The 258654-nt window shown below is 41.8% G+C and overlaps 4 protein-coding genes across 6 annotated transcripts; 2 read left to right on the top strand and 2 right to left on the bottom strand.

Moving 5' to 3' along the window:
- Nucleotides 1-26311: 26311 nt before the first annotated feature.
- On the bottom strand, nt 26312-57532 carry GPR161 (G protein-coupled receptor 161). The gene is made up of 6 exons (XM_089668241.1): nt 57455-57532; nt 54649-55048; nt 49268-49989; nt 45621-45725; nt 38685-38801; nt 26312-35962 (listed from the first exon to the last, which is right to left on the bottom strand). The coding sequence occupies exons 2-6, from the start codon at nt 55005-55007 to the stop codon at nt 35736-35738; spliced, it is 1530 nt and encodes a 509-aa protein (XP_089524367.1). The 5' UTR covers nt 55008-55048; nt 57455-57532; the 3' UTR covers nt 26312-35735.
- A 15064-nt stretch (nt 57533-72596) lies between these two features.
- On the top strand, nt 72597-131592 carry SIRT2 (sirtuin 2). 2 transcript variants are annotated; one of them, XM_089668230.1, is made up of 17 exons: nt 72597-72671; nt 77658-77704; nt 87152-87191; nt 91026-91136; nt 95861-95902; nt 96184-96290; nt 99075-99131; nt 101372-101440; nt 101633-101762; nt 103880-103939; nt 104998-105053; nt 105836-105912; nt 108070-108121; nt 108213-108280; nt 109160-109226; nt 120525-120671; nt 130319-131592. In XM_089668230.1, exons 1-16 carry the CDS (start codon nt 72662-72664, stop codon nt 120657-120659), a joined length of 1128 nt encoding a protein of 375 aa, XP_089524356.1. In that variant the 5' UTR covers nt 72597-72661; the 3' UTR covers nt 120660-120671; nt 130319-131592. The 2 variants fall into 2 exon arrangements, with proteins under 2 accessions (XP_089524356.1, XP_089524349.1); XM_089668223.1 differs by lacking the exon at nt 130319-131592 and having other exon boundaries at nt 120525-120836.
- A 3211-nt stretch (nt 131593-134803) lies between these two features.
- LOC149469963 (ras and Rab interactor 3-like) lies at nt 134804-207152 on the top strand. Of its 2 annotated transcripts, none has more exons than XM_089668213.1 (7): nt 134804-134973; nt 180206-180370; nt 190110-190390; nt 194241-195044; nt 203145-203459; nt 204229-204354; nt 205883-207152. In XM_089668213.1, exons 3-7 carry the CDS (start codon nt 190162-190164, stop codon nt 206095-206097), a joined length of 1689 nt encoding a protein of 562 aa, XP_089524339.1. In that variant the 5' UTR covers nt 134804-134973; nt 180206-180370; nt 190110-190161; the 3' UTR covers nt 206098-207152. The 2 variants fall into 2 exon arrangements, with proteins under 2 accessions (XP_089524339.1, XP_089524333.1); XM_089668207.1 differs by having other exon boundaries at nt 134805-134973; nt 204226-204354.
- Nucleotides 207153-223531: 16379 nt separating this feature from the next.
- LOC149469962 (putative G protein-coupled receptor 139) lies at nt 223532-242514 on the bottom strand. Its single transcript, XM_089668366.1, has 2 exons — nt 242442-242514; nt 223532-224584 (listed from the first exon to the last, which is right to left on the bottom strand). Exons 1-2 carry the CDS (start codon nt 242512-242514, stop codon nt 223614-223616), a joined length of 1044 nt encoding a protein of 347 aa, XP_089524492.1. The 3' UTR covers nt 223532-223613.
- Nucleotides 242515-258654: the final 16140 nt, after the last annotated feature.

The following is a 258654-nucleotide window of genomic DNA, read 5'->3' as shown; positions in this document are numbered from 1 at the left end:
GTACTGATAGAAAGGCATCCGAACACACAGTGCATCCCAGTTTGCTGCACTTACGCTGTGTACTCACATACCGGTCAGAGTACCCATCCTGATCCGTATCTACAACTAAAAGTGCCTAAAATGGGCACATGAGCATCAGAATCAGACCACTGAGCAACAGAAGAAGGTGGCCTGGCCTGACAAGAATGGTTTGAGGAACACAACATGTTGACCTCCAAATTTTCGCTATCTCAATCCAATCGAGCATCTGTGGGATATGCAGGAAAAACAAGTCCAATCCATGGAGACCCCACTTTGCAACTCGCAGGACTTGAAGGATCTGCTACTAAGTGCTTGGTGCCAGATACCTCAACATACCTTCAGAGGTCTAGTCTTTAAATGTGTAGGGTCATATTAGAAGCCCAGCAAGAATACAGTGAACAAAAAATGGCAACCACCCCAATAGCTTCAAATCAAACATTTCCTCCAAACACAGATACACATTATACCAAACCTGTCTTCCCTCCAGAATGAAAGGGTCTTTTTAGATAAACCCCTGTGCCGATGCCCAATCTCTCTAGTGTATTATTTAATATTTACACTCCCCTTCTTATATACAGAATTGGGAAGAAAACCTTAATGAACACGTACCAGTGAATGACTGAAAGTAGTTGTAAAGGCTCAAGATTTTTTACCTTCATGTATTCTATGCATGAAGGTAAAAAACCTTCTAAGTGCAGCAGCCCCCCCAGCTCACAATAATACTTACCTGAGCCCTATTGCTATCCAGCGATGTGCATAAGAGCCTCTGGTCTCCAGGGACTCTCCCTTTTTATTGGCTGAAACAGCAGTGGGAGCTATTGTCTCCCACTGCTGTCAATCACAGCCAGGGAGCCAATGAGGAGAGAGGAGGGTGGGGATGAGCCACGGCTATGTACGTGAGTAGACACACAAAGCAGGGGCATGGGAGCAAGCCTGCTTGGGAGCCCCCCTAGCAAGCTGCTTGCACTCGGCTGGAGAATGGGGCCAGGAGCTCCAACAGAGGACCCAAGAAGAGGAGCCACTGCACAGAGCAGGTAGGTATAACATATTTGTTATTTTATTATTTTTTTTAATTGCCTTTAATATAACCTGAAGCCAGATCTGGAACACTAAGGCCAAAAGCTCATTCCATGTATTAGTTGCAGAGTCCAGTTATAAACTCTCCCTCCGCTGGTACCTAGTGCCCCTGAAAATATTTAATAGTTTCTATAAACTTATCGTGTTTGTCAGGCCCAGAGCTCATTCAGGCATATATGGTGGAACTGCCCAAAAGTTAAATGTTTTTGAACAAGGGTTTATCAGTTTCTCTATACAATCACAGGCACATCTTTTTGTACAGTGGGGATCGAAAGTTTGGGCACCCCAGCTAAAAATTTGTATTAATGTGCATAAAGAAGCCAAGAAAAGATGGAAAAATCTCCAAAAGGCATCAAATTACAGATTAGACATTCTTATAATATGTCAACAAAAGTTAGATTTTATTTCCATCATTTACACTTTCAAAATAACAGAAAACAAAAAAATGGCATCTGCAAAAGTTTGGGCACCCTGCAGAATTTATAGCATGCACTGCCCCCTTTGCAAAGCTGAGACCTGCAAGTGTCATGCATTGTTCTCAATCATCATCTGAGAAGACCAGGTTATGTCAATCTCAAAGGTTTTAAATGCCCAGACTCATCTGACCTTGCCCCAACAATCAGCACCATGGGTTCTTCTAAGCAGTTGTCTAGAAAACTGAAACTGAAAAAAGTTGACGCTCACAAAGCTGGAGAAGGCTATAAGAAGATAGCAAAGCGTTTTCAGATGTCAATATCCTCTGTTCGGAATGTAATTAAGAAATGGCAGTCATCAGGAACAGTGGAAGTTAAAGCAAGATCTGGAAGACCAAGAAAAATATCAGACAGAACAGCTCGCAGGATTGTGAGAAAAACAATTCAAAACCCACGTTTGACTGCACGATCCCTCCAGAAAGATCTGGCAGACACTAGAGTTGTGGTACACTATTCCACTATACTTGTACAAATATGGTCTTCATGGAACAGTCATCAGAAGAAAACCTCTTCTACATCCTCACCACAAAAATCATCGTTTGAACTTTGCAAATGAACATATAGACAAGCCTGATGCATTTTGGAAACAAGTTGTGTGGACCGATGAGGTTGAAATTGAACTTTTTGGCTGGAATGAGCAAAGGTACGTTTGGAGAAGAAGGGGCACAGAATTTAATGAAAAGAACCTCTGTCCAACTGTTAAGCATAGGGTTGGATCAATCATGCTTTGGGGTTGTGTTGCAGCCAGTGGCACAGGGAACATCTCATGAGTAGAAGGAAAAATGGATTCAATAAAATTTCAGCAAATTTTGGATGGTAACTTGATGCCATCTGTGAAAAAGCTGAAGTTAAAGAGAGGATGGCTTCTACAAATGGATAATGATCCTAAACACACCTCGAAATCCACGGGGGATTACATCAAGAGGTGTAAACTGAAGGTTTTGCCATGGCATTCACAATCTCCTGACCTCAACATAATTGAAAACATAATTGAAAATCTATGAATAGACCTTAAAAGAGCAGTGCGTGACAGACAGCCCAGAAATCTCAAAGAACTGGAAGACCTTTGTAAGGAAGAATGGGCAAAGATACCTCAAACAAGAATTGAAAAACTCTTGGCTGGCTACAAAAAGCGTTTACAAGCTGTGATACTTGCCAAAGGGGGCAAGATATTAACTCTGCAGGGTGCCCAAACTTTTGCAGACGCCATTTTTTTGTTTTCTGTTATTTTGAAAGTGTAAATGATGGAAATAAAATCTAACTTTTTTTTACATATTATAAGAATGTCTAATCTGTAATTTGATGCCTTTTGGAGATTTTTACATCTTTTCCTTGGCTTCTTTATGCACATTAATACAAATTTTTAGCTGGGGTGCCCAAACTTTCGATCCCCACTGTATAGACCCCTATCAATTCAAAATGGTCACTTGCATTCTCACAGCAGCCAAGCAGGTAATATCTCGGGTATGAAAGACCCTGACAGTTCCCTTTGTGGAAGTCAAGCACCAAATTTCTTAAGTTTTGCTCTTTGAAAAACCCACTGCCAAGAAAAATGACACTATGATGAAATTCTGTAAAATTTGAGAGCCATGGATCGAGTCTTACCTTCCCCCTACTTTTTACAATAACCCTCTGACAGTGTAATTACTTACCTTAACAAAATTTTTGCTTTCCTACCAGAAGGTCACTAAACAAGAGTTCTGAATAGTCAGCGGCACTGCCAGTTAGCACTTTTTTTCTACCACCTCCTACCCCCCTTCTCTTGTCTTTCCTCCCTATATCCCTTTTCCTTTCTTTTTTTTTTTCCTCATTTTTATTTTTTTCTATCACCGCCATTTTTATTTCCCTACTCTACTCACCTCGTAACGGTTGCGTGTATTAGGCTCGCAAATAGCTCTGTGTGTGGCAACCATGTTGTTCGGAGTTCACCCATTAACCCATTGGAACACAAGGAAGCCTAATTGCAGCAGTGGTCCCCATTTTCATCCTCCCAGGAAGTCATCTGCGTGTAGTGGTAAAATGAGTATCCCAGACCCGTGAGGATATGTATCCCCTGAAGCAACTGAGCATGTGCCGGTTTCAGGCTGAAGAAGCCGATCGCCGATCTCAACCTATACGGGGTTGACTAATCTTGCAACCCGTAGTGATCCACGGGATCAGCTTCAGCGGTTTGCAGCCTGTAAGGGGTTAACTGTGGCAGCTCTGTGATAAAGTCGGAGATCGGCTTCTTTGGCCTGAAATCAGCAGTAAAATGCGCAGTTGCTTCAGTGGATACATATCTTCACGGGTCGGGATACTCATTTTACAGCTACACCGGCACTACTCATTCCTCTCTGGAGGGGGTGACACGACGTGTTACCGCACTGGGTGACACCAACCCTAGGGACACCTCTGACACAGACTTCTCCATTACCCAACCCACAATTTCAGTCTGGAAACCCTAATAAAACTGTCACCCTCACAAGCTTGAGTAAACCGGAGAACTAACAGACATTGTGTCATACATACCTTAGTTTGAACTCTGTGGAATATAAATTTCTGATAGACTGGTTATCAGCCAAAACTCTAAAATTTCAGCATGTTTCATTACTCATGAAAGAATGACAGCACAGCCAAAATATAGACATATTTACCTCCCTCAGTTATTGGGTCACATTTTGAACCCAAACACCCCTATGCTAGGAGGTACCAGTGTGGATTAGGCCTCTACACCCCTCCTATTAGAAATAGATATTTGAGACCTGTCATATCCATATCCATTTTGAAGCTGATTTAGTGCTGGTCAATAAATGTGGTGACCTCCCAGCACCAACCCTTTAAACTCGATGATTGGTCAGATGGTCTCTGTCGACACCCCTTTGATACCAGGGAATGTCATGACATTTTGACTAGCTCTCATTTTAACATCAACCAAGGAACACGTAACTGGACTTGAGAGAGCCACTGTACCATTTTTGCTTGATCAATTGTACTCTTCTAAAACCAAAAGACTTTAGAAGTATTTTTAATTTTCAACTCCTTTTTAATTCTCTGTTGCCTTATTGTCCCTTTCTTTGTAACAACTTTTTTCTGTAAATATTTTATTTGCACCATTTTAACCATTTCATTATTAAACCTTATTTTGAAAAGTGTTAAAAAATTTTCTAAGGCTTTTAATGCAAACTAAAGAATCCCTTTCTCTTGAAGAATGTTACTGTATGATAAGTCTCTGAATATACCTGTCTGGGGTGACAATGTGTGTACAGACGTTTACTTTTCATATTTCCCTGTGAGACCCTGAACTTGTGACGTTTCCTATACCCCATCCAAAGTTTTGTCCATTGAGCATTTCACATAATAGTGAGATCAGCTATGTTATAGCTGTTGATGACATCACATATCCTACCTAATCTCTACTGTAAAGATGCCATTGTACTATATATTACTTTAATTGTAGCTTTCTGGTGGAATGATCTTTCAAGAATACTGTCATTTTTAGAAATTACGCCCCTCTTTTTACGCTTTACTAGCTTTATTTAAAAACAACTTCTTTTATTGTAGATACAAAAACCCTTCTTGCAATTTGTATTATCACAACACTAAAATGATGTGGCTTGTACAAAGCATGTTGAAGTTCTTTACAATCAAATAAATGTAATTGTTAACCTGTACTTGATACAGTGAAAAATAACTGCATTTTTACCACAACAATACAGTACTTTATTATTAGGTGCAATGTGACTATTTTGTTATTATATAATTAGTTGCATACTGCTCTGCAACTACATCTGAAGAAATCTGCAAGATGGGAGCTTTTTTAGATCAAATACCTCCCAGTTTACTAGTTAACATTACTAAAATGGAACTCCAACTCCAGCAGTTTTCTATAGTTCTGGGTAGAGATCAGATGTTTTAGGACCTCTGTCAGGTTTTTAAGACTTTATGTGCTACATGTGGGGGCTCGTCTGGGATATACCTGTCCAGAGGCTCTGTAAACCCCAAGAAGAAAGCATTGAACTCTCCCAGATCACTGCGTGGTGCCAAGAGAAAAATGGAAAACCAGAGCATTGTGTGATGCTGAGCCTTCCCAGGGACGAATGGGCTGAAGAGCAGGTTGAGCAGATGCTGATGGCTTGCATCCCCGACCAGAGAGTAAGCGTCTTCGATATCAGAAGTAACCCAGATGAACTCATTGTGTTGGTACTGACTGAATGGAAAAAAGGAATGCCCCCTTGCTTGAAGAAGAGAGCATATAATTGTATGACATAGTAATGGAACGGGTGATGTGGCCGGGACCCACTGGCAACAGCACAGAGAGCTCAAGGAAGGGGAACCCTGAACCCAGGCTGTCCACCTCAGCAGACATGATGGGGAGCATACCCGCCACTTATAGGGACCTGTCACTTATAGAGACGCTACTGAAAAACTCTCTCTCTGTCACCAGTCATAATTACTGAAGACTGGAGGTTCTTCTCTGATAAGGCCCCTACTTCCCTGGGTTGACTTCGACACTTGGGTTGATCAAGCCCTCCAGGCCATAGAGGATTGGGAAATGGCAGCTGTGGTGAAGAGACGGTGGTTCGTGGAGAGTTAATGGGCCCCTGCCTCTGACATTGTGCAGAATCTAAAGCGGGACAAGCCAACCTGTCTGCTAATTAAGGGGAGGAGTTAATTGATCACAGGTGCTACAGGTCCTATATAACTCTGTAGAGCTCATTCTGAGCTTGAGAAATAAAAATGCAGCGCATTTCTCATGTTTCTATCTGGGTCCCAAGGTTACCTTTTATGCTAGCTGCTTCACTTATGCATTCCCAGCGCTCTATTACCTACTTACTCATTCTGAGCTTGCCTGTATTTTGCTTGCTGTACCTTTGACAAAATGGACCATTGATTAAGTGGAGTTAAAAAACCGGAGTTGGAAACGGGAGATTATAACAGGAGTCTACTAACCTGTAAGTGATAACTGATATTTCCTATTATTATTATACAGGATTTATATAGAGCCAACAGTTTGCTCAGCGCTTATTATTAGTAATACTAATATTGTAACTGGGATATGAGTGCTAGCGGGGTTGAAGGTTTTGTGCAGTGCACAGTGTACCGCATGTATGCAACAATGAAGCAACAGCTCCAGGATGGATACCGCTGCGACAGATGTGGGCGGGTTGCCCTTCTGGAAGCTCATGTTAGAGATCTGGAGGAGCAAGTTGTAATACTGGGAAGAACCGACAACCTTGAAAGGGGTCTTCTGCTCCCTGAGCAGGTAGCTAATGGGATTGATGTGGAGGGTGGAGGGGCTAATCAGGATTGTCAGGTAGCAAGATGGGTTACTGTAGTGAGAGGGAGTGGTAGGGGCTTACAGAAAAGGAAGGCTGGCCCTGGGTTTGTGCACCCCAACAGATTTGTTGAGTTGGATGAAGATGTTGGGGTGGCAAGCTCAGGGGTGGCAGCCCTGGATGTCACTGCTATCCCTAACAGCCGGGAGGGCAGACCATCTGGGAGGGGTGGTGATGGTAGAGGAGGAAGGGCTAGACAGTTAGTGGTAGTAGGGGATTCGATAATCAGAAGGACTGATAGAATAATTTGTCGCCAGGATTGCCTCATTAAATGGGTTGCTGTCTCCCTGGTGCCAGGGTTCTGCATGTGGTGGACCGGGTTTATAAATTACTGGGAGGGGCTGGGCATGACTCAACTGTCTTGGTCCATGTTGGAACCAATGACAGAATACATGGAAGGTGGAGCCTCTTTAAGAATCAATTTAACCACCTCCCGTCCGGCCGTTGTATATTAACGGCCGGACAGTGGCAGTGCAGGGTTGGGTGGCCGTTTATAAACGGTGTCCCTGCCCCCTGCTTGTGCGAGCTCCCTGGGAGCGCGCAGCACCGCGATCGTCATGCGGGACCTCTGTGTGAGGTCCCGATCATGTGATCACTGATTGGCCAATCAGTGATCACATGCAGAGTAGTAAGCAAGATGTCACTTCTGACATCATTGCTTGCTATGTGTGAAATCTGTGAATGATCACAGAGGTCACATGGTACAAGGCTATTCACAACAGCCTTGTACCATGTGACAAGCTGTGACCAATCACAGCTCACACAGTAGTTCTCATTGGCTGCAAGAATGCAGCCAGAAAGAAGGAGAAATGATTGCCTTTACAGCCTTTATAGGTGTAAAAGCAATCAGTGTAAAAAAAAAAAAAATCTTCATGACCCCCCACAAGTAGTACAGTGTCACCATGGTGACACTGTACTGCTAGGGTGACAGTATGTAAAAAAAAAAAAAATAATAATATAAAAAAAATGTTTAAAAATTATAATTTTTGGTTATAAACTAATTTGGGTTAGAGAGAAGGGGAAATGATTGCTTTTATAGCCTTTATGGGTGTAAAAGCAATCAGTGTAAAAAAAAAAAAAATCTTCATCACCCCCAAGTAGTACAGTGTCACCATGGTGACACTGTACTGCTAGGGTGACAGTATGCAAAAAAAAACAAAAAACAAATATAAAAAAATTTAAAAAAGTAAAAAAAAATGTTTAAAAATTTTTGGTTATAAACTAATTTGGGTTATTTTTTTTTTACGAAAAAGATAACGGAATAAATTTTGGCCACGATTTATTATGAAATACTATTAATTTGCAACATATTATAGGAAAAACACTTTTTTTCAAAGTTTTTGGATGTTTTCATTTACATAGCAAAAAAAATAAAAATCCCAGTGGTGAATAAATACCACCAAAATAAAGCTTTATCTGTCTCAAAAAAATTCTAAAAAATTCATATGGGTACAGTGTTGCATGACCGGGCAATTGTCATTCAAAGTGTGATAGCGCTGAAAATTGGCCTGGACAGGAAGGGGGTAAAAGTGTCCGGACTTGAAGTGGTTAAAGAACTAGGCTGCAAAGGAAGGACCTCCAAGGTGATATTCTCTGAAATATTACCTGTGCTATGCACAACTCAGGAAAGACAGGGGGGGATTAGAAAACTCAATGCATGGCTAAAGACCTGGTATAAGAGGGAAGGATTTGGGTTTTTAGAGCACTGGGCTGACTTTTCATTAGGGTGCAACCTATATGCTAGAGATGGTTTGCACATAAATGGAAGAGGGTCTGCTTTGCTGGGGGGGGGGAGGTTTATAAGGAGGCTGGAGAAGTATTTAAACTAGGATCGAGGGGGGAGGGAGAATTAGATTATAATGGAGCAGACAGATCAGACAGGGGTCAGTCCTTATTGGTGGGTGAAATGGGGAATGATGGGGGGAGGGCTATGGCAGACGATAAGAAGGTTCCCATGTTTCAAACAACCATTAGAATTGGTACCATTTGTATGAAAATAAAAAATATGCAAAATACGTGTGAACAAGGTGTCAATGAATTAAAGTGTTTGTTCACCATTGCCAGAAGTCTGCCAAGCAAACTAGGTGAGTTGGAAGCTTTGGTGCATGAAGAGAACTATAACTGAATTGGTATTACTGATCACGGCTTCATTCCTCACATGACTGGGCCATTAATATTCCTGGCTATGTTCTCTTTCGGAGAGACAGGGTAAAAAGGAAAGGAGGTGGTGTCTGTCTCTATGTGAGAAGTGATCTCAGAGCGAGTGTGAAAAAGGACCTAGTTGATGGAGAGAATGATGAGGCTGAAGCATTATGGGTGGAACTGCACATGGGGGTGCATACTACAAAGGTAATAATTGGAGTTTGTTACAGGCTTTCTAGTAGTAATGAGGAGGTGGAGACTCAGCTCCTTGCACAGATAGAAAGGGCTGCAAGGGCTGGGACAGTGATAATGGGGAATTTTAACTATCTAGAAATTGACTGAAGTAATGGTACTGCAGGAACAGTAAACAGGCAAAAATTTCTAAACCTACTACAGGACAATTTTATGGTACAGTTCATAGAGGCCAACTAGGAATGATGCTCTGCTGGACCTTGTAATCTCAAACCTTGCAGAGCTTATTATGAATATCTGCATAAAAGAACATCTGGGTAGCAGTGACTATAACATGATTTAATTTATTATTAACTGTAAACAGCAAGCACATACGGGGAAAATAACTTCAAGAGAGCTAATTTACCAAGGCTGAGAGCTGCTCTCCAAGACTTAGACTGGGAGGGAATATTGGCATCATTGAACACAACACAGAAATGGGAGTTCTTCAAAAAGACTGTATGTGAACACACTACAAAATATATTCCCATGGGCAGCCAGTTTAAAAGGCTAAAAATCAAACCTATGTAGCTTATGGCCAAAGTTAAAAAAGCTATAAATAATAAGATACAAGCTTTTATTAAATATTAAAATGAAGGAACGCTATCACCATTTAAACATTACAAAGAATATAACAGAATATGTAAAAAGGAAATAAAGGCCGCAAAAATTGAAAATGACAGATTGCAAAAGATAGCAGGACAACCCCCCCAAAAAATTTTCAAATATATTAATAGTAAAATGGTCCGGTCCGAGCATGTAGGCCTTTTACAAAATAATCTAGAATGGGTGACTGGGGACAAAGAGAAGGCAAATTTATTTAATACCTTCTTCAGTTCTGTGTATACAAAGGAGCATGGGGAAGCTCTTGTCCATAATGGGAATGGTATTGACGCAGCTCCAGATGATCCACATTGGCTCACAATTGATATGGTCCCAAAATATTTAGACAGAGTAAAAGGTGAATAAAGCACCTGGACCGGATGGCATACACCCACGGGTCCCTAAAGAATTGAGCTCTGTCATTTCCAAGCCATTGTTTCAAATTTTTAGGGACTTTTTAATGACTGGCATCGTACTACTGGATTGGTGAAAGGCCAATGTGGTGCCTATATTTAAAAAGTGGTCAAACAAATCTGATTTCTTTTTGAGGAGGTGAGCAAAAACTCACTGGACCCCAGAGGGAGGACTACCTGTGGAGCCTAAGGGTCCAGTATGGATTTTGGGGGGAACCCCACGCCATTTAAAAACAAAAATTGGCTTGGGGTCCCTTAAAATCCGTACCAGACAGCTGACAGCTGATGAGTCATTGTTTGTTAAGGACACGGTGGCCACCTGTTCCTTAACAACCCACTATTCACATGTTGTTTACTGGTTGTTAAGGATGCTGGCGGGTGCCAGCTCCTTTACAACCAGGGTGTACCTCCAATGTCGGACGAAACTGTTGCATGAAAAACATTCAGGTGCAACTTTCATATGACTTTTGAGGATTAATATTGAAGTCTATGGCCCTCAAGCCACATGAAAGTCGGCCTAAAGGAATGCATAAACTACTTTGAAGTTGCTGCAACTTTAAATTGCAGAGATATGAATGGTACTCATTGGAAACCATAGGGTATGACTTGTCATACAACAAGTGTGATTGGAGCCTAAAGGTCAGTGTGAACAAGGTGTGTTTCTGTTTGAAACGTGGTGGGTGGAGGCTACTGTGTGTTTGTATAAAGGGTAAACTGTTCAGTTCAAACTGCTAGTGCATAGACTGCTGTTCCAAAGCAGGAAAATCTCTTCACAGGATGGGATCTGATAATGTAATTGTCACACTAGTGACTAGCCATACTTTTTTGGGCACAGCTTCCACAAGCGGTATTAATTCCAAAAAAAAAGCATTAGTTACCAGTTTACCAATTCTTGGATGTGGCAACTGTCAAAGTTTCCTTTTTTCTATTTTCACCCGGTGATCTGGCCAGTAAGTCTGTTGTTTTTCAGAAGAACAAGCTGTCCTGCAGGTAGCAGTTACAGGGATGAGACAAACAACTTACCACTGACAAGGGTACCTACAATGATCAGCCTATATTTATTTATGTATTAATTTATATAAGTAAAACCTTGATCCAAAAAGGAAAAAAAACTGTCGCTGTAACTGCCTATAAAGTGTTAGCTGGAGTTCAGCTTCAGTTTGTTAGGGTATCTAAATCTGCTAGTACATATAACACTCCTCTCCCCCCTAGGGTGACAATGCTGCTCTACAAAGGTGCCCCTGTGCTCCCTCATCCAGAGTGGGGGCATTCTGATACAGGAGATGTGTTACTTGCCAGGTCACCAGGTGAAAACAGAGGGAAAAAAGCCTAGAAAAGAAAACGAATGCAGACAACTCATCCAGGGGCGGACTGACAACTCATGGGGCCCCCGGGCAATAGGGGATCATGGGGCCCCTGTGTCCTTGCCCAAACTCAAAAAAGCCTATGAAAAAGGTACCAAGGGCATCTCATGGGGCCCCCTACTGACCCCGGGCCCTCAGGCAGTGCCCGAGTTTCCAAATGGTCAGTCCGCCCCTGAACTCATCTAATGATTGGTAGGCTGAAATACAGTATATAACATTTTTGGTTTCGGGTTTAATACCGCTTTCTTTAACAGAAAGCTCATCTATTAATATTAGGCATCTATGTTCTGTAAGTAGACATTTTTTTAACGCCTTCCTGCCTGCCCGCCCACAATGTAATGAGGCCAGGTGGCAGCTACAGGCAGAGCAACATACCCATACATCGCCCTGGCTGTGAAGATCTTGGTGAACAGGGCCCCGTGATCATGTGATTGCAATGCGATCACATGATCACAATGTAAACAAAGCTGTTATGAATCAATCTCATTCATAATAGCTTTGCTTCTCTTCCTAGTGAGCTGTGATTGGCCCACAGCTGTCACATGATACATGGGGCCAATCACAGCACCCTGTACCATGTGATCAGCTCCAGCCAATCACAGATCACTATCTTAAGCTGTCAAAAACATAACTCATTCATGACAGTTCATGAATGGGTTAGGTTCATGACAGCAAGCTTTGCATTGCAGGAGAAATTATCTTTATTTCTCCTGCAAAGCAAAGTGCAAAAAAAAAAAGAAAAAATCCCTGATCACCTACCCAAACACCAACCCCCCCACCACCACCACCACCACCACCACCACCACAGTAGTACAATGTTATGATGATGACATTGTACTATTCCGATAAAAGCATAAAAAAGAAATAAAAATTTAAAAATGTTTAAAAGAACTAAAAAAAAAAAACTTAGCATTACTGTGCACACCACCTGATTACCCTGATAGCCCTTCAAAAACAGTGTACCTGTCACACAGCAGCCATCAGTGCAGTCATCAACTGTGTACCTGTCACAGAACAGACAACAGTGACGCCATCTCTAGTGTACCTGTCACACAGCAGCCATCAGTGCAGCCATCAGCAGTGTACCTACCACACAGCCACCCATCAGTGCTGCCATCAGCAGTGTACCTACCACACAGCCACCCATCAGCAGTGCACTTGTCACACTAACGCCATCATCAGTGTACCCATCACACAACTGCCCATCAGCATTGCACCTGTCACATAGCCGCCATCAGCAGTGTACCTGTCACATAGCCGCCATCAGCAGTGTACTCATCACACAACCACCATTACCACTGTACCTGTTACACAGCGGCCATCATCAGTGTACCTGTCAGTGTTGTCAGAGCCAGCCAAGTCCACAAAAATGTTACACTAGTGAGAATGCATTTTAAATCCTCAGTATAACAGATGAGAGCAGTGGGGTGCTCTCACTGCTCGATTCCAATTCGAAGTACAAACCTGTGGAAAGTATTAGGTCAGAGGCTGAACTGGAGGATGAAAAGGTCCCTCCAAATAGAATTAAAGGGAAAAAGGAATGGCCAGTTTTGGGGCTCCCTGTCCCTCATGGGACTGTGGCAGCAGAGGGGGTTTCGGGTCTCCCCTCGCAGCTGCACGGGAATCCAGGTGGCTGTGGAGGTTGGGAGGGGGTCATGGAGTGGTGACCTTTTCCTATTGGTCACTGTGGACTTTGCATGGACTGTAGGGAGGATGCATGTGATGGGTCTTTCCTTGTGGGCCAGGAATGGAGCAAATGACCTGGAAGGTTTAAAACCCCTATATGGGACCTGTCGGGGGCCCCCAGGGTGCCTGTTGCATTGGAGTACACCATCCGGTGAGCTCTATAGCTCTCTTGCAGAGAACTGAGCTCAAGGGGTGTCAATCCAAGCATGAAGACACTGCTGCGGAAGATCCTGGAGCGAGCCAGCAAGGAAGGGGCTGAAGAATGGCTGAGGAAGTGCCTGGACTTACCGTCGTCGGGATCGAAACAGAACAGAAGATCCTTTAGCTAGGGAAGTAATGGAAGAACCTTGCAGCATCCCTGTCCTGTGCTCTCAAGCAGTTTCACAGCCCTTGCAGCCTGCTACATTGAATGGTAAGTTATCACAGGTGTCAGGCTATGCATCCAATAATAGTGATTCTACTGCAGTTGTGTGGTCTGATCCAGGGGCGGACTGACAACTCATGGGGCCCCGGGCAATAGGGGATCATGGGGCCCCTGTGTTCTTGCCCAAACTCAAAAAAGCCTATGAAAAAGGTACCAGGGGCATCTTATGGGGCCCCCTACTGATCCTGGGCCCTCAGGCAGTGCCCGAGTTTCCAAATGGTCAGTCCACCCCTGGTCTGATCACAGCATTACTGATGCAGCTAGCAAACAAAAAGAGGTGGTGCATGAGTTTAATGATGTTGTTAATAGGAAGATGAGTGATACAAACAAACCACAATGTATACCTGGAATTTCCTTAAAGGAATCTATGCCTTGTACATTATTATTGAGTTTTCATTTGTCAGCAAGTCTGAGGGAGAAAATTTGGAATAGTGATTTTATTAATTTGCTGTCACTGCTTCCATGTACAAAAGAATTCCTTTTTAAAAGCGATAAAAAAAAAAAAAGAAAAAAATGAGGAGGATAGGCATAGGCCAGTTAACAGAAATTTTAATAATTGGTTACAGGTGTTTTGCATTTACACTAGTGTAATGTGTGAAAAATATTTGGAAAAATGTACAGGATTATTTCACCACATTGACATTATTTTAGAGGCTTGGTGGTATTTCATGGTTCTTTTACGATGAATATTTTAGGCAAAAAATAGCAGTACACCCTAATTTAACTTGGGGCACAAAAGACGTTGGTTTATGGTTAAACCTATTTTTGCCTCAAAGATCATCCACGTTCAAACAATCAGTTTCTGCAAATTCCAATGCTAATATGAGTTATAAATAAAAAAGGCATTTGCTTTTCATTGAAGGATTCACAGTGTAAATGGCCTAATACGTGTAAATTTAAACATGAATGTGCATTTTGCGCAGGAGCGCATCCTGTCATTAAATGTTTTAAAAAATTAGCATTAACTAAACAGCAACTGGGAAGGGAGCTTTTTCTTAAAAGCTCCATCACCGGTGAAACTGGAAAAAATATGGCCTTGGCTCCTGGAATACCCAGACCAACGGACGACCCATCTATTAATTGAAGGAATTAAATTTGGTTTTGTGCTACCAAGTTTTGAAGGCTCAGGTTGTCTTAACACTGAGAATTTAAAATCCTGTTTGTAAAATGTTATAATAGAAACAAAGAAAAACTTTTTTTTCTTAAAATTTTTTGTTCTTTTTTTGTTTATAGCGCAAAAAAAAACACCCAGTGGTGATTAAAAACCACCAAAAGAAAGCTCTATTTGTGTGAAAAAAATGATAAAAATTTCATATGGGTACAATGTTGCATGACTGCGCAATTGTCATTCAAAGTGCACAGGGTGCCAGTGGCAGATCTGCCAATTCTGGTGTTCAATGGCAGATGCGAAATTGAGCTCTGTGATGCATAGGACAGTGGGCATAGGGCCCACTAGAGGACGTCGGGCCCTCAAGCCACCCTCATGAAGTCTGTTTCTGATTGTGGCTTTCTGGAGGTCATTTTGTAGGGCTCTGGCAGTGCTCATTCTGTTCCTCCTTGCACAAAGGAGCAGATACTGGTCCTGCTGATGGGTTAAGGACCTTCTATGGCCCTGTCCATTTCTCCTAGAGTAACTGCCTGTCTCCTGGAATCTCCTCTATGCCCTTGAGACTGTGCTGGGAGACACAGCAAACCTTCTGGCAATGGCACGTAACGATGTGCCATCCTGGAGGAGTTGGACTGCCTGTGCAACCTCTGTAGGGTCCAGGTATCGCCTCATGCTACCAGTAGTGACACTGACCCTAGACAAACAAGTAAAAAAACAGTCAGAAAAGATGAGTAGGGAAAAAAATGTCAGTGGCCTCCACCTGTAAAACCATTCCTGTTTTGGGGGTGGTCTCATTGTTACCTGTGAATTTCGTTAACACCAAAGCAGCTGAAACTGATTAACAACCCCCTCTCCTACTTATCTGACCAGATCAAAATCCCATATACATACATACACACACACACACAGTGGGTAAATATATTTCTAAAGATGCTATTGACATTAAATTTTCACCATCTGTAACAACCCATGCAATCCATACAGACAAAAAAAAAACAAAACAAGTTTAGAAATTAGGTTATGTGTAATAAAATTGAATGACACAGGGAAAATGTATTGAACACGCTAACTGAGATGTAATTAATACTTCGTACAAAATCCTTTGTGAGTAATGACAGCTTCAAGATACCTCCGCTATTACATAGTACATAAGTGATGGCCTATCTTTCTGAGGAAGTGCTTGTTGCACGAAACGCGTCAAAGGGGCCATTACTCCGTGATGTCTTTGCAGCTGTTACCTATCAAAGGTCCGGCAGCCATTTTATTTCATATTTTAATGGTCAGTATACCCTCCTTTTATTTGTTTGATGTTTTACCACGTGGATTAATAAATTAAATTTTTTACACAAGTATTACACTATGGGCCATTTTTGGTTGGCTCCCTGGCAAGCCAATATTCACTTCCAGAGCCCAACATTTGATGATACAGGAGCTGTACTTGTGGCACCAATCCAGAGGAGGGAGCTGTTTCCTGATAAGCGTCCGCCACCCATTAAGGAGGCCTCTGCCTGAATTTCCATCTGCACAGACCTAGGGTGACGTTCCTGAAGCTGTCTACCAGCCAGAGGAAGCAGAGTCCGCTAAGACGGCCCAACTCATTCATCCCATCCCAAGAGGGGGACCTCTGGTTTTACTGATTATATGCGTGCTTAAAGATACGCATCTGGTGAGTGCGTATTTTTACTATTTATCGACACACCACTGGAATGTGAAGTCACCTATCAACCCCTGTATCAAGCACCTTACAACGAACTGTCACCCATTTTATACAATTTTATCATTTATTGACCTTACTATACTTTTAGCTCTGCACTTTTTATGTACTTGGATTTTACAGGGTTTTATTTGGTTACCTTTTGTGTGCAATAGCTGCTATATTATAGAGCACTCACTGATTTTACATATATTGCATACCTCCTGTATTGCTCAGGTGTGATTTTGGCCCATTCTTCCACAGAAACAGTCTTCAAATCTTGAAGGTTCTGTGGGCCTCTTCTATGAACTCTGATCTTTAGTTCTTTCCATAAATTTTCTATTGGATTCAAGTCAAGTAATTGGCTGGGCTATTCTAGTTGCTTTATTTTCTTTCTTTGAAACTGATTGAGAGTTTCTTTGGATTGTGTTTGGGCTCATTGTCTTGCTGAAATGTTCATCCTCGTTTCATCTTCAGCATCTTGGTAGATTGAAGCAGATTTATATTATGAATGTCTTGGTACATTTTTCCATTCATCCTTCCTTTAATGATACGAAGTTTGCCAGTACTGTATGCTGAAAAACAGCCCCACACCATGATGTTCCCACCTCCAAACTTCACTGTTCGTATGGTGTTTTTGGGGAGATGTGCAGTGCCATTTGACCTCCAAACATGGTGTGTATTATGTCATCCAAAGAGTTCAATTTTGGTCTCATCTGATCAAACTATATTCTCCCAGTATTTCACAGGCTTGTCTAAATGCTGTGCAGCAAACTTTGAATGAGCGTCAATTTGCTTTTTCTTCAGCAATGGAGAGCGTGCATACAGGCCATGGCAGCTGAGTGCACTACTTGTTTTCTTTGAAACAATTGTTTCCTGACAGCTCCATGTCAGCACAGCTGGGTAAGTACCCCCCCATGCTTCCAGGAACTAACTCATAAATTTAATCCCACCTGCAGCCTCAGCGTTCCTCTTTTTTCCTCCCATGTGCAGGACCTAAGTGTGCTCCTCTACCTGGCTGGTCTAAGGGGCTGGCTGTCCGGCCATGCATGTCGGTTTCAGCTGGAGGCACTTCCTGGTGTACCGGCTAAATGACCCCTGTCTCCTCCATAGTAAAATAGCACACAGTTAACCCTTTGATTGCCCCAGATGTTAACCCCTTCCTGCCCAGTGTACATTGATACAGTGTCAGTGGTTTTTATTAGCACTGATCACTGTATTGGTGTCACTGGGCATGTCGGTGACACCAAGTCAGTTCCCCCCAGTGTCAGAATGCTCGCTGCAGTCCCGCAATCCTGCTATAAGTTGCTGACAGCCGTCATTAGTAGAAACAAAAAAAAGACCAGTATATATACATATAAACACTATACTTTTTATGTAAACCAATTCATTTACACGTATTTGGGATTTTTTTTTAGCAAAGGCATGTAGCAGAATACATTTTGGCCTAAATTTATGACTAATTTTGATTTTTAACATTTATTTAATGGACATGTTTAGCAGCAGAGAGTCAAAAATATAGCTTTTTCCTCAAAATTGTTGGTCTTTTTTTGTTTATAGTGCAAAAAATAAAAACACCCAGGCAATCGAATACCACCGAAAGAAAGCTCTATTTGTGGGGAGAAAGAATGTAAATTTCATTTGGGTGCAGTGTTGCATGACCACGCAATTGTCAATTAAAGTATCGTATTGCAAAAAATGGCCTGGTCAGGAAGGGGGGTAAATCCTTAGGAGGGCAACTGCCAAGCATAGAGATGATGACACCTATCAAGATGTCACATTCAATAAACATTTGAAAGGGTTATCTGTTTTGGCAATGAAAAGCGGTCTAGCTTTCCCAGATAAAACAGGCCTCTTCATAGTTTCCAAAGAGGACAAGGCGGTTGGATATGACTGCATAAATACTGCTTTGTTCAAGCAACCAAGAAAAGAGATGATAACACCTAACGGGTTGTCACATGATGCTAATACACTCTAAAGGAATTTTTCCACTGTAAAAGGGTTATCTGTTTTATCAATGAGCAGTCTCATAGCCTTCCAAGCAAACAATCCTCCTCAGAATCTTCCAAAAGAAGATTCAGGTGAGCATGACTTTATGAGCCCTGCTGGTTCAAGCAACCAGGGATAAAGCAGTTAACAGCTAACAATTTATCACATTCATTGACCACATGGCCAATACATTCTAAAGGAGTTGCTTCCGCTCACCATGTGAAGGGGTCATATATTCTGCCAATCAGCAGTCTCAGTCAAATCAACCCTTGCCAGATTTGCCCAAAGAACATGTGGACGAACATGACTTTATGATGCCTGCTTTGTTCAAGTAGACAGTGATTAAGAAGATGGTGACCAAGTTGTCACAATTATTTAAGCATGTGGTCAAGCCACTCTAAAGGAATTGTTGAATTCAACTTCTGCAAGGGCCATCTTTTCTGGCAATGTCCAGTCTTCCTTTTAGGGCCATTTTAACTGGTCTCAGAGCCTTCTCAAGCTAATCGATGCTCATCAGTCCCTTCTGAACAAGAAGATGAGGACAACCTTTGTCCAGGTTGTTGATTCCTCCTTTTGTATGGTCGATAAATTTCCTTTAAATAGAAGCAAAACTGTGGAAATGTTTCAAGTGCCTCCAGGACAGCTTGACAATTCCTTTATGGTGACTGAATTAAGTGCCTGTTCTACAAAATTGGAGCATGTTGTCACAGCAGGATGTCAAGGGTTTTTGAATCACCCCTTCGGTATGGGATTGGCCAGATACATGACTTTACCATGAGAAGATGCTGTGGCCCTCAAGAACGTACTCAATAACTGCATTGTTCTTGATCTTGGAAGCTGAAGTCTGAATTAATAGTGGTCAGTTTGGCTTCCTGCCTCAAGATGAACATCTGTTGAGTTAAAGGAGACTGAAGTTCAAGATTCCGTTTCCATGTTCACTCCAGAGAGGGTAGCTTCTGCATTTTTGGCTGTGAGTCAAAGAAAAAGCCAGCACATACTCCAAGAAGTCAGCAAAGAGCTTCATGTCAGGATGCTTTCTGGTGGTTTGGGAATTGTGCCATCCATACATGTCTTATGGGCACTTGGTTCCTCTTTGGACATACAGTAGGTACAGCTTTGGTGACGGACACAGTCACTCAAGGCAAGCATTTCAGGACATATTTGGGAGATATTTCATCCTTCACGTCTCAGATCCAGCAGATCAGGTAGGCTCAATTAAACTCTCACTCCCTATCAAGTTGGTTTTCTGGACTGGTAGCAGTCAGAAGACCTAGGTCAGAAGATATGGATTATGCCCTGTATGAAAGCGAGACAAAACTTGAGGTTGGAGAAACAGAATCTTCTGCGATGTCATTACCATCTGATGACCTAGTGGCTGGTGGTGCAGTAAGACACCAGCACAGTAGGCGTTAAGAACGGAATTTCAGGCTCTCCTAGCCTTCAGTGACCTCATCTAGGGTGGACCTGTGCTGGTGAAGTTAGTCAGCACTGTGGCCTACTTCCGGAAACAAGGGGGCACTTAGTGTCTCCCTCCTAAAAAAGATTTCTCCGATTCTAGAGTTGGCCCAAGTCAATATCCTGCAGCTATCTGCTGCCTATGTGCCCGGTCAGAAGAATCTTTAGGCAACCAATTTGTCCAGGACAATCCTGGACGACAATGAATTGCCCAGACTACCGCAAGTCTTTTGAGAACTAACAGGCTTGGTAATCTCTTCCAGAGGTAGACTTGTTCATATCCTCAGTCAACACCAATTTGCTTTCTATTCGAGGGTCCAGCATCCACAAGCAATCAGGGTGGAGGTGCTGATCGCAGAGTGGATCTCCAGGACAGCTTATGCCTTTTTGCCTCTCCCTCTGATTCTCAGCTTCCTGCTGAGGCTGTGGCAGGGAAAGATGATAGTTCTGGTGGTGATCCCAGAGTGGTTGAAGGGCCTTGGTACCCTCTGCCCCTCCTAATGATTGCCAAGGATGCCAGTAAGATCAGATTCTCCAGAGTCATATTCATTCAACACCTGACAGGCTCAAGCTCATGGCTTGGGTCTTGAGAGGCAGAGGCTAATAGAGGCAGAGGCTAATAGATCTCGGGCACTCTGTAAAGGTTGAATACTGTTATGAAAGCAAAGAAGAACAGCACTAGCAGTGCCTATAGTAGAATATGACATAACTTCACAGAATTGCTGCTGATCAAGGTTTTACACTGTGCTCTTCACAAGTCTGTCACATTTTGAAGTTTCTGTAAGCGGTCCTTGATTTAGGTTTATGCTATGGGACCACATTTCACCTATCTCTGCCTTCCTCGGCATACAGTGGGCATCCAACACTCAATTATCCTGTCATTCAAGCTGCAACTTGGTTAAAAACCCACTTAAGGGATTGTTTATGAAGTGGGATCTCCCATTGGTGTTGGACATGTTTGCATCAGATGCCTTCAATCAAAGTAGCCCCTTGTGGTACCTATCACTGAAAACGTCTTTCCTGGTGGCAATTACATCAACCAGAATAGTGTCTGTATTAGCTGCCCTGGGGTTTAAAGAACCCTGTCTTACATTCATCCTGGATAGGGTGATACTCATGCTGATGCTCAAGATCATGCCTAAGCGGCCTTCAGAGTCCATATCACATGAAAAGTTGTCCTTCCTACATCCCTCTTGGAGTGTACCCAAAAAGTTAGCTTATCAGATGTGGGTCAAGCTTTGAAATTTAACATCAAGGCGACATCTGGCATCAGGAAGTCAAAGCACTTGCTTGCCATTACAGGTGGGGCGTGTAATGATTTTATGGCTTCCAACAAGATTATTTCTTCCTGGTTGGTGAATCTCATCTCCTTGCCCTACAAATGGAAAGGGTTGGCTGTGCCGGGGGATCACTTCACTGTCCCCCCAAAGAGTCTCAACTTTGTGAGCGGCAGAAGGCTGAGTTTTCCCAGACACTATCTGCTAGGCAGCTATGTGGGGGTCAATATATACATTCATGGCTCAGTACTGTATAGAAGCAGTCTTAATGACAGTTGAGTTTGGCAGAGGCATACTGGCCTATGCCTTTTAGCCAGAAATGAGGCATGTGTAGCATTATCACTCCCATGTGTGGCTAGTTAATTCCCAGCTGTGCAGACATGGAGCTGTCAGGAAAACAGAAAACTAAATGGCAGATACTTACCGTAATTTTCCTTTCTTGATGAGCTCCATGTCAGTACAATTCCCACCCAGCTTGGTAGGACTAGTTACAGAATGCCGAGGCTGCAGGTGGGTTCAAATTTATGAGTTTGGTCCTGAAGCATAGGGGGGTGGGGCCCTAATCCAGCTGTGCTGACATGGAACTTAGCAGGAAAAGAAATTATGGTAAGTATCGGTCATTCAATTTTCCGTTATCTGCTAATTCCAGGTCTTTCTGAAGCTCTCCACAGGTGGTCCTTGGCTCTTGGAAAACTCTTCTGATAATTCTTTTCACTCCTCTGTCAGAAATCTTGCAAGGAGCACCTGGTCAAAGCTGGTTTATGGTGAAATTTGCTTTCCACTTCAGGATTGCGGCCCCAAAAGTGCTCACTGGAACATTCAGAAGTTTAGAAATCCTTCTGTAACCAATGCCATCAGTATGTTTTGCAACAAGGTTGTGAAAGGTTTTGAGAGAGCTCTTTGCTTTTACCCCTCATGAGATGTTTCTTGTGTGACACCTTGGTAACGAGATACCTTTTTATAGACCATCAGTTGAGACTGAACCAGCTGATATTAATTTGCAGTGACCAGGAGCAGGATTGCTTTCTAATTACTGATAGAAGTCAGCTGGTGTCTTGGCTTTCCATGCCTTTTTGCTCTTCCCTTTCTTCATGTGCTCAATACTTTTTCCCTGTGTCATTCCATTTTATTACACATAACTTAATTTTTTGAACTTGTTTTGGTTTCTTTGTATGTCTGGTTGCATGGGTTGTTACCGACATGTGGTGAACATTTCATGTCAATAGCACCTTTTAGAAATATATTTACCTAGAAAAATGGAGACGTGTTCAATACTTATTTTGCCCGATATACACTCACTGGCCACTTTATTAGGTACACCTTGCTAGTGCCAAGAAAATATCCCCGACCCCATTGGACTACCATCCTGAACTGTTGATACAAGGCAGGGTGGATCCATGCTTTCATGTTGTTTATGCCAAATTCTGACCCTATCATCTGAATGTTGAAACTGAAATCGAAACTCATCAGACCAGGCAACATTTTTCCAACCTTCTCTTGTCCAATTTTGGTGAGCCTGTGTGAATTGCAGCCTCCGTTTCCTGTTCTTAGCTGACAGGAGTGGCACCTGGTGTGGTCTTCTGCTGTCTTGGTTGTAACAAATGGTTATATGAGTTACTGTTGCCTTTCTATTATCTCAAACCAGTCTGCCCATTCTCCTCTGACATCAACAAGGCATTTTTGTCCACACAACTGCAGCTCACCGGATATTTTCTCTTTTTTCAGACTGTTCTCTGTAAACCCTAGAGATGGTTGTGCGTGAAAATCCCAGATCAGCAGTTTTTGAAATACTCAGACCAGCCTGTCTGGCACCGACAACCATGCTACATTCCAAGTCACTTAAATCCCCTTTCTTCCCCATTCTGATGCTTGGTTTGAACTTTAGCAAGTTGTCTTCACCACATCTAGATGCCTAAATGCACTGAGTTGCTTCCATGTGATTGGCTGATTAGCAATTTGTGTTACTAAGCAATTGAACAGTTACCTAATAAAGTGGCTGGTGAGCATATATAGGTTTTATTACTTTCACTGTTTCTCAGTATAAATTAACCCTTTATAATAGTGATTATCTGCTGTTTTTGTACTATATAAAGGGATCATTTTTGCCTTTTTTTAACCTCATCCTTACAGATGATAAAAAAAAGCATACTGCTGCCACTACATGTCTTATTGCTGGCCATACACATACGGATTTTCAGACGAGGATATTCATAGGGAAATTATTTGTACATTTAATAAATGGACGAAGGTCGTTCGAAAATTTTACTTGGTTTTAACATTCAGTTTTAAAATGAATGTAATTTCTGAATGAAAACCCACATACACTATCCAAAAATTTGTTTGATCGAGAAAAGTTTACTATTGTCCACTTTCAAATTTTTCTGTCACTGTGGTAAAAAATGAATGTCAATTTGACACCACTAAAGATTAGAAAATCGAATGAATTTTCTTAAAATGTTCTAACAAAAATGTGTTTGTGTATAGCCACCATAACAGACAGCAGGCGCAGGTAGCTTGTATTAAGCCACCTGCCTATGACAAGGGAGTCTGTCATGAATAATATATTACAATCCTGTCTGAAAATCTACAGATTGTGTTTTAGGTCCTTTTTTTCTTAGCTTTTTGCTCTTTTAATAAAATTCTCTGATGATATGTACCATATTCAACCTCAAACAGTGTGTGTATATATATCTATTCTATTATTCTCAGAGTGGATTAGTATAGGTACTTATATAGCACCGTCCATTTATACAGCGCTTTACATATATATTGTACATTCACATCAGTCCCTAACCCTCAAGGGGCGTACTATCTAAAGTCCCTAACCTACATTCATACATACACATACTAGGACCAATTTAGACAAGATCAAATTCACCTACCAGCATATCTTTGGAGTGTGGGAGGAAACTGGAGTAGCCAGAGGAAACCCACGCAGGCACAGGGAGAACATGCAAACTCCAGGCAGGTGATGCCGTGGTTGGGATTTGAACCAGTGCCCCTAGTACTGCCAGGCGGAAGTGCTAACCATTTAGCCCCTGTGCTGCCCAGATTAGATATTTTATTTCTCAACCACATAGCTGGTTATTTATACTGTATTTACCACTGGATATAGTTATTAAAGAATAAATTACTGTACAGAATAACTAATTATACACCAAGATTCATTGGCGCACATTAAAGTGCTGATTTTTGCTTCTTAACTATATTCAGTTTTATACTCTAAGGCGCTGTGCAAAAATGCAACATAATTACATAGGTTAAAATAAAAACAAAAAGATCAGACAAAAAAAAGGCCATCCACTTCAAGCAATAGCAAAAAAAACAAAACAAAACAGAAAACCTCTATACCGACAATCCTTAATCCACAGGAGGGCAAAAAAAAAAACTCCAATAAGGCATGATCCAATTTTCTCCTGTGGGAGAAATCAATGCGTTTTGTGTGAACTGAAGCCATAGGACATAAAGCAAATTGGCAATTCTGCACTGGGCAGTGACTGATGACTACAGATGCAGTTTAAGGACTTTTGTGAATGGTGCCAAAAACATGGTATAAACCAGATTTTAGGGGGGAAAATAAAGTTACCTGGCCCATTATAAAGGCACAGTAAACTGTGGTTTGAGGTGTGCACCTCATTCAGAAAACAGATATACTTATTTCAGGTCTCCCTGCATCACCCATGACAGTTTCTTTTTCAGGGCGGGAAGGGGAAGCATGCAACTCCAGCTGAATTTGTCGGTGCTGTGACAACATAGAACAGGGAGCAGATTGCTTCTCATTACAAAGGGACTTGTGCCACTTCTGTTAATTAGAAGCACCATCTATTTCATTTTCTAAGTTTTAACCACTTCCCGTCTGGCCGTTATATATAAACGGCCGGACAGTGGCAGTGCAAGGTCAGGTGGCCATTTATAAATGGCCTCCCCTCACCCTGCTTGAGCGCGCAGCACAGCAATTTGGTGCCCGCTGTGTCCTCCGGACACAGTGGAACATTGATTGTCGGACGGGACCTCTGTACGAGGTCCCGATCATGTGATCACTGATTGGCCAATCAGTGATCACATGCAGAGTAGTAAGCAAGATGTCATTTGTGACATCATTACTTACTATGTGTGAAATCTGTGAATGATCACAGAGGTCAGATGGTACAAGGCTATTCACAACAGCCTTGTACCATGTGACAAGCTGTGACCAATCACAGCTCACTCAGTAGTTCTCAATGGCTGCAAGAATGCAGCTAGAGAGAAGGGGAAATGATTGCTTTTACAGCCTTTATGAGTGTAAAAGCAATCAGTGTAAAAAAAAAAAAATCTTCATCACCCCCCACAAGTAGTACAGTGTCACCATGGTGACAGGGTAAAAAAATAAATAAAAATATAAATAAAAAAAGTAAAAAAATGTAAAAATAATTTGATTATAAACTAATTTGGGTAATTTTTTCTTTACTAAAAAGATAACGGTTTACATTTTGCCCAAGATTTATTATGAAATACTATTTGCAAAATTTTATAAGAAAAACACTTTTTTTCAAAATTTTTGGACGTTTTCATTTACATAGCAAAAAAAATTAAAATCCCAGTGGTGAATAAATACCACCAAATTAAAGCTTTATCTGTCTCAAAAAAATGCTAAAAATGTCATACTGGTACAGTGTTGTATGACCGCACAATTGTCATTCAAAGTGTGATAGCACTGAAAGCTGAAAATTGGCCTGGGCAGGAAGGGGGTAAAAGTGTCTGGACTTGAAGTGGTTAAAGAATGGTGCTGGTAATAAACCTGTGCCACTCCTTATTAATTCACCAGTATATCTCTAGCAATATCTTTTTCCATAAATCATGTGTATATGTACTGTATTTGTATATATCTATATATATCTATATATCTATATATATATATATATATATACACACATACACACACATATACACACCAGTGACGAGTTATCTCTAACAACAGAGACAGCTGCTCATTGGTGTGAGAAAAAAAACCTGCTTTAAAATGATTTTTAATTTAAAAGAAAAAAAAACCACACACGAAACTTTATTTTTATTACTAAATGTGTTTTATTGACAACTAACACGGTCAATCTGAAGTTATACAAAATGTGTATTTACAATTCTATACAAAAAAAACAAATGCATAAAAAAAGTATATGCTAATAAAATTGGCAAACGGTACAAAATACTAGTACAAAAAAGGCATGAAAGCAAAAATGCAGCAATACTTACAGCAGCTACACAGTTCAGTTCCCAAGGCAGACTAGTAGCAGGGTATAAACCAATACATGACCTACTGAAACACTGTACTTGAAGGAATTCAGTCACAAAGCAGAACACCTGTGTGAGAATTTTTAGTCTGAAGCTGGTTTTCTGACTCCTGAGCTGCACAATAGGTTCAGGGCAATGAGTTTGTAGCAGTAAAGCTGAACATATTCTGCATTACTGAAAGTAAACTAGTCTGTGGCACATGAGCTGAGAACGGATGCCTCATCAAAAGCTTCTCGCAAAACATTTTTTAAAGAGCTGACTTAAGCCAGCTTGATGCCAGTCTGCTCATTTCGGATGCTTCACGTTTTTTCATGTGAGAGCAACCCATTCTGTGCATGACTCGGAGAGCAGCTCATGTCATAAGTGGATAAATTCAGCTCCTTGAAATGTCTAGCAAATCAAAAAAAAAAATACTGCATTCTGATAATGTATACTATAAGGGCATACAACGTTTGATTTGTTTTCTTACATACCTTTATTTATATTTTTCTTTATGTTTACATGCTGAGTGAGCATGGGGTTTGGAACAAACACTGCAGCACCAGTTACTTTATAAAACCACCCCCCCCCCCCAAAAAAAAAAGGGACAGTTGCAAGCACCACTGTCACTGTTACAGATTCACCTAATCCCTGCCAATGACAATTTGGTCTGCATGTAAATCTGACGAAACATTTGAAATAAAAGACAAACACTGAATGCCATTGCTATATACTGCACATTAACGACATACAGTTACCAGAATACATTTTAGCAAAGGAGAGGGGGGGGGGGGTGTCATAGCATGAATGGATGTGGTTTTTAAATTAGTGTTTTATATGCAAAAGTAAAGCAGGACATGCACTGTTCCTTTTTTGTTTCAACCGGAGGGTTTAAGAAAAAGAGAAACTCAAAAGATCCCTGCATCCACACAAGCAATTTGGATGCAGGGATTTCCCATGTTGTGCTATTATATTCTGAGGGTGGGGACTCCTTCCATCAGAATACACTGATCAGTGCTGCAGCCACTGGCTGCATGCGCTGACTGAATGCTGACTTTCCAGCAGGACCGCTCAACAGAAGCCGGTCATTAGGCTGGCTTCTGTTGAACAGACAGCGGTATACACAGACCAAAATGTATCACTAAACAGGAAATATTAACACTGGGCAACAAAGATTTTTCTTCCTGAACACTTTCTAGCGTATCAGATTTTTATCTGCTAATCACGAAAATAACCTGTATTTTAACTGTTTTACAGACAATTTCTGTTTCTGCAAATTATGTTTATATATATTTTACGTTTACTCATTTACACTGGTGTTATAAGATGCTTTGTGTAGCTCATTACTGTCCAGGGCATTTGTGGCACTGGTAGTTTGGGCATGCTTAGGCTGGATTTATGTTGCCTGGAAAGGCTATAAATGCAGCTTACATGCACAGATGATACTCATTTTGTTGAGATCAGTTTCCTTGTATTTTAATGTAACTGTTTCAAGGCATAGCATTGTCTATGTACAGTTGTGGCCAAAATTATTCAACCCCCAATGCTGTAAAGGGGTTTAGGGACTATAGTGTACATTTGGAATTGTATTCAGAATCAAATCCTACAAGGACGTTGTAACTACCCAAATGCAACTAAAATGACATCAATTGTTTATGTAATACAGTAGTAAATGGTTCTTATGTGGTTTCTTCATTGCCACAATTATTCAACCCCTTAAAGACTACCACTCTGAAGAACAGAGGTTCATACAGGTGCTTTCCATCAGGTATTGAAAACACCTGTGGATGTCACCGAGCAGCAATCAAGCATAATAAGCACCAATTAGGCAGCTTTAAAATGACTGTGATACTCAGCTCCTTCTAGACATTTACTGGTGTGGTTACAAACATGGTGAAGGCAAGAGAATGGTCCAGGAAGACAAGAGAAGAGGTGATTTCTCTTCACAGGAAGGGCAATGGCTATAAGAAGATTGCAAAGATGTTAAACATACCAAGAGACACCTTAGGAAGCATCATTCGCAAATTCAAGGCAAAGGGCACTGTTGAAACGCTACCTGGTCGTGGCAGAAAGAAGATGCTGACTTCGACTGCTGTGCGCTACCTGAAGCGTAGAGTGGAGAGAAGTCCCCGTGTGACTGCTGAGGAACTGAGAAAAGATTTGTCAGATGTGGGTACAGAAGTTTCAGCCCAGACAATAAGACGCACACTGCGTAATGAAGGCCTCCGTGCCAGAACTCCCAGGCGTACCCCCTTGCTGTCTCCAAAGAATAAGAAGAGTCGACTGCAGTATGCCAAAAGCCATGTGGACAAACCACAAAAGTTGTGGGATAGTGTTCTGTGGACTGATGAAACAAAATTAGAACTGTTTGGGCCCATGGATCAACGCTATGTTTGGAGGAGGAAGAACAAGGCCTATGATGAAAAGAACACCTTGCCTACTGTGAAGCATGGTGGAGGGTCAATCATGCTTTGGGGCTGTTTTGCTTCTGCAGGTACAGGGAAGCTTCAGCGTGTGCAAGGTACCATGAATTCTCTTCAGTACCAGGAGATATTGGATGGAAACGTGATGCAGTCCGTCACACACCTGAGGCTTGGGAGACGTTGGACCTTTCAACAGGACAATGATCCCAAGCATACCTCCAAGTCCACTAGAGCATGGTTGCAGAGGAAAGGCTGGAACATTTTGGAGTGGCCATCGCAGTCACCAGACTTAAATCCGATTGAGAACCTCTGGTGGGACTTAAAGAAAGCAGTTGCAGTGCGCAAGCCTAAGAATGTGACTGAACTGGAGGCCTTTGCCCATGAAGAATGGGCGAAGATACCCGTAGATCGCTGCAAGACACTTGTGTCAAGCTATGCTTCACGTTTAAAAGCTGTTATAACTGTAAAAGGATGCTGTACTAAGTACTAAGATTGAATGTCACTTGGGGGTTGAATAAAACTGATAATGCTGTGAGCACAGAAAAGACATTTGTGGTTATTTCATTATAACTGTTATGTTATATTTGTCTGACCTACAAGTGCCTCTTTAATGTAAATGTAAGCAAGATGACTGAATGATCAAAAGCAATGTCAAACTGGCCAAAACACTCAATTTCAGTGGGGGTTGAATAATTTTGGCCACAACTGTACATGTAGTTTACATAACAAGTAAGCCAGTTATAGATTCGCTATAGGACGACTGGTGACAGCAGAAATGTCTTAGCATGGTCGGAAGAGCCGTGATACGTTCAGCTACATTTGTGGTAAATACACACTTAAGCCTCAAAGGCGCATCGTGACTAGACTTGTTAAGAAAGCGTAAAAACTGTACTCTTGTTGTAAGATTGGAGATCAGTACCTGGGCTCAATTTTTTTTATAAAATGACAAGCAAGTAAAAGGTTTCTTAGTGGAGGCCAGAGAAAATCACCTGGAAAGCAATGATGTAATTGAGAATTTTCTTGGAAAGGAACAGAGCGCCAAGCTACATTCCACTAGTTGCACACAAGACTGTGAAGTGCAACATGTCACTGAAGATTCATTTTCTGCAGTCACACGGACATCTTTTTCAAAAAGCTAGATGCAGTCAGTGACGAACATGGTGAAAGGTTTCACCAGGACGTTGCCACATTGGAAAAATGTTATCAGGGAACCAGAAATCCATCAATGCTGGCTGATTGTTGGACACAGTGACATACACCAGAGTACTCAGCAAACCACAGATTTATGTTACACTCATGGAGCCCCAGAAACATTATGTGATTAAATAGATCATAGTCATTAAAAGGTGACCTCATATTTCTCCAGATTCCAAATTATATTTGTATTCAATTTGAAGGGATTTATAAACTCACCAAAAGTTAAAAAAAAAAAAATTGTTGTCCAGTGTAAGCTGTGTGCTTTGGTTCCTCCAACCTGTCCCTATGCCAGTAATGTGTCCTGTAGTGATGTAGGTGTCAGTAGTTCATCTTTCTAAAAAAATAATAAGTGCACTTTTTTGCAGGTAAAAAAAAGCACATTTAATTTTTTTAGAAGCCTGTAAACCATTGTGGCTGATCGCGGGTGCAATCCAGGTCTCCTACAGACTGTCATTGTATCTGTCTACTCATACAGGCAAGCAGTCACTCAACGACAGGAAGACCTAATGACCTACCTAGTGTGCTCACTAGTGCCCTGGCAGTTCACTGAGAACTACAAGCCGCAAAGTACATTAATTCACAAACTTCTGTGAATGATGTGGCCGTGTGGACAGAATATTGCTGGCCCGCTGTCAAAATTAGAAGGGAGATTTGGGGGAGACTGCAGGAGCGGGAACATGTTACATGTTGTACCCTAAAAAGCTGTTGAAACATGTAACATATTCCCAAAGGTGAACTTAGCCTTTAACTTTCACCTAACAAAAATGTATTTTACAGGAATAATGAATTTCACAATCTTCAATGGGAAAGTCAGACTTCATATTTATAACACAGCAAAGGTTACAGGTACAAATTCACACTAGCACAGAGAACAGCATTTTTTTCTGCACTGTAAAATTTCAGTCTCTGCTAGGACACAAAACAATTATCTGCGTGTCCTATATACATTGAACTGCAGCCCAGAGCTGTGCTGCAGTGATCTTCAATGAAGTGCTGCATGGATTGCATGTCACTGTATAGCAGTGTAGTGCACTGTGCTACTGTACAGTGACATGAGTGAACTGTCTCTTTTGTACACTTCAAATAAAGTGTAATAAAAAAAAAAAAAAGGAAGGGAGCTGTGTGATGCACTGAATCAAGGACAAAACCGCCCTCTACTGCTGGCTCACTGCAACTGGAAAAGACAGGTGCAGCACAGTAAACCAATGCAGCAGCTGTCCGTTTAGGTGTGAATGGGCCCTTACATTTTATTTTTACAGGCTTACAACTAAATTGTATGAAGACCTGGTATATTTAATCCTGATTGCTGATCATCAAACATTTAACTCTCTTTGAATTATAATTGCAGGCAGAAATTTTGCACAGCTACACTATAATCTCCAAATAGCTGGGGCAAATGCTGGTGCCTGAAATTTAGTTGAAGCACATGTACAGTGTGTGTGTATGCATTTAATCTACTTTCTATAAATATGCCTCTGCAAATTCAGCTTTTTTACACTGTTTAGTGGAAAGGCAGGCTGCATGTAGAATGAACAAAGCAGACTGTCAATTGAATAAGGATGTCTGCTGTGGAATATCTGACAGGAGTTCAATTAAACGTGGCCTGTGGGGAAATGTTTGGAACATGTTGTTCTTAATATCCAGCAATACTGCTGACAAAGGCACTAAAAATGCATATAAACACTTTACAAGAATTGGTAACATACGGCCATTACATCATGACCTGCCTTTATAAATAACATTGACTATGGAGTGCATTTAGTGACCCTGCGTTGGTATACTGAACAGGACTTGACAGCTTCTGTACCCTAGATATACCTGCTAGTCATATATTATTAAAGACTATGTAAACCCAACATATCATATTCCTGATGATGTACCTGCCGTACCATATACTTATAGGAAAAGGTGCCCTGTTCTCTTTGCATTTCTTCCTTTCTGTGAAATTTCTGGTGTTCCTGCTGCTTTTCTAATAAAAACTGACCACACAGAGCATGAGAGCAGTGTGGTCAGTTCTCTAGCTGTGCTGGAACTCAGCCCGCTCTCCTACAATGATCAGACTTGTGCTAACATGTCCCCCCCCCCTGCACAGCCATTCACTGGGAAGATCAGCATCCTGCCAGTTCTCCTTCCTGAGCTCCTTATGCAGCTGCGAACAGAGGGTATGTGAGCACTTATAAAAAAGGGGAGAAAAAGCATTAATGTTTTTATATGTATACATAAATGATTTGCCTTTAATTTCTATTTTAAACTGAATAGTTTGTTTTGAGGGTTTACATATACTTTAATTAGCTCAGCCATATGGCACATAATTCTGATCATGAAGACAAATTGTTGGGTTAATTATCACACACGCTAAAATATGCTGCCATGTGTCCACTACTGATACAGTTGGTTATAACATACCTATAACCATACAAATGTTTTCTGCCCCCTCCCCACCTTTTCCCTCTAAATCTCTAAAATCCCTTCAAGTACACCTGTAATTAAAAATAATATATACAAAGTGATGTGAACACTGTTAATCTTCTAAAATTACCAAATGCCGGGCAGTAATCCTACTCCTCTGGTTTCAATATTTTTTAAGACAATGACCTGGAACAGGCAAGCAAACTCAGGAATTCCAAATTCACTTTTCCAGCTCAGTGACCTAAAGTGCTGAAGAAAGAGTCAGCTAGACAACTAGCATTTTTCAAAAGATGGCCAACAACGGTAGAGAATACATTTCTCTCATGACAAGTTTTCTGCAGAAATATTGCCCAAATCACTGAAATGTAAACTGGAAACCTTTTCCAAGTTTAGAACAAGAGTACAATATTCCTATAAAAGCTAAACCCAACTGCAGTACAAAACAGATGACGGTTTCAAAATACAATCCATCTAAACCTACTTGTAAAGAACACCATACATCCATGACATTTCAAGGTTTAAAGGCATGGTAAAAATGGTCCCCTGTAACATACACATTTCTCTTTGCGGCACAAAAACAACACACTTTTTGGGATACCCATTACTGTAAGGTTCCATAACTTAAAAAGTACCATTCCTTACATATATTGAGAACACAAAGTATTGTGCTCTGTGTAAATAGATACTATGTGACATTGCACATAATACAGAAAAAAAAAGTCATGCATCTAAAAAGATACATGATGCATTATGTGACAACCTACAAGTTCATAAAGCCAGTAAATTTGGCTTTGAGAAAATATAAAAATTAACATTCCTATAAACCAGAAAATGGATTGTATTGATACAAATTCCTTCTTCAGTTGCTCAAAATTGGCATTGCTCCAATGTGAGAGAATTTAGACAGAATTAAGAAAAACTGTTTGAGTTCAAAGTCAAATCTATCGCACATTCAGTAAAGTATCATACTTGTCCAGAATTGCAGGGCAAACTCATAAAAAACTGCTGGAAATTCTTTCCCTTATTAAAGGCAGCCTAATTTGCATCAATTATGTGCCCGATTCTGTTGGAAACAGGTTTCATAAATCCTCCTAAATGTGAGAAATAATGAAGGATCCCAAAACGATTAAATCATATCATTTTCCACAAGTACTTTTATAATATGCTTATTTGACATTTGCTATTTGGGCGTGTTCTAGCTATACCTTTTAGGAATACTGATATAAAACAAAGCTACCGATAGCACCATGTAAAATAAGCGCAAAGAAATACTTTTTAATTACTTAAAATTAATTTGGTGTACAATACATTTCCTTAGTATATAGAAAAAAACCTTTTCAACAACAGGCACATTCAATGTAAAAACTAAATATATAATAAATACATGTAAACATAAGATCTAGTGCTATGCAGAAATAATACATAATGCTGTGTACAATCCAGCTGCAAACTTAAGAAAGTGTGCTGTAGTTATAAAAACAGTACCAATGGTGAAAAAAAGAGAAAAAAAAAAAAAAAGAATATCTTCTAAAAACAGTGTCAACAGTTCCTGTATATCAAACTTAGGGCTCTACTTAAAAATTAGTCCATCAAAGACTGATGAGTCAGTTTTGAGCACAATGTTGTGGTAAGTTTACATACAGTTTTCTTACATCTCTGTGCAACTTTTCTGCAAGATTTTCATATCTGGATTGCAAGATATAAGACTACTACAGAGAGGCCTCTGTAGTACATTTGAGAATGCAGCAGAAGTGGCAAAGACCCTGCTACAGCACAAGTAGTGAGACTACAAGGGAATGTGGAGGCCAAAACTCAGCAGAGGATATCTTGACTCCAGAGTCTCCAAGGAATGTAGGAAAAGGGCCAGCCAATGACTCAATAGAGTCCACCTATGGATGTGATATCAGCATTTGATAGACCAACACTTAATCAATATGCACAAAAGTATACAGTCTGCATGGACCCATGTTAGTAAGTAAACCGTATTCAACTTAAGCCGGCCATAGATGGAATGATTTTCTTTCCTGAACCATAATCGATATTAATGGAGGAATCCTTCCCATGGAGCCAGTATGTTCTCCTGGTGGGGCTAGCCGTACCGGCCAGGAGAACACAATTAATACTGCTAGCGGCTATAACAGCAATCGTCGCATGTAAAATCTGGCAGGCTGGTTGTACCCAAGTTGATCGACTGATTTCATTCAACCTGCCCATACAAGGTTCGAATGTCAGCCGGTCCCTGCTGAACCAGCTGAGAATCGAACAGTCTATAGTCGGCTTTACTCTGGAATCAACTACTGATCACTGCATTTAATGAATAATAACTGCACATAATTTGGCTTTATTATATCTGCCTATCAATATGGCAAATACAAGCAAATCAAATGGTGTTATTCAGTAAGGCATTGTAAAGAGATATGGTGGTGTAATAATGTACAGCAATCAGTTTACTGTAATACGATAACAGAAAAAAGGATTTTGCGATTAACTTCACAGAATAAGCAGTGTTTCTACAACCCAGCTAATGGTTGTGGCTGCATAGCAAATAAACTGCAAAGGCAGAAGTAGCCAATTACTTATTCTACAACAGTATCTGTTGCTAGCCCCAAAAAGATGAAAATGACACACACTGCTTTGTGCGAATAGTTAATAAAACATAACAGCAGTGATATTCTTAGCAGTGGTTAAAAAGGCAGTAAAATCTTCACCAGAAACAATGGCTAGTTTATGTTCCTTGCATGACATAATGCTTTAACATTAGGTTGCATCACACCACTTAAGGCATAAACCCTGGTCTGGTGAAGTTTTTTGCTTTGATTCAAGAGAAAGACAATAAAAGTTCAGGGTTTTATTACTGTACTTGCTTTGAGAAGATTAGCTGCAACTTACTCTTGAGTGGATAGGACAGGAAACGAGGGGACATTTCTTTCAAACTGAGAAGAAAATTAAATTTCCCCAAAATGGCACAGGTTAACATACCTACTTGAAAGAGTTTCTAACCCTTGTCCACTACGTGCAAAGCCAAAGAAAAAAACATTTGGATAGAAATTTCATTATAGTGGGTGTCTGCAACCATTTTAATTCCACAATTAGAAATGATAGAATTGATATACAAATTATGATGGACTGGCCAAATTGCTAAGAAGCCCAAACACAGATTTGAGTGATTGATCATGAAAACTGCAACCTCAAACAGGCCCTTCATCAATACTTTGAAGGACAATTTTCTGCTTTTGGATTAAATGATTCCTGCCACCTCGGCTTGTACCAGAATTTCCTGCAGGGGCTGTACGCATTGCTTCCTCTCCAAACAAGCTAACTTTTGCATCCATTTCTATTGCTTTAGCCAAGTTAAAGGCATAGGATTCCAAAGATAAGCTTGAAGCATTTTCCTCTGCTGATGCTTTGTTGACATCTGTAGAAATTAAAAACATTGATCTCATATTAGAAATGTTCAAAGAATGGTTCTGCATTTGTAGATATTCAGAACAGAAAAATACAGAATATACAAAAACGCGCAGGAGATGTAAAATTAGTGAAATAATGGAAATTAATTATTAGACTGCTTCCCAAAGCCCTCCAAGAATCAGAATGAGAAAGTGGATTTGCACTGTAAAGTTTTATGAAAAATGTTTACCTAAGTCAACCAGATTTAAGCTGGGTACACACTGTTCAAAAAAAGAAGCAGAGTCAGTGTGTACAACAGTCTGTCCAACAGAAGTCGGTCTAACGACTGGCTTTTGTTGAAGGGACATGCTGGAAAACCAGCATCTGATCACTGCTTGCAACCAATGGCTGCAAGCGCTGATCAGAATATTCTGGTGGGTGGGAAATCGCAGCACAAACATCGCCTGTGTTGGTACGCAATGTCAGTCTTTTTTTTTTTTTTCATTTAACTGGCTGGGTGGAACGAAAAAAATCTTGCAGTGTCTACTGGGCTTTAGTTTACTGGACACTGGATCAGCAAACCCATCATAAGGGACTAGGGTTTAGGTTCAAATTCGCCACTTCAATGAGTTCACAGCAGATCCAGCAGGTTCTGATTTACGATGTCCATTGTTCTCCATGGCCAAGCAGGTACAAACAGAATCACCAGAATACCTTTATCCTACACAACAGGCAAGAAAACTGCAGTGGGAAAGCATAGATCAGGGAAAACCGATGGCAAAGAGTCACCAGGCCTCTATTGCAAATGCCTTTCCAGTCTGTCTTTGAATCTGGACGCCAAGAGATCCACAACTGGCGCTCCCACCACAAACAAATCTCTGCAAACACCTCTGTGGGTGGGGGTGAATGAGCCCATTCTCCCGGATTCAGCTGCTGATAGCTGAAAAATTGTGCCTCTCAATTTTTCTTGCCTAGAATGTGGATTGTGGAAAGGGAGGAAATGTGAAGTTCTGCCCAAGACAAGATCATGGTCTGTCCTCTGAAGAGGCATGACTTCTTGTCCCTCCTTGATGGCTGCTGTATGCCACAGCAATGACATTGTCTGACTGCACCCTGAAAGGGATACCCCCAAGGCAGCCAGATCAGTGTAGAAGAGCCAACTGCATGTTCCCTAGAATACTTCCTCCTCCCAACAGGCTGACATCTATTACTACTCCTTTAAAAGAAAAAAAAAAATAGAAACTAATGCAGCCATCACATCTAACAACCGTTAAGCAACAATATAATAAAATGATTGATTTTGGTTTTAAAACTGCTTTAAAAGGGGAATTTACACCCCTCCCAAACCCTATACTTGGGTTGGGTAAGATTGTTGTGGACACCTGTCATCAGCGACATTAAGGATTCAGCATCCTCTTCTGTAGGCAACCTATGGTAAATGAGGATTTTTATACTCAAATGTCAGTGTAAGGACCCCAGAATTTGGGTCATCAAAGCAAGGGACTACTACTATGTGGCCACTATATTAGTTTCTAGATACAAGAGTTAAATGGTCTAACACCACCTTTCCAGAGAAGGTCCAATTTAAAAAACTAGCACAGGGAATCATATTTACATTTAATGCAGACTGTCCATTGTCCAGAGTGCTGATTTTGCCCACCCTTTTGCACTCCCTCTAAACTATGGCAATGAATGACAATAAAGCTACATTTCTAAGATCTCTTGTTTTTCTGAAAATGCTATTAAAATGGATAGAGATATTGTAGGAATAAGGTAACAAAGTGTTCTGTATTTAGAAAATAAATGACAAATAAAACAAATATGTTAACATATTAATGTGATACATTTCCCTTGTAATCCCCTCAAATAGGCATGGATAAAATGCACCTGTGCGGGGGTCAATAATAGTAGCTGCTAAGACTGATCTGTTTGTAAAAAGGTGCAGACCCAGCTGTTTCATTCTGAACTAGGCTGCAGGACCTAGTTTATCACTGTTTTGAAACAGACAGGAGTTTTTAAACTTAATGGTTGCAAGCCTGATCCAAGTCAGTCCCTCACCAACTTGTGCTGCAGTGCTCATGTGCAAGCACAAAATGATAGAAAACATGAGCTCATCCGTGTTCTGCTTCTCCTTTCACTGTCCAGTCTCAAGCCAGGGGGTAGGACAAGATCAGTAAGGAATTTAAAGTGAGCCTATCAGCACACATTTCCTTAATTGTACAACATACCCTCTAACACGAAAACTGCAGTTTCTTCAAAAAGCTGCTGCTTCACTGCTCTCCTAACCACTGCAAATATTAACATGTATATATGTGTATGAATACCTGTCTCCACCAGCATTCCACTGCTTGCTGTGATTTCTCCCTACAATTCCTAAGTGGCTGTAAGACATATGAGCTGTCCACAGGAACCACTGCCAGTGTTGAGGGGAACAGATATTAAACCCATCTGACTAGTCAAACACTTGCAAAAAACAGTGAGCAGTGAAGCATCGGGTTTTCAAGAAACTTTCTGCTAAAATATGCAGTCTGTTTTATCAGGTAGGTACAAGTGACACAGGGTTGACAGCATGCCTTTAGCAGGGCAGGACCATGAATTTGTCTTTGCTACAGTTAGACAGAGCTGTGCTGTGTGGTGGAGCTGTGTGGCGAGAAAAACAAACTATTTGGCAGAGAAAACAGCTTTGCTTGCGTGTACTAAACGGTTTGCCAGGTGTGCAAGTTTAAAATAATAAAAAACATAGAAAGTACCAGTCTTTTGCTCAACTTCATCTTCAAATGTAACAGAACTTTTCCTTCTTGAATAGAGAAGACGTGGGTTCTGGGCACTATCAGAGCTGTAGTCTTCAAGCAGCATTACATCAGTACCTACATAGAAGAGAAGTACAAACAATATAACTGAAACCACATTTTCTTTAAAAAGGAAAATTATGGATGAAGCATCCTATTGACGACTCATGGCAGTGGCATTCCACAATCACTGGACATAGAAGCCAATTCAAGTTCAGAGATCAGAAATAATGTTCCCTTGCAACCCTAATTTTCTGTTACTTGAATGATCCAGTGACCTGAAACAACTGCAGGTAATGCAATAGCAATAGTGTCAGTAGTGAGCTTCCCCCACTGCTGGACCTCAACAAGGTAATCCACCTTTTCCACATCATGAAACAAATAGAAGCACAATAATACACTTCATAAAGTAGAATTCCTATGCATATATAGTCTGTGCAACTGGAAATAATTAACACCTCTTTGAAGCAGTATTAAACCCAAATGCAAGAACTTATTATACTGCAGCTTTCCATATCTTAGGTTCGATGGCTGCATTACTTTTCTTTTTTAGGCGATCTTTTATTGGAGATCCAGCCAGTAAGTCTGTTTTTCAAAAGAACAAGCTCTCCTGCAGATGTAGCAGTTACAGGGATGAGACAAACCATTTACCACTTACAGGGGTGCTTACAATGATCAGAATTTATTTATCTATAACCATTATCCCATAAAGGAAAAAATAAAACTGTAACTGCTTATAAACTGTTAGCTGGACTTTGGCTTCAATTTGTTTATATATACACATATATATACACACACACACACACACACACACACACACACACACACACACACACACACACACACACTATAAAAAGTCTTCACACCCCTGTTAAAACGTCAGGTTTCTGTGATATGAGACAAAGAAATAATTTCAGAACTTTTTCCACCTTTAATGTGACCTGTAAACTGTACAACCCAAAAGGTATACATAAAAAACTAAAATAAAAAGCAGTTGCATAAGTGTGCACACCCTCTTATAACTGGGGATGCAGCTGTGTAGCTATTGTCAGAATTAAGCAAACACATTCTGAATCAGTACCTGTCATCATTTAAAGTGCCTCTGATTAACCCAAAATAAAGTTCAGCTGTTCCAGGAGGTCTTTCCTGATATCTTCTTAGTCACATCCTACAGCAAAAGTCATGGTCCGCAGAGAGCTTCCAACGCATCAGATGGATCTCATTGCTAAAAGGTATCAGTCAGGAGAAGGGTACAAAACAATTTCCAAGGCATTAGATATACCACAGAACACAGTCATCATCAAGCGGAGAAAATATGGCGCAACAAGAACATTGCCAAAAACTGGATGTCCCTACAAAATTGATGAAAATACAAGAAGAAAACTGGTCTGGGAGGCTACCATGAGGCCTACAGCAACATTAAAGGAGCTGCAGGAATATCTGGCAAGTACTGGCTGTGTGGTACATGTGACAACAATCTCCCGTATTCTTCATATGTCCGGGCTATAGGGTAGAGTGGCAAGACGGACACCTTTCCTTACGAAGAAAAACATCGAAGCCCGGATAAATTTTGCAAAAACACATTTGAAGTTTCCCAAAAGCATGTGGGAAATGTGTTATGGTCTGATGAAACTAAGGTTGAACTTTTTGGCCATAATTCCAAAAGATCTGTATGGCGCAAAAACAACACTGCACATCACCAACAGAACACCATACCCACCGTGAAGCATGGTGGTGACAGCATCGTGCTTTGGGGCTGTTTTTCTTCAGCTGGAACTGGGGCCTTAGTCAAGGTAGAGGGGAATTATGAACAGTTCCAAATACCAGTCAATATTGGCACAAAACCTTCAGGCTTCTGCTACAAAGCTGAAGATGAACTTCATCTTTTAGCATGACAACAACCCAAAGCATACATCCAAATCAACAAAGGAATGGCTTCACCAAAAGATTAAAGTTTTGGAATGGCCCAGCCAGAGCTCAGACCTGAATCCGATGGAAAATCTGTGGGGTGATCTGAAGAGGGCTGTGCACAGGAGATGCACTCGCAATCTGACATATTTGGAGTGTTTTTGCAATGAAGAGTGGGCAAATATTACTAAGTCAAGATGTGCCATGTTGATAGACTCATACCCAAAAAGACGGAGTTCTGTAATAAAATGAAAAGGTGCTTCAACAATGTATTAGTGTAAGGGTGTGCACACTTATGTAACCATATATTTTAGTTATTTATTTTTACTTCCCTCCACCTAAGATTTGAGTTTGTTGTTCAACTGAGTTGTACAGTTTATAGGTTACATTAAAAGGTGGTAAAAGTTCTGAAATTATTTCTTTGTCTCATATTTTTTACATCACAAAAACCTGACATTTTAGTGTGTGTGTGTGTGTGTAAAATCTCCATGGGTGATGCTTTAAAAATTTCTACAGGTTCGCAGTGTAAAGTTACAGAGGACATCTAGCGCGAGAATAATTGCTCTGGTGATACCTCAAGTATGTGGTTTGAAGACCATTTACATATGTGGGCATGGCCTACGTATGTGTTCACCACTATGTGCGAGCACAGGGGGGGACGGAGGCACTTTTAACTTATTTAATTTTTAACTTATTTTTTTTTTTTCTTTTGCACTGTCCCTTTAATAAAATGTTTAATCACTTTTATTCCTACCACAAGGAATGCATGCATCCTTTGTGATAGAAATAATTAGTGACAGGTCCTGTTTATGGAGAGATATGGGGTCAATAAGACCCCACATCTCTCCTCTGCAATATAAAGCATTGGATCAAAAAAAAAAAAAAAACACTGATCTAGTGCTTAAAAAAACAAAACAATGGCTGGAACAGGAAGAAACATCACTCCGGTCATCCAAGGACATAGAGATGAGTGACGGCCATCTTTCCTTCACTCATCTCTATGCCCAGCGCCGGGATTGATTAATTTTCAGGTAAGGCTGAGAGCTACCGAACGGCGGCGGCGAGGATTTTTCGGCACCTGTATCGGTGCTTTTTTTCGTTTCACCCAACGGTTGAAAGAGGTGTGTTCGGCCACCGAAATTTCGGTGCATTCCTAAAAATATATATTTCTAAACATACATACACACAAACACACATATACACATACATATGTACACACATGGCCAAAAATATTGGCAAAAAAAAAAATTGTTACAAGTGTTTAGGCATTCTCATTATTTCTTTTGTTTGTATTGGTGTGGCACTAAAAATTGGAGAAACAAAAAGGCCAAATTTGACACATTCCACACAAAACCCCAAACATGGACAGGACAAAATAATTGGCACCCTCAATTTAATATTTGGTAGCACACCCCTTGTAAAAAAATAACTGAAATCAATGGCTTCTTGTAACCATCAATGAGTTTCTTACACCTCTCTACTGGAATTCTGAACCACTCTACTGTCACCAACTGCTCCAGGTCTCTGAGATTGGAAGGGTTCTTTTGAGATCTCTCCACAGGTGATCTATGGGATTGAGATCCGATTCATTGCTGACCAGTTCAGTACTCTCCAGCACTTTGTCTGAAACCATTTCTGTGTGCTCTTTGATGTATGCTTCGGGTCACTGTCCTGCTGTAAGACCCATAACCTCTGACAGAGATCCAACTTTCTGACACTGGACTCTACACTGAACCCCCCAAATTCTTTGGTAGTCTTCAGACTTCATAATGCCATGCACACGGCCAAGACATCCAGTGCCTGAAGCAGCAAAGCAACCCCAAAACATCAGTGAACCTCCACCATGTTTAACTGTAGGAACGGTATACTTTTCTTTATAGGTCTCATTTCTTTTTCTGAAAACAGTAGAATGATGGGCTTTACCAAAAAGCTGTAATATTGTTTCTTCTGTCCACAGCACATTCTTCCAAAAGGATTTTGGCTTCTTCAGATAAGTTTTGACAAACTCCAATCTGGCTTTTTTGTGTTTCTGTGTCAACAGTGCGGTCCTCCTGTGTCTCCTACCATAGCACCCCTTCTCATTCAGAAGGCAACATATAGTGCGAGCTGACACAATTGTACCCTATGCCCGAAGGTCAGCATGAATTTGTCTGGAAGTTGATTAGCCACTATTCGGATAATTCTTCGTTTTTTGGGGATTTTCTCTTTCGTCCACATCCAGGGATTAACTACAGTGCCATGGGCAACTTCTTGACAATATTGCGCACAGTGGACACAGGAGCATTAAGATCGGTTAATCAATGTAGGTGAGTTTAATTACAAATTACAGGAACATCACAAACTTGGAATGCAATTATTTTTTACAATTTTGAGAAGGTGCCAATAATTTTGCAAACAAAATGGTGCATTATCTGACAGAACTGCAGGGATGCCAATATTTTTGGCTATGACACACACGCCACTTTATTAGGTACACCTTGCTAGTACCAGATTGGACCTCTTTTGCCTTCAGAACTGCCTTAATTCTTCGTGGCATGGATTCAACAAAATATTGAAAACTTTCTTCACAGGTTTTGGTCAATATTGACATGAGTTACTGTTGCCTTTTTGTCATCTCGAACCAGTCTGCTCATTATCCTCTGACATCAAATAGAGCATATTCATCCACACAACTGCCGCTCACTGGATAGTTTCTCTTTTTCGGACCATTCTCTGTAAACCCTAGAGATAGTTGTGTGTGAAAATCCCAGTAGATCAGCAGTTTTTTTAAATACTCAGATCAACCCATCTGGCACCAACAACCATGCCAAGTTCAAAGTCACTTAAATCCCCTTTCTTCCCCATTCTGATGCTTGGTTGGTCTGAACTTCAGCAAGTCGTCTTCACCACTTCTAGATGCCTGAATGCATGGAGTTGCTGCCATGTGATTGGCTGATTAGCAATTTGTGTTATCAAGCAATTGAATAAGTGTAGCTGATAAAGTGGCCAGTGAGTGTGTATATATAAATAACACTTCCTCCACCCCACACCACCCCCAGATTGACAATTGTGCTGTCCAAAGGTGTCTCTGTTGCTCCTTCATCTGGAGTGTAGACACTGTAGGGCTGAAAGTGTGTTACTGATTGGATCACTAAGTGAAAACAGGGAATATAGCTTAAAAAGAGAAAACAAATACAGTCACCACGACTGGTAAGTTGCACACAATTTAAGATTTCAATTTTAATTGGATACTTTTCAAAACTATTATGCCAAGTCTATACTTAACTCCCCACACAAAAACCCTTTAGCCTGCTGTAGTTTAAGGGGAAGGTACAGACCCAATATTTCCAGTCTTGATCTACCTCTTAACTGTTCTTCACTGTAAGCAGGATAAGAGTGTAAGCTCGAACCAGACAGTGCATGACACGAGGAGACACTGTCCTGTTTTAGCTTATACTACTTACATCAGAGTAAACAGGAGGATACATGAATGGTGCATTTCATTTACGTGATCTTGACTATTTATAATCTTATGATCCAGCAGATCTGGTAGGAAGCCACTATCATTGGTGGTTCATGGTGGTGGAGTTTTTCAAGTATAAAAATATGCACTAATGGATGAGTTATACATTTTTCCTGCATAAGTTTTATTTTGTGGGACAGACATGTGGGACTTTATTGTTACACACGTGGGACTTTATTAACACATTAATTGTTTATGGACTTTTTTCATATGCTTTATTTGTATAAAAATTATTGAGCGCTGCTTCAGTTTGATTTGATTAATGTTTAATTAGGATCACAATTATGTAGCAGCTGCTGGTACACTTTTTGATTTTTGACCCAGCGTGGATTTCATTTTTGATAGGGTCAATACTATTACTAAAGGGGTTGGAGTGTTTTTAGGTGAAGGTTGCCATGAGGTGAAAGCTCGGAGACAGAAATAGAAGATCTTCTCTAACATATTGATTGCTGCACTGTATTGAAGACTGGTCCACATACAGACTTGTTGAAGAATTTTTTATTTGTTTTATCCGTGTACTTGTACACATGAATTTTATGCAGATATGACACGGACAATCACCTCTGCACCTTATTTGCACTTAATACACGTTGGTTCAATATTTATGTATTTACAACTGCATTGTGATTTTATGTAATATTTATTTACATGACCTATTTGGCCATTATTAGATTAAGGGAATGATACATAGTTCAGGAAGGGGAGTATTATATATGTTTTTTCTAAACGATTACACTTCAGCTCTCTAAAAATCATTCAGAGGAACATGAAGGTTGACTGGTTAACAGAGTACAAAGTAAAATGGTCTAATGCTGTCTTTGGATTCCAGCAAATGCATAAGTATAAGATACTAGACAGGATTATTCTCAATTATTAGTTATTATGAGTAAGCATGCTGGTACAAGCCACATAAAGGCACTTTTGAGCTGAATGCTGGGTAGTATCCTTGTACTCTGGATTTGCTGAAGTTCGGTATGCTGGAGTCTTAGAGGAAGTCCACTCTAGATTTCCCCCAAGGAAAAGCAAGTTCTGTTGATTTGAGGCCGATTGGAGCTGTAATCAAAAGTTTAAAAAAAAAAACTCCTTACAATTAGGGATGTACCTGTTAGGGAGTACGAGCACCGATAATTGTGTTCACGTACTGAAGTAACTTGAACACAGGAGCAACGCAGGAAACCACATGCGATTCGGACAAGAATTACAGTGCATGGGATTCTTTGCAGTGCAATTTGAGCACGTTGATTTTGTATGAGCTCAAATTGCACCGCAAAGGTATCGGTTTTAGGTATTGGAGCATTTGCATGAATACTTGTACTTGGTATCAGTGCAACCCTACTTACAATATTAGACTGGCTTATAAAGCTTGCTCTATAAACACATTTATCAGTGCAAAATTCTTTTAATTATCCCAGTATGCTCTGCTCTAGAGGATTTGTAATTCCCATGTTACTTATTAAATTCTGCAAATAAAAAAGAAAGTAATGTACCAGAATCGTTTGAATAGCTGACCCCGGTATTTGTTGTAGTGCTTTGGTGATCGGAGTCCTTCCCACTGGCCATCAGTGCAGTTAGATGTGGAGATAATCCAAGATCTAGAAAATTAAATTGTAGCATTATTGGAAACAAAATTGCTCACAGCATACATGCATTGGTATTTAAAACAGATTTCCAGTTTCTGCCTTGGATTCCTCAAAGTAGTAATAAAGAGGAGTCCCCATTACAAAGACTTGTAACACCAGCTTTGAGATAGAAGTGCTGTTATCCATAAGGCTGTGTCACAAAGTCAAAATTCATTAGCAAGTAACAAGTCTTATTAAAAAGCTGCTGTTGTGGTAAAATCGGTCAAAATCAAGCAGTTTTCTTCCTTTAAAAAGGTTAACTTCACTTTTGTGGGGGAAAGAAATATAGGAAATAAAAGAGGAAGGAGAAGGAGGAAGGAGAAGGAAGAAGGAGGAAGAAAAGGAAGAAGGAGGAAGAAAAGGAAGAAGGAGGAAGAAAAAGAAGGAGGGGGCTTCTGGGGACTGTTCACATAGACGAAGGAAGCCTGCTGGAGTGAGGAAGAAGGTAAAATGATAACCCATATTCCTCATTCCCCAAGAGTTAATGAGATTATAACCCATGCTGTTCCAGGAGGGGTGAAATGTGACAATTGGCATGGGTGACAAAAGTGGTTAAAACCTATGGTAAATGTTATTATCGATAAAATGATCGACATCTGTTGAGCAGGAACAGTCACACACTGATCAAAATTTGGCCAGTCCCTGCCGCATCAGCCAAATTGAAATTACTTTATTCACTGTGCTGGCCCAGCTACTCACCTATGTAAATAAACTTATGTAGCTGCCAGCGAAGGAGCAAAGGAAAATACTGTAGAATGTCACTTGAGCGACAACTGTGATTCTGCTGGGGTTGCTGACATCACATCCAAGATAGCAGTGCCCAGCATAAATTGACATTCTTAACATAATTTAAATTCATATAGAATTTTATTGAAAGGTTTTGGGTGAAATAAATGGCCTGGCGTCAGGGCCTTTTGAAACTTTTCTGATGACGGAGCAGAAGCTGAGCCAGCTAAAACACAGTGCTTGAAATATCACCAATAACACGGAAGAAACTACTAGTGGAAGTTTTATTCAGCATTCTCATTGACTTGCATTGTCAGTGGTAATGCAGTCAGAAGCCCAAAGACTATTGCAGTGAAAGTTTTCATTGATACAAAGCAATGCCAGTGCTCTTGTAAAACCTTGTACACACAATGCGAATATCGGACAAATGATCGTTCTTTTTTTGCATGCTAGTCTCATATCAAATATTAAAAGGCTACTAAAGTTACAAAAATTCTCGTATGACAGAATACAATTTGTATATATTATGCAGAATACAAATTGTAATGTATTCTTTCATTTCTGAGCATGCGTGGTGTTGGTCTTCTGTTTTTGTTTTTTGGACGAATAATGTACTATACGAAAATCGTACATTCTGCTATCGTACGAGAGTTTTTTGTGTTTGTCCCTTAGGATAATTTTACATGAACTGTTGTGATCGGCTCTCGAAAGCTGTGTACTAATCAGATTATCATATAATTGTTTTAAAGCGGTGCGTTTCGTCCTATTTTCAGATCGTGTGTACTAGGCATAGGAATTTTTATGTATACACAGGGACATTTCCATTATAAATATTGACACAAGTGTTTTTTAGCTTTGCCAAAAATGCTGTGAAACAATCATATGCTGGAGACTTTACTGTAAATGTGGCTTTTTACATTTTATGAACTCATTCTTTGTTGAATTCCTGACATAGTATTGGTATCTTAGGGACTAATGCATAAATTGGGTTAACCACTTCATTCCCCTAGGATGTACTCATACGTCCTCGAGTTGATATTGGTATACAGAGATCATAGCTGCAACCATGATCCTGGTATCAAAATTTGGAGACAGCGATGGGCTTTTCTGTAGAAGTGATCCTGGCTCTATAGCCACAGGGTGCAGAAGAGGGCCCCCCAGGATGACTGCTGCTGCCTGTCCAGTCAGCTAAACACCGAGGAAAGAAAAATACATCCTTACCCTCCCTTCCTCTGTGACAAATGAAATCAGAACATCATGGATTTTGTCATTTCTATTTTCAGTTCGTTGTTTACAAACTGTTACCAGCTTGTAAAGCATCTGATCAAACCAATCTCAGTTTGATGAGATGCTTTTGAAGATAGAGGGGTAAGCTGGGGTCTAGTGAAGCATAACATCCCTTGCAATAGCATGGGCAGGGACAGGTGTTTATTCCTTGTGCTAGCAATAAGGTTAATCCAAGAAAAAACAATGTAAAGAAACAGTGTAAAAATTGGAAACAAGATTAGTGATACAATAAAAAAATAATTTTTAACGCGCCCGTTCCCCTGTGCTCACAAATGTGAATACATGCGTACTGTATTGCGCTTTTGATGTGTTTTGCATTTTAGATCTGCCTAGCAACAAGAAAAAATGCAAGTGCAAAAACGCAATGCAGAAACGGCCCAAATGCAACCTGCATAGGTGTGAACCTAGCCTTAATGAGATTAATGCAGCATATAAGTCACACATGTACCAAAATCTAGTTATCGGGGTCAAGGTAAAACTCAAAGGTCAACACTGGGGTCAAAGGTCAAGGTCAGTATATTTTGGATAAATATTTATTTAAATAGGTATTAGTGTGATTTAGGCAGGATAAAAAAAAATGCATAATGTGCAACATTGTTTTTGGGCCCTACTATGGGTACAAATAAACGAACACACGTACAGTATGTGGTATCGCTCTGATCATCAGCAGCAGGAAAATTTATTTTGGGGTTTTCTTTGCTGGTAAATTATGTTAATAGCAAGAAATATACTAAATTTAAAAAACAAAAATGTTCTACTATTTTGGGCCAGTTTTCCTTTGATAATGATAACTAAAAAAAAAAAAAAAATCAGGCGATATCCATTACCTTTTACCACCAAACGAAAGCCCTTGATAAAGTAGTTGCGATGATATGTACGTTTTTTTTAACATGTCAAAGTTGTAAATTGTGCTTATGCATTAACATTTGTTTTACCCTCAAACACTAAATGGTTAACAGAGCAGACACTGGAGCTTGATTTGGCTTGATTGAAGCCATGTGCCCACCGCGTATGCACGGGTTGCACTGCACTGCACTGCACATTGTGAATGGTTCTACAGTGTTTGGAACCTGTCATGTGTCCAAGAACACTGCGGAGAAGGAGGCGAGGGGGGAATGGAGAAAACTTTTGCTTCTGATTGCCTTGGCGATCGGAGCAGAAGAGGGAGCGGGTAACCACTCATTACTGAAAGACGAGTGGGGGAGGAGGCCTTAAAGCAGAATGTCCCCTTTTGGGTGGAGCTTTGTTTTAAAGTATTTTTAGGACTGTTTCCTAAGTTGCTATCGATAAAGATCCTATTTAAAGATCCAGTTTTTGGGATTCGGATGTTTTTGGAAATTTTTAAAAAAATGTCCACATCTCTGTGTATATACATGGAATCTAATCTAATTGTCAAGTTTGAAGAACTTGGTTAAGAGACAGGAATAAGAACTAGTCCTCACATTCTTAGAAAATATTTTCACAATGGTCACAATTTACATAATGAAGTCTACAGGACCTACCTGTTATCCGATTGGAAATACTGAACATTCGTGAAGTCCTATGCTGCTGATGAAATGGATCTCTATACTTGTTGCCAAAGCACATGCTTAGAAGCTCCTTACGCACAGTCTTATTCCAAAGTCCATAAATAAGAGGGTGACAAATTGCACTTGTGAATGATAGCCAGGTAGCTAAAGTCTCCATTATGGGAGAAACACTGTTTTTCCCCCATAAGGCCTCAGTGCTTATAACAATCATATAAGGCCCCCAGGTAAGCACAAAAGCCCCAATAACTACTAATATTGTAATAAAAGCTTTACACTGATTGGCTGAATAGACAATACTTGAAAACCCATTTTTCCTGCTCCCTGATGAAGATGTAGACGTACTGGAATTTTTTCTCCCATTCTTCTGAGGAGCTTCTTGAACAATGATGACAGTTCCACAATGGATCTTTCTAGCTTTTATTCGGGCCACTCGAAATATAAAGCCATAGCAAATCATCATAGTGATAAAAGGCAGCAAAGCACACCAAATCTGCCAAAAGGCAGTATAGCCAGCCTCTTTGTGCCATGCAGCAACACACATCCACTTGAAGTTATCAAACTCTAGTGAGGACCATCCAAAGAGGGGTGGAAGACATCCTATGAGAGAATGGAGCCAAACATATGCTATTGCCAGAACTGCACGATTCCCTGTGATCTTCATAGGATATACCATTGGGTAAAGGACAGCATAATACCTACAAAAAAGAAAAAAAAAAAAAAAAAAAATGTATTTATTTTGATTAGAATGTCAAAAGTTGGAGTACTTGTATCCTGACATGAATGGGCTGCCTAGACACAATGCACAAAAACACGATGCTTAAAGTACAAGTGTGAATGCAGGCTTAGGCTGCAGTGCAATAGATTTAATGCTGTAATTATCAATGTATTCCCCTGGTGTCCAACCTGAGGCCCTTTGAGTGCCAGAAAGTCTGTTTCCCATAGCCTAGGCACTTATGTAAAATTGAAATCTACTAAAAAAGTAATAAAAAAAAAAAAAAGGCTTTAAATACACAAGAGACATGCTGTGTCTCTTAGGGATTAAAGGTCAAGTTCACCTTTGGAACATGTTACACCCGTATTTAGGTTGTAACATGTTCCAGCTTGTACCCTGCTCACCCCCCCTTCCACTGTCAGGGAAGCCTCTTTCTGCACCCTCTGTCAAGTTACAAAACCGCCCGCACAGTTGGGTCCACTCATTCACAACAAAATGTGAATGAATGAATTACAAGTCCACTCTTCCACCATGGCAGACAGCTTGTAGTTCATAATGGACTGTTGGAGTGCTGATGAGCACCCTCTTAGTCCATACATTCTTCTTCCAGCTTTGTAACTATAACCCTGTACAGAGGTGTGGTCTCAAAGCTGGAAGGACAGTGTGCCTGAGCCCATCAGTGCCCCTACGATCCACTGACCCCATTGTGAAGGCAGAAGCTTTACTTTGCTGCATTTGGCCTGGGTATCTACACATCGAAGACCATGAATACAAATTTGTTTAAATAAATATGTCCTATTAAAAAAACAAAACAATCATTTATGGTACTCATTTTAACAGCATGTTAATTTCAAATTATTCAGTTGATTCAAATATAAAAACTACATGTTATAGACAAAGCTAAAAAAGAAACAGTTGTGGCTTGTAAAATTGTGCCAATGAATTCTAAGCCTGAGAGCCATTTTGTTAAGAATGTGAAAGCAACAAACATATCTGGTCACAACTCTTCAACAGCTGAACTCCTACTTCTCTTAGCAAAATAAACCTGACACATAAGCCATACATAACCAAGCTGCAGTAGCACTTTATGTCAATTGCTGAGAGGCAACAGCTGTGCAATCTAATTCCAAGAGCAGAAAGTAGCGTCTCAATGTCTCCTCTTCCTTGGGAATGATATTTGGCAATTGTGCAATAAATATTCAATAGAATAGGAATTACTTCCTGAAGTTTATGTAACAGCAACCCCACGTCACACTAAAGCCAAACACAATTTTTGAACATGTAGAAGTTATTTACCCCAAATGATGCGTTTTCCAATTTATGGTTGCTGTTGCTTTGGGTATAAACTAACTTTCATTCATTGACACAAATTTGAAGCATTATTAAAGGTTCAATATTTTTTGTTTTAAAATAACAAACATCATACTTACCTGCTTTATGCAATGGTTTTGCACCCGATCTTCACCTTCTAGGGTCCCACGCCAAGCACCTCCATAGAAAGCTCGGGGGCATGTTAGCTTCTGAGCCAATGACTCCTGCTGCTGTATCTGAGCCAATGACTCCTGCTGCTGTATCTGAGCCAATGAGGAGCAAGAGAACAGAGAGAATGTCTTCGCTCATGCACATCACTGGATCGAGACTGGGCTCAGGTATGTATTTGGGGGGCTGCAGGGAAAGCTGCATGCAGAAGGTTTTTTGAAGGGCAAAACCCTTCTGACGTAATCACTTTGAGCGCCGAAATTCCATCTCTGAAGATTAAAGTCCTAGCTCCAGTACACTGCATACAGTGAAGCTATATCTGTTTGATTAGTGGACAATATCTTCTGTTCTCTCTCTCTTTTTTATGTTACAATATAAAAAAGTATGACGAAAGCATAAAAAGGGAAACATACACTATACTGCCAAATGTATTGGGACACCCCTCCAAATCACTGGATTCAGGTGTTCCAATCAGCTCCATGGCCCCAGGTGTATAAAATCAAGCACCTAGGCATGCAGACTACTTCTACAAACATTTGTGAAAGAACGGGTTGCTCTCAGGAGCTCAGTGAATTCAAACGTGATACCGTGATAGGTTGCCATCTGTGCAATAACGCCATCCATGAAATTTCTTTGCTACTAAATATTCCACAGTCAACTGTTAGTGGAACAAAGTGGAAGCAACTGGGAACAACAGCAACTCAGCCACAAAGCTGGGTCAGTGCACAGAAGTCGCTGTCTGCAGAGTCAATAGCTAAAGACATCCAAACTTCATGTGACCATCAGATTAGCACAACAGTGCGTAGAGAGCTTCATGGAATGGGTTTCCATGGCTGAGCAGCTGCATCCAAGGCTTACATTACCAAGTACAATGCAAAGTGTTAGATGCAGTGGTGTAAAGAATGCAACCACTGGATTCTAGAGCAGTGGAGACGTGTTCTCTGGACTGACAAATCATGCTTCTCTGTCTGGCAATCCGATGGATGTGTCTGGATTTAGCAGTTGCCAGGAGAACAGAACTTGCCTGACTGCATTGTGCCAAGTATAAAGTTTGGTGGAGGGAGCATACCGATGTGGGGTTGCCTTTCAGGGGCTGGGCTTGGCCCCTTAGTTCCAATGAAGGGAACTCTTAAGGCATCAGCATACCAAGACATTTTAGACAATTTCAAGCTCCCAACTTTGTGGGAACAGATTGGGGATGGCCCCTTCCTTTTTCAGCATGACTGCACACCAGTGCACAAAGCAAGGTCCATAAAAACATGGATGAGAGAGTTTGGGGGTGGAGGAACTTGACTGGCCTACACAGAGTCCTGACCTCAACCCAATAGAACACCTTTGGGATGAATTAGAGTGGAGACTGCCAGCCAGGGCTTCTCATCCAACATCAGTGCCTCACAAATGCGCTTCTGGAAGAGTGGTCAAACATTCCCACAGACACACTCCTAAACCTTGAGGACAGCCTTCCCATAAGAGTTGAAGCTGTTATAGCTGCAAAGGGTGGGCCAACTTAATATTGAACTCTACGGACAAAGACTGGGATGCCAATAAAGTCCATGTACATGTAAAGGCAGGCATCCCAATACTTTTGCAATATAGTGTATATAACTAAAGCTATAAGCTGCTATTCCCTGTGACTTCCTGACCTCCCTTATATTATAGTAAACTTTCTCTTAGGTGGTGACTGGTGAACTCCTTCTGCAAATGCTAGCTGCTTTGGTTATTTACTGACCCCATGGCTTCCATACTGCAAATGAATACACCTTGTTGATATTGATATGTTTGAACTAGCAGAGTTGCACAGATGTTACTTGTGTACAGCAAATATTCGGGGTCTTTAAGGCAACCTCTGCTAGCAAGATGCTGTGTTTTATGTGGATGCACTTTGAAAATGTCCATGTGAATAAGCTCTAAGAAAAATAAATTCTAGTTTAATCAGACAGTAAAAGCACAGCTCATGGCACATTTATAAGAGACGTTCGGTGTTAATAAAAAAAAAACAACAAAAAACCCAAAAAAAAAAAAAAACCCTCACAAAACTACATTAGTATGCTGCATCTGTCCCCCGCCGGCCCTGCACTGAGAACAGAGCGATCAAACATTGTTGATCGCTCATTCCTCCCCTTCGCTTAGAGCAGAGACTGCCGGTCACCAGCTCTCTGCTCTGCCCCTCCGATGCTCACTGGAGCACTGGGCTGGGGAGTGGCTGGCTCTGCCTCCCAGCAGTGCAGCTGAGAGGCTGAGCCAGTTGCAGGTCCAGGCTTCTATGTGGATCCCGACCATATGGTCGCGATTTTTACATAGCTTGGACTGGCTCTGCAACTTCAGCCAACAGCAGGCTTTAGCCCGCTGTCGGCTGAAAATGGGTCACAGGAGTAAACTCTGTGTAACTGTAATTCATAGGAGAAGTACAGCCATAAAAAGCTTTTACTATACTTCTCCTTTAACGTTACATAATTGCTCTGACTTATTGAATTAACCTGTTAATGTCTACAGCACCTTAAAGTGGAAATTTACCTATAAGAACTTGGTGAAAAATAATGTTATTTTGCATCCAGCATTGCTTCTGTTTCTTCTTGTTGGAGGCTGCCATTTTGCTGAAGGCTAGAGTCCCTGAGCTGCAGTAAATCTTTAGACTGTCAGTAGATCAGCCTCTACAAATTTAGCACAGTGTCTATAAATAGACAGCAACTGAGCATGTGCAGAGCAGGGAGAGACAATGTATTACTGGCTTTTAAACAGAATAGACACTTATTTTGAATGTTTTACATAGCTATACCTGAAAAAGTCATAATACTTCCTCAAAAATGATCTGAAATCCATGAGGGGAGGTTCCTTGCTGGTGCCATCATTTTCTTTTCAGCTCCTTTCGGTTGTCAGTCTTTGGCAATTTCACTGAGCAACGTCAAATGACATAAATCTTGTGATGCACAGGAGTCAGTAATCCGCACAGAGTAAAAAGAGCTGAGCATGGACAGCTCAGTTTAGACAACACAGAAAATTGCAAGCAAGCAGGTAGGTGTAGTTTATTGCATGCTACTTCTGTGATAAATAGTCTACCTGCTTGTAAGTTTTTGTATGGTGCCTTTAGTTCTGCTTTAAATCTAAGCCCAAGCACAAATCTATGGGAGTAAACAGCAGTATGTTGATGGTTAATATGACTTACCTGTCTATTGCTATGATGCCCAAAGTAAGCATACTGGCAGAGCTGATCAACATATAAAGAAGGGCAGAGAAATTGCACCACACCACTCCAAATATCCATTCTCTCAGAATTGAGCTGACAACAACAAAAGGAAGCACCAGCATAGACAGCAGCAGATTGGATAACGTCAGGCTAAATACAAACTTGTTGCTGAGGGAAAGCAAATATGACTTCTTGTACAATGTAATTACAATGACAAGATTGCCCAGGCATATCAGAATGTCAATGATGATTATAGCAATGGATTCGGCTACTATAGTAGCCCCATTTTCTGCAGTTTGACTTCCCACGCCATTTTCTCCAGAAGAGTTGATGCTCATTGTCAAACACAAAGCAATCTGGTTTGAAACATGCTGGGAACCTAAAAGAAGAAAACAAATGATAATAAAGGTTAATATAAAAATAGCAAATCAAAAAGTGAAATATTTTTAAGGAGATCTATTGGCCCCACTTCCTGTCATTTGATCAATAGCAGCTGGAACCAATGCCCCCCCCCACGCTGCCTCAGCAGAGACAGAACTGCTGCCCGGCACAGCACTGGACCAAATGAGGGATCATTTGCAAGTAAAAACAAAAAAAAAAAAAAAAGGGAGGGGTGAGGTTGGATACTGATGCCTAAACATTTTTCTTACCAAATACATTAATGTGGAACTTTAACGAAAAAAATAAAAACTGAAAAGCAGGAATTTTAATGTAGAAGAGACATATTTTGCCTCTTCTGCATTAAAGTTACTTACCTGCCTGTTCCGCCCCTATGCAGTGAGCTGTGCATGCGCAGCTAACTGTACAAATTTGGCAATGTCAAATCTGACAGAACACCTGCGCATGCGCAGGACTTACGTCATCCCCACCCAGCGATCAAGACTGGGAGATGTCAACGGCCAGGCGAGTGGCAGAGGGATGCTGCATCGCTGGAACTGAGCTATATATCCGATTTAAAGCGGAGTTCTGGTTGACTTTGAAAAAAAATATAAGTCAGCAGCAACAAAACTGTCGCTGCTGACTTAAAATACAGCAACTTACCTATCCCTCGGTTCAGTAGTGTCCTCACCATGGCTGGTTTCACCACCCATCTTCTCTCCCCGGCATCTTCAGTGTAGGCATCCAGCTGTGACAACCGGGTGCCCACTGTGCATGCGCGAGTAGCGCTGCACTTTGTGAATGATCCCATAGTCTTCTGGGACCTGTCACGTGTCACAGAAGACTACCGGGGGGGCGGGGGGAGGACAACTTCTGCTTCCGATCACCTTAGGCTAGGGATGGGCAACTATGGCCCTCCAGCTGTTGGTGAACTACAAGTCCCATCATGCCTCTGCCTTTGGGAGTCATGCTTGTAACTGTCAGTTTTGCAATGCCTCATGGGACTTGTACTTCTGCAACAGCTGGAGGCCCACAGTTGCCCACCCCTGCCTTAGGCAATCGCAGCAGAAGTGGGAGCGGGTACCTGTCAAATTTGAGTACCCACTCCCCAAAGGTGCCAATCCTCAACGGGCAGCAGGGGATAATGCATTAAAGCGGATCTTCCCTTTTGGGTGGAGCTCCGCTTTAAGGTAAAAAACTGGTTAGGCTTTACAACCACTTTAAGTCATGGCTGTGTATTGATTATATTTGGAGAACAAGGGTATTGTTTAGTGCCACTTTAATATTTACCCACGCCACTAATATTTGCTCTCTTGAAGACATCCCCAAGGCTGAAAAAAAATCAGCATCTGACAGATTTATTTCAGGTACTTATATATCGCTGTCAATTTACACAGCACTTTACATATATATTGTACATTCACATCAGTCCCTAACCCTCAAGGGGTGTACAATCTAAGGTCCCTAACTTACATTCATACATACACATACAATTTAGACAGGATCCAATTAACCTACCAGCATGTCTTTGCAGTGTGAGAGGAAACCGGAGTACCTGGAGGAAACCCACGCAGGCACAGGGAGAACATGCAAACTCCAGGCAGGTGGTGCTGTGGTTGGGATTTGAACCAGCAACCCTAGTACTGCCAGGCTGAAGTGCTAACCATTAAGGCACTGTGCTGCCTATATATAAACCTGACAGATACCTGACCCCCCCATGTGTGCTTACTATGGACCCTATGTCAAAATCTCCCGTGCTTTTCTATGTGATCTTACAAGAATGAAATTTGTTTCACTTTGAATGAAGCATGTCAGTGTGCTGGAGACGTATTCCATGTACATGAATACTGGGCAGACTTGTCACGTAGGGGCTGGCGGAAGCAAAGGGGCCCACCTGGAAACAAAGACCGCCAGCACCATTTATTAACCCTTTCCTTTACAGACAGGTCCTTCTTACAACTTATTTTTTTTTCTTTTAAACTAGCGGGAGACACTTTAAGAAGCATATATAAACACAATAGCAAAATAAAAAAAAATAAAAACACACAAAAAAAACAAAAAAACAAACTTGTTTAGCCTCAGCTACATTACAAATGTGTCCTTTTTTTTTTAAATAAGCCCCCCACTAACCAATCCTGCCTATCCAACCACAACAGTGCCAAGTATGGATGCACAGCCAGGCATGCTATTCGCTCCAATAGAAAAAGAATGAGACAGCATCCATCACAGCCATCGTCCCTCTGTGTGAAGTTGTGCTCGGTAGTTGTACAGCAGACAGGAACGCCTAACCTTCCCTATTGTTATATAGACAGCACAGGCTCCGCTCCGCCAGCTTTATTTCTCTACACACTACGGCTTCCACCGCGGAGCTACCGCCCAACTACACACAACAAATAGTTCCACTTACCTTTTGTTCCTCGACTGCTACTACTGCAAAGGTCCCATGCCTACAGAGAGCGGTCCAGGTAGACCCGGAACTACAGGCCGGGTCTTCAGTCACTTCCGGTAAATGGAACGCGAGAGTGCGTTCCGTTGCTCTCTGCTTTTGTCCGTGGGATGCTGGCGATTAGTAGCGATCTGTAGATAAAATCACTGTGTGAAACCTATTATATAAGACCGGATTTATAGAAAAATATAACATTATGTTACCTATAATGCAAATATATAATAACGGAAAATGACATGTTATGTTTTTATTCTGTATCAGTGGCGGACTGACAACTCATGGGGCCCCGGGCAATAGGGGATCATGGGGCCCCTGTGTTCTTGCCCAAACTCAAAAAAGCCTATGAAAAAGGTACCAGGGGCATCTCATGGGGCCCCCTACTGACCCCGGGCCCTCGGGCAGTGCCAGAGTTTCCAAATGGTCAGTCCGCCCCTGTTCTGCATAGAAAATCACTTAAAGCAGAGCTCCACTCAAAAGGGAAGTTCTGCTTTAAAGCGGTAGTAAAACGTGGCTTGAGACAAAAAGAAAATAATCCTCTGGAAGGTAATGTGAGAGGCTTCAATCTTCTCCAAGTGTTCCGGGTTCGCAAGTCCTGGCTGTCTGACTGGCCAAGCCACATTGACACATGTGCTGGAGTCTCGGGGCACAGCCAGGGGCGGACTGACAACTCATGGGGCCCCCGGGCAATAGGGGATCATGGGGCCCCTGTGTCCTTGCCCAAACTCAAAAAAGCTTATGAAAAAGGTACCAGGGGCATCTCATGGGGCCCCCTACTGACCCTTGGGTGGTGCCCGAGTTTCCAAATGGTCAGTCCGCCCCTGGGCACGGCACAGTGCTCTGAAGGAACGGCAAGGGTATGCAGTTCCTTCAGAGCGCATGCGCCAGAGGACAAAAAGAGCAAATATTTCCTAAACGGTGCACATTTAGGAGATATTCATTTTACCTACAGGTAAATTGTATTGTAAGCTTACCTGTAGGTAAAAAATACAAAGTGGGTTTACTTCCACTTTAAGGCTTTGTACCCCACTCCCCGTTAAGGACAGGCACCTTTGGGGAGCGTGTACCCGAATTTGACAGGTACCCGCTCCCACTTTCGCTGCAATCGACTAGGAAATCAGAAGCAGAAGTTGTCCTCCCTCCCTCCCCATAGTCTTCTGGGACATGTGACAGGTCCCAGAAGACTATGGGGCCATTCCCAAAGCACAGTGCTTCTCGCACATGCGCAGTGAAGCCGCAAGCTGTCACAGCTGGGTGCCCACACTGAAGATGCCGGCACCAGGGAGAGAAGACGACCAGTGAAACCAGCGGTGGTGAGGACATCGATGGACCGAGGGACAGGTAAGTGTCTGTATTTTAAAAGTCAGCAGCTACACTTTTTGTAGCTGCTGACTTTTTTTTTTTTTTAATCAACTGGAACTCCGCTTTAATCTCATGTAGTTGCATGTGGTCACCGATTTCCATCATGTGCAATACAAAATCCTGTGTTTTTTTCTCTCTGGCACGTGATTGGGTATTCAAAGTATTCAGTTGTGTCTGAACTTGTGCTCCAATGAGTAATTGGCTGGATAATCGGTGGGTCCTTCTTCTTCAGTAGGAGACCATTTGACACACCCTGCTGCACTTTTTTTGGAGTATGTCCATATGCATTTCTTTTGTTCACTTTGGTGTTTCTTTTTTGCTCACTGCACTATGGACTTGAGGCGAGAATCAATTAAAAAATAAAAATGTTTGGCCTCCACCTAAAAGCAAATTTGTTTTGTATTTTCTCCATCAGCACATGCTTCACAGTTATTACGTTTTGTGCCACTTGCCCCACCCTATTAGATTGTAGGCTCTTATGAGCAGGGTCCTCCTAACCCTCTTGTATTGAACTGTATTGTAACTGTCCTGTTTTCCTTTATATTCTAATCACTTCCATACCGGACACTTTCACCCCCTTCTTATTGAGATAAACCATATAAGCATGATTATTGGTGGCAGAATAATTTTGCAAGAATTTGATTGACAGAATGAGATTGATTTTTGACAATTGATCTCAATTCCGCAACATTCCCAACAAACATATTACTCACCTGTCCTTTCTTCACCAAGATCTTCACTGTGCTGCCTGTACATCATTACAGCCTTTGGCTGCATTCAAACCTTGTCAGAGCAATTTTCAGGCGGTTTCAGTTTCAGGGTGGGTCTATTCCCTCAACTCAGGTCTCAAATTACACTCAGCTCCTTGCTCTATGATGTGCCATGTGTAACATCAGATCCCTGCCCCCTGCCTTTTGGAGAAATGTCTAAATTCTGTACTTTGAACAGCTGTAGAGAAGAGAGGGCAGCAGATAAATAAGTACAACGTACAGTATGTAAGGGGATTTGTTTCATCTTTGTGTATCAACTGAGGCTAGTCACTTCAGTGGGTACAGTATGTAAGAGTGTACAACTACTTTATGACTACTACTACTACTGATTCAAGCATTTTTAGGCACTCCCATTAAAGTGGAGTTCCTGCTGAAAAACAAAAAATAAAAGTCAGCAGCTACAAAAACTGTTGCTGCTGACTTTTAACATACAGCCACTTACCTGTCCCTCGGACCAGTAGTGTCCTCACCACTGCTGTTTTCACCGGCTGTCTTCTCTCCCTGGCACTGGAATCTTTAGTGTGGGCACCCGGGTGCCCACTGTGCATGTGCGAGAAGCACTGCGCTTTGTGAATGGCCCCATAGACTTCTGGGACCTGTCATGTGTCCCAGAAGATTATGGGGAGGGAGGACAACTTCCGCTTCCGATTGCCTAGGCAATCGGGAGCGGAAGTGGGAGCGGGTACCTGCCAAAGGTGCCAATCCTTAAAGGGGAGCGGGGGACACAGCATTCAAGCAGAACTTGCCCTTTTGGGTGGAGCTCCGCTTTAAGGTCTATACTGCAAAAAATGTTCAAACCTGCCTCGAAAATAGCCCATTGAGGCTTCAAGCGATTGTAAACCTTCGCCATGCAGAGTAAGCTACATGTGGAGTAGGCTGCACTGTTTAGATTTTGACATAGAAGGGATGTGTGAGTTTATAGTTTTACAGAAATGCTGGGGAAGGACATTGAGGTCCACTAAAAGCACTCTTAACTTTTAACTGAAGCTTTGGGTCAATATTTTAAACCTCTGACCTGGAACAGGGATGCATATAAGGTTTCTGTCGCATTTCCCAAGAACCACAGCTCCATAGACATGAAGTCCTGAATGCCGGCTGCCTATTTTTGTCTATAGGGCAACTGTACGCAGCACCACTGGCTCCTGGGTGGAGAAAAACACCTGAACTTTATTGCATGGTCCCTTAGTGGCCATGTGAATGAACCCTCAAAGTGGGGGAATGTCTTTTTTTTTTTTTCCTTTTTTTTTAAAAAAGGCGAATTTATAGCAAAAGGCAATAAAAACTATTGTGAGAATGTGCTGTAAGAAAAGTTCAGTGTGTCTAATGAATTAACATAGATTTCTTTAAAATGAATGCTATGCACAGCAGGCTGAATGCTCTAAGTCACTCAGCAGTAATCAGATTAAATATAAGAAGATTTTGCATACTTGCAAACAGCACCATACAGTCACAATCACAAACTGTATGTCTTCTTCATCTAGCAGTTCATGTATACATGGGATGAAAAAAGGTGAGGTACATTTTTTATTTATATTAGAAATTGAGCACACATTTTTTAGTTTATATTTTCAGTAACTGTGTGTTTTTCTGTAAATCTCACTCCCAAATTGAAGATTTTAGTGGAGCTATGTTATATAAATCTGTACAACAGATTATAGGAATACACAGTAGAACACGTAAAACGCCTTTAAACCAGAGATCAGCAACCTTCTCTACATTAAAGTGATATTATTTGCATTTCTTTCCCTTAATGCTAGAGTAAAGACTTACCTTATGTTATTCCTCTTGATGTCCACATCCTCTTCCTTCCACCTGATTCTGGTTGTCCCCGCGGCGCTGGTGCTGCTGTCCACTTTATTACCACTTTAAGCATTTATCTGGTAAACTCACTACACCAAAGACAAGATTATTATTTAGTACTTTACTAAAGCTATAACCAATAAAGTGCAAAGTGTCCATTTCCCAGTAGAGCCGTGATATAATAATACCAAAGTGTATGAAAAAAAGTCCTTATAATGATTGTCCATCTCTGTGAAAAGAGGTGCTTCATTCCTTCCCAAAACTACTTCTCTCCACCAAAACACCGTTTGTGCTTATTCAAGCTTCTCTCCCTTATGGACAAACACTCAGCAAATCGTCATGCCTCCCATTCTCATGGTTGGCGTAGCTGGCTTTAAAAATTCCCCATCTGCTCTCTGATAGCTGTTCTCCACTATACTCCTCAATCCAATCTACAGTGTATCATCAGCATGAGAAAGAAAAAGATGCCTCTGATGGTACAGTAACCAAAGTAAAATGCTTTATTAAAAGTGAAAAGTCACAAAATTAAAATCATTAATGCGCTCATCTCTATTAACGCGTGGATAGAAGTCAGGCATACTGATAATGCAGTGTTGTCTCATCACCTCCGGATTACCCGGATCCAGGACTATGGATAAGGGGGTGCCACCAGTCCTTCTGTACGGGGCCCAGGCCAGCAGGGGGGCCCAGGAAGCTGGGTGAATCAAATGTGAGCAGGGTAGGTGATTGGCACAGTGGGAGGGCAATTACTGGAATTGATCCCCTGTATGGCTCTCTCTGCGGCAGCTAAAAACTGGCTTTGTCTCCTTTCCCTTCTGCTGGCTTTTGCAGGGAGAGACATACAGGGGATCGTTTCCCGTAATTGCTGCACCCTTCACCCTCCCTTTGCACCATATGTTTACCCCTACTGCCCTTGCCCCCCTGTGTGCCCCCACCCCCATAGTGCTGAAGTATTCCCTCCTTTCCTTTCCACTGGCAGCTGCAGCACACAATAGGATCCTTCAGGATGGAGAGTGGAAAGGGGGGGCCATGTCAGGTTGGCTTTAGTGGGCCCCGTGTGTCCTAACAGCAGCCCTCCTCAGATCACATTACCGAGTTACTTCTGATTCCGGTCCTGATGTCACCTTAGGTCGCCACGGAGCCACGTCCCGATATGTTTTGTCACTTCATCACAGGGGGTTTACTACAGTTATGTTTTAATGAGAAATTTCAGATAATTTTGTTGACATGTGACTATTGATCTCCCGGGTACCACTGAAAAATGCTTTACTTGGCACAAGTGACAATACCTCTCAAATTTCTGAGGGGCACCTTCTAAAACAATGTATTTAGGCAATGGACAAACCTCTGATATGCTCCCAAATATGAAAAACATTTAGAATTTACTGTAAATGCCAAAAATTATTGGTTAAACCCAGAATTGTTATTTTCTAGCATTACATTTCTTTTTGGCTCCATTCACAAATTAGCGCATTTGAATCAGAATTGCACTAAAATTACTGCAAACTGCACAGTGTGGTACCATTAACTCCTAATGGCCCCCAGTTACTGCAAAATGCACATTTGGGTACCATTAACTCCTAACGGCCCCCAAAACGGGCATTTTGTCTCATCCCAGTCAATGCCACTCCTGCCACCTCTAACTACTCAACCTAACTTCCTCTTTTAACCTAACACAATGGTCACAATCCACCACCCACTCCAATGGCAACAGCCTTGACCTTGTATTCACCCACCTATGCACTCCCTGTAACCTCTGTAACACCCCTTTTCTTCTCTCTGATCACAACTTTATCAGCTTCACACTCTCCCTGCCTCCTACCTCTCTGGCCTCCAACCAGCAAACCGTCACTTGTAGAAACCTCCATCACCTCAGCCCTGACCTTCTTCACTCCACTACTGAGCGCCTCTATGATGAAATTGCACCCCTGTCCTGCCCAGAGCTGGCCACATCTGCCTACAACAACTATCTATCATCCTCCCTGGACGCTCTTGCTCCTCTTTCTACACGCAGAACCAGGCCTCGCCTGTCTCAACCCTGGCAAACAGATGACACTAGAAGTCTCAAGAGACGCAGCCGCACTCTTGAGCGAGCATGGCGTAAAACTAAATACCTGACTTTACAGACTTTACCTTCTACAAATCTGCTCTTTTTAAATACAACTCCAGCCTCCACGCTGCTAAGCAAACCTACTATAACACCCTCATCAAGACCCTCTCATCCAATCCTTGTCAACTCTTCTCTACCCTTAATTCCTTACTCCACCCCCCCACTGCCTCCGCCCACCAACTTACTGCACAGGAGATTGCCAGTCATTTCAAGAAGAAGATCGACACAATTCATGATGAGATCTCTAGTGTCAAGCTTCCTCCTCTAACCAACATACCAGGCCCAACACCAAACTCAACACTCTCCTCCTTTGACCCTGTTACCACCAAGGAAGTTACCGATCTCCTTTCCATGGCCCACTTCACCAGCTGTCCCCTGGATCCTGTCCCCTCATGACTATTGCAGCTTCCTTCCTGCTCTCTCCTAAACTCTCTAACCCACATCTTCAACCTCTCACTCTCCATGGGCACCTTTCCCTCCCCACTCAAACATGCACTGGTTACCCCCATTCTCAAAAAACCCTGGCTGGACCCCACCTGTTTGAACAACTTAAGACCCATCTCCCTGTTCCCATTTGCCTCCAAGCTTCTCGAGCGGCGTGTCCACAACCGTATGAACTGCTACCTCACCGACAATAACCTTCTTGACAGTCTGGCTTCCGCCGACAACATTCCACAGAAACCGCCCTACTAAAACTCACTAATGACCTACTAACTGCTAAAACCAAAGGCCATTACTCCATACTCATACTCCTTGACCTTTCCACTGCCTTTGACACAGTCGACCACCCGCTCCTCCTCAGTAAACTCCACTCCATCAGCCTCCATGACTCTGCTCTCTCCTGGTTCTCTTCTTACCTTTCTCAGTGCACTTTCAGTGTCCCATACAACTCCTCCTCCTCCGCTCCTCTTCCCCTTTCTGTTGGGGTACCCCAAGGGCCAACTGATAACCTCCCATGGCTTCCAATACCACCTCTATGCTGATGACACCCAGATCTATCTCTCCAATCCCCAGCTCACCCCCTCAATCTCCTCAAGTATCACAAATCTACTAAGCGACATATCAGCATGGATGTCACATCACTACCTCAAACTCAATCTTTCAAAAACTGAGCTTGTAATATTTCCTCCTCCCCGATCCCCCACTCACGACTTTACCATTAAGATCAACAGCAGAACCATTGGTCCTTCCCCTCATGCCAAGGTGCTAGGCGTAATCCTAGACTCCGACCTCTCCTTTGGGCCCCACATCCACTCACTGACAAAATCCTGCCGCCTCAACCTCCGAAACATTTCTAAAATCCGCCCCTTCCTGACCAATGACACCACAAAACAACTCATCCACGCCTTGGTTATATCCCACCTTGATTACTGCAACTCCCTCCTCACTGGTCTACCGTTACACAGGCTATCCCCCCTTCAGTCTATTATGAATGCTGCTGCTAGACTCATACACCTTACCAACCGATCAACGACTGCTGCCCCTCTCTGTCAATCCCTTCACTGGCTTCCACTAACCCAATGTATAAAATTCAAAATACTAACCACAGCTTACAAAGCCATCCACAACACTGCCCCTAGCTACATCACCGACCTCATCCACAGATATCGGCCAAATCGCCCACTTTGCTCCACCCAAGATATCCTCCTCTCTAGCTCCCTCATCACCTCCTCCCATGCCTTCAGGACTTCTCCAGAGCCTCTCCCATCCTCTGGAACTCCCTACCACAGCATGTCCGATCAGCCCCCACCCTGTCTGCCTTTAGGCGATCTTTGAAAACTCACTTCTTCAGGGAAGCCTACCCTCACCTTCACCTAAGAACTGTACTTGAATCACTTCCACTAGATCATCACCGCAGCTAGCACCTTTTGTATCATCTCCCTCTTCCTATAGATTGTAAGCTCCACGAGCAGGGCCCTCACATTCCTTCTGTACTGAAATGTATTGTAATTGTACTTTCTCCCTTATATTGTAAAGCGCTGTGCAAACTGTTGGCGCTATATAAATCCTGTATAACAAGAATAATGAGAAAAGGCATGAAAATGCCCCAAATCATGCTGTCCAAAAACGTGCCAAAGTTGGCTCCAAAAAAGAGTACAGGAGCTACTTTGTTGCATTTTTTGGACTGCAGGGTAGTGTAATAGTCATGTGTACCTGGCACACAAATAGCTGTGTAGCAGCCATTTTGTTCATGCCACAAGTCCCCCATGCCATTTTGTCATAAGAAGGCATAGCCACGGTGACCTTTCCCCCCTCCTTCCTTCAGTTTATACAATACACAACTGTTAACTGATGCCAGACACCTCTTATCCATCTGTTAATAGGACTAGCAGAATCTAACCCCCAATACACATTTTAGGGCCCATAAAAGTGTATGACTTAGCCTCTTTAATGACTAGAAGAATTAACAGACATTGGGTCATAAATACCTTAGTTGGAAGTCTGTAGAACTCACATATCTGTCTCTCAGTAGAAGCAATTATTATCCTATTATATTTCATAACTTCTGAAATTACCATATAGCCAGAATACAGTCATATTCACCTTCATCAGTTATTGGGTAGCATTTTGAACCCAAACACCCCTATGCTGGGAGGTACTAGAGTGGATTGGGCCTCTGCATGCCTCCTATGAGAAATAGATATCTGAGACTTTTCATATCTATATCCATTTTGAAGATAATTTCATGCTGTACAATAATATGCAGGGTAGCCGGCTGTACCCTGCAGATATTCAGAGATATGAATACTTATAGAAAACTGTATCTGGGACATCCCACCAACCACCCTTCAGTTGCTTAATTGGTCAGATGGCCTCTGTCAGCTTGATACCACTGAAAAGGGAAATGCCAGCACACTTTTTTTAACAGTATGATTTATTTAGTTATCCATCAAAGAGATTATAATAATAATCATAATGACATACAAAAAGAAATCGGGAACAACATAACATATACATGCTGGCAGAAGATGGGAGATATGTGGAGTTACACACCCTAAAGAATATCTCCAGGATACACACAGAGCGTATAATCTTCTACAGAGCCGTCGACCATATAATTTAGAGTTAGACTTAACATCCCAGTCATGCAGTGTTACAAGAGGTCTAGTGTGTACATACAATGAGCCCCACATTGATTAACAGCATGGACAGCCTACAGAGTGCCGCTGCTCTATGTTGACAGTTCTGTCAGGACACTTTGACAGCTTTCGTTTTAACATCAAACCAAGGAACACCTAACAGGACTTCTGAGAGCCACTGTATCATTTTTGCTCATGCACTGGACTTTTCTGAAACCAGGATGTAAGTATTCTTCATTTTCAACTCCTTTTTATTTCTCTGTTGCTTTATTGTCTCTTTGTTTCCGTGTAGCACCCTTTTTCTGTAAAAAATGATTTTCACCATTTTGACCTTTTCATTATTAAACCCTATTTTGAAAAGTGTTGGAATTGTCTCTAAGGCTTTTAATGCCATCCAAAAGAATCGCTGTCTCTTACAGAGTGCTACTGTAGTATACATCTCTGAACATACCTGTCTGTGGTGACAGTGTGTGTTACAGAGCTTTATTCTAAAATCATAGTTGTTATTGCTAAGATTCTGAGCGGACTGACCATTTGGAAACTCGGGCACTGCCCGAGGGCCTGGGGTCAGTAGGGGGCCCCTTGAGATGCCCCTGGTACCTTTTTCATAGGCTTTTTTGAGTTTGGGCAAAGACACAGGGGCCCCATGATCCCCTATTGCCCGGGGGCCCCATGAGTTGTCAGTCTGCCCAAGTTGCAAGTTGCATAGGTAAACATAACATAAAAGAAGAGGAGAGAAATCTGTACATACAATCATAGTACATACAATGTCAATACAGAACAGTGGAATGGCAATCAATCACAAACAATCTTAGCAAATAAAACAGCATTATAAGTGTCCCATGGGTCCTCAATGTCATTTTTTAAAATCAAAATTCACAAACACACACATCATATAAGCATGGAATTAGCATGCAGTATTTAGGATAACACAGAGTCAGGGGTGGACTGACCAGTCTGCCCGAGAGCCCGGGGTCAGTAGGGGGCCCCATGAGATGCCCCTGGTACCTTTTCCATAGGCTTTTTTGAGTTTGGGCAAGGACACAGGGGCCCCATGAGTTGTCAGTCCGCCCCCTGCACAGAGTTACTTTTTTAAAGGCTCATGTAGACAGGTGTTGTATTCCTGCATATGGCCAGCTTTAGCAACATTAAATGCAGGTTTCCAAATTCCTATTGACTTCAATGGTGTGGAGTCCATGACCAGTGTTTTGCTGGACCTACTTTGTGTTGCATTTCTGCAACCTCCTCAGGTCTTACAGAGGTGGATTTGAACTGCAGGCAAACAGATCAAAAACAGGATTTTCTGGTAAATGCTGCAATTTCCATTTGAAAGGAACAGACTGCACTTAAGAAGGATGCCAACTGACATGAATCCAGGTCCATGTCTCCAATTAGGCAAACTGAAGCGGCCTCAAACAGTAAATGGTGTGGGAGACACTGCGGCCAGTGTCCTCAGTGTATGTTCAATCATGTGAATGTTCAGCATTAGGGTGGCACAATGTCATTGCATGTATGCAGTTGACTCTTTATCCAGCATGCCTTTGCATGAGCCCTTAGCCTTTCTCATATATAAATCATGCTGCATTTTTTTCTGACTTTTTGGATGTTAACCACTTCAGCTCTAGAAGGTTTTTCCCCCTTCATGGCCGGGCCATTTTTTGCTATCTACAGTAGCACTGCACTACTTTAGCTGGTATTTGCGTGGCCATGCAATGCTATACCCAAACAAACTTTATATAATTTTTTTAAAAATACATTTTGGCCTATATTTATGAAGAAATTAGATTTTTTATGTTTGATTGGGTATGCTTTATAGCAGAAAGTAAAAAATATTGTTTTTTATTTTTATTTCAAAATTTTAGGTCTTTTTTTGTTTTTATAGTAACAAATTAATAACCCAATGGTGATCTAATACCACCAAAAGAAAGCTCTATTTTTGTGAAAAAAATTATATAAATTTCATTTTAAATGCACAGAAAAGTACATGTATTTTCCATGCATTTTTGAGCAAGTCAGTAAGAATTCACTTTTAATAGATTTTCTATTGTATTCAATTCAGGTGATTGGCTGGGCCATTCTAGCAGCTTTATTTTCTTTTTTTGAAACCAATTGAGAGTTTCCATGGCTTTGTGTTTGGGATCATTGTCTTGTTGAAATGTCCACCCTTGTTTCATCTTCAGCATCCTGGTAGATGGCAGATTTTTATCAAGAATGTCTTGGTACATTTTTCTATTCATCCTTCCTTTAATGATACAAAGTTTGCCAGTACTGTATGCTGAAAAACAGCCCCACACCATGCTATTCCCACCTCCAGACCTCACTGTTGGTATGGTGTTTTTGGGGAGATGTGCAGTGCCATTTGACCTCCAAAAATGGTGTGTATTATGGCATCCAAAGAGTTAAATTTTGGTCTCATCTGACCAGACTATATTCTCCCAGTATCTTACAGGCTTGTCTAAATGTTGTGCAGCAAACTTTACATGAGCTTCAACATGCTTTTTCTTCTGCAGTGGAGTCTTATGTGGTGAGTGTGCACACAGACCATGGCGGTTGAGTGCATTACTTATTGTTTTCTTTGAAACAATTGTACCTGCTAATTCCAGGTCTTTCTGAAACTCTCTGTCCTTGGCTCTTGGACAGCTCTTTTGATGATTTTTTTCACTTTTCTGTCAGAAATCTTGTGAGGGGCACCTGCTCGTGGCTGGTTTATGGTGATATGATGTTCTATCCACTTCCAGATTATGGCCCCAACAGTGCTCACTGGAACATTCAGAAGATTAGAAATTCTCCTGTAACCAATGCAATCAGTATTTTTTGCCACAATAAGGTTGCGAAGGTCTTGAGAGAGCTCTTTGCTTTTACACCTCATGAGATGTTTCTTGTGTGACACCTTGGTGATGAGACACCTTTTCAATCGCCATCAGTTGAACCAGCTGATATTAATTTGCAGTGACAAGGGGCAGGATTGCGTTCTAATTACCCTATTGTACAGCGCTGAGCAAACCCTTTGGCGCTATATAAACTCGTAGTAATAATAATAATAATAATAATTACTGATAGATTGCAGCTGGTGTCTTGGCATCCATGCCTTTTTGCACCTCCCTTTCTTCAATACTTTTTCCCTGTGTCATTCCATTTTATTGCACATAACTTAATTTCTGAACTTTTTTGTTTTGGTTTCTTTAAGGATTGCATGGGTTGTTACTGACATGTGATGAAAATTGCATGTCGATAGCACCTTTGAAATATATTTACCTAGAAAAATGGTGACGTGTTCAATACTTATTTTACCTGCTGTATATTGTACATTCACATCAGTCCCTAACCCTCAAAGAGCTTACAATCTTAGGTCCCTAACTCACATTCATACATACACATACTAGGGCCAATTTTGACAGGAGCCAATTACCCACCAGCATGTCTTTGTAGTTTGGGAGGAAACCAGACTTCCCAAAGGAAAGCCACACAGGCACAGGGAAAACATGCAAACTCCAGGCAGGTGGTAGCGTGGTTGGGATCCGAACCAATGACCCTAGTGGAAGTTCTAACCACTTAGCCACTGTGCTGTCCATTACAATTGATTTACCTGTAAGGGCACTAAAAACACAGAAGATTGATCCTGTACCAATCATAATGGGTCCAAACCGTTATTCATCACTCGGCCATGCCTTTTTTGTCTTGCTTGATCAATGTCCAGTTTGATCATTTTGTGGAATCAGACATGGATTGTTCAGTTTTTTTGCGCCTATTTAACAGCCTGAAGGAAACAAATAATAGATTTTTATTGGTAAAGAATAACTAAAGGAAAAACTTTTTTTTTTTTTAAGTTTTAGATCCTGGCAGGTGGTTTTTTTGCTGTCTGTGCCTCTGTTAGGGAGATTCACCCTCTTTATTTGTCCTGTTTGCCATTATTACCAAGAGTAAAACAGAGAATCCCAAATGATGGGTTGTCACCATAACATTTTCCCTGATGAAGCCACGTGACTGCTGGCGTAACACGTAGGGGAGGGGCTTTGACGTCACGAAGCTTGATGGTTCCCTACTGACACCAGCTGGATACTTTAGGATATTCACCATTGAAAAAAATCCAGAGGACAAATTTTGTGCACAAAGCAATTTTTATACAGAGTATGTGAGTGCATTACTTTTATTAATAAAACAGTTTTAAAGAATAATACACTATGATTTGATTATTCCTCTATATTAATCACCTGTGAAAGGGGAACCTATCGTTTGAGTGGAGAAGGACCCCAAAAAGCAGGATACCATCCCATCCATTTTGGCCCATTTAAAGGGACACAAGCGTGATATGACCTCACTTAACGGTTTGGATATATACTTGAGGTGAGAGCACATCTGGTGGGGGAGCACAATAAATGCAAGTTTTTTCACACAAAAAAATTAATTAAGAAGCACGGGATATTTTATTCTAAAAGGAACTAGGCATGACTGAAGAAGCACATATATATGGACTCTCTTATATAATTTTCATTTATTATATCTTTTGATATGGACATTATTTTTGGTATTTTGGTTTTTGTTCATAACACGTATATGCATATTGGTTTTGAAAACTGATATTGGTTCACATATATATTTATTTTGTCCCTCGATATCTACATCAGCACCTGGTTGCACTTATTATTTATTTATTCTGAGCATTCTTAGTGAAGCGTGGCACATTTATGTTAAATAGTATTGGTTGGCACACTAGTATGAGTATGTGTTAGGTGCAGGCTATTCATAATTAGCACTTAGTGTCAATTACCATTCACATAGCAGCTCACAAGCTTTCACTTTTCAGTAATAGAGGGGAATCTTCCAATGTTGACACCCAGGGATTCCTACATTTTGGAGGGATCTCCTAGATTGTAATCCCTAACGAGCAGGGCTCTCTGTTTTCTCTTGTACCAAATTGCAGGGGCGTCCCTAGGGTTGGTGTCACCCAGTGCAATAACACTTGGTGACACCCCCTCCGATGATCCCCACAGAATGGATCGGATCTGCGAACTGAGCATAATGGATCGGACTCCGATCCATTATACTCCCCAATCCGCAGACCCGATCCATCCTGCGGGGATCGTTGACTTTCTTTACAACTTACCTTTTCGTGGAGCGGGTCCGGTGTTGCTCCGTATAGGTTGCATGCCGACGATCCCTGCAGGATGGTTCGGATCTGCAGATTGAGGGTAATGGATCAGAGTCTGATCCATTATGCTCCCCAATCCGCAGATCTGATCCATTTTGAGGGGATTTTTGGCATGCAACCTATACGGGGTGACACCGGACCCGCTCCACGAAAAGGTAAGTTGTAAAGCAAGCCGACGATCCCCACAGGATGGATCGGATCCATCCTGCGGGGATCGTCGGCTTGCTTTACAACTTACCTTTTCGTGGAGCGGGTCCGGTATCACCCCGTGCGGTAGGTGTCACCCGGAATGGCACGCATCCCACTGCCGAATTGTAATGTAACTGTAATGTCTACCTTCATTTTGGAAAGCGCTGTGCAAACTGTTGGAACTATATAAATCCTGTATAATAATCTCAACTCCTTTCCTTTTTTAGCTATGGGACAGGAAGTGAAGAAAAATCTAATGGAACGCAGATGACAAAAATACTCTCACATGGGTTATAAATCTATTTTACTTTATCTATATTGGAAAAAATGTTTGCCTTTATTTCTAATGTAAGAATTACAGAACTGTAGTGGGGAGTTCTGCAGCACGAAGGTGACAAACCATCCAATGCCTCATCTATATAAAGTAACAATATTTATCTATGTGCCAAAAGGGGTGACACATTCTCAGTCGTATTTTCCTTTTTTTAAACGATCTGAAACAAAGACAAGAGCAGATTCCTGCCTGGATCTGTAGCTGCGCACGGACGGAGGTGAGTGGATAAGATCACAACAGAGCCTGTCACCAGCGTTCTGTCACCAGCCAACCACAGCTGTCTTGTGTCCCACCAATGAGGTTGGAGCGGAGGCGGGCGTATGCTAGTCACATGACCTGTAGTTGTCTGCTTGACTCGGGAAGCAGCTGGAGTCTTCATGGCTGCAGGTAGTAGAGTGACTAGAGGCTTGTTGTTGTCTCCCCTCCTCCTCTCCTTTCTCTGTATGTGTCTTGCAGGGGAGCCCTCAGGAACGTTGTCACCCATGTTGCAGACAGCAGGGCTGACATATGCATTCTATTCCACTGCAGTGTTTATGGTAGTCGGGGCTTGGTGGGTGTGTGTGCCATGTCATGTATGTGTGCTGTTGTATAAGGCCAGCTGCCCTCATAAAATCTTCTTATGGGCAGACTGGACTGTTGGGATTGTGACACTTTTGGCCACATGTTTGTGATCAGATCTGACACGTGGATGTTTAGCACTTCATAGGATGAAGCTTTGAACATATATAGTTATCGCTCTCCAAATCATAATGAACAATATGATACAAATATTTCCCTTCATATGATGCATGGCAATAGTCTTTTATAATATTATTTAAAGTAGGACTACACCTGGGTTCACATATATGCCGTGCGGTATATCGCATGTGATTCGTACAGGAACCGCACCGCATTCCTCTGCAAATCACATGCAATTTGTCTGCGGTGCGATCAGATCCATACTTTTTGTATGGCTCTATTCTAAAACATGCAGGACCCTTTTTTTGGGTCCGCCCTAGAATCGGATCACATGGGTATTCCAACCCTTTGCAATCCGATTCTGCACATCACACCGCATTTTGCGGACTGCTTTCGGGGTGTTGTTAACTCAGCATACACACTCGTAGCAGTTCACATGAATGGGGTGCGATTCTGAACCGGTGCGGAATTTGCACTGAAAACACTGCAAATTCTCCAACGCATCAGTGTGAACCAGGGCTAAAGGCAAAATGTCCTGCTTTTTATGTCACTCCTGTACTATAAATAAAGAATCTTCATATGGACTTTGGAGTGGCCGGTTCTCTCTATTCATATAAAGTGTTTTATTTTGGATAAAGTAAGGGAGGGCTATAGCTCCTGCCAGGTTTTTTCTGTCATCTGTGTCCTATTGGGGAGGTTTCTTTTCACTTCCTGTCCCATAACCAAAACAGGAAGTGAGAGGAAATCCCTCCAATGGGAATCCTTGGTTGTCACCAGAACTAGTGTCCCCATTGGAAGATTTCCCCTCTGTTCTTGTTTTGGTGACAACTCAAGATTGGGGTTTGCTTTCACTTTTATTCTTGGTGATAACGGTAAACATGACAAATAGAGAGGGTGAATCTCCCTAACAGGGGCACAGAGCAATAAAAGATTGGTGAACCTCCGTCCATTTTACTTCTTAGACACTGACTCTCTAAGATACTCTTTTTATACCCAGTCATGTTACTGACCTGTTGTCAGTTAACTCAATTGGTTGTAAAATGTTCTTCCAGCTCTTCCTTGTTAGTACCACTTACTTAGTTTGTTTTTTGTTGCCCTGTCTCAACTTTTTGGAGATGTGCTGCTGCCAACAATTTCAAAATTACCGTATCTTTTCTTAAAATGGTACAATTTCTACTTTTAAACATTTGATATATTTTCTACTTTATATTGTGAATAAAATATGGGAGCAAAATATGGGAGCATGAGATTTGCAAAGCAGTGTAGATTTTATGTAGATTTTACACAGCATCCCAACTTTTTGGAATTGGGGTTTGTGTTCTCTCTCTCTCCCTCCAAAAGTATTGGGACACCCTTCCAAATCAGTGAGAGAATTCCTGGCTGTCACCAGAACTAGCCTCCCAATTGGAAGATTTCCCCTCTGTCCCTATTTTGGTGACAACTCAAGATTGGGGTTTACTGTCACTCTTGGTGATAATGGTAAACATGACAAATAGAGAGGGTGAATCTCCCTAATGGGCACAGAGCAAGAAAAACCTGACAGGGCTTTTGCATGAAAGAAATGAAAATGAATTCGGCATTCAACCCATGCATGGCCTGCCTTACACTATATGGCCAAACATAGTAGGACAGCCCTCCAAATCTTTGGATTCAGGTGTTCCAATCACCTCCGTGGTCACAGGTGTATAAAATCAAGCACCTAGGCATGCAGACTGATTCTACAAACATTTGTGAAAGAATGGGTCGCTCTAAGGAGCTCAGTGAATTCAAACATGATACCGTGATAGGTTGCCACTTTTAAGTCCATTTGTGAAATTTCCTTGCTACTAAATATTCCACAGTCAACTGTTAGTGGTATTATAACAAAGTGGAAGCAACTGGGAACAACAGCAACTCAGACACGAAGTGATAGGCCACGTAAAATGACAGAGCGGGATCAGTGCATGCTGCAGTCACCAACTGTCTGCAGAGTCAATAGCGAAAGACCTCCAAACTTCATTCGGCCTTCATATTAGCACGACAACCATGCGTAGAGCTTCATTAGATTGTAAGCTCCAAGGAGCAGGGCCCCCCTATCCCTCTTGTAGTGAACTTGTATTGTCTCCCTTTATATTGTAAAGCACTGAGCAAACTATTGACGCTATATAAATCCTGTATAATAGTAATAATGGAATGGGTTTCCATAGCCGAAAAGTTGCATCCAAGCCTTACATCACCAAGTGCAACGCAAAGCATCGGATGCAGTGATGTAAAGCACGCCACCACTGGACTCTAGAGCAGTGAAGATGTGTTCTCTAGAGTGACAAATCACGCTTCTCTGTCTTGCAATCCAATGGACTTGTCTGGGTTTGGTGGCTGCCAGGGAAACGTACCGTTGACTGTATTGTGCCAAGTGTAAAGTTTGGTGGAGGGGGGATTATGTTGTGGGGTTGTTTCTCAGGAGCTGGGCTTGGCCCCTTAGTTCCAGTGAAGGGAACTCTTAAGGTCTCAGCATACCAAGATATTTTGGACAATTTTATGCTCCCAACTTTGTGGGAACAGTTTGGGGAAGGTCCCTTCCTATTCCAACATGACTGAGCACCAGTGTCCATAAAGACATGGATGAGCGAGTTTGGGGTGGAGTCCTGACCTCAACCTGATAGAACACCTTTGGGATGAATTAGAGCGTTGACTGTGAGCCAGGACTTCTTGTTCAACATCAGTGCTTGACCTCATAAATGCGCTTCTGAAAGAATGGTCAAACATTCCCATAGACACACTCCTAAACCTTGTAGACAGCCTTTCCAAAAGAGTTGAAGCTCTTATATCTAGAAAGGATGGGCCAACTCAATATTGAACCCTATGAACTAAGTTTCATGTGCGTGTAAAGGCAAGCGTCCCAATACTTTTGGCAATATAGTGTATGTGTTATAGGGGACCACTAGTGTGGCCCCTGACATCAAAGGCTCGGATATAATATTCAGTACACGAGATCGGTCAAACCTGGTGGTAAGCTGTCAGTGCTGGGCTGATCAACAGCTAGCACCTCCACAGCTACACATACAAAATAGGGTGGGGATGCTCTTAACATCATTAAAGTAGCTTAGTCAAAAGCTAACTAAGGCTAAACCTATTCCTACCCTCATTCTAAGCCTATTCTAGCTAACCTGTTAAAAAAATATCGCTATACTTACCTATTCTGAAGTTACTCCGGTCCTATGATCAGCTGTCAGCAATGGCTTCTGTGTAGAAGAGGGACAGCTAACACTGGATGCCCCATAGTAAGCCAATGGGTGACGTCATCTCCCAGGCATTTTCAGCTGTTAACGGCGATCTCTCCTCTACACAGAGGCTGCTGCTGGAGAGATCCCGTGACCTGAGCGGCTTCAAAATAGATCTGCACCATGGTTTGAACGAGGTCTTAAGGGTATGAAAACCTTAAAGTAGAATGGGCTGGTCCTATGCAACATGCAGAATAGTGTGACAATCACGCTGTTGGAATCACATAGCGTTCCCACTATATTATAATATGAATTGGGCCTAAATGAATGTATAAATGTCTTTGGCGATCTTGTTAAAATGTTATGTCAAAAAGTATTCAGCAATAGCAGGCTGAACATTTATCTAAGTACATGATTTTTTAAATCCTGAAGTCTATTTATATTCCCCCACCATGGGGCTTTACCTTTTTTAAGGAGATGGCTGTCCTTTCTCCTGGACTGAGTGGCACTCACATAAAGATGTATCCGTGCCATTCAGTCTAGAAGATACAGCCTTGGTTTTACAGGAAGAGGGTTAAATGATTGCTGGCTGTCATTAAAACCGTAATAAACCCAAAAGCAAACCTTTATTATATTGCTGCTTAATTCTGAGATGTGATGGCTGCATTCGCTTTCTTTTTTAGGCTCTTTTTTTTATTTTCACCTGATGCACTGGCCAGTAAGTGTGTTGTTTTTCAACAGAACATGATCTCCTACAAATGTATAAATTCAGAGTGTTAAGACAAACAATTTACCACTGACAGGAATGCTTTTATTTATGTAAAATCTTTATCCGAAAAGGAAAAAAAATGTTGCTGTAACTGCTTGTGTAACTGCAGTGTGAGCTGGAGTTTGGCTTCAGTTTGTTGGTATATTTAAATCTGCTAGTACATCTAACACTCCCTTTCCCCCTAGACTGACAATGCTTCTGTCTGTCCCTGTGCTCATTCATCCAGAGTGGGGGCACTCCAATGCAGAACGTATGTTACTGGCCAGATCACCCGGTGATAATAGAGGGAAAATAGCCTAAAAAAGAAAACTAATGCAGCCACCACATCTAATGATTGGTAAGCTGCAATGTATTATGGTTTTGGGTTTAATACTGCTTTAAAACTGGAAGGCTTAGGACATCTTGTGGCAGAGAAGTTGTACTATGGAGGTCAGCTCCAAATTGTTTGTGAGTATAGAAGCAAAAGCAGCTCTTTAAAATTTATTTAGCATATAAAATTTAAATAATTTTTGTAGTTCAGCAGTTCATCTTTAAAAACAGTAGGTGAACTCCTATACTGATGTAGGTTCTTTTATTCTGAAATATAAAAGTATTTTTGGAATGTTTCACAATGTTTCTAATTGATTATGTAAAACGTCTGCACACATCTACCATAATAAATGTATGATATTATATATATATATATATATATATATTTTACTGATTTCGTTTTTCTTTTTTGTACAGAGGCAAAAGAAAGTGAGGAACTCAAACCCAAGGCAGAAGAATCAGAGGTACACAACTCACTGAACCTTTGGATCATGATATAAACTGTCTATTCAGTATTGTCTTCTCCTATTTTGCCATTTAAGCCTGCAAACCTTATAAAAAATGTACCGTATTTTTCGCTCCATAAGACGCACTTTTTTCCCCCCAAAAAAGGGGGGAAAATGTCAGTGTGTCTTATGGAGCGGCTGGTCCGATATTCCCACCGCCACAGTGTCAGAATACCGGGCCGGCCGCTCATCTCTTTTCTGCAGTAGGACCTTACCTGTTCCTCGGTCCCGCGCTGTGCAGTCTTCCCACGCCGGCGTCTTTAGTGTGGGCTCTCGGCTGTGACAGCCGGGTGCCCAGTGCGCATGCGCGAGAAGCGCTGCGCTTTGTGAATGGTACGGCATCTTCTGGGACACATGACAGGTCCGCAGTCTCTTGGTCATCCCCTGTACTGTCCGCAGACTCTGGTCATCCCCTGTACTGTCTGCAGTTTCTGGTCATCCGCTGTACTGTCTCCGCAGTCTCTGATCATCTCCTGTACTGTCCGCAGTCTCTGGTTATCTCCTGTACTGTGTCCGCAGTCTGTGGTCATCTCCTGTACTGTCCGCAGTCTCCGGTCATCTCCTGTACTGTGTCCGCAGTCTCTGGTCATCTCCTGTACTGTGTCCGCAGTCTCTGGTCATCTCCTGTACTGTGTCCGCAGTCTCTGGTCATCTCCTGTACTGTGTCCGCAGTCTGTGGTCATCTCCTGTACTGTCCGCAGTCTCCGGTCATCTCCTGTACTGTCCGCAGTCTCTTGGTCATCCCCTGTACTGTCCGCAGACTCTGGTCATCCCCTGTACTGTCTGCAGTTTCTGGTCATCCGCTGTACTGTCTCCGCAGTCTCTGATCATCTCCTGTACTGTCCGCAGTCTCTGGTCATCTCCTGTACTGTGTCCGCAGTCTGTGGTCATCTCCTGTACTGTCCGCAGTCTCCGGTCATCTCCTGTACTGTGTCCGCAGTCTCTGGTCATCTCCTGTACTGTGTCCGCAGTCTCTGGTCATCTCCTGTACTGTACAGGAGATGACCAGAGTTGCGGACACAGTACAGGAGGTGACCAGAGACTGTGGACACAGTACAGGAGGTGACCAGAGGCTGCGGACACAGTACAGGAGATGACCAGAGGCTGCGGACAGTACAGGAGATGACCAGAGGCTGCGGACAGTACAGGAGATGACCAGAGGCTGCGGACAGTACAGGAGATGACCAGAGGCTGCGGACAGTACAGGAGATGACCAGAGACTGCGGACAGTACAGGAGGTGACCAGAGACTGCGGACAGTACAGGAGGTGACCAGAGGCTGCGGACACAGTACAGGAGGTGAAGAGACTGCGGACACAGTACAGGAGGTGAAGAGACTGAGGACGCAGTACAGGAGGTGAAGAGACTGAGGACGCAGTACAGGAGGTGACCAGGGACTGCGGACATAATACATCATACATAGTAGCGGACATCTCCTGTACTGTGCCTGTAGTCTCTGGTCATTTCTTATGCTATGTCTGCAGTCTCTGGTCATCTGTACTATGTCTGCAGTCTCTGGTCATTTGTACTATGTCTGCAGTCCACTGGTTCAGAATATTTATTTTCTTGTTTTCCACCTCTACGGTAAAACCTAGGTGCGTCTTATGGAGCGAAAAATATGGTACTTTAATACTGCTAGTGCAAATATGAAATAATTTAGTAGTTGGTTTTGTTTTTATTGTGCTTAAATCAAATATTAAATACTAAACATAACCTAAAATATTTCCACATTATGTGGAAGAGCTAACAATAATGTTCAGAGATATAAAAATACACACAAAATGAGAGATTTATTGGTTTCTAATCTCTTGCTCTTTGCTAGGTTGGTAGAAGGTAATTATGTTTATAATATCATTCATTTGTGTTTTCTATCCTGATAGTAGTTTGTGTTTAGTGACCCATGTAAAGCTGGATATAGATGGAACGAAATTTGGTTGGTTCAGCAAGGAATGTTCAAATTTTTCGATCACTGTTTGGCAGAAGTCAATCATTAGACCGATTCTGTCAAGTACAGGTGAAACTCGAAAAATTAGAATATCGTGCAAAAGTTCATTTATTTCAGTAATGCAACTTAAAAGGTGAAACTAATATATGAGATAGACTCATTGCATGCAAAGCAAGATAGTTCAAGCCGTGATTTGTCATAATTGTGATGATTATGGCTTACAGCTCATGAAAACCCCAAATCCACAATCTCAGAAAATTAGAATATTACATGCAATCAATAAAACAAGGATTGTACATAGAACAATATCAGACCTCTGAAAAGTATAAGCATGCATTTGTACTCAGTACTTGGTTTGGGCCCCTTTTGCAGCAATTACTGCCTCAATGCAGTGTGGCATGGAAGCTATCAGCCTGTGGCACTGCTGAGGTGTTTGTCACGATCTGGGTCAGGTTCAGAGACCAGTTGCTACAGCAGTTGTAAGGCTTACCTGAAACCAGCAGGATTGGTACACCAGCGGCCCACCCTGGGAATGACGCAGGCTCACCTGAGGTGCGGGGTCTAAGCATCCACCGGTCTTCCCCAGAGCTCCTAATGGTGGAGATGGATTTGGCTGCGTTGTGAATGCCAGGTCGCAGATCTCAGGATCACCCCATCAGGGAATGAGTAGACTGGAAACCAAAAGCGGATCAAACAGTTCAGGGATCAAACAGAAGCGGAGTCGGTCACAAGCCAAGGGTCAGTCACCAATGGTAGTAGATAGGATGAGGCAGAATCGTAGTCAGTAGCAAGCCAAAGGTCGGTAACGTAGCGGAAGACGGCAGCAGAAACAGTAAGCGGGATATTGGCTGGTAAGGCACAATAATCTGGCAACCAGGAAGTGCAGAGACATGGCTTTTATAGGAAGTTCATGGGAGGAGCAAGGAGTTCAAGGTTCAAGACAAAACAGGGCAAAGGCAGGATCATCCAAAGAATTGTCAAGGGAGCTGTCCAGCATTCCAGGTGGCTCAGTGAGAAGAAACACTGTCTCTCACCGCAGAAGGCCCAGGTTCGATTCCAGGCTCTGACAGTACTCCCCTCCTCACAGGACGTCCCCTGGACGTCTTAGGACCAGGCTTGTGGGGAAACCTCTGGTAGAATTCTCTTGTTAGTCTAGGAGCATGAACATGTTCCTCAGGCTCCCAAGAATTTTCCTCTAGCCCATATCCTTCCCATTGGACCAGATATTGCAACTTTCCTCTAAACATCCTAGAATCAAGAATCTTCTCCACCACATATTCTTCTTCGCCCTGTACCTCAACAGGTGGAGGAGGTGGAAGAATTCTTCCAGAGAAAGGATTTTCATGAAATGGTTTGAAAAGCGATACATGAAGAAGCGGGTGAATCTTCATACCGTCAGGAAGTTTTAAGCGAAAGGTAACTGGGTTGATCTGAGCAGAAATCTGAAAAGGACCAACAAACTTTTGACCCAACTTAGCAGATGGCACATGCACCTTCAAATTCTTTGTTGATAACCAAACTTTGTCACCCACATGAAACGTAGGAAGTGCTCTTCGGTGTCTGTCAGCAGCCTTTTTGTAATATTCCTGAGCTTCCCTCAAAGTCTCAATCAATTTCTCCTGAATCTCCTGCAATGTAGTTAGTCTGTCGGTAACAGCAGGAATTGGAGTTGTGATAGGGAGATCAGGAATAAAAACTGGATGATAACCGTTGTTCAAGTAAAAGGGACTTTGAGAGGTGGAACTATGTTTAGAATTGTTGTATGCAAACTCTGCAGTGGGAAAACAGTCCACCCAGTCATCCTGAAGATAAGTGACAAAGCATCGAAGATACTGCTCCATTGTTTGATTAGTTCTCTCAGTCTGACCATTAGACTGGGGATGAAAAGCAGAGGACAGATTGATTGTAACACCCAAGGCTGAGCAAAAGCTTTTCCAAAATTTCGAAGTAAACTGCACACCTCTGTCAGACACCACATCATCAGGGATTCCATGCAGTTTAAATACTTCTCGAACCATTAGTTCTGCAGTCTGTTCAGCAGTGGGCACCCCCTTCACTGGAACAAAATGGGCCATCTTTGTGAGACGGTCAACCACCACCAAAATGGTGGTCATTTCTTTTGAGGGAGGTAAATCTACCACAAAATCCATAGAAATAGACCCCCATGGTCTCGATGGAACAGGGAGTGGCTGAAGCAACCCCAAAGGAGAGGCTCGGGGAGTTTTATTGCGTGCACAGGTCAAGCATGAGGCCACATAGCGTTTGACATCCTTCTTGTACCCCGGCCACCAAAAGGAACGTGACAACAGTTCTTCGGTCTTAGTAACTCCAAAATGCCCAGCAAGTTTGGAATCATGAACCAACTTGAGAGCTTCCACCCGAACAGATTCAGGTACATAAAGATGATGTCCTTGAACCCAAAAGCCATTTTTGTACACCAGGTTCATGTCCCTAGGAGGATCATTGAGAAGTGGGTCATTCTCATACCCCTCTTTGAGAAGACTCAAGAATGTCTTTGCACTTGTGGCCCCTAGGAAGATTTTTTGTGTTAGGATGGAACATTCGGAGTTGCCCTCCAGGGGAGGCTCGGACAGCATCCTTGATAAGGCATCGGCCTTACCATTCCTCGATCCCGGGCAATATGATATAACAAAATTAAATCTGGAAAAGAATAGAGACCAGCGAGCTTGTCTAGAAGACAATCTCTTGGCCGAACGAATAAATTCCAGATTTTTATGGTCTGTGAGAACAGTTACAGGATGATTAGCTCCTTCTAGCAGATGCCTCCATTTAGAAACGGCTTCCTTAATTGCCAGTAGCTCTTTATTCCCAATGTCGTAATTTCTTTCGGCTGAGGACATCAAACGGGAGAAGAAGCACAAGGATGAAGCTGCATCTTTTCACCACTTCGCTGAGACAGGATCGCTCCCACGGCAGAATTGGAGGCATCCACTTCCACTGTAAAGGGTAGTTCAGGATCCGGATGTACCAAAATTGGTGCAGAAGTGAAAAGAGTTTTTAGTTTTTCAAATGCAGCTTGTGCCTCAGAGGTCCACACAAAGGGTACCCCTTTCTTTGTAAGCTGTGTGATTGGAGATATCACTTTAGAAAAGTTTCTTATAAATTTTCTGTAAAAGTTGGCAAACCCGACGAAACGTTGAATTTCCTTAACATTTCCAGGTGCTGACCAATCTACCACTGCTTTGATTTTCTCGGGATCCATGCTCACGCCCTCTGGAGAAATGATATAGCCTAAGAACTGGATCTGGGTTTGTTCAAACTCACATTTTTCCAATTTAATGTAGAGTCTATTCTTCCTTAATCTTTCAAAGACTGTGCAAACATGTTTGCGGTACTCCTCCCAATTATTGGAAAAGATAAGGATATCATCTAGATAGGCAATCACAAATTGGTCCAACAGATCACGAAAAACATCGTTGACAAAATGTTGAAATATTGCAGGGGCATTGCAAAGTCCAAACGGCATCACCAAGGACTCGAAATGCCCATACCTAGTTCTGAAGGCAGTCTTCCATTCGTCTCCTTGACGAATGCGGACAAGGTTATATGCCCCTCGTAGATCAAGCTTGGTAAAGATCTTGGCAGAGCGAAGTCTTTCCGACATTTCAGAGATCAAAGGTAATGGATAGCGGTTTTTAATAGTAAATTTTATTCATGTCTCTGTAGTCAATGCATGGACACAAGGTGGAGTCTTTCTTTTCAACAAAGAACAGGGCTGCCCCCGCTGGAGAAGTTGAGTGTCTAATAAAGCCCTTCTCCAAATTCTCATCGATCCACACCCTGAGTACTTTTAATTCAGGTTCCGACAGATTGAAGAGGTGGCCAAAAGGTATTTCTGCCCCTGGGAGCAGCTCAATGGGGCAATCATATGGGCGATGAGGGGGTAATAGATCTGCATTCTTCTTGTCACAGACGTCCCGGAACTCATGGTAATATGTGGGCAAGTTGTCATATGACTGGGTAGCCACTATATCACCTTGCGCTTCCTTGGTCGGTGATAAACTTGGTCAGCAAGGTTTTTTGCAATGTTTTTCACAGTGGGAGGACGTAAAATCTATAGTCCATGCTCCCCAGTTGATGGAAGGATTGTGAGTGGAGAACCAAGGAATGCCCAGGATGATGGGAAACTTGGGTGATGTAATCAGCTGGAAGCTGATGGTCTCACAATGGTCAGCCTCAAACAACAGTTTCAGGGGGACCGTTTTATGGGTAACAGGTCCTGAAGATAAGGGTGACCCATCAACTGTCTCCATATCAATAGGGGTAAATGTGTTTCTTGCTTCAATATTATTGCTGTTGGCAAACTCTATATCCATACAGTTCCCCCCCGCCCCGGAGTCCAGCATAGCTTTCACGGCCCTCAGATACAAGTTTAATGGGGATAACAAAGTGAGAAAGTAGTGAGTTCACTTTATTCTCTTCAGAAATCAGTGGGGAGACAGACTGGCTTATAGAGTTTATGTGTTCAGGCTCAATCACATCAGTCACAGCAATAGTTCTTTTAACCTTGTTAGGACAATTAATTGCATAATGACCAGAATCCCCACAATAAAGACATAAGTTCTTTGAACGTCTTCTCTCTTTCTCTTGGATGGAAATGGATCTCTTGATCGCATCAACCTGCATAGGCTCAGGAGTGTTAGAACCCAGAGAGACTCTTGAATCCTGCTGAACAAATGGACTAGCAGAGAAATGCATGCCCCTATTACTTCCAAACATTCCCAACCTCTCCTTCCTCCTTTCTGTAAGCCTTTGATCGATTCAGATACACAATTGGATAAATTCCTCAAGATCATTAGGAGTATCACCTCTGGCAAGCTCATCCTTTACCTGTTCAGAAAGCCCTTGGCGAAGCTGGCTCTTTTGTGCTGCAGGGTTCCAAGTGGTATCTGCCATCCAACTTCTGAATTCAGCTGTATATTCAGTGACCGAGCGTCTACCCTGCCGCAGACTATGCAATTTTGCTTCGGCAGTAGCACAACGGTTGGGATCATCAAAAACCTGATTCATGGCAGTCAAAAAGGTATCAAAATTATTCAGAATGTTATAGTTCTGCTCTATATAAGGGGAGGCCCAAGCTAGAGCTTCCCCAGTCAGAAGCCCAATAATAAACATTACCTTCTTTTTCTCTGAAGGAAACGCAGCAGGGTACATTTGGAAATATACACGACATTGATTAAGGAAACCCCTGTATTGGCGGCGGTCTCCATTAAACTTAGATGGTTGGGGCATATGTGAGCTAGGATCATCTCGGTTCAGCAGTTGTCTCTGCAGAGCCTGAATCTCTCCCTGTTGCCTTTCTACTATACCTTGCAGTTCAGAAAATTTTTCTTGGTAGGTAACACCAAACGTTTGCAGCTCTGAAATTTGCTGCCTGACAGGAGCCATGGCATTTGCTATAGCGGCCTCCATGTTTTAGGCCAGATTATTCTGTCACGATCTGGGTCAGGTTCAGAGACCAGTTGCTACAGCAGTTGTAAGGCTTACCTGAAACCAGCAGGATTGGTACACCAGCGGCCCACCCTGGGAATGACGCAGGCTCACCTGAGGTGCAGGGTCTAAGCATCCACCGGTCTTCCCCAGAGCTCCTAATGGTGGAGATGGATTTGGCTGCGTTGTGAATGCCAGGTCGCAGATCTCAGGATCACCCCATCAGGGAATGAGTAGGCTGGAAACCAAAAGCGGATCAAACAGTTCAGGGATCAAACAGAAGCGGAGTCAGTCACAAGCCAAGGGTCGGTCTCCAATGGTAGTAGATAGGATGAGGCAGAATCGTAGTCAGTAGCAAGCCAAAGGTCGGTAACGTAGAGGAAGACGGCAGCAGGAACAGTAAGCGGGATATTGGCTGGTAAGGCACAATAATCTGGCAACCAGGAAGTGCAGAGATATGGCTTTTATAGGAAGTTCATGGGGGGAGCAAGGAGTTCAAGGTTCAAGACAAAACAGGGCAAAGGCAGGATCATCCAAAGAATTGTCAAGGGAGCTGTCCAGCATTCCAGGTGGCTCAGTGAGAAGAAACACTGTCTCTCACCGCAGAAGGCCCAGGTTCGATTCCAGGCTCTGACAGTGTTATGGAAGACCAAGATGCTTCAATAGCGGCCTTCAGCTCTTCTGCATTGTTCGGTCTCATGTCTCTTATCTTTCTCTTGGCAATTCCCCATAGATTCTATATGAGGTTCAGGTCAGGTGAGTTTGCTAGCCAATCAAGCACAGTAATCCCACGGTCATTGAACCAGGTTTTGGTGCTTTTGGCAGTGTGGGCAGGTGCCAAGTCCTGCTGGAAAATGAAGTCAGCATCCCCATAAAGCTTGTCTGTGGAAGGAAGCATGCAGTGCTCCAAAATCTCCTGGTAGATGGCTGCGTTGACCCTGGACTTAATGAAGCACAGTGGACCAGCACCAGCAGATGACATGGCTCCCCAAATCAACACAGACTGTGGAAACTTCACACTGGACTTCAAGCATCTTGCAGTGTGTGCCTCTCCATTCTTCCTCCATACTCTGGGTCCTTGGTTTCCAAATGAGATGCAAAAGTTGCTCTCATCAGAAAAGAGGACTTTGGACCACTGAGCAACAGACCAGGTCTGCTTTTCTTTAGCCCAGGTAAGACGCTTCTGACATTGTTTGTTGTTCAGGAGCGGCTTGACAAGAGGAATACGACATTTGAAGCCCATGTCCAGGATCCATCTGTGTGTGGTGGCTCTTGATGCACTGACTCCAGCCTCAGTCCACTCCTTGTGAAAGTCCCCAACACTTTTGAATGGCCTTTTCCTGACAATCCTCTACAGGCTGCGGTCATTCCTGCTGCTTGTGCACCTTTTTTCTTCCACACTTTTCCCTTCCACATAACGTTCTATTAATGTGCTTTGATACAGCACTTTGGGAACATCCAACTTCTTTTGCAATTACCTTTTTGAGGCTTTTCCTCCTTATGGAGGGTGTCAATGATGGTTTTCTGCAGAACTGTCAGGTCAGCAGTCTTTCCCATGATTGTGATTCCTACTGAACCAGACTGAAGTGAAGACACTGTAAACAAGCTGCTGGCATCCACAATTAGGAAACCCTCTGTTTCCTCTCACAGCGATTGGTGTGGATGGTCACAGTGATCAAGTGGTACAGGACATATTTTATCTGGCTGTGTACATTAATTTTGCTATCTGTTGTGTTCAATGGACTTAATGGTCACAGAGTGTACTCATGCATGCCAGAGGGTGCGCATGAGCATCGTAAAGGGCAGATCATTTTAAAGCAGCCTCCTGCCCTCAGGGGGGAGCCGTCTGGCTTACTATGCACAATGGCTGGACAGCAAGTGGTTAGACAACATACTTCTCTCCTCAGATACAGATGTGACTTACATATTTATATTGTACAATGATGCATAAATTGTCAGTGTTGTATAAATACCTTTTAATAAGTAATACATATTTGATTATTTTTTTAGGAATCGGATTCCAGTGAAGAAAGCAGCAGTGCATCAGAAAGTAAGTTTTTTATGTGTGTCAGTCAGGGTTGCATATTAAAAAAAGACTTGTTATAAAAATTCCATCTTGCACTAGACTGTTTAATTTTTTTCATCAGAAAATGAAGGATTAGAAATTGCTTCTTGCTGGGTTTTTTTTCCCGCATTGGATTTTTAAGGCATAATGAATGAGGAAGCAAAGTTATAGAAACATTCCAGACAAAACTGAAAATCCATACGGTACATATGTACATACAGTACTCAGCATAAATGAGTACACCCCAGCAGATTTGTCAGAAAACCTTTACTTTCCTTTCAGAATCAACACTTTCTATGGGACACTATACTACAAAATACTCCCACAAATGCGGGCCATTGATTGCAAACAAGATTTGTTAACCACTTGCCCTCCAGAGGACTTAACCCCCTTCCTGACCAAGCCATTTTTTGTGTTATGGCGCTGCGTTATTTTAACTGACAATTGCACGGTCATGCAACGCTGTACCCAAATTAATTTTACGTCCTTTTTTCCCACGAATTGAGCTTTCTTTCGGTGGTATTTGATTGCCTGTGCATTTTTATTTTTTGTGACCCGACAATTTTGAGAAAAAAACAATGTTTTTTGACTTTGAAAAACATGTCTATTAAACATGACCAGTAAAAAAAATTTAAAAAATCATATTTCGGCATAAATTTAGGCCAAAATGTATTCTGCGACATGTCTTTGCTAAAAAGAAAAAAACCCAATACGTGTAAATTTATTGGTTTACGTGAAAGTTTATAGCATTTACAAATGGCGGTATATATACTGGGATTTTTATTTTTACTAGTAATGGCGGCAATCAGCGACTTATAGCGGGACTGCGGCCGACATTCTGACACTGGGGGGAACTGACTTGGTGCCCCTGACATCCCCAGTGACACCAATATAGTGATCCGTGCTAAAAAAAAAACAGCACTGACACTGTACTAATGGCATTGGGCAGGAAGGGGTTACAACGAGGGGTGTTCAAAGGGTTAACTGTGTGCTGGGTGTGTTTTACTGTGCACAGCCATCCTAAGCAGTGTGCCCGAGCTGACAGGGAGGAGAACTGTTAGTAAAAAAAACAGTTCTCCTCCCCATCGGAGATCCTCGGTAATCACTGAGCGCGCAAGCCCCCTACCTGGAAATGCAAAATCACGTGTATATATACACGACTTTGCGCACCCGTGCTGCCCTGTAGCAGTGAGTCTAATCATTCATTAAAAAGGTGTCCAGCAGACAAACAAAACCCCTTCCCATTTCATGCTGCCAGCAATGGCACCACATTGAAGAGAAATGTTACAAGGCCTGAGTAAGAAAATAATTTTATTGCAGAAGAAAGGTGAAGGATCCAAGATCAGCATAGCTTTACTTATTTTATATTTTTACTTATTATATTCCATGACTTGACAAAGGTTGTTCAAATGTACTTCAAAAAAGGTTTGCTTTTTAGAGTCAATTTTTAAGTCAATTGACTTACCTGAACAAAAACCACATTCACATTCATTCGTTTGAAAAAAAGTTTCCTTTCTCCTTTAAATTTTCTCATCGATATGGTTAAAAAACCCCAAAAACATCAATTTGACCCCACTAACCATTTGAAAATCAAACAAAGGTTCTTGAAACAAACGTTTTCAAATAAAATTCTGCTAGTGTTTTAGAGCACCAGCCCACAAAACCCCTTTTGACAGTAATCTTGAGAACTTGAGCTTCTGATGCAGCAGAATTATTTTCAAACACACCTATTGCAAGCTGCATGGTGTCTCTCACATACAGAAACCTTCATGCACAAAAAAAAGAAAAGGGATTCATGTGTAGCACAGGCTTCAAGAAATACCCTTAGAGTGACTCCGGGATCTTTGCTTCTGCAGGGATTGTTTTACTCAGTTCAGTACCCCCAGGCAGGTAAAAGAAATAGATATCTGATCAGTAGTTCCTTTGCTGCTCTGTTTGCCTATAGTAGCAAAGAGAGGGAGCCATGGGTTGGCTCTGACCAAGTTGATTCGGTCAGAGCCCCCATAGGGCTAAGAACTAAGGCTAGACATACACACATAGACTTCTTTCCCATGGGCCGAACAAGAGAAACCATTTGACTCCTCCATCCATGCCAGACAGTGCGGATGGAGAAATCTCACCTGCCAGCTATTGTTTTCTAACAATTGCTTTCCCCTCAGCTGTCAGAATAACTAAATGGAATTTGCATCTGGCATTGGCTGTAGTCACTGTTCGGCCATGCACTTTTCCTCTGGCTCCTCCAATTTTCAAATTGAAATTTATCAAGCCAGATGGTGCCAACAGGGTCGTTGAATTATGGCCAGTCAGCAGGAATTGTCCAAACTCTGACCCATGTATGGCTAGCATAAATGGAGCGAGTTACAGGCTTCTAATATCCAGGGGTACTGGGCATTTCAGATTGCTCCTATGGGCATTCAAACCAGCAGGTTAGTTAGCCATGAAGTAAATCTGTTGCTTTGCATGCACTTTAAACTTGTGTGTTTTTGTAATGGTAGAACAGTGCCTTCGACTGTAGTAGTATAGCTAATTCACAAGGCAATAATAGTTGCACCATTTCAAAGGTTTAGGCCTGGTTCACACTAATGTGGGTGGTTGCAGGTGTCGGAATCGCAAAACGCATTTGCAGGTCCCGAAACCTCTGGAAATACGCATGGTACAAAAGCATGTACCATGTGATTACCCGGCTGCTACGTGACACGCATTCAAATGAATGCACTGCTGTGCCCAGCAAACATGGCCCACAGAGCCGCAATTGTGTGAACCAGGCTTTAAAGTATAATTAAAGGCAAAAGTTTTTTTGTAGTTTTGGATGGAGTGGAGAGGGATTAGAACACCTGTCAGGATTTTATTGCTGTCTGTGCCCTATTAGGGAGATTTGAACACTCCATTTGTCCTTTTTACCATTATCATTGAAACTGCAATTAAAAGAAAATCTCGAATTTTGGGTTGTCCCCAGAAAAGTGATAGAGGGGAAATCTTCCAATGGGGACTCTAGAGCTGGTGACCTGGGGGGCCCCAGTGGATTACCTTAGTGTGCAGGGATTTCCTGTCACTTTCTCTTTTGGCTATGGGACAAGAAGTGAAGGGGCATCTCGCCAATGGGACATACATGCAAAGAAAGAAAATCTGACAGGGGTTAAAACCCTCCCTTGCTCTATCAAAAGAAAAACGTTTTGCCTATAGTTCTTCTTTAAAACGTTAATCAACATTGAAGGGTTTTCCTGTCTGTAACCTGTTAGATACATGAGGTTCACTGTCTTGAAATCCAGTAAGTGTATGTACAATATTAGACAGCCTTGGTAGATTTTTGGTAGAGGAAAGACTGAATTGGAAACTTGGATCAAATTTTTTGAAATCTGATCATGCACTGTTTAGAAAGTTTTTTAAAAACAATGGTCATTGCTATGAGTTTTTATATGGGAGCATTAGTGGAAATAAATTAGATCATGACCGCATCCAAGTGTTACCTGATTGCCCAGTGAAAATAAGTTACATAAATAATCTCCAACATAAACTGCTTAGTTAATATATTTATCAACTTTTGTCTAAAAATAGTGTTTTTAACATCAAACTTTGAAGTATGCTGCACTTATGGTATGTTTGGAATTGTTTAAATGTTATTATTTTGGAAAGTGTTTGAAAAATTATGGTAGCCTTTTCTATTCTATTTAAAAGTGAAAACTCTTTAAAGAATAAGGTCACTTTGGTTAACCCCTCCACTCATTTGAAATGTTTGTACTTTACATCCTTGAATTGTACCATATCTGTGGTTTTCAAACCCTACAGAGGAATTGGAATAAGTTGCCGTTTTTTTTTCAGTGGATTTCCTGCGCGACCTTTTTTCCCGGACGCTGGGCATTGGCACTCCAGAAAAGGTCCTTGATGAACTAACCCTTGACGGAGTGAGCAAATTTATGCTTGGTGAAAAATGTAAGTTCCTAAAAACTGTATCATACTTATGCGTGGTAAGGATTTTTACAGCTTAACTACTCCTTTTGTAAAAGAACCCCTTCCTACACTATTGATAGTTACGTTTGTCTTTCGTACACAATAATGGACAAGGGGCATTTAGAAAGTAGATGGGTTAAAGCCCAGTTGCACTCCCCTTATTTATCACTGTAATGAAGCCAGGCTGCAAAAACAGTAATACATATGGGGTTATTTTACATTTTCATTTTACACTGATAACTGCAGCAGCAAGGGTTAAAATACTCTGTGTTGCCTTCACATAGAAAAGTTGGACTATGACTCTCTCACTGTCTGCATTACAGTATATAGATAAGCAGGGTTCATTGGGCTTTAACTAGCACTATAGGAAGAGTTTTTCTTGTTAAGAGTGGTTATGCTGTAGGGTACTCTGCTCCTTGAGACAGTAATAGGAATATTATTATTATTATAGGATATGACTGGATACTTTTCTTATAACTTTAACAATTATTATCCACAGCTAAGGTTATAAAGATTTAGTATGGAAGTATTTTGATTAAGGTGTTTAAACCAATTGCCTTTTTGGGATAAGAAAGTAATTTTGGCCCCGGGAGTTTACTTTTGTGAGAAACTTAAAATGGTTGCAAAGATAAAAAGGCATTTTAATTAATGCATTCTCTGTGCACACTGGGCACATCTACAGCAGCTCCTCTCTCCTTTCCCAGCTCTCACAGGCTTGGCTGAGAGCAGTGGGAGCCATTGGCTCCCGCTACTCTCAGTCAAAACCAGTGAGCAGGGGCGGGGCAGAGCCAGGTTGTGAGTCTGAATAGATGCTAGTAGCTCGGCTGGAGAGTGAGCCTATGTGGCTTCCTATGGTGGGCACTCAGCGGGGGACCCAAGAAGAGAAGGATTGCACAGAGCAGGTAAGTATAACATGTATGTTACATTAATAAAAGAAAAGGGGAAGCTTTCTAATCACTTATAACTGAAGGACATGTGCCTTTTTTTAACCTAGTTAACTATATAAAACTATACTAAAGCCCGATGTAGACTGATTGAAACTCCTGCTGAAACAGAGGAATTTTAATCCATCTTCAAGCAGGCTGGTCTATCAATCAACTTCAGTACAGTTAGCCGGTAGGGTTTTTTTTGTTTGTACGATTGCTGCCACTGGCAATAACCGGTAGTATTGATTATTGCATTCTGGTCCAAAGGATTTGGTTGTTCAAGAAGTCTCATCTCCTGATCAACATCCTATAACTTAGGGTGATTTTTCTATTTCTGCAGTGTTGGTCCATCTTACTAGAGGGTCATCTGATCCAATCCAGTTGCACAGCACAACGGCGGGACATTCATCAGAGAGACACCAGATGTCTTGCCATATCAAGAGAGCTAGATTGGATCCTGTTCTAGGCATAACTTTAGGTCAAACCTTATCCACTGTGTACATTCCAGGTGTAGACAAATGAGAGGCAGATTTCTGTCATGGGAGGGGAGCAGTCCCTACACTAACAAACTGGACAGATTTGTCTATAGGTACATGGATTCTCTGGCAAAAGCAGCGGATGTTATGGTGTCTCTGCGAGATCATTACACCCTGAACTATGCATTTCCTCTGAAATATCTGCTTCACAGGATCAAAAAATCCAGACTAGCCCAGGTGCATGTGATATGCCAACCTGGTAAGACCCCTAGCAGACGCTCAGGCTCTGCTGGATCATCAGGATTTTCTGTCCAAGGACCAACTCGCTATCCTGGCTGTTCAAGCACAAGTTCTGAGAAATAGAAACATTTCTGGCATGGAGATTCCTATTATGGTAATGGATTCCGAAAAGGTGTGAGATGGGGAAACTGCTCTCATTGTTTGAACACTGTTTGTGTGGAGTAAATTAAATGTTCTGGACTGACATTCTGCGGTTTAGCCACAAGATGCCACTGTTTTCCTAACACAGCCTCAGACTGCATAGATATTTCTATATTCATGAAGAGGTGGGGTTTTGTCTCAGAGTTTAGAGAACAGGAAGAGAGGAGAGAGATGAGCCATGTTTGGAGAATGGTGAATGAAGGAGACAGGTGAGCAGAGAATCTGATGGCATCCAGGTGTCAGAGCATCCCTCAGTAACCAGAGGTGCAGCTAAGTGAAGCTGATGGTGTCCAAGACCCTGATCCTGTTCAGAGAAAGGAAGATTGCTGCCAGGAATGCTGATGAGAGCAGAGGAACAAAGCAACATACACTGCGATACCGCATGCTTGTTGGAGAGACATTTGTTCTGTTCAGAGTCACCAGCAGATACAAAGCAGATCCGGATTGGTAAGATCGTGCATGCACCTCATTTCAGTGTTGGCGCCTAGAGACTGAGACCAGGCCTATAGTTAGTTAGGGTCTCTGTTTGTGTCAGGCCACAAGTGTTATTGCTGATCATTGGAAAGACTTCATAACTTAAGCGACATTTCACATTGGAGAGCTGATAAAATCCCACAAACTCAAGCCAGACTGGTGTTTTGCTCAGAAGGAATACTCAGGCACGTGCTACAGGACCAGTTATGGGAGGGGGAATACTGTAGATTTGTGTAAGATTGTAAGCTGTTGTGCTGCACCACAGGCTAGCCCATACCATACACCCATACACTGATTCCTGCTCTCTTAGGGTAATAACGGGTAAGGTGTGGCAGCTTAGTTGCGCCCGCCAGTAGGTAAATTGCTACACTTTCTACCTTCATCTATCAGAAGGCGCCGTGCTGTGCAGCACAAGGGTCTCAGCCTTTGGGCTGGGTGTATGTAAATTTATTGTATGTTCTCAGCATTTGTGGTTGTGTTTATTTGCCACATCTAAGTAAAATTCTGTTGTGGCAAAAGCTGGTGTTGGGGTTGCTTTCCTCGTCCGTGACTTCACTGTATCCTTGGGAGCCCACCCCAATACACGGCTTACAAAGGTCCTCCATGTATTTGGACATTGGTGTGAGTCTCTGGGCTTTCAACCCAGGAGTTTTCCATGGGACTTGTTTTTGCAGCTGGGTCTGGACCAGTGTTTAGCTCTCAGCATTTATCAAGGGTCAGAATTCAGTCCTTTCTGTTCACTTTGAGGGGCCATTAGCCATTAATTCTTTTTTTAACTAAGACCTTTGTACAAGGGATCTTCCATGTAGCTCCTCCTGTCCTCTTCCCCTGTGACTCCATTGGATCTGAATTTAGTCCTCTCTGCCCTTCTCAATCCCATTACAGACATTCCTATCTCTACTTTCACCTACAAGGTGGTGTTCACTGTAAACATAACTTCTGCAAGCTGACTGTTTGAACTGGCAGCCTTGCCCTGCAAGGAACCTTTTCTGGGTTTGCATAGGGACAAGGTGGTAAGGCCAAGTACTTCATTCTTGCGTAAGGTAGTTTCTACCTTTTGCCTCAACCAGGACATTGTTCTTCTGTCCTTCTGTCCAACTTCTTTCAGGAAGACAGATTCCCTTTGTGTTGTCCCTGAGGGACCCCGTAAGGAGCACTCTACTAGATTTGTGAGTGATTCTTGCGCTTCTTGTCATCATGCAACTTTTTCCCAGATTTCCAAGTATGACACCTGTTTTTGGGTTCGCTCATTCTCAAGTTTTTGCAAGGTGGACGTTTCTGCCTCACCTGATGCGAACTTTTCGCCATAAGGGTCTTCAGGTGGCTCTTTGAGCTATACACAGTCCCCAGAATTTCTGCTGTATCTTTGTGGGCTTGTTAGTGATTGTTTGCTCACCCCATCAGTTCTACTGCTTTAGGAAATCCCAAAAGTGAAAAACTTCCTGTTGAGAAAACTTCCTGATGAGAAAGAAAACAGGGTTTTTGTACTCACAGTAAAATAATGTTTTTTTGGAGTCCATTCAGGGACACAGGTCCCACCCCGTTTATTATTATACTGCCAGTATTAGGACTTTTATTTGCCAGTGTCTTATCCTTGTGTAGGCAGTAGTGTAGTCCAAAGGTTAAAGTGTTTGTAAACCTTCTTTAAAAAAAAGTAAACATGTCATACTTACCTGCTCTGTGCAATGGTTTTATATAGAGCAGACCTGATCCTCCTCTGGGATCCCCCACCAGTGCTCTTGGCTCCAACTCTTTGGCGAGTGCCCCCCATAGGAAGCTTCTTGGGGGCAGTTGTGCAAGCATGATCCCAAGCCTCACCATCTGCTTCTATTGACACAAGGAGTGTGGCTCAGCCCTGCCCCCCTCATAACAGGATCTGATTGACAGCAGCAAGAGCAAATGTCTTCAGCTGCTGCCTCTATTTTCTGTAAAAAAGGGGGAGAATCGCTGCTCTTGGGTACAGCGCTGGATCAAGATCAGGCTCAGGTAAGTATAAAGGGGGCTGGGGGGAACCTGTGAGCAGAAGGTTTTTTTTTTTTACCTTGATGCAGAGAATGCAATAAAGTAAAAGAACCTTAAGCCTTTGGAACCACTGTAAATATCTCCTGTGTCCTTCAATAGACTCCAAGAAAAAGGATTTTACGGTCATTACAAAAACCCATTTTTTTGGCAGAAGAGGCCTAATAGGTTCTTCTACAACAAAAAAGCCTTCCTGCTGCCTGATTTTCTGTATATTTGCATTCTGTTTAGAATAGAGTTTTTCTAAGATTACCAGCCAATTGTGTTAATTCATTGAAGCTAAAATAATACTTCTTATTCCAGTCTCAGTAGGAATGGTATACAATGTGTTTAAATGATATACTTTTAACCCACTCTTTTTCCATTATAGGTAAGAATGTGGTGTTTATGGTTGGAGCAGGCATCTCAACATGTAAGTAATTGTACTTCATTGCTCTATTTGTATTTTGTATGATCCACCAGCACTTCAGTGACCAGATTGTTTTGTTAATAGACTTGAAATATGTTGTATATAAACCCTGCATATGGTGGATTATGTGATGTAAGTGAAATGGCGGAGGGTAAGGATGCTCTTGCCCTTCTCTGCACCTTTCAATTTGTCTGTAACTTGTACTTTTTTAAATGATAAAAATATACCTTGAAAAAAAATACATAGGTTGCGAAGGTCCTCAGTGATTGTCTCTTGATCTAAAGCCGCAGGAATCCCTGACTTCCGTTCACCAGGCAGTGGACTGTATGCAAATCTTCAGAAGTACAACTTGCCATATCCTGAAGCCATATTTGAAATTGGATTCTTTAAGGTAAGGTCATGCTGGATTTTATATTTAGGAAGAAAAAAGGACCTCAGTAGTTACGTGTGCCGTAACTCCACATGTACATTGTAATTATATCTATCTCAGTGTTGCTTGTGACTTGCTGAATTCTGTATTCCTCAGTTATATTAGAAATTACAAAATATAAGATAGTATGAATATTAAAATCCCCTTCTCATTTTCGGGATCAAAGGTATCAGATTGTAGGGTAAGCACTTTTATAATAAAACTTTGAACTTCTGATGTCTTTGTTTGAGCTACTTTATTTAGCAAATTTGAGCATTTAAATTAAATTCCATGTGCAGAACCACATGAAAGAATCCATTGGTCTAATCCAGGGTTTATCAACCACGTCTCCACAGAACCCTAGGGTTCCACGGAAAGCCTCCAGGGATTCCACCACAATCCTCCATTCCAAGAAATTATATCCACTTGAAACTGAAGCTTCAGTGCCCTGCTTGCTTCTATTGCTGATTACCACTGGCCAGATTGATATCTGCTCACCAGATTAATATCTGCTTGCTGTTAAAGTTCTGGCTGCTAACATCAACAAACCGCAGCCAGACAGAGACAGCAGAATGGGACAGAAGGACTGCTCCTGTTCTCAGGTAAGTACTCGATGGCGAATTACCTGCAGTCATATGAATGTGGGAACAGAGGTCGATGTAGGTACTCCTCTGTACTAATACCTGTTAGTACATTGTCACTCTTCTGGTCACACTCAGAGACTCGTAGAGGAAAATACCCTGCTCGGTCAGGTGCTATATTCAGTATTCTATTCCCTGCTAATGATCTGTAAAAAGAAATGAATACACTTAAAAGCTATGGGCTGACAATCCACTGATGCTTCCTTTTCATTAATCAGTTTAAAATGTACATTAGTTAGGTGCTCCATCATCACACATCAAGTCAAAAAGAGAAAAAAGAATGATAGACAGCGGTAAGCTTCTTCTGTTTGAGGCCATGGCATAAACTATCAAACAGAGATTACTCTGCCTGATAATATAGCTTTTATTTCAGTGCTGGATCGCAGAAAATGTTTCAGCATCCCTTACCCCACTGTCAACGTGCTACCCTCTGGTGCCCAACAAGTAGAGGAACCAGCCTAGGACAAAGCGCGCCACACACAGGGATAGCAGGCTGCTTGTTCGGCAACAGGGATCTAAAGCCTACTGTCTTTCTTTGCCTCTGTTTTAGAATTTTGCATTCTCCAATACAAGAGTTAGATTTTAAAGAAACATTATATGGCTGATATAACTAGTTGTCCTATGTGGTTAGTAGCTACTAAAAAGAAATCCTGGTTGACACAGTAAAGTGTTTGACAGTGTGCAGAGAAATTGTTACTTTTTTTAAGCAGCTGTACTGTAACAGCGCCTGAAGCCAGAGCACCATACTCTGATGACACAGCGCAGCTGCAGAAAAAGTGACATATTCGATACAGATTCTTGCTAGAAATACAGTAACTGTTTTAGAAAAATGCAGGGAGAGGGGTTTAGGTACACAGCAGCACATGCTTTGAAATGCATTAGACACTTTGGGGCGCTGTCAGTATTGGCACTTCCGTGTGTAGCTGCCGCTTATAGCGGAAACACAGGCACTGTAACGTGGGAGACTTCCCTGTGCAGCCATTGTTCATGTTAAAAACACAGCAGGCACTTTAAGGAGTTCAACTTTTGCGTACTCCTGTTGGCTGTGAGCTGAACTGCAGTGACCAAAAACCAGACTATGCATTTGTGTGTCCTTGAGTCTGCTCCCCACCTTGTCACCATATGCAATGCTTCTTAGTACAGCAAGCACTGTGATTACATTGCAAGGACACAGAAGGGATGAAAAGTAAAATAGACTTAAAGTGCACATACTAAAAAGGGGCTTTAAAGTGACTTTTTTTCTGCTGTGTGTTGGAATGTAGTCACCCTCTCTTGCTCGCTGCCAAGATGGACTAGAGAAATTAGGCTATTGGCTTTGTAGTGTGCTTAGAGCAGTAATCAATGTGCACTGCTCGTTCCTAACAAGTGGAAATGAGAAGGAAATAGAAAGGTTTGGGAGCTCACGGAGGATGATACAAGGCAGAAAAACACATTAAAAAAAATGTAATGAAAAAGTGCTTACTGGGCAATTAAGTGTGGATGTGTATGGATTATTTTTGGAGAAAAAGAATATCATTTAGTGTCACTTTAAAGCACAACTATTAAGCAAAACTTTTTTTTGACAGATTTTTTTTTCTTGTCATCTGTGTCCCATTAAAAGATTTCACCTTTTATTACCTTTCTGGGGACAACCCAAAATTTGGGGTTTTCTTTTACTTTCACTTTCAATGATAACGATAAACGGGACAAATAGGGTGAATCATCTTAACAGGGGCATAGACAGCAATAAAAACTGACAAGCATTCTAATCTCTCTCAACTCTATCCAAACCTAAAAAACATTTTTTTGCTTTTAGTTATGCTTTAAGGAATTGTACAGCCCAGTGAAGCAGAGAACACATACAGACTCACAAATATACAATGTACAACAGTGGGTGAATAAAAAAGTAAATGTTATTTTTGTGATTTCCTCCTGGTGTTCCAGCTTCCCCATAATTCAAAACATAATGGTAGATTAATTGGCTTCCTTGCAAATTGTCCCTAGTGGAGTATGTGCCTTCTAGAAATATTAGATTAGTAGCTACTTTGGGGAACAAGGACTGGTGTGAATAGAACCAAATAATCTGAAAAGTGTTGCAGAATAGTGTGTGTACAGTATAATAATTAAGCAATGTTTATTTTTATAGCAAAATCCAGAACCATTTTTTGCGCTGGCTCGAGAACTGTATCCTGGTCAGTTCAAGGTAAGCACAAAAATGTTATAATATATGACATTAAAAAACTTAAATGCTGATTTTATGACAGAGAAACCTAACCTTTAAAGAAAACCTTTCTTAGGAGAAACATAGAAGCTGCTAATGATCCTTAAAGCTGTAGTAAAGGATAAAAAAAAACCCTGCAAGGTAAAGGAATAGTATTCTAGTATGCATTGCATACTAGCACATTATGAAAGACTTACCTTGAAATGAAGCCCTCCAGCAGAGCACTGTCACAGCTGCAGAGGCTTCCATTTTCACCCAGACTTCCTTCTGGGTTCATGGGCTGCAGCCGCTTGAATGGCCGAGCTATGATAATGACCGCGGCACAGAGCTCTGATAGAATGCCATGGGAATGCCGTTCCTTCAGAGTGCATGTGCTGGTGATGTCACCGGCTGCTGCTCCCTGGAATATCTTCTTAACAGTGAATGTAGATATTCATTTAACCTACAGGTGAGCATTATTATAATTTTACCTGTAAGTTAAAATAAAAACACCACACCACCACATCAACATCAGAAATTGCCAACTATTTACCAATAGTGCTATTTTCAAAATGTAAAATTTAACATTTGTAAATATACTCCCATATGCGTGCGTGTGAATACGCAAGTGCCGTTGGTTATGTGCATATAGCGACATGCTGCGTATTCTGCAATACATGTCAATGGACTAAATTATACTGCAGCTGTGGCTCCTCATTTCTGCAAGAAGAGCAGCTGGGTGCGAGAGCTCTTCTACAGCAAATTTTGTTGCTTGCAACAGATTCATGTACCTGTTGGAAAGATGTATATAAATTTGTAGCATTGTATCAGTGGGTGCTTGCTGGGAGCCTCAGTCCCTCTCACTGAAATCCTCTGACTAATCAGGTAAACTTGTAGTAAGGCCCCATTCACACTTGTGAATGGGGCCATTTGCGATTATCCATGGGAGAATCAGCGGCTCCCTGTGAATAGCTGCGGGCAGGAAGCCCCAGTAAAAGCACTTGGAACCTGACAGCACCCATAGCTATTTGCAGCTGTTTGCATGTAATTGCTCATGCAGCGATTACCTGTGGATGATTCATCCTGGATGCAAACAGTCTGTCCAGGGCCAATCATTCACAGGTAATTGTTGCATGAACAATTACAAGCGATTACCGGCACTGTCAGGATCATTTTGCTTTCACAGGTAACCCCACTGAGTCTCCCATGGGTAATTGCAAACAGCCCCATATCTAAGTGTGAATTGGGCTCAGAATAGCTTAGAATCAGATCCTGAAGTTCAGTGTGTAGAGGTGTTTACTGTGGTGACTTCACAAGTGGAGCTGCTCAAGCAATTACCAGTTGGCTGAGCAGCAGTACCGCAGTTGTGAGTCATGTCACCATCTGGAGCATAGACAGCTAATACCTATGCTTCTACTCATTGGCCACTATCCTGCATTTCAATACTAGTACTGATGTGCATTACACTTACATGCATAGACTGCATCTGTAGTTGGGAGTGTTCTCCCGTAGTCGGAGTGTTCTCTTCACATATGTGGATCCACCTATTTTTACTGAATAGCAACTTAGGATGAGCTTGATAGATGGGCTTTCATAATTGTTATCTTGTGAACATTTAAAACTCCTTGCACATGGGGGCATCTAGATGCTGTGCGTCCTTCCTGGCATTTTAGCATACCTGAGCGGCACAGGTACAGCGTTCAGCTGTTCTGCCTGCAGCTTGTCAAAGTCTTTCTCATTTCAGGCTTTCATCCCTGAACACACAAGGCCCTTAACACATGTACCACTTGGTACAGTGTTCATCCCTGTGCAGTCGCAGCCACCCATTGACTTTGCACTAAAAGGTGGTTTTAATTTAGGGTGACTAAGGCCCCCAGCAAGCGCCAACTGATACATTGTTTACATGCACTAGAATCCAGAGAAATTACGCAACATAATGATGGTCTTATTTACTGACAGTTTTCTTATATACAAAATGTTGGTGTTTCTTAATGAATTTGTTGGAACCATAGTGACATATTAGAAAATGATCGCAAAAAAGCCTAATTAAAGTTGACACACGTGTTGGACCAATCTCCAAAAGTATTGCAAGTGTTACATCATTTGGAGACTTCCTCATCCAACAATGCAAATGTTTAATTGAACTGCCCAAAGATTTTACAATGCCTAATTATTCTTTCTTGATTTCATTGCATTTTTATTTTACCAGAAAATAATGTTGCTATTTATTTCTCTTTTTGCAGCCAACTATTTGTCATTATTTTATGCGTCTAATGAAAGAAAAGGGAATGTTACTTCGGTGCTATACTCAGGTACTACTGCTTGTGCCCCTTTGATTGACATAGTAGGGAATGAAGTGCATAGCGTACTATAATTACATACATAAAGGTATTGCATGAACAATATAAATTATAATGTTAATATAACATAAAATCACACTATTCAGTATTGTTTTTGTAATCTTACTATTTTGGAACATTTTCCATATCCTGTTTGCTTCTTAGAACATAGATACACTCGAGCGGGTAGCCGGTCTCTCATCTGATGACTTGGTAGAGGCACATGGAACTTTCCACACCTCTCACTGTGTTGGAACATTCTGTAGAGAGGAATATTCTCTTTCTTGGATGAAAGGTATCATGCATCTCATCATCCAGATATTCTTTATTTCCTTATAATAAAATTAGTATCTGACAATTTTCATTTGTTTGAATGGGCCAACAGCAAACTGATCATATTGTCAGCATTAACGGGATTCCTTAAAATATACTCACTGTTTCTTAAGCACACTTGAAGCGGGGCTCAATTAACATTGACTATTTGTATCCTTATGCTGCTAATATTTGTAGATTATATTTACTTGCTTTAAACTTTTTTTGTTTTACATTTCTTCAGTTACTTCCTAGTTTCCATGCCTAGGCAAATTATGTGATACATCCCAGGAGTCTTCAGGAGCAGTTTTCTCATCTAAGCACTCCCTCATGTCTGCATGCCTGAGTTAAGGGAAGATGGTTTGCAGATTTTGGATGTAAATTTGTCGGCGCTTACTTAAGATGCCCGTTGCCAGAAATGCTAAAGGGGGGTTTTTCCAAAGTGATTTTTCAGCAAAATAAAGCATGGAGACATGAATAGATGAGTTTGCTTTGAATATTAATTAGTGTTTTTGGTTTGTGCTGCTGAGATGCAGTGTAGTTCTGCTTTAAATTAAGTTGCAAGTGCACCAGAATCTGAGCACTTGACTGCTTTGTTTTAATCGGACCTCCCAGACCGTACAAACACAACAGAATTGGCTGTATGATGAACCCCCTTATCTATAGATAAAGTCATCCTGCAGTTGTGTTGTCTGTTTTGCCTGTCCCATTAGAAACTAATCCACTCTCTGCAGCTCTTGGGAGATTAAAAACTAAACTGCATCTGTAACTTAGTGATCCTGAATAATTTAACCCCTTCAACAGATTTGCTCCATATTGATTTTAAAGTATGTGCAGACCCAATCTCTAAAATCTTGTATAAGCTTTATCATGTTAGTGTAATGTCAAGTGTTGTTTAGAATCTTTATAAAACTTCAGCTTTCATTGGAATAATACTCATTGCTTCTGTCTTGTTCAGACACTTTCTGTTATTGGGTGACAACTGTATCCTACCTGTACTCTTGTGTTGTCACACACGCACAAATAAAGACTACAAGCAGCTGTTTCCATGCACATTGTACAGGCATGGTACACTGCTGTCACCATGAAGAAGCTGGACCAGAACAATGATGTATAGCCAATGTTGGAGCGAGTCCATTTAGGCAGGAAGTAGCTGAGAGAGGCTAGTGAAGATCAGCAGCACTGAGATGCAACAGTGATTGAAAGTAAGGTGAAAACAGTATTTTAAGAAAAACAGGCATGACAGTTGTTTCTGACACACAGGCTGTTCACTTTACAAGGGAATTTGCCTCAGAGCTTAGTGAATGACGTGAATCATGTGCAAGCAAAAATGCTGTTTTTCTCTTTATTTTCCTTTCATGTAATTGTGTATTCTTTGATTCTTTGCAAAGTAAAACTCCACCACATTCACCAAGCTTTGAGGTGAAGTCCCTTGCAAAGTGCAACTGCCCTTGCACTGAGAAACAGCCTATTTGACTTTAGTAAATCAACCCCCCAGTGCTTTAGCAATAAATGTCATCAAGTTAGGATTTCAAACTACTTTATTATGTTAAAAACAGGCAGACTGCTAGTGCCATTGTGTAGTTGAGCCTATCTTTTAAGTTTTTTTGCTAAAGTTTTTTTTTTTAAACACCGAGGGATTTTGAATTGGGGGTGTTGGGCTAGCAGAGTGTGCATATTTCCTTTTTAACCCATTCCCAGCCCTTTAAGTGGTTCAAAATGCCAGGAGATGAAGCTGTGCATTCCTGTCATGTGACCGCGAAAGCTCTCGATCGCAAGAATGCATCGTGAGCTTTCCGTGACAGTTTAGTTGCTGTGCTGGGAGCACGGTCTCAGCACAGTACATTATTTACATATATGCTGCTGCTCTGTGTTTATTTATGTGAGTGGCCAGTGGAAGTGGTTAATGCATAATCTACTTTAATTTTTCAGGCTGTATAGCTGAGAACATTTACAGGTCTGTTCATAAGATTAGAATGTTTGTTTTTATCTTTGTTAGTATCAAAGTAACTGAATCATATAGATGTACAAAGCTAAAAACTTCATTTTTATTTCAGCAGATATTTTTTTTTTCATGATGTATTCCTTTTATCATTTCAGAAAAGATTTTCTCTGATCTGATCCCTAAGTGTGAAAAGTGTAACAATTTGGTCAAACCAGGTGAGTCGTAAATGGTTATAAAAGTCCAGCGAGGACCCCCCCCAAATCTCATTCAGTGTATGATCATCCACTCTTGACAGAAGTCGATTGTTTGATCAACTTTTGCTCAAGGGACATGTTGAAAAATGTTTTGAATATAAGCAACAGCAGCCATCGATCAGTGTATCAAAGAGTACTGTTATCAGAACACAATATTCCAGACGTGGAAGGAAGGGGAGGATTCCATCATCCACCGCACTTGTATGGATGGAGGAATTTGTTAGTTTCTTTTTCATTCTGCCCACTGACCAAACAAAAAAATACTTTACAGTTTATGGCTAGTCTTAATCATATCTGTAATATAATTATAAAATTATTTAGTCATGAGTATCTTTTTTTTTTAACCACGCGTAATTTTGTTAATTACTCCTGTGGCCAATGGTGCATCTGGAAATGCTGGATTACATATATACAATTTCATAGTATGGATCTGTTATTATCCGGCATGCTAAAATATTTCTACCAAGTGTTTAATCTGATAGCGACAGTCTACCCAAAAGTTGATATTTTAGTTATAGTTGGAGTATGGTGGGCTGGGTTCAATCCTGGCTTCTTATACCACAGCAGTGTACTAGACACAAAAAGTCAGTTGCAGAGATCTCACAATTAAGATCAAATTGAATCCAAAAATTTAGTTAATTTGTCTGCTGTGCTGAATTGATTGACAGCAGCTTCCAGCAGGCGCCTCGCTGTCAAAGCTGAAAGCTCAAGCAGGTATGGAACATATTCTTTGGCTGTGTAACGTCACTCTGTCTGCCTCTCTGCCCACCCTTTAACAGAGACACCTCTCTTCCCCATCACTTTGCAGAAATAAACAGAGGGGGGGGTGGACTGTGCAATCACATGACCACAAAAAAAAGGAGATCCAAAATCAGTGCAGTTTTAATTGATTACTGTCTGCTAAATTAGTATTAGCTTTATTGGTGTTGAATTCACAAATACTGTACTTTAAAGCCGTTTCTTTTCACTTTAAATCATTGGGATAACTTCACTGCTTAATGGGAAATTTTATGTTTCAGATATTGTGTTTTTTGGGGAAAGCCTCCCATCCCACTTCTTTTCGGCTTTAAAATCGGTAAGTAGATAATGCTTGTTACAAATGCTGCAATATGCAAAAATCCAACCTGTATTGTAATAACAAAGATATTTATCACAAGTTGCTAAACCGTTTCTTTTTATGTATCTTACATATCACTCTTTTCTAAATTAATTAGGGTTAGATTTTAAAATGAGAATCTTCTGAATTCAATAAATGTAACCAAGATAAAAAATGTACTTACTTGCAATAAAGGAAAAGTAATGCAGAACTTTGACATTGTCTCAGGCCTTGTGTTTATGGCCATGTGCTCTACTGCATCATGTTGAATGACGGCACAACTAACAGAGAGCAGTATAGGGAAAGCTCCTAATTTGTTGTTCGAGTAAGGAGTTCAGACATGCCTACCTAGGATATGGAGAAAAAGAACTGATCACAAACAAGTTCTGTTTTTTTTTATTTTCTTCCTTTGCCTGTTAGAGAAACGGAACCCAACACTTTCTTTAGAACATAAAAAGTTTTTTTTTGTACTTAGAGTTGTTTTTTAATATTCCATTGGGTCTACCTTTTATGGCTAACTCTAATGCAAATTATTAATCACTAAGTTTTTGCACACAGTACTGATGTTTGAAGATCAGTATTCATGACCAAAATTTCAGGTGTTTATGTTGTGAGTATTTGCATTCGTACACTTGTCAAATAAATTCAGTCATTTCACATAAATTTACAAGTGACATGGATTTTAAATGACTGTTTTTGTACTTTCCTTTCTATCCTTCTGTATTAGACTATTTTAATGCATGGTTTTCCTGTGTCCGTAGGATTTCCCCAAGGTTGATCTGCTTATTGTAATGGGAACATCTCTTCAAGTTCAGCCATTTGCTTCTCTTGTTGGCAAGTAAGTATAGCTATGTTCTTGCTCCCTGGTTCTGCATATTAGTTATGTGTTTTTTTTATTTTGTCTGTGCATGTGTATTTTTTGAAAGATCATATCTAGTTAGTTGCTGGCAAACTGACTTGCATGTTGTCTATTTATAACCTTAAGTAAATTAATTGGTACAGTATCTTATCAGGTGCTCCCTATTGCCACATCCATTAGTAAACCAAAATATGGCCTCATACACCCTAAAGAGACTCTCTATGTGGGCTCTTCATTTTATTAGGAGATTCTGGAGTATAGGGGGCATTATGGTGTATTATGCCCATCACACAGGCTGCTTAGCTGCTATATGTAGTTCTTCTCTGGCACCTCTGCATACAATTTATTACAGTAATCCAGTCTAGAGGGTATAAACGCATATAATATAGTTGGTATATTCTTCTGAAGGTCGAAGGTGATTGAACAAAAATATTAAACTTTGAAAAATGCAAAGTAATACAACCATTGTTTTACATGGGATATATAACATACGTGTAGATTTGAGAAAAAGAATGTTTATGTAATTTCCTGTTGTCCTAATGTCCTTTAAGTCCCACAAGAATCAGGACTTTGGGAGTAGTACAGAGCCTGTCCTATATGAGACAGAACCACTATAGCAAAACATGTCCTGAAATTTAGAGCTATTTATGTATGCTTTGTAGGTTAATGTAAACATTTAGACTACACAACATCAAGTATGTTTTGTGTCTGACTCCAGTAATTGCACAGAATGAGGGTGCACTAGAATCTTGAAATACTTTTCCCCAACCTAAATGTATCATATTAGAAGATAGGTTGCAGGCAACTGAATTAAAAACATTAGGCCAACTTTCAAATAATTTAGATTTTAGAAAACTCTCACTTTTTTTAACGAATGCGTATGTAACCCTATGTATGCTTTTGAGGCAAATCAATTTGTATCAGGTTTAGTGGCCATCTTAAGTTTAGAGGGAGTTTTATTATAGCAGAATTTTTCTGTTTGTCTCTATTTTCCTTTCCCTTCCTGTATGTTCTAACGAGTTATCTTTCATCCTTTTTCTAACATCTGGATGAGTTACTGCTTGGAGAAAACTAAAATATGGCTTTAAAGAGGTTGTAAACCCTTACATATACCCAGTCAAGTGACTGGCCTCAGGCGATACACAGATGAAACAAATACACCTACATAAGTTGTATCTGTTCAATGTCCAGAATGTATAACGCTTGTCTGAGAGTTCAGAAAAAGGGGGCAGAGAGCTGTAATTACATACTGTAGAGCTCAGTGAGGAGAACTCTGAGAGCTGATTAGAGGAAATAGACACACCTCCCTCCACGCAGCTCACAGGAACAGAGCCAAGACTGTCATTCTGCTGGAGGTCCCTCCTCGTCACTTTTTTTCTGTTGGTGTCAGGAAAACTTGTCAGAAGTGATTCATACGGATAGTAGAGAAATGAAGCAGCAGACAAAAATGATACGTAGTACCATTAATTGAGACAAGTATACACTCTAAGGGGATATGCTTTGTTCATATTTCATGTCTGAGGTTTACAACCACTATATCTCACAATGCTTGTTCCTAGCTATAAGCATAGTTTGAGACCATTTACACGACCAGATAGACCTGATGATAATAACACAGTTCTTTTATGGTATGCATTTATCCATACGAAAGGATACTTATCAAACACCGAATCAAAAGTTGTTTAATGAACACAAAGAATAAGTCCATCACTGGATCTAGAGAATAAAAGGTCACCTCTCAAACATTAGATGTAAACATGGCTACATTTTTGTGGGGACTTCTAGAGAGCAGGGTGTGAAGGAGATTTTCACCTCCATCATTCCTCAAATAACTGGAGATGTTTCTGCTTAAAGGATGGTTTGAAAACCTACAACACGCAGTTCAGGTATTGTATGACAACAAGTCCAAGAAGGACTGAAGCTGTTTTGAGGGCATACTATGGTCTTTCTACTTATTAGGTCCTTCATAGTAAATTTAATTATTTTGTATATATAAGCATAGAAATCAGGTTTCTGGTATTTTTTGTTTATACAATTGCACATATAACAATTGACTAGGCCTGACTGGGTTCTTTTTTTCTGGTCACTGGATGCATGTCATAACAAGTAATTGTATTCTATGTTCTCCTTCTCCAGGGTGCCTAGTAAGACACCACGTCTTTTAATCAACAAAGAAAAGACTGGCCAGGTGCTGTCACAATAAAATAAATCAATGTTTTGAAATAATGTAGGTTTACTTGTCATTACTGCCTTACTGAATCTGTTTTGTAACTGTACAGGGAGACTCATTTTTTGGACTGCTTGGTTTAGGAGGTGGAATGGACTTTGATTCAGAAAAAGCTTACAGGTAATGTACTTCTCTTATTTGCTCTCTTTTGGTCTGCTAAATATACTGCTGAATGTGTTTTGTTATATCTGTTTGATAAGTGCAAAGAAATAACTGCAATATATTACATTTTTATGCTTGAGTTTAGACCAGGGGTGTCCAATCTTTTGACTTTCCTGGGCCACATAGGAAGATGGGGAATTGTCTTGGGCCACACATAAAATACACTAACAATAAGGATAACTGATGAGCAGAAAAAGTCTGGCAGATCACAAGTTACGATTACTGATATAGATAAAGTTCCTATCTGAGTAAACTAAACTTTTTTGTAATATTTTTAAATCTAAAAGTAAAAGAGGGCAACATAAAACTAGTGCGATATTTGACACTGTTTTTGATAAAATAACGCTTAAATATCTGGTTTGATGGATGTAGTAGCAATTATCAATGAATTCTCAAGGTGCTCATCAAGTATTTTGGTTCTAATTTTGCACTTCATGTGCTTCATCCTTGAAAATAGTTGCTCACAAATATAGGTGCTGCCGAAAACTCATGACCTGAATAGGGTGTGATTGTGAAGAGTGGGATATTTTAGTTTGGGGAGATAAAACTTATAAGTCCATTAAAGAGACACTGTCAAATTTTTCTTCGGCTGCATGTGTTCACTAAGTGTAAACACATTTTTACAAAACAATCCCCCAAAAATCCAAATTTTTAAGTAGGTTTACAATTTTTTTAGCTATGAATGCGGCCCACATTGGACTGCGGGTTAGACACCCGTGGTTTAGATATTTCAGGTAACCCTGACTTTATGTGATCATAATCAAATTACTTTTCTAACTGCTGAAAAGCTGACCATAAGAATTTTGTGAATAAAATGTTTCAATATTTTGTATTTAGGGATGTAGCCTGGCTTGGAAACTGTGATGATGGTTGTCTAGCCTTAGCTGAATTTCTTGGATGGAAGGTATGTAAAGAGATTTAACCACTTGAGCGTTTTACCTCCTTCATTAGCAGACCATTTTTTTGCTATTCAGCACTGCATTATATAACTGGCAATTGCTTGGTTATGCAACACTGTACGCAAATGAAATTATTATTTTTTTCAAACAAATAGAGCTTTCTTTTGGTGGTATTTGATCAGCACTGGGTTTTTTATTTTTTAATTTATAAAATAAAAAAGACCAAACATTTATTAAAAGACCAAATATTTTCTACTTTCTGTTATAAAACATATCCAATAAAAAAAAAAAAGAAATCAGAAAATCAAATTTCTTCATAAATAGAGGTCAAAATGTATTCTGCTAGATGTCTTTTGGTTAAAAAAAAAAGAAATCCCAAGAAGTGTTTATTTGGTTTGTAAAAAAGTTATAGCATCTATAAACTATGGTGTGTATATATATATGTGTGTGTGTGTATGTATGTGTGTAATATATATATATATATATATATATATATATATATATATATACAGGCGTACCTTGGTTTACGAATGCCTCGGTTAACGTAATTTTTGGTTTTCGAATTAAAATCCATTGAAAATAATGCCTCGGTTTACAAATTTTTTATGATCTTTTTTCGCAATACGAAGTATATGTCGGTGCCGATTTTTAAATGCAATTACCGGCTTTTTTTTTTTTCTTCACTATAGCTCACAGAAATAGCTGTCACTTTCCTCAGAGCTAAAGGTTTTTTTTTATCTCGAGAAACAAACTAGAAGGAAACATTGTTTCTTTTAACTCAGGGAAATAAACTAAAAGGAAACGTTCTTTCTTTTAGCTGGGGGGGAATGTGACAGCTGATTCTCTGAGCTATAGTGAAAAAAAAAAAGCCGGTAATTACATTTAAAAACCGACACTGACCTATAGTGACAGCGACATTTTTTAAAACTTTTTTCTGACCTCCAGAACGGACTAATTGGTTTTCAATGCATTCCTATGGGAAACTGCATTTACCAAGGTACACCTGTGTGTGTGTGTATGTATATGTATATACACAGTGTGTATATACATATACATATGTATATACACACTGTGTATATACATATGTGTATATACACACTGTGTATATACATATGTGTATATACACACTGTGTATATACATATGTTTTTTGCCCCATTGTGTATATGTACAGTGGGGATCGAAAGTTTGGGCACCCCAGCTAAAAATTTGTATTAATGTGCATAGAGAAGCCAAGGAAAGATGGAAAAATCTCCAAAAGGAATCAAATTACAGATTAGACATTCTTATAATATGTGAACAAAAGTTAGATTTTATTTCCATCATTTACACTTTCAAAATAACAGAAAACAAAAAATGGCGTCTGCAAAAGTTTGGGCACCCTGCAGAATTTATAGCATGCACTGCCCCCTTTGCCAAGCTGAGACCTGCCAATGTCATGGATTGTTCTCAATCATCGTCTGGGAAGACCAGGTGATGTCATTCTCAAAGGTTTTAAATGTCCAGACTCATCTGACCTTGCCCCAACAATCAGCACCATGGGTTCTTCTGAGCAGTTGTCTAGAAAACTGAAACTGAAAATAGTTGACGCTCACAAAGCTGGAGAAGGCTATAAGAAGATAGCAAAGCGTTTTCAGATGTCAATATCCTCTGTTCGGAATGTAATTAAAAAATGGCAGTCATCAGGAACAGTGGTAGTTAAAGCAAGATCTGGAAGACCAAGAAAAATATCAGACAGAACAGCTCGCAGGATTGTGATAAAAACAATTCAAAACCCACGTTTGACTGCACGATCCCTCCAGAAAGATCTTTCAGACACTGGAGTTGTGGTACACTATTCCACTATAAAGAGATACTTGTACAAATATAGTCTTCATGGAAGAGTCATCAGAAGAAAACCTCTTCTACGTCCTCACCACAAAAATCATCGTTTGAACTTTGCAAATGAACATATAGACAAGCCTGATGCATTTTGGAAACAAGTTCTGTGGACCGATGAGGTTAAAATTGAACTTTTTGGCCAGAATGAGCAAAGGTACGTTTGGAGAAGAAGGGGCACAGAATTTAATGAAAAGAACCTCTGTCCAACTGTTAAGCATGGGGTTGGATCAATCATGCTTTGGGGTTGTGTTGCAGCCAGTGGCACAGGGAACATCTCATGAGTAGAAGGAAAAATGGATTCAATAAAATTTCAGCAAATTTTGGATGGTAACTTGATGCCATCTGTGAAAAAGCTGAAGTTAAAGAGAGGATTGCTTCTACAAATGGATAATGATCCTAAACACACCTCGAAATCCATGGGGGATTACATCAAGAGGCATAAACTGAAGGCTTTGCCATGGCCTTCACAATCTCCTGACCTCAACATAATTGAAAATCTATGGATAGACCTTAAAAGAGCAGTGCGTGACAGACAGCCCAGATATCTCAAAGAACTGGAAGACTTTTGTAAGGAAGAATGGGCAAAGATACCTCAAACAAGAATTGAAAGACTCTTGGCTGGCTACAAAAAGCGTTTACAAGCTGTGATACTTGCCAAAGGGGGCAGTACAAGATATTAACTCTGCAGGGTGCCCAAACTTTTGCAGACGCCATTTTTTTGTTTTCTGTTATTTTGAAAGTGTAAATGATGGAAATAAAATCTAACTTTTGTTGACATATTATAAGAATGTCTAATCTGTAATGTGATGCCTTTTGGAGATTTTTCCATCTTTCCTTGGCTTCTTTATGCACATTAATACACATTTTTAGCTGGGGTGCCCAAACTTTCGATCCCCACTGTATGTATATATATATATATATATATATATATATATATATATATATATATATATATATATATATACACAGTGGGGCAAAAAAGTATTTAGTCAGCCACCAATTGTGCAAGTTCTCCCACTTAAAAAGATGAGAGAGGCCTGTAATTGGCATCATAGGTAGACCTCAACTATGAGAGACAAAATGAGAAAAAAAATCCAGACAATCACATTGGCTGATTTGGAAAGAATTTATTTGCAAATTATGGTGGAAAATAAGTATTTGGTCAATATCAAAAGTTCATCTCAATACTTTGATATATATCCTTTGTTGGCAATGACAGAGGTCAAACGTTTCCTGTAAGTCTTCACAAGGTTGGCACACACTGTTGCTGGTATGTTGGCCCATTCCTCCATGCAGATCTCCTCCAGGGCAGTGATGTTTTGGGGCTGTCACTGGGCAACACGGACTTTCAACTCCCTCCAAAGGTTTTCTATGGGGTTGAGATCTGGAGACTGGCTAGGCCACTCCAGGATCTTGATATGCTTCTTACGACGCCACTCCTTCATTTCCCGGGCATCATTGTCATTACCTATGATGCCAATTACAGGCCTCTCTCATCTTTTTAAGTTGGAGAACTTGTACAATTGGTAGCTGACTAAATACTTTTTTGCCCCACTGTGTGTGTGTGTGTGTGTGTGTGTGTGTGTGTGTGTATATATATATATATACAGTCATGGCCGAAATTGTTGGCACCCTTGATATTTCTCCAGGAAATCATGTATTTCTCACGAAACGTATTGCATTAACACATGTTTTGCTATACACATGTTTATTCCCTTTGTGTGTATTGGGACAAAACAAAAAAAGGGAGGAAAGAAAGCAAATTCGACATAATGTCACACAAACCTCCAAAAATGGGCTGGACAAAAGTATTGGCACCCTTTCACAACTGCGGATAAATAAGAATGTTACAAGCATGTGATGCTCCTGTAAACTCACCTGGGGCAAGTAACAGGTGTGGGCAATATAGAAATCACACCTGAAAGCAGATAAAAAGGAGAGACGTTCACTTAACCTTTGCATTGTGTGTCTGTCTGTGCCACACTAAGCATGGACAACAGAAAGAGGAGACGAGAACTGTCTGAGGACCTGAGAACCAAAATTGTGGCAAAATATCAACAATCTCAAGGTTACAAGTCCATCTCCAGAGAACTAGATTTGCCTTTGTCCACAGTGCGCAACATTATCAAGAAGTTTGCAACCCATGGCACTGTAGCTAATCTCCCTGGTCGTGGACGGATGAGGAAAATTGATGAAAGATTGCAACGCAGAATAGTCCGGATGGTGGATAAGCAGCCCCAAACATGTTCCAAAGACATTCAAGCTGTCCTGCAGGCTCAGGGAGCATCAGTGTCAGCGCGAACTATCCGTCGACATTTAAATGAAATGAAACGCTATGGCAGGAGACCCAGGAGGACCCCACTGCTGACACAGAGACATAAAAAAGCAAGACTACAGTTTGCCAAAATGTACTTGAGTAAGCCAAAAGCCTTCTGGGAAAACGTCTTGTGGACAGATGAGACCAAGATAGAGCTTTTCGGTAAAGCACATCATTCTACTGTTTACCGAAAACGGAATGAGGCCTACAAAGAACAAAACACAGTACCTACGGTAAAATATGGTGGAGGTTCAATGATGTTTTGGGGTTGTTTTGCTGCCTCTGGCACTGGGTGCCTTGACTGTGTGCAAGGCATCATGAAATCTGAGGATTACCAAAGGATTTTGGGTCGCACTGTAGGGCCCAGTGTCAGAAAGCTGGGTTTGCGTCCAAGATCCTGGGTCTTCCAGCAGGACAATGACCCCAAACATACGTCAAAAAGCACTCAGAAATGGATGGCAAAGAAGCGCTGGAGAGTTCTGAAGTGGCCAGCAATGAGCCCAGATCTAAATCCCATTGAACACCTGTGGAGAGATCTTAAAATTGCTGTTGGGAAAAGGTGTCCTTCCAATAAGAGAGACCTGGAGCTGTTTGCAAAGGAAGAGTGGTCCAAAATTCCGGGTGAGAGGTGTCAGAAGCTTATTGATGGTTATAGGAAGCGACTGATTTCAGTTATGTTTTCCAAAGGGTGTGCAACCAAATATTAAGTTAAGGGTGCCAATACTTTTGTCCAGCCCATTTTTGGGGTTTTGTGTGACATTATGTCATATTTGCTTTTCTGCCTCTGTTTTATATTTGTTCCAATACATACAAAGGGAATAAACATGTGTATAGCAAAACATGTGTTAATGCAATACCTTTTTTGTGTGAAATACTTGATTTTCAGGAAAAATATCAAGGGTGCCAACAATTTCGGCCATGACTGTATATATATATATATATATATATATACATACACACACACACACAGTGCCTCACATTTTGGCATGTAGCAACCAAAACGCAAATTTATTTTATTGGGATTTTATGTGATAGACCAACACAAAGTGGAAGGAAAACGATAACTGGTTTTCAAAATTTTTTCAAAATATCTGAAAAGTGTGGCGTGCATTTGTATTCAGTCTCCTTTACTCTGATGCTGCTAACTAAAATCTAGTGAAACCAATTGCCTTCAGAAGTCACCTAATTAGTAAATAGAGTCCACCTATGTGTAATTTAATCTCAGTATAAATACAGCTGTTCTGTGAAGCCCTCAGAGGTTTGTTAGAGAACATTGGTGAACAAACAGCATCATGAAGGCCAACGAACACACCCTACGGGTCAGAGATAAAGTTGTGAAGAAGTTTAAAGCAGGGTTGGGGTATAAAAAAAATATCCCAAGCTTTGAACATCTTATGGAGTACTGTTCAATCCATCATCTGAAAATGGAAAGAGTATGGCACAACTACAAACCTAAATACTAATATTCTTAAACTTTGAATTGATACAAAAAAATAATGTGCATGAAAAATGAACAATGACAATAAATCACTAAAAAATATTTAAATAAATATAAAAAATAAAAAATAATGAAATATAAAGATAAAAATAAAGATAATGTCCCAAAAAGTGACTTTGTGCTGGAAAATCTTCAATCTAAAATAATTGTAAATCGGTGACTGCTTGTGAATCCTCCCTCCAGTGAAGATGTGCGCTCACCTCATGAGAAGCCTGCAATTAGGCTATAAAAGCTTGCGGTTCACCTCCTTTGGAACCTACTAGTTTAGAACTCCTGCTTGAAGATAGGATGAATCTCCTCTCCAGAGGGTGCAACTCCTCTATACTTTCATCTCCATGCGATTCTCCACATATAAAAAAGATCTCGACATGGTGCTTTATCTTTTATATAAGTATGCCTTTTATTTGCTTATGATATGGCACTCACATATAAAGTGTGCGGATAGTGGTAGCACAAATGCAATCCCAAACCGCCGCTGATTGTCGGAGCTGTGTACTCGTGGTCCGGCAAACAAACTGACTCCCTTGAGTCAAACAAACTGACTTGGCAAACAACCCCGGCAAACAAACTGACTTGGTTGATCACCAATCAAATCCCCCTGATGAAGCCACGTGACCAGTGGCGTAACGCGTAGGGGTGGGACTGCAACGTCACTCGGAGGGAGTCAGTTTGTTTGCCGGACCACGAGTACACAGCTCCGACAATCAGCGGCGGTTTGGGATTGCATTTGTGCTACCACTATCCGCACACTTTATATGTGAGTGCCATATCATAAGCAAATAAAAGGCATACTTATATAAAAGATAAAGCACCATGTCGAGATCTTTTTTATATGTGGAGAATCGCATGGAGATGAAAGTATAGAGGAGTTGCACCCTCTGGAGAGGAGATTCATCCTATCTTCAAGCAGGAGTTCTAAACTAGTAGGTTCCAAAGGAGGTGAACCGCAAGCTTTTATAGCCTAATTGCAGGCTTCTCATGAGGTGAGCGCACATCTTCACTGGAGGGAGGATTCACAAGCAGTCACCGATTTACAATTATTTTAGATTGAAGATTTTCCAGCACAAAGTCACTTTTTGGGACATTATCTTTATTTTTATCTTTATATTTCATTATTTTTTATTTTTTATATTTATTTAAATATTTTTTAGTGATTTATTGTCATTGTTCATTTTTCATGCACATTATTTTTTTGTATCAATTCAAAGTTTAAGAATATTAGTATTTATGTTTATTTACACACATCATTCTTAATTATTGTGATCTTTATTATAGAGATCATATTCAAATAACAAAATATTGATTTAAGGATTGGGAGCGCAACACTATAGATTTATTTTTTGCGGTTTATCACATTGGTAGTTATGTGCTAGAGGTTTGCGATCCAGCATTAGAGTGTATTAATAAGGAGTTTTTGCTCATTTTCTGGCTCGCAAGATATTTCTAATATTTTACAACTACAAACCTACCAAGACATGGCCGTCCACCTAAACTGACAGGCCGGGCAAGGAGAGCATTAATCAGAGAAGTAGCCATTGTAACTCTGGAGGAGCTGCAGAGATCCACATCTCAGGTGGGAGAATCTGTTCACAGGAAAACTATTAGTCGTGCACTCCATCTGGCCTTTACGGAAGAGTGGCAAGAAGAAAGCCATTGTTGAAAGAAAGCCATAAGAAGTCCCGCTTGCAGTTTGCGAGAAGCCTTGTGGGGGACACAGCAAACATGTGGAAGAAGGTGTTCTGGTCAGATGAGACCAAAATTTTGCTTTTTGGCCTAAAAACAAAACGCCATATGTTGCAGAAAACTAACACTGCACATCACCCTGAACACACCATCCCCACCGTGAAACATGGTGGTGGCAGCATCATGTTGTGGGGATGCTTTTCTTCAGCAGGACAGGGAAGCTGGTCAGAGTTGATAGGAAGATGGATGGAGCCAAATACAGGACAATCTTAGAAGAAAACCTGTTAGAGTCTGCAAAAGACTTGAGACTGGGGTGGAGGTTCACCTTCAAGCAGGACAACGACCCTAAACCTATAGCCAGAGCTGCAATGGAATGGTTTAGATCAGGGGCGTCAAACTGGTGGCCCTCCAGCTGTTGCGAAGTCCCATCATGCCTCTGCCTTTGGGAGTCATGCTTATAACTGTCAATCTTGCAATGCCTCATGGGAAATGTAGTTTGGCAACAACTGGAGAGCCGCCTGTTCGACACGCGTGGTTTAGATCAAAACATATTCATGTGTTCGAATGGCCCAGTTAAAGTCCAAACCTAAATCCAATTGAGAATCTGTGGCAAGACTTGAAAATGGCTGTTCACAGATGCTCTCCATCCAATCTGACAGAGCCTGACAGAGCCTGAGCTATTTTGCAAAGAAGAATGGGCAAAAATGTGCAAAGCTGGTGGAGACATACCCAAAAAGACTTGCAGCTGTAATTGCAGTGAAAGGTGGTTCTACAAAGTATTGACTCAGGGGGGCCGAATACAAATGCATGCCACACTTTTCAAATATATATTTGTAAAAAATGTTGAAAACCATTTATAATTTTCTTTCCACTTCACAATTATGTGCCACTTTGTGTTGGTCTATCACATAAAATCCCAATAAAATACATTTACGTTTTTGGTTGTAACATGAAAAAATTTGGAAAATTTCAAGGGGTATGAATACTTTTTCAAGGCACTTTGTGTGCATATGTACAGTGAGGAACAGAAGTATTTGAACACCCTGCAATTTTGCAAGTTCTCCCACTTAGAAATCATGGAGGGGTCTGAAATTCACATTGTAGGTGCATTCCCACTCTGAGAGACAGAATTTAAAAAAAAAATCAGGAAATCACATTGTATGATTTTTAAAAAATCTATTTGTCTTGCACTGCTGAACATAAGTATTTGAACACCTAAGAAACAGCAAGAATTCTGGCTCTCAAAGACCTGTTACTGTGCCTTTAAAAAGTCCACCTCTACTCCACTCATTAATCTAACTTAGTAGCACCTGTCTGAGCTTTTTAAAGACACCTGTCCACCCCACAGTCAGTCAGACGCCAACTACTACCATGGGCAAGACCAAAGAGCTGTCAAAAGACACCAGAGACAAAACTGTGGATCTCCACAAGGCTGGAAAGGGCTATGGGCAATTGCCAAGCAGCTTGGTGATAATAGATCAACTGTTGGAGCAATTGTTAGAAAATGGAAGAGGCTAAAGACGACTGTCAGTCTCCCTCGGACTGGGGCTCCATGCAAGATCTCACCTCGTGGGGAATCACTGATGATAAGAAAGGTGAGGAATCAGCCCAAAACTACAAGGGAGGAGCTGCTCAATGACATGAAGAGAGCTGAGACCACAGTTTCAAAGGTCACTGTCGGAAGAGCACTACGCCGTCATGGTTTCAAATCATGCATTGCACGGAAGGTTCCCCTGCTCAAGTCCTCACATGTCCAGGCCCATCTGAAGTTTGCCAATGATCATCTGGATGATCCAGAGGAGGCATGGGAGAAAGTCATGTGGTCAGATGAGACCAAAGTAGAACTTTTTGATCTAAACTTCACTCGTCGTGTTTGGAGGAAAAAGAAGGATGAGTTGCATTCCAAGAACACCATCCCTTCTGTGAAGCATGGGGGTGGTAACATCATGCTTTGGGGGTGCTTTTCTGCAAAGGGGACTGGACGACTGCACTGTATTAAGGAGAGGATGAATGGGGCCATTTATTGTGAGATTTTGAGCAACAACCTCCTTCCCTCAGTCAGAGCATTGAAGATGGGTCGTGGCTTGGTCTTCCAACATGACAATGACCCGAAGCACACAGCCAGGATAACCAAGGAGTGGCTCTGTAAGAAGCATATCAAGGTTCTGGAGTGGCCTAGCCAGTCTCCAGACCTAAATCCAATAGAACATCTTTGGAGGGAGCTGAAACTCCGTGTTGCTCAGCGACAGCCCCGAAACCTGACAGATCTAGAGGAGATCTGTGTGGAGGAGTGGGCCAAAATCCCTGTTGCAGTGTGTGCAAACCTGGTCAAGAACTACAGGAAACATTTGACCTCTGTAATTGCAAAAAAAGGCTTCTGTACCAAATATTAACACTGATTTTTTCAGGTGTTCAAATCCTTATGTTCAGCAGTGCAAGACAAATAAATTCTTTAAAAATCATACAATGTGATTTCCTGAATTTTTTTTTTTTAAATTTTGTCTCTCAGAGTGGGAATGCACCTACAATGTGAATTTCAGACCCCTCCATGATTTCTAAGTGGGAGAACTTGCAAAATCGCAGGGTGCTCAAATACGTGTGTGTGTGTGTGTGTGTGTGTGTGTGTCGCCATAGACTCTATACGGGCAGTGATCAGTGACTTAAAGTGGGACTGTGATAGTGTGGAGAGAAATCTGGTGCTAACAGAGACTATCTGGGAGGGACAATGACGTGCCAAATATTTGGCCGAAATCAGCTGCCAAACTCGTGCATCTAATCACAGCATGTGCAGGCAGGGGGCATGTGCGCCACCAAACCTGGAAGACTCAGCCAGTGTACAGGTGCCTGCACCTGCCGCCCACTCGCAGTGTATTTACTGCGAGTTGTCGGCAGGTGATTAAACTGGGAACTACCGAGGACATATCTGAGGAGCAGCGCTCTTTAGGCCTCGTTCTTCTTATATTGTGAGTATATGTGACATATGAATTGGTTTGGGCTGTTACCTAATACAACTGATAATTTGTATATTTGGTAGAAAATGTGGCTTACATATTTAATATTGTCAATTATTCTATAGATTGACATGCAGTAAAACAATAATTAAATGAAAACTTCTGACATACAGTGTTTTGTATATACAGGCTGCCTCAATAATATACTCTATAATATGTTTAATCTATTTTCTGTTACCATTGCAAGGGGAGTGACCCCTGTGTTTGGACTGTTCCTGATTGTCCCTCTCTCATGCTTGTTTTACTGCTGTCAACATAAGCAATGGCAAACCATGCACAAGACAGGGACACCTACATAGGTCAGTCAGTATAGGAGTTAGAAGGGGGAAGGCAGCATTTTCAGACTGGTTAGGTTTATCCTGGAGTTCTACTTTACAAATATTGATACAACCCTTGTTTTTCATCCTGGAAACACTCCACCACATATTCATGTAAACTGTTTCATTCTATGATGTGGCATATGGAAGTTGATGTGCCATGTTATTAAAGTGGAACTGAAGACAAAAATACTCACCTAGTCTCCAACGTCTGCATGGTTCCTCGCTGACATCTACTCCCCAGCTTCTTCTGGGTGCTGGACTTTGGCCAACTTGATTGGCTAGTGTGGGATGACATCCCTCCCGTGCATGCACAGAAGTCATTAATTCTGGCACACTGGCAAAGTACAGCAAATGTAAACTGACCTGTGCATGCACAGCTCCATGTACATTCTGCAGAGGATTGTAAATAGGCAGGTAAGTTTATTTTTTGCAGAGGAGACATTGCATACCTCTTCTGCAATAAAGAGCCTGCCTGTTTGGAATTTTTTGTTTAATACCTTTTTAGTTCCACTTTAAGTTTTGATGATAGTTTATCTAAACTCTGACCCGTAAAAAATTAGTTTTCTATCCCAATCACATTTCTAACCTTTCACAGGCTGAGCTGGAAGAACTTGTGAAGAAAGAACATGCATCCATTGATGCAGCAGCCAAGAAAACAGAAAGTGCCCCAGTGAAGCCAGAGGCACAGGAGTCGCCCAAAAAAACTCAGGAGGAAAAACCATCAGAATGAAGACTATTAAAAGTCATTTCATTTTTTTTTTTCAACTTTCATCAGTGCACCATTATCACTGTAGTTGCCATTCTCTGTAAATTTAATTGCTTAAGAATATTCGCTGGCACTTTATGTACAGGTGTTATGAGGATGAATGTAATTTCTGCAGAGATGATAGAAACAATTGAGTACTGACGTGATACTTTTTTTATTTGCACTAACATACAATTTTGAGGACAAGCTTTCAGGGTATGTCCCCTTCTTCAAGGTCCAGGCAGTACTACTTCACAAACTTTTAGCAGAATGTTAAAAGAAATGTTAAAAGGGGGAGACAAAAAAAGAAAACGGAAAACAACACACACAAACAAATGTACACAGCAATGGTTATAAAACTAGGATTAGACTAGAGATAAGACAGAGCAAAAGCAAAGACTGGGGGGACAACACTCACAGAGGGGGTGGTAAAACTGTTGGATAATGAGTGAGGAATCCTATGTCCAAATTTAGGCTGTTATCTCTTGTATCAAATAGAATTATCATTCTTAGTTCAAAAGTTTTCTTTTCCTGAATAGTTTTGAAATTTTCTTTTAAGAACTAAGATATTGAGGTCTTCCATAGTGTGGTCCGGTTGTGCGAAATGGTGTCCCACAGGTGTGCAGATGTCATCTTCTTTATGTTCCTTGATGGTGTGTCTGTGCAAATTCATCCTTGTTTGCAACTTCTGTCCTATTACGCCAACGTAAGATCCTTTTGCTACATTTTCTGCACTCGATAAGGTACACAACACTACTGGAGGTGCAGCTGTATGATCCGGTGGTATTGAAGATCCCTGTTGAGTGTGTGACAGTTTTTGATGGATTAATTTGGTTGCACAGTTTGCAGCGTTTTTTATTGCAGGGTTTGCTTCCATTATTTGTGACCTCATAATCAAAAGGAAGTTTCCTACTAATTGGTTTATGTCTGAGGTTCAGGGGTCATCTAAAAGCCAGTATTGGGGGTTGCAGAAATATTTATTTCAGAGTTCCATCCTCCGTTATGATGGGTTGTAAATCTTTGATTATTTTTCTTAATCCTTCTAGTGCTGGGTGTATGTGGCTACTAGAGGTACACTGTTGTTTGTTTTTTCTCTTTGTATTGGAGTAGATTTTCCCTTCGGGTTCTCAAGGCTGTGTTTATGCTGGTGTTGATAGTTTTGTCCTTATAACCTTTCTTCTGGAAGGAGTCTGCTAGTGTCCCGAGATGTTTATCTCTGTCTCTTGGGTCAGAACATATTCGGTGGTATCTAATGGCCTGACTGTGTATGATGGCACGTTTCGTGTGTTGGGGGGTGGAAGCTGGAACTGTGGAGGTAGTTGCATCTGTCAGTGGGGTTCCTGTATATTGAGGTGTGAAGTTTATCATCCCTGATGTATACTGTGGTGTCTAGGAAGTTGTGTGTTTGAGTATTCCATTTTTAGTTTCATTGATGGATGAAAAGTGTTGTTCAATGAGTAAAATTGTTTTAGGTTTTCTTCACCTTCTGTCCATATGATGAAATTATCATCAATATAGCGATAGTATCTGTATGGTTTTTGTTCCATGCTGTTCAGGAATTTTTCCTCCAGGTCAGCCATAATTAAATTGGCATTTTGGGGTGCCATTTTACTTCCCATCACAGTACCCATACATTGAAGATAGATGTCTTTATTGAAAGTAAAGTAGTTGTGTGTAAGTATGAATATAATGAGCTGTGTAACATCCTCAGCAGTGTATTTGTAGTTTGGTGAGGATGATAAGGATCTGTGACATGCAGCTAATCCATCCTTGTGAGGGATATTACTTTACAGGGATACTACATCTATAGTGACTAGAAGTGTATTTGATGGTAATTGCTGTATGTTGTTGATCTTGTTCAGAAAATCAGTTGTGTCTTGCAGGAAACTAGCAGTATTCAAATTTTTTTCTACAAGGCCTGAGATTTGTTCGATGAGTGTGTTCATAGCTGTTATGATTGGTCTGCCTGGATTTCCTGGCTTGTGGATTTTGGGCAGCATGTAAAAGTTCCTGATTTCTGGATTATCTGGAATCGCATTTATAAGTATTGAATGTAGGTGGGCTGGAAGTGTTTTAATGAGACCTTTTAATTGCTTTGTAAAGTCCTGGGTCGGTTCATAATCCAGTTTTTTTTATAGTAGATGGCATTTTCCAGCTGCCTCTGGCCTTCTTGTATGTATTAGTTTGTATCCATCACAACAACTGCTCCCCCTTTATCTGCTGGTTTGATGGTGATGGCCTGATTATTGCACAAATCATTTATAGCCCTTCGCTCTACTGGTGAAAGATTGTACAGAATTTTCTTTTGCTGGGTGGATATCAGGGATGTAGCTCGCAGTCTGAAGCTATCAATATAGGTGTCCAGTTTGGGGTTGCGTCCTTGTGGAGGTGTGAAGCAGCTGTTCTTTTTCTTTGTGTCGCACTCCATTGTCCTAGGATTCCTTTCATTACTGTGGAAATATTCTTTGAGCTGTAGGCTACGTTCACACTAGCGTTGTGTGCAGGCGGCAGAGAGGCATTTGGGAAGCGTTTTGTATCCTGAAGAACTCCTCCATATCTGACAATTGTAAATGATCCAATCTGGTGATTGGGCAGAATGTAAGGCCTTTGGAGAGGATGGTTAATTCTGGTTCAGAAAGTTTGTGATTTGACAAGTTGATGATTCCAAGTTCCTCTGTTATATCCACATTTTCAGTCAGGTCAGCACTCACACAAGGCATACCTTGGGATTCCGGATTAGATTCCAGGTCACTGATAGTAGGAGGTATAGATGTTGGGTTGCATTTATGTTTAGGTTGTATCGAAAAGGTCTGCTCTTGGTGTAGCTTCTGAGGTTTTTTTGCTTCCCATTCATGGCAAGTTTTTGTAGTTGTCTTTGTAGAGTTTCCAATTCATTCTTGATTTGGGTAATGCTGGTAGGGTCCAATGATGTTAGGGTTTCAAACAATGACTGCAGACGCACCAGCGAGAGATTAAGGAACAACCTCATTCACAAACTGTATGGAAAAAGGGTAACGATCAGGAAATAAAAGCAAAGTCCTTCTGCGTAAGGAGAGTTGAGTGTATTTACGCAAGGATCTGTTTTTCCTTTGTGATTAGGTTGGTTACCTGCTTCTTTATGCGGCTATATGCAGTTTCTTCCATTTTACTTGCGGTGATTGTAGCCGTATTCGTGCACTTGCGACAGAAACAATTGAGTACTTTCCGTGATACTTTTTTTATTTGCACTAACATACAATTTTGAAGATGAGCTTTTGGGGTATGTCCCCTTCAAAGAGAAATTTACACAGACATACCATCAAAGAACATAAAGAAGATGACTTCTGCACACCTGTGGGACACCATTTCGCACAACCGGACCACACTATGGAAGACCTCAATATTTTAGTTCTTAAAGGAAATTTCAAAACTATTCAGGAAAGGAAAACTAAGAATTCTATTTCTATTTGATACAAGAGAGAACGGCCTTAATTTGGACATGGGATTCCTCCCTCATTATCCAACAGTTTTATGACCCCCTCTGTGAGTGTTGTCCCCCCAGTCTTTGCTTTAGCTCTGTTTTATCTCTAGTGTAATCCTAGTTTTATAACCATTGCTGTGTACATTTGTTTGTGTGTGTTTTTTTCTGTTTTCTTTTTTTTTGTCTCCCCCTTTTAACATTTCTTTTAACAGTCTGCTAAACTTTGTGAATTAGTACTGCCTGGACCTTGAAGAAGGGGACATACCCCTAAAGCTCGTCCTCAAAATTGTATGTTAGTGCAAATAAAAAAAGTATCACGTCAGTGCTCAATTGTTTCTGTCGCAAGTGCACTAATACGGCTACAATCACCTCATGCAGAGATGATAGTAACTATATTTATCTGCACTATAATATATTGCATTGATTTGATTGTTTAATGGAGGATCCTTCTTAGTAGGCATACTGCCATTGCTGGTTCATCATCCTTAATCGTTTGTAATTCAGGACATGGAGGGATGTCTACTTTTAGACTGATCCAGTGATGACATGAAATAACAAGTTTCTTGTCATTTACAATTGCTTTTGCATGTATATTTTAATATTAACAATTTTTTTGTTTTTATCTAGCCATGAGTGTTAGTATAACAGAATTGATTATGGAGTATAATTGAGCATTGGCAGAAACAAATTTTGTCTTTTTTTTTAACTAGCTTTTATATGTATTTTATTCTGGTAAAGTACACCACAAGAGATAAGAATTCAAAATGAATAGATGTATGCAGTGTGATCTGGAACAGTTTAGTCTCGATGACTTGCTTATTTTCATACGCTAAAATGGTTTTCTGCATCCTTTCCCCTTTTCATCCTGTTTCTGTACAATTTTTCATTTCCTATGACAAGGCTAAAGCGATTTAAGAGATAAGTCGTCAGAAGCAGTTGTTGCTGGTTTACTTACTGATTACAGAAGGTTGTGCTAGTTATAAGAAAACGTTTACACAAATTTTAATGATACTGCATTATGACTGATTATTTAGTATAAGGACATGCTGCTTTTCTTTACAAAAAAGGAAGCCAAAAAATAGTAATATAAAAATGAGTTCCCGTAAAAAGCCAGTGATTTTGGCCAACTGTCCTATATGTACAGTAATGCAGGCCATAGATGGGGAGAAAAAACGGCAGATTTTTCTTTTAAAAAACGAAAATTCGGTCGTTCAAGCGGCCGACGTTACCATCAATGGTAAAAAAAATCGGCCGATTTTCATCCCTTCTACAGCTGGCAAAAAGTGTCCCTGCAGAGAGCTCCGCTATTTCTGACAGTTCTCTGACAGTTCCTTCACATTTACAGCGGTTGAAACATTGTATCTATTTGTTTCCATTTAGGATACAGATGTTTTTATTCGGAAACAAATAGATACAATGTTTCAACCGCTGTAAATGTCAAAGAACTGTCAGAGAACTGTCAGAAATAGCGGAGCTCTCTGCAGAGATACTTTTTGCTGGACTGGAATTCTTCTTATTTTCATCCTACTTCTTCTTCTTCTTCTTCTTCATCCTCATCCTCTTCTTCTTCATCATCCTCATCCTCTTCTTCTTCTTCTTCATCCTCATCCTCTTCTTCTTCTTCTTCTTCTTCTTCGTCTTCTTCATCCTCATCCTCTTCTTCTTCTTCTTCATCCTCATCCTCTTCTTCTTCTTCTTCATCCTCATCCTCTTCTTCTTCTTCTTCTTCTTCTTCTTCATCCTCTTCTTCTTCTTCATCCTCTTCTTCTTCATCCTCATCCTCTTCTTCTTCTTCATCTTCTTCATCCTCATCCTCTTCATCTTCTTCATCCTCATCCTCTTCTTCATCCTCATCCTCTTCTTCTTATTATTCTTCATCCTCATCTTCTTCATCCTCATCCTCTTCTTCTTCTTCCTCATCCTCTTCTTCATCCTCATCTTCTTCTTCCTCTTCTTCATCCTCTTTTTCATCCTCTTCTTCATCCTCTTCCTCTTCTTCTTTTTCTTCTTTTTGTCTTCCACTTGCAGGTCACTGCTCATGCGCAGATTTTTTATCGGTAAAAAATCAGCCGATTGGCCCATTAATGCCGCGAAAATCGGCCGATCGGCCGATTTTTTTCCAACTTTACCAAAAAAAAAAAAACGGCCAAAATCCCGAAAAACGGCCGACCAAATCGCCCACTAACGATCCGAAAATCGGCCGATTTTATTTTCGGCCGACAAATCGGCCGATTTTCGACCCATCTATGGCCTGCATTAGTCTTTCAGTGTGTAGTTTAGTTTACTGAAATAGTTGCAGTTCTAAAAAAAAAAAAATGAACTAGGGCACTATTTAAAAACAGCAGTATGGCCTGATTGCGGCCAAACCATTGTTTAAAAAAAAAAAATTAAGATTTATAAACAGTGCTGTAGATTACACCTGCACTTAGCTTTCAGAGTCCCAAAGGTAATGGATTGCTATTAAGATCGCTGAGGAAAACAAATCAGTGAGAACTCACACAAAAACTGCACACTGTAGCCTGCATTTTACAAATAGTTAGCAAAATGCATGGTATTGAATTACCTTGCAGAATATACCTAGATATCTGCTCTCCATTATATATTTTTTGGTTTGACAAATGGTGTTTAGTACATGGTGCACTGCTATATTTGTTTCTATTGCTTTTGAATTTCAGCCCCCATAATAGTTGAACAGTAGCTTCAACATGCTCAACAAAAGGATAGCAATTTAAATATGACAGGCAAATGAAAATTATGTAATCCAACAAACTAAACAAAAATCCTTCCATATATACCAAGGTATAAAAACTGCAAAATCAATTTATTAACATTATTCCGAAATCCAAAAAATCAAGTAAAATAATCAATATACAAAGTTAGGAAAAAAAACTAAAAACCTTTTATAAACAGTCAGCACAGTAAGGTTCTTTCTTGGAGTTGTAGGCCCAGGTCCATTTTATAATGTCATTAGTAGGTATTAAAGTGGTAGTAAACTCAAATATTTAGTTTTAATTACAGGTAAGCTTATAATAAAGCTTACCTGTAGGTAAAATGAATATCTCCTAAACGTGCACTATTTAGGAGATATCCACTTCTTTTGACAGCCGGCACATGCGCTCTGAGGGAATGGTATAGCTGTGCCTTTCCTGCAGAGCACTGGGCCGTGGCCCTGGACTGTGCACAGGAGTGACGTCATCGCAACTTGGCCAGTCAGACGGACAGAGCTCACGAACCCGGAAGGAGCAGAGAGAGCGTGTCACACGAGGGCTTCATTTTAAGGCAAGTCCTTCATAATATGCTAATATGGGATGCATATTGGCACATTATGACATTACTTTGCAGGGGAATTTTTTTTCTTTTCTTTTTTAGTGTGGTTTACTACCACTTTAATGAGTACTGTAACAAAGAATAACTGCTTACAATAAATAACTCCACACTAGAAATTCATATGTGTAGCAATTTACACTGTATTGTGATGTTGTTTTATATATGTGTATAGTAAAGATTTTGGTACTTAACCTTTTTCATATTGGATTGTTAAATTTATTTTGTGATTGATGTTTTGTCTTGTTTATGGAAGGATTAGGGTTTAGGGTTTTTTTTTTTTTACTAATTTCAGTTAAATTTTTATTTTAAAAATATAAGGGCTGCCATTACTGATTTTTCTTTTACAAAGATTTTATAAAATATTCCAGAACCATAAGTGCAGGTTGGGCACACTTAGTATGTACATTCTATGGATTAAGAGTTAACATATTTGCTACAGAAGCCATTGCTGATTTTAAATGAAATGCTGTGTAGTTTTTCTGACTCATTGGCTTTATTAAAGTCTGAGTCACAAACTTAGAACAAGGACCCAAATAAGAAAAATCCTTATCTACATACTGGTTATTGGTTATTGACGTCAGCTCATCATGTGCCTATCACGAAATATTGCCTGAAGAATGACTGTACTTTTGCAGTGGTCATATGGAAAGGTATACACTGATACTGTATATCAAGGATGGACAGATTTATATGTATACCAAGAATGGGCAGCCTTACATGTATACCAAAAATATACAAACTGGTATTTTGTAAGCTCTTCTAAAAAAAAGAAACAGTAGGTTGGATTTCTCAATCGACTACTATGTATTTTGCTGTCTGTTGTGACAATCAAATTTCAGTTGTCATTTTGCTGGTTCAGTCTGATCTTTAATGAATATCTCACCTATTTTGCAGTTATTGTGCCTCTAACCTCACTACTATTACTATACACTTGCAATGAGAATATTTCCTATGTTTATGACCCTTAGGCCTAAACTAAATGGGTTATTTTAATCTCATACTGCAGAATAATTTGCCTTCTTGTTGGCATTCTCCATATTTGCAGGAGATCAATTTCAGTTTGGCTGTTTAATAAATGGTAAAATTGCTTAGCAGATTGCATTTAAAATAACTCATGTAGCTTAGCATTTAGCACCACATGCAAAATGTTTTTACGTTGCTTGGTAACCCCTAAACTGACAGTATTTCAAGCTTTCTTTAGTTAAAACAGATCATGAAATGAAAAAGGTGACAACACTGCTTTGGATTTCAGTGCAGTAGTGTTGTCAGTCTAATACAGGAAGTTAGGAGCTCACTGGATTTCTGGCAGGACAACAGATTTTTTTCTGTACTTTCCTCATACTTGCGAAGACAAAATGTGGGGAAATGTACAGCGCTTATAAATTAGTTCAGTGATGTCAGGAGATGTTCCATCAAAAGTGAAATAGGTTGTCCTACAGGATGGTCAATGGTGAAAAATAATTCGGATTAGACAAAATTGTTTAACTATTTCTCTAGGCAAAATACAATGATATTGCTTGTAAATAATTAGCATCTTTTTGGCTGCAGTTCCTACTACAGACTTTGTTATAAGAGATTGTTTAAATGTAAGGTTTTCTTTTATATCACACTACCTTTGGAAGCAATAAACCAGAAATTGATGTTAAATTAAGGTATCATATAGATTATTTGCTTTTTAACCTTTATTTTAGCATTTATAATGTTGCACTGTAACAGTGTATAATTGATTGCAGTGTTCATTATATGTATACATTAACATAACATAATATAAATTATGTTGTTGTGTTTTTGTTGTATTAAAGTAATGTAAACATATGTTTCAACAGTCTATTTTGTTTCTTTTTTCTTAATTATTTATGGTTTCTTCACACAGTCCAAGCCAGTGTTACTGTTGTCAACGAAATATTTTCAACATAATTTTTGTCAATGGCATTTTTCCAATAACGAAACTAAAATTGCTCAATTGACAAAAAGTATGATGAAAATCAATTCCACTTTTCGTCCGTGAACGAAAACGGAACGAAAATGTGAGGAAGGGACATTTTACTTATAAAGATGTTACATAAATGCTAAATCTGTGTAGTTTGTTCAAATCTAAATACCATAAATAATAAGTTTATTAGATTTTTTTTTTTTACTCCAGGAGTATATAATGAGTTTGAAAATTTAAGAGAAATGCTTACATAATGCATTACAATTAAACTAAACCAATTAGATTTTAATTGACTAAAATGTATTGGAGATGTTAGTCGACTAAAATGTACTGCAGATTTTAGCTGACTAAAATACAACTAAAACTTAAAAAATTCAGATGACTAAAATATGACTAAAACTAAAATGGCATTTTAGTCAAAAGACTGTAATTAAAACTATATCGAAATATGACATAAAAATTAACACTAGTCCAAGCACCACCACCTTTCCTTGCTCTTAATATCACAGTAAAATTTTGCTATTTTGGGTGTGGCTGACCTCTGCAGAACGACCACTGTTTCCCCACAGAGAACAAGGTTTCTTCTCTACAGGTTGCATTCTAAAGAAATCAAATTACTTTGCCACACCTTTTTGTTTTAATGTACCTGGTATAGCCTTAGTTGATTTAAGCTGACTGATTTTAGGCATTAAGGCTTATTTTTACCTAGTATGGCTCTGCACTGTTTGGATCGATTCTAATTGTATGGGAATCTTGTAGTACTTGTTTTTTTAACCATAGATTTGTACCCATTCCATAAAGAGAAAGTGTACGCATGTATTTGTTTATAGAAAAGCAAATTTGTCCTTTTATTGCACGCTCAGTACTATACTTAACATTTTTGGTGTATGCCATTTCCTAAATGCCAGCTTTATTCTTTTTTAGATTTTTCAGGAAAACTGACCAAATGTCTCACAACCACAGAAAATTAAAATGCCTGACGTGGAAACCAAAAACAAAACAAACTTACAGTACTGTGCAAAAGTTTTAGGGAGGTGTGAAAAAATGCTGTAAAGTAAAAATGCTTACAAAAATATACACTATATTGCCAAAAGTATTGGGACAAATCATTGGATTCCGGTGTTCCAATCACCTCCATGGCCACAGGTGTATAAAATCAAGCACCTAGGCATGCAGACTGCTTCTACAAACATTTGTGAAAGAATGGGTCGCTCTTAGGACCTCCAGTGAATTAGAGCGTGGTACTGTGATAGGTTGTCACCTGTGCAATAAGCCCATCTGTGAAATTTCCTTGCTACTAAATATTCCACGGTCAGCTGTTGGTGGTATTATAACAAAGTGGAAGCAACTGGGAACAACAGCAACTCAGCCACAAAGTGGTAGGCCATGTAAAATGACAGAGAGTGGTCAGCCCATGCTGAAGCGTACAGTACGCAGAAGTCGCCAACTGTCTGCAGAGTCAATAGCTAAAGACCTCCAAACCTTGTGTGGCTTCAGATCAGCACACCAACAGTGCATAGAGAGCTTCATGCAATGGGTTTCCATGGCCGAGCAGCTGCATCCAAGTCTTACATTACCAAGTGCAATGATAGCAGGTGCTCTGGAGTGTTGAGTCAAAATTTCAAATATATGGCTGTAGCAGGAGGCAGTTTGTTCACCAAAGTGCTGGAGTGTCTGCAGGCAACAATGAAGCATGGTGAAGGTTATTTGCAAGTTTGGGGCTGCATTTCTGCAAATGGAGATTTGGTCAAGATCAATGGTGTCCTCAGTGCTGAAAAATACAGGCGAATGCTTATCCATTCCTCCATCATCAGGGAGGAATTTATTCTACAGCAGGACAATGACCCCAAGCATACAGCCAATGTCATCAAGATCTATCTTCAGCCTAAAGACCAGGAGTCCTGGAAATTATGGTTTGGCCCCCACAGAGCCCCGATTTCAACATCATGGAGTCTGTCTGGGATTACATTAAGAGACAGAAGGATTTGAAGCAGCCTACATTAACAGAAGATCTGTGGTTAGTTCTCCAAGATGTTTGGAACAACCTACCTGTCAAATTCTTTAAAAACTGTATACCCAGAAGAATTGATGCTATTTTGAAGGCAAAGGTTGGTCACACCAAATATTGATTTGATTTATCTGTTCATTTACTTACTATTTTGTTAATTGTTAATAAAAAAAAACTATTAACACTTCTATTTCTGAAAGCATTCTTAATTTACAGCATTTTTTCACACCTGCCTAAAAATTTTGCACAGAGGCGTACATACTCGCCTATATGGCTTCAGCATTGATCCAATGCTGCATCTATACCCTGCTGACTGTAAGCCTGAGAACCGAGTGATTATGTGACTACTGATCGCTCAGTTATCAGGTCCACTGTGAGCACAGAGCTATAATTGTCAGTCACCATCTCTCTGGTCTACACCTCCATTGCTCACTGGAGCGCCAGACTGTGGAGGGGCTGGCTCAGGCTCTCAGCAGCTCACAGAGAGGCTGAGCCAGCTACCGGTCAGGCATATGGGAGGATCCCAACATTACTGTTGGAATACATCCATAGACTGGAACTTTTCTGTGACATTAGCCAACAGCTGACTTAAGCCCGCCATTGACTGATTCTGTGTCATAGCAGTGCAAAAGTAAGTGCACTCATGTGACCCACATGAGAAGTATGGCCAGACAAGCTTGAGCCACATTTTTCTTTTAAAACTCTGTCTTTTGAAGGGGGTGTTTGTAGCTCACACCTTTTCCAAATAACTATACAAATCAAAAAGAAAAAAAAGAGCAGATAGGCAAGTGCAGATTCTTTTTTTTTATGTAATATATTTTTATTCATTTTCCAATATAAGTTTACAAATACAATATAGCCCATTCTTAAATAAAAAGGCAGAAAAGAAAAAAAAAAGGAGGGGGGACAAGGGAGGCACTTTCCCTTCTCCCCCTTCTCTTTTCTTCTTCAAAATAAAGATATGCAGTACATTGCAGTCAGCTAATACTGGATTTACCCCCTAAAAGTAATTTCCTCACTGGTGGACTATAAACAGTCATTAATAGAATTAAACTACTTTATACATTCTCTGTAAGTTACATCTGTGAAGAATAATGGATCCATGTAGCCCACATCTTATAACGTTTATCACAGCTCCTTATACATTTTGAACCCAGCACTCTGCCTCCATAATCCTGTCTACCTCTAACCTGCAATGAAACATTGCAGATTCTAAAACACGATCCTTTATTAAAGTGTATGTAAACCCCAATAATTAACTTCTTTTATTTGTTCCCATTTTTCCCGCTAAATATACAAATGAAAGTTTTTTTTTTTTATATCTATTTGACAGGAGAAAAAAAATACCTGTTGTGAGCTTGTAACTTCCTGTGCTCCTTGCCTGTGTACAAAGAGAAGTTATGCAGAGGTCTGTGTTCTTAGTTGTCCAGTAGCAATGAAGTAGGAAGGGCTGACACCGCATACAGAGGAATTCCGATCTGTGCTGACATGTCAAAAAAGGAAGATAGGAGCAGAACTATATTTCCAGCATATCAACAGGTATTTCATTTAGTTTTATATATTACAGGTAGTTTTATAGAACTGTCAATTTAAACGTGTGTTACATATGTATCATGCATTCACATCAGTCCCTGCCCTATAGGAGCTTACAATGTAAGGTCCCTAACATGCATACATACACATATTAGTGCCAATTTAGACAGGAGCCAGTTAATCTCCCAGTATGTCTTTGGAGTGCGGGGGGGAAACCTGAGTACCCGGGGGAAATCCATGCAGGCACAGGGAGAACAAGAACCTCCTCGGCGGTCTGATTATTTCCGATTTTTTTTGTGCTGAAAGCGGTACCATTTTTTTGCATGGAAATATGTCGTTTTTTATTGTAGGCTGTAATTTTTAGGAATAACTCACTGAAATCTGTCCGAACAAGAGTCTATTAAACATCCCGGGTATGACAAAATATGAAACGCGAAATCATAAATTATAATTTAATAAATAATCATAAATAATAATATAATAATACATTTAATTCAATAATATAATCAAACCAAAAACACTGAAATTTGAAATACAGAGGCAAATTCGCACATCGCTGAGCAAAGTCGTTTTCAGTGTCTGACGAATTTCCCCATGAATCATTATCACTCAATTCTGCAAGTGGTTCTGATTTACTATCGCTGTTCTCTAGCTGGCCTAAAACCGCTTTTGACGTAAAGGGACGCTTTTTGGACGCCATGGACTTTTCCAGGCAGAAAGAACAGTCAAAATGCAGGCAGGGCACAGGACAAAGCAGTGGGGACAAAATGTATGTGAAATGCATTGAAACAGCAATGTTTTACTATGTAATAGTCATTTTAAAAAAATGAAATTTTTAAAAAATTTCAAATTTGCCGCCGGTTCCAGCGCCCATACATCCCGACGTCACAGGGACCGGAACACGGAAGCCGGATGCCGGCATCGGCCGGAGGGGATGGACGGGGATGCTGCAGGGGACACATCGAAGGACAAGGTAAGTGCTGCAGCTACTCCCAGAGCAACGCCACATGGCAAGCCCGAGTGTAGCTCGGGGTTACCGCTTTTGGTACTGACATTTTACCCCGAGCTAGACTCGGGAATACCACTAAGGAGGTTAAAGGGAAAAAAACAATGAGCAGCACAGTGGCTAAGTGGTTAGCACTTCCACCTGGCAGTACTAGTGTCGTTGGTTCGAATCCCAACCATGGCACCACCTGCCTGGATTTTGCATGTTCTCCCTGTGTCTGCGTGGGTTTCCTCCGGGTACTCCGGTTTCCTTCCACACTCTAAAGACATGCTGGTAGGTTAACTGGCTCCTGTCTAAATTGGCCCTAGTATGTGTATGTATGAATGTAAGTTAGGGACCTTAGATTGTACACCCCTTGAGGGTTAGGGACTGATGTGAATGTACAGTATATATGTGAAGTGCTGTGTAAATTGATGGCGCTATATAAGTACCTGAAATAAAATAAAATAATTGTGCGTGTATTCCACAAATGTACCAAATATGCTTTTGTTAAAAAACAATTTGCCTTGGCATATACATTTACTTTTGAGAAAATACAAAGTTAGGATGGAAACAAGCCACTTGGCAAATCTAGCCAAAAGATGGTTTCATAGCTATGGATAATGAGCCTTTGAAGAAGTTTGGTGTAAGATTGTCTTTAGACTGGGAAATCTGTTGCAGTAGGGTGAGTTATTTTACTTTTTCTCCAAATATACAGTATATTGTGATAGATGGCTAATCTGCCACTGTATAAAGATGCAGGTAATGTCTCTTTCAGCAGTTAAGGGTCCCTGAACAGGTGTGGAAGTGATTGAAGTTAGGCGGGTGTTGCTATGTGTTGCGTGTGGAGCTTGAAGCCTGACACATGGGGAGTGTGTGTCCAGACCTGTCTTACATATGCAGACATGCCGCTGAGCCAGACTGATGTACGAGAAAGTTGGACAGCGTGAAGGGACAGAGGTAATCAGCGTCCGAAGAGACCAGTGTGTTGGAGCTAAGCAAGTAGCTGTCTATATGTGAGCAGACAGGTCATCTGGCGACTAAAGAAACCAGGTAAGCAGAGAGAATGAGACTGTGACAGCTGTGTCCTGGAGAGAAAGCTGTGCAGCAAAACTGCCAGGAGGCTGACATACATTTGTGTTCGTTTTTATGCTAATCAACCCGTGTGGACAGAAGGCTGTGTTAGTTTGACGTGTAGATAAATAAAAGTGGGGAAAAAAAAGCCCTAAGGCTAGGTTCACATCTGTGCGGGTGGTGCCGCTGCCGATCTGCACGAAAATCTGTGCAGTCGTACCACCCGCACAGAGAATGCGAACCCGTGGGCGGGTGCCATTCGTTCTAATGGCACGCCGCCCGCACTGGAAAACGCAACCATACTGGGAACCGTTTTTGGAAGAAGTGCAGGGGCTTCTTCCCTGTGTGTCACAGGGCATGGGAGTCCATTCAAATGAATAGGCTCTCATGCCCGTGCAAAATGCAGCCTGCGCAGCCACATGTATGTGAACCAGGGCTAAAACATGCTTTGATGAGTGGACTGTAATTGGAAAAATATATATTTGAAACTAAATCTAAAAAAGAAAATGGGTATGTAGAGTGTGTGTACAACCCCAATTCGAAAAAAGTTGGGACGCTGTGTAAAATCTACATAAAAACAGAATGCAATGATTTGCAAATCTCATAAACCCATATTTTATTCACAATAGAAAATAGAAATGATATCAAATGGTTAAACTGAATATAATTTACCATTTTAGGAGATACAGTGGGGCAAAAAAGTATTTAGTCAGCCACCAATTGTGCAAGTTCTCCCACTTAAAAAGATGAGAGAGGCCTGTAATTGGCATCATAGGTAGACCTCAACTATGAGAGACAAAATGAGAAAAAAAATCCAGACAATCACATTGGCTGATTTGGAAAGAATTTATTTGCAAATTATGGTGGAAAATAAGTATTTGGTCACCTACGAACAAGCAAGATTTCTGGCTCTCACAGACCCGTACCTTCTTCTTTAAGAGGCTCCTCTGTCCTGCACTCATTACCTGTATCAATGGCACCTGTTTGAACTTATCAGTATAAAAGACACCTGTCCACAACCTCAAACAGTCACACTCCAAACTCCACTATGGTGAAGACCAAAGAGCTGTCGAAGGACACCAGAAACAAAATTGTAGACCTGCACCAGGCTGGGAAGACTGAATCTGCAATAGGCAAGCAGCTTGGTGTGAACAAATCAACTGTGGGTGCAATAATTAGAAAATGGAAGACATACAAGACCACTGATAATCTTCCTCGAACTGGGGCTCACCCCGTGGGGTCAAAATGATCACAAGAACGGTGAGCAAAAATCCCAGGACCACACGGGGGGACCTAGTGAATGCAGAGAGCTGGGACCAACGTAACAAAGGCTACCATCAGTAACACACTACACCGCCAGGGACTCAGATCCTGCAGTGCCAGATGTGTCCCCCTGCTAAAGCCAGTACATGTCAGGGCCCATCTGAAGTTTGCTAGAGAGCATTTGGATGATTCAGAAGAGGATTGGGAGAATGTCATATGGTCAGATGAAACCAAAATAGAACTGTTTGGTAGAAACACAACTCGTCATGTTTGGAGGAGAGAGAATGCTGAGTTGCATCCAAAGAACACCATACCTACTGTGAAGCATGGGGGTTAGCAACATCATGCTTTGGGGCTGTTTCTCCGCAAAGGGACCAGGACGACTGATCCATGTACAGGACAGAATGAATGGGGCCATGTATTGTGAGATTTTGAGTGCAAACCTCCTTCCATCAGCAAGGGCATTGAAGATGAAACGTGGCTGGGTCTTCCAACATGACAATGATCCCAAACATACCGCCTGGGCAATGAAGGAGTGGCTTCGTAAGAAGCATTTCAAGGTCATGGAGTGGCCTAGCCAGTCTCCAGATCTCAACCCCATAGAAAACCTTTGGAGGGAGTTGAAAGTCCGTGTTGCCCAGCAACAGCCCCAAAACATCACTGCTCTAGAGGAGATCTGCATGGAGGAATGGGCCAACATACCAGCAACAGTGTGTGCCAACCTTGTGAAGACTTACAGGAAACGTTTGACCTCTGTCATTGCCAACAAAGGATATATAACAAAGTATTGAGATGAACTTTTGATATTGACCAAATACTTATTTTTCACCATAATTTGCAAATAAATTCTTTCCAAATCAGCCAATGTGATTGTCTGGATTTGTTTTCTCATTTTGTCTCTCATAGTTGAGGTCTACTTATGATGCCAATTACAGGCCTCTCTCATCTTTTTAAGTGGGAGAACTTGCACAATTGGTGGCTGACTAAATACTTTTTTGCCCCACTGTAAATAAGATAATTTTGAAATTGATGGTAGCAACATGTCTCAAAAAAGTTGGGATAGGGCTTTGTTTACTACCGTGTAGCATGCCCTCTTCTTTTAACAGTGCTCTGTAAATGTATGGGAATTGAGGACACCAGTTCCTGGAGTTTTGGGAGAGGAATGTTGTCCCATTCTTGCCTGCTCAACAGTCTTGGGTCTTCTTTGTCATATTTTTTGTTTCAAGATGCACCAAATATTTTCAACTGGTGAAAGGGGTGGACTGCAGGGAGTCTAGTTGACTCTTCTACTATGAAGCCAGGCTGTTGTCATAGATGCAGTTTAGCATTGTCCTGCTGAAATATGTAAGGCCTTCGCTGAAAAAGACATCTGTATTAAAAGATTTGCTGTTGTAAAACCTGGATATATCTTTAATGGTGCCTTTCCAGATGGGCATGCTGTCACTCTGCCACTTTTATATGCAGTAATGCACCCCCATACCATCAGAAATGAATGTTTTTGAACTGAGTGCTGTTAACAAGCTGAAAGGTCCCTCTTCTCTTTAGTGCAGGGCACACAGTAGCCATGATTGCCAAAGAGACTGTCAAATTTTGATTAGTCTGACCACAGAACAGTTTTCCAGTTTGCAACTGACCATTTTAAATGAACTTTGGCCTAGAGAAGATGGCAGTGTTTCTGGATCATGTTCAGATATGTCTTCTTTGCATGAGCTTTACCTTGCATTTTTGGATGGCACAGTGAACTGTGTTCAGACAGCTATTTCTGGAAGTATTCCTGAGCCCATGCAGTGATGTCCATCAGAGAATCATGCCTGTTTTTAATGCAGTGTCATCTGACGTTCCAAAGATCACAGACATCCAGCATTGCATTTCGGCCTTGTCCCTTGTGCACAGAAATTTTTCAAGATTCTTGGAATCTTTTGATGATCGTATGTACTGTAGATGATGATATATTTAAAGTCTTTACAATTTTGCGTTGCGGAATTTTTTTTTGGAAATTGTTCGACAATTTCTAGACACAGCTTTTCACAGATTGGTGAACCTCTGTCTGTTTTTACTTCTTAGACACTCTGACTCTCTAAGATACTCTTTTTATAGCCAGTCACATTACTGAACTGTTAGTTAACTTAATCGGTTGCAAAATGTTCTTCCAGCTCTTCCTTGTTAGTACTACTTACTTTGTTTTTTGTTGCCCTGTCCCAACTTTTTGGAGACGTGTTGCTGCTATCAGTTTCAAAATTACCGTATATTTTCTGAAAATGGTACATTTTCTCATTTTAAACATTTGATATGTCCCTAAGTCCATCCGTGAAATTTCCTTGCTACTAAATATTTCATTGTCAACTCTTAGTCGCATTATAACTAGAGATGAGCGAATCGAACATGACGAAGTGGAATTCGTTCCGAAGATTTGGAAAAATTCTATTTGCGACGAATCCGAAGATTAGCAAACTTCGGATGCACGAATCGAATTTTCCCAAAAATGGCGGCGACATGTGTGGCGACGGAGAAAATGGACAGAGAAGATGGGGCGGGGATCTCTGGGAAGGCGCGCAGACAAGGCGCGCTGACCCATAATGCATTCATGACATGTGATCGCATTAGCCAATCAGCAGCCAGCCAGCACTGTGTAATGGTGGAGCTATAAATCGCGGCCATCTTAGAATTCTCCATTAGCCTCCGGTCATTCAAGAGAGACAGACCTGTGTGTATTAAGGGACAGAGTTAGGGCCACAGAGACTTTAGGGCCACAGAATCGTTACTCAGGGACACAGAATCGTTACTCAGGGACACAGAATCGTTACTCAGGGACACAGAATCGTTACTCAGGGACACAGCTATCAAAGAATCGAAAATTTAAAGTGACATACACCCTTTTTTTTTTTTTGGTGGCTGTCGTGCACAGTTGGTGCTGCAGTTTGCCGATTGTGCAAAATAAACTGACTTTCTGCTTCACAACCACTATTGTACGTTCAAAGAGTTAAATCCATTTACACGCCGGCTGGCGGTAATATTTTTTGGGTGATTAGTGCATTCCAGTGACACAAACGTACAGTTTCCAGCCAACGGCAAGCTGCAATTGACCGATTGTGTACAATAAACTGACTTTCTGCTTCAGAACCACTATTGTACGTTCAAAGAGTTAGATCCATTTACACGCCGAGTGGCGGTAATATTTTTTGGGTGATTAGTGCATTCCAGTGACACAAACGTACAGTTTCCAGCCAACGGCAAGCTGCAATTGACCGATTGTGTACAATAAACTGACTTTCTGCTTCAGAACCACTATTGTACGTTCAAAGAGTTAGATCCATTTACACGCCGGGTGGCGGTAATATTTTTTGGGTGATTAGTGCATTCCAGTGACATAAACGTACAGTTTCCAGCCAACGGCAAGCTGCAATTGACCGATTGTGCTAAATAAACTGACTTTCTGCTTCACAACCACTATTGTACGTTCAAAGAGTTAAATCCATTTACACGCCGGCTGGCGGTAATATTTTTTGGGTGATTAGTGCATTCCAGTGACAGAAACGTACAGTTTCCAGCCAACGGCAAGCTGCAATTGACCGATTGTGTACAATAAACTGACTTTCTGCTTCACAACCACTATTGTACGTTCAAAGAGTTAAATCCGGTTTTATTTTTGGGGTGCTTATTGAATTAAAGAGTATGTCAGACAACACGCAGAGGAGTGGCAGAGGAGGCAATGTTTCAGGAGCGAGCAGACGTGGCAGCAGAGGAAGGGGTCGAGGCAGCACTAGTCGCAGCCAGAGGCCAGTGCTCCCGGTGTCATCCAGCGGTCGTGTCTCCACCGACAACCCTGCCGTCATCGATTGGTTGACTCGGTCGTCTTCCTCTTCCCAGGTCACCTCTGACACCTACAGCCAACGGTCGGTGGGTACGTCAGACACAACCGTTAGTTGGCATGGCCCGGGAGCAAGCCCACTGAAATCACGTGTCCTCGACCTGCCCCTGTCCTTTGGTGTTCCCTCACCAAGCGAAGTATCGCATGCTGTGGGCTCAGCCCCACTGTACAGTGAGGAAGAGCTAACAGAGGGCGGTCAGGAACGGGGGGAGACATCCGCCTCTTCAGCAGCCAGGCGAAGAAGTACTGGCGAGGAGAGTGGCTCGGTAGCCGGTCTAGAGACAGGTCTGTCTCCTGACCCACACGCAGCCGAGGGGGCTAGTAGTGACGCGGAGACCCTAATTGATGATGATGATGAGGCTGATCGCACTTGGCAGCCTCGTTGTCATCAGGCTATTGCTTCCGCATCATCAGGAGAAGAGGGTGCCAGCTTGCCAGCGAGCAAAACAGTCGGTGGGTTGCCCAGGAGGCAGCAGGGTCGCAGCAGTGTCAGTGGAGCCAAACGGCCACGGAGTAGAGCACCAGCTCCACTGCAGCCTACCACCACGGCCAGTAGTGGTGCCGGTGTGCACGGAGGAAGTAGCAGTCAGCCAGTGAGGAGTAGCAGGGGCAAAGTTTCCTACTCGGCGGTGTGGCAATTTTTCGTCAAGCCGCCCGAGGAAGTAAACGTAGTCGTATGTCGACTATGTGGCCAGAAAGTCAAGCGTGGCCAGTGGGCCAATGTTGGGACTACAGCGTTGCGTCCGCATATGCAGCGTCGCCATTCGGTGGCCTGGGAAAACCGTGATAAAGATACGGCGGTTCTGCCTGCCCCAGCCCCCGCTCCATCACCCGCTCCGTTACTTGCTCCGTCACCCGACGTCAATCGCCCTCTATCAGCCAGTCAAGGCTCCAACACCTCTGCTGAGGGGAGTTGTCGCTCGTTGGCATCTTCCGCTCGTTCAGATGCTCCTTCTCCTGCTACTCCTCTTCACGGATTCCGTCAGCAGTCTTTCTTGGAATCCGTTTCCAAGAGACAACAGTTTGCGAGCACGCACCCGACGGTGCAGAAGCTGAACGTCCTCCTGTCCAAGTTGCTGGTGCTGCAGTCCCTCCCTTTCCAAGTGGTGGACTCAGCACCTTTCCGAGAAATGATGGCTTGTGCCGAGCCGCGGTGGAGAGTGCCAAGCCGGCATTTCTTCGCCAAAAAGGCAGTGCCAGCCCTGCATTCACATGTAGAAGAGATGGTGGGCCAGTCTTTGAGCATGTCGGTCTCTGCCAAAGTGCACGGCAGCGCCGACGTGTGGAGCTGTAACTACGGTCAGGGACAGTACATGTCATTTACGGCCCACTGGGTGAACGTGGTGCCGGCACAGCCGCACCAGCAACTTGGACAGGTCACGCCGCTTTTGCCTCCACGTTTGCACGTCCTTGGTCCAGCAAAGATGTCCGCCTCTACCACCTCTTCTTCCGCCGTGTCCTCAGCCGCCACCCCCGTGCCAAGTCCCATTACCCGATCGGCATATCACATGTGCAGGGCGCAACGGTGTCACGCTGTGCTGCACCTGGTATGCCTTGGCGAACGTAGTCACACAGGGGAGGAACATCTGAGTGTAATGAACAGAGAAATCGACAGATGGCTGTCTCCGCGCAAACTGAAAATCGGAACCATGTTGACCGACAACGGAAAGAACATGGTGTCTGCTCTGCGTCAAGGAAGGTTGTGCCATGCGCCATGCATGGCTCACGTGTTCAATCTGGTTGTCAAGCGGTTCCTAAAATCCACCATCCCACTGCAAGACATCCTTAAAATTCACGTAAACTTTGCATGCATTTCAGCCATTCCTACAGCGCAAAGCACACCCTCCTTGAGCTGCAGCGGCAGAATGGAATTCCACAGCATCGCCTGATCTGCGACGTTGCAACAAGGTGGAATTCAACCCTACATATGTTAGACCGCCTTTACGAACAGCGAAAGGCCATCACCGATTTCCTGATGTTACAAGCGGATAAAGGTACTCCCCTGTGTAACTTAGATGTCAGCCATTGGCAGCTCATGCGTGACACCTGCCGCTTGCTCAGGCCCTTTGAGGAGGCCACGCTATTCGTGAGTCGGCAGGACTATGGGATGAACGACGTCATTCCTCTGTTGCACGTCCTGGAACAAATGCTGTTAACAATGGCTGGTCAGGGTGCGGTAGACGTGGCGCACAGATCTCAATGCCACATGACCCCTGTGGGGGCAGGACAGGAAGAAGAGGAGGAGGTAGAGGAGGACATTGGTGCTCAGGAATTATTGAGTGAAATGGGTGGTTTTTCCACTCAGCGGACAGGAGTGGAGGAGCAGGAGCATCTGGTAGAGGAGGAGGAGGAGACAGAGGACCCAGACGCACCGTGGCAGTATGCTGTGGAGATGGAGGCAGGGAGTCCCTCGCATTCCTTGGCACAAATGGCCCATAGCATGCTCGCTTGCTTGCGTAGCGACAGCCGAATAATAACCATCAGACAGAGGGATGACTTTTGGCTGTCCACCTTGTTGGACCCTCGCTACCGTTCAAAAATGGTGGCCTTTTTCACACCTGCTGAGAGGGAGGCCAAAATAAAGTACTATAAAAACCACCTATGTAGTCAGTTGGTCTCTGCCTTTCTGCGCCAACGTCCATCCTCAGACACTGTGGGCCCTGTGCGCTCGCGTTCCGCTGCCATGGCAGCAGGGGAGGGGTGGGGTGGTAGGAGTAGTGGCAGCTCCACCAGCAGCGGCTGCCTCAGTCTGCAGTCGATGATGAGTAGCTTTCTTCACCAGCGCAGTGAGGAAACTACTAACCAGCCGCAGCAGCAGCAGCATCAGGTGGACCTGGAGCAGGACCTCAAACAACAGGCTCGGGCCTACTTGGACAGCACCCTGCCAACCGAGGTAGACAATCCCCTTGACTACTGGGCAACGAAACTTGACCTTTGGCCCCAACTAGCTGAATTTGCCCTTGAAAGGCTGTCATGCCCGGCCAGTAGCGTGGCATCGGAGCGCGTGTTTAGTGCAGCAGGAGGTATTGTAACTCCGCGGAGGACACGACTGTCCACCCAAAGTGTGGAGAGACTCACGTTTGTGAAAATGAATCAGGCGTGGATTAGTCTGGATTTCAAACCACCAGTTCCTGACACAACTGACTAAATCCGCCATGAATCATGCCCCAAACATGTTATTAGGGACAAATGGAAGACCTCCACCTGATCCGTACATTTGTATATATATTTTATTGAGAGGCTGCTGGTCGGCCGACTCATGTTTTGCACATTTTTAATGACTTATACTCTGCAGGTCGGGCCCCTCATGAATTGGGGTTTTTAAATTATTTATACTTCGCTGGACGACCGTCACATGAATTGAACCTTTTTAATGACTTATACTCTGCTGGTCGGGCCCCTCATGAATTGGTGTTTTTAAATTATTTATACGTCGCTGGGCGACTGTTACATGAATTTAAACTTTTTAATTATTTATAGTCGACCAGTTCCAGACCGATGGAATAGCAATTTTTTAAAATATTTATTTGACACGTGTTGTCCATCTCATCAATGAGGTGGACTGTTTATTTATTGGCCACGGTTTGGCCCCCTCCTGTTTCTTACATTGTTAACTTGTTGTATCGGTCACGGTTTGGCCACATGTTTTGTTGTCTTGTTAAGATTTTCTGTAATGTACACAGTTACGCTTGACTTGTCGACTTTCCACAATCTACTAAGGTATAGCATCGCATCAAAGTTTTTTTTTTGGTCTAAACCATTTCTTATAATGTCAATTTGTAGGATACGCCGCTGTAAGGCGACCTACTTTTTTGTCACTGTGTAGACATCTATTTATAGGCCGATGTTTGGCCAGAAAGATATATTTAGTAATAACCTAGCCGTTCAAGCCGCTCACTGAACACCTCGGGAATTGCTTTGTATATCTGTCGCCTTAGGGGCCGCTGTCTGGCGACATAATTTTTTGTCACTGTGTAGACATCTATTTATGGGCCGATGTTTGGCCACAAAAATATATTTAGTAATAACCTAGCCGTTCAGGCCGCTCCCTGAACACCTCGGGAATTGCTTTGTATATCTGTCGCCTTAGAGGCCGCTGTCTGAACAGCTCATGAATTGCTTTCTATATGTGTCGCCTTTGAGGCCGCTGGCTGGACAGCTGATGAATTGATTTGTATATATGTACTTATTGTCCGCTGTCCGGACATCTCATGAATTACTTTTTGTATATAGCCTTCCAAACCACTCTCAGAATAAGTCATGATATTCATGCTGTGTATAGCCTTATAGGCCAATGGTCAATCAAGTCATGATTGTTATAGTGTGTATAGCCTTATAGGCCGCTGTCTTTACAACTTTATAATTCCATGCAGTATATAGCCCTATCTGCCACTTTCTGGCATCCAGTTGCTGTAGCCCCCATCACCACACTGTGCCACGGGCCCCTGTACCGCCTTCTCATACTGCTGCCAGATCCATCCTCTGCCATGTGCGTCTTTGTCGTCTGCTCACGCTGCTGGGTTCCAGTTTTAAACCTAGGCCTGTGTATGGCTTCCGAATACTGCTGCCTCCACCGCCACCCTGCGCCATGTGCCTCTGTCGTCTGCTCACGCTGCTGACGGCTTCCGCTTTTTAACCTAGGCCTGTGTATGGCTTCCGAATACTGCTGCCTCCACCGCCACCCTGCGCCATGTGCCTCTGTCGTCTGCTCACGCTGCTGACGGCTTCCGCTTTTTAAACTAGTCCTGTGTATGTCTTCCGAATACTGCTGCCTCCACCGCCACCCTGCGCCATGTGCCACTTTCGGGTCTCCTCACACTGCTGCCAGGTCCATACTGATTCATGGCCCCCTGTACCGGCTCCTCATGAACGTGGTTCAGCGGGTTTGCATCACTTAACGGCAAATCGTTGACAAATGCTGGGACGTTCAGTGTTGTGCGCATTAAGCCAGACACCAAAGGGCAACACAGACCTGTTATTACTCACTCAAGCATGGCTGAACAAAACCAGTCTCTACCACAAATTGGACCCAGACCTGCCCAGGGTCTCGTAACTAGATTGCACGGAGGAGTAGAGTCCGTTATCGGAATTAAATAGACAAAACGCCACACCAAAAAGAGTGGCCATTTCCAACACTTATTCCAGAAAGAGGAACAACCCGTTTCATATACGTCCCGTAGACGTTTCACGTCTGCCACATTCAGTCGATTTAAGACGCAAGCTCCACTTCCTGTGGTCTCTGACCGTCGATTTAAGACGCAAGCTCCACTTCCTGTGGTCTCTGACCGTCGATATACCTTTAAGTGTCAGCTTTGAAGCTATATTCCCTCCGGAGCACTGACACTGGTGCCCTTCCGTCAACATGCCTTTAAGTTTCAGTTTTCAACCATATTCCCCACAGAAGCCAAACTCTTGGGTATCCCAGAAGCTGCTCAGCGGGTCAGGGCAATAAAGCTCCCGGTTCGCAGGTTGTTCCGTCTTATGGATGGAAGTACGACGGTATATGATCTTCTTCGCACCCACGGCATTACCTCATAAAATTTCTGCATTGCATCTGCAATCACAACGCTGACTTCCCGGATCGCCACTCAGCCATTGGACTCTTGATAGTCGTCTCCCCACACTGCTGCTGGGGGGACTTTTTAACCTAGGCCTGTGTATGGCCTTCAATTGAAGCTGCTTCCGCTCCGCCACTCTGCCATTGGACTCTTGATAGTCGTCTCCCCACGCTGCTGCTGGGGGGACTTTTTAACATAGGCCTCTGTATGGCCTTTAATTGAAGCTGCTTACGCTCCGCCACTCTGCCATGGGCCTCTTGGGTATCCCAGAAGCTGCTCAGCGGGTCAGGGCAATAAAGCTCCCGGTTCGCAGGTTGTTCCGTCTTATGGATGGAAGTACGACGGTATATGATCTTCTTCACACCCACGGCATCACCTCATAGAATCTCTGCATTGCATCTGCAATCACAACGCTGACTTCCCGGATCGCCACTCAGCCATTGGACTCTTGATAGTCGTCTCCCCACACTGCTGCTGGGGGGACTTTTTAACCTAGGCCTGTGTATGGCCTTCAATTGAAGCTGCTTCCGCTCCGCCACTCTGCCATTGGACTCTTGATAGTCGTCTCCCCACGCTGCTGCTGGGGGGACTTTTTAACATAGGCCTCTGTATGGCCTTTAATTGAAGCTGCTTACGCTCCGCCACTCTGCCATGGGCCTCTTGGGTATCCCAGAAGCTGCTCAGCGGGTCAGGGAAATAAAGCTCCCGGTTCGCAGGTTGTTCCGTCTTATGGATGGAAGTACGACGGTATATGATCTTCTTCGCACCCACGGCATCACCTCATAGAATCTCTGCATTGCATCTGCAATCACAACGCTGACTTCCCGGATCGCCACTCAGCCATTGGACTCTTGATAGTCGTCTCCCCACACTGCTGCTGGGGGGACTTTTTAACCTAGGCCTGTGTATGGCCTTCAATTGAAGCTGCTTCCGCTCCGTAACTCTGCCATTGGACTCTTGATAGTCGTCTCCCCACGCTGCTGCTGGGGGGACTTTTTAACATAGGCCTCTGTATGGCCTTTAATTGAAGCTGCTTACGCTCCGCCACTCTGCCATGGGCCTCTTGGGTATCCCAGAAGCTGCTCAGCGGGTCAGGGCAATAAAGCTCCCGGTTCGCAGGTTGTTCCGTCTTATGGATGGAAGTACGACGGTATATGATCTTCTTCGCACCCACGGCATCACCTCATAGAATCTCTGCATTGTATCTGCAATCACAATGCTGACTTCCCGGATCGCCACTCAGCCATTGGACTCTTGATAGTCGTCTCCCCACACTGCTGCTGGGGGGACTTTTTAACCTAGGCCTGTGTATGGCCTTCAATTGAAGCTGCTTCCGCTCCGCCACTCTGCCATTGGACTCTTGATAGTCGTCTCCCCACGCTGCTGCTGGGGGGACTTTTTAACCTAGGCCTGTGTATGGCCTTCAATTGAAGCTGCTTCTGCTCCGCCACTCTGCCATTGGACTCTTGATAGTCGTCTCCCCACACTGCTGCTGGGGGGACTTTTTAACATAGGCCTCTGTATGGCCTTCAATTTAAGCTGCTTACGCTTTGCCACTCTGCCATGGGCCCCTGTACCGCCTCCTCTTGCTGCTGCCAGGTCCAGAGTGTGTCATGGGTCCCTGTACGGCCTCCCATTGCTGCTGACTTCATCGCCAGACTCTGCCATGTGCCACTTTCAGGTCTCCTTACACTGTTGGTGGGTTCCATCTTGTGATAGGGTGCTGTATGGCCTTCCATTGCTGCTGCCTCCACCGCCACCCTGCGCCATGTGCCTCTGTCGTCTGCTCACGCTGCTGACGGCTTCCGCTTTTTAACCGAGGCCTGTGTTTGGCTTCCGAATACTGCTGCATCCACCGCCACCCTGCGCCATGTGTCTCTGTCGTCTGCTCACGCTGCTGACGGCTTCCGCTTTTTAACCTAGGCCTGTGTATGGTTTCAGAATAATGCTGCCTACACCGCCACCCTGCGCCATGTGCCTCTGTCGTCTGCTCACGCTGCTGCCAGGTCCATACTGATTCATGGCCCCCTGTACCGGCTCCTCATGAACGTGGTTCAGCGGGTTTGCATCACTTAACGGCAAATCATTGACAAACGCTGGGACGTTCAGTGTTGTGCGCATTAAGCCAGACACCAAAGGGCAGCACAGACCTGTTATTACTCGCTCAAGCATGGCTGAACAAAACCAGTCTCTACCACAAATTGGACCCAGACCTGCCCAGGGTCTCGTAAGTAGATTGCACGGAGGAGTAGAGTTTGTTATTGGAATTAACTGTGAGGGACTTTTAAACCTAGGCCTGTGTATGGCCTTCAATTGAAGCTGCTTCTGCTCCGCCACTCTGCCATTGGACTCTTGATAGTCGTCTCCCCACGCTGCTGCTGGGGGGACTTTTTAACATAGGCCTCTGTATGGCCTTCAATTTTAGCTGCTTACGCTCCGCCACTCTGCCATGGGCCCCTGTACCGCCTCCTCATGCTGCTGCCAGGCCCGTAATCTGCCATGGGCCCCCGTACCGACTACTCATGCTGCTGCCAGGCCCGTAATCTGTCATGGGCCCCTGTACCGCCTCCTCATGCTGCTGCCAGGTCCAGAGTGTGACATGGGTCCCTGTACGGCCTCCCATTGCTGCTGTCTCCATCGCCACACTCTGCCATGTGCCACTTTCAGGTCTCCTCACACTGCTGGTGGTTTCCATTTTTGTCATAGGGTGCTGTATGGCCTCCCATTGCTGCTGCCTCCACCGCCACACTGTGGCTCCACACTCTGGTTTTGGCCCCGTGACTGCCCAAATGAGTGAAGTGTGCGGTGATTCTAAGATCGACGGCACTCATCTGCATGTCATACTGACTGACAGTATTATTTCTCTTCCCCAGCAGACTCCAAGGGCATTTAAATTAAAGGTACAGTGTTCTGCACTAATATAAAGGCTCTCTGAAGCCTAGAAACACCCTTTTGATAAGTTAAATTCGCAGCGAATATATTCGGCTCGAAGCGAATTTATTCGGCGAATTCGGCGAATCAGCCGAACCGAATTTTTGAATAATTCGCTCATCTCTAATTATAACAGTGGAAGCAACAGGGAACAACAGCAACTCAGCCATGAAGTGGTAGGCCACATAAAATGACAGAGTGGGGTCAGCGCATGCTGAAGCGCACAGTGCGCAGAAGTCACTAACTGTCTGCAGTCAGTAGCTAAAGACCTCCAAACTTTGTGTGACCTTTAGATTAGCACAACAGTGCGTAGAGAGCTTCATGGAATGGCTTTCCATGGCCAAGCAGCTGCAGCCAAGCCTTACATCACCAAGTGCAAGTTCTCTGGAGTGACGAATCATGCTTCTCTGTCTGGCAATCTGATGGACGTGTCTGGGTTTGGCAGTTGCCAGGAGAACGGTACTTGTCTGACTGCATTGTGCCAAGTGTAAAGTTTGGTGGAGGGGGATTATGGTGTGTGTTTATCTTTCAGGGGTTGGGCTTGGCCCCTTAGTTCCAGTGAAGGGAACTCTTAAGGCGTCAGCATACCAAGACATTTTGGACAATTTCATGCTCCCAACTTTGTGGGAATAGTTTGGGGATGGCCCTTTCCTGTTCCAACATGACTGTGCACAGTACACAAAGCAAGGTCCATAAAGACATAGATGAGTGAGTTTGGGGTGGAGGAACTTGACTGGCCTGCATAGACTCTTGACCTCAACCCAATAGAACACCTTTAGGATGAATTAGAGAGGAGACTGCTAGCACGGTCTTCTCGGCCGACATCAGTGCCTAACCTCACAAATGCACTTCTGGAAGAATGGTCAAACATTCCCATAGACACACTCTTAAACCTTGTAGACTGCCTTCCCAGAAGAGTTGAAGCTGTTATAGCTGCAAAGGGTGGGCCAACTCAATATTGAACCCTACAGACTAAGACTGGGATGCCATTAAAGTTCATGTGCATGTAAAGGCAAGCATCCCAATAAAAGGGTTAAAACAATCTGACCTCTCTATGATAAATGTGATTTTTGTGAGCTACTACGGTGTATACTATAGTGAATGAAAAATAAATTAAGTAGATATATAAAAGAAAAACAATTGATTAATGAAATTTCACCAAGTGTTTGATAGGAAATGGAAATGAAATTGAATAAATATGGGTGAAATAAATGCAATAAATTAAATAAAATAAAAAGGGCTGGTGTGTGAAATACTCTCTCGCTCTCTCGCTCTCTCTCTCTCGCTCTCCCTCGCTCTCTCTCTTTCCCTCTCTCTCCCTCGCTCTCTCTCTCTCCCCTTTGGAGGGATCAATTCTTTGTTCTGTGGCAGGCACAGGACTGAGAACAAAGAGACAGAGTGCGTTCAGCTCCAACAGGAGTGTGTGGGTTGAATGAAAGTAACAGATTTACCAAATACTGCAGCAGCCAGATATAGGGCACACTTCATTACTGGTAATTTATTTTACTGTGCAAATGTACAAAAATAGTGTTTGACAGGTGTTTATTGTGCAGACAGTTGTGGAAGAGATTATTAGAAGACAATGGGTCTGCCAGGTGTATGCATAGGAATGATGATGGCACCCCTTGGGGTCAAATATGTGAACAATGTTGCACCAGTGTGTAGTCATAAATGAGTTATGGTTGTACATTTAAAGGAGAAGTACAGCCAAAGCACTTTTAGCTGTACTTCTCCTGTGGATCACAGGAGTGCAGTCCATTCTGCACTCCTGTGACCCATTTACAGCCGACAGCAGGCTGAATCCTGCTGTAGGCTGACGTCACTCACTCAGCCAGACCAGGCTGGGGAAAGATCCTGACTTCAAAGTTGAGATCCACCCCAGAGTCTTGAGCGTAGCCACTGAGAGCCTGACCTAACCTCCCCTCCATTGCTCAGCGCTCCAGTGAGCGCTGGGGGGGCTGAGCAGAGAGCGGTGCCTGACAGTATTGCTCTCTGCTCAGAGCGGCTGTTAGATCAGCAGTCATTTTGAGAAAAAAGATGACCATACTTCTTTTTTTAAGAGAGAGGTTAAAAAGCATAGGAACCTGTACATTCTGTAGGCTCTTCCCTGCCATGTCGGTTGAGGGCTCAAGTTCTGGAGCACCAAGCAGAGAAAGTGGGCCTACTGATACTTGCAAAAGATCACATTTTTGACAAATCTGTGCCAATAAGATTAGGTACTTGATCAAACAATTGACAAAAATATAATAGAAAACCATACAGAGTTATCTTGAGTAGTCTGAATAGATAAATTATTGTATGAGACATACTGTATTTGGCATGGAACACGTGTTATTGGTCAGTAGATGGCACTGTTCCACATATATACCTGACATGTAATTATCCAAGTAAAAAAGAAAAAAAAAAAAGTCCTTCTATTGTGACAATTGTGTTCAAATCCAATATTGTGCTTGAATAAATGTGCTTGAAATAAAACAAAATGTGCTACAAAAACTTTCAAACAACAGTGCTCCACTGCAGCAAAGTGCACATCCATCTATCGATAAGGATGGCTGCTCACCTCATGAAATGGACCTATAAATTAATATGTCAACCACACATAGTAATTCAATCAAAGAGGCTCCAGATGTCCGCAAAGAGCTGATAAAGGCAATACCATGGATGACAATATACACGGATCTCTTCACAACTCAAACTCCACATGTAGGAAGAAAGGAACAGCTCCCATAGTGTAATAATGTTTATTTGGTTAAAAACATAATCAGAGTATCACTCACATTATGTAGGATAACAAAAGATCCGTAACAGGCATAAAGACCTCTGGTCCGCGAGTCTAAGACCGGGAATGATGTCACTAAGCTCCGGCCCACACATTACGCCACCAACCACGTTGGATTCGGCAGGGAAAAAAATGCCAGTTTACTGATCTTTTGTTATCCTACATAATGTGAGTGATACTCTGATTATGTTTTTAACTAAACACTATTTCGTCCATTTCATGAAGTGAGCGGCCATCCTTATCCGTAGGTGGAGGTGCACTTTGTTGCGGTGGATCACTGTCGTTTGGAAGTTTTTGGAGCACATTTTTTATTTCAAGCACAGTTTTTCAAGCACAATATTGGATTTGAACTGTCACAATATAAGGACTTTGTTTTTTACTTTTTTTCTTGGATAATTACATGTCAGGTGTATTTTTCATGAGTTAGCGCAACATTTCTGTTCTTATTTGTTGTATAGAGTGTGGGATCATTTTTAAGTGTTATTGCAGCTGCTCAATTGGTCAAATGATAGCGCACATTGTTTTTTCTCTATATATGTTCCACATATATACTTGCTTCTGCCCCTGTTCCGGGAGAAAAACCCCAAATGGTTCACAATAAAAATCTTGTTTATTTAGGCTTCATGTTCACTCTACATTTTCAAAAATTTCCCTGAATGCCAGTACTGCTGGCTGGAAAACGCAGTATATACAATGCGCCTTTATATGCGTTTTGCACATGAATTTGGACGAATTTAGAATTTTTTTTTTTTTTCAGCCAAACACGCCCTCTAGTTTTCATTCCCAGTTTCCCACAATGCACTCATGAATAGTAAAATATTCATTGTGCTGGCGCCATTTTGAGAGCAGAGAGAGCACTGTATTGTTCATGAGCTTTCCTTCTTTCCTGTCTGCATCCATTATGGAGTCCGTAACCACTGTATGACCACATAAAATTTTCAGCCAGTCCAAAATACTCATCCACCATGATGACCATTGGAAGACTCGGCTCTGCTGGCATGTTAGAGGTCTGCTTGGGGGAATGTGGAGACATCATCCATACAGGTGACATCCCAATACTAGGAATGAATAGACCTGTTAAAAAGGTTAAATATGTCAAATTCACTAACAAGCTTGTGTTGGAGACTGCACCGGACTGACTGGATTGGTCACTGGTCCTGGATGGGTATTTGTGTGGGCAAAAAGGAAGGAATTCCTTTAGGTGGATAATGCCCAGTGATGCATGGTGGCTTTGGGCCCTCTTGGGGATTGGGCTTGTGACAGACCCAACCTTGACAGGGGCTTTTGGAGGGGACTAGGGGCTAGCCTTCAACTCACTGATTATGGCCCAGTGAGAGAGCAGATTATTCTCTAATGATGGACAACAACGTGATGAACACTGAAAGCGAGGCTTGGATTAATTCTCTGCATACAGACATTAAATCTTTCCTTTTGAAGTGGATGAAAATAAATAATATTAGTCTTGTACAGGTTACTGGTAAGAGGAAATATGGTGGCCCTCATGCGGACTGGGTTGGAGAAACTCCTCTATTTGGGACAAAAATATTTATCAACAACATCCCTCAAGAAATCTATGAAGATACATTTATTTCACTGTTCAGACTTTTTGAATATTGTATAGGTTTTGTCTTATGATGGACAGATTATACAAGTGAAACAAACACCTGAAAGACAGTATGTGTCATGGACTTTCTGTATCCAGGGTTGGGTTTGTGGAGATCTACCTGCCTTGGGCTCCCTGATTAACAAAGCATTGTCTAGGAGCCTGGCTGTTGATTGGCTTACTGTTAATTAGATCACTGTTATCTGTTGGCTGTACTGTTTACCGTTTGCGTAGTTTAGGAAAATGTTATCAAGCTCTTACCTAATCAGTGTGCGATGTTTAATTCAATGTGCAATCTTTGTTTTATTGTGGGACTGCTCCTATTTCTAAAGTATATGAAAAACCGTGTTTCTGTTCAATAAAGTAGTTCCAGTTTAGCATCTAAGCTACTCTTGTCTAGTCTTGGGTGTAATGTCCAGCTATAATACCTTGGTCCTGTGTCCCAGTGGTGAGGAAGCGGTTCTCTGACGGACTCACAGGCGTTCCATCACAGGGCTGCTGCCTTTTCTGTGTGACGTTACGGTCATTTCAGCATGTATAATTGGATTGAAGAAAGGAGCACCTAGTGTCTAGAGAAATGCAACTTTTAAAGTATGGTTCATAGATGTTTATTAAAAAGTAGCAACATGTACATCAAGCCAATGTGTGTGTGTGTATACACTGCTCAAAAAAATTAAAGGAACACTTTTTAATCAGAGTATAGCATCAAGTCAATTAAACTCCTGGGATATTGATCTGGTCAGTTAAGTAGCAGAGGGGGTTGTTAATCAGTTTCAGCTGCTTTGGTGTTAATGAAATTAACCAGATGGGCAACAATGACATGACCCCCAAAACAGGAATGGTTTTACAGGTGGAGGCCACTTACAGTTGTGTTCAAAATAATAGCAGTGTGTTGAAAAAAGTGAATAAAACTCAAAATCCTTCTAATAGCTTTTGTTTCCATACACAAATGCATTGGGAACACTACACATTCTATTCCAAATCAAAACATGAAGAAAAATATATCAAATTTGTGTTATTCCTCTAAAAAAAATTGAAGAAAAGTGAATATTAGACTGTTCAAAAAAATAGCAGTGTTTGTATTCTTCTTTACAAACTCGAACATTCACTACCATATTTTCCGGCATATAAGACGACTGGGCGTATAAGACGACCCCCAACTTTTCCTGTTAAAATGTAGTGTTTGGGCTATACTCGCCGTATAAGACTACCCCTCTTCCAATGTACACCAGTGGGAAGAATCGTGCCCCATCATTGGTGTCAGTGGGAAGAATCATGCCCCATCATTGGTGTCAGTGGGAAGAATCGTGCCCCATCATTGGTGTCAGTTGGAGGAATAGTGTCCCATCATTGGTATTAGTGTGAGGAATAGTGCCCCATCATTGGTGTCGGTGGGAGGAATCGTGCCCCATCATTGGTGTCAGTGGGAGGAATAGTGTCCCAACATTGGTATCAGTGGGAGGAATAGTGCTCCATCATTGGTATCAGTGGGAGGAATAGTGCCCCATCATTGGTGTCAGTGGGAGGAATAGTGCCCCATCATTGGTATCAGTGGGAGGAATCGTGCCCCATCATTGGTATCAGTGGGAGGAATAGTGCCCCATCATTGGGGTCAGTGGGAGGAATAGTGCCCCATCATTGGTGTCAGTGGGGGGTGGAATAGTGCCCCATCATTGGTGTCAGTGGGGGGTGGAATAGTGCCCCATTGTTGTCAGTGGGGGGGGAGGAATAGTGCCCCATCGTTGGTGTCAGTGGGAGGAATAATGCCCCATCATTGGTATCAGTGATACCAATGATGGGGCACTATTCCTCCCACTGACACCAATGACACTTGCTGACCCCTGTTCTAGTATGGTGCTGCTGCAGCCAGCATATGTGGTTGCAGCAGCACCTCTGGACGGCACACTTACCGGCCGCTCCTTCACTCGATTTTCGCGGGGCCACTCGGCTCCGCCTCCTCGCCGGTGATTGGCCGCCTGTGTGCCTTTCCTGAGCTACAGTTCTGGTGGCCTATCACGGGTGAGGAGGCGGAGCTGAGCAGCCGCGCGAACATCCAGTGGCCGAACCAAATGAAGGAGCAGCCGCGCTTCCTGGACCGGATCATTACCGGAGCCAGGTAAGAGACAGCAGCTCCTGCCCACCCCTGTACTTAGTGTCCCTTCCGTTGGAAGGAGGGGGCGGTGGCGGCGTCGGCACCGCGACGCCCCCCTAAAAAGTGTCAGCATGCCATATACGGCGTATAAGATGACCGCCGACTTTAGAGAAGATTTTCAAGGGGTAAAAAGTCGTCTTATACGCCAGAAAATACGGTATATAAACTGAAAAATGTTTGAAGATTTTGCTTTCCTTTAAATCACTTAATTAATATTTAGTTGTATAAGCACTGTTTCTGAGAACTGCTGTACATCTGTGTTGCATGGAGTCAACCAACTTCTGGCACCTGTGAACAGGTATTCCAGCCCAGGATGATTGGACTACATTCCACAGTTCTTCTCTATTTCTTGGTTTTGCCTCAAACTGCATTTTGATGTCACCCCACAAATTTTTTATTGGATTAAGATCCCAGGATTGGACTGGCCACTCCATAACATCAATCTTGTTGGTCTGGAACCAAGATGTTGCACGTTTATTGGTGTGTTTGGGGTCGTTGTCTTGTTGGAACACCCATTTCAAGGGCATTTCTTCTTCAGCATAAGGCAGCATGACCTCTTCAAGTATTCTGATGTATTCAAACTGATCCATGATCCCTGGTATGCGATAAATAGGCCCAACACCGTAGTATGAGAAACATCCCCATATCATGATGCTTGCGCAACCATGCTCCACTGTCTTCACAGTGTACTGTGGCTTGAATTCAGTGTTTGGGGGTCGTCTGACAAACTGTCTCCGGCCACTAGACCCAAAAAGAACAATCTTACTTTCATCAGTCCACAAAATGTTGCGCCATTTCTCTTTAGACCAGTCAATGTGCTCTTTGGCAAATTGTAACCTCTTCAGCACATGTCTTTTTTTCAACAGTGGGACTTTGCGGGGGCTTCTTGCAGATAGCTTGGCTTCACATAGGCGTCTTCTAATTGTAACAGTACTCACAGGGAACTTTACACCTTCTTTGATCTTTCTGGAGCTGATTGTTGAGTCCTTGCCATTTTGGCTATTTTTCTATCCATTTGAATGGTAGTTTTTCGCTTTCTTCCATGTCTTTCAGGTTTTGGTTGCCATTTTAAAGCATTTGCGATCATTTTAGCTGAGCAGCCTATCATTTTCTGCACTTCTTTATATGTTTTCCCCTCTCCAATCAACTTTTTAATCAAGGTACGCTGTTCTTCTGAATAATGTCTGGAACGACCCATTTTCCTCAGAATTTCAGAGAGAAATGCACTGTAACCAGCATGTACAACATTTGCTGCCTTCCTTCCTTAAATAAGGGCAATAATTGCCACCTGTTTTTCAAAGAATGAATGACCTCACTAACAGAACTCCACACTGCTATTATTTTGAACATGCCCCTTTCAATTAGTGATTCAGTTACACAGAATCAGCAGCATGCATGTCATGACTGTTGGGTCTGTTGGATTTCTGTTGGATTTCTATTACTCTACTACACCTGCTAGTAAATAATTTGCCATGTAGAAATATCATGATTGATCAGATTAGTGATGTCTGACTGCTATTATTTTGAATACAACTGTACATTCTTTTCCCTACCCTACTGGTAGCATGAGACGATACCTGGACCCTACAGAGGTTGCACAGGCAGTTCAACTCTTCCCGGATGACACATCAATACGTGCCATTGCCAGAAGGTTTGCTGTGTCTCCCAGCACAGTCTCAAGAGTATGGAGGAAATTCCAGGAGACAGGCAGTTACTCTAAGAGAGCTGGACAGGGCTGTAGAAGGTCCTTAACCAATCAGCAGGACCTGTATCTGCTCCTTTTATGCAAGGAGGAGCAGGATAAGCACTGCTAGAGCCCCACAAAATGACCTCCAGCAGGCCACTGGCTCTGACCAAACAATCAGAAACAGACTTCATGAGGGTGGCCTGGGGGCCTGACATCTTCTAGTGGGCCCCGTGCTCACTGCCAGGCACCATAGAGCTTGATTGGAATTTGCCATTGTACACCAGAATTGGCAGGTCCACCACTGGCGCCCTGTGCTTTTCGCAGGTGAGAGCAAGTTCACCCTGAGCACATGTGACAGACGTGAAAGGGTCTGGAGAAGCCATTGATAATGTTATTCTGCTTGTAACATTGGTGGTGGGTCAGTGGTGGGTCAGTGATGATCTGGGGAGGCATATCCATGGAAGGACACACAGACCTCTACAGGCTAGACAATGGCACCCTGACTGCCATTAGGTATTAGGATGAAATCCTTGGACCCATTGTCAGACCCTATGCTGGTGCAGTGGGTCCTGGGTTCCTCCTGGCGCACGACAATGCCTGGCCTCATGTGGCGAGAGTATGCAGGCTGTTCCTGGATGATGAAGAAATTGATACCATTGAATGGCCCCCATGCTTGCCTGACCTAAATCCAATAGAACACCTCTGGGATATCATGTTTCAGTCCATCCGATGCCACCAGGTTGCAACTCAGACTGTCCAGGAGCTCAGTGATGCTCTGGTCCAGAATTGGGAGGAAATACCCCAGGACACCATCCGTCGTCTCATTAGGAGCATACCCCAACATTGTCAGGCATGCATACAAGCACATGGGAGCCATACAACCTACTGAGTAACATTTTGAGTTGCTGCAATGAAATTTCAGCAAAATAGACTAGCCTGCTGCATCATTTTTTCACTTTGATTTTTGGGGTGTCTTTGAATTCAGTCCTCTGTAGGTTGATAATTTTCATTTCCATCAAACGATGTTGCATCCTTACATTCCTGACATTACCCAGTCCATATCAGTATAGATATCCAGCATGATGTTTCTTCCCATTGAGATCTGATGTGTTTTCAAAGTGTTCCTTTAATTTTTTGAGCAGTATATTTATATTATGTGATGGGAGTCACTTTGGGTGGGGGGCCCATGGAACACAGCTCACTTTAGAGAGGTGGGGAGACCCCTGTCTCAGCTCCCCATATCCCTCTTATGTGTAAGTCACCCTGTGCCTGTTAGGGGTGCAGGGTGAAATGTCCTGCTATTGTGTAGACATGTGTAGGTGGGGATTGTTCATTGTTTAATGCCATGTGGTTGTCCCATTGTTCTATTGTGTGTCTTGCTTGGGAGAAAACTTTTATGGGATGTATGTGTTTGTGTATTGGCTTGGTGGGGGGTGTCTGCTGTGTGTCTCTTGTTACTAAATGTATTGCCCCATCCTGTGTATATATCTTCTATCTGTGTTAAAATAAAGCAGTCTATTTTCTAGTTTCCTTCAAGTCTGGTGCGGTCTCCTCTTGTATGGTCAGCGGTGGTGTCCACGGATCTGTGTTCGGACAGGGAAGCTGGAGTCTAACGGAAATACCCAAGTGCAGTCGGGGTCCGGTTCCGTTATATATGTATGTGTGTATGTATATGTATGTATGTGTATATATATATACAGTCAGGTCCATAAATATTGGGACATCGACACAATTCTAACATTTTTGGCTCTATACACCACCATAATGGATTTGAAATTAAACAAACAAGATGTGCTTTAACTGCAGACTGTCAGCTTTAATTTGAGGGCATTTTCATCCAAATCAGGTGAACGGTGTAGGAATTACAACAGTTTGCATATGTGCCATCCACTTGTTAAGGGACCAAAAGTAATGGGACAGAATAATAATCATAAATCAAACTTTCACTTTTTAATACTTGGTTGCAAATCCTTTGCAGTCAATTACAGCCTGAAGTCTGGAACGCATAGACATCACCAGATGCTGGGTTTCATCCCTGGTTATGCTCTGCCAGGCCTCTACTGCAATTGTCTTCAGTTCCTCTTGGGGCATTTTCCCTTCAGTTTTGTCTTCAGCAAGTGAAATGCATGCTCAATCGGATTCAGGTCAGGTGATTGACTTGGCCATTGCAGAACATTCCACTTCTTTCCCTTAAAAAACTCTTTGGTTGCTTTTGCAGTCTGCTTTGGGTCATTGTCCATCTGCACTGTGAAGCGGCGTCCAATAAGTTGTGAAGCATTTGGCTGAATATGAGCAGATAATATTGTCCGAAACACTTCAGAATTCATCCTGCTGCTTTTGTCAGCAGTCACATCATCAATAAATACAAGAGAACCAGTTCCATTGGAAGCCATACATGCCCACGCCATGACACTATCACCACCATGCTTCACTGATGAGGTGGTATGCTTAGGATCATGAGCAGTTCCTTTCCTTCTCCATACTCTTCTCTTCCCATCACTCTGGTACAAGTTGATCTTGGTCTCATCTGTCCATAGGATGTTGTTCCAGAACTGTGAAGGCTTTTTTAGATGTCGTTTGGCAAACTCTAATCTGGCCTTCCTGTTTTTAGGCTCACCAATGGTTTCCATCTTGTGGTGAACCCTCTGTATTCACTCTGGTGTAGTCTTCTCTTGATTGTTGACTTTGACACACATACACCTACCTCCTGGAGAGTGTTCTTGATCTGGCCAACTGTTGTGAAGGGTGTTTTCTTCACCAGGGAAAGAATTCTTCGGTCATCCACCACAGTTGTTTTCCGTGGTCTTCCGGGTCTTTTGGTATTGCTGAGCTCACTGGTGCGTTCCTTCTTTTTAAGAATGTTCCAAACATTTGTTTGGCCACGCCTAATGTTTTTGCTATCTCTGTGATGGGTTTGTTTTGTTTTTTCAGCCTAATGATGGCTTGCTTCACTGATAGTGACAGCTCTTTGGATCTCATCTTGAGAGTTGACAGAAACAGATTCCAAATGCAAATAGCACACTTGAAATGAACTCTGGACCTTTTATCTGCTCATTGTAATTGGGATAATGAGGAAATAACACACACCTGGCCATGGAACAGCTGAGAAGCCAATTGTCCCATTACTTTTGGTCCCTTAAAAAGTGGGAGGCACATATGCAAACTGTTGTAATTCCTACACCGTTCACCTGATTTGGATGTAAATACCCTCAAATTAAAGCTGACAGTCTGCAGTTAAAGCACATATTGTTTGTTTCATTTCAAATCCATTGTGGTGGTGTATAGAGCCAAAAATGTTAGAATTGTGTCGATGTCCCAATATTTATGGACCTGACTGTATATATATATATATATATATATATATAAGCATACATATAGCTGGTAACCACATTTGCTGAATAAAAAATTGGATGCAGATCAAACTCGTTCAGAAAAAAAGACACAACGTATGCAGAATTGAAATATAAGCAAGATTGTAAGAGATGATATGGATAAATACGTATTATACATATGAGTGTCTATAAACATCTATAATAATCTGAATGACATTAACTTGTATGGAGATAATTGGAAAATCCAATTATCTCCCAATTAGGGCTTGCAAACGCTGGAAGTGGCAAATAACGCTTATCCGCATTTAGCAATGTTAAGGAGGTTTTAGCGCTTACCAGTCACCTTCAGAACAGACCTTCCCTGTGTTCTTTTTCCTGCATCTAAACACCTCTAAAATCCTATGTATGCATGAACACAGGCTAACATGCAGGGGAGTGAAAGGGGGCAAAAAATGCTTGACGCCTGTAGAAGCAGCTGTAAAAAAAATATGCAAGAGGCTTTATCTTCAGAATTGCACTGCTGTGCTAAAAATGCTTAGTCTGATTTCACTGAGCACTGTGAAATTAATTTCTTGCTTGTAGGACATGCAGTATCATCTAGCTCTTTCCTCCCTAGCCTGAATGCCCCTTTCATTCATTGGATTTCACTTATTTCAATCATGGAAACTCAGTATGACATGTGGGTGCTACCTACTGTATGGTGGACTGCATGCAATTTCAGTCTGCCTTGAAATGCCCACTCCTCAAGACTGACACCCACACCTCTGCATCTTCATTGAGACTGTTGGGGGACATAGATCCCAATTTATATATCCAAAAACACTCCCTTTTACATACATAGATCCCAATTTATATATCCAGAAAGACTCCCTTTTACATAAAAGGGAGAATCTTTCATTCACCCCTAGGGAACCTTCACAGATGATCTCGAAGGCCATAACCTCAATGCACCCAATGTTCTTGTCATGTGTCTGGAGGAAATGGCGAGGAACACTGTGTTTATCACTTCCATCTTTTATTAGTCTACAATGTTCCCCAATTCACTTAAGTAAGGAACTTATTGTACACCCCAGATATAGTAAAGTACATGGACAACGTAACACGTAGACTACAAAATCTATAGAACAGGTAATAAATTGCTTTATATAAAAACAGTTGCCTTTACTGTCCATCACCCTAGAGCAGCCATGCATAATAAATTGACATGTCAAGCAACCGTTTTTCTTACATTGGAATATCCTGGTCCTGTCCTCAAAATAGGACTGGATATCCCTATCTTTGTTCTTTGTCTGTCCTTGTAGTTTGCTTGTGGCTAATATCTTTTTTTAAGTACCTGCATGCCTAAAAGAGCCTTGTGAAGCTGAAGGCAAAACTGGGGCTAATTTCTGATCTAGTAAAAGGAGGTTCCAATGTTTACAGATAATTCTTTGATATTTATCATTATATCCTGTGATGAATCTTACTGTATTGGGATTCTGATTGTCAAATGTATTGCTCTTCTTCCTGACCAAATAATTTTGATGTTTCTCAAAGGCTTCCTGTATAAGTGGTACTGGTTAGCCCTTTTCTATAAGTTTAGATGATAACAGTTTTCCTTGCTTATTGTAATCATCAGGTTTGGAACAATTTCTTCTTAATCTATTAAACTGTCCACCTGGGATGTTATTTTTCCAGACTGGATGAAGGCAGCTGGAGTAATGGACCCGTGTGCATAACATCAGGTTCTAGGGCGGGTGTCGGCAACCCGCGGCTCCAGAGCCGCATGCGGCTCTTTTTCACCTTGGCTGCGGCTCCGGAGCACACTGCTCACCAGGTGACAGGCAATAGGGTCTTCTGTGTGCCGGGCGCCCGCTCCCCTCCCTCCTCTCGGGCGGCCGCCCCAAAAGTCAGGACTCTGCAGCTAGCCCAGCAATGGGCAAACTACGGCCCAGTGGACCTTTTAATCCCGCGGAGCGTGGCAAACATTGGCTGTCAGGATGTAGGTGGGGCAGCGTGACGAACTCCTCTCCTCTCACAGTCCGCCCTGAAGACCGGAACGCCGCGGGAACATGGCGAGAGGAACGCGCGGAGCAAAGGTAAGTGAATTGACACAGTATGGGGAATGAATTACTATAGGGGGGATGAATTACTATAGGGGGGATGAATTACTATGGGGGATGAATTACTATATGGGGGATGAATTACTATGGGGGATGAATTACTATATGGGGGATGAATTACTATATGGGGGATGAATTACTATATGGGGGATGAATTACTATGGGGGCTGAATTACTATATGGGGGATGAATTACTATATGGGGGATGTATTTTCAGTTTTAAAAATGTGGCTCTCAAAATAAATTTCAATCGTGGTTTTGGCGAGATTTGGCTCAGTTGAAAAAATAGGTTGCCCACCACTGACCTAAGGCTATGATTGTGATTATGACGATACACTGTGGCCCTGATTAACCCTTTGCTTACTGGGCCCTTAAACTCCCTTCATGACCAGAGCGCTTTTTGCAATATATGCAGTGTCGGATTTGTTTTAAATGTTGCAATGGTTTTGCGGCTCCCAGTCGTTTTTTCCCTCTCGGAAACGGGTCCAAGTGGCTCTTTATGTCTTAAAGGTTGCAGACCCCTGTTCTAGGGGAATGTCCAGTGGCTGGTTGTATGTGTTACTTTCCAACCACAACTCCCCTAGTATATCTATGATGTCATTGTCTGTAAGTTCAAATTTGTTGGGTGCTGTAGATGGGGCAAAACTTAAACCCTTCCTTAACCTCTTGCGGACCGAGCATAGCCGAATGACGGCTTCACCGCGGCCGGCCAGTTCTGAGTGGACGTCATATGACGTCCTCCCAGAACGCGCTCTCCTGCGCGCCCCAGGGGGCGCGCACCTGGCGATCTCCGTGATCCTACGGACACAGCTGATCACGTGATGTGGTGAAAGGCCGATCCCACCGGCCTTTTACCACGTGATCAGCGGTGTCCAATGACACGCTGATCACAGGGAAATGCAAGTGCCGGTTCTCGGCTGCACTTTCCTCACGCTGTCAGATCGTGAGGAAAGTACTGCCGAGAACCGGCAGTTGTCAGAGCGGGGATCGGCACCGATCATCAGGGCACTGATGATCAGTGCCCTGATGATCGGTGCCCAGCAGTGACACCCGCAAGTTCCGCCCAGCAGTGCGCCCACTAGCCCCGCCCACCCGTTCCCAGCAGTGCCCCCACCTGTGCCCAGCAGTGCCCCCACCTGTGCCCAGCAGTGCCCCCACCTGTGCCACTCTGCAGTGCCACCTACCTGTGCCCAGAAGTGCCACCTACATGTGCCCAGCAGTGCCACCCACCTGTGCCCACCCACCTGTGCCCACCAGTGCCACCCACCTGTGCCCACCAGTGCCACCCACCTGTGCCCACCCACCAGTGCTGCCCACCAGTGCCACCCACCAGTGCAGCCCAGCAGTGCTGCCAGTCAGTGCCACCAGTCAGTGCCCAGGGGTTGTGCCAGTCAGTGCCGCCAGTCAGTGCCCAGAAGTGATGCCAGTCAGTGCCGTCTATCAGTACCCATCATCAGTGTCACCTATCAGTGCCGCCTATCAGTGCTGCATATCAGTGCCGCCTATCCGTGACCCCTAATTAGTGCTGTCTATCAGTGCCGCCTATCCGTGCCACCTCATTAGTACTGCCTATCAGTGCCCTTTAGTGCTGCCTATCAGTGCCCATCAGTGCCGCCTATCAGTGCCCATCAGTGCCGCCTCATCAACGCAAATCAGTGAAGGAGAAAAAATACCTGTTTGAAAAATTTTATAAAAGAAACAAATAACCTTTTTTTTTTTTTTCTAATTTTTTGCACTTTTTTTAATTTATAGCGCAAAAAGTAAAGCGCCCAGTGGCGATTAAATACCACCAAAAGAAAGCTCTATTTGTGAGAAAAAAATGATCAAAATTTCATATGGGTACAATGTTGCATGACCGCGCAATTGTCAATCAAAGTGCGGCAGCGCTGAAAGCTGAAAATTGGCCTGGTAAGGAAGGGGGTATAAGTGCCTGGTAGGCAAGTGGTTAACAGTGAAATGTCTGCTCCCATGAGGGCACGAGATGATAAATTGTAAATTTTTATGGTGTTTTCTTCTATGCACTGTCTATCCTTTCTTTTTTGTTTCTCTAACTTTCTTTTTTCTTTCAGTACTCCCTTTGGAGGTGCCTCTAAAAAATGAGGTGGGGGGTGAATTTGGATTGGAAGGATGCATGTAGCCCGAAGATGCCAATCTATGGGCTTGGGTAGAAGATGTCTTCCAAGAGGATGGATCTATAATATTGGGATGGAGTAAGAACACCTGGATTACCTGCCATTTTTGTTGGTGAAAACATGGTCTTGGGAGTATCTAGTACACAAGAAGTTGGTGAGGGTGGTAGGATCAAACTGGGGGAATTGCCCGAGGTGATAACACACAATCTTCTACCTCATTATTACCCTCCATGGTTGTCTTATTGTTTGATGTTTTTGTGATACCTCAGGAAACAAAAGCCCTCACTTGCCCTTCACTATTGGTGCATTCTTTCTGAATGGTATCCCCTGGAAGACATCTATACGACGAAACATGTTGGGCAGGGCTTGTATGTCTGAGGTCATCGTGTTGCTACATCGGTCTGCATGTTGCCGGCCGAGTTGAGCGTCTTTCTATGCTGGAGCCATCAGCTTGCCATGTCTCTGTTTATGTAAGCACAGTGCTTTTTATCTTGCATCAGAATCTTTTTTGGAATGTGTACTGTTGATTTTAAGGAATAAAGGAGTTTTGGGGCATACTCCACCATGTATGCATTCTCTCTGTTTTATTGATATTATGGCCATTGATCCAGTGTTGTTGAATTCTATTTGGACGCAGAATGCCATTACTTTCGCCATCTAATGATCTGTCCATTTTGGAGTATCTTCTTTTATGGCCACTGGTCTGCTATGGTGAGATTATGACTGCACATCTTCGAGTTGAGCGCTTTATGACTATTTATAATTTTATGGTCCACCTGGTCTGGTAAGAGGCCCTGACATCTATATGTGGAGGTGGAGGTGTTTTTTTCACATCATGGTGCATTACTGCAACATAGATTGCACTTGGCACTTTTGGAGAAGAAGGGACTTTAATTGTAATATCTGGATTAATGTTTCACATGGACACTTTAATTCTTTATTTTTTCACTGTATGAAATTCACTGATGTAAATTCACTATGATATAAATATTTGATTTTTACTGTTTATAAAGTTTGTTCACTAGCGCTGTTACTTAGTTTGTTTATTTTTTTTTTTTTCTGAACAGTATGCCTCTTTTTTACTTGATCATGTAAGGGACCCCCTTTGTGGTTATTTGCATTTCTTTTGATCCTAACCTGATGTTTGTGCTGATTGTTGTTAATGCCCCCCTGTTTTGTTGTGTATTCTTGGATTCATATTTGTCTGAATGTTTTTTGTTTGTTGCTTTTACCCCTTGGGCATGCTTCCATTTGAAAATTTGAAAAATCATTTTCTTATTAACCAAGTCATCCTCACTTTTCTGTATGTTTCTTTCTAGGACTTTTTGCCATTTTTGATAAAGACAAGATGTACTAAATTGTTTGAGAACATTGTCTTTATCCTTTACCCACTGTTGTGCTAACTGTAATTTTCTTTCTCTTTGTTGGATAATTAATTTAATCCATTTTACAGTACAGAATTCCACAATTAACCTCCATTCCTTTTTAAGATGCTCATCTGGAAACCCACATTTTTTCTTAATGCGTAGACCTCTTGGGGTAATACCTAATTCCAAATATTTACGTACAAAGGACAAGTCCCACCACTGAACATTCTCATATTGCTTTGCATGTTGTAATTGTATGAAAGTCTTTCTCGTGTTGGTTTCGAAATTTTTGCTATGGGGTGGTCTAGCCAAAGATTCATTTGGGACATGTTTTTTCTTCATGGGGATTCTCTATATTTTTATTGCCCACTTTAAATTTATCAAAGATCAACCATAATCTATTTGGTCTCTCTTCAGCAAAGAAGAGTGAAAAGATAGAAAAAAATATATAATGTAATATAATGATCAAAAAATAATAAATACACAATTCTATAATCTGGTGTGTAAATAACTCTATCAAAATATGAACTGCAATGGTAAGTAGCTCGAAAACGTCATACTAAACATAACCCCAAATGATTGCATGCACCATATGTCCATAACAAGTATAGACTCATGAATGTAAGAACGTTCCATGTAGCTAACTGTATGTCTCGCCACAAAACAAATGCTGCAATATCTAATCCACAAAAATTATGTCTCTCAGGTTAAGCAATCTTCATGCAGGTGAGCAGTTGGTTATTGGCTTTTATCCATTGATGACCAACTATAATGGGACAGATCTGCTGGAAAGAGGGCTCCAAAGGAAAACGCACACAATAGTATTAAAGAAGACCAAACGCTAGGTCCCCTATGGTGTATATATAACTCTATAAGTCTGCAGCTAGTTCCCGGCAGTTGTATAAGACATTAGGAATAGTGACAACGTATGAAATCAGAACACAGCGCTCAGGAACACTGAAAAAAAATTATCCCAATGGAAATCCTTGTGAAAACACTATGGGAAAGTCACACATTCATATGCCCATAGGTTGCAATGAAGCTTATTCAAAGGTGTATAAAAACAGACCGGACCCTCATGGCTGGTGGTGGAAGATCTGCCAAGCCTTGCTGGACCGTTAGGCTAAGAAGTCTCAAAAGCCTGGTGGAGAGAGGAACGTTCCTACTGGTGTTGAGATTCATTGCGTTGAATGGGCGCCGCGACACACCGGAATTGATGTCACCAAGGTCCCAGGAGGCGGCTAGAAGCAAACTAGGAGATATATATACACACACATGTTTTTTCTTTGAATTCTGCGAACATGCGCTGCAATTGTTGATGATTAATATTATCAATACTATTATAATTTTTTATCATTCATTAAATATTAATTTTTATGGCTGCTATTGTTATTACTGCTATTTATTACTTTTTACGTCCCTTTTTACTATACCTACAGTATATTATGGCAATGGGGGAAGATCTCGTCATGCTTTGTTTACATAAGACCTGCCTCTTTGCCCGCCCTTGTTATTAGTCACAGAGTATATAAAAATGCCAGTTGCCCTTGTGTTCCATGACTTCATAAAGCGTATGCATGTGAAATGTGTCATCATGGCAAACTGACTGTTTGCAGTCCAAACCTGCATCTCATGGTTTGCTTCTGGCCTACTCCTGGGTTCTTGGTGATGGCATTTCCGGTGTGCCGCGGTGCGCGTTCAACACAGGGAATCTTCACACCAGTGGGAACGTCCCTCTCTCCAGCAGGCTATTGAAACTTCTTAGCCTAACAGCCCAGCAAGGCTTGGCAGATTTTCCACCACCAGCCACAAGGATCTGGTAATTGGAACCACTTTCATTTTACATTTTCTGCTTTTGTCTTTTTTATACATCTTAGGTTAAACTTCATTGCAAGTCACTGTGTAACTTCCCCATAGTGTTTTCACAAGGATTTCCATTTGGATCAATTTTCTTCAATGTTCCTGAGCGCTGTGTCCTCCTGATTCCATATACTTTTATTATTTTCATTTTAGTACGTTTTTGAAAATATGTTAAGGAGGTTTAAAGGGAAACATACATTGTAGTAAGATGTTTTTTTTTTTTTTTTTTGGTGAACACAAAAAAAATTATTTTAACTGTATAAACCCCGCAGCTGGAAAACCCACAGCTGAAAAGATATAAGCTGCAAACCCCAATGCTTAAGTTAAAAAGGGCGGATTGCTGGCTAGGCACATCTCTCCATTCTTTTTTCTGTGGCAGATCTGTATGCTGCTTTTCATTATAGTTGTAAACACTTCTTAGCAGCACAAAGGAAATGAGAAGGTGTAAATGCAGTCAGTAAGTTCCAGTCAATGTCTCATTTATTCTGTGACTTGGTTTATCTCACATCCTCCTATTCATGTATTACATTTGGCCTCACAAGGTAAGTCTTTATAGCACTGATGATTAAGGAAAATGTCTTATTTCCTATTAGCGTGTTCCAATTGACATAATAGAATTTAATGAAAATCGGTGTGTAGGGAGAACTACATTGGAATAAAAGAAAAGAACTACATTGTATGCTTGACCTATTTCTGCCTTCATTTTACCTTTGGGAACACTAGTAACTGGAATATGCAAACATTAAAATTGATCAATACTCTAAATCAGAATAGACTGTTACTTGATGAACATGTTTTCTGTGGACAAACTTGAAAGGGTTTTCAACTCCACGTATGACAGCATAAGTGGAACATCTATTTATCTTGGAATAGGGACTCAACTTTGGACAAACACTGAGCACAAAAAACTTTCTTTTTTTAAATTTTTTTTTTAATTTTTACTGTGAAAGACCTGAGCAAAGACGAGATATAAATTTTAATGCTTGCCTGCTTTTTACACATGATTTGGTAGCCTCAAAATTTTATTTGTGCTGGAGTGAGGCTTTGTTCACACTAGTGCAACTCTAAGATTGCACGATTTCCAGTGTGATTTTGGAGTGCAACTTTCATGTGACTTTTTCATTCTATGGCACTCAGGTTGCAAGAAAGTCACATCAAAGCAGTGCAGGAAGTATTTTTGTAGTTGCTTTGACTTCCGTTGCATATAATGGAACAAGCTCCATTTAAATAAATGTGCTGCGACTTTCATCACTGGCTTACTAATGTACAGTATATTATATATATATAATAATGTATAGTATATTCTGTATATGTAGTAATTCTAATGATAATGTAATATATAGTAATAGTAATAATTCTAACTATATCTTTAGCTAAACATTGGTCTGCAAGGACAGAGAGCCAAGAATGCTAGATATATAATAACTCATTCTGAGCACAATAACACCTGAAGATGCAATTAAAGTGTTATTAAACCCACAACAGTAAAATCAGTCTGTATATGCAATAAAGCATGCTTGTTATACTCACTGTGGAACCTAAGGGGTTAATCCTCTGCATTGTGTAAAAAGGCCATTTGATTCTTTCTGTTCCTCCCCTTTTTCAAGTAACCACCTCTTATCTCTTGATAAGACAGACTGAACTGTAGGCACTTGCACATGCTCATTTTGGTGTGTATTCCTAGAGAGGTTTTTGTTTTCTTGGGAGAGTGCATGTGATCAGCACAGAGCCAATCAGCACTAGTCAGACAGAGGTTAGGAGTTTTGCATCCTCCTAGAGCAGAGAAAAAACTTCACCTACAAGCGTTAGCTTGTGCTGGGCTAGACACTGATAGAAGCCACAAGACTGCTCTAACCGCTGATGAGAAAAGGTAATTAGTAGTTTATAATTACTAAAATAATTGCATTTCTGTGTACTGTGGGAGACCAGATATAGTGAATGCAGGGTCCTGGGTTTAGTAACACTTTAAGAATAGCTCTCATATTCCTGTGAAACCAGCTGGTATATTATAGCTTTACCAGTGTTCTAGCATTGTATAGTTTTCTAAGATAGGATTGCCTTTATGGTGGACATAGGAAAGTCAGGGGTATCTACCATACATAGTTACACCCTTGACTTAATATTATTATTATTATTATTATGGGGATAAGTGGTTGGCAATCTTCCATTGCAACTCTTGCTGCATTGGAGGTAGCATATTTTCTCTGTATTTTCATGGGTTTCTTATAAGTGCTCTAATTTCTTCCCACTATCCAAAAAAATACTGGTAGGTTACCTTGCTTCCTCTTGAATTAATACTAGGAATTAACCTTCCTAAAATCCTACTGTGAGAAGAGGAGAAAACAGTGAAAATAGATGTACAATATATCACAGATTGAGAGGGACATGAAAAACCGTGGACTTAAAAATCCTTTATGTGGCATAACCCCCTCCCCGCAAAGCTGCCCTAGAGATACCCCCTTTCCCATCCAAACTCCCTGCTTTGTCAATGCTAAAATGTATTTGGTTGTTCCAATAAAGCTTATTTGAATTTAAGTTTGCTAGTATGTATTTGTGTGGTACATGGTTGTGACCGTAGACTGCACGTTTCTTCTATAAATTGTGTAACTATTAATGGAAATAGTTCTGTGTATGCTGGTGCTATATGAATATGGGAAATGTTAAAATTCTTATAGTTATTGCTATTCTCATTACTGTCTTTATTATCATACTGGGGTTACAAGTGGCCATTTTCAAGGAGCTGCTTCTTCTGGTCTCCTGACCCCTCCACTTTGCTTTGTATCACTCAGATTCAGTATTAGCTGGAATGAGTATGCCTCTGCACCGCCTCACAAGAGGATCCATGAAAATGTCGCTTGCTACATTGTTCTTATTGTGTTCATAGTGCTCCTGTTTTATCTTTGGTGAACTCAGCCAGAAGTAGGGAGAGTGTTGTGTACAAGATGTCATTAGTTAGAAGAGTTGGGAGTGATTGAACTAGTCACAATATAATGGACCAACAAAAGGCAGAGTGGTGGCAAGAGGGTGGGTTATCAGCATCAGTAGGGAAAATACGATGCATCCTTGGGCACGCGTAAGGAAAAAGCTGGGTGTTAGTGAATGGTGTGCACCCACACCACTCTAAACAGCTTGAATGTGTAAGGCTCCATGCACACTGTGCTTAAAAGCAGCAGTTCCCTTTGGCAGAGAAAAACCATGCTATAGACTGTTTATGAGAGTTTAGCGTTTTTCGGGTTTTTTTGCCAGAAAGCTCCAATCAAAAACACAAACAAGAAGGGTTCTTTTTCTGCCTTTAACCACCTACCAACTGGGCATTTATACCCCCTTCCTTACCAGGCCAATTTTCAGCTTTCAGCGCTGTTGCAATTTGAATGACAATTGCGCGGTCATGCAATATTGTACCCATATGAAATTTTTATCATTTTTTTTCACACAAATAGAGATTTCTTTTGGTGGTATTTACTCGCCGCTGGGTGTTTTATTGTTTGCGCTATAAACAAAAAAAAGCAAAAAATTTAAAAAAAAAAGTTTTTCTTTGTTTTTATTATAAAATTTTGCAAACAGGTAATTTTCCTCCTTCACTGATGTGCGTTGATGAGGTTGCACTGATAGGTGGCACTGATAGGCGGCACTGATGGGCACTGATAGGCAGCACTGATAGGTGGCACTGACTAGGGGAACTGCTGGGCACTGATGGGTGGTACTGCTGGGTTGCACTGATGGGCACTGGTGGGTGGCACTGATGTGCACAGGTGGGTGGCATTGCTGGGGACTTGTGGGCAGCACTGGTGGGTGGCACTTCTGGGCACCGATCATCAGGGCACTGATCATAAGTGCCCTGATGATCGGTGCTGATCCTTCCTCTGATAACTGCCGGTTCTCGGCAGTACTTTCTTCACGCTGTGACAGCGTGAGGAAAGTCCAGCCGATCACTGGCAATTGTATTTCCTGGTGATCAGTGTGTCATTGGACATGGCTGATCACGTGGTAAAAGGCCGCTGTGATTGGCTTTTTATCATATCATGTGATCAGTTGTAGGACACAGCGATCACAGAGATCGCTGGGTGCACGCAGGAGAGCATATGACGTCCACCCAGAACTGGCCGGCCGCAGTGAAGCCGTCATTCAGCTATCTGTGGTTGGCAAGTGGTTAAACGTTGAGCTTAAAATATGCCTCTTATTGTCCTAATGTGCATGGACTCATAGAATAACACTGTGCTGCTTCTACAGGCAAAATGCAAAACTCCTGTAGAAGCCACAATTTTTAAGCCAGCATGCATCAAGCCTGCCCAACCACAACTTTTTCCTTTGTAATAAATGGAGCATGGAAGGGTTAGATAGTCCGCTGTCACTTTTTTTAATCCTATCTAAGGCACCATTAGAGAGATTTACCCTCACTTCCTTTTCTGCTGATGAAGGTCTTACCAGACAGGGGAACTCTCCCATATCACCCAGCCAGAAAAAAAAATGTTTTTTTTTAAAAAAATAGAATAGGGAAAGACAGAGCCCCTGTTATCTTTTTATTTTTGTATATGTCCCTGTTGCAGATTTTACCCCATATCCTTCATGGTGTAACCAATGTCAGCAGAACAATCTCCCTAACAGAGCCCTGGATAGCAATGAAAACATGACAGGAGTTTTAACCCTGGGCATCTTTATCCAAAACTAGAAATACATTTTTAATATAGAGGATTTATATAGCACTAACAGTTATCATACATTTCAATACAAGAAGGTTAGGAGGACCCTGCTAATGAGAGCATACTATCTAAACAAACTGATCTAAAAGATAATAGATGTATGGGATAAATGCATGGTGACAGTAAAATTCCAGTTGTTAGGTATAGGTGGGATAGGCTTTCCTAAAAATATGAGTTTTCAAGGATCACCTGAAGGCAGATAGCGTAGGAGATAGCTGGATAGATCGGGGTAGGGAGTTCCAGAGCATGGATGAGGCTGTGGGGAAGTCCTGGAGATGAGTATGAGTGGAGGTGACAAAGAGGTCTTGACTAGTTTAAGTGATATTTTGAGATGAGGCTGATGGGGGAGAGTTGTGGGTGGTTTTGTATATTGTAGTTAATATTTTGAATTTTGAAGCTTTTGTGGTGTCAGTTGTTAGAAGGGAAAAATTTTGGAAATGTTGCAGAGATGATGATGACGAGATTTGCACAGTGAGGGATGAAAAGAGAGAGACTGTAATCCAATATTACACCTAAGGGGAGTAGCTGACTGCAGTGCAGTTGATCTCGATAGTGAAGATGGGGGAGGGGGCGTGGGGGGAAAGAAATATTATGAGCTCAGTTTTGGAAAGACTGAGTATGAGGAAATGGTGTAACATCCATGCAGATATGTAATTTGGTAAGTTAGTGATGCGTGGGGAGATGGAAGAGGTCAGCTGGGGAGTGGAGAGATAAATTTGGGTGTCATCAGCATGGGGGTGGTATTGGAAACCGTGGGAGAAACCAACGGTCCCATGTAGGAGGTGTGGATGGGGAATAGAAAGGTTCTGGGGACAATACCTTGAGGACTGCTATGCAAATAGGAGAGGAGGAGCTAGAGTTGTTGATACTGAGCATGCACTGAGATAGGTAGGAGGAGAACTAGAAAAGAGCAGTCTTGGAGGCCAAAGGAGTGGATATTTTTGGGGAGGAGCAAGTGGCAACCATGTCAGTAAAAAAAGAAACATCTAAGAGTATGAGTACAGATTAGTGGACATTGTTTTTGGAAGTTGAGTTTTAGGAAGGCAGTTTCTGTGGAGTGTTGTGTGCAAAAGCCATATTAAAAGGAGTGGAGATGGTTGTTAATTGTTAGGGGGTTACATACATTTTACAGGTCATAGTTAAAGTGTTAATCCAAAACCGTAAAATCAGTCAGTATATGCAGGAAAGCATGCTTGCTATTCTCACTGTGTAACCTAAGGGGTAATCCTCCATGTAAAAAGGCTGTTTTATCCTGTCTTCTCTGATCATCCCCTTCTTCTAATGTCCCCAATCAGGAGCTCTAGGGGTCACTCTGCACATGATCAGTTTAGTGTGTATGGCTGAAGAGGGTTTTTTTTTCTTTTGGGAGGGTGCATAGGATCAACACAGGGCCAATCAGCACTGTCCAGAGTCTCAGGGGTTATGCAGCCTCATAGGACACTTAGAGCATAATGAAAACTCCTCCTACAAGCTTTAATCAGTGCTCAGCTGGATACTGATCGAAGTCATAAGACTGCTATATACTGCTGATGAGAAAAGGTATTTAGCAGTTTATATTTACTACAATAATTGCATTTCCATGCTGTGTGCATCGTGGGAGACCAGGTATAGTGAATACAGAGACATGGGTTTAGTAACATTTCAAACAGAACCTGAGCATATCAGAACAAAAAGATCCTGAGTGAAATGTTCCGTAAAGACCCTGCGTAAACACGCTTATAGGTGTGTAAAGGTGTGTAAGTGTATAGACAAGAAAAATTCTTCTTCATTGCCAGTGTTTGTAATATACTCATTCATACTCACATAAACATTCTTATAGACGCGTAAACATGTGTCTGTGCATAAATTACTGCTCTCAAATGGAACATTCTCTGTTTTTGTTTCACGGCTCTGTACTCATTGCTGTATTACTGATCTTTACTCAACTGTGCATCGTTTCGTAGACAACAATGCATCTAATTTTAAATCAGTAAAAAACGTGGTGCTTTTTACTCAGAATTTTTTTTATTTTTTGAGACATATAGAGCTTCTTTTGGTGCTATTTAATCACCACTGAGTTTTTCACTTTTTGCTAAACAAACTAAAAGACTGAAATTTTTTATTTTTAGACATATAAAGCTTCTTTTGGTGGTATTTAATCACCACAGGGTTTTTTACTTTTTTGCTAAACAAACTAAAAAAGTCTGAAAATTTTGGGTAAAAAAAGTTTTTTCTTAGTTTCTGTTATAAAATTTTGTAAATAAGTATTGTTTCTCCTTCAGGTGCGCTAACGAGGCTGCAGTGATGGGCACTGATAGGCTGCACTGATAGGTGGCACTGACAGGCATTGACAGGCATCACTGATGAGCACTGAAAGGCAGAATTCATATATAATAGCGCAACCCTACACCAATAAATAAGTAAATATTTAAATAAATATTCATATAAATTGGTAAAAAATATATCAATAAATTAATAAATCAATGAACAAATCCACCACCACATATGTGCACATAAAAAATAGATAAGTCCATTAAAAGTCCATAAATGATCCGTTGATAAATGAAATAATGATGAGATCCTCCTTCACCAGCGTGACATCCAGTGATCAGAACACCCCATCAAAATGCACACTCACCATGTGCTGGTGATAAACCAGCGTATCTTTAAATATCCAGCAATCCACCACAATGCTCCGGTTTAAAGGAAATCCTCTCATATCCAATTAGTACATGTGAATAAAAAACATACTCGCCATTGTGCAATATCATCCAACTAATTTATTATGAAGTAGCAAATCCCCCCTTAAAACCGCACTCACAATGAATAACAATAAAGCATAGATTGTTTAAGAGCCACAGGCTCTGTCTCCGGTGTCTCACCCGCGATGGTGCAACCACGTGATCCGGACACGTGGGACAACGTGCGTGCGTAATGACGTCACCGATAGCCACACCCTAACGCATTTCGTCAGACAACTTCTCCCTGAGAGAAAAACACAGGGCATAAGGCAAACAGCTGGAATATAGAGGGTGAGTAATACCTAGTACTGCATTTTGGTGTTGGAAGAGTACAGAATTATGCACCTAGTAGCTGTCCCGGACTGTAAATGTTTGCTGCACTCTATGCATAGAAAGCAGTAGTCACTATTTATTGGGTGCCTTATGAGCAGTGAAGGAGTGTGGTTTCAGTGGGGGTGGTTTGCTTGGCATAGCTTCGTGTCTGTGTCTATGCTGTGAGAGGTTTGGCTTCCCTGCCCTGTTTGGACTCAGAAAAAAAAACATGCACTATTGGAAGTGACATATGTGAAAGGGTCTGGAGATGCCATGGAGAAGGTTATGCTGCCTGTAACATCGTTCAGCATGACCGTTTAGGTGGTGGATCAGTGACGGTCTGAGTAGGCATATCCATGGTGGGACGCACAGACCTCTACAGGCTAGACAATGGCACCCTGACTGCAATTAGGTATTGGGATGAAATCCTTGGACCCAATGTCAGACCCTACACTGGTGCAGTGGGTCCTGGGTTCCTCCTGGTGCACGACAATGCCCGGCCTCGTGTGGTGAGAGTATGCAGGCAGTTCCGGGAGGATGAAGGAATTGATACCATTGAATGGCCCCCACGCATGCCTGACCTAAATCCAATAGAACACCTCTGGGATATCATGTTTCAGTGCAACTGACGCAGCCAAGTTGCACCTCAGACTATCCAGGAGCTCAGTGATGCCCTGGTCCAGATCTAGGAGGAAACACCCCAGGACACCATCCGTCGTCTCATTAGGAGCATGCCCTGACGTTGTCAGGCATGCATACAAGCACGTGGGGGCCATACAAACTATTCAGTACCATTGTCAGGAAAGGACTCACCACTGGTGGTGCTGGGACTCACCTGCTCTATGGGCTGCAGTACCAGTTCTTACCAGCGAGTGCTTTTCAGCAGCCAGGATCTCACCTCCTGCAATCAAGCCATCAACTGAGGCTAATTGCAGGAGGTGTATTTAAGCAGTAACAAGGCCTGCAATCAGTGCTTAGGTGTTTGTTTTCCCATGAGCCCTTGTTGTCCTGTACTTGTCTCCTGTCATCTACCTGCTTGATTCTCCTGCTCGATTCTGACCACGATTGAACTCTGCCTGCACCGACCCAGCTCTCCATTTTGACTATCCGTTTGCCTACTCCTCTGTACCATATCCGCCTGATTGTTCCTGACCCGGCCTGCCTGACCACTCTACCTCTCCAGCCCTGCCTACGCCTGTGTTTCTGAACATATAGATATTAGTTGAAGGTTTTGTTTTGTTTGCACTGTGCGTTTTTGTATACTTGTGTAGCTCTTAATAAATTATATTATTACATCACTCCTGAAGCCTGCTATTCCCTGTGTCAGTCCACACATCTCTGGTCATATCCGGATCCTTGACAACCATTTTGAGTTGCTTAAATGAAATTTCAGCAAAATGGACTAGCCTGCTGCATCATTTTTTCACTTTGATTTTTGGGGTGTCTTTGAATTCAGTCCTCTGTAGGTTGATACTTTTCATTTCCATCAAACGATGGGGCATCCTTACATTCTGAACACATTAACCAGTCCATGTCAGTTTACAGTAGATATCCAGGATGATATTTTTCCCCATTGAGATCTGATGTGTTTTCAAAGTGTTCCTTTAATTTTTTTTTGAGCAGTGTATGTGTAGTTATGTAATATTATATATACAGTATGTTATCCACGATTTTCTATGATTGTTAGACTTATGATTTTATCGGTTACATTTACATTATATTGTGTTTTGTTTTAGCCCTAATAAAGGCGGAGTTTTTCTGACCTCCAAAACACAATGGCTGTTTTATTAGTGTAAACCAGTAAATGCATTTGGACTCTTTGGGAGCAGCCTAACCTGAGCCAGTAAGCTCTCCAAATGTTTTTGTCCTCTTACTATTTTGTATGATCTTACATCAAAGTCTCAGTGCCTCTTTGATGCTTTTATCTTCATTGGAGTCTTTGGCCTCAGGTCTGCTGGCTCATGGTCTTGGGTAAATGTTTAACTTTCTTTAGAGATTTACTAGTTTGCATTGTGGCATATTTAAAGCCAGTGTAAAGAAAATGAAAGCACTGTAACCAATAGCAACCACCCATGCTGGTAATCTAATGTAGTTAGGCATTCTAAAGACAGTGCCTGATTACAGGGCACACATAACCTGGTGATTCTGCCATAAAGGTGTTTGTCCAAGTACTTCCTAACACTGGTGGTTCTAATGGTGGCCTTCCGGTACCTGTCACTGTGATGCACCAGCTACATAGCCAGTATAGCAAAGTGATCTGGGTGTCTCTACAACTCATGTCATCACAAGCATGCCTTTAAGAATAGAACCGCATTTCCTATCTCCCCTGTCAGTACTCTGAACACCTTCACCTACGGCATCCTGTCAGCTGTTTTCAGGGAGGACATGTGCTGTCCAAAGCTTCTCCACTCCAGTACTGGAAATGGGGGGAATGGTTCTCTGCAGTGCCATTGACAACCAGGGGTCAAGATAAGAGAGCTGACAAAAGGGATTGCCATTCACCCAAGTATAATTCTGGGAAGGATACTTATCAATATGCATTAAAATCCTATTTTATTTAATTAAGTATGAACTGGTAGGTAACTATATTCTCTCATAATGTGCTTTACTACTTAAGTACTGCCAAGTGACTTAGTTTGAAATAAGTTGCATACACCTCTTGGCTAGTAAATTGTCTATTATTTCTTTAAAGACTTAATCTTTTCAAAATAACCCCTGCACCCTGCATTACTTACACCTGACCTCTCAACTCTGCTTTACATTCTACTGACGCCTGCACATAAGCCTGACTCCTGAACTGTGCACTACATACCACCAACTCCTGCACTCTATCTTGCTTACTTCTGACACCTGCACTCTGAATTGCATACTCTTGACCCCAACTCTCTGCATTACTGACCTCTGAACTCTGGGTTACTACTAACTCCTATGCTCTGCATTATATACTATTGACCTTTGAATTCTGTGTTACTTACTCCTGACCCCTTGACTGAGGTTGATTTACTAAAACTGGAGAGTGCAAAATCTGGTGCAGTTTTGTATGGAAACCAATCAAATTCCAGGTTTTTGAACACGCTAAAGTTAGAAGCTGATTGGCTACTATGCACAGCTGCACCAGATTTGGTACTTGCCAGCTTTAGTAAATCAACCCCTATGTTACATATTCCTGACCTCTGCAAATGTTACTTTCTCTTGACTCCTTGTCAGGGCTCCCAGGTATGACCAGAGATGTGTGACTGACGCAGGGAAACGCAGACTTCAGATATGGGATAAACAATATAATTTATTAACACTAACAATACAAACATAAACGCAGTGCAATACTAAACATAATACAGTGCAAACAAACCAAACCAACCACCCACAGATAACAGTACATACAAGCAAGCGTCGTCAGGCAGGCCGGGTCAATATCAATTGGGCAGGTAGGTACAGGGGGAGCAAGCGGAGAATGGTCGGGGTCACAGGCCAGGTTCAGCAGGTAGCAAGCAGCGTAGTACAGAGGGTCAAGCAGAGGGATGGTCAGGGTCACAAGCCAGGGATCAGAACAGGTAGCAAGCAGCGTAGTACAGAGGGTCAGGCAGAGGGATGGTCAGGGTCACAAGCCAGGGATCAGGACAGGTAGCAAGCAGCGTAGTACAGAGGGTCAGCAAAGGAACAGAAACAGGATGCAGGACAGATACAGGGCCCAGGACAAACATGCACCAAGGCAGAGTCTGTGGGTCTGGCCATCCCTTAAATACCCCAGCATAATCAGTTCCAGGTGTTAGCTGGCTGCAAAGTTGAGTCTCTGATTGCTGGGAGCACCCGCTGGCCAGCCCTGGTACTGCAGATCAAAAGGCAGGTGAGTCCCACCATTGCTGGCCAGTCCATTCCTGACACTCCTAAACTCTGTTTTATACTTCTGGCCACTGAACCTCTGAACTCTGCATTACTCACTGCTGAGCTCTGAACTCTGTATTACTTCCTATTGACCTCTGCACTCTGTATTACATGCTCCTGACCCCTGAACTCTGTGTTATTTAAGAGTGAAACAAAAAGAAAGTGCACCAACCATGCGCATTACCTCAGTAAACAGATTTTATTAAATTGAGAAATATACTCACAAACAGGGAAGTATAACAAGTGTATAGTGTCCACAACAGAGCTTTTGAAGTGTAAAACCAGTGTGAGTCACATCATGAGGGTACCCTTTCAAAGTAAGGCTGACGTGTTTCGAAGGGGGTCCCTGATTCATCAGAGCTAACTAGCTCTGAAGAAGAAGGGACCCCCCTTTGAAACATGTCAGCCTTACTTTGAGAGGCTAGTTAGCTCTGAAGAAGAAGGGACCCCCTTCGAAACGCCTTACTTTGAGAGTCTACCCTCATGATGTGACTCACACTGGTTTTACACTTCAAAAGCTCCATTGTGGACTCTATACGCTTGTTATACTTCTCTGTTTGTGAGTATATTTCTCAATTTAATAAATTCACAGTTTACTGAGGTAATGTGCAAGGTTGGTGTGCTTTCTTTTTGTTTCACTTCACAGTTCTGGTCGAACCACACAACCTTGTAGGCATTGGTGGGTGTATTTTTCCATCCAACCACTCTTGCTCTGGGTCGTAGAGCGCAGTAGGTGTTGTTTCTGTTTCCATTGCCTTGTGTTATTTACTCCTGACCTCTGCACTTTGTGTTACATAATACTGAACTCTGTGTTGCATTCTACAGACCTCTAAACTGTGCATTACTTACTAATGACCCCTGAACCCTTCATATCTCCATTACTTTTTAAGGGTACTTGCTTGGTTATCTCCAAAAAAAAAAGTGTACTGCATCCTGGTGATCTTTGATCTCTTCCATGTTGTTCAGGTAGATCTCATCCTCTCCAGGGAGATACCAACTACCTTCTGCAAATACTCCTCACAGAAGAAGCAGAAGGGGAGCAAAGCCAGATTGAGCATGGCTGAGGAGCCACAAAAAGCAAGCTGGTTGATCAAGTCCTAACTCATTTTATTAGCGGAACTCAGCAGAAAGGTCAGTGTTAAATTACATTTTCTGAATGATTTCAGCCAAATGTATAATATATTTATCACTGTATTCTCTGGAAGAGTTGGCGGGTTTCCACAATTTTAAAAGACTGTACAGTCTTGTAGCTAGCAAAGAAATCCATAGTATTGTGAGAGTATGATAGTCATACCAGTAACTGTATCTTCCCCCACACCACAATCATTTATGATTGCATCAAGTAGATCATTTTGGATTTGAGAATTTTCCATTTTTCCTGATTTAGTGGACTTCTACATTCTACCATTGAAGGGAAGGGCAACTAAACTGATAAGAGGCATGGAGGAGCTCTGCTATGAGGAAAGATTAGAGGAACTGAATTTATTCTCTCTTGAGAAGAGGAGACTAAGAAGGGATATGATCAACATGTATAAATACATCAGTGGTTCATATAGTGAACTCGGTGTAGAGTTATTCACACTGAGGTCATCACAGAGGACAAGGGGGCACTCTTTACATCTGGAGGAATTTCCAGCATTTCCTCCTCTCCTCTACAAACCACCACTCACTAACATAGGGGAAGGCAACATTTTTAAAACTAGTTAGTGTTAGGCTGGAGTTCTACTTTAATGGTCTGTGATGCACAATGAGATTTTACCTTCTTTGTACAATACACTTCTGGAACTTTACATATGTCGCACTACCCCCGTAGGATTTGCTGAAGATCGGGGTCCCCTTATAGTCCTGCACAGCCAGGCAACATGCATTTCATTCCAGCCTTGCACTCCAGAGACAGTAAACAGTCCTTGAACTTGTTTAAAATTAGCAGTCCCAGATGGTGGCTAGTCAGGTTTCCCACATGAATGCCTTTTCCCCTTATCTGGCCCAGGGGTGTGGGAGTACTCCTCTCCTGAAATTGGGAAGCAGGGAAAAAGTCAGCCCAGCGTCAGGCCTGAAGGCAGCCACCAACCCACATGCTTGCATTTAAAAATGTAAACATTTAAACAGACACATAAAAAAACAAAACAAATGTAGAGTCTCCCTTGCCCCTACATGCACACATACAGACATACAAAAATGCATGTGATGGGGCTCCTACGTACTAAACTGGCAATTTCCCTACACACACATTATATATCACTGCACTCCCTGAAGTGAGCTCAATAATTCTAGCACCAGAGCTCCTGAGTAACTGTAAACTGATGATCTGTAGGGGCTTTTAAAGCATCGCCTATGAAAAAAATATAGGGTACTGAAGTTTGTCACCATTTCACGGGCGCAAACAGTTTAAAGGTTTGGCATGTTGGGTATCTAATTACTCGCAACAATCTCATCTAACATATTTTACAAAAACATGTGTAATTTATTGCACTTATGTGCCCTAAAATTAACTTTATGTATTTTTTTTTCTGAAAAATGTTGTTTCCTAAACCATTGCGCTCATATTGTGTAAGTAAAAAATTGGAACTACCACTATTTTATCCTCTAGGGTGTGTGCTTTCCGAAAATATATAATGTTTGGGGATTTTAACTAATATTAAAATGATTTTTAAAACAAGTAAACAAAAAATGTAAATAAAATTGAAAAAATGGCTTAAAGTGGTTAAAGCTGTTTTGGACTCCTTTATGAATATGGTCTGGGACTCCTTCTGTTAGGCTCTGCATGAAATTCCTGGACTGTAGCCTTGGTTGCAGAGTCAGCTCTTTGAATAACTGTCTTTTTTCCTTTACTACTCATAGGGCTCTTTTACACTTGCTTCAACATGTGGCATTGAACACGCTTTTTTAACTGCTTCCTGACTGCCCTATAGCAGATATACTGCTACAGAGCGGCACGGTTGCGCAAAATCCTGTATAAAAATATGTGATTTTGCACTTCCGGGTAGCGGCCATGGCTGCCAATCACCAGGTCCCGGGCGGTGATTACTTGCCGGCACCCGGTGATTGCCGAGCATCTCTGACGGGGAGGAGAACTAAATGTAAACAATACAGTTCTCCTCCCTGTCAGCTCGTGCACATTGCTTTGAAAGGCTGTGCACAGCACAGTCATGCAAAGCAGTGTGATTGCAGTGAAGCACACACAGACACAAGTAAAACAGCACACAGTTAACCCTTTGATCGCCCCTCCTGTTAATCCCTTCCTGCCCAGTGCTTAGTACAGTGTCAGTGCTTTTTTTTTTTTTTAGCACTGATCACTGTATTGGTGTCACTGAGGATTTTAGTGATACCAAGTCAGTTCCCCCCAGTGTCAGAATGCCCACCACAGTCCCGCTATAAGTCGCTGATCGCCGCCATTACTAGTAAAATTTTTTTTAAAATTTCCAATATCTATACTGCCATTTGTAAACTTATAACTTTCACGTAAACCAATTAATTTACATGTATTTGGATTTTTTTCAGCAACAACCATGTAGCAGAATACATTTTGGCCTAAATTTATAACGACATTTGATTTTTAAAATTTTTTTACTGGACATGTTTAATAGCAAAAACTCCAAAATATAGTTTTTTTCTCAAAATTGTCAGTCTTTTATTTATAGCGCAAAAAATAAAAACCGCACAGGCGATCAAATACCACAGAAAGAAAGCTCAATTTGTGGGAAAAAATGGCCTAAATTTAATTTGAGTGCAGCATTGCATGACCGCGCAATTGTCAGTTAAAGTAACACAGCGCCGTAACGCAAAAAATGGCCTGGTCAGGAAGGGGGGTAAATCCTCTGGAGGGCAAGTGGTTAAAGCACTCTGAATGCCAATCAAAGCACCTGTCACTAAATAAAATGGTAAGTTTACAGTTCTGTTCAAACGGTGCTTTGATTCACTTCAAAAATTATACCCCATGTCGCTTTCTTGGTGCTTCAAAGCATCTCCAAAGCTTCCATAGAAGTCTATAACAAAGATCGCTAACAGCACCTACAGCTATTGAGGGGCTTTTATTCAGAGTTAGCTTCACATTGTTTTGGCGGTATTGCAGATATGACATATCCCAGGATGCACTGGGAAAACAACAAAGGAACCAGAAAGACGTCATCAGAAGTTGCTTCTGGTTCATGTGTATATATTATGGGAGTGTCTGGTGCAGTCATCCCATCTGGTGTGCAGTGTGGTGCAGCAGGAAGGTGCGCAAGGTCCAGACTGGAGCAGAGCAACTATGGCACACGTGGTGTGCAACATGGGGATGCTATAGTGGAGTGGGGACCGGAGGGAGAGCACTGAGCAGCAAGAGGATCAACAGAGCTGTGGGACTGGAGCAAGAGAAACTAGCAGATGTTACATGTGGTGCGCAGCATGGGAGAAATATAGCTATAAGATGAGCAGGGACCAGAGAGAAGGCTCAACAAACCAGAGGATGAGCAAGGGTTTACTACTGAGTGAGGGATCAACAGAGCCCTATCTGCCGGACATTCACGGCCTCGGCTGTCGATCACCAGGTCTCGGCCAGTGATTACTCATCGGCACCCGGTGATGGCCAAGTATTACCAATGGGGGAGAGACCTGTGTATAAACACAGATTTCTCCCCTGACAGCTCCTGCACACTGTTTTGTATGGCTCTGCTATAAAGAAGTATGCTTACAGTGAAGCACACACACAGCCCCCATAGTGAAACAGCACACAGTTAACCCTTTGATCGCCCCAGATGTTAAACTTTTCCTGCCCAGTTTCATTAGTACAGTGTCAGTGCTTTTTATTAACACTGATCACTGTATTGGTGTCACTGGGGATGTCAGTGACACCAAGTCAGTTCCCCCCAGTGTCAGAATGCTCGTGGTAGTCCCACTATAATTCGCTGATCACCGCCATTACTAGTAAAAAAATGAAAACAAAAATTCCAGTATATATACTGCCATTTGTAAACGCTATAACTTTCACGTAAATCAATTAATTTACACGTGTTGGGATTTTTTTTTAGCAAAGATATGTAGCAGAATACATTTTTGTCCTAAATTTATGATGAAATTTGAGTTTAAAATTTTTTTTACTGGTCATGTGTAATAGCAAAAAGTCAAAAATATTGTTTTTGTTCTCAAAATTGTCTGTCTTTATTTTGTTTATAGCACACAAAATCTAAAACACACAAGCAATCAAATACCACGGAAATAAAGCTCTATATGTGAGAAAAAAGGATGTAAATTTCATGCAGTGTTGCATGACTGCACAATTGTCAGCTAAAGTAACGCAGCGTCGTATTGCAAAAAATGGCCTGGTCAGGAAGAGGAGTAAATCCTCTGGAGGGCCAGTGGTTAATGTGTGTTAAAGTTGAAGCAAGTGTAACAAGCCCTTACTCTTGAAGTCCTAGGAACCCTTGGCTGTATCACTCAGATACGGCACATGTTGCTATTGGATGAATCCAGTCCTTATTATTATTTGATCTTTTTTGTGCTGACCAAAAACTGTCCTAACACCCAGGGCTGAATCAGTGGAGGCTATAGGCACAAAACTGAATAACACCTTCAGCTAGGATTACTTTTTTTCCTAGCCTTTCATTTTTTTCTTGTTTATAACCAGGTTTAGAATTTTCTTTGTTATTACGTAAATATGATATAGTTCTACCAATTATTATGTGGCCAATAACTATATGGCCAATGCAGCCTTATAGCCATGTGTAGGCATGCTGTGCCGAATTGTAAACCTAGCTTCGTTAAAAACAGAATAACTACTTTGTTATGATTATAGCAGAAATGTAAAGCATTTGCTATCCTCTAGAGCAGTAGGGGTTGCTTTTATGTTCTTATCAATGCAGACATACTTCCTTTACAGAAGAATTCAGGAAATGCCCATTGTATACAGGTTTTAGATAAATGTTGTTCACAGATTGCTTTGACAGCCTGAATTGAATAGTTCCATTATTAAAATTGATTATGCCATTGTCAAAATAAGACCCACAGGCGGGCATTTCATAACTGATTCACATTTTGCATGAATTCATATAATACAGACTACTAAAAAAAAAAACACATTTTACACCAGCTTTTAGTATAACCTGTTTCCCTGGTACTGAAAAAAAAATTAACTGGCTCTGTATTTATCATTCGAATGTACAGTTAGACATAAAGTATAAAGTGAAGCTTTACAGAGAAGTACATTGGTCTGTAGAGGAAATAAAGGGAGGAGAGAGAATGGACCTAGTAAACTGACCCCTTCCTGTTAGCGTTTGGAGGAAGTCTTGCAAAAAAGGTATTATGCAGTGTTCTCCTTTTTAAGGCAAATCACCTCTTAGTTTTATTAGTCAGGAAGCAACTCTGCAGCAAGGGTGGGTAAGTCTGCCATACAACTTTCGAAATGTGACAATGCTGCAGGGTGTATGCTGAAGTTTTGAATTCTATTATTTAAATGGATAGGAATGGAGACAAACTAGTAGCAAACTGAAACTGAGCATCTGGCAGAACTTTAAGATAATTAGTACATCTTGAGATACAAGTATAAAAAAATATATGTATAAAAATAATACCATTAGAATTTATAGTTATGCTGATCTATAATGCCAATGTACACATAACCCCTAAGAGGTCTCTTATTTTATTTCATAAATATCACTTTTATACATATTTGTTCTGTTAAAATTCTATAAGTTATCTTGCTAATTTTAATTAATGTTTAGGATAATATACAGTATTAACTGAATTGGTCTTTTAATGTGTAATATTAACATAAAGCTTGATTACCAACTGTTGCTGGGACGGATAAAGTAATGTTTGGTTAGTGCCACCCATATTCTTTACATGTATTTAAGATAAAAATTATTTTTTGTTTTGGATAGAGTGGTGAGGGGTTAGAAATTCTGTCCAGTTTCTGTTGCTGTCTTTGTCCTGTTCTGGAGATTCATCCTTTCCAATTGTCTTGGTAACCATTGACACTGAAAGTGAAGGAAAATCCAAACTTTGAGCTGCCATCAGAACCGGCGGAATGAAGAGGAAATCTTCCAATGGGAATATGTGTTACAGTGACAACTGTCCCCTCACTTTGGAGAGTTTCTCTCCCTTCCTGTCCTGTCTCCTAAAAGGAACATCTCCCTAGCTGGACACAGAAAGCAAACCCATAACTTGACTGGGGTTAAATCATCACCTATTCTATCCAAAATTAAAAAAAGAAACCACTTCACATGTGCCTCCTTGAAAACTGTATGTGACTGCACAATATTATATGTACTTTCGGGGGATGCATTCCATCATTTAGATTTTTAGGTTGTATTATTTTTTTGTGTTCTTAATGCTTTTGACTATACATTATAGTGTATATTTTTGTGAGACAAAATGATTTCTCTCCTATGTACTCATGCTTTTTGAAGTAACTTTTCTGAAAAAAAACTATTGAAACAGAAAAAAAGAGTTCTGACTCAGTGCCACCTTAATAGCATCATGGGCCCCAGGGCCCAAGGTCCCCTACAAGGGAGATGGTGGCCTGTGGTGTGTGTACTCTGCCATAGCAAACAGTGGGCGTGATTAAATTATGCTACATATTAGGATTGGCTTTTTAGTCTGATTTTCTACAATTTTTAAATAATTTTTTAAAAAATTTTAAAATTAATTTTTTACCTTTTTTTTTCATATCACTGTTGGGGTTCTTTGATGACATATCAGGGGTCTAAACCCCTGAAGTCTCAGTTTTGAGACAGAGAAAGGGACAGAGGACACACATTCCCCAGTTCCTTTCTGCAGCCTCCGTTGCACTGCAGATGAATGAGCAGGAGCCTCTGCTTACTATGCTTCAGTTATGAATGAACACAGTGACATACAGAGCTAGCTCGGGTGTGAGCACGGATGAGTACACCCAAAGCAAGCAACTTGTTATAGGGGCACTCTGCAGGGAAGAGGAGCCCAGAATGCTGGTGGGGAACCCCGGAGGAGGAGGGTCTGCACAGAGCAAGTAAGTATAACATGTTTCTTTTCAGGTTTTTTTTGCTTTTTTTAAAAAAAAAAAATAATTACCCTTAGAGTTACTCTAAGTACAGCACTGCCTTCTTAAAATGTGAAGTATGTCACAATTTCCACCATAAATCAAAAAAACACAAGTGGTTTATTATCCAGTGGCTAGCTCCGTGCAGACCACTGCTTTTTGCTATGCTCTTCTTCTACTCTTTATAAATCATGGTATTTTTCATGTGAAAATGTTGTCCCTATTACAGATACCCTCTGCACTGTGCTCTTGTACCATGTACCATTTATATTAAAAGTGTTTTAATGCTCCAGGAATAAACAAAAACACCTATCAATGCTTAGTTTTAGCTAAATGGCAGCAAACAGTACATACTGAACTTCCCTAAACTGCTTCATTAGTAAAACAGAAGTAATATAGCAATATCCTTTATAACAGTTATTATTAGCTGTCTACGCTCAGTTTTGGTAAAAAGAAAAAAAAAAGGAAAAAATGTACTGTACGTACAGTTGTGTTCAAAATAATAGCAGTCAGACATCACTAACCTGATCAATCACTGTTTTTGGTAGAAATGATATTTCTACATGGCAAATCATTTACTAGCAGGTGTAGTAGAGTAATAGAAATCCAACAGACCCAACAGTCATGACATGCATGCTGCTGATTCTGTGTAATTGAATCACTAATTGAAAGGGGCATGTTCAAAATAATAGCAGTGTGGAGTTCTATTAGTGAGGTCATTCATTCTTTGAAAAACAGGTGGCAATTATTGCCCTTATCTTAAGGAAGGAAGGCAGCAAATGTTGTATATGCTCCTTACAGTGCATTTATCTCTGAAATTCTGGGTCGTTCCAGACATTGTTCAGAAGAACAGCGTACCTTGATTAAAAAGTTGATTGGAGAGGGGAAAACATATAAAGAAGTGCAGAAAATGATAGGCTGCTCAGCTAAAATGATCGCAAATGCTTTAAAATGGCAACCAAAACCTGAAAGACGTGGAAGAAAGCGAAAAACTACCATTCGAATGGATAGAAATATAGCCACAATGGCAAGGACTCAACCAACAATCAGCTCCAGGAAGATCAAAGAAGGTGTAAAGTTACCTGTGAGTATTGTTACAATTAGAAGACGCCTGTGTGAAGCCAAGCTATCTGTAAGAAGCCCCCGCAAAGTCCCACTGTTGAAAAAAAGACATGTGCTGAAGAGGTTACAATTTGCCAAAGAGCACATTGACTGGCATAAAGAGAAATGGCTCAACATTTTGTGGACTAATGAAAGTAAGATTGTTCTTTTTGGGTCTAGTCACCGGAGACAGTTTGTCAGACGACCCCCAAACACTGAATTCAAGCCACAGTACACTGTGAAGACAGTGAAGAATGGTTGCGCAAGCATCATGATATGGGGCTGTTTCTCATACTACGGTGTTGGGCCTATTTATCGCATACCAGGGATCATGGATCAGTTTGAATACATCAGAATACTTGAAGAGGTCATGCTGCCTTATGCTGAAGAGGAAATGCCCTTGAAATGAGTGTTCCAACAAGACAACGACCCCAAACACACCAGTAAATGTGCAGCATCTTGGTTCCAGACCAACAAGATTGACGTTATGGAGTGGCCAGCCCAATCCCCAGATCTTAATCCAATAGAAAACTTGTGGGATGACATCAAAAATGCAGTTTCTGAGGCAAAATCAAGAAATAGAGAAGAACTGTGGAATGTAGTCCAATCATCTTGGGCTGGAATACCTGTTCACAGGTGCCAGAAGTTGGTTGACTCCATGCAACACAGATGTACAGCAGTTCTCAGAAACAGTGCTTATACAACTAAATATTAATTAAGTGATTCAAAGGAAAGCAAAATCTTCAAACATTTTTCAGTTTATATAGTGAATGTTTGAGTTTGTAAAGGAGAATACAAACACTGCTATTTTTTTTAACAGTCTAATATTCACTTTTCTTCAATTTTTTTAGAGGAACAACACAAATTTGATATATTTTTCTTCATGTTTTGATTTGGAATAGAATGTGTAGTGTTCCCAATGCATTTGTGTGTATGGAAATAAAAGCTATTAGAAGGATTTTGAGCTTTATTCACTTTTTTTCAACACACTGCTGTTATTTTGAACACAACTGTATATGCAGTTAAAAATAAAAAAATAACAAGACATTGAATTTAATGTAAGGAAACCCCCTTACTGATTTCCTTGCATTGTAAGTCATTGTTTGATGTGTTGACATGCACCGAAGTATATGTGCCAGCCATATACTTCGGTACAGACATGCATTTTCCAGCATACTGCAACAAAGCACAACTCAAACCGATGTATTCATTGTGGTGCATTGAGGTACATATGTTTTGTTTAGTGTGTAGATATGCATTGAGGGCCCAGTAGAAATAAATGGTGCCCACCCAAAACATGCACAATGTGTATGCAATGTGCCTCAAGAAAGAAGGCATCGCTCACACCAAGGTATAACTGGCGCCTCAGTAAGCTGACTGATTACTTTGGGGTATTATATTCTTTAGATGACATTGTATTAGCTGTCCAGAAACTATAAATCTAACATGGTATTATATAGGCTTTTCTTTCATCTTCCCTATCGTAGACAGTGAGCTCTAAAATTGTGGATTCTCATAGTGGTGGGAAAAATTGTAAGATTTTGTCTGATAGGTGCGATTGACTTAATGTGGAATATTATGGATTGGGATGGCGGTTAATGTTGTCATGAATTAAGCTGTTAAAGGCTAAGTTCACCTTTTGTAAAAAAACAAAACAAAACAAAAAAAAAACCTGGTAGAACGTATAACGTTCCAAAGGTGAACTTATCCTTTAAATACTGACAGATATGTTTACTGTTCAGGCAAAAAATTGTATTTTGTCTTTTCTTCATTTAGGGATTCTGTGAAAGTGTATATGCTTTTCCTACTGGATTTCCCCTTTTAGAGAATGAAACTGGATCTACCACAAAGCAACAAGTTGGCACAAAATCTCTGTTCCATACAAGTGACTTCTGAAAATGGAGCCCTCTGTATTATCAATCCTCTGTTTTTGCATGAACACGGAGACAACTGGCTTACACATAATTCACAAAGCCAAGAAAAGGAGAAAAGAAAGAGTGTACCGTGGAGGCTTGGACAAGAACATGAAGATATTAGACTTGGACCTGCTCTCGGAGGTGAGGGAAATCTATGTCATATTGCAATTAGTATTAAAATGTATCTAAATCCAAAATATTTTTTAAGTTTGGATATGATACATTAGGATTTGACAGTTTTTCTAGTGTTACCTATTTAAGGGTAGATTTTTCCTTATTTTGGAGAAAGTTTCTCTTTCATTGAAGTGAAGTGCAGATAATTCCCAATGGAACACAAATTTAAAACAAAATGGCTGACAAGGTTTTTTGTCAGCCATTGTTGCATAATAATAATAATAATAATTATAATTATAATTATTTGAAATTATTTTTTTTTTAACTCAGACTCCAGCCTAAGCAAATATTTGATATATACTTTAATATTATATTTGGTTAGACCTCTAAAAATAGTTCACTAACAATTTTACCTTAATTTCCGAAGATGGTGTAACTGATTATATGTAAATGCATACCAGCACATCTGTCGGACAACTCAGCGCACATCAACACAATGCAGAGGCATTCACATACATGTGTTGCGGCATGCTGAAGTGCAATTAAGTTGGTTGACATTGCATATGTGAGTTGAGGGTGCCATTCAGAATTAATGGCAATGGGCCACAAAAATATATCCATCAACTTAACATACATTGCAGTAATTCATGTTAAAACATGGACTTTACCTGTATTGCCTTAAGCACATAGGTGTGAATCAAGTCTAATTCTGTCTATATAAAGCAAGTCTGTTATCTCATACAATTCAGCCTGATTTTAATATTTACAGCAACAATAACATAAAAAACAAACCAACAAAGGGTGCCACGTTACAAAAAACTGCAAATATCCACGGTAAATTAAAAAGTCCAAGATTGCAACAGTCTCTAATAGTGCTCTGTTTTCACATACTGTATCTAGATTTTTTTTTAAAGTGAATCACCCATCCATGCTTGTGCCTTTAAATACTGTGTGACCATCACCAAATGTGCTTTCACCTGGAGCCTATGGCCTTACAGTTATGTAGGGTTATACAGCACTCGTACCCCAATGTGGGCTGTGATATTTCTTCCTAATGGATGGATTTTTCAATGCTCTTTAATCCTGCAGTGTCATGAACTCCCACAGACTCACTTCCATATATTCTTCTGCTCAGCAACATGTAGTCTTACATACACGTATTTCCCTTTTTTAAATTCCAGACATGCACTTACATTTACATGGTGCTAGATTGCACCAGATGTTGCCAGCATAAAGCATAAACAATAGATACACTGCTCAAAAAAATTAAAGGAACACTTTGAAAACACATCAGATCTCAATGGGGAAAAATATCTTGCTGGATATCTATACTGATATGGACTGTGTAATGTGTTAGGAACACAAGGATGCCCCATTGTTTGATGGAAATGAAAATTATCAACCTACAGAGGACTGAATTAAAAGACACCCTGAAAATCAAAGTGAAAAAATTATGCAGCAGGCTAGTCCAGTTCCAGGGCATCACTGAGCTCCTGGACTTTCTGAGGTGCAACCTGGTGGCATCGGATAGACCTAAACATGATATCCCAGAGATGTTCTATTGGATGTAGGGCAGGCGAGTGTTGGGGCCATTCAATGGTATCAATTCCTTAATCCTCTAGGAACTGTCTGCATACTCTCGCCACATGAGGCCGGGCAGTGTCATGCAGTAGGAGGTACCCTGGACCAACTGCACCAGAGTAGGGTCTAACAATGGGTCCAAGGATCTCATCCTGATACCTAATGGCAGTCAGGGTGCCATTGTCTAGCCTGTAGAGGTCTGTGTGTCCCTTCATGGGTATGCCTCCCCAGACCATCACTGACCCACCACCAAAATGGTCATGCTTAACGATGTTACAGGCAGCATAACTTTCTCCATGGCTTCTCCAGACCCTTTCACATCTGTCACATGTGCTCAGGGTGAACCTGCTCTCATCTGTGAAAAGCACAGGGTGCCAGTGGCTAACCTGCCAATTCTGGTGTTCAATGGCAAATGCCAATCGAGCTTTATGGTGCCAAGCAGTGAGCATCGGGCAACCTTTTGGCAATGGCACGTATTGACATGCCATCCTGGAGTAGTTGGACTGCCTGAATGCCAAATCGAGCTCTATGGTGCCAGGCAGTGAGCACAAGGCCCACTAGAGGACATTAGGCCCTCAAGCCACCCTCATAAAGTCTGTTTCTGATTGTTTGGTCAGAGACCTTCACACCAGTGGCCTGCTGAAGGTCATTTTGGAGGGCTCTGAAAGTGCTCATCCTGTTCCTCCTTGCACAAAGGAGCAGGTACCAATTCTGTTGATGGGTTAAGGATCTTCAGCCCTGTCCATCTCTCCTAGAGTAACTGCCTGTCTCCTGAAATCTCCTCCATGCTCTGGAGACTGTGCTGGGAGACACAGCAAACCTTCTGGCAATGGCACATATTGATGTGCCATCCTGGAGGAGTTGGACTGCCTGTGCAACCTCTCTCTGTAGGGTCCAGGTATCACCTCATGCTACCAGTAGTGACACTTATTCTAGCCAAATGCAAAACTAGTGAAAAACAGTCAGAAAAGATGAGTAGGGAAAAAAATGGCAGTGGCCTCCACCTGTAATACCATTCCTGTTTTGGGGGTCGTGTCATTGTTGTCCATCTAGTGCACCTGTTGTTAATTTCATTAACACCAAAGCAGCTGAAACTGATTAACAACCCCCTCTGCTACTTAACTTACCAGATCAATATCACAGGAGTTTAGTTGACTTGATGCTATACTCTGATTAAAAAGTGTTCCTTTAATTTTTTGGAGCAGTGTATACAGTATATGAGTCCATAGCTATAAAGGGGAGATTAGAACACAAATTGGGCGCCAGTCATGTTATGTCTTTTCAAAACTTTAATGTTGAACTTGGAAAGGAGGTGGAAGAAGAGGGTTAAGGATTTCAGATGCCATGCAGATCACTTATGGACTTCATTATGGATCTCTCCAGTAAGGGGCCTCCCTTAGATCTTCTCACCTTGGCTCAGCTTCCTCCACCTAGAGCAGGACTGCCTCAGGACCACTTCAAAGCAGGTAGATCAAGACAGGCTTCTGGGCCTTACACTGAGCTTTCTTCAGCAGCACCTCAACCTGAGGCAAGAGAGCAAAGGGACAAATATTTATATTCTCTTCCAGCATGCACCCGTGGCACAGAACCTCCTACTGGGCTGACTGAAAGAAACATGAATATTCACAACTCAGTGTATGTGTGCACTCTCATACTATGACTTGTGGTACCAGTGACACCTACTGGCAACAGCAAGAAATGCACAATCCAACTGAGATTAGGGGAAAGCCAAGTAAAAAAAACTGTACAATCAGTCTGAGCTAACTACAGCTCAGCCAAAAACTAATTGACATAGTAGCCCCAATTTAGGAATTTAGGATTCAGCATTCCTCTGAGTAGCTACCGCACTTCCTTGATTACAGAGCGTCGTGACGACATCCAGCCCCCCACACAAACACGCGTTACATCACAGGGACATATGACTTCTTCAGAGCAATTCCCCATGAAGAAGTCACGTGTCCTTGTGATGATTATTTTGGATCCTGTAGCCAGTGGTAGAAGTACCATGAATGCCTGTGGATATACACTACAAGGCCCAGCCATACAAGCTAAATATTTGTGATATGTTATTAATATAATCATCATCATAGATATAATACAACATTCTCAAAGTTATTGTGTTATTCATTCAGGATCAGTTTATAAACTATGTATTTTATACAACACATTGCAAGAAACATTGTGACTTAAGCTTAAATGAGATATTGGCACAATCAGAACTTTGCATAACCTTGATTTTACATCTTCTGTGATGTGAGTATGAGTGTTTATTCTCTGTGTTACATTATGTTTGCAGATCTACATGGTGATGATGTGAGCATTCCAGACAAACCACCAGATATTTGTGCAGAATTATGTATGGAGGATTCTAACATATTGATCAATCACAATCAACACTTAACCAATTGCTGTGAGGGTCAGGAAATATCAGATTCAAAACCCAGTACTCCAAAACTGCATAGAAAATCTGTAATACGTGTACATACTGAACCAAAGAGAGAAAGCATCATAGAATTAAATGAAACACAAACTTTGGATAATAGTTTCAATCATAGAAACATAACGCTAAGGTTGTCACAAGAAAAGAAACGTGCTCTGCTTCGACACAGAGTGTCCTGGATTGAGGAGGAACATGTTTTGAAAACCTCTTTGAAGAAAGCGAATTCAGACACTTCTCTACGTTCCTCTGATAGTTTCCTCCTCCCTCCTCCACCAGAGTTAGACTCCGTATCCATAAGTAGTGTTGAAGAAGATGGAGAGTGTAGCTCCTTGAGGTCAAACAGACACCATTCACATGGACTTGGAGATATAGTCAGACATAGTCTACTAGCAGTTAGCACTGCACTAACTGGGCTTGTTGCTCCAGAGAAACACCTGGGAAATAGAATCCAACAACTGGCAGAAGACACATCATCTTACCTTGGTGGAACTGTTCAAACATTCATGATCCAACTACAAAAAAGATCTGTTGTGTATCATTCATCTACAGAGATGCTACAGACTATACGTCAACTGCTTACTAACTTGAGGAACTATCTGCTGGAGAGCAATGAAACATTGGAAATTCTGGAACGTCAAGAAATTGAAGAATTCAAAATTGGTAAGACATATACACTGTTTACTAGTAGGTTTTAAAATGAAATGAATTAATTACTTTACTGTAAATGAGTTACTGACCAGTCATATAGTAAGACAGTCGAGGGAAAATAATGGCGGACAACTAGCTACACCTTATGCAGCCCTAAAATGGAACAGTGATTGATTATCACCTAATTGAACCCTACGCTAGAATTTTAAAAGCATACTGGTGGACTCTTGTTCTGTGTACAATATATCTCTAACATTATGAAGTCACATAATCATCTGCACAAGTCTAGGTATGAATTGGAGTAGGTATATAGGATATGTGTTGAGAGCACTAGGGCTCATTGGAAGCTCATGCATATTTACATGTGCTAATATGCAATGTGTGTGATAATATAATTTCTTGATGATATCATCATCTACTAGTTACCAAGATACGTCTTGCATTAGGCTGGAAAAACTAGCAGTAAATATACCATCTACATTACTAAGAAAATTGAAGGAAATATAGGGGAAGTAAACATGTAATTGCATGGCTATTATGTAACATAACAATGACTGGGCTTAAAATTCTACTGAATTTGTCGCAAGTGTCATTAGAGCCCTCAGGCAAGGGCCCAATCTTGCCCAGAATTCACTGTGCATTGGCTAAAAAAATCATTCATCTGAATGACCTACCCAATACTCTGTACATCATCATATTTTCTGATGAGTTCACATGTTCCAAAAGAGAATGGGCTTCAAACGGGAAAGCCTGTTGGATCCTAATCCCTGCCTGTATATGGAGCCTCCAATTATGCCCAAACAGATAGTAAGGCTGACTGTTGCCTGTGTTAAGCCATTTCTGTCAGTCAACTGTCAAATGCCAGAAATTTAGTTGGCAATGGAGGCTTTGGCATTTCTTAGTTGGATAACAAGAGGAAAGATCTAATGGTGGGAGAGGACAGGGTCTAATCTATTTGGAAATAAGCAGGGACACAAGATGCAGGATTGATTTCAATACTAAAATAGGAACTTCAGCCTTTATGTTACCTTAAACGAGGAGTATCAAACCCCATTTCATTGCTGGCTGCATCAGCATTATGGTTGCCCTCAAAGGAGCAGTTGTATCTGTAAGACTAGATGTCCAGAACACCCCACCCCCCTTACATCAGAAGTCAAGAGTCCCCCACCTTCCCTTAGATCACGGTATCCCCCCTTAACTTGTGAAACTGGGGTCAGGGATGGCAAGCAGAAAGTGTGGGCCTGTATAGGGACGGACTGACAACTCATGGGCCCCTGGGCAATAGGGGATCATGGGGCCCGTGTCCTTGCCCAAACTCAAAAAAGCCTATGAAAAAGACACCAGGGGCATCTCATGGGGCCCTCTACTGACCCCAGGCCCTCGGGCAGTGCCAGAGTTTCCAAATGGTCAGTCCTCCCCTGGGTCTGTAGGAGGACCAGAGTAGGGCTGGAGTCTACTGACTCATGAGAAAAGGGGAGGCGGAGATGAGGGGGTGTTGCAGTTGCACAGAGAGGTGCAAGATCTGTAGGAAGAGTTTTGTCCTCCTCTCTGCTGCTGACTTCTGAGGCAAAAGAGGCAGAGATGAGTCTGTCCATGGCTGCACAGAAAAGCACAGGATCTGGCAAAGGGGTTCTGTCCTCTGTGCTGTTGACTGCTGAGACAAGGTGGGGTGAAGATGAGTGGATGCCGCAGCTGCAGGAGAGGTGCAAGGGTCAAATAAAATGGCCTGATGGGCTGTATTTGGTCTGCGGGCCTTGTGTTTGACATGTTTTTTGAACATTACAGGTTCACTTTAAATTCTGGTTACACCAGCTGTACCCATTAGGGAGAAAATGTTCACAGTTATTTTTGTAATTCAAGACTCCAAAGGCTTCTTGTAGAGCATGCAGTGATTTTTGGCCTTAGACCAGTCACACATAATTGGCATACATTTGTGATTTATTGGCTGAGTATGCACCAAAGATTTGTCACATTTTTTTGTTAACATTTGGTGGTGTTTGGCCTTTGCAAACAACCAGCTTTATATATAGAGAGCAAATGTTGCTAGCGAATGTTCACAAATCCAGACTTTTGAATGCACAGTATTTGAATTGACTCACAAAATTAAAAATAGATCCCAAAGTAATTTATACAGCAAACCAGAGATATACAGCCTTTTCCAGCATGGCATTGAGAGTACTGGGTAAATATGAGTGTTCACCTGCAGTCTTACAGTTCTGGACTTTGATGTAAGAGGTGACACTTCCATTGTAAATACCTTTTCACAGAATGCATATACAATTGCTGTCTTTTCTGGTTATTCTTATCAAAACTTTGGTATAGGACGGGGAGACTGTTCTCAGAAATAGCATGCTTCTGTGGTTTACATTGCGAACTGAGACTTCCGTTCACACTTTAGTTCTGGCCTTAAAAATGTATACTGTGGTTACACATTAGAGTAAAAGAAGAGGCATGCTATCACTATACTTAGGAGATCATACACCTGACTCAGCCTCTGAATAATACACACATGACTCTTCTACCTCCAGAATTTACTGATTATTGGACTAAAAGATGTTCCTTTACACAATGAGTCAACTCACACCAGGGTAGAACACACTGGATAATTTGATGTACAGTGTATTCAGTCAAACACACACACACTGTGAAAATAAAGTGTCACCACTGAGTATTTAAACCATGTGTCTAATTACAATATAACGATTATCAAACTTTATTTTCTCAGTTTGAAAATCGATATATTGTAATTAGACACATGGTTTAAATGGTGGTAACGTGGTAGAAAAAATATTTAACCCTCAGCTAAAATGTCATTGTGAAAAGAGGATCACTGGAGTAAGATTTTCCTACCAGTAAATTAGATGGCCAGCTAAGGTCTTCCTACTCATGCACTCAGAGTAAGACCTGGTTCACACTTGTGCAGTTTCAGATGCCATTTTCAGTCGCTCAGAATTACATAACAATAGAAATCACATTGTTCTTAATGGTGCTCGTTCACATCAATGCGACTCTGTGTGGTGTGAGTTTGGAAAAGGTAACTACTACTTTGGTGTGATTAACAGTGCAATTTGCCCACATAGAATATGCAAATCGCATCCAAAATACAACAAAATCAGGTCGAACTGAAAATCGGATCAAAATCAGATTGCAGTAGTGTAAACCTAGCCTAAGCGCCAAAACCACAGGATAATGTATGCTGTCAGTAGGCCAGCCATCAGAAATGTTTGGGCCCCTTACATAGCTTTAGGCCTGGGCCCCCCTTGGCCTGACCACCAACAATCTTCAGGGCCCACCCACTCCTGTATACCCATAGCTTTCCCACATCTATATACACATGTAGCACTACCCCCTTAAGGGTTGCTTAGTAATTTTTGGACCTCTTCTTGAAAGCCCCACCTCTGCTGACACCACCTTGACTCAGATAAATCACACCTGTAAAATGGACTCACACACAGAGTAGTATAAACCAAAATGAAGTTTATATTGGATTTGGAGGTAGCGGAGTCAAGAAAAACAAAATAACACGGGTATTGGCAGCAAGTCTGATCACTCTTGGCAACTGTGAGCAAAGGAAATGACATTCACAATAAAACAACTGTATCTGTTCGCAGACCTGCTTTCAGAAATAATCCACTGCTTCCAGTCTGAGGGGACTGTTGATTTCCTAGTGAGCAGGAATGGCTATCAATCCAAGATAAGCTCACTGTGGGTCCTTGGAACTAGATAACAAGGAATAAAAGTGAAATAAAGAGAATTCTCAGTTATAATTAGTAGTATCCCCCTTAAGAACGCTATAATGTCTTCTGTACGCCTGTTTGGGCCCAGTTGGTGTGAAGTTGCATAAAGGGATGGACACAGGGTGGTCACATCAAATATGGAGAGGGAAAAGGAGAAGATTCAACACTTCCCTGATTGATGGTAAAGAATAAGTGTAAAGTTCACTTTAAGAGCTTTAACCATGAATTGAGCTTGAAGTAGTGAATAGCAACAACTGACATAAATGTCTATGGACAAGGACAACTCCCTCTGAATGTCAAAAGCAAAAGATGAACAATAGTAGAAATCCTTCTCTGCAGAGGCAGGGAAATGGACTTGTTGGTTTAGTTGGCACTGCCTATCTTGGTCTATCTTGGTATGTTCTGCAGTCAGCTTGAACAATGACTGTACTGCAGATATATTCCAACAATGGTGGCAGTATAACTAGGACACAAACTGGGGCAACTGTATGTAATGTTTACAACTATGTGCCAGCAGATAACTGAGGTGATGAATTATCAATGTTCACTTTGTTATTGGATGCATGGGCCTCTCTTATCATATCAATGTGGGTCGGCGGATTGCCGCAATCTGTCTTTTCCCGATGGAGAGAGACAGTCCACAGACCCTTTGGTTCAGACTTGGCATTCCGCTCTGTCTCCTGCTGTCAGGGTGGCCTGCTGTGAAGCGAGGCAAGCCGGGTGGCCAGTGAGTTCTTTCTGCTCTCTCTCCAATCCTGGCCCCGCGACCTAGTTCAGCGCTTCAGTCATCAGCACACCTCCTTCTCCATCAATCTCCCTCCGCACTCTCCTGGTTAATCTCCCGGGCTGTGATATTTATATGCCCCTTCCTACAGGCTACCTTTCCTAGAAGATGTAGTCCTAGGCACTCTGCTTATCTGCCAAGTCCTGCTGTTCAGAAAGTTCCAGAGAGCTGTTCTGTCAATGTGAGTAACCCTGAATAGCAGGCAACCGCCATCTAATGTCCACTTTAGTGTACTGCAAGTAATAACACTTTAATGGTTTACACACGTATCACCCCTGTACGTCATCAGCCCCCTCACACTTGAACGCACCTAGCCCCCCCTCACACCTGTACACGCTCAGCCTCCCCCTCACACCTGTACACGCTCAGCCTCCCCCTCACACCTGTACACGCTCAGCCTCCCCCTCACACCTGTACACGCTCAGCCCCCCCCTCACACCTGTACACGCTCAGCCTCCCCCTCACACCTGTACACGCTCAGCCTCCCCCCACACACCTGTACACGCTCAGCCCACCCCCCCCACACCTGTACACGCTGAGCCTCCCCCACACACCTGTACACGCTCAGCCTCCCCCTCACACCTGTACACGCTCAGCCCCCCACCACACACCTGTACACGCTCAGCCCCCCCATACACACCTGTACACGCTCAGCCCCCCCATACACACCTGTACACGCTCAGCCCCCCCCTCACACCTGTACACGCTCAGCCTCCCCCCACACACCTGTACACGCTCAGCCTCCCCCCACACACCTGTACACGCTCAGCCCACCCCCCCCCACACACCTGTACACGCTGAGCCTCCCCCACACACCTGTACACGCTGAGCCTCCCCCACACACCTGTACACGCTCAGCCCCCCCATACACACCTGTACACGCTCAGCCCCCCCATACACACCTGTACACGCTCAGCCCCCCCATACACACCTGTACACGCTCAGCCCCCCCCCACACCTGTACAAGCTCAGCCCCCCCCTCACACCTGTACACGCTCAGCCCCCCCCTCACACCTGTACACGCTCAGCCCCCCCCTCACACCTGTACACGCTCAGCCCCCCCTCACACCTGTACACGCTCAGCCCCCCCTCAAACCTGTACACGCTCAGTCCCCCCCTCACACCTGTACACACTCAGCCCCCCTCACACCTGTACACACTCAGCCCCCCCTCACACCTGTACACACTCAGCCTCCCCCTCACACTTGAACGCACCTAGCCCCCCCCTCACACCTGTACACATTCGGACCCCCCCTCACACCTGTACACACTCAGCCCCCCCTCACACCTGTACACACTCAGCCCCCCCTCACACCTGTACACACTCAGCCCCCCCTCACACCTGTACACACTCATCCCCCCCCTCACACCTGTACACACTCAGCCCCCCTCACACCTGTACACACTCAGCCTCCCCCTCACAATTGAACGCACCTAGCCCCCCCCTCACACCTGTACACACTCAGCCTCCCCCTCACACTTGAACGCACCTAGCCCCCCCTCACACCTGTACACACTCAGCCCCCCCCCTCACACCTGCACACACTCAGCCTCCCCCTCACACCTGTACACACTTAGCCCCTCACCCAAATACACAGCTCTATACACTCAGCCCCCCTCACACTCACCTGTACACTCTCACCCCCATCCTCCACACACACCTGTACACACTCACCCCCATCCTCCACACACACCTGTACACATTCACCCCCCCCCCACACACACACCTGTACACTCTCACCCCCCCACACACACCTGTACACTCTCACCCCCATCCTCCACACACACCTGTACACACTCACCCCCCCACACACACCTGTACACTCTCACCCCCATCCTCCACACACACCTGTACACACTCACCCCCCCCACACACACCTGTACACTCTCACCCCCATCCTCCACACACACCTGTACACACTCACCCCCCCACACACACCTGTACACTCTCACCCCCATCCTCCACACACCTGTACACTCTCACCCCCATCCTCCACACACACCTGTACACTCTCACCCCCATCCTCCACACACACCTGTAGACTCTCACCCCCATCCTCCACACACACCTGTACACTCTCACCCCCATCCTCCACACACACCTGTACACTCTCACCCCCATCCTCCACACACACCTGTACACTCTCACCCCCATCCTCCACACACACCTGTACACTCTCACCCCCATCCTCCACACACACCTGTACACTCTCACCCCCATCCTCCACACACACCTGTACACTCTCACCCCCATCCTCCACACACACCTGTACACTCTCACCCCCCCCCACACACACCTGTACACTCTCACCCCCATCCTCCACACACACCTGTACACCCCCCCCATACACACCTCTACACACACTAACTACACACATCTATAAACACACACACCTGCAGCCCCCCCGTACACAAAAAGCCCCCTCTCTGCACTGGCACACACAGCCTCTACTTGTAAATGAGGCCCTTCTAGGCCCAGCTCTTGTTACAGAAGGCTGACACATCTGAGACAGAGGAGCTGCAGCCAATCATAGCAGTTAACACAGTACAAGCAGCAGACGCACGAGGAGTGCAGAAAGTAGCCAGAGGTGGCAGTAATGAGCTCAATGTGTGACCTCAGTGCTGACTTCTCTGTAGTGCACCAAGCTGCTTGCCTACGCCGCCCCTGCCTTCTCCTGGCCCTACGGGCAGCCAGGCCCCTCAGGCCCACTACATTTGTATCGGCTGTCCCCCGCCCCTGTTGGTGGCCCTGGCTGTCAATGCTCGAGTGCTTCCATCTTCTGCTGGTCTTCTTTCTGGGTTCACACTGTCCTCTTGAATAGCTGGGCCACAATGATGTCTTTCCTGCGCATGAATATTGGAGTCACTTCATCACAGCAAAAACATGCGTAGCTCAGTGTATATTACTGCCAGCTTTTTTTTTAAATGTTAATACCTTTTTAAATAAACCCAGCTTTTGCTACAATATTAAACATCAATGCAGGGATTACCTTGGGTTGCACTTTTTCTACAACTAGAAGTCCTCAGTCTGATGACCAATATCCACCCACTTTATCCAATCCCAGGTTGTCCAGGACCTGTCCCAATGCGTGACTGGACAGTGAACAAAGAAGTAATAGAGTGATGAGTTCATCTCTCTGTAACTCTGCTCTCTCTTCCCATCAGCATCCTACTTGTCAGCACATAAGCAGCTTGGCTCATTGTGCTGCTTCTTCTTTTCCTTCCTGAGCTCTGCAAGAGACTGATACCAGGCCAAATTCAAGTACTGTAAGTTGCATGCTGCTTGCATTTAAAAAAGTATTTAATGCTGTCAACCAACCAGAAAAAATAAATGATATAATATATTTTTTCTGGTTGGTTGGTAGTCTTTAGGGATGTGGCACTTATAGCCAAATTTTATAGTTTTATTCTTATTTATTTTTTTAGTCTAATTTAATGCTGTATTAATGATTACAGAGCTGCATTTGTGTCTGTTATGCCTGCCTAGAGTTCAGATTTAACAAACCTGTGGCTATTGAAGTATTCAGATAACTTTTTTAAAAACAACATTAAATCAGTGTAATAATAAATGCTTATCTATTTTCCATTCAGCCTCTGTTATTGAATCATCTCTGTACAAGTGTGTCCTAAAACCCCTCCAAAGTACAATTTATTCTCATCTTCTGGAGCTACACAATAGAGATGGCTCTATGGAGAAGTTGCTTGAAAATCAGAAGAGGATGAAGAAATGCAGCCTTAATGAACAGCAGCCACGAGCAGGAATTCCTGGGCTTGCCACTATGGAGAAGATCAAGCAGAAATTGGTACTCATGCACAAAGCCTATTCTCCAGAAAAGAAAATACGCCACTTGTTAAAAATCTGCAAACATATTTATGAATCAATGGAAGCATCCAGTGGGAAGAAAGGTAGGTTAGATGATATCTATTTTAGATATGAAAACTAGAGCAGCATACATTATTCGAAGCAAGATATGAAAGCAGGATTTCAAAAAAGACACATTTTCAAATACTGCTATAAACTAGTGTGATTTGCAAGTCTGCAGGGCCAGTGTTGGCTTTAGACATTAAATAGCAGTAGCATGTGCTCACAATCTAAACCCTGATCCTTTTTGTTAAACAGATAGTTGCCTAGATAAACCTACAAGTAATGGATAATCATGCATGTGTACACAATGCAGCTCACCTTTTTACCAGGTAAATCCAGTGCTACTGATCATTTCTCCATGGAAAACAATTGTCTGGGGTTGCCTGCAGAAGCTTGGTGGTACCATTAGACATAGCAATCTTTAGTCCATCCAAAACTAGGTGATCTGGTGATACACATCTTATGGGCACCTTTATTGTTTGTGAAATAGAGAGGTGTTCAATGATTTGTTCCAGTGTGGAACTTCTATTTTGTATAAAAATAGTAAGGTATGTGAGGTTCCAAATGAAGTGAGTGAGGCTTCTTTTGCCAAGGAAGGAGGTCATTTGGCAGACCCAAAAAACTGAGTAAGTAAATAGCATAGGAAGCCTGAAGGAAGAGCTGAGTTCGTCAAAGAAAATTTCTGGCTGGCCAGGTTAATTTTAATTCCTCCATCTCCCAAACTAGGATGGACTGCTCCAGTATATCTTGACTTAATTTAGGTGGTTAGAATATTAACAATCATGTTTGCAATTCTTTTTCTTCCAGAAGCTTTTGGAGCAGATGACTTCTTACCAGTTCTGATTCATGTGCTACTGGAATGTGACCTCACTTCTGTTCAATTGGATGTGGAGTATATGATGGAACTTTTAGATCCTTTACAGCTCCAAGGAGAAGGTGAGTATACATTTTATTTTAGTTGGATGTCAAGAGATCACACACATAAGCTCCTCTTACTTTTGGTCTTTTTTTTTGTTTTTGCTTCCGTGCATAAATTGAAATATAATAGAACACAGTCAGATCTCAACTCTGAGATCTGACTGTGTTGAAGGCTGTCCTATCACTTTTCACCTGCTCCTACTGACCCATAAAGTAATTCTGTAGAGTGGTGCTATTCTTGCAGGTTCAGAGCTTTTAAAGGGGCAATTTCACCTTTAGTAAAACTGCCCTTTAATAAATCTCCTTAACCTGACATCTTGGGATTATACTTACTGTACCTTCAGCCCTGATTGAGCATTCATACCTCTGACACAGTCCAGGTCAATTCCTCTGTATTCTGCATATGTGCACTATGCCCCATTTATTCCTTTGGGAAGCTGTACTTTTAGTGGCCTCCAGTTGCTTGGCGTATGGACTGTTACTGCATTTAGTAAAGAACAACTTTACCTTTAGCGTTTAAAGAACATTTTAAGGCAACATAGTCACCAAAACTGGGATGGCTGGCCAACAGACAACAAGCAAGATGGAGCAGGTGAATCTTCAAGACTATAAGAAAGTGTTCAAACTAGCCTGATATAGACCCCAATTTTAGGGTTCCCCCTGTGCTTGTGGGGTCACCTAAATCAATGTGCAGGCATCACTCAGGGACTGAATTGTGTTGTCATAGCTTGCTTAGAAACATAGTGGAACTGACTGGTTCCATTTAAATACCTACTAGCTGTAAAACATAATATTTATAACTATTTATCTGACTGGGCAAAACTTCAATCCCAAGTATATTCTGATTCAGGGCCATTTCTATGGTGGGCAGTCCCATTGGCCAAGAGGAATTTTATAGGAGGGGGTGGACAGGATTTAATACAATCAGAAAGTGTGGAAGCTTTTGTCAATCAGTGAAGCCTGGCAAGCGGGCATAGTGAAGGCACTGAAAGCCTGTAGTACAAAAAATGGCCACTGTTATAACTTGCCTTCACAGCAAGGAGCACATGGAAGGGTGACATATGTCAAACAACAAAACCAGACTGCAAACAAACCGAATTAACCTAACAGTATGCGTTAAAAACAAGGGTTTAGTTAGCACACATTGGCAAATACTGTACATGTGTAAGCTACAGAGCCTTGTCACGGCACCCCGATATTCTATAGTTCCTAACTCTACAAATTTTGATTTTGGGGGCTCTCAAAATTTGTAGAGTTAGGAACTACAGAATATCAGGGTGCCGTGACGAGGCTCTGTAGTTTACACATGTATTTGCCAATGTATGCTAACTAAACCCCAGTTTTTAACGCATACTGTTAGACAGGTTAATTCGGTTTGTTTGCAGGCTGGTTGGCAAACTGAGCTGGGAATTTTTCTCTTTTCAAAAGTGACAGAATAACCAAGGTGGCTTGTTATGGAGCTTATGTTAACAATGAACTCCGCAACACAACTTTCCCTGTTTATCTTTTTTGCACACCATACTAAGTTTCATTTTATTATTTCCAGGGGGCTATTATCTGACTACTTTGTTTGGAGCTTTGTATCACATAAGCACCTTCAATACTGTATCAAGACAGCTCAGTGTGGAGGCCCAGAATTCTATCCGCCAGTGGCAACGCAGACGGACTATCCACCACAAAGAAGCTTTTCAAAAAGGCAATCAAGTGAATAAGACAATGTCAGAAAAATATGCATCTCTGCTGGCCTCAGATGGAGAATAACCTAGAATTTGCTTTTACACTGTGCAGTACCAAAAAATAATAATATTACTATTATTTTGAGGTCTGTCCCTTTAAAAATAAGTGCTTGTATATCTAGGACTTAAAAATACACTGTGTGTTTGTCATTTAAGAACTGCATAAGCAAATAGACAACTTGTCATTTACATTTGTTTATTAATTTAAAAAAAATAACTAAAGTGGATCCTTGCAGAAACTGATACTCTTTTCACTTCTACAGGACTATTAAATGTTCTTTATATTTGTTTATTAGGTTAGGCAACGAATGCCAAGAGTTGTGTGCCAACAAGTAAATTTTTTTATCTAATAGTGTACCTAAAAGTGCAGACCTAATAGGGGTTTGTTAAGCTCCAGGAGCAAAAGACTGAACTGATACTGTCTGGCTCTGATTCAGATTTACAGATCCCCTGCTGATCGCAACAGATGCCGCACTTGTGAAAGGGCCCTAATAAAACACCTTCTATGTGTTTACATTAGAAGGCTGGCAGGCTGTCAAGATTCTGGTGCAAACCTAAGATTTTAGTACCTCTGTTGTGAACTTTGAAGCTAAATTTTCCCACAATGCCTACAACTAGAGAGATGAATGAGGGTTTGTGTTAGGGCTCATTCACACCAGCAAGCTGCACTGAACCCATGGCTGCTGGTGTGTGCTAGGAAGAATAGTACTAATCCTAGTGCATCATATTATCTACTTTTTTTTTTTAACTTTATTGCAATGTCACAATAGATATAAGTGGACTGATGGAACAAACATCTCAGGAAGACATTCTTTGACCATGGTTCCCTAAATATTGTAAGAAGTCCACATAACTGTGTCATAATTTTTGGCCTTCCAGTGTAATGTATACTCTTAAGGTGTTATATATTGTATATAAATCCCATTTATCAGTTTTATAGACTAATATCAATGTCAAATAATGATTTTAATATTTTTTATGAATTTAATTTTTTATGTTTTTATATCAGTATGTGTTTGTATTAGCTGTTAAAAAATCATGTACATAAAAAATAAAATGGCTTCTCGGTATTTCAAGTCAGATTGCATTCTGCACTACTTAAACAGGACATTGATTCAGCATGTTTTCTATCAGTTAGGATCACTATCATGTTACAAAAATTATTTCAATATATTGTAAATAACAGCATCAAACAGAAAGCTTTCATGGACTTAGTCCACTCACCAAGGAGAATGACTACCTAAAGAGTATCCCATTGTCACTTAAGCTGGCCATATACTAATAGAATTTTGTTAAAAAAATTTTTTTATAAGAATGTTTGTTCAGTTTTCTAATCATTACTTGGACCAAATTGGCATTCATTTTTTACCTCAGCAACAAGAAAATCCCAAGGAACAAAATGGTGTGCTCGAACCAGAAAAATGTTTGCTTGAAAATCTACTAGTTTCTGGCCAGCCTAGGTCAGATGTTGGTCTGATTCAGGTTTTTAAATAGACTCCTCCAATGGGCTACCTTTTCTGAGTTATGAAGTAACCCTTCTCTGCCAAAATCAGCTCTCCCTATGCATTATACACTGTTACAGCCAATGCTTCTGTCACAGCATTGAAAAGTATAGTTAAACTATATAATCTATATAATATAGGAAGAAAAGTTTCATGCCACAATATATTTACTGTATAAGTTGAATTCCAGTTTACAGCCTACCATCTCTGGATGCAACACGTTGTGTTCTTTTTTTTTTTTTTTATAATTTAAATATTTATTCATTTTTCATTTAAAAAACAATACATATTTCCATATATTGAAAATATAATATTACAATTTCTCATAAATCATTGGTTTCGTATCATTTTCATTTTCTCCCCATAGCTCCCTTAACCCATTACCCGCCCACCTCCCACCCCGCTACTATATACCCCTGACATCTGACTGATTGGCTTGTATCTCATATTCTCTGGAAACCTAGGTTTGAGAACCGAAGAGAAAGACTAAGAAAGAAAGAGATGCTAATTACTATATTCTCTCCCTTTTCCTAATCCTTTCCCCACCTCTTTTCTCTTCGTTTCTTCTTATCCTCTCTTTCCCTTTTCTTTATGCTTACTTACTCAGTACCTTTCTTTACCTTTACTTTGAACTCCTCCCATTTCTCCCATTTCGCATAATACATCACCATCCTATCTTCCTGTAGATAATAGAGTTTCTCCAATCTAGCAATCTGATCTACTCTATTCATCCAATCTTCTTCACTCGGTGCCTCAACCTTACGCCAAAACCTAGGAATCAGACTTTTTGCTGCGTTTAGGTAGCCCAGTATGCCCAGTTCTTTATATTTATTTCCAGATATCATTGAGTTATGGAAAAGACAGATTTCAGGATCCAATCCTATCTCCACTCCAGTGAGAATTTTGATTTGGTTTGTAACTTTTTCCCAGTATGTGTGTATTTTTGGACATTCCCACCAAATGTGATACATCGTGCCCAACCCTCCACATCCTCGCCAACACCAGGGTTGCTTCTCCTCACTCATCTTGTGCTCTATCACCGGTGTGACATACCACCTTGTCAAACATTTAAAATTCATTTCCACTTCACGCATACTAATATTTTCATGTACCATTCTATATATTTTCCTCTGTGTGTGTTCTTCCCACTCCACTCCTAAATCCTTTTCCCATTTTTCTATATACTTTAATTTAAACTTACTATCTAAATCCGTGAGAGCTTTATATGCTTTGGCAGTGCTGTGTTTCCCATCACCTCTATCTTCTAAATATTTCTCGAGTTCATTCCATTCTTTCCTAGTTCTAAGGGGCTTCGTTAATTTCTCCACAAATTGTTTTAATTGATTATATCTCCATTTATCTATCCCAGTGAAAATCCTTCCCTCTTCTTTTTTCAAATCCTCCAGTGTTCTTAAGTTTACCCCCTCCATTACATCTCTCAACTGAGCGTCTTCCTTCATAATCCATCTACCTGAGATTTCCTCTTTACCTGGGGGAAAAAAGTCTGAATTTCTTAGTGACATTAATAATGAATTAAAATCCCATTTCCTCTGTTTGTGCATTTTATCCCATTCTCTTATTACAATCCTCGTGTATACACTCGTGCTCTCCTCTAATTCTCTAAATTGTGGTGGCACCCATACGCTCCTACCCAAATCCTTTCTACTAAGTGTATTTTCTATTGTGACCCAATGTTTACTCTTTAAGTTGTGTGTCCAGTCAAAAATTCTCGCTAGGATGGCTGCCCTGTGGTATCTTTTGAAATCCGGGACTCCCAACCCTCCTTTTCCTTTATTTCTGCTTAGCACTTCATATGATATCCTAGGTTTTTTATTTTTCCATATATATTTAGTAACCATTCGCTTGATTGTCCTAAAATACACCCCTGGAAGATTAATGGGAATCATCTGGAATTTATACAGTATCTTAGGGAGAATTACCATTTTTATCAGATTAATACGGCCCAGCCAGGAGGGATTTCCTCCACCCATTTTCCTCAATTCCTCTCTGATTTCATTTAACATTGGGATATAATTAGCTTTATAAAGATTCTTCTGTGAGGGAGTGAGTTTTACTCCCAGGTACTTTATTTCTCTATTTTTCCATATAAAGGGAAATTCTCTCTGTATATTTTCTTTTTCACTTTTTGGAAGATTTATATTTAATATCTCTGTTTTGCTCGGGTTAATTTTTAAATTTGACATTTCCCCATATTCCTTCAGTGTTTTCATTAAGTTAGGAAGTGTTATCCTTGGGTTTCCAACATAGAATAATAAATCGTCCGCAAATGCGGCTATCTTATGTTCTATCCTTCCAACATTTATTCCCTTTATATCTATATTTTTCCTAATTGTTGATAACAGGGGTTCCAGTGATAAAACAAACAACAGTGGGGACAGTGGGCATCCCTGTCTGGTTCCATTTGACATTGGAAAGGTCTCTGATCTCTCTCCGTTTACCATTACCATAGCAGACGGTCCTTCATACAATCTTCCAATCCACTTTCTCATCCTACTACCCAGTCCCAGGACCTCCAGTGTATCCATCATAAAACTCCAGTTAACCCTATCGAACGCCTTCTCCGCATCTATCGAGAGCAGCACTACTGGATTTTTTTCCATTTTACTCTTCTGTATAAGCATCAGGGACCTCAACCCATTATCTCGACCCTCTCTTCCTCTAACAAAGCCTACCTGGTCTCCATGAATCTAATCTGGCATCAGATCCCTTAACCTATTCGCCAATACTTTTGCATACAGCTTCGTATCTACGTTCAATAGCGATATCGGTCTATAACTTGCACAATGGGTGATATCTTTACCTTCCTTATGTATTAGGACCACCTGTGCCAGAAGGGATTCCTCTCTTATTTCCATCTCTCCCCCCAACGCCTCCATATATCTCTTTAATTTAGGTAGCAGTAAATCACTGTATTTTTTATAATACCTCACAGTATATCCATCTGGGCCTGGGCTTTTTCCCGTCTTAAAGCTTTTTAATGCTATTTTTAGTTCTTCCTGCGTGATTTCGGATTCTAAGGAGTTTAATAGTTCTTCACTCAATTTTGGTAATCCTGCATTTCTTAAATAATCCCTTCTTTTATCAATATTTGTCATTTTATCTTTATTTATAACATCCTTAGGGGCAATATTATATAATTTACTGTAGTAATTTTTAAATACCTTTGCAATATCTTTAGTTGAATGGACTAACTCTCCCTTGGAGTTTTTTATTTTATCTATATAATTCCTATTCTTCTTTCTCCTCAAGGCTCTCATCAGATATTTTCCTGGTCTGTCTCCCCATCTATATCTTTCACCAATGATCTTATTAAAAGTTCTCATTTTTTCTTCCTCCATTACTTTCTCTAGTTCTTCTCTCTTTTTTATCACTCTTTGCTCTATCTCTCCCCTTATGTTATTTTTATGTAGGAGTTCCATCTCAGCTATTTCCTTCAAAAGCCCACTGATCTTCTCGCGTCTTTCCCTTTTTTTCTTTGCCCCAATCGCAATAAGGATTCCTCTTACATATGCTTTATGTGCCTCCCACACTGTAGCTAGTGATACATCCTCTGTTTCATTTTCCTCAAAGAACCTCTCTATCTCCTCCCTGATCTTCCGGTCAGTATCTGGATCTGTGAGGAGTGTCTCATTCAACCTCCATGATAAACCACCTGACCTTTTCCCTCCCCATTTTAATTCCATTACTACAGGTGCATGGTCCGAGATAGTTTTTGCTTCTATTTCTGCTTTAACCAAATCCTCAATAAGTCGATGGTCCAGCAAAATATAGTCCAATCTAGAGTATGTCCTATGTACACTAGAGAAGAAAGTGTAATCTCTCTCTCTCATGTGGACAATTCTCCAGCTATCCACCAGTTGGCACTCTTTCATCACCCTTTTCAATGGTCCCATGGACCTATTTCCCCCTCTCTGTACTCCAGATGTTGTATCTATTTGTGGATCCATACATATATTAAAGTCACCTGCCACTATTAGATATCCCTTTCCAAAATCCATCAATCTTCTCATAACCCCTTTCAAAAACATCTCTGGCTTCTTATTAGGGCAATATATGTTAACAAGCGTACATTCTATGTCATATAATTTACCCTTCAAAAACAAATACCTCCCCTCCGGGTCTGTCTTTCTCTCTTCCAGTTCAAACCTGATGTTTTTTGCAAATCCTATAGCTACTCCCTTAGTTCTCTTATCTGGGGAATCTGCATAATACCATGTCGGGTGTTGTCTAGAGTATAACTTAATATTTTTTTTTAACTCTAGATGTGTTTCCTGCAAAAAAACAACTGAGGCCTCTCTATGTTGTAGTTCTCTATATAGTCGAAATCTTTTACCTGGGCAATTTAATCCATTTACATTATGGGTCACGAAGCGTATTTCCTCCATATTTTATTTTCCTTCTTCCTATTTTACCATTTCCTTTCCTCTTTCCCTTCCCTATACCTCTTCTCTCGTACCAGATGTCAGTTTTGAAACTCCCTATCCCCAATCCCCTCCCTCTTCTCTCCCTCCCCTTCTCCCCCCCCCCTCCATCCCCCCCACCTCCCTCTCCCCCCCCTCCCACCAACACCACGAACCCCTCCCCCCTCCCCCTCCCCCCTAATAGGTTTTTTATTTGCCTATAGATCATCTGTGGAAAGAGTCCCACTTTTGATTCCTATCTGGGGGCTCAGCTCCGTCCATGTGCCGCTCACCTTCCCCCCCTCCTCCCCGTTGTCCCTCTATCTATTTGTTCTCTGTTTTCTCTTCTAACTAGCTGCCATTCTTCTTTTCCCAACATAAATAACTCTCTCTCCTCCTCTTCCCATCCCGGTATCTCTATTCTCTGCAGTTCAAATTTATTACAGAAGTCCTTCATATCTTCAGAGGATCGCAAAAAAGCTGTGACTCCATCTTTCCATCCAATTAAGCATGCTGATCGACCCCATCTATATTGCACATTCTGATTCTTCAACAGTTCCAATAATGGTTTCAACGATCTCTTTCTTCTCAATGTCTCGGCTGCTATGTCTGCAAAAATTTGAATATTTTTCCCTCCATAATTGATATTCGTTCTTCCTTTAATCTTCCTCCATATCTCGTCCTTATCTCTATAATTATGGAACCGAACGATTATATCTCTTGATTTTTCTGGGCCTTTTTCTTGTTGAAGCTTTCCTATCCTATATACACCGTCTAATTTATACATTTCCGCACCAGGTCTGTCCATTATGGCATTCAAAATTTTTCCTGTGATCTCCTTTAGGTCTTCCCCCTGTTGCAGCTCTGGGACTCCTCTTATTCTAATGTTATTTCTCCTGTCCCTATTTTCTTGATCCTCCATCATATAAAGCAGTCTTTTTTGTTCCTTCCGAGTATCTAATATCAGTTTTTCTAATTTTGGGATAATTTGGGTATGGGATTTAACTGTTTCCTCCGTTTCTTCCACTCTAGATAGCAACTGTCCCATTTCTTTCCGAATTATCCCCATCTCTTGCTTTATAGATTTTTCTAAATTTCCAAACATCTCCGCCATTTCCTTTTTATTTGGCACTTGCAGTTCTCTTTCAGTTTCTCCCAACTCCATACTTTCCAGTGTTTGTTGGCTATTGTTAGCTGGTCCCAGGGAAGATCTTAAGCTATTGTCTAAGCTTATTTCCAGTTCACTTCTATCACTTATTTCCTGGATTTTTACTGGAGTTAGTTTTCCCTGCGACGTGTATTTTTTTATTGTTCCAGTTTGGGAGTTCTTAGGCATATTTCCTTTACTATTTTTCCCTTTCATGTCGCATATAAGATTATTAGAGCTTTTTCAAGATTCTGGGGTATATACTTAAAACTGTCACTGCTTTCTTCAGACCCTCTCTGGGAATTCCCTTCTTATTCTTTATGTTGGATGTCAGTTGGTCAGTAGCGCAGCTTGAAAAACTAACACTAACACTTGGGGGAGACCCACAGCTCTCACTCACCCTTCTGGAGTAGCTTCCGAGTTGCAGTCCTGGGATGCCCTTTCTCCTGCTGCCTTGTCCTCCTCTTCCAGGGAATTCCCTTGGGTCTCTTTGTCCTCCTCTGCATATACCCCGAGATATCCCTGGAGACAGCTCTGCTGTGTATGTCGGCTCTTCCCCTGCCTCCTAAGACGCCGGCCGGTCTCTTTCTCTCCCAGCTGTACACCTCGGCAGCCCACGTGGTATCGCCACTCCTCCTTGTCTCCTGGCAACCTCACACTCTCTCCCCAGGATCACCGCTTGCAGAGTTCATAGGGGAAGGACACGCTCCTTCTCTACTCTCCGGTCAACAGCCGCATCACCGCCGGGATCTCACCTCTCCTCAGGTCAGTCTCCAGCCGCCCTCCGACTCAGCTAGTCAGTCTCTCGGGACAAATTAGGGAGGATAGGTGGGGGAGGCTATCGGAGAGTTCCTATACTCCGCTCTCCTGTGCCGCCATGTTCGGGCTCCGCCCCCCAGTCCCCTGTCTCTGAGTCTTCGCAACACGTTGTGTTCTATGCACTCTGGCAAAGGATCATGTTTTCTGTTTCAGTCTGTTTTGGATGGGCTATGACATACTTGTTAGGATCCTCAAAGGAACCTTTTCCTGGCAGAAACATGGAGACTACCAGGGGAGGACTGACAACTCATGGGGCCCCTGGGCAATAGGGGATCATGGGGCCCTTGTGTCCTTGGCCAAACTCAAAAAAAGCCTATGAAAAAGGTACCAGGGGCATCTCATAGTTTCAACCCTGATTTCAGTCGTTGAGTCAAAACTAAAATACATATTAAGTCCCCTTACTTCTGACTTTTTTAAACTGCACACTCAAAAATTGTGGAATCCAGTAGGTCAGTATAAAATTTAGGAAACCTTGGTATGAAGGAACTTAGTGGTGAAAAAAATGACTTATGGATTTAATTATTCGTGTTTTGTAGATTTAATTTTTTGTGGTCCATGTACCTGTGAAAGAAAGGGGAGTATGCAGTTGTAGGTACTTCAGTAGAACTTTCATTGTCTGTTAAGTACATATACATATCAGCATAGTAGGTGAGTTCCCATGCATTGTACAGACATGGACTTTGGCTAATATACAGTGCATTCATAAAGAATTCAGACCCACTTTGCACTTTTAAATTTTGTTATGTTGCAACCTGATACTACAGTTGTTTAAATTATTTTTTTTTTCTCACCAATCTATACTCAGTACTCCATACTGACAAAGTTGAAAACATCATTGTAGAAATGTTTTTTTGTAGCCATCCCTATATCTGTGCAATAATCCTGTCCCTGAGCTCTGCAGGCATTTCCTCATGGCTTTTGCTCTGATACAGTATGCTTTGTCTTTTATAGAGAGTTGTGTGCCTTTCCAAATCATGTCCAATCAATTTAATTTACCACAGCTGGACTCCGATCAAGGTGTAGAAACATCTCAGCAACGATTAAGACAAATGGGAGGCACCTGAGCTAAATTTCAAGTGTTGTTGCAAAGAGTCTAAATACCAATGTGATATTTCAGTTTTTACTTTTTACATTTGAAAACATTTCTAAAATTCTGTTTTCACTTTGTGATTATGAGGAACTGAGCAAAGATTAATGAGATAAAAGTGAATTTAAACAACTGTAATATCAGGCTACAACATAACAAAATTGAAAAAAATGAAGGGGGGTTTGAATACTTTATGAAAGCACTGTACATATACTATACTATATATTAGCTTTTTCACCAAAAATGGCACTTAGTTTAGAGATTTCCAGATTGCTGCACCACAATTACCCTGCCCTAGTTAACTATGGTTGTATAATACTCACATATGGCGATTGGACTTTCTTGTGAATGGGCATTCAAACAATTGCTTAACATAAAGCCAAGTTTAGAATTGGCTCTCTAAGACCAAAGATGGCCCAATAATTGCAAATGACGCTTCTAACATTAAGCACTGTTTGCAATTGTCAGAGGGTTTCTAAACCTGTAGATGCTAGGGCGCAAAATAAAATCTGTTGAAAAATGTCACTGCCGGTGGGCATGGTCTTCTGCAGTGGAGCAATGTATTTTTCATGCTACATATTAATTAAACAACAAAAATTTAACAGTTCTAGGAACAAAATAGAACAACTCTCTTTGGGCACAGCGGACACTTCAGCATCTAGAAGAGATTAAATAGACAGATAAATAAAAGTTTTTCTAACATCATCTTACTGCTCCAGCGTATTTTTCAAAAGTGCCGAGAAAGGTGGAGTAAAAACAGGGCTAGATTGATATTTCCATTCTATGACAGATTTCTAATGCATACCCCCTCCTAACCTAGGACTCTTAGTAATCTTAGTGCAACACCAACAGGATCAGAAGGATCACAAGGTATGCAAGCCAATGTGTGGAAGCCAAATTACACAGTTTGTAGATTCTTAATGAGTACACCTATAACTAAAATCAGATAAAACAGTAGGATGTCATTCTATTCTGCCTGCAGTTTGGTTCTAAATGTACAGTCATACGTGTCAGCAGTTTGGAGTGTAGTTGGCTGTTTTGTCTCTGTCAGCCTTGTTGATAGGGTTGCCACCTAATCCCTTTAAAACTGAACACATATTAATTACACAGGTTCTGTGGCTGATTAAGATGGTAATTAAACTCACTTTGTGCCTTATCTGCATTAAATTAGCCTCAGAACCTGTGTAATTAATATGTTTTTGGTTTTAAAGGGATGAGGTGTGTCACGATCGCACGATCGCCACCCTCAACATGCGACGATCGCACGACCGCGACCACCAATACGTCACGATCACAGCGTCAGACCCCAGACCTTCTCACCAAACTCGTGACCGAAGAACTGGCCGATCTAAAACCACGATGTGACGTGTGTAACAATGCCACACCCAACTGCACCCTACACAGAGATTTTCCAGCTAATGGATTTCAATCTGTGTCTGCAGCCTGGATGCGCTTGTTACTGGGTCAGGTTAATTATGTCACTAACCCTTACACTGCCACCACCCCTTTTTTTACGGAGAAAGGGGAAACTCTCTTTATCAAATATACACTGTAATGGTTGAAAAGTCGTCTGTCCAATACGGTCACCGCAGGCCAATTGGGCAGAGGATAAAACAAACACAGTAGCGTCTCTTCAAAAGGCAGGAATTCGTAAATTGCAAGTAAGCGCTTAGAAACAGTTTAACACTTTCAGAAAGAAAGGTTTATTACTAAAAGAGTCAAACAGGTGCAATAAAAATATTTACAAAGAAGATGTAACTAAGATATATATACATATATATAAAGAACCACAGCACAGCAAAGAGATAATAGGAAGGAAGTTAAAGGGTTAAGTTACTTGCCAGTACGCCTTGGTTTGTAAGCAGATCCACGTTGCAGATCGAAAGGGTCTCCATAGGTGGTATATTGATGTTAAAATTGGGAGATGTGTTTTGCTTTTTTAGGCCTGCTGGCCTGTGTTTTCTATAAAATCAATAAATAATTATCCTCGCTCTAATATTACCGTGCCAATGCTATATATTATATAATACCATAGCAATACCATTGATTCATATATGCTGTGATAATATCATTTTATCAACTTTTCACCTGGATTACCTAAATTAATCTTATTATATTATCCTAGTGCTTAATAAAGCTTAAAAATAAAAAGTGTGTAATTAAATCCAATTATGATATTTATGCAATGTGATTATCTACTACATCCCCCAGACGAAGCTACGTTTTTCCCTGTGGCGCAACGCGTTGGGGAGGGGCAGTGACGTCACTAAGTATTGGACCGACATTACGGCGAGTACTGACGGAGTGTGTTCACACTCCTAAGAGGCTGAGCATCACCGCAGCTCGCGGTTTTATTTCTATATGCGTGTTGTTTTTTAACACAATGATATATTGAGCATTGAAGTGAGGAGAGGCTCTAGGAGGGAGAAAACCTCATATCTACATAGACTCAGATAGTTCGTAGGTTTCCATCCACATCATCATAAGCAACTTGAAAAGGAGAGTATATCACCAATATCTACTTGCTGAACCCTAAAAAACTTTTTTGCACATTTTTCTTTTCTTTTTTGCACATTTTTGCTGCTGAACGTTATGAATTGATATATTTTTTAATTATCTTTATTATTTTATTTATTTTTCACTAATATATATACAATTTATTGTTTGCTTTGCATCATTTGCACATTGGATCATATGAATTTATACAATTTTTTCATTATTTTTTATTTATTTATATTCAGTTGATTTTCACACTTGCACAGTGAATTTTATTAATTTATATATTTATTTTTAACGAGATAATCACATAGCATAAATATCATAATTGGATTTAATTACACACTTTTTATTTTTAAGCTTTATTAAGCACTAGGATAATATAATAAGATTAATTTAGGTAATCCAGGTGAAAAGTTGATAAAATGATATTATCACAGCATATATGAATCAATGGTATTGCTATGGTATTATATAATATATAGCATTGGCACGGTAATATTAGAGCGCGGATAATTATTTATTGATTTTATAGAATTCACATCTTATGAGAGTGAGAAAAATTCCAGCGATCTAATACATTGATTTCTAACTCCAGTGGCTCACAAGTTCATCTTAATAATATTAGCCTGTGTTTTAAAGTCCCCCGGCAAGGGGTACTTTAAAGGGGTACCAATACTCTGTTTAGGGAGGGATCGTCGGGCGGACCCTGCATTAAAACCACATCTTCATAATCCATGATATGAAACATAGGGGACAAACTGACTTGAGGAATGTTCATTTAATTCTGTCACCTATGCTGGTAGGTTTTATGAGGTTACAACCTCTTTCAAGTTTAGGAGAAGCTGCCTTATCTCTGTTAGGAGGTGAGAGTTTACACAGGCTTTTGGACAGCCAGGCTCTGTCTCTATGGGGGCTTTGTAGCTCTGGGCCCCCTGCTGCTCTGGCCTGCCAGCAACTTTTAACACACACACATCTGTCACTGGGCCTCTAGGAAGGGAGGGGGGAAGGAGAATAAAGGATAAATGAATACTTTTAATAAAAAGGGGGACTCTGCGTCCATTTCTGATGAGAAAGGTTGCTACAAGGTGGCAACCCTACTTGTTGATCTGGGCCACATTCTAGATTGGCTATGTAGTATAAGCCTTAACAGCAGTAGGGATTTTGTAGTTTCAGATTTTCTTTAGGCACACCTTCCATTCGCACTGTGAAAAAATAAAAGTCAGCAGCACTGTAGCTGCTGACTTTTAAAAAACAGCCACTCACTTGCCCCGCGATCCCACGGTGTCCTCCCTGCAGCCCATTTCACCAGCTGTCTGGTGTTCCAGGCACCAGCATCTTCAGTGTGGGCACCCGGCTGTGATAGCTTGTGGCTGCACAGCCAGGTTTCCACTGTGCATGCAAAAGTAGCGATGCGCTTCACTAATGGCTCTGTAGTCTTCTGTGACCTGTCACGTATCCCAGAAGACTACGGGGAGGGAGAGTAGGAGGACAACTTCTGTTTCCAATCATCTAGGCAATAGCAATGGAAGTGAGAGCGGGTACCTGTCATTTTCGGGTACCCGCTCCCCAAAGGTGCCAATCCTTAACCAGTCTTTAAAGCAGAACTTCCCCTTTCGGGTGGAGCTCCGCTTTAAAGTGTAACTATAGGCAAAGCTTTTTTTTCATTTTGGATAGAGTAAGGGAGGGTTATAAACCCTGTCAATATATTGTTTGCCATGTGTTCCATTGGGGAGATTTCCCTTCACTTTCTGTCCCATAGCCAAAATAGGAAGTGAGAGATAATCCCCTTCCCTCTCCTCATTGGCTCACTGGCTGGGAGCTGAGAATCCCTGGAGAGCCGAGGCTCCCTTGTACATCGCTGGATCGAGATGGGGCTCAGGTAAGTATTAGGGCTCATGTACACGGGCAGTTTGGAAAACTCTTCTGAACGATGGAAACTGGCTGCTGGAAAACATAGGTTAAAAAACATCAGTTTAGCCGCATTTGCATACCACGTTTATGCGCGTTTTTACATGATAACCTCAAGAGACCCTCCCAAATGCCCAGAATACCCTGAAAATTTTTAAAAAATTAACTATTTCAGACATTTTGAGAACAATTGAGAGAGCAGAAGCAGAGAGAGCAGTATGTCTTGAGATTACCTGTCTTTTCTGGTTGTATTCACTATGAATCCCATCATGAGTATAATGCAGCACGTTCTACCATTTCTTCCTTCACGCGAAACCTGGAACTAACTGCAATGGTGTACTAGGTCCATTTGAGTGGAAAACGCTTTGCATGCATTTCTGATGATAAAAAAAGGCTCTGGACAGCATCTGGATATGGAACAGTTAAAAAACACTTCTAAATGCAAACGCTTCTAAATACAATTGACTGCGTTTACAAGCATTTGGTGTTTGAAACGCTGGCAAAATCTACTTCTGAATGCAAGTTTGGTGCGTTAAAAAAAACAACTGTAAACTCAACTGCCTGTAAACGACTATGTGTACATGGACATATAGGAAAACATTAGGGAGAATTCAGGGGCTGCTGAAAAAAATTCTGAACATCTCCTGAACGTCAGTTTAGCAGCTGCAGTGTACATGAACCCTTAGGGTGGCTGGGGGAGCTGCTGCCCACAGAAGGTTTTTTACCTTCTTGCATAAAATGCAGGAAGGTAAAAAACCTTGAGTCTTTACAACCACTTTAATCTTTTTGTAATCAGTTAAATAAACATACGTATTCATTTGGTTCTTTGAGCCAATATAACGTAAATCCTTCTGCAAATAGTAAATGATCTCTTATCTTCTTTATTACATTTCATCTTTGTTATTGGGCAGTTGATCCTGGCAATCCGAGATATTTGCCTTTCCATCACATGCTACTTGACAATCTACTGCTTTGTGCTCAGCGTACTGGACTATGTGGTCAGTAACTCATCAGTTATCATTTCTATTGTTTGAGGTTGGGAAAGTGCATGGCCTCATAAATAAATACAGCCTAATAAAACAGTACAGACAATTCTCTGTGTTGCAATTAAGACCGTTTCCTTTCAGTAGTTTAAAGTAATCATTCCCTGCCAGAAGCAACAAGGCTACCATTACTGATATCCTTCTGAAAAAAAATTGCCTGGCTAATAAACTGAGCTACTAGCTTTAATACTTTTAAAGTCTGTGACCTTGAACAAGATCAGAACTCCTTATGTATACTTGTCCCAGTTCAGTGACTCGAAGTAATAAAGTTAGAGGATTAACAAGAGAACAAGACAATTAACATTTGCAGAGTGTGAAATTAGGTTTAGGAGATATATGCATATATGGGTAAAGATACTTTTTTGTTTATAGGAAGAGAGAATAAAATGCATTTCCCAGCTCAGCTTTTACACGCATAGTAGAACCCCAAATATTCAAATCAACAAAGCAGTTTGAATTCCAGAAATACACACAGGACATTGCTAGACCCAGGTACCTGGGGTATATGGCCCTGAGCTTTTGCTTGGTGCCCTTGGCCATTGACTTGTTGTTGTTGCAGGCACAGTGAATTTGTCTGATGCCAACATAACCCACAACAACAAGTCAGTGGGTCAGGTCATGGAACATCTCCTCTCATCTCTCAGGTTAGGGTCCACTGACACTAGTGCTGGGGCAGTCTTCCACTGACACCAATGATGTAGCAGTCTTCCCCCCACTGACACCAATGCTGGGGTAGTCTTCCTTCCACTGACACTAATGCTAGGGCAGTTTTCCTTCCACTGACACCAATGCTAGGGTAGTCTTCATCCCTCAGACACAAATGCCGACGCAGTCTTTCTACCACTGACATGTAAGGGGCAGATTTCCTCTCACTAACACCATTGTAAGGGGCGGTCTTTCTACCACTGACACCAATGTAAGAGGCCACCAACCGCAAAGTCCTCATCCACACTTGATGTTTTTACAACTGCTGATGGCTTTTGACATTTTTTTCTACAGCTAGTAAACCCTCCAGCATGTTATCCTATGTGTCATGCACACATAGACTGTAATCAACGTTTTTTTGGCTGGGACTTTTCTGGATGGAAAAAAAACCTAGGACTAGTGGGTTTCTAGAGGAGTTTTTTAGCTGTAAAAATGCCCTAATGCTGAAAAACACGACAAAACGTGGTAAAACGCTGCAAAATCAGCGTTTTTGAACTTTTTTTTACCCAAAAAATGCTAAAAAATGCAAACGCTGGTAAACACTAATGCAAGGTGCTAAAAAAAAGCTGAAAAACTCACGTTTTTATTGTGACTTTACACAGCTAATGTTACCAGCGTTATCAAAACATCCAGTGTGCATGAGGACTAAAGGGCAGTCTTCTTTTCACTGACACCAATGTAAGGAGCCATCTCCCTGCCACTGACACCAATGTAAAGGAGAGTCTCCCTCCCACTGACACCAATGTAAGGGGCAGCGCTCCTCCCACTGATACCAAATTAAGGGGCAGCCCACCTCTCACTGACACCAGTGTAAAGGGGAAGCTTTTCTTTCAACAAAGCTTCCAGTGACACCAGTGTAAGTTAGAATCTTCCTCTCAATGACACCAGCATTTGTCGCAGTCTTAAGCACTCTTATAGAAAAATCAAGCTCCTTGGCTTAGCAGTGGACCCCAAGTGAAGTGTATATTATTACAGTCCAAAACCCACTCTGACCTAAGGGCTGCTGCATTTTAAAATGATGCTGGTACTGAAGTGCTTATGGACATAATTTGTATAATTGACTTTTTCTATTTTAAAGATTTTGATTTTGCTAATCTTGAAGTGAATCAATACTGAAATATTAACATGTACAACGTTGAGAGTCTTGCATAGCTGGAGAAAGAAATAGTTACATCACTGTTATTGAGAAAGGAAACAAAAAACTCCCCCCAACAGGATCAGGTTAAGCAAGATAAAAAAATAAACTGTAGAATGGGAGGCATTATGACTTCTTTGGGCTTTTACTGTCATATGGGTCTTCCTGTCTCAGTAATGCTTGTTCACCTCTTTTCTTGTCCTGGTGTCACAACAATAAAAATCTGATAGCTAAGATACTTTTCCCATTCTATTCTGAACTAAAAATAGGTTTGGCTGGAGTAAAGCCCCTTTCACAGGGACATCGTTTGGTCTATTCAGCAGGGTATCCATGAACAGATCACCTGGTGGATCACAGCTGAATGGGAAGGATGTCACATTTGTGGCATCTGTATCTGTTCACTGTTCAGATCCTTTCAAAAATTGAGCTTTGTGGACCCTTATTAGATTTATGGGTTTCTGGATGTTAAAGGACTTGTGTCCATTTACATCAGACTACCTCCGGACATGTTTAGGTCCAGAAAAATGGAAACGGATACAGACCTTTTCTATTCGTTTCTGAATTTGGAAAGACTTGGAGGTAAGCAAATGTTCAGCTACATTCACCTGAATGGACCTTTCAGTCAGGTCCATCTGAATAACTGAAAGGTAGACCTGATTGTACCACCCATGTGAAAGGGGTTTGAGGCTTTAAACTGAATCACTCCTTTAGAAGTTAAAGCTGAAATCTCGAGTAACCAAATATTGTCTAATTACAAGAGGCATGTGTATTCTTATGTGAATCTTGGAGTGCTTTGAGTATTTCTATCAGATCTGTGCAGCAATCCAGGGTGAAACTGGAACTTCCTGTAATAGAAAATGGTCACTAGTGTTCTCTCTCCTTGTGCAGGGTGTCTGGACGTGTATCTACCCTCTCTTGTAGTTTTCTGCAGGCAACCTGTAGTGGGTGGGAATGGTAGGTTCCTCCCATAGTTCTGCTCTCTGCACAGGCAAGGTACAGCACAGTGCTTAATTTACAAGATAATGAATGAGTTTGCAAAGGAATTTGGGGCACACAAAGTAGATTTTTATCCTTTGTGGCTATATTACGTTAAAGTTTTTCTGCCCTGAGATCGGCTTTAAGTTATAAGTAAATACAGAATCCAAACGCCCTCATAATGATCCTAGCATATTTACAGAAATGAGAAATACAAGGTGCATCAGCTTGTTGAAATACCAGTTTTACATTGATAAGTTTTACTAAAATTCATAAGGATTGATCAAGTGTCACACTTTCTCAAGAAACCATGTTCTGTGGCTTACAACAGATTTTTCTAGATGAAATCTGAAAGATCACAGGAATATTAGTGTGCAGCATGTCCGTTCTGCATGGGTTTGCCCTTATTTTTACCATCTTTTGTAACTCCTTTCGAAATCTAGATTGGGTACAAGCATAAAGATACATATTGACTGCAGTGTTTGTGAGGTCCAGCATGGTTCCAATGTCAGCAGCAATGTTGATAATCTTACTGTAATCTTTTCTTTCTATTTTGTAATGCATTGTCTTGATAATGATTTGAGTAACAAATCTTGTGGTGCACAAGTAGACAAAAGTCAATGAAATGGTCACTAGAAGCACCACTGATTTCACTCTATACTTCTTTATATGAGGAAATCTTCTCAAACTTCTGCTGTCTTGACCTTCACATTGTATTTTGTTGCTATGGCAAATTTGTCTTAACACGAGAGCATCCAGCGTAAAGATGATAATGTAGGGTATAATATACACAAGCGTATTTTGAAACCATACCAGACTTTCTACATAAAGCCTTGATTGTCCAGTGTGGTAGACACACTTAAAGCTTCCAGTTCCATTTATAAGCTTGGACTCATTAGCCCAATAATATGGTATAGAAAAAAGGTGACTGAGGATAAAGACAGATGATATCACATACAGAGTGCATTTTTTAGTACATAACTTGGATTTGTGCCACAGAGTCCTAACGGCAATGAAACGTTCGATGGTGAAGCAGACCACCAGCCAAACAGATGAATTATAAGCTCCGTAATTTAGCACATCCCGTATCATACACCATGGCGCCCTGCTCCAAAAAGGTTCAGTTGTAAAATTTTGAAGAATCAGTTCAAGGATGACGATGTGGATGAGAACCATTGTATCTGCTATAGACATTGCTATCATGTAACAACGACAAGATGGTGAGAGCCCACAATCTCTTTTCCAGAAAATTAGCAGTGTGAGTACATTTGCTGTAAGGTAAGATATACACTGATTAAAATTTGGCTTAGACCTTATTTACAAGTTAATTTTAGTGTAGAAAAGTTATGCTGGAGCTTCCAAAATATTTATACATCTGGGCAAAGGCAGTAACCAATAAATTGGCTGTAAAAATAGGAAGAGATACCCCAAATGCCACACACCTCACCCGGCTCAAGTGATTTGCAGGTAAAAGCAACCCCAGTTCAATTTATCCAAGCCATGTCCCCAACATGTTTCATCCAGCCTCCATGATTAAGCCCCAAGGCAGGGTGAAACATGTTGGGGACATGGCCTGGATGAATAGAGTTGAGGCTGCTTTTACCTGCTAACCGTTCAGGCTTGACAAGGTGTGTGGCAGTCGGGGTATCTCTTCCTATTTCTACAGAGTGCTTTGAGTCTGACAGACCTCCCCTCAGCCTGCACCCGCACTAGTCAGCGGAATTAAATTTATCGGACCTTGTTAGCCTGAACAGGGGCCACTAAGAATTTATTGTGGGAACCAAAAATGAGCTTTCAAAAGTTGAGTATGCAAAGAGGAAAGTTCTTTTATGATTGGTTGTTGTGAGTACCTGAACACAATTGATCTGTCCTACAGTGGCAGTAAAGTGTTCACCTGAGGTTTTGTCATAATGTGCAAATGTAACATTTACAGGATGAATGGCTGCAGATAAACAGGTACAACTAATGTAAGAGGATTTGTTTCAAGTGACTAGTCACTTGGGTGTATGTAAAAATCTACAACCACTTAAATATTCCTACCATGAATGTCTAAATGTTATATATTATTCAGTTTCTTGGTACACTATGCTGTCGTGAATTATTATTTTAGTAGTGTTATTTTTTTATATTTTATTGCAGGTCATAAGCTGTTGTTATGGGCAAACAGCTTCTTTTGGTGGTTGATGAATTGTAAATATAGTCTTTGTCTCCTGCCAAGCCATAATTGCTTAGTAAATTACTATGACGTTTTTCTGTTTCCCTAATTTTCACTGTAATCAGCCTAGAGACAATAAACAAAACAAAGATTATAATAACATTATTTAGAGTGACACATGACTAATAATGTAATGGTATAAGACAAAAAAAATATGATTTTCTATAAATATAGCTATTATATTCTCTCCACATCTAATAAAACTGATTTTGTAAGAGCCTTTGCTGCAGTGCAAATGTGGTTAACTCAAGCAATTACAATTGCTAAATAGGAAACAAAAGTAACCATAACAATTGCTACATTGCAGCAAAAGTCTCATGCACAGTAAGGCCATATTCACATATGAGCAATTTAGAATTGTGGGCAGAATTGCCACAATTCTGCCAGCGATTCCAAATCGTGGCAAAACACGCAATGCACATTTGGGTGCCATTCATCTTGAATGACACCTCAAATGCAATGCAGTTTTGCGCAATTGACACACAGGTGAATCGAAGCAAAATGGGAGTGTAAAATCACTCCTGGCTCAGGGCCAAAATGTGGTCCCTGGGCTTCTTTGAAGCAACAATTCGAGTGACTGGGCTGCCCTATGTGCAACATGAGAACTGAGCAAGTGTAGTGTGAACAGAGCCTAAACATTTTTAAACAGATGTCAACAGTCAGCCAAATTCTAATACAAAACTTGATTATTGTACCCACTGTAAAATCCTGGAGGTCATTGAGGGACACAAGATTCAGAGGCAACCGGTTTATATTACCACCTACAATAGTATCTGGACAATGGCAAACAAAAAATAGTGACCACCTTGGATGATATAACCCTTCCCACTCCAGACATGCTTCACTTTGTTAACCAAACAGAACTGAAAGCAAAGATCATAAATAAAAATGAGTGGGACTTGTGCCCCTCAATGAACTTCAAGAAAATAATTTAGAGGTGAGTTCAAAAATCCAGTTTTCCTTCATGCTGAATACAAGTCTAGGAGCGGGAGTTTGAAGTCTCTCTTGTGAAAGAAAAACTCTGGCTTGAGCTTTGTGTAGGTTCAGACCCAGATACTCTAACACAGATTTCTGAAGGTCCAGGATCCAATTAAACATTTTCAAAGTCTGAATTGTCCATGTTAGATTGTTGGCCAAGACTTGTGCCAACTGTTACCTCACCAGGAGGTTGTCCATATATCCCCATGCCCTTGGGGTGTAACAAAGCAAGCGCAGGGGCTATGACCTTGGTGAACACATGGGGTGTGTGAAGACAGGCAGAATATTAAGGCTATGAACTGGAAGTGTTGGGGGTCCACAGCAAAGCAAAGGAATTGCTGATATGCTGTAAAAATAGGAACATGAAAGTATGCATCCTTTAAGTCTACAAAGGCTAGAGATGTGCATGACAAAAACATTTGTTTCGTTTTGATTTCATTCATTAAATCAATCATTTTATTTTCTCATACTTGCTAGGTTACAATGATTCATTTTTGGAATTCATTTTATATTTCGTTTCGTATATTTATTGTTTTAAAATTGAAATTTTCTGAAAATTTTAATTCACTTGTTATGTTTCCAATGCGACTTTGCATTGTGACTTGCTTATGACTTTAATGGACTTGCTTGTGACTTTGATGCAATTTAGATACGACTTGGTTGCCTTGTGACTTGCTTTCGATTGATGATTTGAGACTTTGGGCAATCATAACAATACAGAGTATGACACATGTTTTTGAACGTACAAGACCTTCTGATGTCGCAAACGAATGAATATGAATTAATTCATTGTTTTCATTATAATTCATTTCACATTTGTAGAAATGTATTATAATTCGGAGCTCTGGATGCATACGAATCTCCAAATAACTAAAATTTTGTCTGAATTTTGATTTGTATATAAACAAATCGCACATGTCTAACAAAAGCCAGAAAGTCTTCTTGATGGAAGGAGGCTATAACAGATCTGTTGGATTTTTATGAAGAAATACCATCCCTGAAGCCCCTTCCTCCAGAAGAACCACAAAGGCTGCATGGAAGTCTGCTAATCTGTATGGTGACAGAAAGGTTGGAAGACAAACTGAGGAGTGAACTAAAAATGGAACTCTAGTCTGTAGCCCTGGAAACTACCTCTATCCAAGTGTCCGCAATCACTAACAGACACTTCCCCACTATAGAAAGTACTGGGCATCCATTCATGCCTAAGAGGCCTAGCCTGTAGGTTTTGGGGGATTTAGGAGCCCAGGTTTGTGGTGAAGCTGGGATCCTAGCATAAGTTTGGCTGTAAAGGTTGAAGCCTGTGAGTAATAAAAGAAACTCTTCCTAGCCTTGGGGGATGGGGAGAGGGTGAACCTTCCCAGCTTGAGGCCTAGGCTTTTCTGCTGGGGTAGAAGAATACTCTTACCCTCATTGACATCCTTGATGAGGGCATCCAAGTCAGCTCTAAAAAGATGTTTGAAGGGTATGTGTAGCAAACACTTTTCATATGCTTGCTCTGAAGCCCAACATTTCAGCCAAGGCATTCTCCACATGTTAGCTGATAAAAGATTCATAAGGAAATAAATTGGGAGACTTTTACTAACTAGTCTACACAGTACTGGCAGTGGTTTCCATCTACCTTTTAATATGCTCCTCTACTCCTCTTTTTCATATTACTATCCTTTGTTCTCAAAATCTAATTTCTTTACCCCTCTGCTCCACCCCAAAGCTTATACATATCTCCCTTACTTCTACCATCTCCCTACTACTTCTCTCATCACCTCCTGCTAATACTTTACTCACCTGCTAACCCAAACACCAGGGCAGGAAGGCATGTGCACTCATATAGATCCCACTATTATCTTACTTTCCTCGCCTTTCTTCTTCTCCTAACCTCTGGGGATATCTCCCCGAACCATGGTCCTCCAATATCTCACACCCACACCAGGCACCCTCCTTCCTCCAGGAATAGCCGCAATACACTCAATTTTATCTCAATCCCCATGTTCCTAAAAACCACCCTCCCTTCTTCATGTGCACTCTGGAATGCCCACTTTGTCTGTAATAAGCTCACCTCTGTCCATGACCTTTTTCTCTGCCACTCCCTTAACCTACCACCAATTACAGAAACCTTGCTTCAAGCATCAGATTCTGCTTCTTCGGTAGCACTTTCCTATGGAGGCCTTCTCTGGACTCACTCACCCAGACTCAGTGGTCGAAAGGAGGTAGAGTTAGTTTGCTTCTATCCCCACTGAGCACCTTTCAAGTCCTCCCTAACCCTCCCTCTCTATCCTTCTCTTCTTTTGAGACTCACTGCATTCGGCTGTTTTATCCCATTTCTATGAGGATTGCAGTAATCTACCGGCCTCCTGGATTGGTGTCGCGTTTTCTTGATGACATCTCTGCTTGGCTACCCTACTCTGTCTCCTCTGGAATACCCACTATCATTGTTGGAGATTGTAACATCCCCATTAATGTGAACAACCCAGCTACATCCCAACTCTTCAACCTAACCTCATCTTTTGCCTTAACACAATGCACACAGTCCTCCACTCACTCTGGTAGGAATACATTAGACCTTGTTTTCTCCCATCCTTGCACTACCTACCTCACAAACACCCCCTTTCCTCTCTCTGATCACAATCTCATCACCTTCACAGTGTCCTCATCTTCAAACACCTATCCCTCCAAGCAGCAAACAATTACCAGCAGAAACCTTCACAACTTTAACCCTTCTCTTTTCCACTCTGCAACTGACCACCTCTATGACAGAATCTCTCCCCTGTCGTGCCCTGACCTGGCCACTGCTGTCTACAACAGTTCGCTTTCATCCACACTAGACTCACTTGCTTCTTTAACTACAAGAAGTATCAGGCCCCGACCATTACAACTTTGGCAGACTGACGACACCGGGGATCTTAAGAGACATAGTCGTGCACTGGAGCGATTGTGGTGTAAAACCAAATCTCAGCAAACTTTCACCCTATATAAATCTGCTTTCTTAACATACAATTCCCTTCATGCTGCCAAACAAGCCTATTTTGTCACTCTTATTAACAACTTGTCAGCCAGTCCTCATCGTCTATTCTCTACTTTTAACTCCCTACTTTCTCCACCTCAACCCAGTAACTCACTGCTTACGAGATTGCAAATCATTTCAAAAACAAGATTGATGCAATTCGTAGGGGCATCTCCACTACACAGACATCTATCCCACTTAGCATACCTTATACAAAACCTCCCTCAACACTTTCCACTTTTGACCTTGCTACTACTGAAGAGGTCACTGTTCTCCACCATGTGCCACCTGGATCCTGTCCCCTCTCAACTACTATGGTCACCCTCTTCTTCTGTCCTATGCTCCCTCACTCACATCTTCAATCTCTCCCTCTCTAATGGTGCCTTCCCCACCCCTCTAAAGCATGCACAGATTACTCCCATACATAAAAAGCCCTCGCTGGACCCCACCAACCTGAACAACTTAAGACCCATCTCCCTGCTCCCATTTACCTCTAAACTCTTAGAACGCTTAGTCTACAATCTCCTGAGCTCCTACCTCACTGACAACAACCTTCTTGACCCATTACGGTCTGGATTTTGCTCACTCCACTCCACTGAAACTGCCCTACTAAAACTCACTAATGATCTACTAACTGCTAAAACCAATGGCCACTACTCTATACTCTTACTACTTTACCTCTCTGCAGCTTTTGAAACTGCTGACCATCCCCTCCTCCTCAAAAAACTCCACTCTCTTGGCCTCTGAGACTCTGCTCTCTCCTGGTTCTCCTCCTACCTGTAGCGGTACCCCCGAAGGGGCTGCTTAAGTTTGTTCACTCCGCCACTCTGCCTCTCAACCCCAAGAACTGTCTCAGCCCACACTGGCACACCTGGCAATAGTGTAAGTGCAAGGACCAATGAAAAGCACACACTTTATAATAAAACACAGAGATCAGCTTTACTGTAGACCTCTATGGGAAGTAATAAACATTAACAACAGGTATATGTTAGGAGAATCAAGAGAACAACAAATACTGTGACAGAAAGCAATATAACTCACTTTTACACTCAGGCTGCTCTTAGGGGATTCCAACCATGAATAACCCCAAGAGCAGAGGCAAACACTTAAATGGCAACCTCAAAGTGGATTTAACTCCTCTTCATAAAATGGGCCCCATGATGTCCAAGCAGAAGGAGAGCAGAAGAATGACTCTCTGTTATGTCAGACTTCTCCCTTCTAACCCCCGACACCATGACCTCAATAGGAAAACACTGTACCCAACTGATGTTTAATAGCTACTTTCAAGGTAAAGCTATTCCCTCACACACCATGCAATATAGAGGCCTGACTACGCATGCGCGTGCTCGTATGGCACCAGTAACTTTAGTCTCTTTGTAACTGGATGAATGTTGGGATCTTCAGCTAGCCACTTTCGTTGGTGCACTTAAACTCCTTAAACACTTAAAGTGTAATTGTAATCCTGTGGCAGTATTTGTATAGCAAAGTGAACATGGTGTCTGTTCAGCAGGGCCATCTACACAACCCAGTGCCTGGTGAATATGAGCAAGGTATGATGTCTCTGTATGTGTGCAATGTTCCTGTCATCTGACAGTGGGAGAAATCCCTCTCACCAGATCCTGTGACAAAGGCCCAAACGATCGTCCTGGAAATGACAGATTCCTCTGGTCACCTCACGATGAGCACTTCACACTGTCAGTGTAGGCACTGTACTGTAGACCACTTCTTTCAGTTTGGATGTTCCTTTGTCTGATCCAGATCACCAAGCATCCAGTGCACTGCCCAAAAGCACTTCTTTTCCAGGTCCAATCTCTCTCCTGCCACATGCAATCTCCCTCTCCTTCAGGAGAAACCCAAGATGGCCCCCTTCATTCTCCTCTCCCTAAGCATGATGGCTTTCGTAGTTCTTTATTTTTATTCTATCTCCATATCAGCCTATAAGGCCGTTTCTGTTCAAAACTCCATCGTCCACAATGCTTTGCAGCTGCACTTCCTGCTTGAAAGAGTCCTTGTCATTGGCTCCTTTAATGGCTCTTATAATTGGCTCTCTCTCTCTTACAGTCTGAGAGGAGAAAGGGGGGGCTGAAATCCCTCACTGCTTTGTCTGTGTCAGGGCAAGTGTCAGGTTACACAGGAGAGGCCAGTCAGCAGATCACAGCCATGAGACAGGATTAATATCTCCTGCTACACACTCCCCCCACCAAAGAACCTTTGGTCCTCCAAAGGCAGTAACAATCCTTGACCTGGTACATGCTTGATATATACACGCAGAGAAAACAAATTAGTACACACAGGAAATCAAACAATTTACATTCTCATAAAATCTTGGCAGAGGAACCTCCCACCAGTTAACATAGGATGGAAGGTTGTCCCGCCTACAAGCCACCTTAATTGGAATGGCCCAGCCAGATGTGTCAGGGGGTGAGTCAGTATTGTCAACCACCAAATCTGCGGTGGAAGGATCAGGTGCTTCAAGAGTCCTTTTTGCAGTGAGAATGACCTCTTCAGAGCTCTCACCCAAAGTATCATATGTTAGTCTCTTTGGTGGGTGAATAACCCTACGCTCTCGCTGTTCTTTAGGCTCTGGGGTTGCAAGCACACGGGTCTCTTCTTCATCATCAACCTTCTCCTCTTCCTGCATTTTAGCTTCATCTCTAACTTCCTCTTCAATAAAGGATGGAAAGTCTGCAGGTTCTGCTGTCATCAAAGAGGATTGAGAGTCTGTCAGCTCTTCAATTAGTGGACTCCGAGGCACAAACACAGGAGCATCGGGCCTGAGTATCCCGGTGTCAATCACTGTGGAAGGAGGGATAGCAGATTCAGGCATCTAAGACAACCACAGCCAATCCATTCCCATCTCTTCATCTTCGCTGTCTCCATCTTCTGCAGGCTGAAGCAAAGACTGAAACCGAGTCACTGGCCGAGATCTCTGGGGGGCCCTGGATGATGACTGTGGATCTGGCTGTAGTGGAACACGAACTGCTTCAGATAGAGGCAACAAATGATTACGATGCCAAGTTTTCAGCGGGCCTGTGCTTCCCTCTGGCCGGATCTGGTACACTGGGAGTCCTGGCAGCTGTTTGCAGATGACATAGGGCTGCGATTTCCACCGGTCAGCCAATTTGTGTCTTCCAGGAACACCCAGGTTTCTCAGCAGCACCTTGTCACCCGGCTGTAAGTCCTGCACTCGCACCCGGAGGTCAAAGTTTCTTTTATTTCTCTGTCCTCGGGCATCTGAGGCAGCTTGGGCCTTGTCATAGGCAGCCTTCAGACTTTTCCGCAGGCGGTCCACATATCCTCTGTGTGAGGTTGCAGAGGTACGGTCTATGGACGTGCCAAAAGCCAAATCTACTGGCAGCCGGGCCTCACGCCCGAACATCAGACGATAGGGAGAGTATCCTGTGGCATCGTTTGTGGTGCTATTATAAGCATGCACGATAGCTGCTATGTGCTTGCTCCAGTGCTGCTTTTTCTCAGAAGTCAGAGTCCCAAGCATATCCAAGAGGGTTCTGTTGAATCTCTCTGGTTGGGGATCTCCCTGAGGATGGTATGGGGTGGTTCTAGACTTCCTGATGCCCAAAAGATCTAACAGTTTCTTGATGAGACTGCTTTCAAAGTCTCGCCCTTGATCAGAATGGATGCGTTGAGGTAGACCATAGTGCACAAAGAATTTTTCCACCAAGATCTTGGCCACCGTGGGTGCTTGTTGGTCTCTCGTGGGAAAAGCCTGGGCATACCTAGTGAAGTGATCAGTTACTACTAGGATATTTCCCTGTCCACTCAAATCAGGCTCCAAGCTTAGAAAATCAATGCATACCAGCTCCATGGGTCCCTGACTCTGAAGGTGGCCCATTGGGGCAGCTCGGTGAGGCAAAGTCTTCCTTTGGATGCACCTAATGCAGGAGTGACAGTAACCCTCAACTTCAGCTCGCATGCAGGGCCAGTAGAATCTGTCCCTCACCAGGTGGAAGGTCCTGTCGGGTCCTAAGTGACCATGACTATCGTGCAAAGCAGTTAATACTGTCTCTCTGTGTTTTTCTGGCAGGAACAACTGCCATCTTTCTCCAGGATCTCCAGAGGGGCCCCTTCGGTAGACCACCCCTTGGTGCAACTGCAACCGATCCCACTCTCGGTGTAGTAGACGGGCTTCCTTAAGGGAGTCAGTGAGGAGCAAGTCAGGGCATTGGCTCTCCAAGGCTTTCAATGCCAAGCTACAGAGAGGGTCTTCCAACTGATCCCTTCGCAAGTCTTTCTTGGAGAGTTTTGGCAGGCCTTCATCCCCGACTTGGGTGACGTTGCAGTAACATCTGGGAACACCAGCGGCTGACACTCCAAGGTCTTTGGCCCTGGATCCTCCTCCAGCTTGGTGTTCTGCTCCTTGACATAAGGCTTGTACCCCTTCGGGAGTCAGCTGAGTCCATTCTTCAGTATAGTCCCTGGAACAATGAGGCCTTCTTGACAATGCATCCGCATCTTTGTTTCCAACTCCTGGTCGATATTTCAGACTGAAAGTGAATTCAGATAAGGCAGCCAGCCATCTGTGACCTGTGGCATCTAACTGCGCCGTAGTGAGGATATAGGTGAGAGGGTTATTGTCGGTCTTGATCACAAATTCAGCACCGTACAAGTAATCTCTCAGCTTATCCACTACTGCCCACTTTAGAGCCAGAAATTCGAGCTTGTGTGTGGGATAGTTCTTTTCAGTGGGTGCCAAGCTCCGACTCACATAGGCAACAGGCCGAAGGTGCCCGTCATGCTCTTGATACAGCACCCCGCCCAACCCATCTCTGCTAGCATCAACATGCAGCTCGTATGGCTTGGTTGGGTCTGCATAGGCTAGAACTGGAGCAGTGGTTAGATTCCACTTCAGCTGTCTGAAAGCCTCTTCACACTGAGCAGTCCACTGTTCTTGAATGGACTCTCTGGGTTTCCTAGGACCTCCAGCTGATCGAACAGGTTTTGGCAGATCAGGGTCATCGTCTTCCTCTCCACTCTTCAGTAGTTCGTTGAGTGGGCGAGCTGTTTTAGCGAATCCCTCAACAAATCTTCTGTAGTAGGAACAGAATCCTAGAAATGACCTAAGTTCGGTCACATTAGTAGGCCTTGGCCAGGAAGTGACGGCCTCTAGCTTCTGGGGGTCGGTGGCCACTCCATCAGCAGACACAATATGGCCAAGGTAGTTAACCGAGGGTTGATAGAACTGGCACTTCTCCAGGGATAACTTCAACCCCTCATCATGGAGTCTCTTCAGTACCTTCTCTAGACGCTCTTCGTGCTCCTCCAGAGTCTTGCCAAAGACAATGATATCATCTAGGTACACCAATACCTCTATCAGGTTCATGTCTCCAACCGTCTTCTCCATTAACCTCTGGAAAGTGGCTGGGGCACCGGACAGGCCTTGTGGCATGCGGTCGAATTCAAAGAACCCCACCGGGGTAATAAAAGCGGTCTTCTCTCGGTCTTCAGGGTGCATGGGAATTTGATAGTATCCGCTCTTCAAATCCAACACGCTAAACCACTTGGCCCCTGATAGACTCTGCAAAGCGTCTTCTATTCTTGGGGTGGTGTATTGGTCAGGAATGGTCCTCCTGTTTAGCGTCCGATAATCAATACACAGCCTCAATGCACCATTCTTCTTCCGTACCACCACTATTGGAGAAGCATATGGACTCCGGGACTCTCGGATTATACCTGCCCCTTTCAACTCTGCCAGTTGCTCACGCAGGTCTTCCAAGTCCCCTAAAGGAATCCGTCGAACTCTCTCCCTGAATGGCTTATCCTCTTTAAGACGTATTCGGTGTTTGGCACTTTTTGCACATCCCACATCGAATTCACTCTTGGAGAATGCAACCTTCCATCCCTGAAGCTGAGCCTTGGCCCTTTCCTTCCATTCAGGTGGAAGGGGAGAATTTTCCAGATAAAATTCCTTGGCAGGGATCCCATCTTTCTCTTCCCCCACCAAATCAGATAGTGAGACTGGGGTGGCTGGGTTAACTTGTCCCAACAACATCCGTGCTGGCATCTTCACAGGTAAGGCCATTATGTTGCAGACACTAACTGAGATTTTTCCATGACTTCTTTGTAACGCTTTAGTTGAAACAACTTCAGGAATTATCTCTACTCCTGAACCTTTCCTCTGGCCATCTGCCTCGACGACAATGAAAGGGCCTGGTTGCTTCCAGTTCAACTTGACGGACGCTTGTAAACAAGCAACTTCACCAGGCTGTAACACCTTCTCCCTTCGGTCCAAACGCCAGATCTTCCCCACTCCTTCAGCTGGAGCCTTCTGTTCTTGCACCAGGCGCTGATAGGCCTGTCTCAACATGGGGTGCACACTTGTAGTTGAAGTGTCTGACTCCAGAACAACAGGCGTCAACAGTCTTCTGACCAGATCAGTATTGGTTCCTATGATGAGGGAACCCTTACTGACCCCTACTGGGCGAGGACAGACCACTGCTAACGTGTCAAAAGTCTCCGTTTTCCCAGCCACAGAGGGATCAAAAGTCAGCCTGACTGGTAAATAACCGTCATAGGGGAAGTTTTGAGTGCCAATGCCCCATATCTCTAGCTCTTCCAACTTCTGCAAGGGCAGGTGCTTGAGGTGCTTGTCATAGAAGTCTCGGTAGAGAAGGGTCACTTGTGCTCCAGTATCCAAAAGGGCCTTAGTGTAGATTCCCTCTACTTGGATGGAAACAACAGGAGCAGGTCCCACTAGCCTGTCTGGAAGCTTGGGGGTGGTGGGGATCTGAGTCTGTTTGGTGGCCTGAATCCGCACTACTTTCTTGTGAAAATTCTGATCTGGTTTGAGTCTCCTTTGAGTGCTGGACATCTGGTGTGCATTGATTTTCCGCTGCTGGGCCGTATGTGCCAAAGTAAATGGGGCACTGGGTCGCTCAGAGACAACAACAGGAGCCTTCTGCAAAGGGTTGGACTTCCGCTGCTGTCTCCTCTTGTCTTTTTTTATGAAGCTCACTACTTCAGATGGGCACCCAGTTTGCTCCTTCTCCGGGGCCTTCTGAAGGTTTTTCTGCGACTTTCCAAGAGACAGCTTCTTTAATGCTCTCACCAACTCTGCTGTAAGGTCTGTCAGGTTCTCTTCATTTGAGCAATTAGCGATTAAATGGCCTACCTCTCCACAGCGATAACACTTCTTATCGTTAGAGGAGACAACACCCCTTCCTCCCTTGATCAGAGTGGACACCGTCTGCTTCACTTCCTCAAGTGATTGTTGCATATCGGCATGGGCTTCCATCACTTGTCCTACTGTTTTCTGAATTCCACAGAATGTTTGCTGTAGAGTAGTTTGCGCCTGTGCCAACTGAACTATAGCTTGTGTCAAAGTGTCAATAGAGCTGACGGGCCCTCCATCTGAGCTGGTCTCCGATGCAGACCCAGACTGTATGATGTAAGCTGTAGCGCCATGTTTAAGACCCTTGGCAGACTCAGGTATCTGTGCCTTGGCTGCAATGAGAGCTTCTTCCTCTCTAATAGCCTTTATGAATTTGGAGTAAGTGAAGAGGTCAGTTGGACTCCTGGATCGAAGTTGTAGCACAATGGGATCCAGTGGCTGGGCTCCCCTTTGCACCTGTAGCATTAAGGCTTTATTGGCCTCTTCAGCTTTCATCCCACCTTTCATTAAAACTTGTTGAAGGGTTTTATCCAGCCGTGTGACATAGTTTATTAACTTCTCACCCTCCATTTGATAAGTGTGATGAAAGAGATAGATTAATTCTGTGCAATCTTCAACTCTCCCATAAACTTCACAGAGTGCTTCTAGACACTCAGAAACTGAGCAGGTGGGTTTATCCCGTTTCAGGTTTCGAACTACATCAGAAGCTGGTGCCCGCAGGCTCTCTACCACCCTCTGTCTCTTTACCGTGTCAATCACATCCCACTCTTCCACAGCTTGGATGGCTTGATCCATCCAAGTATCAAAGTCATCTTCTCCTGTAGGTGTGGGAACTTTCCCCGAGAAGAACTGTAGTTTGCGATACCTGTAATTGATGGACCCTACTGAGTTCTCGAGAAGCCCTGTAACTAGTTTGCCAAACTCAGCCACTAGCAGAGAAAGGGATTCTTCTGAAGATGTCACTGGCTTTGAGGTGCTGACTTCTGGGTCCAGCATGGCGCTATCTTTAAGAGTTGATTGCAGAGTATTGGAAATTATCCCGGACGAGCCCCCACATGTAGCGGTACCCCCGAAGGGGCTGCTTAAGTTTGTTCACTCCGCCACTCTGCCTCTCAACCCCAAGAACTGTCTCAGCCCACACTGGCACACCTGGCAATAGTGTAAGTGCAAGGACCAATGAAAAGCACACACTTTATAATAAAACACAGAGATCAGCTTTACTGTAGACCTCTATGGGAAGTAATAAACATTAACAACAGGTATATGTTAGGAGAATCAAGAGAACAACAAATACTGTGACAGAAAGCAATATAACTCACTTTTACACTCAGGCTGCTCTTAGGGGATTCCAACCATGAATAACCCCAAGAGCAGAGGCAAACACTTAAATGGCAACCTCAAAGTGGATTTAACTCCTCTTCATAAAATGGGCCCCATGATGTCCAAGCAGAAGGAGAGCAGAAGAATGACTCTCTGTTATGTCAGACTTCTCCCTTCTAACCCCCGACACCATGACCTCAATAGGAAAACACTGTACCCAACTGATGTTTAATAGCTACTTTCAAGGTAAAGCTATTCCCTCACACACCATGCAATATAGAGGCCTGACTACGCATGCGCGTGCTCGTATGGCACCAGTAACTTTAGTCTCTTTGTAACTGGATGAATCTTGGGATCTTCAGCTAGCCACTTTCGTTGGTGCACTTAAACTCCTTAAACACTTAAAGTGTAATTGTAATCCTGTGGCAGTATTTGTATAGCAAAGTGAACATGGTGTCTGTTCAGCAGGGCCATCTACACAACCCAGTGCCTGGTGAATATGAGCAAGGTATGATGTCTCTGTATGTGTGCAATGTTCCTGTCATCTGACAGTGGGAGAAATCCCTCTCACCAGATCCTGTGACAAAGGCCCAAACGATCGTCCTGGAAATGACAGATTCCTCTGGTCACCTCACGATGAGCACTTCACACTGTCAGTGTAGGCACTGTACTGTAGACCACTTCTTTCAGTTTGGATGTTCCTTTGTCTGATCCAGATCACCAAGCATCCAGTGCACTGCCCAAAAGCACTTCTTTTCCAGGTCCAATCTCTCTCCTGCCACATGCAATCTCCCTCTCCTTCAGGAGAAACCCAAGATGGCCCCCTTCATTCTCCTCTCCCTAAGCATGATGGCTTTCGTAGTTCTTTATTTTTATTCTATCTCCATATCAGCCTATAAGGCCGTTTCTGTTCAAAACTCCATCGTCCACAATGCTTTGCAGCTGCACTTCCTGCTTGAAAGAGTCCTTGTCATTGGCTCCTTTAATGGCTCTTATAATTGGCTCTCTCTCTCTTACAGTCTGAGAGGAGAAAGGGGGGGCTGAAATCCCTCACTGCTTTGTCTGTGTCAGGGCAAGTGTCAGGTTACACAGGAGAGGCCAGTCAGCAGATCACAGCCATGAGACAGGATTAATATCTCCTGCTACATACCTATCGCAGCGCTCCTTCAGCATTACCTATAACTCTGTCTCCTCCTCTCCACTTTCTCTTTCTGTAGGGGTCCCTCAAGGTTCTGTCCTTGGTCACTTGATAAACTCTGATGGCTTTAAGTACCATCTCTATGCTGATGACAGACAAATCTGTCTTTCTACTCCTCACCTCACCCTTCAGTCTCCTCTCGCATTACTAACCTACTAAGTGACATATCGCCATGGATGTCACTCCACTTCCTCAAACTAAAATCTTTCCAAAACTGAGCTCATACTATTCCCTCCAGCTCATGCTCCCTCCCCTGACTTCTCCATCAAGATCAATAATATAACCATCAGTCTCTCCCCTCATGGTACTAGGTGTAATCGTAGACTCTCATCTGTCCTTTCAGCCCCAAATCCAATCACTGTCCAAATCTTGTAGACTTCACCTCCGCAACATCTCCAAGATATGCCCGTTCCTAACCTCGGAAATCACTAAGCAACTTATTCACTCCCTTGTTATATCTCGCCTTGACTATTGTAACTCCCTCCTCATTTGCCTACCTCACCGCAGGCTATCCCCTCTTCAGTCCATCATGAATGCTGCTGCCAGACTCATCCACCTTACCAACCAATCCATATCTGCCAACCCTCTCTGCCAATCCCTCCACTGGCTTCCCATTGCCCAATGAATAAAATTCAAAACATTAATAATAACATATAAAGCCATTTATAACTCTGCCCCAAATCACATCACCAATCTTGTCTCCAAATATCACCCAAACCATCCTTTCCGCTCCTCCTATGACCTCCTGCTCTCTAGCTCCATTGTCTCCTCCTCCCATGCTCATCCTCAGGACTTCTCCAGAGCCTCCCCCATCCTCTGGAACTCTCTACCCCAATCTATCTGACTATCACCTACTCTGCCCACTTTTAGGTGATCTCTGAAAACCCATCTCTTCAGGGAAGCCTATCCTGCCTTCAGCTAATAACGGAATCTTCTATTCCTCCTATCAGTTTATCCCCCACAGTTATTACATTTTGTACCACTAGCCCCTCCCCCTTAGACTGTAAGCTCCAAGGAGCATGGCCCTCCTAACCCTCTTGTATTGAACTGTATTGTTGCTGTATTGTCTCCCTTTAGATTGCGAAGCGCTGAGCAAACTGTTTGCGCTATATAAATCCTGTATAATAATAATAATACTCAGGGCTGCTGGCATGAGCTCTAAGCTCTCTGAAAAAGAGAATTGTGGAGGGAAGCTGGAGCTCTTCTCATGAGTTTAGTCTATTCCCTTAATGTTTGACAGACTAACACCACTGCAATGACAGGTTGTAAGGCAGGGCCTGCCAGAAAAAACAAGATTTTAGAAAGTGTCTTCAAACATTTTCTATGGATTCCTTAATACTGGTGTATCCTTTACAGGAATTGTCAGTGCTTTATTAAGACCGATCAGAGGTGGGAACAGCCCACTCCTCATTAAAACACTCCTCAAACTGATACTGGACTGCAAGACATTTGGGAGGAATAAACAATTTATCAGGAGTTTCCCAGTGTGCATACAGGTCACCTGGCAATATCGAGTGCATGTGAAAGGTTTAAGTACTCTTAGGGATACTAAGGGGCAGCACAGTGGCTAAATGATTAGCACTTCCACCTGGCAGTACTAGGGTCATTGGTTCAAATCCTAACCATGGCACCACCTGCCTGGAGCTTGCTTGTTCTCCCTGTGCCTGCATGGGTTTCCTCCAGGTACACCAGTTTCCTCCCACATTCCAAAAGACATGCTGGTAGGTATATTGGGTATTGTCTAAATTGGCCCTAATATCTATGAATGTGAGTTAGGGACCTTAGATTGTAAACTCCTTGAGGGTTAGGGACTGATGTGAATGTACAGTTAGCACTGTATAAATTGACAGCACTATATAAGTACCTGTAATGATATACTAGTAGTAGCACACATGGATGCTGCAGACTTCTCCATCTTTAATGTGGCACACATCATTAAAAAAACCCTTTCAAGTTCGCCCACAATACTCCTAGGGGTCTGCAATGTATTTTGGGGGACCTTTAGGGTCTGATTCCTCTTTTTTCTTAAAACAAAAAATGTAAATGTCAGTGCTAAAAAAAATATTGCCCCCCCCCAGCTGCATGGGATTATTATTTTTTTGCATTGGTTGGTACATGTTCCACAGGGCAGTGCTCACCACCCCATGCTATTTTAAGACACTCCTTGCCTACTAGCCAAGAAAATTGGCATTTTTAATTTGACAGATTTGGCTCACATTTATTTCAATGGGGATCAGCATCCTAACTTTGAAGTTTGCTAAACCCTGCTCAAACTGGGCCCAGAGCAGTTTAGCTCATCCATAGTCTTGAGCAAAGGAGAGAAAGGGGGGACATGATTGAAACTGTGAATAAGGTATAGATGGGTAGTTTTTTCAATACAAGGTGGTATGAAAATGTTTCTAGACTAGTTTTGTAACATGCCAATAGATAGCAGCACAAGGCTGCACACAGTCACAGGGACCTTTATAAGTCAGTGTGTCAAAAGACATATTCCTGTGTACATCGGAAGCTGTACAACTGGTGTTATGCTGACCACGTGTGTTACCACATCTGCTATTTCATCATGGACAGCAAGTTAGAAGGAAGAGCAAACGTGAAATTATACGTTGGTGCTCCCTGCATGCATCCTTGTGCTGCTATCTGTTGGCGTGTTACAAAACTAATCTTGAATACCAGCTCATATTAGGCTAGGGTCAAGAACACATGGACATGGCCTCAAATTATCGGGAGGGAAGTTCAAAACTAACCGTAGAAAGTATTATTTTGCCAAAAAAATAGATGATGCTTGAATGCTTGGAACAGACTTCCAGCAGAGTAAATGAGTCAGCCGACAGTAAATTAATTTAAACATGCTTGGGACAAACATAAGTAAAAAAACAAAACAAAAATAAAACAGTGACAAACTCTATGGGCCACTTACTTTTTTCTGCCATCACTTTTCTATTTTACCATGTACATAAAGGAATATCTCTGAAAGGAGGCAAAGTGTTGCAATAATAATAGCAAGCTGGAAAAAGCACATAAAGGCAATATTCAGAAATGTTTCTCACAAAATTCACATACATTTCACCCAGGATTCACACATTTTCAAATAAATTCAGTAAGAAAAAAAAAAAAGCATAAATCCTGGATGAATGTTGTGTGAAAACATAAGCAGGCCCCTAATTATTACCTGTGAATATAGAAAAAGGTAAAAAGATCCATCAAGGATAACTGAAGACAAGAATGGTCTAATTTAAAAGAATGGCTAATTTAAAAAAAAGCACAGTAAATAGCGTAGTAAAACTTACATGGGATTCCAATAACGGCCAAAAATGGATAGAAAATTTTCTGCACGGTTACCATCCAATGCTCATTCTTCATTATACAGTATCAAGATATGAGCTGCACTCAGTTAATATTATTCCAGGTTATTTTGTTGAATCCAGTTTGGATGATTATAGTAGCTTTGGGCTTTTTGTATCTCATTGGTAATCACAAAAAGTCTTTAATTTACTTAGACAAACAGTGAAAACCCAAACAATAAAAAAGATGGTAATTATTAACCATCCATTACAGTCGCCTTCTATCATGCATAGAAAGAAAACAAGCTGAATATGTTTAATTTAGAGAGGTCTTATAATTTGATGGCTGCTCTGGCTTTATGGCTTTTTACTTGCCTTTTGTCTATAGACTGCTCTACTGTATAGACCCAGGGCTGTTGCACACCTCTGTTTATATAAAGCATAAATACCAGGAAAATTTAGACCTGTGGACACTTAATCCTGTATTTTGAGGCTGTCTCAAAACCTGAAATTGAGAAAGTTTCTCAAACTAAGCTGAAAATGGAATCATGTGTCTAATTTGCATCGTATTTTATAAACTGAACTGCAGCCTTACCACCTGTCTTGCACAGTTGTACATGGACTGTACTGGAACTGCTAAGGCTGGCCATGCATTATACAATTTTCTTGAGAATTTTGCTTTGGATTTACCAAAAACCATATAATACGAGGTCAAACCTAAACAACACTTTCAATTGTATCCAATTGGGCAGGCCCTTGTACTACATAGTTGAAGGTAAATCTAAAGGAAATTGGGCAGAAAATTGTAAGAAAATTGTATAGTGTATGGCCAGCCTTTCTCTGGTTTCACTGCACACTGTGAGTTTCTCATAATGTGCATCAGAAGCTGCAGCAAGTCTGATAAAGCCTCTCTCACTTCCTTCCTGAAGGGAATCCAGGATCATCCAACTCTTTTCTCCCCAGACTGTCCCTGGCTCGCCCCTTTCCTTGTTTGGATTTCAGTTTTTTCAAGTATAGAGGATCAGCATCACATGTTAGCATGCAAATACAGTCTTCCTAGGAATGCCCACTCCTCAAGAATGACATCCACTCATTAAGGCATTTCCATATTTACATAACTCCTCCCAAGAGCCAGCCCACCACTTACATCAGGGCTGGAGGTTGTTAGGAGGAGTACTGAGGGAGGGTGCTATGATGTTTCAGGAAGCTATGTACAGTACAATGCCAGCCCCTCCTACAAGCCATGATTTTCCTTCATTCAATAGAGAAGCACAGGAACCCAGTGATTATATAAGGAATGTCATCATCAGAAATGTTATCAGAAAGGATTTATTTAAAAATTTCATTAGCATGTTGATGAGCAGGAAAGGGAGAAACCAGGTTGATTAACCCCTTGACACCGATCGCACGCAAATATGCGGCCTCTCGGCGTCTGGGCCTTGACGCCGAGCGGCTGCATATTTGCGTGCAATTTAAAAATACATATGTGCTGAGAGCGCATGCCCTGTGTGCTCCCAGAACATATATCCGCTACTCCTGGAAAGGTCCCGATCTCCTCTTTTGATCAGGACCTTTTCCGATCATGTTACCGTGATGGCGAATCACAATGGTCACATGACCCTAAAACCCCACCCGCCTCCCGTCTTCTGAAACTCTTAATGGGCAGGGAGGCGCCAAGAGGTTAACCCCCCTGTCGGTATTCCTGAGTGTAGCTCGGGGTTAACTTTCAGTACCAGAAGCGGTAACTTCGAGCTACACTCGGGATTACCCTGCAACATTGCTTTGGGGTCCCTCCAGCACTTACCTTGTCCTGCGCTCCCACAATGTCCCCCCTGCAGTGTCCCCGGCCGTGTCCTCTGGCCGATGCCGGCATTTGTCTTCCGTGTTCCATTCTCTGCGAGCGTTGGGATGTATGGGACATACGTGGGACGGAACCGGTGGGAAATTCAAAAATGTAAATAATTTGACATTCACTCAATACACTAAAATCTGATAGTATTTGTCACGATCCCGGCGTCAGGCCCAGACCTTCTCACCAAACTCGTGACTGAAGGACTGGCCGATCTAAAACCGCAATGTGACGTGTGTAACAATACCACGCCCAGCTGCACCCTGCACAAAAATTTTCCAGCTAATGGACTACAATCTATGTACCTGCAGCTTGGACGCTATTGTTACTGGGTCGGGTTAATTACGCAATTAACCCTTCACACTGCCACCAACTCCTTTTTGTATAGAGAAAGAGGAAACTCAGCAATACACTAGGATGATTGGTTAACCGTCAGTATTCCACTATCTCTACCGACCGGTTATACAGAGGGTTAAATACTCATAGTAGCGTTCTCTTTAGAGGCAGGGATTCGTAAATTGCAATACAGAGCTATAGAAACAGTTCAACACCTTTAGAAAGTAAGATTTATTATCAAAAGGTTAAAAGGGTGCAGTATGAATATTTACAGAAAGAAGATGTAACCAATATATATATAAATATACAGAGCATAACAGCACAGCAAACAGATCACAGAAAGAAGTTTAGGTAAATAAGTAATTGCCCAATAAATGCTTGGGGTTAAGCAGCTTCAAGTTTCATGAGCTCCAGGATGATTTGCTTTTTTGTCTCTACAGCTAGTTCCGTTGACTCATTGCAGGAGACTTTGCTTTCTGTCTGACAATCTTGTATCGCAGACAGTTCTATTTCTCTGACTGACCTCAAGAACTGTTTCTTTTTCTTAAGACAAACTCAACTGGAATTTTTCTATCACGGCCAAACCAATACCTTACTTGGCAAAAGAATTGTTAGGCAGGCTCAGCGTCATATGCTGCTTGCATTCCTGAGGGAGGGGAAGGAGGAGATACATGAAACCTCTTACGACAGGGAGGCCCAGACCCTCTTCCTGGCTCTTATATGCAGATCCTACACCTCCAGGTGTTCGCATAGGTGTTTAAGAGAAATACCCAAAATGTATAAGTTTGGGGCAAACTGGAGAACAGCACCTCTCCTTGTGGGCATGATTGTGACAGTATTACATTACTGTATCAAACCATTTCACATACATGTTATTCCTACTGCTTTGTTCTGTGCCCTGCCTGCATTTTTACCGTTCTTTCTGCCTGGAAACTGAGAAACGTCCATGGCGTCCAAAAAGCGTTCCTTTAGGTCAAAAGTGGTTTCAGACCAGCTAGAGAACAGCGATAGTAAATTAGAACCACTTGCAGAATTGAGTGATAATGATTCGTGACGAAATTCATCATCAGACACTGAAAACGATTTTGCGACTAAGCTCAGTGATGTGCGAACTTGGTGCTATATTTCAAATTTCAGTTTTTGGTTTGATTACATTATTGAATTAAATTTATTATATTATTTTTATGATTATTTATATTATAATTTATGATTACAGGCCTACAATAAAAAAACAACATACAGTCAGGTCCATAAATATTGGGACATCGACACAATTCTAACATTTTTGGCTCTATACACCACCACAATGGATTTGAAATGAAACGAACAAGATGTGATTTAATTGCAGACTGTCAGCTTTAATTTGAGGGTATTTACATCCAAATCAGGTGAACGGTGTAGGAATTACAACAGTTTGCATATGTGCCTCCCACTTCTTAAGGGACCAAAAGTAATGGGACAGAATAATAATCATAAATCAAATTTTCACTTTTTAATACTTGGTTGCAAATCCTTTGCAGTCAATTACAGCCTGAAGTCTGGAACGCATAGACATCACCAGACGCTGGGTTTCATCCCTGGTGATGCTCTGCCAGGCCTCTACTGTAACTGTCTTCAGTTCCTGCTTGTTCTTGGGGCATTTTCCCTTCAGTTTTGTCTTCAGCAAGTGAAATGCATGCTCAATCGGATTCAGGTCAGGTGATTGACTTGGCCATTGCATAACATTCCACTTCTTTCCCTTAAAAAACTCTTTGGTTGCTTTTGCAGTATGCTTTGGGTCATTGTCCATCTGCACTGTGAAGCAGCATCCAATGAGTTCTGAAGCATTTGGCTGAATATGAGCAGATAATATTGCCCGAAACACTTCACAATTCATCCTGCTGCTTTTGTCAGCAGTCACATCATCAATAAATACAAGAGAACCAGTTTTATTGGCAGCCATACATGCCCATGCCATGACATTACCACCACCATGCTTCACTGATGAGGTGGTATGCTTAGGATCATGAACAGTTCCTTTCCTTCTCCATACTCTTCTCTTCCCATCACTCTGGTATAAGTTGATCTTGGTCTCATCTGTCCATAGGATGTTGTTCCAGAACTGTGAAGGCTTTTTTACATGTCGTTTGGCAAACTCTAATCTGGCCTTCCTGTTTTTGAGGCTCACCAATGGTTTACATCTTGTGGTGAACCCTCTGTATTCACTCTGGTGAAGTCTTCTCTTGATTGTTGACTTTGAAACACATACACCTACCTCCTGGAGAGTGTTCTTGATCTGGCCAACTGTTGAGAAAGGTGTTTTCTTCACCAGGGAAATAATTCTTCGGTCATCCACCACAGTTGTTTTCCGTGGTCTTCCGGGTCTTTTGGTGTTGCTGAGCTCACCAATGCATTCCTTCTTTTTAAGAATGTTCCAAACAGTTGTTTTGGTCACGCCTAATGTTTTTGCTATCTCTCTGATGGGTTTGTTTTGTTTTTTTCAGCCTAATGATGGCTTGCTTCACTGATAGTGACAGCTCTTTGGATCTCATCTTGAGAGTTGACAGCAACAGATTCCAAATGCAAATAGCACACTTGAAATGAACTCTGGACCTTTTATCTGCTCATTGTAATTGGGATAATGAGGGAATAACACACTCCTGGCCATGGAACAGCTGAGAAGCCATTTGTCCCATTACTTTTGGTCCCTTAAGAAGTGGGAGGCATATATGCAAACTGTTGTAATTCCTACACCGTTCACCTGATTTGGATGTAAATACCCTCGAATTAAAGCTGACAGTCTTCAGTTAAAGCACATCTTGTTCGTTTCATTTCAAATCCATTGTGGTGGTGTATAGAGCCAGAAATGTTAGAATTGTGTCGATGTCCCAATATTTATGGACCTGACTGTATTTCCATTGAAAACAATGTACCGCTTTGAGCACAGAAACACTGACATAATCAAACTGCTAGGGAGGTTAAACTTCAGAATTAGGCCCATTACACAAGGCGAACTCCGTTTTGATCAATCTTCTGATCCTCTGCTGATCAGATTAGAGCAGGTGGATGACAGGTCCATGTCCCCTAAGTTTATGCAGAGCAGACACAGACAGAGCCCACTCTGCTCTATGGGCGACTCGGAGCAAATGGACTCCGCTTTCTGTTTACACCTGACTGACCTCCAATCCAGGGGCGGACTGACAAATCATGGGGCCCTCGGGCAATAGGGGATCATGGGGCCCCTGTGTCCTTGCCCAAACTCAAAAAAGCCTATGAAAAAAGTACCAGGGGCATCTCATGGGGCCCCCTACTAACCCCAGGCCCTCGGGCAGTGCCCAAGTTTCCAAATGGTCAGTCCGCCCCTGCTCCAATCCTTCTAGATGGAAAGGGACGAAGCCCCTTCTGTTTTTTTTTCAGCAGACCATATCAGACCGGAGGTAGGCGGGTCCATTTACACCTGCCAGTCGATAGCGGCGAATGGACCGTTCATACAAACTACTGAGTATCATTTTGAGTTGCTGCAATGAAATTTCGGCAAAATGGACTAGCCTGTTGCATCATTTTTTCACTTAGATGTTTGGGATGCCTTTGAATCCAGTCCTCTGTAGGTTGATAATTTTCATTTCAATCAAACAATGGGCATCCTTACATTCCTAACACATTACCCAGTCCATATCAGTACAGATATCCAGCTTTATATTTTTACCCATTGAGATCTGATGTGTTTTCCAAGTGTTCTTTGAGCAGTGCATATCTATCAATATTGAGCATGTGTGTATGTGTGTTTAAATGATTGTCAAGCGTAACCATGCTGTCTAAATGGGGTTCCGGAATCAAGAGTTCACGTCAACCAATTATATTTATTTTACTGAAGATTGGGAGAGTGTAAGGAAGATGGCTGGTGTCAGCTCCTTCAGAAAGAGGCTTATGAAAGTCTCTTTTAGGGCTCTATTTATAAATGGTTTCCTATAACTTTCACCTGGAATTCAAACCGTTCCTAACTGGTTTCAGTTGGAGAAATGTGCAAATCCTGGTTAAAAGTTGTGTGAAAACATTTATAAATAAACCTCCTAAATATCAGGTGACAGAATTTATAATGATGGGGTTGTGAGCTGTTGATGTTGGTTTTTTTTTTTTTTTAATTTAAATATTTATTAAATTTTTCATATTAATACAAAAGTCCCAAAACAGGGAAAAAAATTCTCAATACAAATAAACATTTATAACATTTCTATCTTTCCCTTATTAAAAAAGAACTCTTTTCTTTCCCATCCCACTATCTCCCCTTCCCGCCCCTCATCCCCCCTCTTCCCTCTGCAGACTCCAATCCATTCTGATCTAATAAGGCTTATCCATTTTATTGTTAACCTTTTAGTTTATATTTTCTTATATTTCTCCTTCAATCTTGCTCTTTCCCACTTTTCCCATCTCCTAGAATACACTCCCATCCTATCTTCATGCATATGGTATGATTTTTCCATTCTACCAATCTGGTCCACTCTGTTAATCCAGTCTTCCTCCTTCGGTACCTCGGCTCTTCTCCAAAACTTGGGTATCAGCCCTTTCGCTGCATTCAAGAAGTACCAAATACCTGAATCTTTATGTTTATTTACAGATGTCTCTACCTTGTGTAGGAGACACATCGTTGGGTCTAACCCTATGTCAATTCCGGTTATTTCCCCAATCAGTTTAACTATTATCTTCCAAAAGGCCTGAATTTTCGGACATTCCCACCATATGTGAACCGCCGTGCCAATCTCTCCACATCCTCTCCAACACTTATTTGAGTTTTCCCCATTCATCTTATGCTCTACACTCGGTGTAATGTGCCATCGTGTCATACACTTGTAATTAACCTCAACCTCTCTCATACTAACATTATCGTGTATCAATCTAAACATCTTTCTTTGACTATCTTCGTCGAACTCAACTCCCATGTCCCTTTCCCATTTTGTAATAAAAGTTAACTTTGTGTTTATGTCTAATTCTGTGAGTATTCTATACACTTTTGAAATACCGTGTTTCCCATCACCTCGTGTCCCCAACAACCTTTCAAACATATTCCACTCCTGTTTTATTCTCAGGGGTTTCGGTAAATTTCCAATAAAACATTTCAATTGATGATACTTCCACTCATCTATTCTAATAAAAATATCTCCCTTCTTCTCTATTAAATCTTTAAGTGATCTCAGTTCCCCTTCCACCAAGACATCACTCAGTTGGGTGTCCTCCTTTCTAAACCATCTCCCTGATATCTTATTCTTTCCCGGGGGGAAATACTCAGTATTTGTAAGAGGCATTAATATAGAATTGAATTCCCATTTCATATTTTTGTGTAAAGTGTCCCATACCCTAAAAACATTTAATGTGTACATACTTGTGCTTTCTTTAATTCCCCTAAACTGTGTTGGGACCCATATCATCTGACTCAGTCTAGTGCCACTAAGATCATTTTCAATTGTTACCCAACTTTTTCCCTTATGGTTAAATGTCCAGTCATATATTCTTGCCAAAACCACTGCTTTATAATATCTCTTGACATCTGGTAGACCCATTCCCCCTTTCTCTTTAGTCCTACTCAATGTTTCATATGCTATTCTAGGTTTCTTATTCCTCCATATATATTTTGTTAACATTCTTTTCATTATCTTAAAGAAGGCCTCTGGGATTTTAATTGGTACCATTTGAAATCTATACAGTATTTTAGGCATAATTACCGTTTTGACCAGGTTTATACGTCCTATCCAGGCTGGGTTTCCTCCTTCTAATCTTTTTAAATCTTCCCTGATCTCATTTATCAAAGATATATAGTTTAATCTATACAAGTTCTTGAGTGAGGCAGTAAGCTTTATTCCTAGATACTTTATCTCTTTTTCTCTCCATATAAAGGGGAATTCTTTTTGTAGTTTTTCTTTTTCATTCTTTGATATATTAATATTCAGGATCTCTGTTTTCGTTGGATTAATTTTTAAGTTTGAAAGTTCACCGTACTCCTTCAGAATCTTCATTATATTTGGGAGAGTTATTCGAGGATTCCCCACATAGAACAATAAGTCGTCCGCAAAGGCCGCTACTCTATGTTCTGTGGATTCTATCTGTATTCCCTTTACCGATCCACTATTTCTTATTATTGACAACAGAGGTTCGAGTGACAATACATATAACAGAGGGGACAGTGGACAGCCCTGTCTTGTCCCATTAGACATTCCAATGGGTTCTGATCTCTCCCCGTTTACCGTGATGATTGCAGTAGGCTCACTATATAATTTGCTTATCCACTCTCGCATTCTATCGCCTATCCCCAGCACTTTTAAATTATCCATCATGAAGCCCCAGTCCACTCTATCGAATGCCTTCTCTGCGTCAATCGACAAGAGCACCACCGGGTCTTTCCCTTTTCTACTCTTCTGAATAAGCATCAGGGTTCTCAAGCCGTTATCTCTACCTTCTCTCCCTGGTACGAAGCCCACCTGATCTCCATGGATCCATTCAGGCATCAGATCCCTCAACCTGTTTGCTAACACCTTTGCATACAGTTTAGTGTCAGTGTTCAGTAATGAAATAGGTCTATAGCTGGAGCACTGAGATGGATCTTTTCCTTCCTTATGAATAAGTACCACATGGGCCTGCAGGGATTCTCTCCTCACTTCCGTCCCACCTCCCAGAGCATTCATATATTTCTCCAGCTTGGGTAGCAATACCTCACTGAATTTCTTATAGTACCTAACTGTATAACCATCCGGGCCTGGGCTTTTTCCCCCCCCTGTGCTTTTCAATGCTCTTTTAATTTCTTCCTGGGAGATTTCTGCATCTAGGGATTTCAACTGTACTTCACTTAGTTTTGGTAATCCCGCATTTTTTAAGTATGTCATCTTTTTTTTATTAATTTCCTCTTGGGCTTCTTTTAGAGGGCCTTGGGTACTGATATTATATAATTTCTTATAATACTCCGTAAACACTTTAATAATCTCTTTATTTGAGTGGACCAACTCCCCCTTTGAACTTTTTATCTTTTCTATGTAGTTCCTATTTTTCTTTTTATTCAAGGCTCTCATTAAATATCTTCCTGGTCTGTCTCCCCATCTATATCTTTCGTTCAAAACCCTGTTGTATACTCTTCTCTTCTCCTCCTCCATCAACCTCTCTAGCTCATCTTTTTTATCCACTAGCTTCTGTCTCGTATCTTTTGTTATTTTCTTCTTATGGATCTGCTCCAGTTCCAATATTTCTTTTAAGAGCCTACTGACCCTCTCTCTTCTTTCCTTTTTTTTCCTTGCACCTGCCGCGATCAAGATTCCTCTTATAAATACCTTGTGGCTTTCCCAAACTGTAGCTATCGATACTCCCTCTGTTTCGTTCTCCTTAAAATATACCTTAATCTCTTTCTCGATTTTTTGAACTATATCCTCATCCAGAAGAAGGGCCTCGTTTAACCTCCACCCCAATCCTCCAGTCCACCTTCCTCCCCATCTCATTTTCATCACAACCGGAGCATGATCCGAGAACGTCCTTGTTTCTATGTCGATTTTAACCAGATGATCTATCAGTTGGTGGTCTATTAAGATGTAGTCTAATCTCGAGTATATCTCGTGTGCATTCGAGAAGAAGGAATAGTCTCTGTCTTTCATATGCGTTATTCTCCAGGTGTCCACTAGTTGATATTCATGCATCGCTTTTTTCAAAGCTCTCAGAGACCTACTCCCCTCTCTTTGCACAGAAGAGGTATTATCCTTTTGTGGGTCCATACAGAAATTTAGGTCTCCAGCTACTATCAAACGCCCTTTTTTAAATTCCATTAATTTTTTTAACAGACCCTTCATATATATCTCCGGATTTTTATTAGGGCAGTATATATTGGCTAAAGTGCACTCAATCCCCTGAAGTTTACCTTTTAAGAATAAAAACCTCCCCTCCGGGTCGGTTCTTCTATCCTCCAGCTCAAATCTCATATTCTTTGCCAAACCTATTGCAACCCCTTTTGCTCTTTTAATTGGAGAATCTGCATAATACCATGTTGGATAGTATTTGGATCTCAGTTTTACATTTGCCTCTATCTCAAAGTGTGTCTCCTGTAAAAATACCACTGACGTCGCCCTATGATGTAACTCATTAAACAACCTAAATCTCTTCCCTGGGCAACTCAGCCCGTTCACATTATATGTTATAAACTGTATTTCTTCCATCGTTCCCAATTGGCTCCATCTCTCTTCCTGATTGCCTTTTCCTCTTTATCTCTTCTGTCTTGCAGAGTATTGACCCCGTACCTCCTCCCCTCCCTCCCTCCCCTTCCTCCCTCCCACCCAGCTTCCATCCCTCCCAACTTCCCTCCCCTCCCTCCCACCCCCCCCCTCTTTTTAGGCCTACTATTTGCCTACTAATCATTTGTGGAAATACAATCCACCTTTGATTTAATCTCAGGGCAAAAAAAGTAAAGAACTCCACCCATGGACAACTTTTCCCCCTTCTCCAACCTCCCCTTCAACCCCTAACTCCTCCCTGAATATCTCAATAATAGTGGTTAGGAGACGGTTGGGAGATGGCCGAAAAAAGACAGGAGGGAGAGAGAGAGACAAAAAAAAAAAAAAAAAAAAAAAACCCACATTATCTCTCTCCCTCTCCCCCTCCCCCCCCCTCCCCCCGCCTCCTCCCTCCAACAGGCTGCCAGCGCTCCTTTCCTTTTATTCTAATTTCCCAGTGTTCTTCTTCCCAACCAGGGATCTCCAGTCTTTGTAGTTTAAGTCTATCACAGAAATACTGCAAATCTTCTGGGAACCTGAGATATGCTGTAGTTCCATTTCTCCACCCTATTAGGCACTCAGGGGTCCCCCATCTATATTGGACGTTCTGTTCTTTCAATCTTTCCAATAGAGGTCTAAGGATTCTCCTTCTCCACAGAGTCTCTGATGACAAATCCGCATATATCTGTATTTCTTTTCCTTCGAACATGATTACTGATTTTCCCTTAATCCTTTTCCAAATTTTATCTTTATCTAGGAAGTCACAAAATTTAACAAGTATATCTCTTGGCCTTTCCTTTCCCGAATTTCCTTGGAATTTTCCTTGTCTGAAGATTCCTTCCATTTTAATCCTTTCCATATCAGTATTGTCCATTATGGAGTTTAATATTTTACAGACCACCTCTTGCAAATTTTCTCCTTTTGAATTCTCTGGGACTCCTCGTATCCTAATGTTTCTCCTCCTATTCCTATTTTCTTGTATCTCAGTCTTATAGCGCAGTTTTTCTTGGGCTTTCCCTATATTGGTTATTTCTTTTTCTAATTCAGAGATAATTTGGGATTGTTTTTTAACTTTTTCCTCCGTTTCTTCCACTCTCACCAAGAGATGTCCCAGATCATTTCGAATATTTACAATTTCTTGTTTTATTGTTTTTTCCAGACCTTTAAACATTTCTGCCATTTCCTTTTTATTTGGTATTTGTAACTCTGTCTCCATCACTGTATTAGCTGATGTTTGTTGGCTACTAATGTCAAGGCCTAATGATAGTCTAGGGCTACATTCCAGACTTAGGTCTACTTCTCCTTTTCCACTATTACCCTGAGATCTTTCTGGAGTTATGTTTCCCTGGGAGGTATATTTTTTAATGGTACCGGTCTGAGTCCCTTTAGGCCCACTTCCTTTTGCATTTTTATTTTTCATTCTTCTATGAGTCTTATTCTTCTTTATAGGCTCGGGGTTATGGAGAGACTGTTATTAATAAACGAATCGCACCTTATCCACTCACTTGGTTTTCACACTTTTCTTTCGTTTACCCTCTTCTCTTTTCCACTCCTTTACATTCCCCTGTCAGGGGGGGTCCCCTTTTTACTCTCATACACTTCTTCCTCTAAACAGTTTACAACAGGGGACCATACTTATCAAGTGTCAACCAAAGTCACTCACCCTCCTCGTGTCACTCTTCCTCTCGTGACCCGGCTAGGAGCTCTCTTCCACTGTTGTTCGGCTGGGCAGTGTGTACATTTAGGGGGCTCCCAAGTGTATCATCCGCCTTTGTCTCTCCAATCCCCAGTGCCTCTCCTCCTTCACAGGCAGGGCTCCAAGCAGTGGGCCAGTCAGCAGGACGCCGGACAGTGGGCCACTAAGTATGACTCCATATAGTTGACCAGCAGTCAGGTCTTCGGCTAATAAGCCGGCAAACAGATCTCCGGGTAGGGACCGACCACCAGGACTCCGAGCTCTGGGTTTAGCATACAGAGCTGCAAACCGTGGGCTAGCTAGCAGGGCACCGGATAGTCAGCCGGCAAACAATGGTCCGAGTATTGGACCGGCAACAGGGCTCCAATTAGTGAGCCTGTAAGTCGGGCAGCTGCTCTCCTTCCGCACCAAACACCGGCCGGCTTCCTGGTCTCCCAGCGGTGCTTAGCGGCTGACCACGTGGCCACACCGCTCCTCCACGTCTCACAGAAGCCAGACACGCCTTCACCATCGAGCACCGCAGCCGAACCCCTTCTCCCAGATCAGCTCTCCCACAGCGCTTCAGTCTATCCAAAGGGGACCACCATGCTGCAGTAAATTTTCCCACTATGCTTCCCCGTTACAGGTAGGGGTTTGGGGAGGTCGGGTGGAGGAGCTTGTCCGAGAGCTCCTACATCGGGCTCTCCTCAGCCGCCATGGTTAGGCTCCGCCCTCCACTCCATACCATTTAGACTCAGCTGTTGATGTTGGTTATCCACAAATTGGATTTGTATACTTTGATATCTTTGACACTTGGCTTGGTCCAGCTCACAGTGATCATGGAATGAATGGCTCAGCGGAGGAGAGTGTTGAATGGCAAAAGAGGAGAGTGTTGTGCCAGTATTGGGTACATCCATGGTGTCCCAGAGAATTTCCAAGGGGCATTTCCATACTGCAACAAAAAGAAGGGTCAGCCGCACACCTGAGGATTGATGAATATAATGTATATTTATTGATCCATAGGACACACAAAACACCAGGACATGAATACAGGACTTGTTAACGCGTTTCACAGGATCTTGTGCTTAATCATAACAAAGAAAACAACAAAAGTACTGTCTTATATAGGAGTTAATTAATAAAGAACACCTATCCTAATCAGAACTCCTGAATCTTGAGGGTACGCCTACTAGTACACTGAAACAAAACATATAAAACCATTTTTATCAAAAACAGTGATATCAAGGAACAACAAGGAAGGAAGAAAAGAAAAAGTATAGCGAAGTGGAATAAAAGAGAAACAAAGAAAGAGAAAAAGAACGATGAATAAAAAAAATTATGAAAAAATTAGAAATGAAAAGTAAAATGAAATGACATGTACAAACACAGATAAAAGCGAGTAAATATCCCCAGAAGATATTGGCTGAGAGGCCACATTTGTAAATGATCAAAATTAAAATAATATATACAAAAAACGCATGTCTACTTGGGATAAAGTACAAACAAAATCACAAAAAAACACACATATTCAGACAGGAATATATCAAAACAGCAGAAAAAAATATTTATCAAAAGTAATGCATCAAAAAGCATTGCATCAAAAGACAAAAGTAACGCATCAAAAAACAAAAAGAAAAGAAAATCCCAAACGAAGAAGAAAGATGGTTTTAAAAATATGTGTGCACATGAATGTGTACTCATGGGGCGCATGATGTGCCCAAATGAACATTTCATGCAAATAAACAAAGTAATGAAATATATGAAAGGATATATATATATATATATAATTCAATAAACATAATAAAAAAATTAAATATATATATATATGCACACACATGTGCATATACACACCTGCACCTATATGCAGGCGTGAAGGGAACGCTAGAGATATGTTCTCTATCAATCATAAAAATATGTGATGTCCCATTCATGGTTCAAACCCTGTGGGACACGTGTATTTAGATGGAATATCCAGAATACCTCCCTTTTGCATAATGGCAAAAACGTATCATCACCTCTTTTTAAAGGACAAATTTTTTCAATGACCTGTACCGCCATAATATCTCCTGCATGACAATTTTTGAAATGGCTGGCCACACTAGTAGAGAGATGTCTTTCTATACTATATAGATGTTCATAAAAACGATCCCTTAAACATCTGGTTGTACATCCCACATATTGAATATTTCAAAGTTTACAAGTGATCAGATAAATCACATACAGTTGTGTTCAAAATAATAGCAGTGTGTTGAAAAAAGTGAATAAAGCACAAAATCCTTCTAATAGCTTTTATTTCCATACACACAAATGCATTGGGAACCCTACACATTCTATTCCAAATCAAAACATGAAGAAAAATATCAAATTTGTGTTGTTCCTCTAAAAAAAAATTGAAGAAAAGTGAATATTAGACTGTTCAAAAAAAAAAAAGCAGTGTTTGTATTCTTTACAAACTCAAATGTTCACTATATAAACTGAAATGTTTGAAGATTTTGCTTTCCTTTGAATCACTTAATATTTAGTTGTATAACCCTTCTTCCTGTTGCATCGTGTGTGGTAGCGAGCCAGAGCCTGCACCTGTTGAGGATTGATCTGAATGGTTTGCCTGAGCAGTGTACCTCTGTTCTTTGGATTCAGCCCTCGCTTTTTTTTACCTGCTCGGCTTAATACATCCTTATTTCATTCATTCCTTGAAACATGTCGGACAAGAACACCATTCAGGATACCAGCCACACGTTCAGGTTGTTGGAAGATAATCCGCTTAGAACAAATGCGCGAGACTTTAAATAGTAATATGGATGGGACTGCTAGCTCTGTTAAGCTGCTTTTCTACAACCTGGAAAGGAATATGTCAAAGGAGATTAGAGCCTATTGGGACTCTAGTTCACCATCTGAATATTTGTCTCTTGAACGTATACCTAGGGGCTTACATATTAACAAATTTCCTACATTTGAATTATTTGATGATGATGATGATTTAAAGAAACAGTGGACGGACACACTTTCCACCTGCTCCTTTGCTCTAATGAACATCATTATCCTCACAAAAACTAAAGAAATTGAAAAACTTCAGAAGGAAATCTCTGTTTTGCAAGAGGACATTAAACCTCTCCATAATGCAGCTGAATTTGATGAATTGGACAAATGCCTAAATGACAAATTGTACGATTAGAAAAGTAAATTATAGATGGTAAGAAAGAGAAAATGTTGAGAGACAAATTGGATTATGACACAAGCACGGTTTATATCTGGAAACGACGACGCTCCTGTGGCAACCTTCCAGGTGGGAAACGTTAGCTTTTCTGACACTGAAGCGGAATTTCTGGAGGAGACTATGGCTGCCTCTGATACAGAAGAATGGAGCCAGTACACCTGTCTCCTCAAAGAACGGAAAACAAAAGTACAAACATCACAAGAAGCCATCAAAAGGGCACAAAAAGGCAAGAAGAGGAAAAGGACAGGGAAGGAACAACAGGTGGCAAGCAGTATCCGTTGTGGGTACCACCCCGCAAGATGTAACATGATATATTTTTCTTCGTGTTTTGATTTGGAATAGAATGTGTAGTGTTCCCAAAGCATTTGTGTGTATGGAAATAAAAGCTATTAGAAGGATTTTGAGCTTTATTCACTTTTTTCAACACACTGCTATTATGTTGAACACAACTGTATGTATCACACATTGTAACAAGATAATCAATGTTATTCACTTAACCTGTCAGTGGTCAAAGTTTTTGGTGATTGGTGTAGGTGCAGACTGTGACGATCGCGGCGTCAGACCCCAGCCCTTCTCACCAAACTCGTGACCGAAGGACTAGCCAATCTAAAACTACGCTGTCACGTGCATAACAATGCCACACCCAGCTGCAACCTGCAAAAGATTTCCCAGCTAATGGACCACAATCTGTGTACCGGCAGCCTGAGAGCGATTGTTACTGGGTCAGGTTAATTACGCAATTAACCCTTCACACTGCCACCACCTCCTTTTTCTACAGAGAAAGAGGAAACTCGGCAATATCAGCAATAACACTATGATGTTGAATAATCGTCTGTATACCACTGTCAGCGCAGGCAGGGTATACAGAGATTTAAACATGCACAGTAGCGCTCTTCAGAGATAAGAGGTTCTTAGTTTTCATTAAAGAG

This window comes from Staurois parvus, unplaced genomic scaffold (assembly GCF_062004578.1).
Source record: "Staurois parvus isolate SC_StPar_1 unplaced genomic scaffold, SC_StPar_1.0 ptg000056l, whole genome shotgun sequence".
In the NCBI taxonomy this organism is placed as follows: Eukaryota; Metazoa; Chordata; class Amphibia; order Anura; family Ranidae; genus Staurois; species Staurois parvus.
Note: the sequence above shows the minus strand (reverse complement) of the source record. Positions and strands in the feature narration are given on the sequence as shown.

Coding starts and splice junctions, on each gene's coding strand:
- GPR161 (XM_089668241.1), bottom strand. CDS start 55,007: ATGAGCATCAACTCTTCTGGAGAAAATGGCGTGGGAAGTCAAACTGCA. Junction 49,990..54,648: donor GGCATCATAGCAATAGACAG/GTAAGTCATATT, acceptor TCTTTTTTGTAG/GTATTATGCTGTCCTTTACC. Junction 35,963..38,684: donor TGAAGTTGAGCAAAAGACTG/GTACTTTCTATG, acceptor TAATTTCTACAG/ATGTCAACAAAGCATCAGCA.
- SIRT2 (XM_089668230.1), top strand. Junction 95,903..96,183: donor TGGAGCAGGCATCTCAACAT/GTAAGTAATTGT, acceptor CTTGATCTAAAG/CCGCAGGAATCCCTGACTTC. Junction 101,441..101,632: donor TACTTCGGTGCTATACTCAG/GTACTACTGCTT, acceptor TTTGCTTCTTAG/AACATAGATACACTCGAGCG.
- LOC149469963 (XM_089668207.1), top strand. CDS start 190,162: ATGAAACTGGATCTACCACAAAGCAACAAGTTGGCACAAAATCTCTGT. Junction 195,045..203,144: donor AATTGAAGAATTCAAAATTG/GTAAGACATATA, acceptor TTTTCCATTCAG/CCTCTGTTATTGAATCATCT. Junction 204,355..205,882: donor TTTACAGCTCCAAGGAGAAG/GTGAGTATACAT, acceptor TATTATTTCCAG/GGGGCTATTATCTGACTACT.
- LOC149469962 (XM_089668366.1), bottom strand. CDS start 242,514: ATGAAGAATGAGCATTGGATGGTAACCGTGCAGAAAATTTTCTATCCA. Junction 224,585..242,441: donor GGCCGTTATTGGAATCCCAT/GTAAGTTTTACT, acceptor CTTACCTTACAG/CAAATGTACTCACACTGCTA.